At 57.4% G+C, this 283497-nt stretch overlaps 1 protein-coding gene across 1 annotated transcript; it reads left to right on the plus strand.

Moving 5' to 3' along the window:
- Positions 1-21745: 21745 nt before the first annotated feature.
- TAFA5 (TAFA chemokine like family member 5) lies at positions 21746-199822 on the plus strand. The gene is made up of 4 exons (XM_069491195.1): positions 21746-21872; positions 142358-142507; positions 179346-179473; positions 199769-199822. The coding sequence occupies exons 1-4, from the start codon at positions 21761-21763 to the stop codon at positions 199775-199777; spliced, it is 399 nt and encodes a 132-aa protein (XP_069347296.1). The 5' UTR covers positions 21746-21760; the 3' UTR covers positions 199778-199822.
- Positions 199823-283497: the final 83675 nt, after the last annotated feature.

A 283497-nucleotide genomic window follows, 5' to 3' on the forward strand; every position in this document is an offset into this window, starting at 1 on the left:
GCTAGACTACATCTGAAGGGAATAATGACAAGATGTACATGTTCAGTACAGACACAATCAACCCTTTTCTTTCCTGAATATTTTTGACCCATGGTTGGTTGAGTCCTCAGATGTGGATCCCTCCGAGGCAGAGGGCTGACTGTGCGCCCTCTGGAGTTTACAGTGTTATCTGAGAGGGCTGGTACATCTGTGGCACCGTATAGTATTTGGGGGGACAATGAAAATGGAAATTTGTTTCCTGTTGTATTTTCTATTTCTTTTATCATTTGGAATGCTTTTGACATTTTAAAAAATTATATATCCAGAATCTTTCTTCGTAGTTTTGTGTCTTTGATTATTCTTGTATACAATCATATCTTCTGCAAAAAAAATGTGTCTTACTTTTATAATTTCTGAATCCAATTTTTTTCTTGCCTTATTGCATTGGATTGAATCAAGTGAAATTTAAAGAGGAACAGTAGGAGCTGGTGCCTAAGCCTTGTTCCTGACTTCAGTAAGAATGTCTTTGAACTTTGTCTCTAACTCTGGTTCCTGCTTACGTCCTGGTAGAAGCCCTTCCTTGGGCTAAACAACTACTTCCGATCCTCCCTGGCTCGTGCATAGTTTCTGTCCTGAATGGATCTTGACCCTTTTCAGTACCACCTCCTCACTCTGCTGTAATGATCATTTTTTTTTAACATTTAATTTCTTAACAAAGTGCAGTAGTTACAGCGGGAAATTTTAAGACACTCATAGGTCCTTTAAAAATTCTCCTCAAAATTCCTCCTTCAATCTCCACTTCCCTGACCTTATAGACCTCAATATTGGAAATGTTTTTAAGGATTATTCCACCAGTTCTTGACCACCGACTTAAATTTCTACATAATGGTCCCGTGTGGACGTGTAGAGTTTACCATATTTGTATCTGTGCTAAAACTGAAACAGGTTCATTTTGGCATCTGGCTGAAATGATGTTGTATTTTGGACAATTTCCTTTGTACTATCTTCCAGTTCTCTACTTCTCCCTTTGACTGCATTCAGGCAGGCTAGAGTTTCACACACGTACTGATTGTTTAATAAAATTTATTTCAGTGACTCTTTTTAAATTCATCCTTAACATCCTCAATTAGTTCCTTTTCACAAAAGCAAGTTATTGCATTTTGTCCGTTTTTTAATTGTTCATTAAGTTGTAAATATAATTTCACCTTCAATGATTTCTTTGAACACCTTCAACATGCTTATTTTGAAGCCTCTGTCTTCATATAAAGACATGATTGATTTTTGATTTTCACCTAGAGTCAATTTATATTCCAAGAGTTTATTTTGTTGATTATATTTATTATAATCATTATAATATTTGTTTATGCTTTTCTCAGTTTTGGTTTCGAAGCCAAACTGGAGTGGAAGAAGTTTGGGGGTTGTTTCCCCTTTATTTCTGTCTCTCTCTCTTCTTTCTTCCCTCTGCCTCTGACTAAGAACAGCGCCTGCGCCCCACCCTGGGACAGTCCGATCCGAGTCGTATCACAAGATGTGTGACTTCTGGCCGGGACGTTGGAGTCACCTCAGGTCCACCGGAGATGCCAGCAGGGACAGGGCTGGGATCCAGGTCACAGGGTTGTGTCTATTTCCTCCAGCCTCCCCCCGCCCCCCGAAAAGGGCCTCAAACTGTAGCGCCTAGATTTTAGAGCAAGTTGTCTGCATGCCTCTTTCCTGGGGTCCCCTCCCCTCTGGGCCGCAGGCGGTGAGCCCCACTCTCACCCCCAGTCTGAGGCTCCCAGTCACCGTGGCTGGGCAGGAGCAGCGGCCAGCTGGGCCTGACTGTGGACTCACAGGCCACTGGCCCCTGGCACCCACTCTGCCCAGCAGGTGACCTTCCCTCTCCGGGTCCTGGGACAGAGATGTACATGTGTCCTGTTTTCTGAGTCTGATCCGCTGTTCTCCGGGTTTCCTCTGTGCATATGTGAGTCGTCATTTCCACGAGTGTGGAGCAAGGGGGTTTATCACATACAACATGGACTCTCTGTGCTGTCTTTGTAGGAAACCCTTGTAATTGCTTCTAGGTGATAGAATTTTAAATAATAAATATTTTTGTCTTTTATTCAGAAATTTTCAAAGAAGAACAGATCATAAAGATTATATAGCAAAATAAAGAGCACTTATTTTTGTAGAATTAAGCCTGAAAGACTAACACAAAATTAATGTTTAATGTGCAAGAATTGTATGTGTATATGGACAAGGACTAAAATAATTTAAAAAAAAAATGAAGACCTTTAACGCGTGGGTGTTATAGAATTCTGCATAAATTTTTCTTCAGTTCTTATTTTGACTAAAGTTTCAATAATCAAGAGTATATAACAGTTTGGCAGGTTGAAGAGATAGAAGACGAAAGTAACAATTGCATTTAATGATTAGGTGTTTTTTTTTTCCTGCAAGAAATAGGTCAAGTTCAGGTACCAATTTGAAGACTCCTTTGGTTACTATGGGGAAGGGTGAATACAAACATTAACATTGGAAAGAGAATAAAACATCTTTCTGGACAAAATAGCAGGCGAAGCCACAGCGTTTCCCTGAAGGCCTGAAGGGCGTCACACGGAGGCGGCCAGAGGTCACCCTGGAGGAGGTGAGACCAATGCTGAGTCACAGGACAAGCAAAAAGGCAGGGAGGGATCTTCGTCGAGCCAACCAGGGAACAAGGAACTCCACCTTTTACGATAAAAACACTAATAACGAGGGCAGAATCTCAGGACTCCATCCTGTACGTTGGAGATGCCACCGCCAGGAGGCCAGCGTCACACAACACTTAGGCAGAACAGGGTCCTACCGTGGGGCACAGACACAGGGCTCAGGCCCGACACCCCGCTCCCCACGCCCGCCTGCGTGGTTGGCCCGCTCTGCAAATGTCTGTGAGCCTGAGGCCCCAGGGTGCATGTGCGGCAGGGATGGGCTCTCACCTGACCCTCCAGGTGCCGTGAGCATGTCCTCGTGCCCAGCTATTGGATGAGAAAGTTGAGCTGGGGGAACTGAGCTGATTTGCTTGGGACCCCCCGGCTCACAGTAGAAAGGGTTCGGGGTTCGGTCTGACTACAAACCCTGAGTTCCCAGGGAGCCTCGTCATGGGGGAGGGGCACTGCCTGGGAAGGGGACGCAGAGACAGGAGCCTGCACGGCCACAGCCAAGGCCAACCGCCCTTCCAGATGGCACTGCTGGGCATCTGAGGTGGGCAGCGCACCCCCGTCTCTGCCCTGGCCACGGTGCGGAACAGACAGATGGAGAAACCTTTCTCGTCAGAGGAGAGGCACTGTGGAGTGAGTGGAGGCTCCGGAAGACATGACCATGTCCTACCCCAGGACGCAGATGGGACCCTATTTGGAAAAGGGTCTTTGCAGATATAATCAATTAAAGATAGATCATCCTGAGGACAAGGTGGAGGCCGGTGCCCTGCGTCTAAGTCACCTGGAGCTCCGGGGAGCTGGAAGAGGCGAGACAGGACCCTCCCCGGAGCCTCTGGGAGTACGTCCTGCCGACACCTAGATTTCCACCTTCTGGGCTCCAGAACCGTGGGAGGATAAACTTCCGTTGTTTGAAGCTCCCGGTTTGTGGCCACCTGTCATGGGGGCCTCTCCCAGTGGGGTGCAAGGGGCCTCCTCCGCGGGCAGGCTGGCTCAGGGGGCGGCCCCAGTGCAGGCCCCTCCCCGCCGAGCTGGAGAAGGCTTTCCTTGCTCTGCCCCTGGGCCACCCTGGCCGGTGCCCCCCAGCTGGCCTGGGGACGTCACCTGAAGGGCGGAGAGCAAATGGACCTCTCAGGCACCAACCCGGGAGGCCTGTGACCAGAGCCCCGTCGTCACGTGAGATGCTCAGGTCAGATGTCCCAGGTGCTCCCCGGCTTTTCCCACTGTGAACAGTCACGATCATTTTGAAGCCCGGACACCCTGAACCTTGGGCGTCCTGGCGGGGGGGCGTGCAGCACAGAGCCCAAGACCGTGCCGAGGGAAGCTCAGAGGGTCCCCGTGTCTGGCCACCTGGTGGCGGCGTGCGCAGTGCTGCCTTTCCAGGGAGCTGAATGGCCCCATGCCATGACCATGGGGTGGGGGGTGGGGCCACAGCAGCAGCAACATGGGTTTCATCCCGCTCTGCGCACACTTGTCATCAGCTGTGGTTTGTCGCACACAACTGTCCAAAGGCCTTACTGGCGTGTCACGGGCTGCCTGGCCCACAGGGTGGGTTCCGGCCTGGAAGCAGTCAAAGGAAGGGACTTGCAAAGGAGCACGTCTGCTTTGACTGTAACAAAACGTGGCAGCCATTTCAGGCTGCGGCAAAGGAGCGGAGAACGGGACCTGGCTCCCGTCCCAGGCCTGCCAGTGCCTTGCTGGGTCACCTTGGACAGCCTGCTCAGTCTCACTGGCCTCGGCCCCCATCTGGAAAGCGCGCAGGATGGGCTTCCCACGCACAGCCATCAGATCCCTCGGGTCCCGTGGACATGGCCTAGGCCACAGGCCACAGAATGACCTCACTGCGACCCTGGGCAGTGCCCGGAATGCTCTTATGAATGAGGTTTGCAAAGCTGCTTTTTTTTTTTCTTCTGTAAAGACGCTGAGTACGAAGCTGTTCTCTGAGGTCACCCTCCAACGCCCCAGTGAGGAATCAAGGTGTTTATCCTTTTTCACAAAGGAAGTGGGTCGTAAGTAGAAGAATTCCCTACAATTCATTCACACGACAAAAAATTAATGAGCATTAGTAAATTCCTTTTTGGTATAAGGGAAGAAAAGATGCAAACAGTGATTTAATGAAGGGTTTTACTCTCGATGCTATTTTCCACCATAACAAAAGGGACGCTCCTTATTATTCAGAGAGTGGTTGGACGGAGAAGAGAAGCTTCTATAAACAGCCATTAGCATCTTAATTACACGATAATTCAAAAGACAGCTCCCGTGAAAAAAACGTCAGCCCATAAATCTCCCGGCCTCAATGTCCGAGACGTGAAACAGAGTCTCCAGGAACGTGTCCCAGCCCCTGAGCGAGGGGCTGGCGGCGTCTCGCTGGTGCAGGGCCAGGGGTTTGTCTGCCCCGATGGGCGCTGGTCTGCCGGGACACTGCGCAGGTCCGAGGGTCGCTCACCCCCGCGGGAGGCCTCCCGGCTGTGCACGGTTGGGAATGTTGCCACAGGTGGGAATGTCGCCACAGGTGGGAATGTCGCCGTAGCTGGGAATGTCACCGCAGCTGGTCAGCAGCCGGGCAGCACCCTGAGGTCTCTGCACAGCAGCAGGAGGGTCCGCAGGCAAGGGGAGAGGCTGCCATCTCCCCCGTCACAGACGGGCCTCTTGCAGTGTCCTTCAGCAAAGCCCAGGCCAATGACCCTGTCATGGTGGAATGTTTCATTGACATCACTCAAACCCACTTATCCCTAAGGGGAGATGTATATGCACAGTTGCAAAAATGCTAAAAAAAAAAAAAAAGAAAAAAGAAAATAAAACATAAAAGAGGTACATCCTTAAGGGGCAGGTCTGGCCTTAGGGACCCAGGGGTGACTGGTGTCATCTGCGGTCACTCCATTTCCCCCACCTCTGGCTCTGAGGTGGTGCCGCCCTCAGGTGTGGTGCCCTCTGCGCAGGGTGCCCTCTCGGCAGCCCCGGGCTGTGTCCCACACAGTGAGCCAGGGGACACCAGCAACTTCTGCAAATGGCCCAGAACTGGCTCACACTGGGTCTGGTCTCTGGCTGACCTGTGAGTCCCACAAACTCTGGAGTTGGAAGATGGGCTTGCTGCACCCCAAACACTCGGGCAAGGGAAGGGGTGGCAGCTCCCCAGGGGAGGATCCAGTCGGGCCAGAGGTCGGCAGCTGGGCTGGGCAGCAAGATGGCAGACATCCAGGGCAGAGAGCCCCAGGACAGACCCCAGGAGACACCCAGAGAGTCAGCTGTGAACTGTCCTTCAACTGCAACCTCACGGGAGCCAACGCCCAAAGCAGACAGCAGCCCTGGTCGCAGGGAGGGGCCCCGGTTGCCAAGTCACCTCTTCTGCTCTCTAGAGAGGGGGCCGAGGCCCTTCTGCTGACCCCTCAGCGTCCTGCTAAACTGAATGGAAACCTGCAATACCGTCCTCCCCACGAGGGCTCAAGTCCTGGAGACCCTCATCCAAGGACCACACCCAAGAGCAGGGGCGGGGAGAGTGGGCCAGTCCGCGGCCTGACCCAGCCTGCAGGCAGGACCCAGGAGCTGGCGACCAGTTCTGGGGGCTCTTTTCATCGTGTCAAAAAAGAGATCCCAGCGGGAAGTACAATTTCATCTACAGTAGGAGCCCTGACTCTTAGGCACCCAAGGGGCAGTGCTGTCCCCAAGGTTACTGTGACTCAGGCTGTCCTCTGGGTCCTCGCCTGTCACTTCAGCTGCTCTGTTTTGCAGACAGGTGGATGGATGGATAAAAACATAGTTTTAAAACAATAAAACTGAAAAAGGACACCGGGCTGTGACAGGGCCACGTCAAAGGAACAGGGACCCCTGAGAGCACTGCCAAGGGCCAGCCGGGGCCCTTCCAGCCACACAGCACACAGCTCAGTATTAAATTATAACCCTGCGCATATTTCCAGGAATCTATACTAATTTAAATTAATGACTAAATAGGGAGAAGAGACAAATCTCCTAGGCAGAAGAATTCGGAATAATTTGTAGCCACGCTGCCTCCAGAGTTCGGGCTGCCGCTGCCATCCAAAGACTGAGGGCACCTCAGCCGGGGTCGAGGTGGATGCCAGCGGTGACGGGTCATGCTGACCATGCTGCCTCGTTACGCTGTGACAACGGCACTTCCCCGCGGTGGTCTCGCTCCCAAGGACCCGTAAACCCACCAGCCCGTGAGGACAGGAGCAGACGGACCCCGCCCATGGGGTGCCCGCAGACCCCCCACGACGCTGTCCTGAGCGGCTCAGGTGAGCAGGAGCAGGGAAAGTGCGAGAAAGTGTCCCAGCCAGGAGGAGCTGAAGGAGGCAAGATGACTCAACATCAGGTGGTGTCCTGGCCAGGACCCCGGCCAGCGACAGAGACAAGAAAGGAGAGGAAAGAGCATTAGGGCAAAAACTAAGGGAATCTGAAGAAAATCTGGGTTTAGTTTGGAAAACGGTCATATTAATGTAATAGAATAACATAACGACACAACCAATACAACCACAAACGCACCGCACCCACGTAGGACGTTAAGCAGGGACACGATGACGCATCTACCTTCACAATTTCTCTAAAACCGTCCTAAGTAAACGGTGCTTCCAACAAGGACTTCACAAATGCAGCCTGGGCAGAAACCCACAGAGCTGGCTGCCCAGCAGGGGCCCTTCACCTCTGGGCGCCTGGAGGGCCCGTGTCCCGAGGACCCCCAGCGTTCGGAAGGTTCCACATCCCTGGGCGTTGGGGGCATTTCTGGAGGGTGTGAGGGGCCTTGGGGAGAGCCGGACGCAACGGCAGGCAGGAGCCCGGCGCGGAGGGGCCCACTGTGCCGCCGGCTCCTACGTGTGTTCACAATAAGAACCAAAGGAATCCGGAAGGACGGGTGGAAAGCGCTGGGAGGCCTCAGCCCTGGCGCCCCCGGTGCGTCCGGCTGTGCGCGTCACACTCAGGAACCGCGGAGCCGGAGCCAGACCGGGCAGTCGGAGGGTCCAGAGTTGAGTTGGAGAGGTGACACGGCAGGGTGCCAGCCAGAGACGCAGGACTTGGGCACAGCAGGAGGACTCTGGGTGCCCTCACCCCCAGATGTGGGGCTGGACGCAGGACCTCCGAGATGCCAGGGCTGTTGTCTCCGGGCCGAGCCTCGTTGCTCAACCGCCGCAGGGGAACCGCGAGCGCAGCGTCTCGGCTGCGGCGATCGCCGCCCATCCTCGCGGACCTGCAGGTCAGGGGCTCAGCGTGGTGCAGCTGCGCGGCCGTCAGCCTGTCTCCCTCCCTCCCTCCCTCTCTCTCTCTCTCTCTTTCTCTCTTTCTGTCTTCTCTGCCTTCTTTCACTTTTTCTGGACTATTTTATAGTAAACCTCAGACATTCTTGTTAATTTTCCCCTAAGAAATTCAGGAGAGACCTCAGAAATAATGATGTATTTATTATGAAACCAGAATGCCATTATCACACCTAAAAAATTAATTCCTGAAAGTTATCTATTAACCAGTCTAGATTAAGGCTTCCCTAAGTGTCTAAGACCTGCCCGTTGACAGTTATTTTAATGAGTCGGGGTCAAACGAGGTCCACGCGTTGTGGTGGTTCTGTCTCTTAACTCCTTCCCAATCCCTCCAGCGGGCCTCCCCATGCTCAGGGTCTCCGGCCAGGTCGGTTGCTTCCGTGAACGGAGGGAAGCTCTGTTTGTCCTTCACGGCCCCCACCCCCCACCCCACCCCCGCCGCTCCCCTGCAAAGGCGATTCCTCCCTGCTGCAGAGAGAGAGGCAGCTCCGGCATCTCGTCTCTGTGCTGCACCTGCAGACCTCCCCCCTGCGTGCCCCCCGCCGCCCGTCCATGAAAGACCCCTCCTGGAGGTGCCTGCATCTCCTGCACTGGGGGCCCCTTCCCTCCTTCGGGCCCCCACAACCCTTCTCTTTGCAGCATCCTCGCCGCAGTCCCGCCTGGTTCTTCCCGCCAGGCAGGATGCGTCCGCGCCTTCCCATCCTGAACACAGCCCTGCCGTCCTCCACGCGCCAGCAGCGCAGTCTGTACGTGCAACTCGGGTGCAGCCAGGGCTCCCGCGTGGCTCTGGCTACTCCAGTTACTCCGCCACGACCTTCAGTGCACGCCTGTACCGTCCAAGAGACTCTCCGGGCCGTGGCCTGAAAAGCCACCGCCAGGGCCTGCCCCTGGCTTGGAGGAGCTCTGGGCCGTCTCCCCGCAGTCTGGCCTGGCCTTCCCTTGGGACAGCACGGGTTGGCTCCACCTCGTAGCTGTGGGGCAGCGGTAGCCTAGCAAAGGTCACTGGGTCCCGGGGGAACTCCCAGCTCAGGGCAGGACACGTACTTCTCAGTCTCAATCCCTCCGTCCCTTTCCACGCACCAAGCCTGATCTCACCACACCATCTGCCTTTCCCTGGACGCGCCGGCCTCTGTCCCAGGGCCTCTGTGCAGCTGCTTTGCAGCTCGAGGGCCCCACCCAGCACCTCCCCTGCCCAGTGAGCACCTGCCCCTGCGTTCTGCAGCCCACCGGGGTCCCCTGCTCTGGAGCTCCTCCCTGGCTGAGCGGACAATGCCATGTACACTCTGTGTGTTCCCTGTGGGAGCACCTGTCCCACCTATTGTGACTATCCCCAGCACTGTGAAGACCCCCGGGGACAGGGGCTTTGCTGCGTCTTCTCTGATCTGGGCCCAGCACAACAGCGGGCACTTGGTTCTGCCCCATTCCTTGAATTCTGAGTAACTGAAAAGGTGTCACATATTCCACAGGGTAGCATGTTTTTAATTATAAACAAATACAAAAAGGGTGCTTTTGCTTCTACAGACAATGGTACGGCAGTGACTGAATGCGCCCTCCCGCCTGAAACAATCAAAACATGGGCTGAATACATGAAATGATGATTTGCAAGACACTGAGCATCAGGCAGTGCAGGACAGGGGTCCCTGGGGGGTAGAAAACAAGCCCGTGTGCCCCGACTGGCGTGCTAGAAGCTTCCAGGCTGCAGTGCAGGGAGAAGGAAGCCTGGTGGAATCTCTGGGTTGAAGAGACCAAGCTGGACTCCGGGCGGCAAAGGTGGCTGGCGTCCACCGGCAGAGTCCAGAGTGAGGGAGACCTGGCCGGAGGGAGGACTTGGGGACCCGCACGGGCCCCTGCAGCATTGAGCCCAGCGCTAATCAGTGCACGTGAAAAGCTACCCTGGGCCAGAGGAAGAACCACCCAGAAGAACTGGACGTAACAGTCCCGATTGTCCACAGAGGCCCGGGATAGTGTCTGTTCCCAGAACCCGAAGACAAAACTCCAGGCTCAGGCAGCAACGGGCGGAGCCCTCAAAGTCTGGGACTTGCCTCAGGAGTGGGGGCGATTTGCCCTGGATTCATTCTGCTCTGGTTCCACCCAAAACACCTCAACAAGCAAGACTCCAAAGGATCAAACTGCTTCCAAGTAAATGAACTGCAACCTGGAACAAAGCTCAAGAATATTTACAGGAATTCAAGTATATCCAGCATCCAACAAGGAAACGCACCTTGTCAGACGTCCGAGTACAAATCACCAAGGAAGCTGTAAAGCAGGAAACCTCGACACCGGAGGAGATAAATCAATCGACTGAGACCCATCCGGGACTAACACAGATGTTAGAATCAGCAGACAAGACATTTTAAGTTATTAAAACACTAACCTATATGTTCACAAAGCTAAGTAGAGACCTGGAAGATATAAGAAGACCCAAATCGAAATTCTAGAGATAAAAAGTATAATGTGTGAAGTGGAACCTACACTGATGGGATTAATGGCAGAGTGTACACTGCAGAACAGATTAATGAATTCGAAGACAGCAATCTAAACTATTTAAAAGGAAAGAGAGCAGAAAATAATTTTAAAAGTAAACAGCACATCATGACGTTGTGATATAACTGCAAGCCATGCGTAATGGGAGCCCTCAAGGGAGGGACTGAAAAAATATTTGAATAAATAATGGCTGAAATATTTCCACATTTAATGAAAAGTACGAATGCACAGCTCCAAGAAGCTCAAAGAACCCCAAGCACAAAAAAACATGAAGAAAACTACACCAGGACTCATCATAGGCGATGTGCTGAAACCACCAATAAAGTGGACATCTTTCTGTGCCTGATGGACTTCATTTAACATAATGTTCTCCAAGTTCATCCACGTTGTTGCAAATGACAAGAGTTCCCTTTTCTCTATGGCTGAATAGTGTCCCACTGCATATGTATCACGTTTTCTTTGTCCACTCATCCAGCGATGGACACTCAAGTTGAGTCAGTATCTTGACGATCGTGAATGATGCCGCAGCAAGCATGGGCGTGGGCCATCTCTTCATGTGCTGCTTCCATCTGCCTCAGGTATATGCCCAGTAGTGGGATTGCTACGGTCACGACCATGGGGCGGTTCTATTTTTAATTCTTTCAGGAACCTCTAGACTGTCTCCACAATTACCGTACTAATTTACCTTCCCGCCAATAGTGTGTTAAGTGTTCTCTTTTTTCCTACATCTTGGACACTGATTATCTTTCATCTTTTTGATAATAGCCAAAATTTCTAACCAAAATTCTAGGTGCGAAGTGATACCTCATGGTGATTTTAATTTCCATTACCCTGACAATAAGTGATGTTGAACAGTTGTTCATATCTGTGTTGGCCACTGTATATTTTCTTTTGAGGAATATCTATTCAGGTCCTTTGCTCGTTTTTTAATTGTGTTACTTGTTTTCTCATTATTGAGCTGTTTGAATTCCTTCTATATTTTGTATGTTAACCCTTTATCAGATGTATGGTTTGGAAATATTTTCACCTTATTTGTTGATTGTTTTCATATGCTCTCACTCATATGTGGAATCTGAAAAAGTTGAGTGTACAGAAGTAGAGAGTAGAGGGCTGGTTACCAGGGGCTGGGTGGTTGGGGGAGCAGGATACTGGGGAGATATTGGTTAAAGGATATAGAATTTTGGTTAGAAAAAGGAATAAGTTCAAGGTGTCTATTGTATAACATGGTGACTATAGTTAAAAACAACACATTGCATTCTTGAAAAATGCTAAGAGAGTAGATTTTAAGTGTTCTCACCACAAAAATCATAACTATGTGAGGTAAGGTATATGCTGTTAGTTCAACCTATTAGTTCAATTTAGCTATTCCCCAATGTATATATATTTTAAAACATCATGTTGTACAGGATAAATATGCATAATTATATTTGTCAATTAAAAAACAGGAAAAAAGAGAACATCTAAGAAGCAACCACAGAAAAAGGGCATGTTACATACAGAAGAACAAATATAAGAAAGACAGCAGATTTCTTTTTGAAAACCATGCAGGAGAGAAGACAGAGGCACAACGTTTGTAAAGTATGGAAGCAAAACACCTGTCAACCTAGAATTGCACACCTAGCAAAAATATTTTTCAAATATGGAGGTGAAATAAACACTTTTTCATATGTTCCACAGATGAAAGAATTCATTACCAGCTGGCCTACTCTGCAGGAAATGTTAAAGGTAGTACTTCAAGTAAAAGGAAAATATATACCAGACAGAAAAACGGATCTACTCAAAGTAAGAAGGATACAAGGAACAGTAACTATATGGGTTACTGATACTATAAGTAAAGTGATATAATAATGTACTTTCAATATGGTATAATGAAGCTCAATGTGAGAAACAAACATCAATATAATAAAGCAAAGAGTTATAGTTGATAAGCCAAAAAAATCATAAAATTGAATCATAAGAATATTCAATTAATCGGTAGGAAGCCAGAAAAAGTGGAAAAAAGGGAAAAAAGAACAAGTTACACAAATGTAAAACATTTGGCAATGTGGTAGATTTAAATTTAACCAAATAATCACATTAATCGATTGAATACTCTACTAAAATGCAGACATTGTGAGATTGGATAAAAACTCAAGACAACTTGTTACTTCAAAACTCACCTAAAAAATAAGGACACAAATATATTAAAGAAAAAGGATGGAAAAGATATAATATATTAATGGAGTGGATGTATTAATTTCAAACAAAGTAGACTTCATACCAGGCATCAATATAGCCATTTTATAATGATAGAAAGGTCTATTCATCAAGAGGACACAATGTTCCTAAATGGTCATGTACTTAATAACAGAATTTCAAAATATTTGAAGCAAAAATTGATATACTTGCAAGAAGAAATTGACAAATCCATAATTACAATGTTTACAAAGACCTTTTTTCTCAATAATTGACAGACATTGATTGAGGATATAGAAGATTTGAACAACACTATCAACTACCGTGATCTAATAGAAATTTAGGGAACTTCCCATCCACAACAGCCGTGTTCATATTCTTCCCAAGTGCACAAGAAACATTTCCCATACAGACCATATTCTGGTATAAAACAAGTCTCATATTATTTTTAAAGGATTCAAGTCACACAAAGTATGTTCTTTGCCAGCATGGAACTAAATTAGAAATCAGTAACAGGAAATCTCTAGAAAATATTCCAAATGTTTAAAGACTAAACAATATAATTTAAATAACTGTGAGTAAAAAAATGAATCAAAAAGGAAATGATAAACTGAATGGAAATAAAACCACAACTAAAGTAGTAATGGGGAGAAGAGATGATTGTCTCAGTGGACACAAAAAAGACATCTAGAAAATTCAATATCCATTCCTGATAAAAACTCTCCAAAAACTAGGCATGGAAGGGAACTTCCTCAACCCCAAAGGGCAGCTGTGCAAAATCTTCAGCTAAAATCATGCTTAATGGTAAGAGACTGAAAGCTTTCTTTCTAAGATAAAAAGTAAGAAAATGATGTCTGTTCTCACCATTCATATCAACATTAGCTAGCAGTTCTAGCCAATGCAATAAGGCAAGAAAAAGAAATAAAAATCATCCAGATTAGGAAGGAAGAACTGAAACTCTTTATTCACAGATGTCAGGATTGTTTATGTAGAAAATTTGAAGGAATTGACAAAAAATATAATAGATCTAATATGTAAGTTTATCAATGTTGCAGAATACAAGATCAATACAAAAATCAAATGCAGTTCTGTATAGTAAGAATAATAAAAAATTCAAATAATATTATTTAAATAGTACCAAACATTATTTCAAATAATACAGAAAATAATATGATAAATATAAGAAAAGATGAGAAAGACTTATACACTGAATACTATGAAATATTGCTGAGACAAAATAAAGGAGACCTAAGCAAGTGGAGGGAAACAGTGTCCACGGGTCATAAGATTCAATATTGTTGAGATGCCAGTTATCCCCCAAATTTGAGTTTTATATTAAGTGACATCCCAATTAAAATCCCACTAGGCTTATTCATGGAAATCGACAAACGGATTCTAAAATTCATAAGGAGTAAACGCAAATGATCTAGATGAGTCAAGAAAACTTTTTATACATAAAAACAATAAAGGACTAACACTCCCTGATTTTAAGACTTGCTGTAAAGCTCTAGTCATCAAGATAGTGTGTACAAAGTTAGTTAAACAAATCAGTGGTACAGAATAGAGCATCCAGAAAGAGACTCATACAAGTATTGGCAACTAATTTTGACACAGGTGCAGCTGCAATTCAGTGGAGAAAGGATAATCTTTCAAACAAATGGAGCTGGAACAACTGAAAACCCGGATTCCAAAAATTCAGCTTGTATCCATAACTCACAGCATTCGAGAGTTAACTCAGAATAAATCATAGTCTTAATGTAAAACCTAAAAGTATAAAACTTATAAAAGAAAACATACCTTAAGCCTTTATGATCTTGGGCTAAGCACAGATTTCTTAAATATGACACTAAAAGATGTTATCGATAGAAGAAGAAATGATAAACTAGACTTCATTAAAATTAGTAACTTCTATGTTATTAGGAGAATGAAATGACAAGCCACAGACTGGGAGAAAATATTTGTAAATTATATGTCTGATAAAGACTTGTATCTAGAATATATAAAGAATTCTCAAAAATCAAGAAAACTCAATAAAAAAATTGTGGCTACTTCACCATACAAGATGCACATAAACACATGAAACAATTCTTAGTATCACTAGTCACTATGGGAATGCAAGCCGATACATGGGGGATACCACTGCACACCCGCTAGGATGACCATTAACACAATCAGACAGACGGTCCGTGTCAGGCGTGGCAGAGGTGGAGGAGGTAGAACTTTCACACGCTGCTGGCACACACGTAAAATGGAACAGTCATGTTGGAGAAGAGTCTGGCAGTCTCATAAAAAGTTAAATGTATACCTGTCTTATGAACCAGCCATTCCACCCCTTGGTATCACCCACATTTAGTTTACAAAAATGAAAATATGAACTCCTGCAAACCTTGTACATGAATGTTCATAGTGGCTTTCTTTGTAATCATGCAGACTGCAGACAGCCCGGATGTCCATGAACAGGTGGTGCACGCACAAACCAGTATGCCCACACCAAGGGACACTATTGGCAATAAAAAGGAGCTGATACATGCAGTGACATGGCTGACTCTCATAATTACGCTGGGTGAAACAAGCCAGACAAAAGGAATGTGTACTGTATAATCTATTTTTATAAATGTCTAGGAAATTCAACCTAATGTGCAATGATGGAATCTGTAGGTTTCCTGGGATGGGGAGGGAGGGACGGCACAGGGCGAATGGGGACTTTCGGTGGTGGCATGGATATGTCAACTACCTTGACCATGGGGACGTTTCCATGAGTATGCACATATGTCAAAGTCTACCAAATGTCCATTCTAAATACGTGCAGTTTGTTGTGTGCTGTTGACGCCTCCTATGATGGTTAATGTTACGTGCCATTGGGCCAGGCCATGGTACCCAGTTGTCTGGTTAAACATCAGCCTAGATATTGCAGTAAATGTATTTTTTAGATGTGATTAACACTTAAATCAGTAGACTTGGAGTAAAGTAGGTTACTTTCCATAATGTGGGGAGGCCTCATCCAATCAGCTGAAGAGAAAACAGACTGAGGTCCCCGAGGAGGAGGGAGTGCGGCTACTGATGGCCTTCGGCCACGAGCTGCAACACCAGCTCTTTCCTGGGGCTTCTGCTCGTTGGCCTCCCTGCAGATTCCAGACCTGCCAGTCGCCACGATTGTGTGAGCCGGTTCTTTAAAATCCCTCTTTTCCTCTTTGCATGTATAGTCACATGCAGAGTAAAGACATTTTGGTCAACAACAAGCTTCATGCCTGATAGTGGCCCGTGAGACTATAACTGTGCCTTTTCTATGTTTAGATGTTAGACACACAAACACCCTTGTGCTACAGTCGCCCACAGCACTGAGTAGGCCACATGCAGTGCAGGTGTGTAGCCCAGGAGCAATGGGCTCTACCTCATAGCCTTCGTGTGTGGTGGGCTGCAGCATCCGGTCTGTGTCAGTGCACGCTATGAGGTTCATACAACAGTGACATCGCCTAGCGACCCGTGTCTCAGAACATGCCTCGTCAATAAGTGATGCTTGACTGTACACACTTGCACAACACTCTATTGGGCTGTATCTCTGAAGAACCCCTATTAACACACCTCCATAATTCCCCGCCCATATTCCCATCGACAACATATTTAAATCTCCAAGAGGAAAAATTGACACATGATACATTCAACAGAGAGAGTTGAAAAAAAGTATTTGTAACATTTGTGAAAGATTGTATTAACAACCTTTCCTATATTATTATGTTATGATATTGTTTCATGTATGTTTTTCTCTAGCTTTTCAATTCCAAAAAAAAAATTAAAGGAATATATTCCAACAGTTGAAAGGGTTCTTACTAGTCAATGATAAAAAGACAAACCAGGAGAAAACTTGAAAAAAGATATATATAAAGAGTTGATGCACAGAAGATGCTAAAATGACATACATAAAAATTGTTAACCCTTATGAGATCAAATAAATGCAAATGAAAACAACAATAAAATCTGTTCCTGCCCAGGAAACTGTCCCAGATACTCAAGCCAGCGGTACTGGTGGGGATGGGCATAGACTCAAACGGTTACTCTCAAGGAGGGCTGGTCGGAAGGAAAACTAATATTAACAGTTTTGGAAGTTCACGTGGCAACATAGAGCAAGGCCTTAAAGTTGTGTCCTTATTTTGACCTAACAATTCTAGCTCTGTAAATTTTTTCTGTTAGTAACCATAACTATACAGAAAGATTTCAGCACAAACGTGTTCATTGCTAAAGTGTTTAGAAAGTAAAACACTAGAAACCATCTAAATGTCCAAAACTAAAGATTGATTACATAAATGGCAGTATTTATATGTTATAGAATTTCAGACTGCCATAAAACACAATGTTTTGGAAGAACATATAATGCCTTGACATAATTTTCACTATGTACCGAGAAAACCGTTCACAAAATATCTACAGAAAGAATGTTTATATTTTAGAATATGTAGACTATATTAACAAAATGCTAAATGTGGTTAACTCTGAGTGGTAGAATTAAGGGACATTTTACATTCGTTTTGCCTGTCTCCCCATTTTTCAATTTTTTAAGAAAGTGAACGTAGCGCAGTCGTGGAGGCCCCAGAGCGAGTCCCTTCGCGCCCCACCTGGGGCTCCGCACTGCGCGCCTGGTGCCGGCTCCCTGGCGGGGTCGCCACGAAGACCCAGTGAGTGAACGCACGCGCAGCACTTGGAGTGGTGCCTGGCACACGGTACGGAAGATATCAATACTACTCATTGCCATTATCAAAACCGGACCAATGCAATTGATAATCACTGTTTAAACCATGCGTTCATCCCATCCCCTGCCCTCTGCGAGGCACAGCTCTAGGGTCCGGGAACCCAGCAGCGCCGGGGCCTCCGTCCTGGTGCAACGCACGGCCTGCGCCTGCGCAACTCCTCGCTCGCTCCTGCCGCGGGCTGCAGCTCTCCCCCGAGGAAGCGCCTGACCGCCCCCCTGCCGCTGTCTGTCCCCAGCCGCTGGCGAGGGCCTGTCTCAGTAGACATCGCTGCCACTTTCCCGGGTTTCCGGCAAGAAGCCCAGGAGTCACTGTGGGCATCCCTGCTGCGTTCACCGCCCGAGTTCCCGGGACCTGTCAGTTCACTTCCCAAAGAGCTGCTGGGCCCCCAGGTCCCGTCCCCCACCTGCTCCCGAGGAAGCAGCCTCCCCCTCTCCCTGGGCTCCCCCAGCTGCTGCCAACTTCCGCCTGCCTGTCTCCTCCAACCTCAATCCCTCCCGCAGTCGGAGCGATCCTTGGTGAAGTGTACACGGGACAGGAGTGTGGACAGCGCCAGGTCCTCACAGGGGAACCTGCGCTGCTTTCCAGAGGAGGGGCACGCAAGGTCGTCTCCCCGTTAGTGGACGGCCAGTTGGAGACCCACACGTGCCAGTCCATAAAACACACTTCCCTTCCCACTGCGAGCCTGCACGAAGCATCCCAACATCCCTCCTGTTAAAACATCCAGCTCCAAGGTCAGGAAGTCCTTGGTCGGTCGGGCTGAATGGAAACTATAACAGTCAGTGTGGAGGAACGGAGAGTGAGCAGCAAAACCACAGCCCTCGCTGGCGGCAGACGCGCACGTGTACCAAGGATGAGGTGCCCGGACCCGCTGCCCCGCTGGAATGCAGGGCCTTGGGCAGCCACCCTGGTCCACCGGCCCTCCTCTCTGGGAGACCCCCCACGTCAACTGGACGCCGTGGCCACCTTGGGTGACCCGCATGCAGGGTGCCCCTCCTGAGGCACCAGTGACCTAGGGCGTGGTGTGGGGCAAGACCGTTGCCTCAAGGGTTAAACAGGTACCACCTCGTGTTTCCAGGATGGAGTTAGGTGAGGGTGTGAGTCTCTAATAAACTTGTTTAGGTTTCAAAATATGCTGTCCTGTTAATTCTGGCTAGTAATCAAAACCAGCCCATCAACAACAAAAAATCATCAATGGGTGGTACATGCTGGGATCCAGAACCGAGCTTTCTGTTTCCTAGCAACGGAATCCAGCACTCTGCTCATCCCCCATCCTCAATTTCCGCGCCGGCCTCTCTCGCCAGGCTGGGACGGGGCCGCAACAGGCACCGGCCTGTCTCCAGGATGCCTCTGGCCGGCTGCGTCTTTGTAAGTTGACCAAGGTTGCTGTCCTGGTGTCAGGAGGCGCCCGTGGATCTCTGCAACTTTATCTTTGGTCCCACCCTCTGCCCTCTGCTCCCTGTACATGTGCCCTCTGGTACCGAACCGGCCTCTCCCAACCTCAGCAGCTGGAATCTCCACCATGCTGGATTCCAACTCTTCAGCACCCAGAACTCCATTCTCTTTTCTTTCTTGTCAGAATTTTCAGTGCACAACATGAACCAGGCACTAGGTTCCAATATCCTAAAGTTTTCCCGCCATACCGCTAATGTCTCCGCCACAGAAACCTCCGGGTCTCAGCTCTCAGACAGAGCAGACCTCGCAAGGCCCCTGCGCCTTCCCTCTGCTCAGAAGCCTCTCCCTGCCGTCCTACCACCACCACCACGGCCCTCGATCCTTTCCCGGACAGCTCCAGTTCATCCTCCCAAATTCAACATAGACCACACCTCTCCAGGAACAGTGTTTTTCAAACAAAATCACTGTAAACCCAAGTATTGGGTGGGCAACCAGCATTTCAAAAAATGAATTCCCATAGAATAGAAAATATCAGAGTATTGTGAGGGTAACTATTGTTTTGCAAAACTTTCATTTTGCATGTGTGCGTGCGCATGTGTGAGCTTGCCCTAAGGATGACACCGAAACCCACGGTCTCCTGGACGCCTTTCCTGGCACGCTCCTCGCTGCACCCTAGAATGCCATTTGGGTCAGACACACCACCCTGTGCACCCGCAGTGCCCTCCCATCACTGCCCTTGCGACCCGGCCACACTGTATTGCAGTGGTGGCGTCCCAGTCTGCTGCCCAGCCCAGCCCCACTGCAGATTCCTGGGCCGTGGAAAGTGTGTCCTGCCGACATGCCCACCCTCGCTGCCCAGCCCTAGTAGCTCAATAAATAGATGTTGAATGGAGGGGTATCTAGCACAGAATAGTTCAGAATGGACAGGATGAAACAGGACTTGTAACATTTAAAAAAGTGACATCCTTTTTTAACAGGATAAAAGGCTCAAATCAAAGGAGTGCAGTTGTAAAGGTGGAGATTCAGGCTCCAGTGGTCGGCCCCCCAGGATCCCATTGAGGGAGCCCCTCCCCAGGCCGGGACAGGGACCAGCCCCGCACATCCAGAGACAATGGGTGCTGCCTCAGGACCAGCTCAAAGTTGTCAGGACCCCCAGCGTCTGCAGTGTCATCTCCCTGCCAGGAAAGAGCAGGGAGAGGCTACAGTTGAGAAGATCCTAAGTGGGAAAGGCAGAGTGTTTTCATTAAACAGGAATTGAGAATTTATGGGGAAAACGTAGCACGGACACAATCATGTTACAGCAAGGAGACTGCCTGAGTCCATGGCAAAGGCTCTTCACTGCCCACCAACCACTGCAACAGGGGTCAGACGACCTGCAGTGAGAGACTGCCCTTCCTTGCCTCAGTTTCCCTGCAGGGTTCTTTGTGTGTGAGAGAGAGAGAAACAGAAAGAGAGAGAGAGAGATTATGTGCATACGTGTGTGTTTGGCAGTGTGTGCGTGGCATGCATGCTTGCATGCGTGACTGTGTGCATGTGTGTGCAGGGCCTGTGGACAGCTGCCCTCCTCCCCCACCCTTTACCTCCAGCTCCATGGTCCCCTTAAAGGCCTTCCTGGACCAGGGCTCAAGATGAAGGGATGATGCTGGTGACGATCCTGTGTCTCCCTGGCTGCTCAAACCCACTCGCAGGCCCCCTAGTGGCTCCTCAGCTCCAGCAAAACCTCGTGGGTGCTCCAGCTCCCTCTCCCTGTGCAGGGTGGGGAAGATCCTGTGAACCCCAAAGAATGAGTTTCAATCAGCACGTGGACTCACCTGCAGGAGGAAGGGAGCGCTTGGGGTTGGGTGGTGCAGCTGGGTGCCGGCAGGGGCCAGACCCTCCCTGGGCAGCAGGACCACCTGGGTGCACACCTGGAATTCATCTCCTGGGCTGTGGAGGGAGGTGCAGACAGGGAGGGATGGACATGGGGAAAGTGACCTTAAAGGACTCACTTTCTCCATCCTTAGCTTGTTCATAGGAATGAGCATGTTTTGCAAATGATAATTAACTATGCAAATAACATAATCACTGTTATCCTGCTTAGAAAACCCCTTTCAATGGGATCAGCCCCCAAACTGGGAGCCCAGAGACAAGACTGAGACCTTGTCCTCTGGGGACTCCCAGGAGATGAGTGAGGAGATGGCTCTCCAAGGACCAAGGCAGTGGCAGAGGTGGATGTGCCACAGAAGGGATGAGTAGAGCGTTTCTGGGACGGAGAACGGAAGGGACTCGCGTCTCCGTGCCTGGCAGTGCGGGCCTAGGCTAGAGGAACCCCCTGGGCGCCGGGCCTTGGATGACCCCGGGTCCAAAGCTGTGCTCCCCGTGGGCCGAGGAACACCAGCGCACACCCTAGAGCGGGAGTGACAGGGCGTTCCCAGTGCACAGGCCCAAAGCACCCACTGCGTGGAATCAACTCCAGATCCTAGTCCGGAACTCACCCCAGGAGAGGCCTGGGACTCCCAGCCTTACAGGCCATGGCGGCGGCGGATGGGGCCACGGAGGCCTCAAGTCCACAAACTTCACGCGGGCCCAGCACGTCCTCTCCGTGAGGTGCCCAGCCTGCGGGTGCGCTGGGCCGTCTCTGTCGCCATCCAGAGGAGCGGCTCGGGCGCGACGTCCCCCGGCAGCCTCCTCCGCCAGTCCCGGGTCGTCAGGGAGCCCCCGGCGGCATCGGGCGCGCGCGTCGGGCGCGCCTCTCCCTCTGGTGCCGGGGCGCGCTGTGCCGGGGCGCGCAGACGCCCAGAGCGGCGGGGCCGGCGTCCCCGGGCGGGCCGGCGCGGGCTCGTTAGGCGCGGGCGCGGGCGCGAGCGCGGGCGGCGCGGGCGCGGCGCGGGGCGGGCCGGCGCGGGGCGGGCCGGCGCGGGGCGCAGTGGGCCGGGGCCCGGGCGCGGCGGCGGCGGCGGCAGCAGCGGCGGAGGATGGCGCGCGCGGGGCCCGCACGTGGAGGCCGGCGCGGGGGCGCGGGCAGGGCCGGCTGCTGAGACGCGCTGCTGCCCCCCGCGCGGGCGCCGCGGTTTCAATGGCGCCATCGCCCAGGACCGGCATCCGGCAAGATGCGACCACCCTGCCCAGCATGTCCTCAACTTTTTGGGCGTTCATGATCCTGGCCAGCCTGCTCATCGCCTACTGCAGTGAGTACCGCGCGGCCCGGGCCCCCGTACGGCCCTCTCGGCCCGGCCCCCAGTCTCCGGCCCTTGGCGGGCGCCCCGCGGGCCGCCTGGAGTCGGTGCGGAGTTGCAAGCGGGGTCTCACGGTCCTCCAGGTCCCGGTCGGTCCTCCGCTGGGCGAGCAGGACTAGGGTCTGCCCGGGCTCCGGGCGCGCGGCCACTTCGGGATTGGGCGCTTCTGCCCGAGCCTCCTTCCCGACTCCGGGGCAGGGCCCGGGCGCCAGGCCCCGGGTGGCGCGGCCCGTCCCTGCGCGGCGGTGCCCGCGGCTGCCCGGCGTGCTGTAGCTGCTGCCGGCCCAGGCCGACGATCGGAGCCCAGCCAGCAGCTTCCCGGCCGAGCTCTATGCCCGGGAGGCGGCGCGGGTCGGGGCGGCGGGTGCTGCCCGGTGTCCGCGGATCGCCCTGCCCAGCGCTTCCCGCCGGCGCCATCCCGCCCAGGACGAGGGGGGACGCGGCGGCTGAGCCAGGAACGGGGCTCCCGGGCGGGAGCGGGGCTCGGGCTCGGACTCGCGGCTGGAGCTTCTGCCTTCTCGGGAAGCGGGCTCCCCAGGAGCTTTCTTTAAAAAGAGGAGAAGTGAGGGGTGGGAAGCCAGGAGGGGGCCCGCCGCTGCGGGCGTTTCGCGGGTCGTGTCTGGGACGCGAGCTGGTGAACCAGCGGGTCTAGCGTAGGGCTGGGGTAGGGCTGGTTGGTCGGCGCCCCGGGCACAAGCCGGGGCGAGGGTGGATGTGGGGCGGAGGGTGACCTGGTAACAGGCTCCGGTTGCCTGGGTGAGCCGGGGGTGGTCTGTGTCCTGGGCACAGGCTCCGCGCCGGGTGAGTAAGGGCTGGTTGGAGTCGCGGGTACAGACTCAGGACTGGGGTGGGGTGGGTGGCCGGAGTCCCGGGTACATGTTTTCAGCTGATTGGGGTGGTCAGCGTCCGGCAGGGCTCGCCGGGGATGGCGCGGGCTGGCCAGCTCGGTGGTGCCTTTCCATCTCAGCGGGAGGGAAGGACGGCGCTGGGGAACACCTGTCATGGAGAACTGCCATGGGCGAGGGAGGTGATGGAAAAATATGGATTCTTTACAAAAAAAAAAAAAAAAAAAAAAAAAGGCCAGCGCCAAGCCTCCCCCCCAGCCCCCACTTCCAGAGCCAGGGGCCTTGTAGCTCCCAGTCCGATCCTTCCCTTGTCTCCAAAATGAGGTTGCAGCCGGCCAGGGGGACCCAGGCAGCAGCTGGGTCGGTGGCCTGAGTCCTGGGACAGGCGAGCCCACTGAGATCTCGAGGGAAACCTGGTGCCCAGAGCAGGAGCTGCCCTACTTGTTTCAGCCTGGCTGTGCATTTCCCTGTAATTGCTGTGGCACCTCGCAGGGAGGGGTCGCCAAGCTGGAGGCTCCACAGTGAGCAGGGGTTGGAACCTGAGCTGCCAGGCAGGCGGGGCCACCCTGAGTGCACTCTGCACTCGCCCTCAGAACTCGCTTGCTGGCCGGCTGCTGAGCAGCGTCTGGGGGTTTGAGCAACATTTGCACCCTACCCGGAGCAAGCCCCCCGCAGCCATGGCGGGGGCCTGCGGGTGGTATTGGGGCTCTGTAGCACACTCCCAAGCACGCAGCTTCCTTGGCTCTGCAGAAAGGGTCAATGGCAGGTAAGAGGAGCCATTCCAACGTGCTTCCTGGTGGCATCAGGAGAGGGGGCTCATCCAACAGTGTCTGGGGAGACTGTAGTGCCCGGAGCCCTGCTGTGGGCTGCCCATTCTTAGCTGGCTTCTAGAACCCAGGACAACAGGTTGCCTCCACCCATCCAGCAGCTCTGCAGGTGGAGAAAAGAACAACTGCTAATTGTTGTTAAGTACATGACACCCCAGCCCTGTGACTTCAACACTCTGCACACCCCCGTGCCAGTGGGGGAGCGCCCTATACCCACTCTCTCAAAATAGGCACATCTGCCCTCTCCCACCCAGTGCCACATCCTGAATCCCAAGGTGTTATCACTTTGTGCCTCCCGACTGCTCACACCTTCCCGAGACGGTTGCCAGCTCTCCCCAGCCGGGTGTCAGAGTGCAGACATCTGCGGCGGAGCCAGCTGCCCGGGCGCACCAGGGAAGGAGAGGCCGGCTTCGCACACGCACGCATCTCCAGGAGGCCTGCCTAGCGTGCTGCCAACGGCTCTTCCACCACGAAAAGGACATTTGGTGAAAATGTCTCATCCAGAATAGCAGAAATCATTAATAACGGAAGCTTGGCTGAACCACATTTTTATAGTTGTTCCCATCCCCATGTAATGGAATAATTGACAATAAGATAACGTTTCGGGCACACCCCATTACACCAGAAATGCACTTGGAGAAATTAAAACATTTCACTAAAATACGAAATAGACATAATAATAATTTATAGCTTGGAACTGCAGTCCTAGAGAAAAAAATACTTTTTTTTAGAATTGATAAAGCAAATAAAATGCAAATTAAACAGTTCCTAGGATTTCCATTCTAGCTTCCAGTGTATCCAGGATGAAGAAGAATAGTTAGCATCTTCGCCTGTAAATTGTTTTTGTTATCAGTAAGGATTTTTATTACCCAAAATGGTTTTGTGTTATGGAGCAGATATATTTGTCTCCTATTAATTAGGGAATCTGATGAGTATCACACAGGATTCAATTAGCCTCCTGTTAGGTCTGCGTGTTTCTCTGCGACAGGCAAGGTGTTCACTTCCTGGTGCCGCTGCAAGGAGACTGGACTATTCCTGGCCCGGTGTTCTGTTGGGGGTATTCCACGGCTCTCGGCCGGTGACAGTCCTTCCCATGCACCAAGTCCATGTTTAAGGAGCTGGGCTCCACCCTCTGGTTGGAGAAAGACCTGCAGTCCACCAATTAGGCTAGTTGCTATAGTGACACAGCCTTGTCATTTTCTCCTGTTGGGAAAGAATTGCTGGGAAAAGCAGATGGGGAGGGGGCCCGCACGGCTCACTTTGAAGTGCATGCTCCGTCGTCTGTGCCCACGGTGGTGCCCGCAGGCCGGGTTTCTCTGCAGCCGAGCTGCCCAGGAGGGTCGGACGCTTGGCGATGAGTTGACTTGAGTGAGGATGAGTGTTGATGAGAAAGTTGAAACTCTTCCTGGTTCTGGTCTGAGGAAACAGACCTCTGGCTGTGTCTTAAACAGAGCTAATATGGATTGTTTTTCCCCTCGTGTATTTGGAGTAGAGAGGCCTGTCTTGCTTAGACATGGTTCTTGGACAGGGCCTCTCTGCCATGACCAGAGCTGGCTGAGGGAGGGTGTGCAGTGCTCGCTGATGATTGATCTTCCCACCCTGCCCTGCAGCATGCTGGACAGCGTAACAGCCTTGACCTAGTGGGATCCTTCCCACCTGAACCCTGACCTAGCGGGATCCTTGACACCCGAACCCTGACCTAGCGGGATCCTTCCCACCTGAACCCTGACCTAGCGGGATCCTTCCCGCCTGAACCCTGACCTAGCGGGATCCTTCCCGCCTGAACCCTGACCTAGCGGGCTCCTTCCCGCCTGAACCCTGACCTAGCGGGCTCCTTCCCGCCTGAACCCTGACCTAGCGGGCTCCTTCCCGCCTGAACCCTGACCTAGCGGGCTCCTTCCCGCCTGAACCCTGACCTAGCGGGCTCCTTCCCGCCTGAACCCTGACCTAGCGGGCTCCTTCCCGCCTGAACCCTGACCTAGCGGGCTCCTTCCCGCCTGAACCCTGACCTAGTGGGATCCTTCCCACCTGAGCCTGACGTTGTTACTGGCGTGCAGTATGGAGGTCGGAGGTGAGGAATGCTGCGCCTTAGCTCGACTGCATATCTGCTATTCAGAATGGCGTGGTGGACAGACGTCCCAGCAGGTAAACGATGGGGGGACAGTCCTTATTTCCAAGTACCAGGGAGCTGTGAGGAGGAGGGGCAGTTTGACTATGCATTTGACATGGATTTTTTTCCCAAATAAATCCTGTCAAAATTGAATCGTGCCTTTCAGTTAACTCTCATGTCCTCAGCTGCAACTATGAGAAGAAATTACAAACAAGTTTTGAATTGTTTTTAATCCATTAGAATACTAACCGAGCGTAGGCACTGTGATGTTGCATTTCCTTTATAAATGCAATTTATTGCATATTTAGGAGAGATTAGAATATGCTACTTTCCTGCTGTTCAGATTTTATTTCTAGAGTTCTCGAGGAAGTAAAATTGAAAATACTGGAAGCTTAATGAAGTGATACCATTCACAAGTTTTTCATCTTTTCTTTTTAATTTCCTACTGACTCTTTATTTGACGAATTTCTGGCAGGAGAAGACGTGCTGTTTGTTTCTTTCAATTAACATAAAGATAAGTTACCTCTTTTGTGAGATTGTTACGAGCTGACCCTGGTGCCGTAGATCATTGGGAGGTGATTTTGCTCCTCATGGGGCTTTCCCTGCAGAGACCCCGGGAGACGGGACTTCCAGGCAGGTCTCAGAGCAGTGTCCTGGAGGGCAGGACAGCCGACTCCTGGCTGGGAGGTCTGCCCGCCCTGCGGCCCTTCCCCTCGGCCCGCCCCAGCTCTTTCCCTGAGATCCCGCCCGGAGGGTCCACACTGGCGTCTTGTTCCCATCAGCAGCTGTTCGGCCTGGACCTCCCCAAGGCCAGAGTCCACTTGAACCCAAAAAGAGGGCCGGGCGGGACGGGTGTGTTCTGCACCAGGCCTCCCTGCTGAATTCCGCTCCAAAATTCCCCGTTTAGGACCTGCCACTCGACATTCACGGAATAAAATATGTAGATCAACTTTTGTGGCATGAAGTATTTTTCAGGTGACTTTTATGGGCGTAATTATGGGAAAATGTTATGATAATGTGGCACTAGAAAAGGGAAGAAAAGCAAAACATTAAAATCCCCATTTCTTTATATAGCATCGCAGCTGCGCTGATTTAGAAGGGCTCATTTTTGCATTAAAATGTGGTGCTCTGAAGTTAATGACCTCTACAGATTGCCACCTGTCACCCAGAGCACCATCAGTGACGGTTCGGCCCCAGCCATCAGGGGAGGAGGTGGACATGGAGGACCCTGACCGGAATCTGACCCGGTGGCTGGAGTGAGCCCTGGCACAGGGAAAGCCCTGTCCATCTCTTGGCTTTTGTTTGGGGGATGGCGTTGGCGGCTGTCTCGGGGGCCTGTGCTGGCGCAGGTGCCCAGGGCCCGTGCAGTCTGACAGTGTCCCTTTCTAAATGCTGCCTTGCATGCTGTGGTGGAGCTTCCCCATTGGCGAGGACCCCCCGGGCTGCCCCAGTCCCCCCCCCCCCCCGCCAATTTCTTTGAAGGAGCTGCATGAGCAGCGGCTCCAGCCAGGGCTTCTCTTCCCTCCCAGATGTCTCCGCGGTGGAATCCGTGCGGAAACTCTGGGTGGCTGCAGAAGCTGTCCGAGTGCTGGGCTTCCCAGAAACGGGCCCAGCAACTGGCGGCAGATCTGGGAGCCTGTCCTTCACCCCAGCAAACATGGCGGAGGCTCCGGAGGCTTAGTAACTTTTACTTATTCATTACAATGGCTGGCAGGAATCGAGAGTGGAATGACTTTTGTCTCCACCTGGGCGAGCGGGACTCCTGGAATCTCTTGGCCCTCTTGGCTCCGGGGGCCCAGTTCCAACTTTGCCGGCCAGTGGCGTCCTTGAGAAGGGTGGGTCTGGGCCTGTGGGATGGCAGGAGGAGGCCTCCCTGGCTCCCTTGTCCCTGGCACGTCACCTGCCACAGGGTCAGCCTCTCCTCTGCAGGGACTAGGCTCTGGGACGCTCCTTCCATGGCGGCTTGGGTGAGGCGGGAGACCTAGCTCACTTAATTAGTGCCCGGGAGCTCCAGCCACTCGCCAGGCCTTGCGGAGACTTGGGGCTTGCATTCCAGGGGGCAGCCTGGGCCAGGCGCTGTGTTCCGGTGGGTTCGTAGTGCTGTCCTTGTGTGTTGCTGCCCAGCCCCTGCCTCAGCATGCCAGGGACCTGCTAGGGTCTAGCCCTGAATCTGTCCTGGGAGCCGCCTCTTTCCCTGCTCAGCCTCGCAGGGCGGCCCCCAGCACTGACCCTGTGCCCAGCCGGCATGTCCAGTCCTTCTCCAGAACACATCTTGCCTGTCCTCTGTCTGTGCCACCGTCCCCTGAGACCTGAGCGCAGTAGCGTCGTCCTCCGTGGTCACTGCCCTGAGGCCACCCATGGCTTCCTCTAGAATGACCCCTCTGTCTCCGTCCCCTCCTCCCCATCGCTCACCATCTCTGTGGCTCGCGGCACTCAGGGCCTCCCAAAGCCAAGCTCTTTCCTGCCCAGTGGAGTCTCCGTCCCTCTGTCCTAGACTGCTGCTCCCGAGAGTGACGGGCGTGCAGCCTACAGGGCCTTCGGGAAGCCTCCCGGGAACTTGGCGTGTGCTCACTGCTCACTTGCACGCCCCGTGTCTGTCACACTCACTGGTGTGAAGGCCCCGCTCACGGTGACGCTCCATGAGTGCGCTGCAGGCAGAAGGAAGGTGAGCTAGACCGTCTGCGGCCGGCACCCGCAAGCACCGCGTCCCCGCCTTACAGAACCCCCTCCCAGCCCCTCCACTGCTGCCGGTGTTTGTCGTGGTCACTTTCTGCCTTGGTCTTGGGCCCTGAGGCCCGGGACATTTCTCCAGGGGACGCACAGGCTGATTCTCTGGGCAATTTCTGACGGTAGCACCTGCTGGGCCGTGGGCTGTGAAGTGAGACTCTGGGGGCTGAAACTCCAGTGGGTCGCACAGGCATGGAAACGGGTCTCTGCAGACTCCAACCCGGCAGATGGCAAAGGGAGTCAGGGTTGCCTGGCCAGGCTTGGGGGGCAGAGGGGGCTGATGTCCTCTGATGTTGTGGCCCCACCCTGAGCTGAGCTCCGTCCCTGGTCCCTGTTTGGGGATCTGTGTGGTCCTGGCTTGCAGGGTGAGCTGCACGGGGGTTGGGAAGGGCCGGGGAGTGTGATCACCCCTCGGGGCCCCTGGTTTTGTGATCGTAAGGAAAATAGGCCGCCCCAGACAAAGACGCATGTGAGTATCCGTGGGTGTTGGCCTTGCCTGGGCTGCTGCGTCTTAGGGCCTGGTCTGTGTTCTTTGAATGGATAAAGGAAAGCAAATAGAGCCAGCAACCGTGGTCCACCGTAAGGAACTGTTACCTTTGCACTGCACTTTCAGAAAGACGCTGGCCAGCAGCCGGCCTCTCTGCCGCTGGGCCTGGCAGGCACAGCCTGGCCTCGGCCCCCTTTCTTGGGGTGGGGGGTCATTCCCTGGCACAGGCTGGGAGGGGCCTGGGCTCCCTGCGGCCACATCCATACTCTACAGGCCCTGGATCCCCAGCAGGTGGCCCGCCCCAGGTCTCCCACCCCTGGCGCTGTCCTGGACCACTCTGGGAGAGGAGGGCTGGCTGCCCACCACCCACAGGGGCCCTTCTGTCTTGGGGAGGCTGCAGCAGCCTCACTGCTGGTGAACCTTGGGCCAGCCCTTCCCCCGTTTCTGTGCTGATAGAAAACCTCTGGAAAAGGTGGCATTTCTACCACAGCACAGCCAGTAAGGTGGCAAGAAGAAACTGGAGCATCTGATGGTGCAAAGCAGCTAACCTGGCCTGGGGAGGCCTGGCCAGCATTCATCCTTCTGGGGCTGGGACTGGGGGCGTGGCTGGAATACTGGGGGCGGGGCTGGAGGGGCAGGGGAGGGGCTGGAGGACTAGAAAGAGGCGGGGCTGGAGGACTGAAAAGAGGGCGGGGCTGGAGGGCTGGGGGCGGGGCTGGAGGGTAGCGGGCAGGACTGGAGGGCTAGAGTCTAATGAAATCCTCAGGGCTTTTTCTCTGGCTGTGGCACTGTCTGTTCCAGAAGAAAGAACAAAAAGAACACGTGGCATCCCTATGAAAAGCGCAGTATAAGTATTCCTGGGAGGGCTTCTACGTTGCCAGGGCAGAAACCCTTCTGCCCTCCCCGGGCCTGGCCTCCGTGGCTCGGCTCCTGCAGTGAGGGTGCCACGTCCTCGCTCCCCTTAAAGGCCTCTTGTTCCGAGGTCCCCCGAGGGCAGGGCTTCTCGGGGCAGCGCTGTGGTCGTTGGGGCCGGCTCGTTCCCTGCGCCAGGTCTGCTCTGTGCACGGGGCGGGGACGCTGAGCAGCCCCCTCCCACCGTGACTACCAGAGACGTCGCCGCCAGACCTTGCCCCCTCCCTGAGGCAGAATCGCCCCATTGGGACCCTGCTCCAGTCTGCACCTTGCTGTGGGTTCCCGGTAAACACACTTGCGCTGCGGTTTCTTGGTTTGTAGAATCGAGACTCTTTGGTCCTGGAGCTCAGCGCCCGGGCTTTTCTCCCTTCTGTAGCTAAATGGGCCAGCGCAGGGCCTGAGGACGTGCAGCCCTGACCACTGTCCCCTGCAGGCGTCCCTCACCCAGGTATGGCCACTGCTGTGTGCCAAGGCAGCACGTGCAGGTTCTGAGCAGCTGCCTCCCCGGCTGTCGGCAGGGAGGGGAAAACAAACTTGTGTTTTCCAGAGCTTGGAGCGAGCGCAGGGTTCACGAGTCGCTTGCAGTCTCCTCTCCGTGTCTCCATTTCTCAGTGCCCACATGGAGCCGCACTGCTGATGGCGACGAAGCCATTTAGAGGCAATCAAACATTCCCGGACCACCAGCGCGACAGTGGCGCCCATCAGCTCTTCTCTTTATCTGCCCACTTGCCTAATTACACGCGCCTTTCTTGAGTCCCCAAGTGTGATTTCTGAGATTTCTGGGGTGTCTAGAGCTTGTGGGAACACATTTCTTAAGTGCCTTCTTCTCCAGAAAGTTCTGCCGCTGCTGGTGGGACCCTTGCCTGCCTAGAGGCAGCCGATGCCCATCTGTGGGCACTGGGGCTGCTCGGGGACTCCCAGCCCAGCATGGACACACCCTCTCTGTGCCTGCCTGCTCCCCCGGCCCTTGTCGCTGTGCGCCGGCTGCGCTGGGCTCTGGGGCCCTTTCTGGAGAGGTGGCGCCGGGGCCAGGGGCCTGCACGGACAGAGCCCTCAGATCCACCGGGAGCCTGGGTGCCGCCTCCCCGACAGGCTATCTGTCCCTGCCCTGTGGCAGCCTCCTGCTGGGGCCACCTCTGCCCACCCTTGCTGCTGAGTTGGGATTTTGGGTTTCCAGGGCCATCTTACTCCCCTGTTTTGAGGGCACAGACGGAGCTTCCCTCCCTGATCCTTGTGTCCTGCATGGGGCGGGTGCCTGTGTGGGATGTGCTGCTGCTTATATGAGTGCAGCCCCCGGGCCCCAGGAGCCCCGCGAAGGCGCGTGTCCCAGCGTGTCAGGGAGCACCCCCAGCGTGTCAGGGAGCACCCCTAACACACACACATATGCACGTGCACACACACACACACAGCACCCCTAACACACACGCAGCATCCCTAACACACACACATATGCACGTGTACACACACATACACAGCACCCCTAACACACACACTGCACCCCTAACACACAGCCACACACAGCACCCCTAACACACACACATACACACACACGCACACACAGCACTCCTAACACACACACATATGCACGTGCACACACACATACACAGCACCCCTAACACACACACATATGCACGTGCACACACACATACACAGCACCCCTAACACACACACATAGATGCACATGCACACACAGCACTCCTAACACACACACAGCACTCCTGACACACACACACACGCACACACACACAGCACCCCTAATACGCACACATATGCACGTACACATACACAGCACCCCTAACACACACACATATGCACGTGCACACACAGCACTCCTAACACACACACAGCACTCCTGACACACACACACACACACGCACACACACACATAGATGCACATGCACACATAGCACTCCTAACACACACACACAGCACTCCTGACACACACACAGCACCCCTAACACACACACAGCACTCCTGACACACACACACACGCACACACACACATACATGCACATGCACACATAGCACTCCTAACACACACACACAGCACTCCTGACACACACACACATGCACACACGCACAGCACCCCTAACACACACACATATGCACGTACACATACACAGCACCCCTAACACACACACATATGCACGTGCACACACACATACACAGCACCCCTAACACACACACATAGATGCACATGCACACACAGCACTCCTAACACACACACAGCACTCCTGACACACACACACACACGCACACACACATAGATGCACATGCACACATAGCACTCCTAACACACACACAGCACTCCTAACACACACACACAGCACCGCTAACACACACATAGCACTCCTAACACACGCACACACACACACGCACATGCACACACAGCACTCCCAACACACACACACAGCACTCCCGACACACACACACAGCACTCCTGACACACACACAGCACTCCTAACACACAGCCACACACACACACACATGCACACACAGCACTCCTAACACACACACAGCACCCCTAACACACACACAGCACTCCTGACACACACACGCACAGGCACACATAGCACTCCTAACACACACACACACACACACACACGCACATGCACACATAGCACTCCTAACACACACACACACACACGCACATGCACACATAGCACTCCTAACACACACACACACACACGCACATGCGCACATAGCACTCCTAACACACACACACACACACACACACGCACAGGCACACATAGCACTCCTAACACACACACACACGCACACGCACATGCACACATAGCACTCCTAACACACACACACACACACACGCACAGGCACACATAGCACTCCTAACACACACACACACACACACACGTGCAAGTCCACCTGCAGCCCGGGTCTGGTCTGCTGCCGTTGCACCTGGCCTTGCGTTCTCAGACTCAGTGTGTCTCCAACCAAACTACCGTCCCTGCCTGCGCAGCCAGCAATCCCTGAGGACCCGCGGTCTGGCAAGCTGAGGGAGGCTAAGGCCGTGCCTGTCTGGGCCTCTGCCGCTGTTTCCCTGACGGAAGTGGATGGTGCCAGTCACCTTCCAGGCCGAGACTTACGGTGGCGTGGACGGTGGCGGAGAAGGTTCGCACGGTTGCTCACCGGCAATCCCAAGGCAAACTCCGCGGCCGCGCAGCGCGGCCAGCAGGCTCGCTGGGGCCCAGCCCCCCTGCCCGACGCCAGGGTGAAGGAGGGTTGTTTGCTTTTTGCTTCAGCTCATGGGCTAAAGGACCGATGGGGCTTTGCTTGTAGTTCACAGGATGAAGTTGAAACCTCACTCAACAAACACCTCCAGTGTGTTCTCAAACAGGGGCGGGTCAGGGGCCGGCTGTGGTGCAGAGTGAGCTCGTGTGGACTGAGGACCAGCTGTCCCCGAGCGCTGCCCGGGGGTGCGGGAGGCTGCCCACTGTGTGCCCACCTCCCCCCGGCTGGGCTGGGGAGTGGCCCTGTGGCAGCACCGCTCCTGCCCAGCAGGCCACCTCGCCAGAAGTGAGTCATCAGGATCTCGCTCGTCGTAACACCAGGGCACTGGCTGCCATCACAGTGTCCCCAAACCCAGCCTGCCACAGCCACTGGAGGCTCCCTGGGGACAGTTGGGGGGGCCGGTGCCTGGGGTGCTTGCCTTTGCCCTGCAGCGAGCCAGTGGGGAGAGGGCTGGGTGGATGCCTGGGGTCTTGTTGAGGACAGCCCAGAAGGTCACCTCAGGGCCACCTCCCATCGGCTGTGAAGGCCCCTCCCTCAGGTGGCAGTGTCACTCTGTCTGGGTCACCTCCCCTCAGGGAGGCTCCAGCCAGCCAGCCAGGCCATCTCAGGGCGTCTGGCCCTGCCGCCCTCGCGCCCAGCCCCCCAGACACCTGAGCCCTGCTGCTGTGCGGTGGCCTGGGTCTCACTGTCTCCACCCGGTGAGCCCCTCCCTTTCGCCGCCACCACCGCTGCAGGACTCAGTGTTTCAGATCCCCCAGGGGCCGTGGCCTAAAGGCACAGGTTGATTGAAGTGGGGCCTTCTCTGCTGGGCTCCCACTTGCTCTGACACCACCTAGTTGCACTTGCATCTGGACCCACCCCCGTTGGCAGGACATCGGCAACCGGATGGAGCTCAGCGGAGGCTGGTGGCGTGGAGACAGGTCCTGCGCCTGCTTCCCCACTGGAAGCTCTCCTGGTCCAGCCCCATCTCTCCAGGGGAGGGGACACTGGGGGCACTCAGGGTGGGTGGGGGAGAGCTGGGGACACGGGTGGGAATGTCTTAGGGGGTGGAACTCTGCTGGCACCCCAGCATTGCCGCTGGGAGAACCCTCCTGGGGTGCAAGAGGGGTCCAATGGCAGGAGGGTGGTGAGAGGATGGCTGGGCAGCTGCTATCAGGGGCCAGGGCGAGGCTCGGGCGTGGGGCTCTGGCAGGAGGCAGGTAGACACCGTCGGCACTTTGGAGGTGCATGCAAATGTTCAAGGCATGAAGGGGGCCCTCTCTTTCCCCACTGGGAGGGCTCACAGGCCTCCAAAAGTATGCACTTTCTGGTGCTGGGGGCTGAGACAGCCCAAGAACCTACTAGGGCCTCCTTTCTCCATCCCTTTCCTGCCTCAGGTGTGTGACGCAGGGAAGGCTCAGCCAGGCTGGTGGGTGCGGCCATCTTCTCTCACCTCCCTTTTCTGTGCCCCCAGAGGGCGAGTCCATCGTCCCCAACCCAGGCCCCAGCACAGCACCCAGCATCCCCCAGCACAGCACCCAGGCCCCAGCACAGCACCCAGGCCCCAGCACAGCACCCAGGCCCCAGCACAGCATCCAGAACCCAGCAGAGCACCCAGGACCCAGCACAGCACCCAGGACCCAACACAGCACCCAGAACCCAGCACAGCTCCTAGGACCCAGCACAGCATCCAGGCCCCAGCACAGCTCCCAGGACCCAACACAGCACCCAGGACCCAGCACAGCACCCAGGCCCCCAGGGCAGCGCCCAGCAGGCCTACCAAGGCTGCAGTGCTGGTCTGGAAGAATGAGCGGGATGGGGGCTGCAGAGATGGGTGTGCAGTGACTTCTTGGGACACCCGATCCTCCTGCCTTGTCTTCAAGCCTTGAACTTTACCGGGAGGGGCCAGTTAATACCATCTGGGGGCTCCCCCTCCCGCTGTCGCTGCCATCAGCCCCTGACCCCCTGGTTCTCTCTCCCAAGAGAGTTTCCACCTGATGTTTCAGAAAACCCGCACCAGTGTTATGTCAACGGACATATCTGAGTGAACTTACTCATTTTTAAACATCTGTGGGATGACAAGTGTCCTCCTGGCCTGGTCACTCTGGAAACACATCTGCCCGGAGCTGTATTAGGGTCGGTGGTCTGGGATTGAGAATCACCGGAGTCACGCTGGGGAGAAGCTAGTTTGTTGTCTTTCCACTATCTGGTGTGTACTTGATTTTATTAAATCAAACTCCAGCATGCTGTTCTGAAGCATGCCCGTAGCTCGAAGCCTCGGGCTTTCATTTTTGGGGAGGTGTGGGCATTTTCTGGAGTGCTTTCATGCTAGGATTTTTCAGCACTTAGGATGCTAACGACCTCTGAACCTGCCTTAAATGTGCTCGGACTCACCCTAGTGGCCTCTCTTTCAAAAAGTCACTTTTGCTCTCTTTTTAAATTATTTCTATCTTGTAGTATTCCATCACCTGATGGCACTTCCCCGGATATGGTGGATTGTGTGGGAGTCGTGTTAATGGCTGGGTGCTAATTTATGTTCCTCGGTTCCTGCGCCCTGGTGGGCTGGGTGGGCCTGCGCCGTCCGGACGTGTCTCCCGAGAAGGCAGGAGTTCTGGAGAGGAGGCTGTCGCTGCCCTGGGGGCACATCTGGGCCACAGGTGGGATGTGGCTCGCGTGGTCGAACACGTCGGAACTGTGGATACCGTGTGCATACGTGGGGAGGCAGGCGCGGCTGCCCCGCGGCGCTGGCCGGCCCACGCTCCCGCGACTCTGGACGTGAGCTGTCGTCTCTAGGCTGTGGGCTTCGAAACCGCCCCACGTTCATGAACCACGGCTGCTCTGGCCGGGGTCTGCAGAGCACGGACCGTCCAGAGTCGCGGGAGCGAGTAGCACAACGTGTCACCGTAACCTCTGGGACCCCGGCATGGGTAGCCAGAGGCTTCCAAGCCTGTCTTGGCACCTTTTCGTCCTTCGAGACACCGGCCGCCATCCCGTTACAAACCGAAAGCCTCTTTAGAAAGACTGTGCTGTAATTAAAATGAGTGTTTCACTGGCGACAGAAGGTGTGTGCGGAAGGCGGCCGTTCTTGGTCTGCTTTTGCCTCCATCTTCGTTCCAAGGTTCCCAGGTGAATGGGGAGAGGAGCCCTAAAGGCCCCACGTCCTGGGACACTGTCCTCGCAGGGACGGGCTGGCCCTTGGCTCGCACTCCCTGAGCTGCGGGCGGCGAGGCCCCCACCGGCTCAGGGTGGCAGCCGGGCCGGGCAGCTGCTCCACCGGGTGACAGGTGTCTCCTCTGTGCGTCCAGAGCCCCACGTGGCTGGGGCAGCAGGAGGGGCCGCCGAGCGGGCGTGGGGTGGAGAAGGACGGAGGGCGAATGCAGCCAGGGTCGGGGGCTCCCAGCGTCCGTCCGTGCAGCTAGGAGGGCCCGGGAGTGTCCACAGGCCGGGAGCTGCCAAGTGTGCCAAGGTCGTCAGCTTCGCCTTAAACATCCCACCAAGGTGCGTGTTTTCCACAGTGGAGCACGATTCCTTTCTGTGGCGTCCTTACCACTTGGAAGTGGCACCTGTGGCAGTGTCACCCTGTGTTCCCCTGCAGAGCCTGTCCCTGCCTGGCCAAGTATTGGGGACGCAGGTGCTGCGTGCAAGTCCCCTGAGAGACACCCCCATGGAGTTGCTGGGGTGGCTTGAGCCGGGCAGCCAGGATTGGAGGAGCCGGCGGCCGCCAGGGGCTGCGGCCCTGAGCTTGGTGTGGCCAGACCTTCGCAGGGTGGAGATTCCCCCCTGCAGCGGCGCTGGCTCAGTGGGTTCTCTGGTTAGGACCTACCTGCTGGGCCAAGCTTGGGGGTTCCTGGGCAGGCCCGGGGTGGCTCATGCTGGCCGGGGCGGGGGGGCTCTCCCCAGGGACCTCACCAGCCTTGACTCCAGGTCCTTTGGCCCAGCGTTGGGGCAGCAGCCCCGCCTGTCAGGAGGCCCCGCACCTGGGCTCCTCTTGTCCAGCCTCACGAGGAGGGTGTTGCCGTTGTCTGGTCACCAGGAGGGACGGTGAGCTCCTTCAGGAAGCAGGACTGCTGTCCTCCTGTCCCCAGCCGTGGGTGCTGCACCTGCACTCAGCCTTGCCCGTGGCCACAGCCTCTGCATGTGCCAGGTCGGAGGTCTGCGCAGAGTGGACTCAGCGAAGGCGCCAGTCCTTTACACTTGAGTACGAGCGGGGATCTCAGGCTGATTGGCCGACAAGCGGGTGGTGTGAGGAGACCGAGTGTCTTGTCCCGTTCGACCCTGACTTCGAAGACTGGCTATAGGGTTTCCACCCGCATGAGGCTGGGCACGGCAGGCCCTGGGCCTGGCCCAGCTAGCGAGAGGGTGGGGGCCCGGCCGGACCCCAGGGCTGCCTCCCTGAGAGTCTGTGGACCTGGTGTCCAGAGGGTGGGGGGCTCCAGGGACAGACAGCGGTGGGGCGGCGACACTGCTGTCTGAAGAGAGCTTCCGGGTCCTCCTGGGTCCTGGGACTCAGCCCACGGGCTTGCGGGACACCTACCCCTGGCTCTGCCATTGCTTTCCCTTTTGTTTCCCACCGACACACAATAGTTGTATGTATTTATAGGGTGCCATGTGCAGTGCTCAGATCAGAGTAACTAGCGTAACCATCACCTGGAATACGTAACATTTCTTTGTGTTGGGAACATCCAAAATCCTCTCTTCTGGCTTCTTGAACATGTGCAATACATCATTGCTAACCCCGTGCACCCTACAGCGCTGTGGAGCCCCGGTGTGTGCCTCCTGTCCCGCTGTGATTTCCTGTCCCTTAACCACCGTCTCCCTGTCTCCCCTCCCCAGCTCCCCCTCTAGTGGCCACAACCCAGCTCTCTACTGAGGGGCTCCATTATTTTTAGCCCCACATCTGCGTGAGAACACGTGGTGTTTGTCTTTCCGTGCCTGGCTTATTCCACTTAACGCAGCGTCCTGCGGTTCCATCCATGCTGCTGCATGTGGCAGGGTTTCATCCTTTTTCATGGCTGCGTGGTATTCCGCCATGCGCAGGCACTGGGTTTTCTGTGTCTGCTCCCCGACTGACGGACACTGGCTGTTGGGAGCGGTGCTGCCGTGAACACGGAGCCGCAGACGCCCCTTCCACGTGCTGACTTCCCTTCCTTCACATACGTGCCCAGCGTGGGCCTGCTGGTCCATACGGTGCTTCTGCTTCTAGTTTTCTGAGAAACCTCCGTACTGTTCTGCAGCAGCCATCCTGGTTTCCACAGCCACCGACAGCGCACGGGCTCCCTTTTCTCTGACTCCTAACACCGTTTATTTCTTGTCTTTTTGATAATCATCATTCGTCGGAGGTGAGATAATACCTCATTGTGGTTTTGATTTGCATTTCCCTGACGATTGCTGCTGTTGAGCATTTTAAAACCCACCGAGGAAGGACGCCTTCTCCAGTACACGGTGTGGGGAAGACCGGGCCCGTGTGTCCGTGTGCAGAAGAGTGAAACCAGAGCCCTGTCACTCACCGTGCACAGACACCAACTGAGAGTGGACTAAAGACTTAAATGGAAGACCCCACACTATAAACCTGCCAGTGGATAAGGTGGGGAGACACTTCAGGACCCTGGTCTGTGCTGGTATTTTATGGATAACGCTGCAAAACACAGGCAGGAACAACAAAAAGAGGCAAATGGGGCCATATGGGAGTAAAAAGCTGCACAGCGCAGGGAACAGTCCCCACAGAGCAGAGACAACCTGCGGGACAGGAGAAAATACCTGCAAACTCTTCGGCTGACAGGGACCAATATCCGGAGTATACGAGACCCCCAACAGCAGAAAACACACCTGAGCCCACTGAAGCGTGGGCAGGAGTCCGAGCTCACACCTCAAAAGAAGACATACAGGCATCCACCATTGGTATTTTGCTGAAGTTCATGTTCATTGTTTTGGAAAACGAACTTGCCATTATTATAGCTTTAGGCCTCAAACGTGAGAACGAACCTTCATTCTGCAATAATAGATTTCAGATTTGAGAGAAAATGAACAGTGGAGTCTCTAGAGAACTCGTACAGCAGCGCTGTTTTCTGGGGAGGGGACCCAGCTGTGCCTCTGAGTCTTGCCGCAGCCCCTATGAAATCTGGTATGAAGCCTCCTCTTCCAGGAAGCTCCCCGGGGTCCCCTCCCCCATGCTCATGTGTGCTTTGAGCCCCAGGCTGCAGGAGCAACACCGGGGAGAGGTGGATGGTGGTCTGTGTGGACCCCGAGACCCGTGTCCCTGCGCTTTCCTGCCCCTGCCCGAGCAGCAGGCCTGGGCGCTGTGGGCCCTGCTGACTCCCTCCAACGCCCAGGAGCACTTGGGGACTTACAGAAAGGGCTTGGTTGTTCGCAAATGTCACTCCTCTAGGGGTTTCTCACCCCTCCCTGACTGGAGGGAGGGAGGGGCCGTGCACCGGGTGGATCCTGGCCCTCATGGACATTGCTGCCATCTGTTATGGGAACATGCTCGACTGGTGACACCAAGTGATTTTAGGGCTGTCCAGGACAAGGCACCACCCAGAGCTGGTCTCTGCTCCACCGGGAAGTGGAGGTGCAGAGTCTCAAGGGGAGGCGGGGCCGCCCTGGGGAGGCAGCTGGGGGATTCTCAGCCTTCTCCTTCAACCCTGGTCACACGCCCTTGTCACCACCTGCTGGCGGAGAAGCCGACCAGGCCTGGACTGTGCAGTAGTCACCCTGCCGGGCCCTGCTCCCTGGCAGCTGGGGTCAGGTGGCTCACGCCTTGCAGGCGGGTGGGCAGGAGCCTCCCCCATGCTCCCTATCCCCCTCCCCTCTCTCCTGGGCCGCGCCTGCACAGAGAGGTGCCCTGCGGCTCCGCAGGGTGGGAGACGGTTTATAAGGACAGGAGCGAGTTCCTGCTGGAAAACATCCCTCCGTCAGCTCCACAGCCCAGGGCCACAGAAAAGCTACTTCTCAGTGTCCCCTCTACAGACTCCCCTGCCGGGCCCAGTGAAAGCTCCGGGCTCCTTCTAACGGGCAGACCGGCCGCTCCCTGTGCTCTCCTCACGGTCGTCTCTGGGGATCGGAGGTGAGCGTCCTGTGCAGTCCCTGAAGAAGGCTGCTGGTGACAGTTCCTTCCTGCTGGGAGCACTTCGGGGTGACGTGCGGGGGTCAGCCTGTGTCACATGGTGCGTCTCCCTGCTGGAGGCTGATGTCTGGCCCTGAGCACCCGAGTGGCTCCCCCGACTGGGCTGTAGGTGCTGACGGAGCTCAGCGTGGGGGCAGGTGCGCTCACGAGCGTCCCTGCCTGAGGCTGGCGACCAGGACCGAGCCGCAGGGCATAGAGCACCGCAGGCTACATGGAGGTGACCCCAGGGAAGACGGCCATGGTGCAGGCTTGGATTTGGGGAACCTGGCTAGGGGACCCCACAGCCCCAGTTCCCCATGTGCCTGCATCTTGCAGCCCAGAGCAGTCTGGGGAGACAGAGGCAAGGTGACAGGTCCGTGGCAGGGTGCTGTGGGCGGAGGTGGCTGCGAGTGCGGTGCCTGCGTCTGGCCCCCTCTGCTCCGTGTCATTGCCACGGCCACACCACAACAAGGAAACCGTCTCCTGTTCCACTCACGGAGAGGTGGTGATTCTTTAAAAGGATTGTAACAAAAAAACTAAAGGAAAATAACAGTCTGAAATGAGATGGTACCAAAACCTCGATGGCTTGCAGACCAGGGGCCGTGTGCGTGCGCTCGCGTGTGAAAACGTCAGCACAGTGGCTCTCGGTGTGTGCGGCTTCCCGGGTGGAGGGCCGTGCACGCTCGGGGGGCTTCCTGGAGGAGGAAGTGGGTTGAACAATAGGTTCTTGGAACGTCAAATAACGTCATTTCCTTCAATGTTGTTGCCTTGTAACGAAGAGGAAAAGGAAGTTGGTTTGGTGATAGTTCGTCTCACGTGAAGTTGCAGTTGCCGAGCGCCCACCTGTGATGCGGGTGAGGACTTACCGTACGCAGAGTTAGTGCAGGTTCGGGTCACCCTCAGGTAACTCAGCCCACCATGGTGCGTGACTCACCGGAGTGTTTACTGGGTGCCCACCACGTGCCCGCCATGAACCCCAGTTGGCTGGACCCGTTTGGCTCCAGGACACAGAGGCTTCCGGAGCAGGGGTCGGCCGGGGCCCCGAGCAGCGTGCAGACCCGGCCGTGGGGAGTGTGCGGGACCCGGGCTGAGCACTGCTCTCTGGCAGTGGGGCCTGGGGGCAGCTGCCCTGGTCTTGTCGGTGACACGCAGAGAAGGCCACCTCATCTGTCTGCTCCCGTGGACAGCGCCGTTCCCGGGACCCGAGCCGGCAGCCCTGCCAGCCACGCAGGGGACAGTCGAGAGGGGCAGGAGAGAAGGGGAAGGACTGGGCCCTCAGACGGCCTTTCTGCTGAGAGCTCAGCTCCCCGCGAGAAGCCCCCCCCCGCGGCCCCCCCCGCCCCCCGCCTCCGGGGGCTGAGCTCCCCAAGGCACAGAGACAGCAGCCCAGCACCTGGCCAGCGGAGACAGCAGGTGTCGGGGACGGTTTCTGCGCGCCAGGCCCCCAGCCTCGAGTGTGTGCCGGCTCCAGATGAACTGAACACATGCTCGTCTGAAATTCCAAATTGCAAAATTTCATCTCAATTAATGTAGAATAAGTTTTGGGAGCCGGCAGTAGGCTTTGGAAAATTAAATGACACCTTCTTGGCATCTCACATTGGTGAGAAGGCCAACTGATTATTTTTATATTACAATCCTCAGGCGTTGTCAAATTGATTAATAAATTCGCTGAAAACCCGTGACTTCTTAATAAATTTAATTTCAGTAGTTGGGGAATAACTTTGCTATGACCTTTGAGTCTCAGCTCTCTCTGTCTGAGTGTCAACATGGGGTTAACATTCTCCTGGAGGTGGCCACGAGCTCTCATCCCTTTGGAACCTGCTAGGCTTTAGGGAACGTTTCTCTGAGCTACATCTCTGAGGACATGGTCTTAAGTGTCCTGAGGCAATGTGGAGCGGCCCTGTGGGTTCTCCACAAGTGGCTGCTGTGTGGGCAGACTGTAGAGCTTTCAGGGCCAGCCCCCAACCCTGTCAGCCAGGTGATCTGTCCCAGCTGGGAACCGCCAGCCTAGGCTACAGGGAACTACTGAAATTGAGCACAAAACATAGCTCTGAGCTTCCTGGCAGACAAGGCAAAAAGGGAAAATCCACTACTCAGGTGGCTATCTCCGTCCACTCATGACTGGCAGCATCTGAGAATGTTGAAGAAGCACTAACGGTGCTGTCACTCCAGGATGGCACTGGGTGGCACTTTGACAAATCATCTCCAACTTCCAAAACCATGCAGGGTATGCACTATCATTGCCATTTTTTTGGTGAAACCATAGAGAGGTCCAAAACTGGACATGCCACGGGCCTCCCAGCCAGCATGTGGCCGAACCTCAGTTAGGAATCTTTCCACAGTGGGAAACAGAGACCCGGACAAGCCGGAGCGGAGCTGGCTGACACCCGCTGTGCCGCTCAGCAGTGGCAACCTTGATGTCTCCTGCCTGAGCCCTGCGGGGACCTTTCTCCTTGGTCATCCTCCCACTGCTCCTCTCCCTGGGTGCCTTGACCTCAGCCCACGGGAGCCCCACTTCTCCCAGCACCCCAGTCCTCTCCCGCCCTCCCACCTGCTCCTCCACTGTCCCTGGGCCTCCCCTCTCAAGGTGACCCCGGCTGCCATTGCCAGCTCCAGGGTGTCCTGAGGCCTCACTGTGCCTGCGCCCCTCCCGCCCAGCGGCGCCTGCCCCTCTCCTCCCACACTGGTCCTGCTGGGCCCTGACTGGGTCACCCGCTCCCCTCACTGTCCCCAGACGCTGGCTCAGGCAGCTCGATCCCCCCACACGCCTGTTACGTCCACTCTGGCGGACTCAGGGTCTGACGGGCACGGAAGCAGAAGTCCCTGCTCCAGGTGTGGCGGTGTCTCTGCGGGGGATGGGCAGGGCACCCGCAGGGAGGGGTAGTCCAGGGACTTTGGGGTGGGGGGCCGGCTGGAGCCACACCTCGGAGCAGGGGCTGGTGTTTGCAGGGAGGGGTCTCTGCTGGTCCCTCCCGTCAGAGCCTCAGCCGGGGCCACTGGGGGTCCCCGCAGTCTCTGTGGGCAGGTGTCCCTCCTCCAGGCAGGCTGAACACAGAGGCCACCAGCCCGCCCAGCCCCTGTGCCCAGCGAGCGCCCTCAGCCGCCCGCCACCCGCCGCCCTGCGACCTCTGGCCTTGACCTCCCAGTCAGCAGGTAGAGGAGAAACAGATTTGGGCAAATGGGGCCTTGGCTGCCGCTTTCTGATTGGCCCGGTGACGTTCTCGCCATTAACTTTATGGCGCGGTACCCAAGGACTAATTAAAGCAGATGGCGGTGGGACCCGGGTGGGGTGCGGAGACGGTTTTACATTTAAGTTGATCGGAATGAGGTGGAACGGCATATGCTCGTGGAGATTAAGAATTTTTTAACTACATATTAACGGCGTTTCTTAATACCCCTCCCGGTGATCGCAGCGCAATCCGGCCCCCTTGCTCCGTTAATTCTCACTGTTCCCGTTCTCCTGTCACCACATCCTCGGGGCCGCTCGGTTTGGGTGTAATTTAAGCGAGCGTAATATTCATTGCAGACATTGTCACCGTCACCGTGTGACATTAGCAGCCGAACGGAGTGGGGACCGACCCCAGCTCTCATCATGAGCTGGGGGCCTTTTCCCGGCTGGAGCCTGGGACGCCCTGGAAGGCTGTCTCCAGGACCGCACCCTGCGACCTTGTCCCTGGGCGGGGTGAAGACCCTCTGCTCCTGTGGCCTGTAGTGCCCGTGGTCGGGGGACCAGGCTCAGAGGCAGTGGGGACCCTCGTGGGCTCCCCCAGGTTCAGAGGGAGGAGAGGCCACCGCACTGGGGCCGGCGCCTTCCAGGGTTGGCAGCTGCAGCCCCCAGCCAGGGCCACGCCGGCCGACTCCTGGCCGTATCTGAGGCCCCCGAAGCCCTGCCAGGCCCTGCGCTGGGGACGGGGCCTTGGGCCTCCAGGGAAGCACACGCTGCTCTCCGGGCACAAGGGGTCTGGCTGCCCTTACAGCCTGTAAACGTTTAATTTTTTTATTGAGGTGAAATTTGCATAAAATTAACCATTTTAAAGAGCACGCTCCATCCGTACTTAGTACTGTCCCAGTGCGGCTCAACTGCCACCGCTGTGGCATTCGCAGACGTCTTCATTGCCTGCAGGAAAACCTGCACCGCTAAGCAGCCCCCGCCCCCGCCCCTCTCCCGGCCCTGCCTGGGGACGCCTGCTCCTGGCATGTGGACGTCTGCCCGCAGGGAGCAAAGGCTCTGGCCCAGCTGCGGGGCTGCCCACATGGGCAAGACCCCGGACGGATGAGGCCTTTGGCCCCCAGGGCCTCCCGCTCTTCCTCAGAAACGGGCACTGCTGCCTGGTGTCTGCCCAGCGCCAGGAGGCACCCACAGGTCCTGCCCCTGGGCCTGCGTCCCCTGCCCCAGACCCCTCCTGGCTGGGGCTGCCGGGCCAGCCTGGTGTGCCACGTGGCAGACGCTGGAGAGAAGTGGTGCTGAGACCCGCTCCCTGGACGTGTCCCGCCCTGGCTCCGCAGTCCTCCCTGCGGTCCGTGCTGCTGGTGTGACCTGGGCCTGGGGCTGTCCCGGCAGCGCCCTGCAGCCTGGGCCCGGCTGTCTGTGTCCATGCGGTCACACACATCCGGGGCTCTGCCCGCTGGCCTGGCTCGGGGCCACCGAGGGGGGGAGTCGTGTGTGGGTGGAAGTGGCCCCTCGCGTGGGGAGGCAGACCCGCGGGGCCGCCCAGTCCTGCTGCCCCGACACCCCACTCTTAAGTCTGGGGCCACGGTGAGGCCGGCGCGTGACTGTGGGGCCAGGCTGCCGCTCCCTCTCCCCCCTCTCGGTTTGCCCGTCCCTCCCGCCGTCGGCTCCGGGCAGGGGGAGAAGCCCTGGCAAAGCCCACTCTGTTTTCCTGCCCAGTGACGCTCCCACGTGACGGGGCGGGGACAGCCCTCCTGAAAGCCCCTTTGTTTCTTCTCGATAATTAAGAAATAGCAGCAGCCTCCCGGGGCCGGCCCCGCGTCCTCTCTGGATGCCGGACACGGTCATCAGCCTGGACAAGCGGGCCCAGCGGTGGGTTTCCAGGAAGACCCCCGGGCCCACCAGGGTGTCCTGCTGCTTCCCGCTGGGGCTGCCCCCTACAGCCCCCCGTTATCGCACCCCTAGGTCCCGTCCCTCGGGGGAGTAAGTGTGGGACGTGGGCACCCAGGACTCGGGTTCCAGACGAGGCTCTGCCTCCCTGGGGCTCGGTCCTCCAGTCTGTGACATGGGGACAATGACGCCGTCCACCTGCAGAGAGCATGGGCTGCTCCCAGGCGCTGGCCAGGGGAGGCCCGGGGTCCCCAGAGCAGGGCAGGGCGTCGTCTGAGTGGCCCAGGCTCCACGTGTTCATCCGGTGCCCTCTGCTCAGTGGGGTCGAGAGTCTTCCGGAATCTCGGGTTCCCATGGAAGACTCAGAACCGGCAGCTCCACTGCGTCACTGTCACCGCCGGCCCAGCATAAGGACCCCAGGGGGCTCCTGATGAGACACCTGAGCCCTCCAGAGGGAAGCGGGTGCCTGGAGGACACAGGTGCTGAGGGGGGCCCCAGCCCGGGTGGCTCTGGAGCGGGGGGCACGCTCGCCCCTCTCCCTGGAAGCAGGTTTCACCCACGCAGAAGCCGCGTCTCAGCTGGGGGACAGGCAGAGGCGGGAGCAGCCCCTTCCCTGGCCGGCGGGCCGAGGGGCCGGCGTGCCCAGCAGCAGCCCAGCTCTCCCGAGCGCCAGGGGGAGGCCGGGAGGGCGCCGGGGCCTCGCTGGGCCGACCCCCTCGCAATCAACAGCCTGCAGTGCCTGACCCCAAGCAGAGAGCTATGGGCCAGTTTAAATTTGAAAATTAACATGGAATCAAAAGAGACAGAGTAATTTTTCATTCTGCTTGAAAGGTTATTTGCTTTTCCAACTGATGCTTAGTGTACTGATACACGATGTCAAAAGGTAAATGATTTTAAACCAGATTCAATTTAAATTTCATTACATATTTGTAGGAGATGGAGGCTCCAAGAATCCCTCGTCTTCTCTTGGAGGACCTCTCACTTTTAATAACTCTGGAGCCTCACGCCCTAATCTGTTTATTATGCAACCGTGCGGCGGGGGCCGCGCTGCCCGGAGTCAGACCCTGCGTGTGCGTGAAGCTGGGGCACGCCTGGCTCTCGGCCCCAGGTCTGCGTGGCCGTCCCCGGGGGTCATGTGCCGTTTCACGTGGCAGGGGCACCTTCCCCAGGAATGTTGACACGGGTGCAGCGCCCTGTGGCCACCAGACCAGAGGGAGGCTCGGGTGGGTGAGGCAGAGGCAGCCCGGACCCGGGACCGGGAGCATTTGGCCCAGGCCGGTGTGGTGCCGGGCAGGTCCTGTCCACGGGAGTGAAGAGAGAAGAGCCGGGGCCTCCTGCCGTGTTCTGATCATGGCTCGACCACGCAGCGGCTGTGCAACCCTGGACCAGTTACCCACCCTTTCTGTGCCGTGGTTTTCTCATTGGGAAACAAGGGTAATGCCAGCACCACTCTGCTGGGTTGAAAGGTGTAAAATCCACGCCCTCGTGGAGCTCCAGAATGTGACCTTATTTGGAAACTGGGTTGTTGAGGATGTGCTCAGTTAAGGCTGGACACGGTGGCTCAGGCCTGTAATCCTAGCACTTGGGAGGCCGAGGCGGGCGGATCCTTTGAGCTCAGCAGTTCGAGACCAGCCTGAGCAAGAGTGAGACCCCGTCTCTACTAAAAATAGAAAGAAATTAGCTGGACAACTAAAAATATATAGAAAAAATTAGCCGGGCATGGTGGCGCATGCCTGTAGTCCCAGCTACTGGGGAGGCTGAGGCAAAAGGATGGCTTGAGCCCAGGAGTTTGAGGTTGCTGTGAGCGAAGAGGACGCCATGGCACTCTAGCCTGGGCAACAGAGCGAAACTCTGTTTCAAAAAAAAGATGAAGTCCCACGAGAGCAGGGTGGGCCCCAACCCCGTGACTGCTGTCCTTACAAGGCGACATGAGACACAGAGAGACACAGAGGAAAGGCCCCAGGATGATGCAGACAGAGGTGGGAGCGGTGCGTCCCCAAGCCAGGGAGGTCAAGGGGGGCCGGCACAGCAGAGCTGGGGGAGGCAGGACCCTCCCCCGGGGCCCAGGAGGAGCCGGCCCTGCGCACACCTGGCGTTTGGACCGGGCCTCCAGACTGTGCGGAGATCAAGTGCCATCGCGCAAGGGGCCCGGTGTGTGGTGCTGTGTTACAGCAGCCGCAGGACACCCTCGGGGCAGGTGTGGGGGTCTGTGCAGGCCCAAGACCGTGCACAGGTGTGCACAGGTGTGCTGCTTCCCTCCCGGTTCCTGGTGCGCCATCTCGCCCCCCTGCCCCACGTCCACGGGCCACCGAGGCCGGCTGCGGGGAGGGCCGTTTCCTTCTGGCGGGTGAGGTGCAGCTGGGGACAACCTCGGGAGGAGGGACTTAGGAGGTGGCTTCTCACGCCGGCCTTGCTCCGGGGGAGGCAGTAGAGCCGGGTCTACGGCCAGGGGTCGGGAACGACTCCGTGGGGATCCTGAAGCCACTCGAGGGCATTTGGGGGCGAGGCCCCCGTGGGAAGGGTGGGCGGAGGCTTTGGGGCAGAGCTGGGAGCGGCTGGACCGGGCCAGGGGACGACGGGCAGGGTAGGGTGGCGGGAGGGGCCCGGGAGCCCAGGCCGAGCACAGGTGCAGGGGGAGACCTGGGGCCTCAGGTGCTGTGGCGGGAGAAGTGCTAACTCGCCATCTCACCTTGTTCAGGGGTCCTGGTCTGGGGGTCCCCATCAGGGCAAGCCCACGGCCGCTTGCAGACCCCAGGCTTCTGCACAGCCCTCAAGCCTGGGCCTGCGGTGGGGCCCTGGCCCAGGCAGGCGAAGTCCTGGGGGAGGCCGGGCAGGTGGGCTCGGGTGGGCCTGCGCTCAGAAATGTCTGTGTGGGGGGGGGAAGCACGGGGTGGGGGGTGGATGAAATTTTCTTTGGAAATTAATTGCCTGGTGAATTCTGCCCACTGCAGCCGTAACAGGCAGGAGCGGGCGTGCGAGGGGGGCCGTAAATGGGCTTCCCCGGCCCGCGGCACCGATTACCGCCCCGGCATCGTGCCTCTGGCCTTTCTTACCAGCAGGATGTTGCTCTTAAATGCACATCTGGGCACTTTTAAAAAATAACGTCAGTGCATTCGAGGAACGCTTCTCCCGGATTCGGGTTTGTTTTATTTTGCAGCATGGAACAGCAAGGAATGGAAGGGCCCGGATTGCAGCCCGGCTGGGTCTGCAGACTCTCCCGCCAGCCCGCGCCGCGCCCACCTCCGTTCCATTGTCTCCCCTGCAACGCTGATGATATTGTTTGTTCTCGGTGCTACACAAAAAAAGCACAAGATAATCACTCAGGCATTAGTCATCATTAAGCTGGTGATAAAAACAAAAAAACCCTAAAGCGCGGTTTGCAGGATGGGCGTGTGTCTGCGATGAGTGGTGTTTATTACAAATGTGAGGTTTCGGGATCCATCACGGCCGGCGGCGCCGACAGCCCGACCCGTTAGGCGCGAGAGGTAAATACGGCGAAAAGGTTAAATTGCCGCCTGGAATTGCCCATCTTTGTCAGGAAAGCGTCCCATTCATTCCTGGGCGTGTCCGGCGTCTTCAGCGTGGTTCTCCGCCCTCATTTGCATCCATGACTTGGAGTCGGCCTCGGAGGCCCGTGGTCGTGGGACGCTGGGGCGGCTCCGTGGGGCGCAGGGTTCTCTGTCCCCTCCTGGAGCTCGTTTGTTCAGCTCAGCCTGGAGCAGGTCAGGGGAGCAGGGCTGGGCCGCGGGGACCGAGGCCACAGCCAGGATGCCACAGGCGTCTGAGCTGGGAGCTTTGTGGGACAGGGAGCACCAGCCCCAGGCCAGCGCGGACGCCCCAGCTGGGGAGGCTGGGCGTGGAGGGGCCGGCTCCCGTGCTTCTCGATGCCAGGCGGTGGCTGCTGCGTTCACTCTGTGCCTGCAGGGAACAGGACGCCCGGCCAGCATCGGCTCACACGGCAAGGAGGCTCTTCCCAGGAAGAAGCCAGAGGTGGCAGCGCAAGGCTGACTTGGTACCCAAGCCCTGGCCCTTCCACCTCTCCCCATGTCTATCCTGGTGTCAGCGTGTGACATCGTGGCCGCAGGGAGCCTCCGCAGGTCCAGGCACTGTGTCTGCAAGGCAGCCACGGCCACCTCTGTGGCTTTCAGTGGGCTGGCAGAGGGCTTCTGGAACCCCCTCCGTCCCCAGCCCTCTCGCCCTGCCCTCAGGCTGGGAGGCGGCGCAGAGCACCCCTTCCCTGGGTCTGGGGGAGGCCGCGGTGGTCCCCCAGCACCCGCGCCCCGCAGGGCTGGGCTCCATCCTGCACCGTCTCGGAGTCAGCCTCCCTCGGTGGCTGTGCCTGAGGAAGCCCCACACTCCCACCCTCCGTTTCCTGAAACTGAGGCTGCCCAGGGAGCACCGTCAGCGCCCCACCCCGTCGGAGGCTGTCCCCGTGCCTCTGCCCGGGGAGGGAGTGTCATTCCCTCCAAATCCAGGAAAAGGGAGAGGCTCAGAGGAACCTGAGATACCAGCTGGTCTTGCAGTTTTCTTGGGCTTTGTGGCCACAAAGCCAGGAGGCTCACTGGGGCCCATGGGTGGAAGTTCAGGATTAAGGTCAACTGTGAATCAGCCCCGGGACCGAGTGTGGCCTGTGGCAGGAAGTGCCTCTCTGGCCTGTCCCTCTGAGACTCTGGACGGGAAGTCCCTGCAAGGTCCCCAGTGTGGAGGTGCCTGATGTCCACCGTCCACCGTGTCCCAGGCACCGGGGGGGGCGGGGAGACGACGTGGGTGCTGAGCACGGAGGCAAGACGCCTCCTCGGGAAGCGAGGAGCAGCCCAAGGCGCCGCCCGAGCTCCCTAGAGAGGCTGTCCTATGTCGGTTCCTTCCTGGGACAGAGCCGTCCCCCGGCAGGGGATGGTGCCAGGGCTGGATGGGCCACAGCTGGGGAGCCACTGACGCCTGCGCTGAGGGTTCCCGCTCGCTGGTCCCCGTCCCTTCCTCTGAAGCTTGTGCATGGAGCTCCCAGTGCCTGCTGTATCCCAGGCTGAACGCCCTGCCTGACATGGGCCCCGCGGTGTCCTGATGCTCGGAGGCTGCCGGGGAAGTGGGCACGTTGCCACGTGTGGTTTCCACACCTCTGGCTTTGCTGTGTGGAGGCCTCATCCGTGATGGGACAGCCTTGTTCCTGCTCCAGGCCCGACAGCAGGGCTGGGGGTGTGGCAGGGCCTGGTCCACGTGCAGCCCCTCCAGGGGGACCCACGGGGCAGGCTTGGACCAGCCACAGAGCCTGAAGACTCTGTTGGACCCTCCCACGTGGCCAGCTCACGGCACTGGGCTGGGATATGGGGTGACTGAGTTACTTCCTGGCCCTCCCTGCACCCAGAAGCCCCTGGGCTGTCCCCAGTCGAGGATCTGCCCTCACCGAGGTGGGGCCGCATCTCGGTGCTGCTCCTTGGGCCTTGGCGCCGGCGCTCATGTGCCAGCTCAGCCACCTGTGGCTGCCCCCTGCCCCTCCGTGCCCAGCTCGGGCTGGGGGGCCGCAGGCTGCATGGAGGGCTGTGCAGGGGGCCCAGGAAAGAGCCCCCACCAGCTGGCCCTGGCCCTGGGCAGCCCCGATGCTCCGTGGAGCTCTAGTGGGAAGCCTGGCCCTGCAGCTGATAAAGGGCTGGGCTGGGTGTGGACCCCGGGTGGTCCAGGGTGGTCCAGGAAAAGAGTCCTGGGACCCTGGCGGTGGCGCTGGCCTCCAAAGAGGCTGCCCAGATGTGGCACCTGCAGCTCCCGCTGCTCCCAGCCTGTCCCGCGGCCGCCGGAGCCTCTGATGCCAGTCAGAGTGAGCACCAGTAGGAAGATGATGCCACACGGCCTCCACGTTTTGTATTGCCACTGATCTTATTTTAGTCCATTACTGCCGTCTTTCAGAAATTGCTGTGCCCTCATCCAGCCGGCCTTCCTTTCTGCAGCCGACGGTGGGGATCTGAGCTGACCGGGGGGCGTCGGTCCGTGTGTCTCAGGACGTTGTCTCAGAAGCTCATGCGGCTTCAGCCCCGTGGGGGCTGACGGGAGGGTCTGCTGGGCTGCGCCTTTGGCGACGCGAGTGAGGAGAAAGCTCCCCGTCCAGCCCCGTGGGAGCTGGGGTCTGTGCTGACCGCCAGAAGCCACCTGCCCTGCGCTGCCGAGGCCACAGTGGCGAACAGAGCACGTCGGCCTGGAAGCCCAGGCGCGCACGTCTGGACACGGAGTTGAAGCGGGACGTCATCGGCGTCCTCAGAGGTCCCGAGCACTTGCAGCCTGAGACGCCGAAGAGGCGTCGGCTCCCCCAGAACACACCGGGTGGCGGGAAGCTGGCGGCTTTCACCCACACTTCACCCTTCCAGGGCCTTGGTAGTGGTGCTTGGCGAATTCTACATGCAGGATCCGCCCCTGGTGCACAAGCCGCCTTGGCAGGGCTGCCCGGGTGAGTCACTGTCCCTCCCGTGGGTGCCAACCCTGGGACCCAGCTCCCCGGATGCAAGCAAGCGGGCAGCCGGATGCGGTGTTCACGTGCACTGGACTCCCCTCCCTGCCCGCAGGCCTGGGAAAAGCCGCCCTCTCTCTGGAGAGAACCTCTGATCCGAGGGGACTTCTGTGCCCCGGCTCCCTGGGCCCTTCTCAGGCCAGCTCCAGCCCGGCGGGCGCTCCCTGCAGGGGCCGGGCCTGGCCTGTCTGCCGCGGACCTTCCTCCTGCCGTGTCCTGCGCCTTGGCAGCCGGCGGGGAGCCGCCGCGGTCCTCACACCCTCTCCTTCCGACCCTGACCTTCCTGCCTCCCACCTGCAAGGGCCCTCGTGACGACATTTAGGGCCCACCCCGTAACCCAGAGTCGTCTCCGTCTCAAGACTCTCAACTTAGCCACATCTACAGAGTCCCCTTTGCCGGTGCTCCCGGGGGCAGATCTCATTGTTACCTCCTTCCTGGTCCTTACGAGGAGAGACAATGTCCCCTGAATGCATTTGCATGTTGATCACGCTGCCATTATGTGTCGTGGAGTTTTCATCACGAGAAGAATGAGATAATCATGTTGGTATATACTGAATAGACTAAGAGAGATTGCAGGATGGCACTTTCATTGGAAGAGGGGAATTAGTTTAAAAATACGCTGTCAAAATATGTTGTTCTAAATGCTGAGTTGATGGTTCTTTTGTTTTGCTTTGTGTCTTGAATGTGTCATTAGAAAAAATTAACAATGACATCAACTGTGAGATGGGACTGCAGCTCCTCTGAACAGAAGACATCGACTTGTCTTTGTGATTCTTTAAAATGAATTCTTTCCCCTTAAACGTCGTGTCTGTCACTGCGAGGCCCGCCGTCACTTTTCCTTTCCGTTTTGTGGAAGTCAGGTGTGGGCACGTGGAGACGTCAGACGGGAGGTGCTGCAAAGTAGCAGCCCGGCCTCCCTGGGGACCTGGGGACAGACTTGCCGCCACCCTCTGGGGCCGGAGTCCCGGGACGGCAGAGTTAGAGGCCACCCCATGTGGGGTGCGGGGCTGCTCCGCGACCTGCGAGCTCGCTCCCTCTAGCCGGCCGGTGCCTCCTCTGTGAAATGTCGAATCCCACGCGGAGCCCGACCGTGGCCCTGGCCCGGGATGGTTCCCATGGATGCGTCTCTGTCCGATTTCTTCCCGTGCCTCGTGGCACTTCCTGCGTTTTCCGAGTAAATGAGCAGCCAGGGCACGGCCTTTCCCCGCTGGAGCCCCGTCTCCGCCCAGCTCCTGGGAGCAGCTGAGGCCCAGGGGTACCTGTCCACCGGGAGGGGCCGGGCCAGGACGAGACGAAGGGGTGGGGACCCCAGGCAGCGGATGCAGGGGGTGGGTTCCTGAGTGGTCCCAGCTTCCCCTGGCTGCTCACTCTGCGGGAGGCCTCCAGACAGAATGTTCAGGAAAAATGCCTTTGAAAGTCCTTGGGACAGAGAGACAGGGAGGGGATTTACTTTCCAGAGTCCTGCTGTCCCTCCTCTGGCCAGGTCTGCCTGGGAGGGAGGTCGGGCCCCACACCTCACCCCCCCACCTGGCCACGGAGGCCCTCGGGGAGCCGCGTCCCACGCAGGCTGCGATGACAGGAGGCACCTGGGCTGGGCTGGCACTCCCTGGCGCAAACCCCCCGGGGTCAGTCTGACCTGTGGTGGGAGACAGCCCAGACCTGGGGATGGGGCCTGGAGGTCAAAGGGAGGCGCCTGAGACGCTCGGGGTGCTGTGCCCTGTGGGTGGAGACGGGTGAGGCACCATTGCCCGGTGAGTCCTTGGCGGCCACGCTGCTCCTGCCAGCTCTGCGGGGACTCCTGCTGCATGTCTCACCATCTCTGCAATCAGGACTGTCTTATGGCTCAGGTGCCGGCGCCAGGCGGATGCACTCGGTGGGGAGGGGCGGTGGCCAGAGCTGGCACGGTGGCCTGGGCGCCGGGCGCAAGGGGCCCACCTGTGTGCTGTCCTTCTCCTCGCTGTGACCTCGAGATGGGCTCTGATGACGATCGTGACGTCAGTTCTCATACGAGGGCAGAGATGCTCAAAGCCTGTGTGTGGCCAGCCCAATTTCACCCCGGAACCTGACAAGCCACAAGTGGATTTAGATGGGAGCGTGTCTGGGGCTGCAGGGGCTGCTGCAGAGCTCGGTTCTGCTCGGACCAAGGGTAGTCTTCCTCTCTGGGGAGCCCCGGGCTTGCCACCGGGACTCTGGCGTGGGCCTGTGCCCACCTGAGCCACAGCCTGAGGCCAGGCGGCTTATCGGGTAACTGGGCAGTTTGTGTGATGAACTGCTTGGTGCTTTAGGTCGACAGAGATAGCGCGGGGTCTGATGACCGGCCGGCCCGCGGACAGAGCCAGCAGTGCGTCTGAGCAGAGCTGCCCTGGAGTGGGGCCCAGGCCTGGGTGTCCCCCGCTCGGCAGACGGGCCCACGCACGCGGGAAGGGCCGCTCCACACAGGCGCTGGGGCGTCCGGTCCCTGGGACCCCACTCTGGGAGACTCAGTCTCAGGGACATGGGGGGGGGCATTCCAGGAGAAGGCCCAGCCTGGGCAGGGGCTCGGGTGGGCAGGGGCACCGTCCGCAGTGTGGGCTTGCCCTTCGGAGCAGCCGAGTCCCCTGAAGGGTCAGGGCAGCGACTGCCTGAACCATCTTTGTTTCCAAGAGCTCACGCTGGCTCCCGCATGTCTCAGGCCTGAGTGGAGGCAAGGAGAACATGCTGGAGGCTGTTGAGGGTGTGCAGGCAGGAGATGAGGGTGTCTAGGTGGGAGTTGAGGTTGTCCACGCAGGAGGTGAGGATGGCCAGATAGGAACTGAGAGTAAGAGTGTCCATGCAGGAGTTGAGGTTGTCCATGCAGGAGGTGAGGATGGCCAGGCAGGAGTTGAGAGTGTCCATGCAGGAGTTGAGGTTGTCCATGCAGGAGGTGAGGATGGCCAGGCAGGAGTTGAGAGTGTCCATGCAGGAGTTGAGGTTGTCCAGGCAGGAGATGAGATGTCCAGGCAGGAGTTGAGGTTGTCCAGGCAGGAGATGAGATGTCCAGGCAGGAGTTGAGGTTGTCCAGGCAGGAGATGAGATGTCCAGGGAGGAATGGAGGGGTCTTTACCATACTGCGCGTTGGCAGAATCCGGATTTTCCACACAGATGTGGTGGAGGTTGGGTGTGGGCAGGGAAGGCGCGTGGACCCGGCCGTCCTTCTCAGACCTCTGTGCCGGGGACGTGCAAGTGGTGATGGCCTCAGGTCACCCTGAGCCTCACAGCAGCAAGGAAGGCAGAGCTGGCCCATGGGAGCCGGTGCATCCAGGGCCTCCTTCCCCCGAGGGCTGGCGCCTCTCAGACCCAGGCCCCGGAGGACGCTGGCCCCCGCTGTGGCCCAGCCTTTGGCCGCAGGGGCTGTGGGTCCCGGGCTGCCGTCGGTGAGGGAGCCCTGGCTTCTGGAGCCGCACTCCTGCTCTGGTGACCGCACAGCCAGCTCAGTCGCCATGGTGACCCGAGGAGGAGGCAGGGGTTCCGTCTGCATTCTTGCATGCAGGAAGAATTTAGCGCAAGTCCCCCCTGCTCCGCCTGTGGCATCCCAGCACAGCTGTCCCACAAATGTGGCAGCCAGAGTCTTTGTGCCGCCTGTCATTGCCGTGTCTTCCTTAGACAGCCCAGGAGACCGAGGCCCCAGAGTCACCTCGGCCTGGGCATCGGAGCCTGGACCCCAGGGGTCTTGGCTGGCTGGTGGAGACCCAAGCCAGGGGCCTTGGGATGGTCCAGCCCAGCCTGCTGCTGTTTTACAGAGAGAGAAACTGAGGCTCAGAGCTGAAACCAGGGCCAGCAGGGTCCTCCGTCTCCTCCCTGCCCAGGGGTGGGACTGGAAGTCCCGAGGCCCCTGTCTTCCCTGTCAGATGTTCACACACGGGGGGCTGCCCTTGGCCAGCTGCCAGGCCCACCTGTCCAAACCTGCCCCCAGGCCCAATGCTCCAGTGGGGGCCGCGGCAGAGGGAGTTCCTAGGACTCGAGGTTTGGGGCAGGGGAGGTGGGGAGGTGTCCTCAGCACGTGTGGGTACAAGGGCTGACAGACCAGGGCAGAACTGTCCCTTGGGCCCCAAATGAACATGGCTGAGGGGTCATGGTGGCCTGAGTGACTGAGTGCCGTGATAAGGGGACCCTCTCTGCAAGAGGACAGCCCTTCCCTCACTGCCCTCGGCCTTGCTGGGGAACTGGCCACACACAGACTTGGAGTGTGGCCTGGGTAGCCGTGAGCCACCACACAGCACGCCGGCGTGGCCTGGCCCGTGTCCTGCCTGGGAAGGTGGTTCTGCACGGGGCAGCGTCTACCTCGGGGATGTGCTGACCGGCCTCTGGCCGGCCCTGCGGCTTTGTGAGCTCAGATATGTGGCTGCGGGGAGCCAAGAGCAAGCCCAGCTTGTCCTGCTCTGGCCCGGCCTCTGGGGAGCCTGCTCTGGGCTGTGGCCTGGGGTCTGGTGGACGTTGAGGTCCCAGAGGCAACTGTCCTCCTGGCAGGTGCAGGAAGCACGTTGGTTGCCGACCAGTCCGACGCTCATCCGTGGGACATGGTGGCAGCAGGTGTGTGTCCCCGCTGCCCGCAGACCTCAATGGCAGGGGATGCAGGCGGCCCTGACGCTGAGCTGCTGGCTTTGCACTGGAGCCGCATGCACCTGGGGACATTTGGGGATAGAAAGTGATACCCACAGAGGTTGTCTGGGGCAGCCCCAAGGGCTCTGCGCCCCCACCCAGGGAGGCCGGCCTGGGGAGGCTGACCCTGGGGAGGGGGAGACAGCGGTTCCCCTGCCCCGGAAGCGGCTGGCCTGGAGGCAGAGGGTGGACGTCCCGCAGGTGGGAACGACCAGGCACCCGGCCGGACGCCACACCCCAGCACGTGCTGGCAGGGCCGGTGATGCCACCGGGTCTGATGCTGCAGGTCGAGCCCCTGTTTCCTGTCCCCTGAGCTAGTTGCCATTCAGCCCGAGGATAGAGGTGGGTGGCCCTCTCCCAAGCCCCTCCCGGGTCTCCTGGCCCTGGGCCCTGCGGCCCCTTCCGTTCTCTGACGGAGAGCAGGACTCTCCTCCCTCTCCTCCGCCTTTCCCTTCCCGTGGGAGCAGCGCCGAGCTTGGCCTCGGGCATCTCCACGGACACTGTGCAGAGCTCGGGCCTGTGTGCTCACAGCACGCCCTCCTCTCGCCTGCCCCGCACCTCTCAGGCCGAGCCCAGCCTTGCCAAGGGACGGTGCTTGGGAGGGTGTGGTCCGGCTGGCAAAGGCACAGGCCACTTCTGCACCAAGTCCCTTAGCAAGCAGTGAGGCCCGTGGCCCGCTCCCATGGGAAGCTGTGTCCTGTGTCCAGAGCGGCGCGTCTCAGGTGTGCAGAACAGAGACAGACGTCGTCTTGCAACAGGGAGGTGGTATCGTCTCGACTTCCCAGGTGAGGACGCTGAGGCCGAGACACACGGAGACACTGTCCGTGGGGGGCAGAGCTGGAGGTGAGCCCGGGGTGCAGAGTCCCACGGCTGTGCTGAACTCTGCCAGGGAGGATGGTCGCTCACAGGTGGGCACAGACCCAGTCCTGGGCACCTGCTGCCTCGCAGAGGTGCTGGGCATCCTCCGAGGGAGGCCTGCGCCCATGCAACAGTTCCCCGAGTGCCTCCGTCTCCCTGAGGTGTGGGGGGCTGACGTGCGGGGGTCAGACCTCCGGCCTCACCTGGGGCCCAGTCTCCCTCCTCCGTCCCTTCCTCGCTCCACAGGTGTCTGCACCTGTGCCTGGGGAAGGCAGCCTCAGCTCCCTGGCACCCAGGTGGCCGGGCTGGCGGGGCGGAGGCTCCGGGGCAGGCGTGCGTGCGTGAGGCTCCCCTGCTCCATCTGAGGTCCCAGCTGGGGCCTCCACCGAGGCAAGTGCTCACAAGACGTCCTTCAGTCATTTAAACCAAAGCTAGTCCCCCACCCCCACGTGTTCTGAAACGACAGAGAGGGGTCGCGCCCTCAGCACCCTAACTAAGCTGCCAAGTCCGGGTACCCGGCAGTCACTCGGGAGATGCTGACGGAAGGATCTGGAAGGACCTGGGAAAGGACGGACGCCAAGTCCTAGAGGTCCCTTCCCAACACAAGTCTGCCCTCAGGACATCTCGGGCCTGGGCCAGATGGAATTTCATGCTGCACTGTCACCAGGAAGGGGACATTCTCACTTCTCTGTGTTTTATGTTTTCTTTTCCCACCTGTCCTCTGGCGGGGCAGGCAGCCAGCGTCCAGAAATGCGATGAGAAGCTCAGGTCGCAGCCGCCGTGTGGCTGCATCGCAGCTGTCCCTGCGCGTGTGGGGGGAAGAGGGTGGTGCAGGCCGGGGCTGCGCCCTGCTGTGTGGGGACAGGGGCAGCAGTACCCCCAGTTTAGCAAGGATGCCTGAGCAGGCGTGTGTTCTACAGCTGCGCTGATGAGGACACGGGGAAGGCAAAGATGACAGGCCCCGCTGTCTCCCTCCGCTGCCACCCTCACAAGGGCGAGAATGAAATACTGGTGCCAAGTGGCCAGGAGGGTGACATGGAACAGCCAGGGGGCGGGGCCAGGCAGGGGGAGAGGCCAAGCAGGGAGGCGGGGCCAGGTGGGGGAGCCAGGGCCCCCAAGGCAGGCCGGGTGGCTGGGCCAGGGCTGGAGGGCTGGTGACTGGGGCCTGCTGGCCTTGGGGACTGGGGTTGTGGATCTAAGCCGGCCCCTCCCCTCCGCCACCTGCTGGGTGGGGCTGCTCAGCCTGGCCAGGCGGGTGACACTGGGACAGGGGCCAGGCAGGCAGGGCTGGGCTGGAGCTAGGCTGGCGGGCGAGGGGCGAGTGGAGTGACTGCAGGGGTCTGGCCATGCAGGGGAGCGAGGGGACAGGCAGCGTCTGGGGTACCTAAGGCCGAGAAGCAGCCTCAGGGGGCCTCAGCGCCCCTGTGCTCTCGCTTCTTCCCCAGGTCCAGCTGTCACCCCGGCCAGCGAAGTGCCACACAGGCCCTGGGCTCCAGGAGCTCCCTAGGACACCACCCCTGCCGGGGCTGGGAGCCTGGGCCCTCCTGGAATGTTCTGTGTGTGCACATGTGGAACTGGAGAGAAGGCAAAAGTGTTTCATAGGTTTTGGTGAAGGCGATAGTTCCGTTACAGCGTGTTGTGCGTGTGACTCATAAAAGTGGGTCTTGTATACCACACACAGACACAGCACGCGGCCATGCAGTGTGAGCGGTGCCTCTGTGCGTGTGTAAGACACACGTTAGAAATCACACACAATAGTGAGACACAGAGAAACGGGGTGGCCGTTGCTTAGGAGAAAGTCTGATTGCATATTGTGCAGCGTACATATGTCACGGCTGCACCGAACGCACACGCCTGCAAAGCCTGCGTGGATGCGTGCATATGTGTAGGCATGTGCACACCACACACATCATACATGCAGGCATTTATACATGCACACATTACATATGCATGTACATGTGGGCACACATGCGTACACACAGGCATGTACCAAACCACAGGCACACACAGACACGCGTGCACCTGTACGCGTGGTCAAGCCCCGTCACACGGCTGGCCCACTGCTCGCTGCTCTCTGCGCGCTGAGCCGACACGAGCATCGTTCTCCCGCATCCGGTCAGTTTTCTCCTCCTGAGACTGACTTGGCAGAGGCCACCGTGCGTGTGTAGGTGCGGGGCTGTTTCCGCGTGCGTCCCCCGCACCCGCACACACGTACACACGCACCTCAGTCAGCCAGCAGGGACTTGGAAACCTGCAGGCCCTGGCTCGAGGCAGATGCCAGCGCGGCTTTGTGCAGACACAGAGGGAGAATTGTCCGTCCGAGGGCTTTCCCTGCGCCGAGCCAGGAAACAAGTGGATTTCCTTTGTCCGCCAGCAAGTTATACGTCCATGAAAGACGAGCCGGGAGAGGCAGGCCGTCCTTTCAGCTCTGACAGCGTGTCAGCACCGGGGCGCCGGCGCCGGGTAACGAGCGCGCACCGCCCGGCGAGGGACATATGGCTGGGGCGTGTGCCGCCCTTGACGTGTTGTCAGGAATTCGTGGCAGGGCTTGTTTTGCCAAACATTTCACTATGGAAGAACAAGGACTCCAACCTGGTTATCAAAATCTGACATTTCGAAACTGCCTGAGGAATTTTTAACTATTGGGTTTCCATGTCAACAGCGTGCCTGTCTTCCTCTGCGGCCAAGGCTTCCGGCCTCCGTCCCCGGCGCCGCGGGGAGGACAGAGTGCCTTTGTTTGCCCAGCCTGTGGGCACACACACGCACACGGGCCGCGCTTTCCGTCGTCCCGGGCGGCTTCCCCCGTGTGCAGAGAGGCTTCCCCTCCACGCGAGGAGGAATGGCCGAGTCTTCTCCGCAGGCCCGAGGACGCCCCCGACACGACGCCAGGCCTCACGGCTCCGCGGCGGCAGGCCGGCCTGGGCTGGGGGTGGCTGTGCGCCATCGCCCCTGGGCGTCGGACCCGGGGTGGGTGCTCCCCCGGACGTGGCTGGGCTGGCACCTGCTGGAGCGGCTCGGAGGGCGCCGTGGTCCAGGGAAACGCCGCCCGAAAGGGGAAACCCGCGCAGGCTCCGGGTCTGGCGGGAGCGGGAGGCCCTGCTGACTCGAGCCGGTGGCTCGGCTCTGGCGGGGCTGCGATGGCATGGGCTGTCCCACGGCCACCCGTTTCGTCCACCTCTGAGACGCTGGGGGTGCGGAGTGGGGGACACCTGTGCTGCCACCAGAAGGCCCGGCCCCCGGGGACCCGAGGACACCAAGTTCCCGCTCTGCCCTCCCGGCACGTTCCCTTCAGCTGAGCTTGTCTCCAGGCGAGAACGTCCTGGGGAGAGACGGGGTCTGGCTGTGGGGAGCTCAGGAAACGTCCTCCTCGTCAGCCACTCTTCGAGACTTGCCATGGGGACAGCCCGTGCCGGAGCCCAGCGCCGTCCACGTGTGCGAGCCAGGAGGTTCGTGGGACGGAGGAGAGGCCCGGCCTCCCTGAGCCGCAGGCAGCTGGCGGTGCAGGTGCACCTGCTCCCAGGGCTCCCGTGGGGACCTCGGGCTCCCCGCAGGAGCTCCTCACGGGCAGGAAACAAACGGTCACAGCCTCCTTGTCCCAGGAGGAGCACAGCACGAGCTGCCCAGCCACCCTCCCTGCGAGCCGGGGAGCCTCCCTGCCCTCTGTACCTCCCCTGCGGGGGTCCCAGCCTAGAAGGCCCCACCCGCCCAGCTCACCAGGTGTCCCAGGCCCAGCAGGGTGCCTGCCACAGTGAGAGTGTCACGGGGCCTGGAGCAGACTCAGCAGCCCGTCCCCAGCGGCCCCTCAGCCTGAGGGTACTTAGGGGGTTGGGGGAGGGGCACAGAGGCCTGGCGCCTGTCCCTTCCCGGGGCCGTTTAGAGGGTGCCGTGGACATCGCTGTCCCAACACCTGGCCAGCCCCTCGTCCCCCCACTGGAAGCCCTGTGTGGAGGCGCTGTGGGCTGTGGCCTGGGGGCCTGCCTCTGTGTTGCCAGGGAGATGAGCATGATGGATCCCGAGGGGCTGTGGCAGGAAGCGGGTGGGTGACGCAGCAGAGCTGACGTGGGGCCTGTCACACCTGTGATGGCCCCACCTGGCCCTCCCCGGGAAGAGTCAGCGGCGACTGGTTTAAGGGGCCTGGCAGGTCGGCAGGAGTCCCCCGGTCTGCACCCTGCCCTCCCCTCGCGCCGCACCACGCCAGGTTTCAGCTCCGGGTGGCCTGGGGGTTGGACGGTGGCTGGTGCTGCCAGCTGCCCTCCCGAGCCCTTGGGAACCCACGGCGTGGCTGGTGGTGCTGTGCGGGGTGGAGGGGGGACTGGATGTCAGGGCGGCCGTCAGCTCTCGCCGCTCCCCACCTGGACACAGCCCAGCCTTGGTGGCCCAGGCAGCAGCGTCAGCACGCTCGTCCACGGGGCCCCAGGCTGCGGGTGGGTTCACGTCTTCGCCACGTGTCTTCGCGAGTTCTTGCCCAGGGCTGGCTGGCTTGGTCTTGTGGTGGCAAATCCCAGACACACAAGACACCAGACTCCACCATGGGAGCCCGTAAGGGTCCTGCGTGGGCCAGGCCCACGGACATCCCACTGGCCGCATCAGCCACAAGGCCAATCCCCAGGTCAGCGGGCAGGGAAGTCGTGTCCCCCGGGCCCCCACACTAGCGGACACGTGGGGGGCGGTGGCTGTTGACAATCCGGCCACACCCCCTGCACCCTGGGGTGTGGGGCCCGGTCCACAAGGGAGGCGGGGAATCTTGGCGTGATTTTCTCCTCATTCTAGCGTATGTTGTATGACTTGTGCAGTAGGTTTATATTTTCGGGTCGGAATGTGTATCTGGGGGCATGCAGCCGTGTTTGTACGTGCATGGGGGTGGGGGCCGTCACCGCGTCTCCGGCTCCGGTCGGGACGGGCAGGGCTGAATTCACGGAGAGAAGCACCTCGGGGCTTTCTGCTGACCCGCCGAGTAATTGCATTCTCAGCCCTGCTTTCTGGGTAAACAATGACATTTCTGCATCTCTCGGAGGACGCTGCCTGTATGGAAATGAAGACGGGGCCGGCTCAGCCTGGGCCCTGGAGAGGTGACCAGAAAGACCCTGGTGGGCTCCTAAATTGGGTTATTTGCCAGATAATCTGAGACAAAGCAGGCTCCATAATGGGACGTGGCCCCTGCAGACCGCACGTGCCGGGGACATCTCTCTGCGTGGCAGTGTTGTTGGTGCGGTTTCCAGGCAGGAAAAGCGGTTTGATTCCCTCTGGGCACTGGTCTGAGACGGAGAGAATTATCGTGCTGACTTTTCCTAAAGACGAAGTTACATTTAGATGGGTGCAGTTTGTCAACACAACTTTTCTTTGCCCACTTTCTGTATTTGTTTAGAGCAGGCACGGCTGGTGACGGCTGTGAGCCCTGGGTGAAGATTGGGGAGGAGCAGGGAGGAGGGTGCCACCTGGCGGGGCCGGCCCTCGGGCAGCACCTGCTCTGAGGGACGCAGGCCCCAAGCAAATCCACACACGTGCAGCCAGAACCTCCTAGAGCGCCAGGGTCCACCAAAGCGTGACAGTTGAGGGCCTCGTGGTGGCAGGGAGTCCGCAGGGGACCAGCTGGCCGGGAAGGGCCACTCCTAGCAGGAGCAGTCTAGTGAGCGCTGGGTAACAAGGGGCTGGACAGGGAAGCGCCCGCGTCCCAAACTGGCCGCCGGGGTGGCTGCTGGCACAGACGGGTGGGTCCTGGGCAGGGGCGCTGGTTTGATTCTGGGTGTGAGGGAAGCCACTGGAGAGACGAGATGGGGTCCGGCGGCGCTGACTGACCGTAGACTGAGGGGTCGGGCGTGGATCCTGGCCCCACAGGAGGCTGACGGCACAGTCTGGGCAAGGCGGGTGGTGCTGGGCTGTGGCAGGATAGGGGAGCGTGGCACATCCGTGTCCCCCCGTCCCAGCCCTGCCATGTGGGCACTGCGGCCCCCCTTGGAGCTGGACCCGGGAAACTCTAGCATATGGGAGGGGGGTTGCCTGTGGTTGCCTGTGGCAGGGAGCTCAACCCAAACCTGCAAAACAAGGGGCCGTGGGCTGCCGGCAAGGGGAGGGCACCCAGAGCTGGGTGGGCAGCCCCTGGGGTGCTCCTCCCCCAAGCAGCCTCCCTCCGTCCCCCAGGAACCTGCCGCCGCCACCGCGCGAGAGGCTGGGCTTGTCCAGGCCGGAGCAGCGTAGGTCACAGAGGTGTCCTTGCCTAGGAACTGCAGGAGGGAAAGGACGGTGCCCACGGGCTGAAGCCGGGGGGGGGGGGGGGGCGTCCCTGGGCAGGGGCCGCCTGGCGGAGGGGGGTCACCTGGGCACGAACCTGCCAGAGTTCAGGAGGGGCCCGGGGAGTGGATGCTGCCTGGCCCCCAAGACAGTCCCTTTCCGAGGCCGCGTGTCTCGGGGCTGCCTGGAGCCAAGAGCTCACACAGCCCTCGAGAGACAAGCCCGAGCTCCAGCCTCTGCTCCCCAGTTCCCTGCTCCAGTGGGGCGCGTGGGCCTTTGCCTTCCAGGGTCTCCCCAGCTCCTGGCAAAATGGTCCAGTTCCAGCGGGGGTGAGACACCCGGAGTGCAGGCTCGGGCAGGGGTTTGACGTTTGTTTTCTCAAATGCGTCCTTTGTTTTTCATGAATCCAAGCCTCGGTTCCCTTTCTTCTTGCTCTTTCTCAAGTTACTGCGCTAAAATAATCTCATAATTCGCCAATTATTCCTTCTTTACCAAATGCTGCCATTCAGAATTTAGTCACTAATGTACTGTGAAGCATGTGGCCTCGGCCTCAGCTCCGGATGTTTGGAGGAAGATTTGTGGCGCCCGGTGTGATGGGTTTGTTTTTGTGTTTGCATGTTGGGACCGTTTTTCATCCCCAATAAAAAACAAAAAAAACAAAGCCATTTGTGGAAAGCCGGCCAGGTAGCGCCGGGTAGTGCAGTCCCGGCAGGAGCTGTGCGGTGGGTGTGCAGCCCTAGACCTCGGGAGAACCTGCCGAGGGGCCCAGGAGAGGGAACGGGGACCCCAGGCTGAGGGACATGTGGACTGGGAGTCACCCCTGGGCTTCTGGCAGCCACGTGCACCATTCTAGAGGCTCCCTCCTGGGTGTGTGCACGGGGACCCGGCACCGCACAGCCCGGACCCCCTGTGGACTGCGTGCAGGGACCGGCGACCCTTCCCTCTCCCCGCTGCTGCCCGGAGGGAGCGGGAGCCGGGGTCCTGCTTTCTTCAGTCTCCCTGGAGGCTGCGTCTCTCTGGGAAGGCGACTGCAGGTTCAGCCACGACCCCCTCCCGGCCTTCGGTCTCTGGCCCAGGTGTGAGGGCGCAGACACACTCCCAGCGTCACCGGTGTGCCACAGCAGGGCAGGTGATCCCCACCCGTGTTGGTGTTGGAGGATGGAGGAGGGGCAGGGGGAGGGTCCCTGTGGGACCTGTGGTGGGGACTCGGTTTGTCCCCCGCACTGTCACCCCTTCCCCTGGCTCCAGGCTCTGTCCCCCACGGTGGGACAGCAGGGAGGTGTGCTTGGCGGGGCTCCCTGGCGAAGGTCCTGTCTGCGGCCGGTGCTGTCTGCAGCCCCTGAAGAGCCGCACCTGGGCCACCGGGCAGGGCAGGCTCCAGGCCCAGCCGTGTGTGGCTGCGGGTGCCAAGGGCGCTGCTGGGCCCCCAATGGGGAGAGCCGCGGGGGGAGGGGCCGGGCCTGGGTGATCAGGAAGCCTCCCCCAGGGCAGCACCTGTCACTCTGCCCCCTGTCACCAGGGTCCCCATGTGGGAGGGGCAGGGGTCCAGGTGAGTGTATGTGTGTGTGTGTGTGTGTGTGTGTGTGTGTATAGGGCATGTGTCGTGTGTGGTGCGTGTGTATGTTGTGTGCTGTGTGTATGTATGCAGGGGATATGTGGTGTGTGGTGTGTATATGTTGTGTGCTGTGTGTATGTATGCAAGAGATGTGTGGTGTGTGTATGTTGTGTGCTGTGTATATGTATGCAGGGGATGTGTGGTGTGTGTGTTCTGTGTTCTGTGTTATATGTTGTGTGGTGTGTGTATGTTGTGTGGTGTGTGTGTGTGTATGCAGGGGATGTGTGGTGTGTGCGTTCTGTGTTCTGGGTGTATATGTTGTGTGGTGTGTGTATGTTGTGTGGTGGTGTGTATGCAGGAGATGTGTGGTGTGTGGTGTGTGTATGTATGCAGGAGATGTGTGGTGTGTGTGTGTTCTGTGTTCTGTGTGTATATGTTGTGTGGTATGTGTATGTTGTGTGGCATGTGTGTGTATGCAGAGGATGTGTGGTGTGTGGTGTGTGTATGGTGTGTGATGTGTGTACGTATGCAGGAGATGTGTGATGTGTGGTATGTGTATGTTGTATGTTGTGTGTATGCAGGAGATGTGTGGTATGTGTGTGTTGTGTGGTGTGTCCACCCTTTTCCCCACAGCGGGGCTGGGTGGGCAGTGGCTGGCACACTGAGGGGGGGTCCGTGTCCCACGGCCCCTCCCACACTGTCTCCGTGGCCTGTGTCGCCAAAGCGTTTCCTGGAAGCCACGGGGCCACAGCACCGACCTCAGGTCTGTGGACATCGGGGCCGTAGGCGGCGCTGGCTCTTCCTACCAGTCACCCGCCAGCCACGCGGTCCCTTCCCCGGGGCAGAGATTGGGCCCGACTCATTTCTTGCAATAACATTTGTGGAACCTAAAAACAAAAACCTCCATAAAAGGATCATAAACCGTAATCATGGCGATGAAACCGGCCTGAGTGGCGGGGAGGTGACCTTTCCGGCCGCTCTCTGGAGGAAATGTCACCCGGGAGGAGGTTGACCTTCCAGCAGAGCCTCCCTCCCGGTGGGCCCTCACGGGCAGGCCACCCTCCTTCACCGCGGCTGGTGTCACCCAGGGCTGGTGCCCGCTGAGGTCTGAGAGGAGACAGTGGTGTCACTACAGCTGGGAAGGCTGGGGCTGTGCGGGTGTGGCCCCCCGCCTCCCTGCTGCCCACCCAGGCCTGCTGTGCCCTTGCCCTTCTGGGGGGACTGGCCCCTCCTTTGCCGAGCCTGGGCCAGGAAGGGGCTCGGGTGGACCCATGTGGGGGTTGGGCTCCAGGGGGCCGGGCGTCTGGGCCAGGTGGCAGCCCCCCCCCCCCGGAAGTGCGTCCTGGTTTGTAAGATCGCCCCCCAGGAAGCCCCATTGCCCACCTGGAGAGGCTCCAGTGACCCCGGGGGGCTCCAGCAGACCCCAGGGGTTAGGACCGAGCGTCAGGGCTGGAGCTGGTCCCTCATGGGAACGCAAACCCGGGGCTCGGGACGCAGCAGTGGGTGTGTGTCAGTGGCTGTGTGTCTGGCACCGCGGGCACCTGGGCACCCAGTGGGACCAGCACTCCGCGTGCCCTGCGCACCAGGCCTGACAGCTGGCGTGCCATGCGGCGGGTCCCAGGGCTTCGCACACCGTCGGGATGCCCCCTGCTTCCCCGTGGCCACCTCCGTTCACCCGCCGTGATGCTGGCACTTCCTCGTCACGCAGCCGGGCCCGGCTACGAAGCCCCCGGGTGGGCAGAGTGGGGGTCCTGGCCGCTGCACCGCTGTGGCACTTTCCCATTTTACAGGAGGGGGCTGGCACAGGGCAAACTCATGCCACTGGTTCGGGGACAGTTCCAGGCTGGCATCCTCGCTCCAAGGGTGTGCCAGGGGTGCCCTCAAACCGTGCATCGAGGTGGCCTCGGACAGGGCAGCGCCGTATTGAAATGTGCAGGCCTCTGCGCCGAACGCCGCCGTGGGCGCTGTTCGGGGGGGGGGGGGGGCCGGGGAGGGTGGAGACGCAGCGCCAATCCCGTCAGCGCCACGCCAGCTTCCTCCGGGGCTGGGAGAGCAGGCGCCAGCTGTGCCTAGGTGCCTTGCATTTTCACCCACTTTTTAAAGCCCCGATGTGCACTGGGCCCTGACTTTGAGGACGTGCTGCGTCCCTGTGAGCCACCTGCAGATGTGACTGGCCATGGGTCCCGTCACCTGTCTGCGCAAGGGGCGGCCCTCCCTGGGAACTCCCTGCGTTCCGGCTTTCACCGTAACCTGGAACGGCCCTGTGAACCCCAGGCTGGCCGAGGCCGGCAAAGGAGGCAAGGTTTGGGGTGTTCTGCTGCGGTTGAAAGCGACCTGGGGAGGGACCCGGTGGGGGCAGGTCGGGGCTGAGCCTGAATCCACCCCCATCCCTGGCCCTAAAGGGTTTAGATGAAAGGGGGGGCGTGGACCTACTTTCCCATGGGCAGCAGCTGCCCCGCGGTCAGTGTCCCCTCCTGTGGGAGCCGCAGCCTCGCCAGCCCCGGAAGGTGCAGTGGGCAAGAGAAGGAATTCTGGTAGAAATCGCGACCTCGATCCCTGCACGAGGTCCTGAGTCTCAGGTCCTAAGCAGTTGTGCACGTTGTGGAAGGCGCCGTCCCCTCTCTGGCTGTCCCCGCTCCCTGGTCTTTATGGGCTCACGGTCATCAGGACCCCGGCCACGGCCGCCCTGTGGCCTAACACCTGTTGGTCTGGGAAGTCCCTGCATGCTTTTCCGATGACTGCCTCCCTCTCTGCCCACATTTCTGGGTGGCCCTGGGAGACCCTCAGTGACCCATGGGACACTCCCCACCCTCTCAGTGGAGGAGGACGTCCGGTGTGAAGAGTCCAGTGGGGGCCCAGCTTTCCCGGCCCTGTGGCTCCGTGGGAGACAGAGGTGGAGCAGTGGCCAGCAAAGCATGCCGTACCCTGAAAGAAAGGTGGCGGGGGCATGTGAGCCTGGTGGTTCCTCATCCTAACTCTGTGGGTGCAGCTTCCAGGCCCCCCAGCGCCCGGCGTTCGACACCCAGACGTTCTCTGCAGTTCTGCGAAGATCCTGCTGGGTGAGTTCCGAAATCCCTGGCTCCGGTCGCCCTGACGCGGCCCCACCATCTTCCCGCGGCGGCCACGGATGGCAACGGGCCGTTACTACCAACCGCCTTGACTCCGTCCAGCAAGGACTGAACGCAGCCAGTTGGCCAGACTCAATCTCCGTCTTCTTTAAGAGTTTGTTTTTGCAGACTCTGTCCAAGTCCGTTTTAATCTACCAAGCGAGGAGCTGCGTTTGATAAATAAAAGAAGATTAAAAGTGGTAGAGAAAAATGTGTTTCCCCCCCAGCTCCCAAGAGAGGACTGCCAAAATTGAAGCGTAGAAACGAAAATAGAAATGATCAAAATGTCTGATGGTATCTATATTTTCAAATGAAAAGGCAGAGGAAGGCTTCAGCCAAAGCGCTCACGGGAGGCTGGCGGCCCGTGTGCCACCTCGACGCCCACGCCCACCTCCCTCCGCCGGTGCACCGCGTGCCGGGCGGGTCTGAGGCATGCCTGAGTGGTTCACGGGACCATCGGGCCCCTTGGTTGGGAACTGTCTGGAGCTCTTGGGGCCTCAGGGGTGCCCCATAACCCAGCCCTCCCCAGGTATTCCCATGTCTTTGCAGGAGGGAGCCGAGAACCTTTGCCTGTGACGTCCAGCCCTGAACTGGGCCCTGGAGAGAGGCAGGGCGGACACGCTGGGCCTGGCTGCTCGGCCGGGTTGCTGGGCCAGCGCCTGAGTGGTGGGGGCGCCGTTCACCGTGCCGTGACTGCGGTGATCGCGACAGCGGCTCTCACTCCGGCCTCCACCCGCGTGCCGGTGCCTGGTTCCCACCTCACGGACACGTCTGGTTTCACTTCCACAGCAGCCTCTAAGCCAGCGGCTCCCAGAGTGGGGTCCCAGTGACCTGATCAGGCCTGGGGACGTGTTAGAAATGCACATTCTCCAGCCCGCCCAGACCTGCTGAGTCAGAAGCTGTAGGGTGGGCCTCAGTTTCCCCACCGCTCTCCAGGGATCCCGTTTGAAAACTGCTCCTCCAAGGTGCATCCCCCTCGTCTCGTGTTACCAGTGGAGAAGGCTGGAAAATCAGCGTTAACTAGAGAGCCCAGCAGTCCACGGCTAGCGACAGAGCCGGACTCGAACAAGGCAGGCTTCACTAGAGCCTCACGGGAGCCCTGGCCCTGTGCCGCCCTCGCTGCCTGGCCTTCCTGATGTCACAGAAGCAGAGCGGTGACCCTGGAGTCCCCAGCCCTGACAGACATGGCTGCTGCTGCTGCCACAGCTGGGCAGGCCGAGGCCCCGAGAGCCCCTGGTAGGGACGCTGCCCTGGCAGTGGTTGTACAGCCCCTGTGGCCGGCACCGGGCCTGGGGGTCCCCGGTGGAGCTGCTTGTTCTCCCAGGTCAATGCAGTGAGGACGTGGCTGGAAATGCCACGTGTGGCCACGTTTCCAAAAGCTCCCTGACTGTCCTGGCCACCCTCTCCCTGCCCTCCTGCCCTGCGCGCCGTGGGCAGTGGGGATGGCCGCGGCCGCCATGTTCTTCAGCTCGCTGCTTGAATTCCCAACCAGTCTATGCACCTTTGGAATTAAGTGCCTGATTCTATCAGCTATTGCCACAGAATGCCGTCCAACAAACCGAAAACTCAGTGGGTTCACGCCGCCACTGGAAGCTGTCGGGCAGCTGCAGCCGGGCCAGGCACCACTCGGCTCCCGGCCCCAGGGCAGGCGCGGCTTGGCCCCGGCTTTGCTGATCTCGGGCCGGGATCCCGGTTGTGGGTTGGGCTCAGGGTGCCCTCGCGGGGCAGGCCCGACTCAGGTGCTCAAGAGTCTGCACCCACAGGTCATCAAGTCACCCTGGCTGAAGCAGCCGCGGGCAGCCCAGCACCAGCAACGGTAGCAGGGAGTGTTTCCCCAGCAGTCACCCACCCTGGGGATGTGTCCTGCCTGCCTCGGTCCTGCTCCCTCTGGCACCTGGCACACGGCACACGGCAGCGCTGGGTAAATGCTCGGCTCGGTGCTGGCCTGAAATCAGTTGGTTTCACTGAACCCGTTGTCTTCTGGGAGCCATTGCTGCAAAGCACCTTTTGGCCACAGAGAAATTCTTTATAGAAATAAAATTGACCTAAAGAAGAGTTTTCAGACGTAAAATAGAAATTCGTTGGCATAAAATGACACTGTCAGTTTCATTATAAATTTTCTCCTACGTGGAAATATGAAGAGAAACACACATTATCCTTTCTCAGCTGGACGAGTCTCACTCTATGGGCCGAATGCAGGATTCATGGTCCCATTTCTCTGCCGTCCTTCTCCCGAGACAGTCACTGAGGAGCAACTGCCCCGCTGCCTGCAGTTTGCCGACGCCCAGGACTTGCAGGCCAGGCCCTGTATCGATGCCGCACGTCGGCGTGTTTGAGTCACGTGGGCCATCAATGAGTGCTGGGGACAGTGTGCACTTGGGGACGCCGGGTCCCGTCCGGGCACTGGGCAGGTGTGGGCCATGCAGGGCCGGGAGGTGGGTGGCGAGTTCCAGGCCCGTGCTGGTCTGAACCTTGGACAGCACACGATCCCGCGTGCAGTTCAGGAAGTGGCCCTAATTTGAGTTTAAATATCGCTCATCGTTTCCGTGTGGTGGCATTGGGAGAAGGGGACGCAATGGCACTGCCAGGCAAGCCACAGCTCCACAGGGGCAGGCACAGGTGCCTCCCGGGGGTCACTTGCCCTTGTCAGGCCACAGCCGGTCCCATTCATGCTTTTGGAGGTGAGCCCGGTGAGAGTGTGGCCCCTGACAGCGCGGCCACATGGAGGACTGCTCAGCCCGGCCTCCCAGGGGCCTGGGCACCCCCGGCAGGCTGGAGCCGCTGCGCCAGTGGGCCAAGCTCGCCCAGGGCCGTGCATCTCAGCTCTGAGCCCGAGGCCTGGCGTGGCCGTGGCTGGTGCCCGCCCCGTGTCGGCCTCAGCACAGGCCTGTGTCCTCGCCTCACCTCCCGGGGCAGGAGCCAACTGAAGGGCTTGCACGAACGGGGCCAGAGCCCCCGGGCTGTGGACCCCCAACAGCAGGCTCACTAGTTTTCCAAGCACATGCCGAGGGGAGAGCCCAGCCCATCAGGAATTCTGCTCCAGAACTCCTTGATATTTGACTTAAAGTTCAGCTCTAAATATAGACGGGTTGGGCCGTGTCACCGGTGTTTTCTCTGAGGTGTGTGTGTAACTATGCGCGCTTGCCGCAGGGTGGGCGGTGCCCTGGCATCTTTCTCATGGGCCGCGGCATCTCGGAAGGCAGGAGCAGGCAGGGAGACGCCAGCAACATGGGACCCTCGGGCACCCGCTGGCCTCGTCCAGGAGAACCGGCCACCGCGGCCCTGGTGGCCAAGGCCCCACCCGCCATGCCAAGGCCCCCACTGGGAAGCGTGTGAGCGGACACTGTTGGCGGCAGAGCTACGAGATAAACAAGGAGCTTCCCGGGCCGTGGAGGGAGCGGGGTCGCCGTGGAAAACTGATGAAGGACACAAGGCTGGCGTGGGAGGCAGAGCCGGCTCCGTCATCCACAGAGGCTGGAGGTTCTGTCCTGACCGTCTCTCCCTCTGGAAACGCACCCTCCGGTGTCACCCCCCACCCCTGCTGTGTGGCTGGTGCCAGCCCGGTCACCGTGAGCCTCATCTCGTGGTTTCCTGGGACCACCAGGGAGCCCCTCCAGAGGAGGCGCCAGCCAGAGTGCACCTTGCCCGGGTAGGGAGGGGCGTCCCGGACGCAGCGCAGAAGTTCCTCCTTGAGGAGGGAAGGGACGAGTTGGCTTCAAGCCCTCAGGAAACCTGAGTGGCCTCTGGTTCAGGAAACAAACCCTCTGACCACCTGGCTGGGGCTGAACGGGAAGGGCGGGCTGGGCCGCGTGGGCAGCCCCGAGAGCTGGGCCGTTCTTTCTCAGGGTCCCAGCAGGCCCCTGGGGCAGGCGGCTCTCCGCTTTGGTCAGGACCCTGCACCGTCCCAGGCGGGGGCCCCGCAGCCTCGGGCCGGCTCTGCCCGGATCGATCACCGCCGGCCCCGCGGGGCTCCGAGCTGCGGGCAGCATGGGGCATCCCCTCGGAGGCCCCGGCAGATTAACTCGGCTTACTTGATGCATTGATTTTGTCAAGGGTCCGTTTATCACACTGACAATCGGAAAACCTTAAACAAATATTTGTCATCCTCGGAGGGCCCGACCGGGCTCCCAGGGAAGAGGAGCGGCTCAGGTCGTGCCCACTCGGGGCTTCCCGGCTCGCCCAGAGTGGGGACTGAGAGCCAGCCCTGGCCCTGGGCCCTGGGTGGGCATCTCAGGCCGCAGGGCCTGCGGGACGTCCCGAGGCGGAGGCCTGGGGCTGGCCTGGGGGTGCTGAGCCCCGCCCGTCCACCTGCTCACAGCCAGCGCTGGCCTGCCGGGCCCCCATTCATTCAGTCACTCACTCAGTTTTTCACCCTGCAAACCCCCAGTTGATCTCACTAGTCCCTTCCACCCTCCTTGCAGCTCAGGCCCTGCTGCTGCCTTCATCTGGAATGTTCTTTCCTAGATATCTTCATGACTTGTGCAGTCCTGGCTTCCCTCAAATGCCGCCTCCTCCAGGAAGCACCACCCTGGACCACCCTGCCTCGGTAGGCAGCTGCCCCGCACTCTCCTGCTGCTGCATCTCGTGGCGGTTCCCATGCCCTGGTGCTGCATTGCAGACTGAGCAAACTCGGGCCGGCTTAGCCATGTTCCTGGCTACATCCTCATGACCTTGAGCAAGGACAGACCCTCCCGAGGTCCCCAGACACCAGGGAGTAGGATGGAGGGAAGGACGGACGGACGCTCAGGCTTCCCTGGCCCCACACTGGGCACTCAGGAGGAGGTCCGGGTCACAGGCATCCTGAGTCGGCCAGGTGACCAGAGCATCCGGACGCAGCGTGGTAGAAGAGGGCAGGGCAGCCGGGACGAGTCTCGGGGCAGATCACAGGGACCGTGGGCCTGCTCCTCTTCCAGGGAGAGGTGGTGGGAACCACACTCTGGAAGGTTCCTGCCACGTCCCTGACTCACATCCGTGCCCACCAAGGTGCAGGCCGGTCCCCACCCCCAGGGCTCCCATTCTGGCTGGGCGGTGGCCCCTCCCTGGCTGCCGGACTCTGGGTGCAGCCAGGCCCTGCTCTGTGCAGTCTGGGCCGCTCCTCGCTTAGTGGGGCACATCAGGGCCCCGAGTCTGGCTGAGCTTGGCCCCGGAGCACATGTGATGCTCGTAGGTGGACACCCTTGACCTGCCCGGTGTGGACACTTGCGCTTGTCCAGGCCACTGTGCCCCAAGAGTGAGCACCAAAGATGTGGGGATTCCCCCAGAGTGGAAAAGGAGGTGCAGCAGCTTCCTTTCCGTCTGGCTCCCGCTCCCAGGCCCTGTCCTTGGTAGCCGTCAGCAGAGCTCACCTCCCACCGGGGCCTCGCTGTGTCCCTGGAGGGCCGGGCAAAGCGTCTTCAGGGCCGGTGCGAGGGCTCGCGGCCCGGCGGCGTCTCCGGGAAATGCCCGCGGGAGCCCAGGCTGCCCGCTCCGAAGGTGCAGGAGTTTGACGGGCTAGTTCAGCCCGTCATTTTTTCCCATTAATAAAAATTAGGATGGGAAAGAAATTATCATAATCCAACATTGACAATGAAGCTTTCCCATTTACTTCTCTTTCTGTAAGTTTTTTTAATCAAAATGATTTATGATTAATATAGTGCATATTAAAACTTTTAACCTGCTACCTTCATAAAGTAAAAAATGTTCCCAACATATTACATTTTTAATCACATGAGTTAATTACTCTTTAGGGAGGCTTTGGAATTTCTGGAAAGGAGAGTATTACGGATTTCAAAGAATGAGACTGAAACTGTCATTTTAATGAGAATGCAAATGAGAATTGTTAAGGTTCAATGAAGGTCACAGCAGCTTAATCATCAGATTATTATGGCCATTTATTGCCAGTAACAAATGAATATTAAAAGCTATTGTTTTAACAGATTAGACCTCCAAATTATTATTATTTCAAAATTTCCCAGGTGTCTGAAATATAATTTAAAAATTATTAAATGCTGAGATTGTCTTCAAACCTATAATCCTCTCCTGGGAGTGTTAGTTTTACACGGATGTGGGCCTCTCTTTCCCACATGTGGGAGTGTGCGGGTTTGTCCCTGCAGAGACACTGGGACAGACAGTGGGTCCTCCAAGCCCCTCATGGGGTGGCCACTCTGTGTCCTCGGGAGTCCCTGGACAGGCCCCGGGTGGCTGTGTGGCCACTGAGGCCGCCATCCCGAGAGTCCCGGGGCTGTAGGCAGGAGTTGGATACTCCGGTCACTGTCGTCTCAGCAGGAGCAGGAGGACAGCGGACCCTATCTCTGGGTCACAAGCCCCAGGCCCTGACCTGCCTCACCCTCTGCCGTGTCCTCGGCAGGGGACCTGGCACATGGGCCGGGGGGCTGTGAGGGGAAGGTGGGCAGGGGAGCGGATGGACGAAGGGATGGACGCTGGCGGGTGACTCGGGGCTGCTTGTGTGATCTGAGCACCTCCCGGGCAGTGTGGCCGCTTCCAGGCTTCTGGCCCCTTCTCCTCCCTATCCCTTTGACCTCTGAGCGCGCCCCGTCACCCCAGCAGAGCCCGCCGAGCCACCCTGTGCCCCTGGGGCTGGTGGGGCCCAGACCCTCTCCCAAGAGGGACTTGGGGAGAACGTGGTCTCCCAGAGCAACGGGGGTCCTGGGTGCTCCCCTGTGACGTGGGCGTCCTGGAGTCTGAGGCCTCCTGCAGCCAGTGACCCACGTCACCCACAGGGCCCAACGCTGGCCCTGCGCAGGGGCGACCTCGTCCAAGCCCCTCCGGCTGCAGCTGAGGAAGCCGCCGGAAGTCGGCCCCAGGCTGCACGGCCAGCCCTGGGCTCCCCTGGAGCTGCTGCGGGGGTGGGGGGGGGGCTGGCCTGGCCCCTGCTCGGTGCCCTGAGGGGTGAAGGCTCCACCACCTGCACCCACCTCGGCCGCCATTCATCTCCCGGCCTCCCTCCCTCCCTGTGCTGCTTGGGTGGGATCCACAGGTGACCTTGGGAGCCAGGGTCCTGGCTAAGACCCCAGACTCTGACGCCTGCCCCTTGAAGGGACGTTGGATACCGGCGGTTTCCGCGGGCTCCTAGGCTGCCAGTGCTGTCACTGTGGCCTGCAGCTCGGGGCAGGGGGGCTGGGTGTGTCCTGGGAGAAGGGGCGGGTCCCTGGGGACGTGCTCTGGCCCAGCTCCAGCCCCCCTGGGCCCCTGGCCAGCCCCTCCCGCAGAGCAGCCCCCCTGGGCTCGGGGGGCTCCTGGGACCGGTGCGGGTGCTGCTGCGCCTCGATCCTGTGCACCACAGGGAGAGGTAATTAAATGTAATGGATGCTGAGGCTCCGAAATTACATTATTTAGGAGCTGCAGCTTACACACATACACACGCATGCTAAGCTGCGGATAATTAATAGATTTATTTAAATCAGCCTCTGCCATCTGTATTCACCCGGGGAGGGGTGCTTCCCCCGCAGGCCCACGCTGGAACACCTCCGGGCTGGGAACGGAAGCTGGGAACGGCCACCAGGAGCCGGGGCCGCAGGAGCTCGGGGTCCACGGGGTGGGGGTGGGGCTCGGCGCCCAGCAGGTCTGAGCAGGTGTGATGGGGCTGTGGCCACGGACAAGACCAAGCAGTTCCCGCAGACAGACAGACCCCGAGGGGGAGCGAGGCAGGCAGCGACGTTGGTGCCACTGAGGCTGCTCCCAGGGACCCCCCAGGCAGGGAAGCAGGGACCACCAGCCCCCGCCCCTTACCTGGGGTCCTGTGGCCAGACCCCTCCCTGGCCGGCCCTGGCAGCCACGTGCTGCTGAAGGGGACCTCGTTTTAGGGTTTGACCGGGGATACATCACGCTGTGGCTTCAGTCTCTGCCTCCCCCCATCCCACTTCCTCAAAGCCGGAGCCCGGGTTTCCGGCTGTTGGACCCTCCTGAGCCACCAGCGTCCATACCCACAGGGCTGCTGGGCGACATCCGGGAGGCAGGTGGGAGCCCGGCCTCGGCAAGGCCCTTCCCACGCTTCCCCCGACCCTGGCGGCACAGGTCCTGAAGCCAGGGCACCTCCCGCCAGTCCCCCACAGAAGAGTCACCCCCACATTCTCTTAGCGAAGTCCAGTCACCAGGGAGCCCCTTGCCCAACCTGCCCTCAGCAGGGCTCAGGTGCCCTTTGTGGGGAGGGCGGGGGCTGGCCTCCTTCCCTGCCCTGCCGCATTTCCGCTGGATTCCGCACCGGACGAGCCCAGGCTCCTGGGAATGGGGAGGGTGGGGGAACTCCCAGGCGGGTGACAGGCCAGGCCTGCGCCTTTCATCCTGGTTCGTGCCGCCGTGGCGACATCCCAATGTGCTCATTACTGCGCCGTCGCTCCTGCAGCCGCATCGTGATGGGAGCTTATGTGCAATTTGCGGAGCCGGCAAATCACCGTCTGCGCTTCCGGGCACACGCTCGGCGGCCGCTCGCCCTGCGCGTTTCTTAGACGTCTGGCATTTCACTCATGGACACATTAAATCCTGGTTTTGAATGTGTCCCTCCCTGGAAGTGACATGATGTGTTTTCATAGCAGTGGCACATGTTGGGGACTTGAGCCCGCAGTGCCCTGGGCACTTGGAGCAGATCACCCAGGGGCACGTCCTCAGAGCCGGCGAGCAGGTTGCTGAGTGGAGTCGGGTCCCTGCACGCGCTCACCGCTCTCTGCTACTGCGGCCGGCGTGGGGTGGCACTTGGAGTGGGGTGGTCTGGGGCGGAGTCCCCTCTGTTCCTGCCTTTGTGTGTTTGTCAGACAACCGGGAAGCCTGTCCCAGGCGTCTTCCACGTGGGCTGCTGGGAACTTGAACGTGGACATGTTGGAGCTGGCAGCCAGCAAGGTCCCATTGGTGGGGACCCAGGTTGGGGCAGGGACCCAGGTCGGGGGGGGGGAGCGGTGTGACGCAAACACATGCAGGGGGAGGGCTGCGGTGCAGGAGGGTCAGGGAGACACTGCGTGCCGCCCGGCGCCAGGCAAGCAGGGTGTGGGGTGAGCAGGTGCCCAGTTGAAGATTAACTTTGGGTGGGGGCCATGGACTGAACTGTGTCCCCCAAGTTCGAATGGTGAAGCCCTGACCCCCGGTGTGATGGCACCTGGAGGTGAGGCCCTGGGGAGGTGATTTAGGTCGTGCGGCTGAGCCCCGTGATGGAATCAGTGCCCTTCCGGAAGGCACGCGGGCCGCCCGCTTCCTCTCTGGTCCTCGCCCTGGCTCCAGCTCTCCGGCTGCAGGAGGACGCAGCGGGAAGGGGCCGTCCGCACCCGAGGAGAGGGCCTCGGCCAGGAGCGGAATTGCCAGCACCTCGATCTCGCACGTCCGGCCTCCAGGACAGTGAAGAGTAAATGTCGGCCATTTAAGCCGCCCAGGCTGTGGTGTTTTGTCACAGCAGCCGGAGCTGGCAAGACAGTGGACACTCCTGTTGGGCCACCGGGGCTGCCCCTGCAGCAAATCCTCCTGGAGCTGGTGAGGACAGAGAGGCTGCCTAGGCCATGTCCCTGGCAAGAGTGTGGCTCCGGCCCCGGCCCTCAGCGGGCACCGTGGGCACCTGCTCCCGTGTGAAGGTGGCCTTGCTTGGGGTCGGACACCCAGGGTCCCCAGGCAGAGGCCCCTCCCTGAGACGAGCCGGACGACTTGACCAGCCTGCGCCCCGTGACCTGCCAGCAGACCCTCTTGTGGCCATGGCCTTCCTGGAGCTTGGCTTTGAACCACAGCGTGGCTGACGGGAGACGGTGAACCTCGCCTCGGGTCTCCATGTTCTGGGGGTTGCTTCTTGTCCTCACAGGGGAGGGCGTCCTCCTCGCTCCCAGCCAGAGTCCGGTTCTCTGACTGGCCCGTCTGCTCCCTGGGCTGGGGTCTGCAATGGCTCGAGCCTCAGCTCTGGGGACCCTCCCAGGTGGTGCCAGATCGGCCCTGTGCTGTCATTCTTGGCCTCCAGTCACGAGAGGCCCCACGGGGCTGCCCAGGACCCCGGGCTCAGTGGCAGAGCAGCCTAGGCCAGGGCGGCGCCCACAGGTGCCTTGACTCCAGGCCCTTCCACGTTGCCAAAGGCGCATCCTGAGACGCCCACGTCGGCTGTGAAAACCGTGGCTGATTTCAAAGCAGCCTTTGTTTTGCTCCTGGAGTTTGACAGCGAGAGTCCCCAGTGGGTTTCTGGACAGATGCCTGTCGTCCCATGCCATCCTCGGCTCCACATTGTGGGTGACACTGGGGTCTGTGTGCGTGTGGCCACGGCAGGTCCTCCTTCTCACGCTCAGAGCATGGGGGTGAGGGCTGTGGGCGGGACAGCCCGGGGAAGGCAGGCGAGATTATGATGGCGGAAGACACGGGCCAGGCCACCTGGCCCAGGGGCTGCTGGCTGAGGAGGTGACACAGGGCGGATCCACTCTGCTCTGTGGCTCTGGGAAGTTCTCAGTGGCACGTCCACGGTAGACACTCGGGATATCCTTCCTGCTTCTAGGACAGAAACCCAGAGTCTGTGACGGGTGTGACAGGGGCTGGCAGCGTGTCTCATTACCATGCATTTCCTGTGGCCACTTTGCAGGCTCTGAAGTCCTCTGGGCTGCTCCGTGGTGATGGTGCTGCCGGGAATGTGCCAGGGCCACTGGCTTCGGGGAGGACGGGCCAGGCTATCGTCAGCAGGGCTGTGATTCCAGCCACGCTCAGCAGGTGAAAAATAAGCCCAAACTTTGGTGTCTGATCTCTTGGGGCCAGGGCGCATCACAGTGTCTGAAACAAACACCTGCTTTCTTTTCCGCTCCTCGCAGTAGCCCCCAGGTCAGCAGGGCTGAGACCGCTGGCCTTTGCTGTGACTGAGCTGGTGACTGAGCTGGTGACTGCAGCAACGGAAGCCCAGGGCCCTGTGTGGACCGCTGGGCCCAGCAGGTGGTGATGAACTACTCACACCAACAATGCTTCTCCAGGTTTTTAAAAATCGATGAGCCATTTCTGATGCTCTGGACAGAGGTTGAGTGGCTGGCCTGGGCTACAGCGTTATTTAGAAGTGGACACTCTCCATGCCCAGCGTGGCTGCTTGGGCCAGTCCCGTGCCAGGCACGTCGGGAACAGGTGACACACAAAGTCGTGTCTGTCCACATGGCCTCTGACGTCCTGCCCTGCAGCGGGTCCCTGAGTGGTCTGGGCCTTCGTTTCCTCTTCTCAGGGGTCAGTGACAGCTCCTACCTCGTGGCCGGGCTGTGAACTCGCTCCTGGCACAGAGTGAGCCCCAAATTGAGTGGAGGCAGCTCTCAGGCCACCGCCACTGCTACTGTCACCGCTGCTACTGCCATCGTGCTCTCAACAGCTCTATGGCCCAGGCCTTTCTGGATCACATCGCCCGGCACAGGGAGAGGGCAGGGCTGGCTTGGCTCCCACGGGGGCCCCCAGGGCCAAGTGACAGCCCCAGGTTCCCCTGGACCCTGCTGATGCTGCCTTCCAGGATGGCATCCCCCAGCCCTTCGAGGTGTCCTTGACCAACAGACAGGACAGTTGTCCCCCAGGCACTGGTCTCTGGCCAGCAGTGGGGTTAGGGCAGGTCAGGGCCAGGTCCCTGATGCCACTTCTTGTGGACAGTTCTGCCATCCACAGAGAGAAGCCAGCTGCAAGCCTTGGAAACCCCCCCAGACCACACGGGACCTCTGCTCATCTGCTGCCTTCCCCTGGAGGCCCCGGGGGGCCACCTGTGTGGGTGACAGTGCCGGGAGGCCGGGGGGCTGCTGGCCTGCACCCTCAGGCTGCCCCCACACCTAGCGGGGCTGGCTGGAGCCTCCCACGTGCCCCCTGCCGCTGCACAGCCGCCCTTGGCTTCAGCCGTTCCTCTGACATTTAGTGCCCAGCGCCAGCTGCCCCGTCCGCATTCTCAGCCTGGCCTTTGTGTGGCCCCACGAGTCCTGCAGACGAGTAGCCCGTGTCACCCCGGAGGCTCATTACAGCGGTGGGCATTTATGCTAGAAGGAGAAGGGACGGTCCCTGGGCTTTGAATGGGCTGTGTGGCCTCCTGGGCAGCTTGAAGGTTGAGCACTGAATGCCTCGGGGTCAGGACAAGCCAGAGCCAGCACTGGCCGTGCAGGGGGTGCTTGGAGCCAGAGTAGCTGGTGCTCCTGCATGTCCCTGTGGGACGGGGCCCTGGTGCCCAGCGGGAGTCCGCACCCCCTCAGGGGAGGAGCTCTGGATCTGCGCTGCCTCCCCGCCCCCGCCGGGCTTTGCAGGCCATGTGGGCCCAGGTTTGGGACTGGTCCAGGGAACACGGAAAGACCCCACTGTCACGGCCAAGCACCCCATGGGGCTTGGACCCTGAGAAGGCACAGTGGGCGTGGCACTCCCAGTGCTGCTGCAGGGGACAGGAGTGTGGCTCTCCTCGTTGTGGATAGAGGACTAGAAACATAGATGTCCCAGATTCGGTTACTTGGGCTGGACAGAGAGTAAACCCCTTATTACAGCAGCCAGCTGTGGGGTATTGCTCCTGTTCTGGTTTTGGAGGCACATGCTAGTCTATTCCTAGCAACATTTAAAGAAATATTCAACATACATGGGCCACCAACCTGTAACCCTTTCTAGCTCTGCTTAGCTCAGCCTGATTGGCTTATATCTGCTTTGGGAAGGAGCTGGTATTTGGGCCCTCAGCTGGAGGCTTTTAGGCATCCACGCAGAAGCTTTGCTGTTCTCAGATCTCAGCTTCTGACCACCCGTCAGCCATGTTAGAGCTCTGTTTTGCCCTGGTGCCACTGAGAGGATGTCCCGTGCCTTGCCCCCACCCCAACCCTGTGCTTAGCTCTTAGGAGCACACTTGTTGGCCTCAGTCATGGATCTTGCTTTGTGGGGCTGGAATTTCCCTGGAGCAGTGGCTCAGGGTGGCAGGTCTGGGTTTTATTGTCTCCTGGATGTGCCTTACCTGGACCAAAGCCAGAGACAGAGGAATGGCTAGGTGGATGGGTGGATGGATGAATGCACAGAAGGATGGATGGATGGATAGATAGATGGATAGATGGTTGGACAGATTAATGATGGATAGATAAGTAGATGGATATATGGATGGATATATGGATGGGTGTATGGATGGGAGTATTGATGCATGGATAGGTGATGGGTGGGTGGACGGATGGATGGATGGTGGATGGATGGATAATGGATGGATGGTAGATGGATGGATGGTGGATGGTGGGGGATAATGGATGGATGGATGGATGATGAGTGAATGGATGGATGGTGGGTAGATGATGGATCAGTAGTAGATAATGGGTGGATGGATGATGAGTGGATGGATGGATGGTGGGTAGATGATGGATCAGTAGGTAGATAATGGATGGATGGATAACGGATGGATGGATGGATAGGTGGATGGTGGATAGATGGATGGTTCGGTAGGTAGATAATGGATGGATAGATAATGGATGGGTGGATGATGGATGGATTATGGGTGGATGGATAGATGGTGGGTAGATGATTTAGGTAGATAATGGATGGATGGATGATGGATGGGTGGATGGATGGGTGGATGGTGGATAGATGGATGGATGGATGATGGATCAGTAGGTAGATACTGGATGGATGGATGGATGGATGGACGGTAGATGGTAGATGGATGGATAGATGGACGAGTGGGTAAGTGGAGAGGTGAAGGGGGCCTGTGATGATGCTTTGCCTCTCCAGGGAGGTGGCAAGGGTGCCCAGGTGGACCTGGCTCTAGCCCAGCTTCTCCTTGCACTGCTTTAGGCAGTTGCTGAGTTCTCAGAACCTCAGTTTCCACAGCAGTAAATGAGGCATCTGTGCCTCAGAAGGCTATTGTGAGAACTAATGATGAGGCGTGTAAAGCTCGTGGCCCATGACAGGCTTGGCCCTGCTCTTGCCTGCAAAGTCCTTGGTGCCTTTTCTTAATGTCACACATTTCGGCGCTTGCTTCTGTTTTGCTCACCGCTGTGGTTCCAGGATTTGCGCTTGGGGACATCAGGGTCTAGCTCATACTTTCCCTCTGCCACATCCATCCTGTGGATTCGCCACACTGTGTCCCCATTCCCCATCAGAGAGGGTTGGCCTTGTCTCCAGCGTTTGCTGTCACAAAGATGTCTTTGTGGACAGGGCCTTGTCCACCCATTGAGTGCTGCTTCGGGGTATATTCTGAAGAATGTAATGTCCAGATTTAGGGTTGGAATAGCTTCAACTTGATTTCATTTCCTTGGGGATATTTTAACAGGAAATAATTTTTTTAAACAGCAACAAAATTGTTTGTTTCCCTGAGGGGCAGGCTGAGTGCTAACTGGGGGGAGTGTCCCCGGGCCCTGCCTGTGTGGCCCTCTGAGGCCACTGGGAGGCCCTATGTGCGCAGGGCTGTTTCCAGGGACCAGGGGGCACCAGGTGTCCCCCACGGGCCAGGGGGTTCCTCCCAGCTATAGTAGGAAGCGCTTTAAAAAGGCAATCCCCACTTTGAGTGAACGGGATCTATTAAGCCCGGCTAAAGTGTGAGTTAATGTGTGCAGAGAAGAGATAAGAATTTCAAAAAGGAGAGCAAGTAACGGCAGTCGTGGGAGGTAAGAGCCGCTGTCGCTGTGGGGGGTGGCCAGCAGGGCTGGCAGAGCTGGCCGGTGGCCCGAGGGGAGAAGGGGACATGCCTGCTCCGCCCAGACGCCCACTTCCAGCCCCTCCTCCTGTCCCCGTTCATTCAGTTCTCAGCATCGGGTCACACTCGTGCCAGCAGGTGCAGCCAGCACTCACAGTGGCCCTGTTCCTGGGAGCCCAGGCACAGGGGTGACGCTGCAGTGTGGCCCTGGGTGTGGGGTCTCGTGGGATGAGGGTGGAGCAGGGATCCCTGGCCGAGGTTGAGCCCACGCAGGGTGCTGGACGGACGTGGGCACGGCAGAGGTCTGGACGTGAGTGGCTGGTGTGACCCAGAGCAGAGAGACGAGCAGTGGGGGGCCCGGGCTGCCGTGGACAGCCAGGGTGCCAGGCCCAGCTAGTGGAGGATGAGGTCACGACCTCTGTTTTCTGGGGGTGCAGAGGAGGCCACGGAAGAAATGAGAGTGAAACGCCTGAACTCTGAGCCAGCGGGAAGTCCGTGTCCGCCCGTGAGACCGAGGCCAAGGGCCCTGCCCGCACCGCGGCCTGGGCCATCCTGAGGCTGGTTAGCAGTGGGAGCGCCCCCCACCTCCACCCCCGTCTTCCCGCTTCCTCTCCCCGTGGGTGGCTTCCCTCTCCTGTCCCTCCATCTGCCGCCCCTTCTGCCCTACTCCTTCCTCTCCGCTGCTCTAGAGGGTCTGGAACTCGCTCGCCCCGGGGTGTCGAGGGCTGACGACAGCTCAGAGTCAGCCCTGCCAGGGAACTCCCTTGAGCTCAAAGACTCTCCTCTGGGGGTGGCTGGGACAGCTCTTTGGGGTTCCCACAACAATGCGCCCCAGAGATCTTCCTGGGGCAAGATACGGGCTCTTCCGTGCACATGGAAGGGACAGGAGGGAGGGCAGCGTCGGTCGGGGCCCACCGCGTGCGGAGTTCTCGGCCTGTGCGTGCGGCCATCCTTGCAGTGAGTGTGGACGAGGGATCCGGGCCCCGCGAGACTGACCATGGCCCGCGGTCAGGTCACACTGACGGCCGGGGCCCTCCCACCCCGAAGCCCTTGCTCTCGTCTCTGCCCCGGCTCACTGGCTGCCGGCCTCAGCCTCCCGCAGCCCGTCTCCAGAGCCCGAGCGCTCAGCCTCCTCGCGCGGGTCGGGGGCAGATGTGGAGGCACCTGCTGCCCTGAACCCCGAGTCGGCCTAGAGGGAGGGGCAGGGCTGGAGGGGAGCAGACTGGGCGTGGGCCCCGGCCGAGCCCTTATGGACGCGGCACTTGGCAGACGCCTCCACTCTCAGGTGCTCGGTTTTCTGTGTAACGGGGACAGTTGCCGGGGTGTGCCGAGTGCTCGGGTTGTGGCAGTTACTCGAGGAGGGGTCCCAGGGGAACAATGGCACATGGCCACGTGCAGTGGGTGCTCAGACTTCTGCTTCAGGGGGGCGCGGGGAGCGTGCAGTTGTGGCAGTTTCTGGAAGCTGCAAGGCCTGGCCCAGCCCCGACATGAAGTGGCACCTGGGGTGGGGGGAGCAGCTGCCAGCGCCAGGGCGGCCATGGGGAGGGGGCGCTAGGGAGCTCAGTTATCGAGAGGAATAATACCCTAATGCAACCTTTAAAAACTCATTTGGGCAAACTGCAGCCCACAGGCTGTGCCTGTGTGTGTGATACAGTTGGACTGTGGGTCTCGCTGTCGTCTCTCAGTCCAGCTTTTACACTGGGGACCACCAGGGCTTCCCACCGAGGGTAGTGGTGCATCGAAAGTGCTCCCCGGGGCTGGGCGCAGCCACAGTGCCCCTGCCGACGCAGGGCTGGGGGGCTCCCGCTGTCCCTCCTTGGGCAGACACGCAGGTGAGGCAGGGCTGTGCCGGCCGGGCGGGGGTGGGGCACAGGTTCTGATTTGCAGGACTCGGTCTTCTTGGTGGCTGGCCTCACACACCCGTGGGGTGCAGCTAAGGTGGGATTTCCAGCCCTTCCTCCCTGCCATGGTGGCCTTTGGCCTGGAGGGACGGGCACGATGCAGTCCTCGAGGAAGTCCCCACCGAGGACCTGCACTGTGCTGTGTGCTCACGATGATCACTTGCAGGAGAAAGGGAGTCTGTGGGGCCGCGCGTGAGCCCCCCCGTGAGAAGGCCCAGTCTTGCTGGGCACCCCAGGGCAGGCGACCTGTGGGTGAGGCCCGGAGTGCGCCCAGTAAGGCGGGTCCTGTCTTCCTGGGGCTCTCGTCGGACAGGAAGTCTTCTCGTCTGGGTCACGGGTCCTGCTGCCACTGAGGACCTGCCCAGCCTGGAAGCCAACCGACCACAGGAGGCTTCTGGGAAGGAGCGTCTTGAGGGAGCAGCAGGGTGGATGTGACACCCTCCTCCCAGGCCAGGCATCTCCTGACCTGCCTCGGTGGTCCTGGCCCCGGCCCAGCCCTGTCTCTTCCCACCCCACACTGCCCGTCCCCGACAGACACTCCTGTGTTGCCCTCGACCTCCCGACCGTGGCCTTCTGCTCAGACTCACCAGCTGCCCACCCTCGATGCCCCTTAGATTGCAGGAGACGCTGTGTCTCAGCCCCTCTCACACCAGCCCGCCTTCCCGCTGGCCCAACCCCCCCATCCCCCTTGCCTCCCCGTCTCAGGAAGTGGCCCCAACTTTCCAGCCCCCGGCTCTCCTCCTCCCCGGTCCAGGCCCTTCTGCGGATCTCGCTGCAGCTTCAGGTCATGGCGCCGTGGGCCGTCCTCACCAGACAGGCCCGTCCTGACCCAGGTGCACCTCGGAGGCTCCCGTGAAGACTGTTCTGTGTCCCTGTGGGCCAGGCCCTGCCAGGAGGTGACTTAATTAGTTATTCTTGTGGACACGGGACCCAGGTCCCATGACGCTGCCACGGAAGTGCACGTGGCCCATGTGTCTCGTGGGTGTTGCTCCAGCTTAGGTGGTGAGGCTGGGGGATCCGGGGGCCTGGGGCTCTCGCCAGGCCTGTTTCCCAGGACGCTGCTAACCTGCTCTCCTGTTCTCTCCTGGCCCCGGGAGGAGGTGGCTGCTGCGGCCTCCCCTGCAGGTGTCCTCCCCCCCATCTCTGGGCTGGGAGGGGCTAGACTGGCTGAACCCTACTGTCCCCGGCCCAGGCCCCTCCCCACGGAGCTGCCTGTGCCAGAGGCCTGGGGAGGCTGCGTTCTTCCCGCCCGACACCCCCTCTGGGAGTGCGGGCTTCTCTGCTGCCCACGCCGCCCTGGCAGTTCCCCGCCTCACCCCTCCCTCCCAGGACACCGTATCAATGCTCCTTCATGCGGGCTGGACCCCCCCTCCAGGTGAGGTCCACGCCCTGTCACCCCTTCTCCCCTCCTGGCCTTTGCTTCTTAGAGGGGGTGTGTGTGTTCTCACCGATTTGAAACGTGGCTTTGGTGAGGTTTAGTCTTGCCAATACGTGTACCACTTCCTCATCTTCTTCAGAGAGTGCAAAGTACCACACTATGTGAATGTCACACAATTTATCATATTATTTTTAACATACTGGGTCTCCAGTTACAGAACCTCGCATCATGCACACGGTAAACACAGATAACAAAGGAAGGTTCAAAAGGAAAAGCAAATTCTGCCTTCCTCTTCCGGGCCCCCCAGCCTCTCCCCCGGGACAGAACGGTTAATAGCTTCCTTCCTGTCCTGCCTGGCCCGAACCACTGTACTTTTTATTTATTTTTACCGAGCATCGTGACAGCCAGTGCACACTCAAACTTCCCCTTCTTGCTTTGTCACCTCTGGTGAGGACCGTGTCACTTTCCATTCTAGACAGTAAAGAAAGCAGGAGGCCTGACCTCTCCTCGGAAGCTCAACCTTCCTTTTCTCACTCACTCACAGATACATGTAGAAATTAATATTTAGTATTCAGGATCCAAGAATTTATATGTAGCTTTCTACTATTATTAATTTTCTGAGATTTATCAACATGTTGCTTTTAAAACCTGAACAGAAATAAAGGATATTTACGACATGATTCTATGAGCAGAGATTTGTGACGGGGACTGTGGAGAAGGAGATGCAACGTTTTCCTGCAAAGACCTTTTGCCAGTTGAAGCAGATTCTTCCAGGCATCGAGGCCGGACGCACCTGTTTGCCTGCTCTTCACAGCTTATTCCACTTCTAGTGAAACGTGCTGCGTTTTCTTTTATCTCATGTCCCCACATCCAGTCTCTCGAGACCTTTCTCTGCTGGCGTGTCACCCAGGTCAGCGTCCTGCGTAAGGGATGTGACCAGGACACAGGGCTGCTGAGCGCCCGTCAGTGGGACGCACGGCCCCAGTGCGGCTGGTGGGAAACTCGGGGCTGGGTCTGTCCATGTCCCTGTCCCTGTCCCTGTCGAACTCGAAGGTGCCGCTGCACTGTCCTGTGGACGCCAGTGTCGCGAGAGATTTCAGTGACAGGCCGTTTCTGACTCTGTGGAACGTTCTTACCTATTTACTTTTTAATTCTGCAAGGTTTTCCGAGTTTCTTGCATTGCTTGGACCTAGGGGTGGAGCTGCTAGATCTGTTCAGTGTGTGGTAAGTCCCTATGGTCTGAAGATGTGTGCTCATTTATTTGACGATTCCCTCCTTTTTGTTGCCTTTTTTCTCTTTTGGACTGTTTAGCAAATGAAATTTGGACACCAGGATACACCCTGCATGTCTCCCCTTTTCTCTCCTTTCCGTCTCTGGCCCCACGTTCTCTCGCACCCGGCGGAGCTTCTCGACCACGGTCCTGGTCCCGACGCCGGCCCGTGTTAGTCTCCGGCGCTGCCTCTTAGAATTGGTCGATAATGTTAATCTCTGAGAGTTCTTTCTCATACCTGTGTTTCCTTTCTTCACTGGAGCCCGGTTTTCTTTCATTGGGAACTTTTTCTTTCAGAAGATTTTGAGAATGATGCTGTTTAGAGTTACTATGATTATGATTACTTTGTTTTTCCCTGAATTATCTCTGTCCCCTAAAGGTCAAGTGTAGAATAAATACATGTGTAGGAGCCTCCCTCCTCTTTCCTGCTCTTGGCTTTCTGCAAATACGAGTGACCCTGCCCGCCAGCCCCTTTATTTCCAGGCAGGAATGAAGGCTGAGGTGTGTGCAGTAACTGGCCATCGTGGGTCCCCTCTGCCCTGTGCAGCCCAGCCTGTGTCCCACTTGGCCAGGAATGGGCAGGGCGTGTGGCAGACGGGCCTCACTGGCCGTGGGCACAGAGCTAGTGGCCAAGCCAGGGTCCCCACAGTTGCTGGACGCTGGCAGGCCCTACCCTGGCAGGCCCAGCCTGGGGACAGGCTGTCTTTGTGCATTTCGCTCCTGGGGGACTGTGCTGCCTTTGCCTCGCTCGTCCTGTTGGGAGTGGACGGCCAAGCTCCTCGTCCCTGCCCCGCTCACTTCTCTCTTAGGCCCTGACTTTGTCACTGGAGCAGCGGGTTCCTGGCCTTCCGTGGGCCGTGGGCCCCTCTGGGAACCTAGTAAAGCCTATGGAACCCATCTGAGAATAAAACAAAAATATGTGTTTACGAAGAATACCAACTGTGTTAAAATACAGTTACTAAACGTTAAAAAATACTTTGGCAGAGTAATATTTGCTTCTTTATGAAAATATGACACGAAACGTAAGTAGTGGGACGGGGGTGATTCTCAGCAACAGCGTGCATGAGCCGTATAGCGGGGTATCCGCGTGCGCCGTGATGTGATACAAAAATACCTGTGATTTCCTGGCGACAGAGACACAGTTACAGCTGAACTGTTGAGCTTACTGCCCACGTGCCTAACTGAAGGCGGCGTTAGGTTTCTGCTAGAGACTGTTAAGGGAAATGCACGCTCTCCCGTCCAGGGCGGCTGTGCCCGGGCAGAAGGCAGAACCCCCCTCTCTGCTCGGCTTTCTTCCCGTCTGGCCTGGGCCGGACTTGCCTGACAGCGGCAGTTTTGGGGGTTGTGGGGGGTGTGGGAGGTGGGGGGCCAGACCTGCCCGTGCTTCGGGGAGCACAGCCGACCAGCCCAGCGCCCGGACGTGCTTCTTCGTCCATTGGCACCAAGGCGCTGCCTCGGGGGACCTGGGCATCCTTCTGATGGCGTCTCTTTGGTCCAGCACCTGGTTCCCTCACCCTTTGGGCTTTCCTGTCGGTATCCTTGATCCTCAGCACCTCTATGGTTTTATCATATTTTAAGGGTCTTTTATATTGTTTTAATGAGACCCAGGTGTCCTCTCCTGAGGTCTTTGTTGGTTTTCTCCAGCTCCGAGGCTCGTGCTGCCACCTGAACTGGGTTTCCAGTGGCCCTGCGGCCCCTTGGTCTGCACTGGGAACTGACTTTTGGGGGCCAGCATGGATTCTCCCCTTGTCACCTGTGACTTCTGTTCAAGTGCCAGCAAGGCCACGTGCGCTTGGAACACGAGGCCCTGGCGCCTGGGGGCACTGGGCACGAGGTCTTCCTGCCCCACCTGTTAAAAATAAATTAGCGGGCCATGCCTCTCTTTATGAATTATTTTTCTTTTCCTTCCTCCTTTTTAGTACTCTGCACAGAAGGACCCTCCAAATGGTTAGTTCTTAAAAATTTCCCCTGGTGAATTTAGAATACTTTTCTATTTTCAAAATTTCAAATAATACGTACCTGATGGGTGACACAACAAATGTCAGGAGTGGGGTTTCTCTCCCAATTGAGGTCCCTTAGGGGGCAAGGGTGTGCATGTATGGTAAGCACCCCGAAGACCCCTGAGCCCTCTGTCGTGGACAGCCATGTGCCAGGTGGGAAGGGAGGCCGGTGACCTTGGCGGAGGGCAGGCTTTGCGTGTGAGGCAGGCCGGGCTGGTGCGTGTAGAGCCTCACCGGAGAATGTTTAGGGCGTGAAGAGAGGGGGCTGGGTCGGAGCTTGTAGGAAGCGGGGTCTGGAGGGGACTGCATGAAGGGGGAATGCTCAGGCCCTCCCAGGGCAGGTCTGGAGTTGCTTTGTGCTTGGCTGGTGTGAGGCTGGGGCCGCTTATCCAGGTGAGCTGACTTGGGGCCGGCGTTCTTGTCTCTCACAGGTGTTTCCAGGGGTGGGGGCTGAGGTCAGCTGTGGGGAGGATTGCTTGTCTGTTGCCCTGACCAGGTGCTAGGCACAGCGGAGCCGGGTCAGGCTGCCAGCATCCAGCTTGGTGGCTAATCCTGGCTCTTCCCTTGACTTGCTAGTTGATGTGGACCCAGCTTCCATGCCTCTACAGGCCTCAGTTTCCCCAAATGTGCCCTGATGGGCTTGATCCATCTGACCTCTAAGGGCCTTTCAGGGCCTGGCCTCTTCCCCTCCTGGCACATAAATGTCTGTGCAGGGAAGAAACAACCTGTATGTGAACATTGGGCACGGAGGGTGCTGTCTCTGTGCCCCTACCCCACACAGGCCAGGGCAGAGCTTCCGGCAGAAGCATAAGCCCTGAGTCCCGTCCAAAGCTCTTTGCTGGACATTTGCAATGGACTTTGAAATTTAATTCATGCAAAAACGCCTTGAGGCCTACCACACTGGTCCTGGTGCTGGGCTCTAGGGCAACTCCCAGGAAATAGGACACCCGGTGCCCTCCACTCTGGGGTGCAGGGTGGAGAGGAAAATTGGACTGAAAATTGGACATATACCCTCCTTCTGAAAGGCAGGAGGGGGCAGCGGCGGGCAGGTGCCTCCTGCTTGTTCGCTCTGGAGCAGGACGTGGTGTTCACCATGGTCCGCACTTGGGAGTGGGGCAGCCGGCTGGGGGGGGGCACACAGTGGGCTGGGACGAGGTGTGTTCGTGTGTGCTTCCCACAGATGCGTTGTTTTCAGAAGCGACAGGACGGCTCCAAAGCGCAGCTTGTTCTGAGTGCTCCCGGCCGCCGGTCAGCTGCGGGCGCTGGTGGTGCCTGGCCAAGCGCCCCGCCTCTCCGGGCCTGGGGTGCAAGGGACTGGGGGGGGGAGGCCGCAACTCGGCGGCTCTGCAGTGAGGGCCCCGCGCGCCTAGGTGGAGCCCGACCCGCGGTTTTCGGCTGGGCCGGCCCCACCTGACCGCCGGCGCGCCAGGCGGGGGCGCTGCGGGGCGGCGGGGTCCCCGGGGTCCCCTGGGCGGCCCAGTGCGCATCGGCGGCTCGCGGCCGGGCGGAGCGCAGACGGCGGCGGGCGCGGGCCGGACTCCAGGGCGCGCGGGCCTGGCCACCGGGCTGGGCAAGCCGCGCCGCGCTCCCTCCCCCCGCCTCCCGGAGGGGCCGCTGCCGAGCGGGCGGGCGCGCGCAACCAGGCCGGAGCAGCAGCGTCCCGCGGGCGGCCAGGCGCGCAGCGTCGCCGGCCCCACCTGTAGGCGCGGCCGCCCCCGGCAGCAGCACCGGCAGCGCCAGCCCCGCGCGGCCAGCCGCGGGCGCGCCGGGCCCGGACCGCGTTCCGGCCGCAGCGGCGGAGGCGCGGGCTGCAGGGAGCGCGGAGGCCGCCACCGTCCGGGGGGGACCGGCCCGCCAGCCCCGCGCCGCGCAAGTTCGATCGCGGCGGGCTCGGCCGGGCCGCGCGGGCCCCGGCGGCGGCGATGGTGCGGCAGCCCCGCGCCCTGCGCGCAGCCCCGGCCCCGAGCCTGGCCCGGCGCGGCGGCGGTGGCGGCGGCGGCGCGGCGGCCCCCTGAGCCCCGGGCCGGAGCGAGCGCGGGCGGCGGCGGCGGCGGCGGAGGAGGAGGAGGAGGAAGGGGAGAAGGAGGAAGGCGACGCCAAGCAGCGGGCGGGGGGCGACAGGCGGAGGAGGGGCCGCGCCGGACCCCCGGCCGCTGGCCGTTGCGCAATCCGCGGCCCGCCGTCCGGGCCCTGCTGGCGGTGCGGCTCCGGGGGCGGTGGCGGGGCTGATTCATGGGGCCGCGGCGGCCGCCCCCCCGCGCCCGGGCCCCCGGCGCCCCGCAGCCCGCGATGGTGGCCGAGTGGCCGGAGCGGAGGCCGCCGCGGCCCGAGACTTTCTGCTAACCTCCCCGCCCCCGCCCGCCCCCTCCCCGCGCCCCCCCGCGCCCGCTCCCCTCCCCCTGCCCGAAAAGACACAAATCGCCTCCCGGAGTGGCGCCTCCAGTCGCGGCGGAGCGCGGCGTTGGCGGCGGATGGAGGGCGCGAGCGGGCGGCCGCGGCGGCTGCACCCGGTGGGGCGCTGATGCGGCGCCTGGACCTTCGCTGCGCGACTTCGGGGGCGTCGGCCGAGCGGGCACTCCGCGATGCAGCTCCTGAAAGCGCTCTGGGCACTGGCCGGGGCCGCGCTCTGCTGCTTCCTCGTCCTGGTGATCCACGCGCAGTTCCTGAAGGAAGGTAATTGTCCCCGGGCGCCGTCCCCGGCCGTCCCTCGATGCTCCGCCCGGCTCGCGGCGGCCCCTGCGCGCGACCCGCTTCCAGTAGGTTCCGCCGCCACTGCTCCGGGCCGGGATCCTTGGGCGCCGCTGCGGGCTGGAACGGCCACGGCACGACCGTTGCTGACGCCCGACCCCGCGTGCAGCCCGCCCCGCGCCCATCGGGGTCCACAGCGGTCCTCGGGGCGCGGGTGAGGCGCGGGGTCGGGGCGCGCCGCGGCCTCCGTACTCCTCGCTGCCCTGGAGCCCCGGCCCGATCCCCGGCTGCTGTTCCGTCCCTGCCCCACTCGGCTCGGTGGTGGCGGCGCCCGCCCGCACGGCGCGGGCCCTCGGTAGATGGCACCAGCGCTCCACGTTGGCCCGCCTGGCCGGGGCGGGCGTGGGGCTCGGGCAGCGGGTGTCATGCAAGGCCTGGTTGTCTGCACCCCGAGTCCCAGGCCGCCTTCCAGGCTGGGTCAGTGACCCCGCAGGGCCTTAGCCCCAGAGTCGTGCTGTGAGGGCCAGCACCGAGTTCCTCCCCGCCCCCTTGGTCCCTGTTGGAGTGCAGGGTTGTCTGGGACTCTGTCCGTGTGTGCAGGATAATGATTGGGCCCTCCTGGCCTGAGAGGCCCCTCGGACTGAGGATCCTCGCGTGGAGGGGGGCAAAGGCACACCTCCCCCTTTGGTTTGTGGACGCCCTGGCACCCCAGCCACACTCCTGGAAACTTCCTGGTGGGGATTGTGGGGGTGTGGGAGGGAGGGGCAGGTTCCCAGTGCTTGGGGTCTTGGCACACTCTGAGCTCAGCCAGGTGCACCAGCGCCAAGGGGCGGGAACTGCTGCTCTCGCCTCCCCTGGTGGCACCCACTGCCCATGGGTGGCAGCGTCCCTGCACACAGGCCCTGCCCTCGCTGCTGGGGGGCTTCCCTCGCCGCAGGAACACCAACCCCTGGAGGGAGCTGGTGTGGCAGGCAGTGCGCTGCTTCTGCTGCTTCTCGTTAGCTCTGAGCTCTACAAAGGAAGGGTTTGCAACATCCAGCTGCTTCCTGCCTAATTAATGAGCTGTGGGAGCCCTGGGGGAGTCAGGTGGGAGTGGGAGCCTGGCCCCGGGCCCGGGACCTCCCTCGATTTTGGGCCCAGGCAGCCAGACAGCCAGTGCACAGCCGGGGAGGCAGAGGGGCCTGTCCCGGGAGTCAGCTGCAGGCCCGGCCTGCCCAGCCGGGCTCGATGGGACCCTCCTTCCTAACGCCGAGGCCAGTGTTCCCGCTGCCTTACTGCCCTACTTTAAGAGTGGGCAGTCCTCCCCAGGGCAGGGGTCCCTCATGGCTGGGGTGGCCATCCTTCCTGCTGAGGAGTCGTTTCCCCCAGGCAAGTCCCCAGAGGGCTCTGTTCAGCCGGTGTCCTCTGCCAGGTGACTGTGGGACTCACCAAACGGTATGTTCCAGGCACCTGCTGAGGGGCTCCCTGCCCTGCTGGGCCTTGTTTGGGCTGCAAGTTCTCTACTCTTCCTACTGACCTTCCACTCTCTGGGGGATTAATTTTTGGAAAGGGCATGTGTGTTGAACTTCCAGTTCTTCTCTAAGGTGACAGTGCCCAACTGCCCTCATGTGCTGTGACGCAGGGACTTTCCCCTTATTTTTAAGCTATGCTTTAGTGACAGAGTGAGGCCCCTGACCATGGTGACAGCAGTCTGGGAAGGTTCCTTTCTGCCTCACTCAGTGGAGCCTGACCGTCCAGGTGTCTTGCGATGGCGTGTCTGGGCTCTGAGACTTAAGGACTCTGCTGTCCGGCTGAGAGGAGAGAGTTTCTGACTGCGAGGGGGGAGGTGCTGGGCGCCGGGTGGGACGACGTCTCGGTGAATAGCTAGCTGTGTTCCCCGAGTGGAGTGTTTGAGGCTGTGCTATCCGACAGCCCTCACAGAGCCTGCGTGTTTACCTTGAAGCAGACACGTGTGTCAGTGTTGTGGAAGACAGCGCAGTGGCAGGAAGGTAGGATGCGGGGCAGGGGCCAGGTGCACGCTGGGGGGGCACAGGTGTCATTGGAACCAGGGGTGGTGTGTGCCCAAGTGTTAGTGCAGCCCCCCCGGGGAGGTCTCTCCAGCCATCTGAGAAGGTTGCCTGCGCTCCAGTGTGCCCTGGGTCTGAAAGGCTGGGGCTCAGTGGCCTCCCTGTCCTGGCCGAGATGCCCCTTTGGTCCCTGGGGGGAGCGTTGGGGCCCAGTGCTGAGAGGCCTGGGGAGGGTGGCGGCCGACCCCGGCTCCCGGCGGAGGGGCAGGGGCTGCGGGCTCAGGTCCGCTCTCCTCCCCGCGGCGCGCTGTCCAGCAGGAGGGAGGAGCGAGGCAGGCGGTGGACAATTGCGACTTGTTGTCTCGGGACTGGTGGGAAAGAGCTGTTTAAATGGCCATTTCCATGAATCTGTTTTTTTCAGGGGTGAAGAATGGGGGACCCAGGGAGCCGTTTTTCCACACTTCCCCTTTTGTGTGGAGATACAGGCCACCCCGTGGCTAATCCGTCCCCCTCTGGCCGTCTGTCTTCCCGTGTTTGCGAAGATGAATAGCGCTGTGAACCGGGAGGGAGGCGAACTGTGGGCCATAATTGCAGCCTGGCTGTCCGGTCTTTGTGAGAGCAGGTCCTGCCACCGCGCCAGGCCCGACCCGCAGCCGGAGGGCAGGGGAGGGCGCAAGCCCACGGTTCGGGGTCTGCACCCTTGGGACACTGGCCCTCCCCTGGGAGGGGAGAGCCGTCTTTTGCTCCTGAAAGCAGCGTGTACATGCTGTGTGTCTGAGCTCCAGGTAGCGTGGGGATGAGACGGGAGTCTTAGGAACCCGATTTAAGGTCCAGCTGCTTCATGAGGGAGCAGAAGACACATGTCTTGGAGAGGGGAGAGGGGAGGGAGGAGGCCGATCCCTTATCTCCTTCCCTATGTTTGTTCTTGGAACATGGAGTTAAGGAAATAGCTAGAATTATAAAAATTATTTTCCATCTTTCTCTTCTAAAGACTTTAAAATATTTTTCTGAAAGCCTTTGAATCAGCGGACGGCTTTGGTGTGGATGCTAATGTCACAGAAGGTCAGAGCAATACCACAGAGGCCAGGGCTGGAAACCGGGGGAGCCGGGGCAAGATCGGCATCAGAGCGGTTCGGGCTCTGGGACCCACGGGGACTGCGGGGAGGCCAGGAACCATGCGGCCCAGTCCTTTCTGAATTGAGGGAGAACCCAGGGCTTTTCTCCTTTACATGTGGATTTGCCGTTCGACTCTCTGCAAATCCTTTTGGTGGCAGGGGAGTATTCGAAGGGCTGCGCGTGCTGTTTAAAAGCCTCTTTTGCAGGTTAATATTGAGAACTTGTTGGAGGGATTAGCGTCTGCGTCTGGCCGCCCTGGTACAGTGTGCGGGGGCCTCGATTCCCGAGGCACCTCCAGACGCCGCGCTGCCTTCCGCAGCCGCTCCAAGGGCAGGCTGGCGACTGAGCAGGAGGAGTCAGCTCCCGTTCACTCAGTCAGCTAGTCATTCTGCAAACCCACGTGGCCCGTGAGAAGGGCACCCGCCACTCCGTAAAGATGGCTCATGATATTGTATTCATTGTTGTGGCCTTGCACAGTGACCCTTAATTAGTGTAGTCTTCGCAGTACTGGCAGCCCATGCAGAGCTGTGTCTGCTATATCTACCAGTTTAGTTTTTTAAAAATGGACAGAGAACTTATGGTAGATGGCACAGTTCCTGGCCCACAGAAGCCATCAGAAATATGTGTCGAATGCAAAATGAATATTCCGGTTATAAGCACATGCGTGTGTCCCAGAGACGTAAGCATAGGGGCGGCTGTGGGTGCATTATGGGTGCGTAGGCGGCGAGGGCTTGGTAGTCCCTGAGGTTTGCAGAGCAGCCAGGCTGTTCTCGGTGCGGGCCCCAGACAGCACCCGGCTCCCTTCTCAGTCAGTAATGACAGAGCACAGGAGGAGCTAACTGCTCGCGGTGCGTGCGTACCTATAGAGAGGATTTCCGCAGCTCTGGGCTCTCCTAAACTCTCAGGGCAAGTTATGCCTGTGCACCTTCACCCGGGCTTGGCGTGGGGGGCTGTGGGGCTCCGAGCCGGGGGCCTGGCGGCATCTCCGGGCTGCATGGGGGGGGCCAGCTTTGCCCACGGCCCCGGAGCCCTGTGAGGTGTGCCAAGGAAGGACAGGGCTCAGGTGCATCACAGTGCCACATCACCTGGCAGGAGTCTGTGGTCGCCGGCCTCCCCTGCAGACTATTTGCAAGGCCAGGGGAGTGGGGAGGGGTGGAGTCTAGAAGGCCTTAACAATAACCCCTTCTTTGTCGTCCTTACTGTGGTTCCTGTGCGGCGTGGAATCTAAGTAGAGCCCACGTTTTCCCTAGCGGGCTCTCACCCGCCCGGCGCCCCGCACCTGTGACAACTAAAACAGAAAGGGACTGGGATGAGGTGACTTTGCAGATGTGAGGTGGCTCCCTGCAGCCTTGTGGGGGGCAGGAACCCTGCTTCCGGGGCCTCCCAGGAAGGGCCAGGCTGGGGTGTCCACCCACCCCGCACACGTGGCCTGACCTCCCTGCCGGTGTCCCTGATGGCGCTCCCGTCCTGGGCGCCCTGTTGCAGAGCTGGCAGAGCAGAGTGACCCCAGCACCTTGCTGGGGGTCCGGGCGGCGGTGACTTGGGCCGTCCCTGGGCACGCCGCACTGTGCTGGGTGCAGCAGGAGGGGGCTGTCGGGGGCCACGTCCCCTGCCCTGGCAGAGCTGGCTGCAGACTCAGCCCAGTGGCCACGGTCCTAGTGCAGGCAGGGCACAGGGCCTGTCTTCCTGGAAGGGTTCAGTGGTGGCATTTGTCATATGCATGTGCATATTTCTGTGTATCCACATGCGTGACTGTGCGTAATACTGGTAGGTGTTTATGTAGCTGCGAATAACCTACTTTAACATACAAAATCCAGGGACACATATTATGAGCTTGATTTATGATCCAGCCCCTTAGTCAGAGGGAAGAGCCCGCAGGTGACCCTGTGCCGGGAGGGGAGGAGGGGCCGGGCTGACCCCTCGTCTCCTTACTTGCATGGAAACAGCAGGTGCCGAACAAGTGCGGTGAACGCTGGTGAGGACAGGTACAGCCGTGCTCCGCCCGTGACACGGCACAGCCAGCTTGCGGGCAGGAGTGGGCTGGGCTCCCTGGGGTTGCACTGTGGCCAGCCACGGCCCATCCTACCCGGCACGGCGGCCTCGCAAGGGCACCTGTGCCCTCGACCTCTGCCCCAGACTCCACCTGTCAGCCAGCGCCTCTCCCAGGGCCCCGCCACTGCACACGCACACTGCACATCACACACCACTACACACGCACACTGCACACACACCACTACACACACCACACACCACTGCACACACACACCACTATACACCACATACCACTACAGACATCTCACACCACTGTACACACACCACACACCACACACCACTACACACACCGCACACCACACACACCACATACTGCTACACACATACCACTACACACAGATGCACACTGCACACACACCATGTAACCACTACACACCACACACCACTACACACACACACACCACACAGCACTACACACACACCACACACCACTACACACACACTACTACATACCGCTACACACACACCACACACCACTACACACCACTACATACCACTACACACACACACACCACTACACACACACCCCACACCACTACACACCACACACACCACATACCACTGCACACACCCCACACCACTACACACACACTACTACATACCGCTACACACACACCACACACCACTACATACCACTACATACCACTACACACACACGCACCACTACACACACACCCCACACCACTACACACCACACACACCACATACCACTGCACACACCCCACACCACTACACACCACACACACCACATACCACTACACACACACAACACACCAGACACCACTACACACATCCCACACCAATACACACTACACGCACCACTACACACACCACACACCACTACACACACGCACACCACACACACCACTACACACCACTACACACACCCCACACCACTACACACACACATCCAACACATACCACACATACCACACACTCCACTACACCCACACACACTCCACAGTGACATATACACCCCGGATACATACCCACATGCAGAGACACACACATGCACCCCACCACATACCATACACACAAACACACACACAGCACCATGTACTACAGAGACACACAGAGACACACACTACCACATACACACCACTATACACACACACCACCACACACAGAGATACACACACACTCTACACTATGCACACATGGAGACACACACACTACCACACACCAGACGCCCATAAAGACATACACTACCACATACTCACTATACACACATTATATACTATACACACAGAGATACACACACTGCACACCATACATGCACACACCACTGCAGAAACACACACACCAAACACCATACATACATATGTACACCAAGATACACAAACTAAATCCCCCATGCACAGAGACACACACATTACATGCCATATACACACACCATACACACACAAACACAGAGACACACAGAGACACGAGACACACACTATACACCGTACACGCAGAGACACGCAGAGACACACAGAGATACACACACACCACCCCCACACAGAAAGATACACACACACACTATATTCCATATACACACAGATGCACACACACTACACACCATACACTACGTACACCCACACTACACTCACATGCACACAAAACCAGAAAGACACATTATACCACACATATACAACCCCACACACATCCCTACATACCACATACACACATTGCATATCATACACATACATACACTCCCCACACTGTCACACACGTATCCCACACACACCACATACTGCACACATACTCACGTGCAGACACACACGCATCTCACACACACACCACCACACACACACCACACACATCACACAAATACACAAACATCTCACCCACATCACCACACACACACCATACACATCACACAGACACACAAACATCTCACACCCACACCCACATCACCACACATACAAATATTTCACAAACACACCAATACACACAGACGTACACCACACCCCATCCACAGAAGTACACACAGGGACACATAGACCATGCACACCACACAAACACAGACATCACACGGACCGCACACCACACCTAGCACACACAGTGCGCACAGACACCCCACCCCGCATGGGCCGCGGCTGCCCTTCCTGGAGGGGTGGACCCACCCTGCCGGCGCCCGCTGCTGCCGCGGGCCCTGCACAGCTGTGCGACTGCCTCCTGCAAGAGAGGGCAGGTGCCCTCTGGTCACAGGCGGAGCAGGTGTGGCCCAGTGAGGTCAGAGGACGGCCCATGGCCCGAGGACAGCGGGACTCACGCGTACACGCGGGCTCGCTCTGTTTTGTCTGTGTGACCTGAAGCAGGGGCAGCCAGGCGTCACCTGCCCCTCAGGTCACAGGTCACCTACTCCCATCCTGCAGACCTTGTGCCAGGCCCGAGGTCATACCCGCTCTTCGGGGCGCTCTTCGGGGGGCTCCAGCCAGGTCATGTGTTGTCAGCGACGCTCACTAGCTGTTGTCTCCCCTCTGGCCTCGTGGGGTGAAAATCCCTTCCTGTTCCTATATAGGGTGTGAGGGCCTCTTGTCAGGTGAAGCTGCTCCCCGGGTGGGTACCTCTCCCTCCTCCTGAATTCCATGTGACCTTCAGTGTGGACCCAATTGGTGTCAGGGCATCTCAGTGGCGCCTGTTCGGGGGGGTCCAAAGCTGGCTTCATCTCAGAGCCTCTGTGTGGGCAGAGGGTCCCAGACTGGCCAGGTTCTCGTCCCCCCTTGCAGCCCCTGTGCTTTGGTGCCATCCCGTCGGTCACACTGGGGATGCTGTCTCCCATGAAGCAGGGATGGTGGCTTTGTTGGCAGGTTGGTGTGGGCTGCAGGGAGGCGTTTGGGGGAATCATGGTTGCTGTGATGCCAAGGCGGCCGCGGCCCAGGCTGTTCCCTCCCTGAGGTTCTGTGGACTCCTGGTACGTGGAGGGGAGCCTCAGAGGGCCCTCAGGTGGCTGGTGTCACCGGGGGTGGCCCCTGGTCTTCCAGCTTGTGGTGCCTCCATGTGGGTTGGATGGGGCCCAGGTCCCTGGCCTGGGGGTGTTCGGGTACTACAGCGGCCCCAGCCCACCCACCCCCCCAACCCCCTGCCAGGCCCACACTTTCCAGACGGCCTCTGCCCTTCCTTCTCCTTCCTCACTTTTCACAACAAATCTGGGCATTCCGAGGTCTCCAGCTCAGAGGATCCACACGGGCTGCTGTCGAGTCAGGGCCACGTGAGCGTCTCAGAAGGAGCCCCCCCACCCAGGGCCGGCCGTGTCTGGGCCACCGCGGGGGGGACTCGGCACCGCTCCCTGGCAGACTCTACAGCAGCGGACGGGAAGGTCTGGGTGTCCCGTAGGTGCCAGGAGCCTCCTCGGGCCAAGCTCCGTGTGCGCATAACGGGGGCTCCATGGGAATGGGGGTCCCCAGGGGAATGGACGTTCCTGGGGGGGTCAGCTGAGCACAGGGCTCCCGGGTGGAGGCAGGCCTGGCGGGCGACCGCAGTGGCAGCTCTCAGCTGTCACCTGCATTGCTCCTCAGTCCCTCTGCGTGGAGGGTGTGTTGCTTGGTGACCTTACTGTTAAGGAAACTCCAGGACAGAAGGTGCATCGTCCTGGCTGGGGCCCAGGCCCTCCGCTGACCTTGTTGCTGGGAGGGGCTGCAGCTGCACGTCCTGCAGAGCTGCGCCCGGGGTGGGGTGCCCGCAGGAGAGGAGCCTCGGAGAGCTGCAGGAGGGGAACGCCATCCTCAGAACCCTTCACCCTGTCCCCTGCACTGGACCCAAAGTGAGGCCCCATGAACGGAGGCCAGTGACCTCGGGGCGCCAGGGCTGGATTCTGGGCTGGGGTCTCTTGCTCTGACACTGAGGACCTGCAGGGGAGGGTGAGGCTGTGCCCCACCCCCACCTCCTGCCCCTACGGCCTCCCTGGTGGGGCGGGGCATGGCCTGGGGTCCTAGAAGTGCCCTCTGGACACTACCCCAAAGACCTGTCCCCAAGAGCATCCGACTGGCCCGCATGGAGCCCACCCAGGGCCCACGTGATCTTCCCGGGTATATTTAGAAGAGGTCACGCAGCCTCTAAAACACACTCTCTTTTCAAAGCCAGCTTCTGCCTCGGAGAAGGCGGATTTTATTAGCCAATTACCTTTCTTCTCCTCCGATTACAGAGGCAGCCAAGCAGGCCCCACGATTCGCCTCACTGATAGGAGAACCCGGACCTCGCTTATAATTAACTCTGTGCTTTGCAGAACCAGAAAATCCATCTTCAGACCCTCCTGTCTCCAGGGAACACCTGCACGGTGACAGCGCTGGGCTCCTGCCCACTGGTTGCCTTGGGGACAACCTTGACAGACATGTTGGCCTCAGTTTGGAATGCACGCGTTGAGTGCCTGCTGTATGCTGGGCATGGGCTGCACGCTGGGGGCAGGTGGCAAGGGCCGACTGTCTGGGAGCTGGTGGGCTGCTGGGACCACCGCGTGAAGAGGAAGAACAAGAGCTGAGTCTGTGCACCTGTGAGAGATTCTCACCTGTGGGGTCCACCTGACAGCCCAGTGTGTTCCCTCGTTAGGAATGAGGGTCTGGCAGAGGTAATTAAGGTGGAGATTTCAAGATGAGATCATGCTGGATTAGGGTGCACCCTGCATCCCGTGATGAGTCCCTAGGAGAGCAGAGAAGCAGAAACATGGAGACACAGGGTGAGGCCACGTGGAGACGGAGGCAGGGACGGGAGTGACATGGCCCGGCCTGGAGCCTTTGCAGGAGTGTGGCCCTGTCGACACCATGATGTCAGACTCTGCCTTCCAGAGCTGTGAAGGGACACCTCGGCTGCGTTAAGCCTCAGGTTTGTGACCATTTGTCACAGCAGCCTCAGGGACTGAGTGCAGGGTGCACGGACAACAGAGGGAGCTTGCCATGAGGGGTTTCGGCCTGTGCCTGCACATGGGGGTCTCCAGGCGGCGGGGCTGGGCCTGGTGGGTGTCACCATCTCTGGGAGGCCCACCCTGGCAGGTGCTCCGGCAGCAGGAAGTGAAGGTCGCCTTTCCTGGAGGAGAGCCTGGACGCCAGGCAGGGTCAGCCCCTGAGTTGGGGGTTGGGGCAGAAGCTGGTTTTCCCGGGGAGGTCGGGCCGGGGTAGCCTGCCGGAAGTTCTCACGTTCCTCCTCCCGTAAATCAGCGTCTCCCAGAGCGAGGGCACGCATCGCTGTGGGCCTGCAAGATGGTTTTATGTGAGATGCGGATGGGCATTTTTTATCTTAATAGCCGTGTATCTGCTTTTATGGCTACCTTCTATTTATGGCAAAGACACTGGCTTTCCATTTACGGGGTGATGGAAAGTTCCTTTTTAGTAGTAAGGTGGTACGTGGGTATGGTAAAATCCTGGCCGAGTCACAGTTCGGCTGACGCTGTGTCAGTTGAACACAGGTTTCTTGAGCACCTACTAAGCACCTGCAGCCCGGAATAGGTGGAGCCTGGGCCCAGGTGTCCGGCAGGACCATCAGGCCACAGGCCTCGGAGGACGGCACCTCCAGGAGCCCCCTGGCTCATGTACCCTTGAAAGCTGATATTTCGTTTTGTTTTTCCGTTTGCGTTTCCAGGAGGAAATTGTAGGAGTCAGACCACCGTCTGTGCTCAGCCTCCTCTAAGGCATTTCTGATCCCAGTTGGAATAGGCCGTGGCCCACTGAACAGTTTCCTGGCATGGTATTAAAATGTGTTTCGAATATTTATTCTTTTTATTCCTGAGTTACTCCTAGTGCATTAGTTAACCTTAGTTGAAACGCACGTATTTCTCTTTCCTACCAAGTGGGAGGCGTGGCCGGGAGGGCACGGTGCAGGGTTCCGTGTGCTGAGTGATTCTACCCTTGTCTCTGGGACGCTGTGAGCCGGCAGGAGGAGGTGCTCCTGCTTTCCATAATGAATCTTCTAGAATGGAGCCCGGTTCCTCCAAGTGGGACCTGCCCTCAGAGCCAGAGGCCTGGGGAGCAGTCAGGGAGTCCCCACCACGGGGTGCAGGCGGCAGGGTGCCTCTGGAGGGGCCCAGCTGCTCCACTTTGCAGATGGGGAGGTGGAGGCACAGGGCAGGAGAGCGATAGCCAGAGGTCACATGGGTCTCGTGACAGATGCAAAGAGGAGGTGTCTTTCCAGGCATAGACTTTTGTGGGGCCTGCAGCAGGCAGAGGCGTCCCAGCTGGCTGTCTGGGATGGGGGGCCTCGGGGGCCCAGGGCCGTGGACTCATGGGGGTGGCTGGGGCCTGCTAGGGCCGGGGCTGGCCAGGACAGGGTTGCAGGGAAACACCCCATCGGCCCAGTCATTGGGGACCCAAGTGACCATGTTGGTACCAATTGCTCAAAATTGCATCTTCTCTTTCCAGCTAGTATGGGCAGCTTCCCACCGGTCTGTCTCCAGTGTGTTGCTCTGCGAGCTGGGACCGCGCCAGCTCTGGGTGTGGACCAGCTGTGGCCACCCCAGCCCGTCCAGGGCCTGCATGTCCCATCCTGTAAAACAGGGTGAAAGGGACCATGAGATAACGCCCGAGGCGAGTTCCTTTCCTGTCGTGTTGCACTGGCCGAGGCGTCCAGTGTGACAACGAGCAGCCCCTGGGGTCACTGAGAAGGGCCCATGCCCCACGCTGTGGGTGCAGGGCCGCCGTTGGTGGGACTCGGTGCTGGCTGTTACTCTAGTCATTTTGCTTATTTTCTGCATCCGCTCAAGTCCTTTTCTAAATAACTGCGGCTTCCTGGGAGGCTGATTATGATAAGTGGCAGCAAAGAAAAGTCTCTTGCCACGGTGCCAGGGCCTGCAGACCCTCCCAGCCCTCTGAGCTGTGGCTTCTCTGCCCGTGGGGAGAGGCGTGTGGCTGCTCCCTTCCCTGGGGACCGGGATGGCACCACGGAGGCAGGCAGCTGCTCTTGCCGGCAGGGCTGTCCAGGCCGTGCCGGGCACCGAGGCTCGGCCAGGCTCAGGGGCGGCAGAGTGTCCAGCACATCCCGGCAGGGCTCTGCGAGTCTGACCCGCCCAGGGTGGGTGATGAGAGGGACGGACGGTGCCAGCAGGAGGGTCGGGGCACTCACACGCAGGGGAGCCTCTTAGTGTGTTCCCCGCGCTGAGCTCACACGCGTCGGCATGCTCACAGGTGTGCACGCGTGGCCTCTGATGGCCCTCCCACGGGGGTGGCACGGGGCCCTGCCTCTCCGGCAAAAGCTGCGCGCTACGGCTTGGAACTCGGGGCTGAGATCCCAAGGGAGGGGCCCCCCCCCCCCGCTGCAGGGCGGCGTCCATCCGAGAACAAAGTCTGTGCCCCGAACACACGGCTCCCTCCTCAGGGCGGCTCCAGTGTGACTGGTCCCGCTGAGGTGTCTTGTTCCCGTCAGCTCTCTGCACCCTGCCTTTGGGGGGCTGTGCAGCCCCTGTTTGTGGGTGTCTAGAGGGTTCTGCACAGGCCGAGCTGCCACTGGGTGGTCTCCACAGCTCTGGTGTCTACCAGGGACCAGATGCTCCGTCCGAATTTTAGGTGGTGGACAGATGGCAGTGTGCACAGATGGAAGGCCCAGCAGGTGGATGGACAGGTGGACAGAGGGACTGTCAGTGTGTGGCTTCGACCACCGTGTCGGGGTGGTCCGGCGCCTCAGCAAGCCGTGGGGAGAGTTTGCAGGTGCAGCCAAGCCTGCCTCCCGGGCACATCTTGTCTGCTCAGAGGAGCCCTTGCACCCCAGCTGGGTGGCAGTACCTGTGCCCCCGAGGGACTCTGCAGATCAGGGCAGTGTGGGACAGCAGTGTTCCCTGAGCCCGAGACCTGGCGGTGGTGCTGAGCCCTGAGTGTCGGCTGTGGAACCGGGGCCCTGGGCGTCATTGGAGCTGCGCACCCAGCACCGCATCTGCAGCCCTCGGCCCCGATCGGGCCTGCGAGTGGCGGAGCAGTTCCCTTTCCACCTCTCCGGGGACATGCAGCCGTGGGGCCTTGGGAGCAGGTGGCACCACCACCACCAGCCAGCTCCAACTCCTGGGGGGCTGCCCGTCCCCAGAAGCATTGCCCCCTCCATGTTCCTCTCCCGAGGCCCCGGGCTCGGGTCTGATCACACCTGGTGACTCCAGCGGGGGTTCACCAGGAGTGGATGCAGCTGACAACGAAGGGGATGTCCTTGTCCCATGGAAGAGACTGGGGACAGAGCTGCATGCCGTGGCTGGATCAGCACAGGCTGCTGAGAGCTGTGAGATCCTTGCTGCGCAGGGGAGCCTGACTCTGCTCTCTGGACCGAACTGAGCCCAGTGGGTTCTGTGTGGGCCACCGGGAGGCCGTGTGAATGTTCTTGGACAACCCACAATAAGGGAGACGCACACGTCCTCGGATGTGCCCGTGGCACAGCCGTATGGCAGGAGCCTGGCCATCAGACGAGGGTGCCCGGTGCCCATGCTGCAGGGGACAGGGTTCCTCTGGGGACCGGTTCCCACCAGCCTTGCGGGTCCCCGTGAGCGGTTTAATGAGTGTCTGCGCAGGGCCACACTAACGTCACTGTGTGCTCTATAATCCTTTAAGAACCGAGATTGTCTCCAACTACAGCTGAGTTACAAGCTGAATAAATTAAAACTTCTCGTACATGATATCTTGTAGCCTTATTAAGTGGTGAGATTATGCAAAAATCGTTAAGTATGATAATGCAACTTGCGGCGAGGTCGGTAACAGGACGTTCATTATCTCCGATTCTGCTTTATTTAAACTCCATTCCAGGGGAATTAGTGGTATTGCTGTTTAAATCTTAACTTTTGTGTTAAGAAAGCGTGTTCCAAAGCTTTTGAAATATGTCTTGAAAGCAGCGTCTGAATTTAACAGGTTTAACAGGGACCGAACATGAGGAATTTCAAAGCTCAGCTAATCTGTAAAAATTACGGTCACTGTGCGGTCCATTTTCTCCCATCTAATTAAAATGTTGTTTGCTAAAAGTTACCCAGATAAAGTTGTTTCAGAGAAGGGGAGGGAAGTAAAGAGGAGATGCCGCCTTCTGGGGCCCAGGGCGGAGCATTTGGTCGTGGCGATGGCACCGTCCCCGCCCCGCGGGCCACGCGCACCGCCGCGGTCAGACTGGACAGCCCTCCTGGCTCAGCCACCGCCGAGAACACTGAGCAAGGCGCACTCGGCACTGTGGCAGAGGCGAGGGGGGTGCTGCTATACTGTCGTTTCTGAAAATTACCGGCTTTATTTTTTAGGAAAGTTGTAGGGCTGAGGAAGAAGTAGCACCCAGAGGAGTTTCGTTGCCCTAAAACTCGACTGTGCGCGGCATCATTTTCATTTTAGTGACCCTGGCAGGTCCCCGCTAAGGGTCGAAAGCTGCGGTGTCGGTGTGAGCAGGCCCCAGAGTGCCGGCGCGCCGGGGACTCTCCGCGGTGAGCCCCGCCTGCCCGGCCCTGCACGGGGGAGGCGTGCGCCAGCCCGAGCTCTCCAGAGAACAGAACCGACGGGACCTGCAGGGAGGCAGCTTTACTTTTTCAACTATTGGCTCATGCGATTGTGGACGCCGAGTCCGAAGTCTTCGAGGCAGGCGGCAAGCGGAGATGGGGGTGCGGGGGCTGCAGTTGGAGCCCCCGGGCCTTTGCTGGCAGAGTCCGTCTTGCCTGGGGAAGGTCTGTCTGTGTCAGGTGAGGCCGTCAGCGGAGTGGGCACGGCCCACCCACACCCTGGAGGGATTCTGCTCCACTCAGGAACGACCCGTAGAAGGGTTAATCTTATCCAAAAAGCCCCTCAGGAAAATCCAAAATCACATTTTACCAAGTGCGTGGTCACTGGTCCAGCCAGATTGACACATAAATTACCTGTCACAGGGAGGTTATTTGGGGAGCAGCGGGGAGGGGACTGCGGCGTGATGGTACCTGGTGTGGATGGCGTGTGGCTGAGGGACACCAGCAGGTGCTAGCACCCTGGAGACCAGCCGCATCAGGAGCCCGGCGGGGGGCTCGTCCACAGGCAGGGGTGTGGGTGGCCTGGGTGCGGGCCAGCTGGTCCTCGTGGGCCGCCATTGTGTCGTGAGCTGACCTGGCTCCGCGCACACCTCTGACACGGGGTGTGTGGGTTTCCACACCAGCCAGCGCCCCAGCTCTGCAGACACCAGCCGGGGCCTGTGATTTAAGGCGACCCCGGCACTGACTGCCCAGAAGCAGTTCAGACCCCACAAGACTGCCCCGCCTCGCACACCAATCCCGAGTCCCAGGTTGTCACCTGTACTGCTGACCACCTGACCAAATCAGGGGTCCCACCACCCCTCCTGGGGCTCCATCACAGACTGGAACGGCTCACAACACTCAGGAATGCTCTAGACTTACTGTCACAGTTTATTATGAAGGATACAGCTGGGGACCAGCCTAACGGAAAAGATGGCTGGGACAGGTGTGGGGGCGGCGGGTACTGAGCCCCGTCCATTCCTGGGTGAGGTCGCCAGTCCAGAAGCTCTCTGAACCCCACCATTTAGGCGATTTTATGGAGGCGTGATCGATTAACTCATTGGCATTGGTGATCGATCGGTCTCTGGCTCCCTGCCCTTTCTGGGTTCGGGGAGGGGTGAGGCACCAGGCCCAGCTTTCCAGTCCTGCCTTGGTCTTTCTGTAAACCAGCCCCATCCTGAAGCTGCCTGGGCCCTGGCCACCAGCCATGTCCTGGCATACAGAGGACACTGTCACTCCAGAGATCCCAAGGGTTCTAGGAGCTGTGTGCCCGGATAGGGGACAAAGGCCGACTCTATACTAAATACTTTTTGTTGCACCACGAGGGCCCGCAGGTGTCTGTCCTGGGCAGGAAAGCTTGAGGTTCCTGTGAGCCGACCCGACTCCACATGGTGCGCCGAGGGCAGAGCCGAGCCTCCCTCCGAAGCCCAGGCAGTAGGGTCAGCTTGGGGTGAGGTCTCTGACCCCTGCTGCTGGGAGTGTTGTCTTCGCCTGAGGGCCAAGGTCGCTTCCACAGGCCCTGCCTCAGAGAGGCCTCCGGGTCAGGGGTTCCGTGGAGGATTTAGGAGCCCCGGTGGTCTGCCAGCCACAGAGGGACAAGTGCTATTCCTTCCTCCTCTAGAGCAGATTTGCTGAACTTCGACACTGTTGGCACCTGGGGCTGTCCTGTGCTCTGCAGCGGCTGAGCGCCACCCTGGCCCTGCTCACCAGGCGAGATGCCCACAGATGTCTCTAGGTGCTGCCCTGTCCCCCAGGCACTGTCCCCTGGCTGACACCCTCTGCTCGGGAGAGGAGGAGCTGCCACAGCCCAGAACGCAGGCGGGCGCGGCCAGTGCAGCCAGGGCCCTCCTGCCTCGGTTCCCCTCTGTCCTGCAGTGAGGTCCGAGGCCTCCCTCTGCCACCTGGTCTTCCCTGCGCAGGGGGCCCTGTTGTGCCACCTGTTCCTGCAGAACTGGAGCTTCCAGTGAAAACAAAACAGCAGTGGACAGAGGGGCCACGTGTGACACCTCCTGAGGCTCTGGGGCATCGTGCCCAGTGCGCTGCTGCGCCATCACGTTAGGTACATGTGTCATCCCCAAATAACAGTGCAGGGAAGTGAGGGGTGTGGTGAGAGGACGTGGAGGGTGGATGAGGACTGTGCTGCTGCTCTGGAGGTGGGCGTGGGGAGGCCAGGCTGCAGGTGCAGGGCCCACAGGGAGGCCAGGCGGGACCACGGCGGGCAGCGGGGGCTGCGTTCCAGCTCTGGGAGACGAGCGTGTTCAAGGCAGCTACTACGGCCACTTTGTCCGTGGCACGACGAGGCATGTCCACTCTGCTTCCAATCTTTCTAAAGTGCATATATGCATACATATTGTTAGATCCAGAGCCGAGAGAGAGATACGCGGAGACCCGTGTGTAGCAAACTGCTGTTTTGAGCTGGGTGCAGATGGGTGGAGGTGAAAAAGCATCCACACTGAGGGAGGGGAGGCCTTGGTTTTATAGAGGGTTTCTCCAGGGGGAGCGAGCAAGTGGCCAGAACAGCCACTGCAATTAATTCTTTTTCAAACAACCAGCTCCTAGGACCCCTGCCCCAGCCACATCCGTCCCCCAGCCCCGGCATTGTCCTTACAGGAGAGAGGGAGAGGAAGCCTCGTCCGTGCGGGGGTGGAGGGAATGCTGGCTGCAGCTGCCTCTTAGATTTACAACCTCTGAGAACTCTCCAGACTCCCACAGCTATTGGGTTCCCGCCTGGAACAAATCTTACACGTATGTGTATGATTACGTGTGTATGTATGTAAGTCTTTTTACATGTACCTTAGGTATGCATATATCCTTCTTTATATGTGATATACATGTGTGTATCTGTCGTTGTATGTGATGTGTGTGTGCTGTAGTACCCCATATCCAGTTTCATTTTGCCCAGTTTGAGTTAGGTACACCCAACCATGGTCTGAAAATAGCAGATGGAAAATTCTAGAAATAAGCAATTAGTACGTTTTAAGTTATTAAGCTGTTTTGAGGAGTGTGATGAAATCTCACATTGTCCATGTGTCTGGGCCACCTGCTCCTCGGCCGCTTAGTGGCATCTCAGTGGTCAGACTGGTGTCGTGGTGTCCAGGGCTGGTGTCCATGGTCATCAGCGGCCGAGCGCCACCTCCCCGAGGCCGGCCGCTCACTCCCTTTGCTCATCAGGCGGGTGCTGGATCATCTCACATCGCGAGGACAGTGCAGTAAGATACTTCGAGAGAGACACCGCCTTCAATATTTTATTACAGCATATTGTTACAAGTTTTCCATTTTATCATTGTGGTTAATCTCTTACTGTGTCTAAATGACAAGTTAAACTTAATATGAATGTATGTGTATGTAGGAAAAACATCGTATATGTGGGGTTTGATACCACTCAAGGTTTCAGGCATCTTTTGGGGGCCTAGGAATGCACCCCCCAGATGAGGGTGGACTAATATCTTTATACGGGATGCAATATGTGCATATACACGTATGTCTTTAGATGCATACATTTGGCATCAGTGCTGTGTGTGGAACAGGTGACCCCGCACATGGCACACAGTGCAAAAGGTGCAGAGCAGCATGCTGTGACCGCTCCCCGGAACCCAGTTCTCCGTTAGCCACGTTTTACCCGGCACAGGCGCGCACACGCATGCGCACAGGCACACACACGCATGCGCAAAGGCACCCCGCCCCCAACGAGAGCTTGCTGTAACGCCATTCCAAGGTTCCGAGTTTTGCTCTCTTACGTTATTTCCTGACGCTCCCCCAGGACGCAGCGCGGGACTGTCCTCATCCTTCCACACAGCCGTGTGCTGCTCTGCCTCGTGCTCGGCTCGGATTCGTTTAAGGGACTTCGTGTCGCTGGGTGCGCGCACTGCTCTGGGTTGCTGTGAGTTACCATGGAGCGTGCCGGCGTGAGCGGCCTGCACAGCCTGGCGGCCCCGCGAGAGAGCGCACCGTGGGGTGACGTCCTCCGAGAGTCGGTGGCTCCCCCCTGCCTCCACAGAGGGTGACCGGTGCCCTCCAGGGCGCACACGGCTGGCTGCCCAGACCTGGCCCTGAGCACGGGCTGCCTGACGGCGGCGCGGGGGCTTCCGTGCGGCTCTAGGGGAGGCGCGTCTCCACCGGGTGAGCGTCGTTTCTGCCTCCTTTGCGGTTCACCGTCCCCATGTCCAGACCGCAGGGCTCTGTTGTCTTCAGCGTTAGCCGCGTCTCTGTTACAACGCAGATGTCAGGGGTCACTGGTGCAGCGGGCTCAGACACTATCTGCGGGTGTCCAGGTCCCCTGGGCTCTGGTAGTGCTCACGCTGCACACGGGACCCTGGCCCCGAGACGTCCTTGGTGTTACTCAGAGGCCGCTGAGTGTGTGGGGTCAGAGGAGCCTCCCCAAATATGAGGCTGGTGCTCCCGCGGCCCGCGAGGCCCAGGAAGGGAGCCCCCCACATCGACCCGCCGCCTGGGTGTGTTGAGTCCACAGCCCAGCTGAGGTCCTTGGGGACGTCCCAGTGGCCCCATTCTCAGAATGGTTCAGTGACTCCAGAAAAGCCCCACAGCCCTGACCCAGGGACGCTGGAGCCCAGGCCAGGCCCTGCACATCTAGGCCCCTGCGGCCTGGCGTGCTTGGCCAGGCGGGGTCCTGGCAGGTGGTGCCTGCGCCGCTCCTCTCTGGGCCCCTCCCCCTGCCTCTGCCCCCGCATGCCCCGCGGGGCCTGCCTGTCCTCAGTTCCAGGCGGGGAGGACCTGAGAGCTTGGAGGCTGCTCTGCCCATGTGGAGTTGCCCGGGTGTGCCCACTCAGCCGTGAGTCATTGACTCACGTGACGCCCATCTGGTGGAGTGGTCGGAGTGCACCGTGGCACTGGCCTTGCCAGGGGTCAGCAAGGCCAGGGTATCTGTCAGCCTCCCAGGGCACCTGGCCGGAGTCTCTGGCTGCCCACAGAAGGTTGAGGCAGTGCCGCCTCTTCCACTCCTGCCCTGGGAGAAGCCCCTGCAGGGCTTGGGGGGGGGGCGGGGGAGGAAGTGGGGCTGCCAGCTGGGCAGGGCGGCCTCTCAGGGGCTGGCTCAGAGGGGTCCGGGGCACACGTGGACCTGCAGGGTGGGGCTGGCTCGGAGCCAGCAGAAGGGCACACGGGTCTCCCCCAGGCAGCACGCGGAGGCATGGTGCCCTCTGCCTTCTCCTGGAAATTCTGAATTTGGGGGAGGAGGGTTTGTCTCCTTAAAAGGAGCTTTTATGATAACACAGGCATTGCTCTCGCCTGTGGTCCTTGCTCTGGCTGGGTGGCCCCGTCTGAGCAGCAGCAGGCAGAGCCCGGAGGGGACAGGGGCACAGAGGGCCCTGATGCCGGCGTCTCGGGGAAGGGCCCAGGCTGGTGTCCACAGTGCCTCGCTGCTGCGTTCCCCGCACCTGCTGTGATGGGCTGAGCAAGAAGCAGAGATGTCAAAATGCCTCTTTTGGACTTTTTAGGGAACTGCCTTGGGGATGAGCTACGTCTTGAGAAGTTTTGCTCCCTCTGTGGGCGCCCCCCACTATAGGCCGTGCAGGGCCGCAAGAGCCAGGGTTCTCCTGGCCTGAGTGGGGCATGGGGCAGTGGGATCGACTTCCCCCTGGGACATGCCCAGAGGAGCATCGTGTCGGTGGAGCCAGCACCTCCATCTTCTCGCCATTGGTACCCAGGGCTGGCCTAGTGTGACGCTCTGCGCCTGGCCTCACAGATACATCTCCTGGGGACTGTGTCTGTGGAGTGCCCGGCCTGGCCTCAGTCTGCTCCTCCGTGCAGTGGGTACTCCTGGACGGTTGTCATTGAGATGCAGGTGTGGGCGCTCCTGGCCCAGGACAGATGACGTTCAGGACCAAGGTCCCTTCATTTCTGGTCTTATCTGAGTGCTGACCCTGTGCCAGGCATGGCGCTGTGAGCTGGGGACACAGGGAGGAGACACCCACAGCCCAAGGACGGGGAGGCAGAGCGATGGCGCATACAAGCCAGGAAAGGGCACTGTCCATGGGGCTGGAGACCAGCTCTCGTCAGGGCGGGGGCAGGGACATTTCAGGAAGACCCCTGAGAAGGGGCCGGGAGCCGAGCCCTGAGGGAGGAGAGGCCCAGTGGTGCCCCACAGAGCAGGTGCCATGTGGGTGCTGGGGCAGGGTGCTTGGTGTCCTGGAGCACGCACACATGATGGTGTGTCGGGGCCCCACAGCGTGGCTCAGGTGGCAGGTGCTTTTCCCTCGTTAAACAGGGTCTGTCTGGTGGAGGCAAGGGTGGGAGTCTGGTCTGGGGTCAGGCTTCCTTCCTCTTATTAAACTAGAGATTCATCCAATCTCTTGTTTAATAAATAAGAAAATCAAGGCCATTGAAATTGTGAGGTGCTTTATGAAATCAATTTGCTACAAAGATATGGATCTAAGACCACAAACAAGACTTCTTTGCCCAGTGCTCTTTCCACTACACAGTTATGGCACACGGGGGTGCGCCCATGGGTAATCACTGGACTTATGGAACACGGTAAATCATTCAGCAAACATTTGTGTACCTACTGTATCCTGGGCATTAGACTACGAATGGGCAGAAAAAGCTCCACCACCACTTAGTGGCTGTGTGACCTTGGGCAAGACGCTCAACCCCTCTGTGCTGGCATTTACTCTCTGTGAAACAGACTCGCTGTAGCTCCTCCCTCCCAGTGCTATGGGGATTGGGTAGTGGGAAGTGACCAGAGCCCTGCTGCCCACGGAGTATGTTCCCTGTGGTTCACTCTGCTCATTACTCTGGGCATCTCACAGGCTTCTACGACTCCTGTGCCTTTAGTTTTGACAATCTAGGTGCCCGCGTGGATGGGGCTGGACTGTGCAGTTTCATTTGCACCTTGCGACAGGCATGCAAGCTGTCATCTCCCGTGTTATAAATGAAGAAATTGCAGCTCAGAGTGGGGCAGTGACTGGCCAACGCCACACATGCAGGTGTCTGCTCGGCCCCTGTGGGCCATAGAAAGGGTGGCCTTTGAGCAAGTGCTTAAATCTCAGGTACTGCTTTCCTTTATTCTGGGAAATAATGCCCTGACCCTTAATGTGTGTCTGGGGACCTTCTGTGCCTTGAGCCATCTGTGACATGGGCATGCCCCACTCAGATAGTTCCCCTGTATTTTGCTGCGGATCCCATGGTGCTTTCCGTGCTGTTCCGGACTGCTTGTGGCTTTGGAGCTGGGAGGAGATGGCCCCAGCCCCGCAGGGCCCTAGTGGAGGGTCTGGGACTGGCAGCCACTTGATTTCCCAAGGCCACAGTGGGGACACAGGGATGCTTGAGCCTGGAAGTCTACACTCCTGGGTTCCAGTTCTAACTGTCCACTCACTGGGTGACCTTGGGCCAGGTCCTCTGGCTTTGCTGTCTAGATCTCCTTCATGGAAGGAGCACAGCGGGGAGGTGCGACAGCTGCCAGGTGCCTCGTGGTGCCCTTTTGGTGTAGCTGCAGCCCCTAATTATCCCTCCTTCCACTCTTGTCATGTCCTCCAGGGACCTTGGGGAGGACTGAGGGGCCTGGGGAAGGCTCTGAGGGTTTGAGCAGGAAGCAGTTGGAATTGAAGTGGAGGAGCTGTCAGCTTCAGAGCATTTTCAGTTTAGCTCTGGGCATGAGGAGATGGGTGTTACGGTAGCGACGGTGGTGATGGGAGATGATCTTTGTGGTGATTGTGACGAGGGGGATGAGGATGCAGATGGTGATGGAAGTAAGCGGGTGCCAGTGGTGGTGATGGTGGTAATGATGATGGTGATGATGGTAACCATGGTGGTGATGTTGGTGATGGTGGTGATGATGGTGGTGATGGTGGCAGTGGTGGTGGCGATGATGGTGATGATGACAATGATGGCGATGATGATGATGGTAACCATGGTGGTGATGATGGTTATGATGGTGGCAGTGGTGGTGGTGATGGTGGTGATGATGATGATGATGATGGTGATGATGATGATGCTGGTGATAGTGGTGATGATGGTGATGATGGTGGTGGTTGTGATGATGGTAATGATGATGATGGTGACCATGGTGGTGATGATGGTGATGATGATAATGATGATGATGATAGCCATGGTGGTGATGGTGGTGATGGTGGTGATGGTGGTGATGATGGTGGTGGTTGTGATGATGGTGATGATGATGATGATGGTGGTAACCATGGTGGTAATGATGACTGTGGCAGTGGTGGTGGTGATGGTGGTGATTATGGTGGTGGTTGTGATGATGGTGATGATGATAATGATGATGATGATAGCCATGGTGGTGATGATGGTGATGGTGGTGGTGGTTGTGATGATGGTGATGATGATAATGATGATGATGATAGCCATGGTGGTGATGGTGGTGATGGTGGTGGTTGTGATGATGGTGATGATGATGATGATGATGGTAACCATGGTGGTAGTGATGATTGTGGCAGCGGTGGTGGTGATGGTGGTGATTTTGGTGGTGGTTGTGATGATAATGATGATGATGGTAACCATGGTGGTGGTGATGATGGTGGCGGTGGTGAGGGCCTTGCTTTCTATGTCTGAGTACATTACATCCATCATCTTCTTTAATCCTAACAGCCCTGTGAGGACGCCGCAGGCATTGTACACGTGAGATACTTGAGGTGTTGCAAGTAAGATGACTCAGCCCTCTGAGACGACAGCATCAGGCTGGCCTGGGCCACTCAACAAGCACCTGTCCTGCCACGTGCTGGCCGACTTGCCCTCCTGAGGGCCCGTGCGAGAGGCAGGAGCCAGGGCTCTATTCTGCTTCACCTCCTGGAGGGCACTTGAGCCTCTTGTGCCAAACCCTTTGACCCAGAAAGGCCACCTGGAGCAGTTCATCCTGGGCAGTCGGGGGCTGAGATCCCAGGAGAGCTCCCGCGGGCAGTCACGGCAAGAGCTGTTGGGGACAGCACGCTTTCTTCATGGCAGACTGGGGAGATCTCGTGGTTTATCTGGAGAAGAACATTCCCCTCAGCCCGGGGAGCATGCCAGAACCAGGGAAAATTAGTGATATTTTGAGAACTGAAAAAAAGTAGACTTAAGCAGTATGTGGGATGGTCGCAGTGTTACTGTGGGGATTCGTGTTTACGTAAACGTGCGCGTTTATATTTAGACACATAAAGAGATGAAGACTGAGATGAATATTCGCTGAAACATTTGCAGTGGCTACTAGGGTGGTGGGGTTATCAGTGGAATGTTTCCTTTCTTCTCTGATTTTCTTCTTTCTATACAGAAATCGTGGCTACTTTTATATGCAAAAACACCTTCCTGAAAAGCACTCTTGCCGCTGCCCGCTTTGCCGTCAGGTTGGCATCTGCGGTTCAGCCAGGGGGGCAGGGGGCCTGGTTCCCGTGGCCCGTGTTCCTGGGCCCTCCCTGTGGGCCTGAGCACAGGGGACGAGGCAGCTCCCAGAGGGGCAGGACGCGCAGCGCTGTGAGCGGTTAGTGCTCCCGGATAGCGGGGTCGCGCGAAGCCCTTGCCCATGGAGGCCGGTCCTTGGCCTGATGCGCGTGACAGCTCCTGCTGGCAGCGTCCGTCCCGGTGTCACCTCCTGTCCCGGTTCAGGGTGAGCAGTGCCCCAGTCTTCCAACCATCAGAGCCTGTGGTTGTCTGATGCGGTCACTACGCTTCCTCAGGGGTCAGGGGGCAGATCCAGGCCAGGCTCAGGGTGGTGGGGAAGCTGTGACCCTCCGCAGTGGTCCCTGATCTGGGCCTGTGGGTGAGACCCTGTCCCATTCGCCTCAGAGGCAGGCGTGGGCTTGTGCAGGACTCTGATGAGGGCTGGCCCATCCATCCACGCTGTCCTCCAGGCTCTGTCTGGCCCTGACTCTGGGGAGATGCTCAGACCAAGCATGAATGCAGGGGTGAGGGGAGGCCTCCCGGGAGGGGCGTGCAGGAAGGGCCTGCAGGGCCGGCGCTGAACTGGCAAGGCCTCGGAGGAGAACAGTGATTTAGGTAATTAAAAAAAAAAAAAAAATCAAAACCCAAGGCAGCCCCCTGTCTTTGCCTGGTGTGAGTCCTGCCCTTTTTCCCACCACCTTGGCGGCCAGAGGGGCGAGGGAACTGCGACTCGGGGGGAGGGTGGGGTCCTCCCTTTGGAGAAATCCTGCCCCGCCCTGGGCTCTGGGAGCTCCGGGCCCATCGCTGGCTGCGGGCGGGGTTGGCACAGGGGCTCCCACACTGGCCAGCGCAGGCTTGGTGGGAAAGGCAGGGTGACCACGACAGCTGTGCTGCCCACAGGCTGGCAGTGCCCAGGGAGGATGGCTCCTGGGCGGCGGGGCCCCTGCTCCCCGGGGTCTTGCTTCCCTTTGCAAGACCCTCCACCAATGCCAATTTTGTTTTTGCCCACAAGTCAGTAAATCTTTATCACAGTTTCAGAAAACATGAAACACTTCGAGAGACCCTGTCATCCAAGCAGCGTGGTCATCTCGCTGGGCAGGCCCAGCTCCCGTGACTGTCTTCGTGCCGTTTCCTTCCTGTCTTTTTTCCTCTGCACCTGTGTGCAGCTGGAGGCTGCGCCAGACGCGATTCCCGTCCCGCTTCCCCCCTCGTGGCCCTCGAGGCCCTCTCGGAGCTGCGTGTTACACCAGCCCGAGGCAGCAGGGTTGACTCATTCCTCCTCCGCGGGGGCCACTTGGATGGGTTTCAATTTAGGAAGTCTCTTAGCGACAACTAAGTCTGTTTTTTCCCAAACATGCCATGGTTTTCCCAGCCTGGCACACGCCGCTGCCAGCGACGGCAGAGGCATCTTAGAGAATCCTCCTGAGCCTGTCCTGGGGGAGGAAGGGCTTTTCTTCCCGCCTCCGTGTGGGTGTGCATGTGTGGGTGTGCCTGTGTGTGCACGTGTGTGTGTGTGTGTGCGTGTGTGTGCATGTGTGTGTGCATGTTTGTGCGTGCACGTGTGTGCTTGTGCATGCACGTGTGTGTGCACACGTGTGTGCATGTTTGTGCATGCACGTGTGTGCGTGTGTGTGCATGTTTGTGCATGCACGTGTGTGCATGTGTGTGTGTGCATGTTTGTGTGTGCACGTGTGTGCATGCATGTGTGTGTGTGTGCACACACACATGCAAGCGCATGCTGGGTGTTGGTCGGGGCCAGTAGAGCCGTTATCAGTTATCTGAGGAAGAGCGGCCTGGAGTGGATGGTTCGTCCCCAGGAGCCCTCTGGCCTTTGCGTGAAGCCGTGGCCAGGGCCTTCGTGCCAGCAAAGGCAGGCGCCTGTGGCAGGGGGTCTGTGCCACTTCGGGAAGCTTCCCCTGCCTGCCAGTGTCGTGGGCCACACGCTGTGCGTCCAGTGAAGTCGCTGTGTCTGATCATCGCCGTGGGGTGGACGTTCCCTAGGAGTGGCGTTTGGCAGTCACTTACTTTCACCAGTAAAGTGGACGCGGATTCGCTTGAAGACGCTGCGGAGACCTGGGAGTTTCCCGGGCTGCTGTCAGCTGGTGCAGAGCCCTGCGCTTGCCGAGGGGCAGCTCCTTCCCAAGGGAGCCGCTGGGATAGATATGGGGGAAGTGGGTAAACGCCAGTGGGTTACTAGTGATGAACCTGGACTTGGGTGTGAAATATCCACACTTTTTGGGTGAGGACTGCAGAAAGAGATTGTGTTCGGGGAATCTTAAGACCAGTGGAGACCGCATCCAAGTGCCAAGGAAGGAGCCAGGTTTCCAGTTTAAGGGACCTCAGAGGACATGCGCTGGGCAGCTGCTCGGCCCAAGACCCGCTGCATCACTGGGCCCTCGTGGCCTGTGGCGTGGCCGGGGATCAGGGCGGGGGAGGCAGGGACACAGACCGTGCATCTGACCACTGCTGCCCCGAGGTGCCCACGCTGCCTGGCCGTGGTCAGCTCCTGAATCCAGGACACGGCCCGTCACGCTTGCCCTGCACGAGGACCACACAGGACCAGGAGGCTCACAGGGGTGAGGACAGTGTGTGGGTCTCCTGGGCTGTAACCGGATCTCACAGACTGGGCGGCTCACACAGCTGATGTTCAGCCTCTCTCAGCTCAGGACGCCAGAGCGTGAGGTCCCGGCGTGGGCAGGGCTCTTTTGAGGTTGTGGGGAGAACCTGGCTCAGGCCTCTGCCCAGCTTCCGGGGCTCCAGGCATTCTCGGCTTTTGGCAGCATCACTGCGGTCCCTGCCTCCATCTGCACGCAGCTGTGTTCCCTGTGCCCCTCTTCTTATAAGGTCACCAGTCACACTGGATTAAGATCCACTCTGGTGACCTTATCATGACTTGACTGCATAGCAAAACCCTGTTTCCCAATAAGGTCACATTTACAGGTCCTGGGAGTTCAAGTTTAAACATATTTTTGGGGAGACGTAATTCAGTCCATAGCAACGGGCAATGGAGGGGTGTTGGTTGGCTTTGGGTAGAGCCCCAAGGGAGCCCTGAGGTTGGCTCACTGAGGCAGCAAGATCGTCCTGAGATGAGCTGCCCCACGGCCCCCGGGACGGCCTCATAGTGCGGCTTGGGGGAGTGTGCTGCAGGGCAAAGCCCGGGCCTGCGTCTGTCTCAGCTGTTTGCACCTGAACTTGATGAATCGCGGGCTCATCCTTTTCCATTTCTCGTGGTTCCTTGTCCTTCCGGAGCCAGGCTTTTACCCTCCTCACCTTTGCTGAGGTGCGTTGCCAAACAGTCATGAGCTTCTATCCTCACGGCGGGTGCCACTGTGGAAGTTCCCTCACGCACATAGCGAACTTCAGTGCAGTCAGATGAGCTGCCTGCGATGCTCGGGGCGGGCAGAGGCCTGTGCCCAGCGTCTGGCTGCAGGGGGAGCTCAGCACGGGCCCCCTCCCACTGCGGAGCTGCGAGGGTTGGACGCTGTGGTGTCCAGGGCAGGGGCTTTGTCTCAGCCCAGCTGTGCCAGCTCCGCATCTAGCGAAGAACCTTCCTCTAGCAAGTGCTGTGTGAGGACAGAGTGGGGAGGAGGGTGAAGGGACCCCCCCAGCCCCTCTGCCCCTGCCTCGTGGTCAGTGTGCGATTCCTCGGGGGGGACTTGGTCGTGTTCTTCCCGCTCCCCGCACTGCCTGGCTGGATGGATTTTTCTTATCTGTTGTATTCAATAGCTTTGTTTGCCGCAGATGCCTGGAACAATCTCTGTTTTGTTCTTCCTCTCCCCTCTTGTTGACCTGCCATCCTGTGGTGCATTTCTACACCGACGAATTACAGTGCACTTCTACGCCGACGAATTCTACAGTGACGAATTACTATTTATTAGAATTCATTTATTTAGTGGTTATTAGCTGCAGTATTTTGTCTCGGGTTGAGCAGCGCACACCGCAGCTTCTGGAAGTCTCTGTCTTCTTAAGCTCAGAATCTGCTCTTTGGAATTGAGACCAGAAGTGCCTGGCTGACGACTTTCGGGTTTGTGCCATGCTCGGGTTGTGTGGGTTACATGACCAGGGCTCTTGTGAGCCTGTGTTGACTTTGTATCCCTGAGACCTTCTGCGATGCTGTCCCTGTGGCATTCTGATGGTGCCCACATGGGCTGGGCTCTCTTGTGCTCGCTGGAGAAGGTCCTGGAAGCCATTGGCCCCTCCCTCGATCCCCCCATCCTCCTCCTCCTCCTTCCTTATCCCACCTTTCCTGCCTCGCTGCAGTTAAGAGTCTGAGGCATCTCCGTTCCCTGGGCAGACGCTGTTCCCGGCCCTGGGTTCACAGGAACGAGCTGCCAAGGTGGGTCGTGCCTCCGAGTGGGAAACGTCGACCTTGAGCAAGACAGCGTCAGGCAGAGCTGTGACCACGCGCTGGGGCAGGCTGAGGGGCCGGCTGCACCCTGGGGTCACTGGCTCTGGTCCCCTCCTGGAATGCTCAGGTGTCTTTGGGGGACCGTGCGGAGGGGCCCAGCCTTCAGCCTCACCTCACCTGCCGGTGACCATAAGTCAGTCAGGCTGGGGCCACCAGCCCAGTTGAGCCACTCTTGGAGAATTAACCGCATGATCTTACTGCCTGGGCGGAGCAGCGATCGTAGCCTGGGGGAGTGGGAGGGAGGCCGTGGACGGGAGGCAGGCACCTGCGGCCGCGTGCCTGTGCCGTGTGTCCCCAGGCCCTGGTGCAGGAGTTCACCGCGATGTGAGCAGGTGAAACATTGTCTCTTCCGTGTTCCTGCTACTGTAGGGACAGTCGTGATGTGCAGGGGTCAGGGCAGGCGAAGAGGACGGCGGCTGAGTGCCGGTGGCATGTGGCTCTCCCTCCCACCCCGCCTGGCTCCTGTGAGCGCTTCCCACGGGCCTGGTCGGGGAGCCCGAGGGGAGGACGGCCAGGACGTGGCTCTGGGCAGCTCCTGAGCTCATGCAAGGTCCCAAGTCCCTCCGAGTGCAGCGGGGGACCCTGCGCTGCGCCCCCTGACCTCCGTTGTCACTGAAGCGTGAATTACCACCGTGCACAGCGTGACTCACGACGAGCCCGGGATCGTGAAAGGGCTTCTACCTATTAGTGTCTGTGGCTCACAGTCTCTCTAGGACACTGTTCAAAGATCTTTCAAAAACCAACAAAGACATTGTCCGTCTTTGTTTCACGAGCTCCCGCCTGCTCTGGGGGAGGGACAGGCGTAGTTAAAACCCAGCAGGTTGTGTCCGGGAGTCCCATGCGTTGTCCCGAGAGGCAAAGCTCCGGCAGTTCTGCAGGGCTGTGCTGCTTGGGGCCCGCAGGGGAAGGGCCGCAGCAGCTCCAGAGAGTGGAGCGGAGACGCCCGGCTCGGGGGGCAGCCGGCCCGTGGCACTGCTTGAAGCTGTGGCTGAGCGAGGGCTGCCTGTAGGAGGTGGCACCAGTGCCACAGTCACCCCGAGAGACATCAGCTCTGTACAGGCAGGGGCGTGAGCCTCGGCTCCAGGTGGGCGTGAGTCAGGAGCCCATCTCTGCCTGCCAAGCAGTGGGTGAGGCAGACCTGGGCATTGGAAGCTCTGCGGGAACATGGGCCTCTGTTACTGATATGTGCCTCTGTGAGCCTCAGTTTCCCCACTTGTAAGAGAGTAAAAGGATCCCTGTTCCACGAGTGGGTCTCGGATTGGGGCGGAGCAGGCAGCAGCCCAGGGCGCGTGGCGGTGGGCAGGTTCAGGACTCTGGGGCACAGCGGCAGGGGCAGGAGGCGCTGAGCTTCCGAGTGGAGGTGATTCCCTCCGCTGGGGGAGCTGAGCCCGGGGCCAGCTCATCACCAGGCCGCCCGTCCTGCCTCCTGCTTTGTGGTTTGTGTCTTTCTAGCAAGCAGCTCCTCGGGCTGGAGCAGCTGACTTAGAGCACACTTGCGTCTTACTGTGTCAGCAGAAGCAAGTGTGCGGAAGTCACGGCAGGTCCATCACGCCTCACCGTCCACGCAGACCTCGGGAGACTCGAAGGGATCAGATTGCACATTGCACCTCCGCCGGCACTGGAGGCCGTGCGGCCCCGTCCCCTCGATGCCCACCTGCTGCCTTCCTGGGCCATCCTCGGGCCCAGGCAGCGCCGTCTTCCCCCTCCGCAGGGTAGGTGCCCGCATTGAGTGTCAACACCCCCAGCGCCTTTCTCTGGACCCTCCTGTGTGCCGCCGCCCTGAGAAGCTCCCCTGACTCAGCCGCTCCACCCCACGGGGCTCCCTCCCATTCCCAGAGTCTTTAGACGTGTCCTCATGTCCTCTACACACAGCTGCCTCCTCGAGGGAGGTGTCCCCACAGTGGGGGACCCACAGCTGCCCAGTGGTGACAGTGAGGGTATGGGCACAAGGTCCCGGTGAGCTGGGGCCTGACCACCTCCAGGCGGCCTCGGTAGGGGTTTCGGGGTGAGTGAAGCAGCCGTGGGGGCTCCAGGTGGGGCCTGCTCCAGCCTCCCTGGGGGGGCGCCTGCTGCCGTCTCTGGTTTGTTCTCTGTGCTGGCCGCTCCTGGCTCTGTGAGGCTGCCTGTCCCCCGACAGACGGTGCTCAGGAATGCTCCAGCATCAGTGCTGGAATGTTCTCTCACGGCCCGGGCTCAGCTCTAGGGCATGCTTGGCGGCTGTTCCCGTAACTCACGCCCATATTCTTCCTTGCTGTCCTGGAGTTTGGTGGCCCCTTCGTTCCTCATCTGGGGACCTGGATCCAGGCCCCTTAATGTCTCAGCCTGAGCTGTGCCCAGAGCTGGGCCGTCCCTAACAGGGGACCCTGTGGCGCTGTTGTCGCCTCCTTGATGCCGACGCCCTATCTCTGTTAATGTGTCCAGGGACTGCAGAGAGCGTCAGTCAAGCAGCCACTGGTGGTGCCCGAGCCGTCCAGCTCTCAGCCTCTCCAGGGCCCTCTGCCCTTGTCCTGTGCTTGTCCCTCTGACATCATTCCTGTCTCGTAGTTTCATCCTGTGAGCCCTGGTGTGTCTGCAGACTCGACACAGACTCCTGATCCTGTCACCTCGCCGGCCACACGACCCTCCTACATTTGGCCGGAAGGATTTCAGTGCCGACGAGGGCACAGGTCACAGGCCCGGGGCAGCGCCATGTCCGTTCTGCAGCCTGATCCCAGACGCAGTGCTCTGGGGGCCTCTGGTTGTGCCTCGAGGCTGCGTCGCAGCTGACAGCTCCATGACAGTCACTGCCACGGGGCTGGGCTGACGTCCTTCACGCCTGCCCTTCCTGACTCTGGAGTGATAGGATGTGGGCCCCTCCCAGCGCCCAGCAGGTCTTCAAGGATAAGGGGACACGTCACAGAGCCCTTCGGAGTTTGCCCCTCGCAGTTGAGGAGCTCCTGTGCTGAGCCTTGAGAGTTGCCGTGGACGGCGGGTCCGCTTCCCCCCACTCGTGGCTCCCTGGTCCCTTGGGCACCATGTCAGCCCCTGTGGGACGCATCCCAGCTGGAGCCTGTGGTTCCGTGGAAGCGCCAGGCAGCTCACAGGCACTTGTGTGAGCGGGCGCCGTGGTTACTTTTCTCGCTCTGCCTGTGGGAAGTGGCTGTGGCGTGGCGGCTACAGAACGTGGTCTCTGGGCAGCTGGGCCAGGTAGATACAGTTGCCTCCGTGGCCGGGTTGTACCCCTCCCCCAGCACACGGCCCTGGGGGCCTGCGCAGGTCCTTGGGAGTCCGCGCCGTCCCTCGGCCCCAGCTGCTCATTGTGAGGACTTTCCTAGGTGTGGAAACGTCAAGGACGTGGAACACCAGACACCACCTGCCTCACAAGACTGTTTACATGGTGTGCGAATTCCACTGCTATTTAAGAAATTGCTAAATTTGCTTCATTCATAGATACGTTTACACATAGATATATTTATACATGAATGTGTACGTTTATACATTGTTAGGCACATTTATACATTCGTGGATACATTTATACGTGAGTGTATACATTTGTACATTCTTAGATACGTTTATACATGAATGTGTACATTTATACATTGTTAGGTACATTTACACATTCATAGATATGTTTATACATAGATACATTTATACATGAATGTATATATTTATGCACTCTTAGGCACATTCATACACAGATACATTTATGCATGAGTGTATACAGTTGTACATTCATAGATACATTTGTGTATAGATATGTTGATACATGAGTGTATATATTTGTATACTCTTAGGTACATTCATACATTCTTAGGTACATTCATACACAGATACATTTATACTCGAGTATATACATTTGTACATTGTTAGATATGTTTATACATAGATACATTTATACATGAATGTATATATTTATACACTCTTAGGTACATTCATACATTGTTAGATACATGTATACACAGACACATTTATACATGAATGTGTACATTTATACATTCTTAGGTCCATTCATACACAGATAGTTTATGCATGCGTGTATACAGTTGTATGTTCTTAGGAACATTCATACATTCAGATACGTTTATACCAGGGAGACCCACTCCCCCGGGTTTCGCGAGACTTCCTGGTTGCACAGTGGAAAATCCCACTTGCTGCAGCCCCTGCGTCCCCCCGGGCAAGAGAGAAGCCCCCCCATATCCCGCCTGTCTGGTGAAGGGAGGCTGCGGCCCGAGGTCGGAGGCTGGACTCCTGTGCCTTGTGTGTCCACAGAGACCAGCTGGGGGCAGGAAGTATGCTTAGGGTGACCTTTATGAAAATCCCCCCGAGGTCCCACATCACGCATCGAGCTGTGGAAAACCTGGTCTTTGGCCAACGAGCCCTGCTGGGGCACCGTGGCCTGGGGTCACCTGCGAGCTTCCTTTGAACCGTCTGCACCACACACACACAGAGTAGGGCGCAAGGGACCGCTGGGGGCACGGGAGGGCCGTGGGCATCTGGGGGTGGCTCCGGGCTGGATTGATGGGTGCTGGGGCCCTGGGCAGCAGGGCGGGCTTGGCCTTGAGTCCCGGGCGTGAAGGCAGTGGCCACACAGGGTAAGTCGGGCACTACAGAGCCAGCCTCGCCTCAGGAGAACTCGGCATTTTGCTTTTAAATTTCAACGCTTTATTAAAACAACCGCAACTGGATTCTGGAAAGGTTGGGACCAGAGCAGAAACCATACGTATTTTCCCAGGTCTCCCTTCAGGAGCTGCAGTCGAGTCCCTCCCGAGCAGGGCGTGTGGGCTGGGGGTGGACAGGTGTGTGTCTCCCCAGGTGACAGCACTACGGCGGGGAAGATGGGAGCAGCGATTAGAGTTCTCACTTGGCACGAATCTGCAGACCGTGCCTTGGTGCCAGCAGAGCCAGCGGCGATGGCTTCTGCTTGGCTGTGGCAGGCTCAGGCCCGTCTGAAGGACCCGTCTGCAGGTGCGGAGGAAAGATGGCACGAGAATAGAGCCGGTCGCATTTTTAGGTCCTGGGCAGCAGCCGGAGGTGGGAGTGTGGGTAGCAGGCACCGACGGGGTGCGCTGTCTGGTTTTCTGTCGGCCCTTCCCGCACCTCCTGGGCTCCCACCTGGCTTTGAAGGAGTCATTTCCCTTTATGGTCTCCCCCTGCGTGGCCGTAAACAATCCTCTTACATTTACAAGGTGATTTTCCTTCGGTTTACGTGAACATTCCCCACGGCCCCTCCTGGGCCCCTCTCCACATGAAGGGCACCCTCTGAGCTGCTCCTGGCTTCACAGCCCAGCCCCCACCCTGCCTCACCGCCCAGGAGGTGTCCCACGACAAGAAATGCAGATTTGGCGTCCACCTTGCTTGGCGTAAGGCCACGTGATTGTGGGTGGCCGTGGAGGACACGAGCTTCCGTCTGCAGAGGCCCCCCAGCTCCACTCTCTGCACCACACTTCCTGGGGCTGTGCGCAGGCTCGGGGACCCCGCTGCGGGCTGGCCTGAGGGCTTCTGCGCTCCCCCGGCTCTGCCCGCCGGTGCTTCTGTGTGTGCACAAGTGCTCAGGTTGTCTCCACCCCGCGGAGGCTCTGAAAGGTGGTGCTGGGGTATCAAGATGTCACCAGGCATGTCCCCGCTGGTTCCATGGGTGCGGAGGGAGGCCTTCCCTCTGGGAAGCGTTGGCACCGCGTGCTGATTCTCTGGGATTCTAACGGTAGGTCCAGGGCTGTGACGGCACCTGGCCTGGGGTCCCCGTGGACGGAGCCGCCAGCCACAGAGCTGCTCAGGAGGGGCCTGGGCTCTCGGCTGGGAGTGAGTGTCCCGTCGCTGGGAGCAGCCAGGCACAGGTGGGGGAGGAAGCGTCAGGCTTCGAATGGGAAGGGGGATACGTTCACTATAACCTGTGCCAACACTGCCGTCCTGAATTTCTAAAATTCTGTCATTTTCTGGTTGAGTCCTGATTGACCACAAAGTTCAGGTGGTCGATATTGTGGAGAGTGTCCCTGGGTGTTCCGCTGGGCTAAAGCACATCCTGAGGCCCGGGGCCATTTCTAATCCGTGGCTCCCTGGCCTCTGACTCTGGGAATGCACTTACAGCCTGGCCACTAGGGACAGGTCCCCAACGTCCATCTTCCCTACACACACGTCAGAGGACGCGGCAGTGGAGGTGGACGCTGTCTGTGTGTTGAAATCAGGGAAGCAGTGGCCCTGCCGAGGCCCGGTGGGCCGCACCGTGTCCTGCCGGAGTGGCCCCGCTGCAGTCCAGGCCTCCTCCTGCCCGTCCCACCCTGGGTCCGGGGCCTGCAGAAAGCCGGGCGAGGGGTGTGGGCAGCAAGACCTGGGGACAGGGAATCGCCCAGCTGAACAGACGCCCGGCTCCACGTGAGTTGACTGGAGCTCGGGAGGGTCCGGCAGCCCCTGCTGCTGTTTGCGCGGGACCCTCCCTGGGTGCCTGGTCTCTTGTGTGGATGCCTGGATCCTGCCTCCTCCATGGTAAGTTGACTGTTTGATGAAAGACAACAGGAATGTTGTGCTGGGAGCATTGATCACTGTGGCCACTCTGGGTGATGCTTTGTGTGGACCCAGCATGTGGTTGGCTGAATAACGCACCCCCCCAAAAAAAGAGGTGCATCGGTCTTGGTCCCTGGAACCTGGGGACATGTCATCTCACCTGGTGAGAGGGACTTCACGAGTGCGATTGTGCTAGGGATCTTGAGACAGAGCAATGACACTGGATCATGTGGGTCACCACCCCACCCACGCCGGCATTGTCACTGTTCAGGAAGACACCTCAGAGCCCTGGCATGGAGCCCCGGCCCCGCCCCGCCCTGGACGCACACGGCAAGAGTGGGCTGCCACCCGGGACCCTGTTCTGAGCACTTTGTGAGTGGTGACTTTGGTCATTCATTGTGAGCCCTGCCACGTAGGTGCTGTTTTTATGCCAGTTTTTAAGATAGGGAAACTGAGGCAACTGTTAAGTAGCAGAGCCGGGATTCGACCCAGTGATTTTGGTTCCACGGTCCCTGAGTTTAGCCGCCAGGTATGTGGAAACAGCAGCATCGTGGGGAGCACTAGGCTCTCTGGTTACGAGAGGTCGAGTCCCCATCCCTCTCTGCAGCCTCGCGAGGGGACAGGCGGTGGGACGTGGGGCTCTGGGCATCTCTGCGTGGGCCCCCCCCCCAAGCTGCTGGGGCTGTCCCGCCTCCCAGGATGGAAGAGCGCCTGGGCGGGCCGGGCCTCTGGGCGTTGGCACTTGCCGCCTCGGCCTTCCTGTACCTTCGCAGGTAAGACTGGATTAGAAAAGGCCATCCGTGCAGTTTCGAAACAAGAGGCCTCGTAAATACTTTATTGGAACAAGCTCAGGATTTACTGATACCCTGGGCAGCTTTGCCTGGCACTGGGTAATGCATTTGCATGGCCTGGTGCCCATCGTCTGTGATCAGGCAGCCTGACCTCCACCACAGCGCCGCTGGGGAGCCCTCACGGAGCCCGTCCTTGCCGCTCTGCTGGGCAGCCTGGCCTCTCGTGGGTCCTGTGGCCACTGGGCAGCAAGCAGATGGCTTTGTGGCCCATCTCATGTCTTGGGCGGCTGTGGAGGGGGCCTGTGAGCCTCTCTGTGCTTCACAAACTCCTTCACACCTTTCCAGTCTCCCCTGGCCTCCAACCCCCGGGTCCCTCCTGGGCCACCTCCCCTGCACAGACACCCCCCCCCCGGCCCTGTGAGGGTGGCAAGGCCCTGGCTTGCAGGAGACCTCAGCAGACTCAGGCCAGGGTGGACATGGGGGTTGAGTTGTTGGAAGCAAGGACTGCCCAAGCCTGCCGCAGCGTGCAGGGAGATTAGTGGAGCGGATGAACACATCCGCCGCCTGGCTTTCCAAGACCACGATGTTTCCAGCCTCAGCATCCTGAGTTTGAGAATGCAGCAGCCACAATAACTGGCACTAGAGCTTTCTTCCCCTTCTAAGTGTAGCCACGCACGCAGTGTCCCTGCCCACGGACCCTGGCCGGCCGCACATAGCCTGGCCTTCTAGCCTTTGTTGGCGAGGGAGGGTTCTGTGTGTGCAGAGAGGAGCCCGGATCCCACACGCCTGGACCCTGGGAGGGGAGGGCTCGGGTGAGCCCAGCAGACCCGCGCTTTGCAGGGCAGGGACCGGGAATCGCAAGGGAGGGGCCGGCCCCGGCGCCTACCCTGAGTGTCGGGATCAGGAGGGGCCTCAGGCCTCGCTGCACAGTGGGGACCTGGCCGCCTGCTGGCAGAGCCCTTCGCCCGGCCTGCTCTAGGGCGGTCTGTGGTCGCGGCCTTGGGGCTGGAGGACAAAGCAGGAGTGGGAAGTGCCTCCCTGTTGCTCTGACCCACCTGACCAGGCGCCCATTGGGAGTGGTGTCAGGTCCACTGAGCTTGCTGCTGTCCTCGACGTTTGCACATGTCCAAGTCCTGGGGCCTTGGGGCATCCGACCTCATGGCTGCCACGTGTTTCATGTGGGCAGAGTTCTGCACGTGTCTTATTGAAATGGCAGTGGCCAGATCCAGTGGGGAAGGAGAAAAGAAAAGAAAGTGTGAGCTGGGTCCGGGGTGAGAGAGCAGGGTACTGGGGGGGAGGATGGGCTCCCTCTTCCCTGGCCCCGGTTCACGCCTGCCCTCACCCTCACTTGGGCTTTTCTCCTTTCTTGCCCCATTCCTGGACCCAGCATCGGAGACTTCATTTTGTCTTGTAGCAGATAGCCCAGTCTTCCCCAAGAGCCAGCTGTTGGGGCCTGAGGTTCTAGAAGATTCTGACTGAGTAGGTCCAGATCAGGCCCCCAGGACGCACCCCACACACTGCCCTGGTCCACGCCGGACGCTCACCTGCTGCTGCCCAAAGTTCCGCCCTCCTCCGGCCACTGCTGCACAGAGCCCTCGGCCCCACCTCGCCCTGGCAGTGGCCACCCTGGCAGGATGGAGGCTGTCGGTGCCTCTGACGTCCACCCCGGGGACCGAGGGCTCCTCAGGGTCTGGGAAGTGACGGTGCTGGGTAGGAGTCCTAGGAAGGCATCGGGGTCTGGGCCATGGCACATCCCCTCAGTCATCTGCAGATGTCACCTCCTGGGCTTCTCCTCTGTGCCCAGGGCTGGGATGGAAAACGGCTTCTGCTGAGGATGGGCCTTCATGCCTGGATGTTTTCCCCATCCAGCCTCGGTGCCCCCTCGTGGGAAGCTTGCCCCTCTGGGCCAGTGAGCAGTCCAGGGCTGTCAGCAGTGGGCCGGGCAAGACTCGTGCCCGTGCAGGGCTGGTGCCTCCCTGACCAACAGCTGCCGCTGCCCCAGGGGCCCCAGTCGTGAGTCGGCCCCACCCGTCCCCCCATCCATCTACTCATCCAACCATCTCTCCACCCGCCCTGTCCTTGCACTCCCAGGAGGCTCGGGGCCGGGCAACCCTCCTGCCGTGGTGGCCTGCCCCTCCTCCCTCTGTGCCACCCGCAATGTCTCGGGGCCCCTGATCCCCAGGGTGCACCCCCTGCCTCCTCCTTGCGGCTCTGGGAACCTCCTCATTCCGCCAGCAGCCCCCCATCCCTTCCCGGGCGCGTGTAAATGAATTCACACATTTGCCTTCGTCGGTATTTCAAATGGCCCAATTTGGAGTTGGACTTTTCTGACGCTCATAAATCCAGGAGGCAGTTTTTAATCAGTTAGTTCTGCTACGGCTGCCTCCTCAGAGAAGGGAACAGCATCTCTCATTCTTCCATTTTTTTTTTTTTTTTTTTTTTTTTTTTAATTTTTGCTGAGGACAATTTAATTTGGTCTCCACGTACGAGTCACAGAGCCCAGTGCTTTGTGTTCCAGTGGGGCCGCTCGACTCCTGTCTGCGCCCCGGAGCCCACGGCAATGCTGGCTTGAGCCCTCAAGCCCAGGCCTCCACGCCACCGTGGTGTCTCTGTCCTGCAGGGCTTGAGCCCTGGCACTATGTGGTTATTTATCCAGCGTCTATTTCAGGGCCTCCTACACTGTGCCTGCTGCAAGGTTCAGGACACACGGAGATGAACGTGGAGCCCTGCCCTTGAGCACTTGGTGGTCAGCCGTTCCCCTCTCCCATTCATCCATCTATTCATCCGTCTATCTGCCCGTTCATCCAGTATTTCTATCGCTCTACCCTATCCATCCCTCCACTCACCCCCCCATCCATCCATCCTGTCCACCTGTTCACCCATCCACCCATCCAACCATGTTTCCATCCCTCCACCCACTCACCCATGTTTCCATGCCTCCATCCACCCCTCCATCCATCCATCCTGTCCACCTGTTCACCCATCAACCCACCCATCCAAACATGTTTCCATCCCTCCACCCACTCACCCAACCATGTTTCCGTCCCTCCAGCCATGTTTCCATTTACCCATCCAATCGTGTTTCCATCCCTCCATCCACCCATCCGACCGTGTTTCCATCCCTCCATCCACCCATCCAACTGTGTTTCCATCCCTCCATCCACCCATCCAACCGTGTTTCCATCCACCCACCCAACCATGTTTCCATCCCTCCATCCACCCATCCAACCGTGTTTCCATCCACCCACCCAACCGTGTTTCCATCCCTCCACTCACCCATCCAACCGTGTTTCCATCCACCCATCCAACTGTGTTTCCATCCACCCACCCAACCGTGTTTCCATCCCTCCACTCACCCATCCAACCGTGTTTCCATCCACCCATCCAACTGTTTCCATTCCTCCATCCACCCATCCAACCGTGTTTCCATCCCTCCACCCACCCACCCAACCGTGTTTCTATCCCTCCACCCACTTATCCAACCGTGTTTCTATCCCTCCACCCACCCATCCAACCGTGTTTCCATCCACCCACCCAACCGTGTTTCCATCCCTCCACCCACCCACCCACCCAACCGTGTTTCCATCCCTCCACCCACCCACCCACCCAACCGTGTTTCTATCCCTCCACCCACCCACCCACCCAACCGTGTTTCCATCCCTCCACCCACCCACCCACCCAACCGTGTTTCCATCCCTCCACTCACCCATTCAACTGTTTCCATCCCTCCACCCACTCACCCAACCATATTTCCATCCCTCCACCCACTCACCCACCCATCCAGTCCTTCCACTTACCTATCCATCCACCTACCCATCCAATCCTTCCTTCCTCCCACCTGTCCATCCACTTGTTCATTCATCCGTGTTCTGGGAGCCCGTCTGTGCCAGCAGCCATTAGCAGACATACCTGAGGCTGGCACAGGAACCCGGCCCACTGTGCAGGAGCTCATGGTGAACCTGCCACTCTGCCAGCCTGGGGGCCACACCTGGTAAGGGGCTCTGCAGAGGGAGCCAGCGGTGGTATTAGGAGTAGCAGAAGGGGGTGGCATCCCAGGGTGAAAGTTGGGAAGAACAACCTGATAAGACGACTGGTGGGGGACAAGGCAGTGTCACCACAGGGTGGCAGGACAGTGTGTCCTGGGTTGTGGCCAAGGCTGGCCCAGGCCCCGTGACTTCAGTGTCTTGAGTGTTTATGGGAGGCTGGGTGGGAGGTGGCAGTGGTTTTGACTTCAGACCTTGCACACGTGTGTGGACCTGGGCCTGCTGGGCTGCGTGGGTGTGGGGTCACAGCTGAGCACCTGTGGTCCTCGGAGCCCTGCAAGGTCTTGGGCACGTGGCCAGGGTTGACAAGGTGCGTAGAGGAGGGTCCTCGCCCGGAGTGGAGGCGCATCTCTGGGTCTCTAAGGCCAGTTGGGCTCGCGCCTCTGGATGCAGCTGGGTCCCTTCCCTGTTTTCCCTCCTTAGACAGGTGTGGGGCCCTCGCTGGCCGGTGAGGGTGAGCAGGAGCTGCCGTCGGGAGCCGGGCCCAGGCGTTTCCTGAGCCACCCCACCCAGAAAGCCCCCACAGCATCTTTCTTTCACCTCCGTCACGCGTGGGAGAAGCTGACAGATGACTCCCAAAACCACCCAGGCCCGCGGCAGGGGTCGGATCCTGGGTGAATGACACGCTCTGCTGAGCTGGGGGCAGCCTGGAAACCAAGAGATTTCCAAGGCCAGAAACCCCGAAAGTCCCGCTGATTACTGTGTCCCCCAAATACCAATCTGCCATCTTCGTCTTTCAGGGCTCCAGAGGCGAGGGGTCCCTAGGGCAGTGGGCGGCTGCTGTCATCTGCTGACCCTGGGCACCTGCGGGGGCTGGGCTGGGCACCTACACGTGTCACAGGGAAACGTTTGCACCTGACCCTTGTAAAAAACAGCAGGGAAGGAGTTATTAGGGGCTGCTGCAACGGGGGAGAGAGGTTGACCTCAACTCCAACACTGCAGGGTCTTCGGGGGTTGCAGGGTGAGGGAGCGGGTGAAAAATGACTAAGAGGACCCTGGCTTGGGAGCAGGTGCAGGAAGGGAGCTGGACTGGATATGGGGGAGGGGTTCTCAGCAGGCCGAGGATGAGGCCTGGCCAGTTGGAGGCTCAATGGAGCATGACTGAAGTGTGATCGAGGAGATCAGCCTTGAAACCTGCCATGGAATGAGGCTGTGGATGTTTGGAGAATAGTGCAGCCCAGGAGGCTTCCTGGAGGAGGTGGTGTAAATGCAGGACAGGCCTTGCTGCTGGGTCAGCTGTGGGGACAGGCCCCTGCCCTGCTGCGGCCCAGTGGCCATAAGCAGGGTTTGGGGCGACATGTCTTAAGCTGATGGTGGGGAAAGATTCTGAATTGGGGTGTCGGCTGCCTCACCTGAGTCCTGTCCACAGCGGTGAGCAGAGCACCTGTAAGTACTTGGTTATGTGCTCAGGGCCCACCTTCCTGCCCGGGGCTGCCCACAACAGCTGGTCACCCCCAGGCACGTGGACAGGATGCCCACACCCTCCGCGTGGAGACTCACTCTGCTCCTTTCACTGTGTGGCTCTCCCTGGTGGCAGGTCTGAGCTCCAGAATGCGCCCTCCACGCCGCCGTAATTACCCCGCGGAAGGCAGGCCCCGCCCGGTGGAAGCGTGTTGCGTAGGCTGTACAGGTGGCTGAGGTGGGCTCCGACGACAGCTGTTGGCTTTGACCTTGGACGAAGCCCTGACGCTGGTGGAGGTGGGAGGTGAGCACGTTTCCGGCTGCTTCTCCGCAGCCTGTTGCGTGGACCGTGAGCACCGGCAGTTCCCTGTGTGTCAGGATCACCTTTTGAGCAGACGGTGCCGTAGCCAGGTCCCCGCGTGGGCAGGTGAGGGGAAGGAGGCTGTTTATGGCCGAGTGCAGAGCTGGTGTGAAATTCTCGGGGCTCAGCATATTTCCTGGAAAGCCGGCGGACAGGTGTGGGGAGGGGCAGGCGCGGGCCCCGCACACCCCATTTACCCGCATCAGACGCTGGCACGGCCTCCGCAGGGCCCCGCCGGGCGCCTCAGCGTGTGCGGCAGAGTGGTCTGTTGCCCTCCGTGTTTTCTGTAGATGCTTTAATAGACCTTGGCGTTTGCGTTTGGAAAAGTTTTAGATTTATAGGAAAATTGGAGATAGTTCAGAAAGTCCCCATTAGTAATGCCTCGCAACCACTTTCCACTTAATAGTTGATGATAAAACATTGTAACATTAGCGTAGAGCGTGTGTTGCGATGAAAGAACAGTGTTGGTGCCTCGTCGTTAGCTAGAGTTTGTGTGTCACTCAGCATTCTGAGTTCTCATCCAGCGACCTTTCCCTGTTGGGATCCCACTACGACGTCACACGACAGCGAGCTGTCACATCTGCTCGGGCTCCTCTTGGCTGTGACGGTTTCTCAGACTTGCCTTGTTTCTGACCTTGGCGGTACTGGGGAGGACGGGTCGGGGATTTCACTCCACGTCCCCCTACTGAATCGTCCGATGTTCTCCCCATGAGGCTGCGGGGGGAGTGAGGGGGTGACGTGCCCTTGTCGGCACAGCCCCTCGCGGGCACAGACTGTGACCTGCCCCGATGACCTGCCTCAGGTGCGTGTGTCGGGTCCCCTGCGGAGGAGTCGCTCTGTGCTCGCTGGAGTGACGTCACTGCGCACGGGCCACACCTGCGGGGCGGGGAGTCGCGCTGCGCCTTCTTCAGGGTGGAGCATCTGCATACGTGATGTGGAACTCGGGGATTTGTGTGTTCTCCCCGTGTGTTCATTGATCCAACCGTGTATTTACATCAGTGTGGACTTACGGAATCCCGTGTGCCCTGGGCTGTGACCCAACACGGCTATGTCTGTCACTCAGAAGTGTCAGTGCTGGCACGTGGACACTCTTCCGGCGGCTCCCGTGATCCTCCGGCTGCCCGTCCGCAGCCGTGTGTGTTTGCTGAGTGAGCACTTCCCGACTTTCCGGCACAACGGGACACTCTGGCTTGGCTGGTGCCTTTCCCGCCCTGGTCCTGCAAACAGCCCCTGCCCCGGGGCCCCCGGTTCCTTGTGCTGCAGAGTGGCGTTGGGAACCGAGGCGGGAGGGCGTCATGGCCTCTGAGCCCTCTCAACTGGCAGGGCAAGGTACGCACGTGTGTACTGGCCCGGTGTGTGCACAGAGACGTGTACACACCCGAACAGCTGTGTGTAGCCATCTGTGTCCATATTAAGCTACATATTGATGTCTCCACTCTCACCATTGCGGGGTGGATCACTCCGGACCCCTCCCCTTGCTCAGCTGTCACCTCCCGCAGAGACCCTGTGCCAACCGCCTGCCGTCCCCTCGCTTAACTGCTCAGTTCCGGCGTCCGTGGACAGCAGTGTGAGCGTGGTTGGTCTGAGTCCTGTGGGAAGCAGCCATGTCCACCTGAGTGTGGTTCTCGGGGACTTTTCCTTGTGCCTTTAGTCTGCAGACTGCAGCCATTCCCAGAGCCACTCGGGTCACAGCCTGCTCTGCCCAGCCCCCACGGTGAAGCTGCACCGCGTGTTTATGACACGGTCAGATGCTCCTGACACCACCTGGTCCCCTGCCTGGGAGCCCCATAGCTACTGAGTGCCTTTTTAAACCTGTGTGTGTCAAGGCTCATGACTGCTGCTGCACAGTCACCTGGCTCTTGACACACGGGATGCTACGGAGCCACCACGGCAGTGTCACGCAGGGTGGATTCCTGCCCTACAAAGTGCCCTGGGTCCACCGAGCTGTCCCTGCCTCTTTAGCCCTGAATCCTACCAACCGCTGACCCTTCCCTCTCTCTGTAGTTTTGTGTGTTCCCGAAAGCAGCGTGTCACCTTTTCAGACTGGCTTCTGTCACTTAGCAGGGAGCATTTAGGGTTCCTGCAAGTCCCTTTGTGGCTTGTGAGCCCCTCCTCGTCGTGATGGGACAGCGCTGTCCCCCGGTGTGTTTATCCATCAGCTGTTGAAGGACGTTTTGGCTGCGCCCAGGTTTTGGTGATTATGAGTAGAGCAGCTGTGAACATTGACTTGCAGGTCTGTGGGGGGTGTGTGTGTGTGTGTGTGTGTGCATGCGTGTGTGGACAGAAGTTCTCAGATCAGTGGGCTGAACACCCAGGCGTGTGACTTCTGGCTCTTGTGGGAAGACGTGTTCGGCTGTGCAGGAAACCGCCGAGCCGTCCCCAGAGTGGCCGTGGCTTTGCACCCCGCCCGCAGTGAACCAGAGTCCCGTGCTCCACGCTCTTGTCAGCGTTTGGCATGTTTGGGTTTCTGGAATTTCGCTGCCTCGTAGGCGTGTGGAGGTTACCTTGTCACTGTAACTTGGGATTCCCTAATGGCGAGTGGTGCTGGCATTTTCCACGTGCTCCTTTGCCATTTTCTCGGGGAGGTGTCTGTCCAGGTCCCTCGGCCACGTCCTGCGGAGTGGTGCGTCCTCACCATTGGGTTTAGGGTGTTGTGTGTGTGTATCTCAGACGCACATCTCCATCAGATACGCGCTTTGCAAACACCACCTCCCAGTCTGCGTGTTCTTTTCCTTTCTCTTAGCAGTGTCTTCGCACAGCAGATGTTTTTAATGTCAGTAAAATCTCATCCATTTTTTTCTTTCATAGATTATGTGCTTTTGGTGCTTATCTAAAAACTTACACCCTTGGCTGGGCACGGTGGCTCACGCCTGTAATCCTAGCACTCTGGGAGGCCGAAGCGGGAGGATCGCTCGAGGTCAGGAGTTCAAGGCCAGCCTGAGCAAGAGCGAGACCCCATTTCTATTAAAAATAGAAAGAAATTAGCTGAACAACTAAAAATATATACAGAAAAAATTAGCCAGGCATGGTGGCGCATGCCTGTAGTCCCAGCTACTCGGGAGGCTGAGGCAGTAGGATCGCTTGAGCCCAGGAGTGTGAGGTTGCTGTGAGCTAGGCTGACGCCACGGCACTCTAGCCTGGGCAACAGAGCGAGACTCTGTCTCAAAAAAATAAAATAAAATAAAATAAAATAAAAACTTACACCCAATCCAAGGTTACACAGATTTTTCTCCTGTGTTTACTTTTTGAAGTTTTATATTATTATTATTATTTTTGTATTTAGCTCTCTGGTGTGTTTTGAATTAGTGCTTGTGGAAGTGTGAGGCTGGTGCTTAGATTTGTTTTTTCTCTTTTTCCCGTCTGCCCGTGGGGCTCCAGCCATTGCAGCGCCGTGTGGCAGCGTCTGTCCTCCATGGAGTCACCTTTTCTTGCGGCCACTTGGGTCCCACCAATGCTGTAGGGTGGCCGTGGGACGGCTTTGCCGGGCTGGTCCTGCCACCGCAGGATGACACCGTGCTGGGAGGCTCAGCGTCAGCCCCACCCGTGTGTGTGTCTAAACAGCGTTAACCGGAGAGTGTGAAACGGTCGCCTTTTCTGAGCCTCCTACACCTCCCGGGTTTGGGTCCTCCCAGGCCAGGAGTGTTTGCCACGGGACTCCGTCACCAACCCTCTCAGCCGGCACTCGCCGGGCAGCGGCAGGTCCTGCGGGGAGGCAGCTGTGTCTGTGCCAGGATGGAGAAAGGTGTCGGCGCTGTGGGGAAGGGGGCACAGGCCTGGCCCAGGCGCTGAGGCTGCCCGCGGAGCCGGAATTAGCCCGAACGCAGAGCCACATGCCTGGCCCGCCCGGTGCCCAGCAGGGCGGGGAGCTGCCACACCCAACAGGTACTCCCAGGGACCTGGCAGGCAGATGGACGCGCTCACCCTGTCACTCTCACTGTCCGGGCAGGGAAACTGAGGCTCAGAGAGCGTGGCAGAGTGGAGGCCATGGTCCTGGCCAGGCTGGAGCCCGCTGTCCCTGGAGGCCAGGCTAGGATTGGCGCAGGAAGAGGAAGTGGCTCTGTGGCCTCAGCTGGGCCTGGCCTGAAGGCCTTGGTGGGGTCCTCAGGGGTGAGGTCTGTTTGGGGGGGTGACACCCAGTTGGCAGGAGGGTGAAGTGGGGTTTGTCAGCATGTGTCACCACCTTCTTCCTGTGTACCAGCCCAGGGAAGGCTCCTGGGGACATGGGGACACCACCCCATCTGTTGGGGTGTCAGTGGAGCCCCCACCACGGGAGTCCCCACCATGCCGGCCTCAGGACCCCTTTGCCACAGGAGCGTGGCCTCCCCCTCCCCTGCTGGGGGTCCCGTGCCCTGTGGTCAGCCCCGGAGACCACTCCTACTCAGAGCCGCTCCACGACCACGCCTGCCCCGCAGGAGCTTCCGCCACCTGCCCAGGAGAGGGGGCCTGGGACGGTCCCCCAGGTGCACCTGCCAAGCTGGCTCGGAGGAGCAGAGCTGCCGCACCCCGGGTCCTCCCTGGAGCCGAGACGAGGCCGACTGTCCCTGGTGGGCATTTCAGCTGCCTCAGTGGTGTTTCTTTCAAAGACAAATAGCCACTCCCGGAAACAGCTCTGCCACGGCCAGCATTTCTAGGAAACATCAGACACATTTGTGTTCTTGCCAAATGTTACATGTGCTGTGCGTCCCGCAAGGTCGAAAATGCTGAATTAATTAGGAGGCAGAAGCAGACGGCGCTGGGTGCCCGGCAGGGAGGTGGAGGTGCAGGGTGTTGGTGAGCAGCGTCCTCCTGGGACCCAGGCAGAGACAGGGCGCCCCCCAAATCGAGGTGAAGGGAAGAGCGAGACCATCCATGGACGAGGTGTGGGAGCTCCTGCCGGCTCAGCCCACAGGCGGCCCCAGGAGGAGGCACCAGCCAGGCCAGCCCTCGGGCTCCAGGCAGCCCGGCCCCCCTCATGGGCTCAACGCGCGCCGTGCTTGCCAGGGCTGGGCCCACGGCCGTCTTGGGTCAGGCCCTCTAGGGTCCCTTGGGGCCCAGCCCTGGGCAGATCCTGCCCTGCTTGTCCAGCTCAAACCTGGCTCCCAGCCTCCCATCCTGTGGCTCAGGAAGGAGAGACAGAGCCCGGACACCCCAGGGCCTCCTCGCCCGGGTGTTGGCACCCTGGGGCCTCGAGAGGAGCAGCACGTGCAGCACAGTTGGGGTGAGCCTGCCCCACCTGCCCTGGGCCCCTGCCAGGCTCTGCCCCCAGGCAGCACCCCCATCTCCCCTCGGCCCCCAGTCCCCTGGGCCTGGCCCTCGCTGCTGCTAAGCCCACTTGGTTCCTGCATCCCTGGTACCTAGAAATGGTTTGAGAGACAAGCGAGTCCAGCCAAGACTGACACGGCAACCTGTTGTTATAAGCTGGTGGGTCACAGGTTTGGTTACACTGCCTGGGTCTCAACCAGGGCGACCGTGCCCTTGGAGGACATTTGACAACGTGTGCAGACACTGTGGCTGACCAAGCTTAGGGGCTGGGGGCTATGGGCACCTCGTGGGTAGAAGCCTGGGACGCTGCTAACCACCCTACTGTGCGTGGGGCAGCCCCCAACACACAAGGATCAGGCCCCAGACGGCCACGGTGCCACCCGGGCCGCAGCCACCTGCAGGGGAGCGGGCAGGCAGACGCTGGCCACATGGACCTCAGAGCCGGCTGCCATTGTCCGCTCGGGGCACTTTTCAGTGTCAAAGTGGGGTGCAGCCCACAGGGACATTGGGTCTCAGGAGTATGATGGCCTGGACCAGCCCCTGTCACCATGGGGCTCCGCAGAGCAATCTGGCTCCGACACTCGTCCCTGCTTCACCTCCCGCCACCTGCAGCCCCTGGCAGGGCACCGCTCAGCCCGCCTGCTGGTCCCCTGGGGGGTTGTAGAGAGAGCCCCAAGGTCAGCGTGTCAAAGCGTGAGCCCAGGCCCCTGTCTGAGCGCCAGGCGGCTGGAGGCCCTGCCCGCTCCTGAGCCCCTGCCTGGTCTCCGTGAAAAGTGTCCAGCCGTCCGCCTCTCGCGCCACCCCCTGCCCAGTCCGGCCAGCTCTCTCTGAGCCAAGGAGGGGGGGCCGTGTCCCTGGGGAAACCCCACCCTAGAAGTGTACCCCACTTGGCGGCTGGGATAAGCTCACCTTGCTCGCTAAGTGAGCCCGAGCTGTCCGTGCCAAGCATGTAGGCGTGAGGGGCTTCTGCCGGGCCACATGGGAGCGGCAGACCCATCCATGCCCTTCATCGGCATGCGGGGAACGCGGGCGTCCGTGCCTCAGTGCCGCTCAGACACCAGCACGGCGCAGGCCCCGCAGCACGGCCTCCCTTCCGGAAACACAGGGTGGGCGTGTGTCCAGCCGGCCCCTAAGGAGGACACTTGGCTGGATGGGGCTGCCCAGCAGGAACTGCGCACCTGGGCGGGCTCAGCGCCTGGCGGGGCAGAGGGGGCCGGGACCCTGGAGCATCCGCAGGGCTCCCCAGCCTCTCCTGGGGGACACTGGGCCACCCTGACCTGTGGGAGTAGCTGAGACTAAGGGAGCCGCTGACAACCTCCCCCCTGGCCCAGTAGCTCCTCCTGGCGAGGGCAGACCTTCCCCGGAATGTTCCTGAGGGAGGCACCAGACTCCACACTGACAGCGTGGCTTCTGCTGGGGGCTGGTGTCAGAGAGAGGGGTCGGAGGTCAACGCGGGCGGCAACGCCCCAGGAATAGCAGAGCGGCCCGAGCCAACCTGCAGAGCTGGAAATAGCTGGGACGGAGCCCACGAGGCTGCCTGTCCTCAGACCACAGTGGCATGCCCTCCGCTTCAGCCACAGCCTTCACGTGTGCTCGGGGCCTGCACACATGACATGTGTGTCTCACCCACAGCCAGGCCTTTGAAGCATTGGCCACTGTTCTGGGGAGAAGCATCACCTCGTCATCCGGACACTCTTCCCCCCACGGTGTCACGCGTCTGCCTACGGACTTGTTTGTTGAGTCTTGCCTTTTCGTTAGAGCAGCAGACAATATGTAATTTTCATAGCTTGAGTCAGAGTCTGCAGCTGGGGCCTTCAGGGGAGGCAGCCCTGGCTGCGTGTTGGGTGTGGGGGCGGTTCCCAGTCCTGGGAGGCCCTGGCTGTCCCCATGTCCTTCCTATGAACTTGTGAGACCCCCGGGAGAGCCCTGTGCTCTGGCCATGACCGACCCGCTGCTGCAGGCTGGGCTGTGTGCAGCCGGGTCAGCCACCTGGCACGGCCCCTCCCCAGCCCTGCCCTGCCTGCGGGCAGACGGGGCTGGGCTGGACGTGTCCAGGGCCCACTGGCATTGCCCCCTCCCTCCGGGCCACCCAGACACGGGGATCCTCAGGGTCAAGGGTGGCACAGGCAGCATCATGGTGATGGGTGGAGAAGCTGCTCCACCAGCTGCTCCCTGCTGGCCTGTGCGACGCCTGCTTGGCCAGGGCCCCGGGCTGGGCTGGGGGACCTGGGGGTGACAGGTGACAGCAAGTAAGATACAGGCCTGTGTGGTTAGCTGGTTGGTTACCTGGAGGACCCCAGGGCTGCCTGGAGGAGGGGGCGTTGGGGGCGACCTTAGCAGAAGGAGCTGTGTGGACAGGGAAGGATGCCACGGGCTGCAGCAACAGCTGCTGGGGAACCGTGGGTGCACCTGCTGTCTCCTCTGCAGGGTGAGGACGGCCACCCCACACCCCTGTGCCTGCCGCCTCCCTGCGAGCCCCATCTCCCTGCTGGCCCAGGTGGGCTGGGGTCCCCACCCTGGTCCCAGGGCCCTGCACAGAGGGGGGCATGCCATCGGTGCTCACTGTTTGCAGAGTGAAGGAAACCGTGAGGCAGCTGTGAGTGGGACAATGGTCAGGTGGTTCCAGGGAGCGGGTGCCCAGGTGGAGCCGGCCTGGGGGTGCCTTGTGCTCCCCATGCAGGGCACACGCAGGTGGCCTGGCCAGCAGCTGAGGGACGAGTTCCGTCCTCCCCCAGGGTGGCCGGCTCCTCGTCTTTACTGCCTATGACGAGAGCTGGCACCGTCTTTGCTTGTCAGCGTAAACATTTAGGGTGTTTCACAGGCAGGGTGACGTCTTAAGGGGATTTGTGTGCATGTGGAATGTCCTGGCAGTTCCCCTCCCCCTCCCGAGATGCCTGCCCTGCCAGCCCCTCAGAGAGGCGGCCTCTCCCCGGATGTAGGAGACAAGCAGGGGACGAAGGAAGTTGGTCAGACAGTTTGAGTCCGAGTCTTGGGAAGAGACGTGTCCAGACGTGGCCACACGGCCCTCGCCACCTCCTGCCTGCGCCGTGGGGTGTCTGTGGCCCGGGGAGCAGGGGCGGTGTCCACAAGGCAGCTGGGGGATGTGGGACACGTCGTGCACCGGTAGCAGCATGTCATGTGTGCCTGTGTCTGGTGAGTCTGAATGCCTCGTAGCCTTAGCGTGTTCACACGTGTTTGCCACCTGTGTGAACCTGTGTGTGGCTCACCCTGTGTGCACCTGCCAGGTTTGTGGTATGTGCACGTCTGTGCCTCATGTGCAGCTGTGTGTGCATCGCATATACACGTGAGTGCACACGTGTAGGGCGTGCGCCAGGCTGCTGGAGGGCGGAGGAAACCCTGAGCCTCCTGGCACCGACGCGGCCTGGGCCTGCTGTGCTGAGCGGGTGGCGACTCCTCCCTGACAAGGAGGCCCAGGAGGAAACTGAGAGAGGGTCGGACCCGGTCCCCAGCCCCACGCTGCCACGTGGCACCCGGGACGGAGATGGGGGACTCAGCTGGGCGTCAGGGCGCCGGGCTCCGTGCTGTCCTGGTTTCCTTCCATCGAGCGCTGGAGGGTGTGGGGGACCAGCCCCTTCCTCGGTGATTTGACCCTTCCATTTCCAGGCGCGACTCAGACGGGGCCACGTTAATTTCCTGTCTGCCTGGCAGGGCCGCCTGAAACCCAGGCTGCCGTCAGAGCTGAGGTCGCCGGCCGGACCGGCTCTGGCATTGGTGGGGCACGTCTGGACGGCGTCCTTGGAGGGGGCGTCCACGTTCCCCCTGAGCCGAACGGCCTGCGTGTGGCTCCGGGTGGGCTCTGGGTGGGCTCGTGGGGCTGGGCGGCCGCCAGTGTCCAGGACATGGCCACTCAACCTGCATCTGCTCCCCGCAGGTCAGCTGGCCGCCGGCACCTGTGAGATTGTGACCCTGGACCGAGACAGCAGCCAGCCCCGGAGGACGATCGCCCGGCAGACAGCTCGCTGTGCGTGCAGGAAGGGGCAGATCGCCGGCACCACGAGAGCCCGGCCCGCCTGTGTGGACGGTAAGAGCCACAGCCCCTCCCAGAACTTTCCCCGCAGCCTCGGGGCACAGCCTTGGGGTCAGTCCTCTGGGCGGTCCCGTCCTCACCGGCAGGTTGGTGTGACTGCCCCGGGGCAGCGCTGGCTTGTTGCACTTGAGGACTGGCTGCCATGGCTCTGACGGCTCTTTCAGGGGGCAGGGGCCTGAGGCCTCCAGCTGTGCCCAGATGTGGGTTCCCTGCCCCTGGCTCCAGGCCGTGCCCCTGAGAGTTGCTGCAGGGGAGGGGGCCGCAGAGGGGCGTCTCGGCACCCCCGGTGCTCAGTGCCGGCTGCACTCGTCCGTGTGTGGTTTCTGGCCAAGGTGGAGTCAGCAGCCCCGTCCCCCACAGGCTCTGAGTATGGGCAGGAGACCCCCGCCCCCCACCACTGGCTCACGGTGCCCTCTAGACACCCCGGCAGTCAGGCTGCTGAGCAGATGCGCCGTGGTTCGTTCCTTGCTAAACTGACACTCAGAGGGGGCCTTGGGGGGGCACCATAGGGGACCCCCATCACCAGTGTCCTGTTGGGGGGTGCCCCCAGGTGCTATCACGGCATCTGATGAGACTGTGCATCCGTAGGCCGTGCGTGAGTCCCCCTGTGTGGGAGACTCGGCCTCACCCAGGCCACAGGGGACCAGACAGGCCCAGTGGGTCCGAGTGAGACCTGAGCACGCTGTGGCCTGCTGTGTCCAGGCAGGGCAAGGCCAGGGGACAGGCCAGGCGTGGGTGGGAGGGACAGGCCAGGGGACAGGCCAGGCGTGGGTGGGAGGGCAGGCATTAGAGCCGGGCTAGAGCCCTGTTCACGCCCCCCGTGACCAAAGTTGGGGGAGACCCCTCTACGAGGGAGACTAGGAGCCCCTGTGGGCCAGCAGCCGTGGCCTCTGTCAGTCCAGCTGGCCTTGGGGTGGCCGAGTCCACGCAGGGGTGCAGGGGCCTGGGTTCCAGGCACAGAATCCTGACCACAGCCCAGGGGAGGCTGCAGGGGAGGGAGGTGTCCCGGAGCAGGGGGGCCACGAGGCCACCTGTCCAGGTGGAGAGAAGCCAGCAGGCCTGGGAAATGGGCGTGGGACTGGACTGCCGCGCGGCTTCCCTGGAGCCATGGGCTGGGGAGGCGGAGGCCCTGCAGGGCCAGGGTGGGGATGGGGGAAGGGGGTTGCCGGGCAGATGGGGGAGGGGAGGGGCATACCGCTGGCCAGTAGCCTCTCCAGGCCTGGGTGGACTTCAGGGCAGCTGCGTCCTTGGTGTCCTGGGCACAGAGGTGGGCACTGGCGTCTCAGGCCAGCCTACTGCTCACAGGCTGCGTCCACCCTGGGCTCCCTGGCCGGTGGGGCCACGCCAATGGGGTCCTGGGCTCGGCTGGCCCACCCCAGAGAGGGCGAGGGAGTTGCCAGGGTCACTCAGAGCTGGACTTGGAGCCTGGGTGTTCTGGTCCTGGTTCGGGGCCTCTCCTTGACCCCCACGGCCTCTGCACAGGGCTCCGGATGCCCAGATTCAGGTTCTGTGGCCTCTGCCAGGAGCCTGACGTGGGCAGCCTCGCCCGCCTGCCGCGTTCCTGATCGGTGCCGTGGGGATGGCAATAGCGCCTGCCACACGGGCACCGGAAGGTCAGCAGAGAAAGGACAGCACATGCCACATGCGCACAGGGCCCAGGCGTGGTGAGCGCTCGGTGGTCTTGGCCGCACTGGGAGTGAGGATGCGAAAATCGCCGCTGGGAAGGCAGTCTAGTGAGCCGGGCCATGTCCAATGTGGCCATCGGTCCCCTAAAGCAGAAGGGTCCCTGGGGGACCAGCTGAGCCCCTGAGTTGGGGTACGGTTGGGGGATGGTGGCGGACTGCGCCCCTGGGCTCCCCAGCGTGAGCCATGAGCCTGTCCCAGAACCATGTGGGGCACGGCCAGGTGGTGGGTCTGCCCGGGCCCAGCAGGGAGGGGGGGAGGGAGCAGGCCCTGCCCAGCCTCGGCCCTCCCCGCTCCTGGCCCAGCGTGGGGCCCTCAGTGGAGACCCCGGTGCCCAGGAGGACGTGCCCTGAAGGGCCCGGAGGCTCCCAGCAGACCTGCCCTCGCTGCCTTCCCAGACCCGCATGGGGGCCACGGGCCACGCGCAGCCCTGGGGCGCGGTGGGCATGGGCTGCGCTGGAGACTGAAGGGGGGAGGCTGAGCTTGCTGGTTGGCCCCAGGCGAGCGCAGCGGTAGTGAGGTGTCTGGCATGTTTTGGTGACCGGGAGCCGGGCGTCTGTCCTTAGGAAAACATGCATCAGTCCGCACCCCTCAAAGGCCCGGACTGCACAGCCGGGAGCGCAGTCACCGGGCCCGCCCGGCACTGGGCAGCCGGCCGGTGGCCATCTTGCTTCCCAGGAGCCGGATTAATTCCAGCCCCGTCCGCCTCTGGCTCCCGAACTGGAGCGAGCACACACGCGATGCCGTCCCGGTGACGTTGATTGATTCTCCCCAGGATGGGGCAGGAGAGCGGCTCCCTGTGCCCATGCAGCGCTGGCAGCCCCGGCCCCGGCCTCCTTCCCGTCGCCTCCGCGAGCCTGTAGGGAGAGCCGGGTCAGAACTGATCGCTAATTAAATCCGGGTCTGCTCGTCTGAAACCTCATTCACTCCCCGCCACCCAGCAGCCTCCTGGTTTCTCAGGAGCCAGGTCCCAGAGACCCAAATTAAAACCTCGCCGTTTTCAGGGGAGGCCAAACAAATTTGTTAGCTTGCTTTTTTTTGCACAGTGGGCATTTTCCAGGCTGCCATCTAATTTAATTTTTGCTTTTCTATTTTCTTGCTCTGTGTGCATAATAAGTTTCCTTGCATTCGAATTGTGTTTGCTAAAGAGAAAACTTGTGCTGTGTCGGGTTGGGCTGGGATTTAATGTGAATATGTTTAAGTCGGGACAGTTCAGGCTCCCAGGCTCGGTGAAGACAGGGGCTCCAAGTCCTGGAGCAAACCTGCCTGTGTCGGCTTGCTCACTACCTGTCCGTGCAGTTGCTCGCCCTTCCTTCAAGCAGGTCGGACATGTGCCCATAGCTGAGGGGAGGCGTGTGGGGAGATGAACTGTTGAAATGCCCACAGCATGGAGCCACACAGCACGGCAGGCGCTGGGGTGAAGACTGGGGCCCTTCCTCCCGCAAGGACCTGTGCAAGGGTGCATCCACAAGGGAGCATTTGAGCAGGGTGTCGAGGGATGAAGAGGAGCTCACCAGAAAAGCTGCTTTTTGTGACAGGAGGGGGCCGGTGGTGAGAGGGGAGCTTCCCTGGTGTTGTCTCTGAGCCGGCTGAGCCCTCCCCAGACTGTATGTCACAGAGTTGTGAGCCTGGGCACCCACGTGACAGTCAATCTGACTTACAGAGCCACCAGGAAAAGAGATTCAGAAACAAACCACTCGCTGGGGGCTTCCCATCCTGGCGCACCAGTGTCAGCAAGAAGCCTCACCTCGGGGCTGCCCTCGGTCATGGGCACCAGGATTAGCACCTTCCTGGTGGGCGGGGCCTGGCTGTGTCTGGTGCCGGCTGTTTGCATAAATGCTCAGAGTTCGTATTTCCCCATCAGCAGAAACCCGACGTCATCCTGACACTGCCGCAGCCGCCGTGAGGACCCAGACCTCGTCCCCACGTGCAGCCACTGGCCAGCTCTCGCCCTGCACATGCAGGTGACCAGCTGTGGCCAGGTCATGACAGAGGGGCTTCTCCCGTAAGCCGAGTTCTCAGGCAACTCCTTTAGAAGGAAGCAGAGTAAGGACGGCAGCGTGGTGCCCGGGGGCTGGTGCAGGCGGCCGGTCGCAGAGGGGAGGGTTGTTTGTGAGCAGAACGGCCCCTGAGCCGTGGCGAGTGTTGGGATGAAGGGTGGGGGCAGTGAGTCTCAGGCCCGGGCGCCCTGGGGAGGGCCAGGCTGGGGTCAGGGCACTGCACAGACCCACTGTGAGGCCACGGTGGCCATGGGGTGTGGAGGACAGGCCGGGCTGGCAGGCAGAGCCAGGCCTCGCTTCCCGGCATGGCCAGCGGCTTGCGGATCAGGGGCTCTTTCAGGGCCCTGCCAGGCCCCTAATGGCTGCTGTGATGACCAGTGTCACCTGCCTGTGAGCCCACCTGGCTTCCAGGCGAGTGTGCCATGGTGCATGCGTAACACGCCTTCCAGGGAAGACGGAGAGGCACAGCGGCCCCAGGGCAGAGAGTCGGAGCCAGGCTCCAGGTGCTGCCTGTGCACCCAGCAGGTGCCTGTGGGCTGAGCCGGAGTCTTTGCCGAGGGATGGGAGGACGGCTGAGCCATGGGCTCTCCAGAGGGTGAGATGAGATGAGGTGCGCACAGGCCCTTTCTAACCTGACGCCTCTGTCCCCAGCTCAGGGAGCCACCCTCTTTGTCCCATTGACGAAGATCCTAGCAACGCATGAGACACGCGTGTGCCAGGTGTGGCCTTGGGGACTCCGCTGGGGATGTGTGGAGCAGGGGTGCGTGTTTGGGGCTGGTCCGAGTGCAGACTGCTGCAGTTCTCGATGGGCACAGGGACCCTGTTCGGGGGAGTTAAGTTCCAGAAGGGCCCAGGATGGGGCTGTCAGAGTTGAGGAACCGAGAGTCTAGAAACAGACCCTGCGTGCTCAGCCGATGTTCAGCGAGGTGGCCAGGACCATCCGGTGGGAAGAGAACAGCCTTTCGACAGCCGGCAGCCCGGCACCGGGAACCCACACACACGAGAATAGACGGCCCCTACCTCTCACCGTGCTCAAAGGTCAATTCAAAACGGATCAAGGACCTAAATGTTAGAGGTAAAACTATAAAACTCTTAAAAGAAAATAGGTAAATCTTTGGGACCTTGGATTTGGCAAAAGATTCTTAGGTATGGCACCAAAAGTAGCAGCAACAACGGGAAAAATAGATAAACTGGACTTGATCAAAATAAAAAATTTTGTGCTTGAAACGGTACCATCAGGACAGTGAACAGACCTACAGAACGGGGGAAAGTGTTTGCAGATCGTGTGTCTGATAAGGGACCCGTATCCAGAATACACAGCGAAAGAACACTTAGCGCCTCCATCATAGATGACAGATCACCCAGTTAAACATGTGCAAAGGACCTGCAGAGATGTCTCTCTGCAGGGGGTTATAAATAGCCGCTGGGCCAAGGAAAGATGCCAAGAAGTCTCAGTCATCTGTGGAATACACATCAGCCTACACGAGACACCCGCCAAGTCCACACCCGCCAGGAGGACCAGAGCCACATGGGCAGGTGAGAGTCGTCAGCAAGGATGGAGAAACTGGAACCTTCCTGTGCTGCTGGCGGGCGTGTGAAAAGGTGCAGCCACTTTGGAAAACGGTCACACGGTTAACACAGAGCCGTCATACGACCCAGCAGTCCACGCCTAGTGAAACCTCAGGCATGTACCCAAGAGGAGTGAAACACGTCCACACAAAATCGTGCCCCAGGTGTTCATAGCAGCGTGAAATGTAATAGCCCAGTTGTGGACATAATCCGAATTTCCATCGATAGACAAATGAATAGATGAAACGTGGTGTGTCCAGAAGGAACCCTGTTGAGCCGTGAGAAGGCGTGAAGCGCTGACACGCTACAGCACGGGTGGGCCTTGAGCACAGGCTCCGTGAGAGAAGCCGGACACACAAGGCCACGTGTCGTGGCTCCATTCCCGTGCAGGGTTCAGAGTGAGCAAATCCAGACACAGAAGGTGGGTCGGTGGCTGCGGGGCTGGGGAGGAGGCGGCCGTGGTAGCGAGGGGCGTGGGTTTCCTTTGGGCGCTGAGAATGCTCTGCAGCCGGGCGTGGTGACGGCTGCACAACTGCGACTGTGCGATAGGAAACACTGAACAACACGCTGCAGTGGGTGAGTGGGGGGTACGAGTTATGCCTCCGCCAAGCTGGTGCCAAGGAAAGCCACACGCAGTTGGAGGAGCGTGTCCGGGAGGAGCCTGCAGGGACGTGCACCTGCAGAGGGCGGGGGTGGGGCCGGCCGCACCGCCGGGCGTGGCAGGGCGAGGGTCAGGGTGCGGGGTCGGAGCTCTGCGTGCGGACGGGGGGTCAGGTGGGGTGGTGAGTGTAGACCACCGCTCCATGGACTCCTGACGGTGAAGGGCTGGCGTTTTGGTCGTAAGAGACAGAAAGTGAGTAACTGGAAAAGAAATTGCAGGACGTGTTCAGGTCAGAATCCTTTTTATTGGATTCAGCGGCTAGAGGGTTGCCGTGGACGCGCCCTCCCTGCACTGACCTCTTCGCTTGCGGGGGGCCTGTGTGCTCCATGGGCGGCGCTTGCGTAGCTCCCGGCCGTGGTCCCTGGAGGGTCCCTGTGAGGGGCGGAGGCAGGGCTCCGGAGGCAGCGGAGGGTCCCGGAGCAGGAGAGGGTGGGGAGGGGCCTCAGCTGGTGGGAAAGTCCCAGAAGGGGGCAGGGCCCGAGCCTGCTGAGCGGGAGGCCTGACCCTACCGTGGGACGTGGGAGGGGCCCGGCCGTATTTTCTCCACCAAGCTCGAGGCCTTGGAGCCACCATCAAAAGGAGACACAGGGCCCTGGGCAGCGGGACCCCAGGGGTGGCTGCCCGGGGACACCCCATCCCTTGTCCCTCTCGGGGCCCTTCTGGGCGAGGGTTCCCCTGGCGCCATCTTTCCCATCCTGGTGACTCCCAACAGATAAGGGGGTTTAGTATGTTTTAATAATTTTGCCGTTTTGAGCTTTTAGTTTAACACTAATGACAATCTGGTGTGGAAGAAAGGAAGACTGTGGGCGCGGAGGAGAGTCAGTGTGTATTTGACCTTGTCCCAGCACCCGCTCTGCAGCCTATAGCACGCCCCAACGGGAGCTGGAGCAGCTGCGGTCCAGCGGGCAGATGGGGGAAAACAGGGCCAATGGGGGAACACCCTGCTTCACCCACAGGAGTGTGGAGGTCTGGGGGAGCGTAGTGAGGCAGCATGGGCCCCTGGGGGCTGCGGGCCCAGGGCTGAGCCAGACAGAGCTTGGAGGAGCTGGTGGTGGCTGGATGCAGCCGCAGGACAATCCAGGAGGGCTTCCTGGAGGAGATGGGTTTTGTGCCACAGCCACCTGCGGTTGCACAGTGGGCACAGTGCTCACCCTAGGTTCCCAGGGGTCCTTTAGCAGCAGGCATGAGTGAGTGGCCACCCAGGTCCAGCCCTGAGAGCAGGTAGCACTGGCAGGGGCGGGCAGGTGCAGGTTGGACCACAGGCCCCACTTCTGGGGGAAAGGCATTTGTGTGTCTTAGTCAGAAACTGAGTGCGAGATCTGCGCACATTACAGTGTTAGTCCATGTCCTGCTGCTACAAACGAAATACCCAGGGCTGAGTAATTTATAAAGAACAGAAATTTATTTTTTCCCAGTTCTCGGGCTAGGAAGTCCATGATCAGGGCCGCGCCAGGTTTGGTGTCTGGCGACGGGAGGACCACCGCGTCGTCACGTGGCAGGAGGCTGGAGGGAAACGGGGGCCGACGTCCCCCAGTGAAGCCTTTTATCATGGCCTTAGCGTGTTCCCAGGGCGGAGCCCTCGGGTCCCAAACACCCCCAGGAGGCCCCACCTCCCAGCACTGTGGGGATTAAGTGTCCCACACGTGAATCCTGGAGGACACTTTCAGGCCCCAGCGGTTTGGGAACACGGGTGTGTTCTTGGTGCAGCCGCGTGGCCTGGAGCGGGAGCTGTGGGCAGAAACGCAGAGGAGGGCGGTGTGAGCACAGGCTGAGCCCTCCAGCCGTTGCTACAAATTAAATTACACACACTTCCCTGTAAATAAGTTACAGTAACAACAGAGGTGGACCTGCGCACACCAGAAGAAAGGAGCAAACTGAATCCGGATCGGGCCGAGGGAAGGAAACACCCAAGGTCGGGATGGAGACAGCTGAGGTGGGGAACAGGAAAAAGAGGAAAATCGCCCGAACCACAGGTTGTTCCTTGGGAAGAGGAATGAACTTGACAGGCCTGTGGCGGGACTGACGGGAGGTGGGAGGCGCTCAGGCGACTGAGCCGGCGGAGCGGGGGCTGCCTCGCGGGTACCGGGCTAAGAGGAAACCCATGAACCGCGTGCGCCAGCGTGTGGGACCATGTAGACGGAGTGACACCATCCCAGACAGACAGAAACCGCCAGGACCGACTCGTGGAGAAGCAGACAGTCTGGATGGAGCTGGGCCGAGTGAAAACAGTGAATTAATCATCAAAACAAACTTCCCAACAGGAAAAGTCCAGGACTTAACTGGTAAATGATGCCACTCATTTAAAGAAGATTTAAGGCCAGTCCTTCTCAAATTCTTCCCAAAAAAACACGGAATAAATAATTCACTCTGTGAGGCTCGTATTACCCTGATAGCAAAGGTAGCACTCAAAGACTCTAGAATTTACGGATATAGTCAAAAAACTTCCAAGAAACATTAGCAGACTGAACCAGCAGCATGTTGAAAGGTTTGTACACCTTGACCAAGTGCGGTTTTTGTCTAGGATGCCAGGTTGCTTCAAAATCGGAGCATCAGTCGACGTGATAGATCACATGACCATGTCAGGAGATGCCGGAGAGGCATGTCACACGGTGCTTCCCACACCCTTCCGCAGTAAAAGCCCTGAACGCAGCTGGAAAAGAAGAGAACCGCGGTGTGCCAGCGCCTGGGAAACACCTGCCGTGAGCATCGCCCGCAGAGAGGACCGGGCGCTCCCAGGTGAGAAACAGGGAAGGGTGTGCTCCCGCCTGTGCGGCAGGGACATCGTTCGGGCATCCCAGCTGGGACAGTCAGGCAAGAAAAGGACAGATGGACCAGGACTTCTCGGCCGTCTGACTTAATGATTTTTTGACTTTCCGTGAGCTCATCCTAAGTCACAGAACACCTGCAAAAGGCATCTCAGTTGGAAAGGAAGAAGTAAAACCATCTCTGGTCATAGGTGACGTGATCTTTTATTTTAAAAAATCTTAAGGAATGTATGTGCGAACAAACACACACACACACACACACACACACGCCATTAGAACTAAGAAATGAGTTCAGCAAGGTTGCAGGATACAAGATCAACATACAAAACTCAACTGCATTTCCCTACAGTGGTAGTAAACAAGCGGAAAATGATGTTAGGAAAACAACCCCATCTATGATAGCATCAAAAACAGAAGACTCAGGAAAAATTTAACCAAAGAAACGCGGATTTGCACACTGAAGTCCGAAACAGGGGGCTGCGGCTTGGCATGGGTCCCTCCCCCCCACCCCCCCGCCCCGTGCTGTGTGCATTTCCATAGCCTCACAGAGCACTTCATCCCGGGGACCTGTGTCTGCCCCACTATCCCTGGGGTGACAGGGACGACGTCCCCGCAGCCTGTCCAGCCCAGAGCTGCTGCCAGCGTGTGGTAGGTACTCAGTGTGTGCCTGTCGGTGAGGCCTGGTGCCTCCAAAGCACCCGGTTGGAGCTGTGTACTGCAGGTCCTAGCTGGGGACAGCGGGGGGTGGGGGGGCCGCTAATTGAGCCACTTGCCCGTCTCCCACATTCTAATCAGCATTTGAGATTAATCAGCATTTGCAAGAAGCAATATCTTCCCAAAGGCTTTGAGGAAATTTTCTCCAGGAAACCAAGAGCTGCCAGCCCAGCCCGTGCGCCCTCATTGCGGCTAAGAACGGGCACTCGTGGTGCTATTTAGGGGTGCGTGCACCAGGGCCGCAGATGCCCGAGAGCCTCAAGCTGCCTCCACCCTGGTCCCCCTGCACACCTGGCATACAGCAGGCCCCCCCACGGGCCAACGTGCTCCAGTCACCCTCACTGGGGAGTCCCATCCTGAGACTGCAGACCTGCTCTCGCAAGGCTGACGCTTCACGGACACCCGCAGCCCTGTCCCCTCTTGGAAGGAAGCTGCAAGGGCACCCACCCCGCAGCTCACTGCCCTCCGGGTGGAGTTAAGTGCGGGTGAGGTTCAGCCAAGTTGACGTGGGTGACGGGGGCCGTCCTGTCCCAGCTCCCTGAAGGCTCTGAGTGGATCGATCACCTCGTATGTTTCCAGACACCCACGCAGGGAGGTACCTCTGTTGCCACCTGTGAAAAGCAGGGAACGTGAGCCCCAGGAAGGGTGGCACTTGCCCCAGGCACATGGCTGGAAAGCGGGGACACTGGGGTGTCCCCTCCTGGAAATGTCTCTGCAGCTCTGAGCTGGCCCAGGCCTGGGACATCGGGGTGCAGAAAGAGAAAGGACCAGGCCTGTGGCCTCAGGGGTCCTGAGCCTCAGAGTAAAGGTTTGGGCAGAAGGTGCCCTGAGCTGTGGGGTGTGGAGGGATCAATGTGGCAAGAGCCTGGGGTAAACTGTGGACTCAGACTGTGACACCAGGGAGGGCTTCCTGGAGGAAGTGACATCTGCACCCATGATCACCAGGAGCAGGTGGGATTCTCCAGGCGTCACACCCAGGGAACCTGGTGTGGTCAAGGACAGGTCCTTGAACTGTTCTTAGGTCACAACGCTCTCCAGACACTGCCGTTGTGGGTCCGGCATCCTTCCTGGGCATGTTGGCTGCAGAGGAGGGACACAGGCAGTGGTCTGCCTCGAGTCTGGGCCTTCATCTGCCCCAGCATCATGGCCGTGGCCTTGGTCCACCATTGGGCTTAGGTGAGTGGAGAGTTTTGCCCCTGTCACCACAGCCAAGCACACGGAGCTTGGGGGTCTGCAGGGCCCACCTATGGGGGAGACGCTCACAGCCCAGCCCCCGTCTGCAGAACCTCTGCCAGGCCAAGTCCAAGAAAGGATTCCAGGAAGCTGGACTCTGTGGTCATGTCCTCCTCAGCAGACCCAGATTCTGCCTTCCTGGGGAGCCCAGCTGTGGACAGGCAGAGGGACTCAGGCACCTTTCGGTGGGCCGGGATAGGCCGGGGTGTGGGCAGAGGGGGCTTCAAGTCCAGGAGCCCTTCCTGGAGGAGGCAGCAGCCACGCCCGGCATGGGGCATTCTTGCTCATTTTCTGCTTCTCTCCCCGTAATCATTGGCTTGTTCTTGCCCTGTCCTTCTTGCGTGACGGCCCTGGCTGCTGTCCTCCTCGAGCCATGTAGGGAGTGGCCGCAGGGCCTGGCCTCACGGTGGGGGCGTGGCCCAGCCCTCAGACCCTGCAGCAGGCCTCCCTCCTCCGTCCTGAGCTCAGGCCCGTCTTTGATGAGCATAAAACCTTGTGTTCTCTTTGATGTTATTTAATATTTCAAACTAAATTCAATAGCATGATGAAAACAAATCAAAGCCAGGGTGGTTTTGGAAGAAACAGTTATTTTGATATTGGAAGATGCTTTGATCACGTGACAATGTGAGTGAGGGTGTCCCCGTCCTCCCTGCTCTGGGTGTGGGGAGAGACGGCTCGGGGTCACCTCCGGGGCCACCTGTGTGTTACTTTGTCTTTAGGCTCCCGACTCCAGCGCACCTTCTAGGAGGCTGGACGCTCTCTCAACGTCCCCCCAAAATCCAGGCTTCCATCCTGAGTCCTCTGAATCCATTGCTGTGTGATGTGATCTGTCCTCGGACGCCCTGTCCCCTCAGGATCTGTCACTTCGCGAGTGCCCCACAAAGAAGTCACTGTCCTAGTAGCAGTGGTGGAATTTGACTCAAACCCCTTTGAGCTGAGGATGCCCTTGAGCACACATGGGGTGTCTTCATGGTGTGAATGTGTTTCACGTGTGTTATTGTGTGTGATGGGCGGGACGTTGTGATAAGGAGGCCCAGACCCTTCCGGAAATCCTGGACAGGTCATGGTGGATGAACTTGGGGCATCGCTACGTAAAATCTCCCCTGGAGACGATTCCCTCCTGCTGCTGAGGGCTCTCCAGCCGCTTAGCGTCAGAACGCCGTGGACCTGGGGCTGCGTTTTAGCGTCTTGGGAAAATTGGCTGCGTGTCCCAGCTGAGTTCACTTTAGCAACCCCGTGGCGGCAGACGGCGAGGTAGGGAGGAGGCGGCCGTCCCCGAGGCCTCAGTTTTCTCTTCTGTAAGGAGGTCCAGGCGCACCGTGGGGGTCGGGGAGGCGAGGACGCTCTCAGGCCGCGGCGCTGCGCGTTCGGGTCTCTGGCAGACGCAGAGTGGAGACGCCATCTGTCCCAGGGAAATTCGGTGCAGGAGCCGTGGGAAGTATACAGTCGGAGCTCATTAGTTCAGAGCCGGGATGACCGGGGCTCTTTGGGCTCCGCTGACCTTTGTGGGAAGGACGGTTCGCCAGGCAAATCGTGGGAGCAGAGCACCGGGCGGCAAGGGGCCCATGGATGTCCTGGCCGTCCTGTGGCAGCGGCTGCCGTGTCGGCCTCTTCCTGTCCTTGTCCTGTCAGGCTGTGGGTGGCAGGACAGAGGCCTCCCGTGCGGAGCCCAGGAGGTGAATCAAGTTCTCCTTTAATCGTTCGGAACGCCAGGCGGGAGCAAGGCCAGAGTCACGCGGAGCCGCGGGAGGGACCAGTGTGGACCCCGGGGGTCTGGGGTGGCTGGATGAGGAGGGTGCCCGGCCCAGCATGGGCCTCGGTGCTTTGGTGTGGCGGTTACTTCTCGTTATTTTAAATGTCTCGGGCTCACAGCTGGGCGGTTGGTTTAACACAGATTTTGTGTGTCGCTGAGCAGGCTGGGGTACTTCTGCTCTAAGTAAGGGACACGCCAACGGGGACTGCTGCAGGGGCCTGTGGAGCTGGGGCACCACGGGGGCGGGGGCCACACTGGCAGTAAGTGGCCTGTGTCCGTGTGAGTCCTGAATCACCTCCTCACCAGTGCCCTGTCCTCAGGTGCCAGGGGCCTTCTTAGGTTTAGCCTCGGTGACGTGGGGAGATGAATCCTAGATGGGGCAATGCACGGCACCTGGCGGCAGCCACCTGGGCACGTGCAGGTGTTTGCCCAACCGACCCACCCCTACCGCCACCTGGTGGCAGAAGACCGGAATTGCAGGCATAGCCTTCAAGGGACAAACAGTGGTGGTTCCGCGTTCCACAGTTTCAGATTCTTGTGGTCAATCACAGTCCAAAAATACTAAAAAGAAAATTCCGAAGTAAACAATTCGTCCTTTTTGATATCGCACACTGTTCTGAGCAGCTTGGTGGAATCTCATGCCATTGTGGTCCACCCTGCCCAGGACACGTCCCATCCCTGTGCCCGGCGTGTCCACGCCGTGTGAGCACCTGCCTGGCAGTCACCTGGCGCCGTCGCAGTCGTCAGAGCGCCTGTCAGTGCCGTGGCCCCAGAGCTCCAGGCCGGTGATGCTGGTACTCGGATCCGCCGAAGAGGAGCCGCAAATCGCTTCCTTTAAGTGAAAAGATGAAAGTTCCCAACTTAATAGGGAAAAGAAAAAATCATACGCTGAGATTGCCGGGATCCACGGTGAGGACAATGTGCTGCCCATGAAATTGTGCAGAGGAAAAAAGGAAACTGTGCTAGTTTTGCTGTTGCAGCTCAGACTGCGAAAGCGACGGCCAGTGTGTGGTGAGTGTGCAGCTAAGACGGGAGAGGCACTAACTGTGAGGGCGGCAGACGTGAACAGAAACTGCTCCGACGCACGGCCCACTGGGGTATTATCTGCCAGCTCAGGCACCCACTGGCCTCGAGTGACACCTACTGTGTTTCCTTTGAGTGTCGACCCTGGCGCTCGAGTAATGTGAGGACGTGTCCCCAAACCGTGGCTGGGGTAACAGAGTCATGTCTCATGGAATGATCATCCTTCCGGCACCAGGCTGTCTCCGATGACCCTTACAAACTACCTCTGTGCGCTAACAGTTACATATGTTCACAAACACGCCTGTGTGGACGTGTTCGGAAAGGAGCACATGATCTTACGTAGGACCTGGACGTCCAAGTTAAGTGATTATTCTTTCAAAAACCGTAATTGAGACATCGTACAGACACATGCACAAGTTGTGAGCGCAAACCTTGCGGCTTCTGGCCTGGCCCGGCCCCAGCCCCACCCGGGGGTCCACCAGAGCCCGAGTGCTGCCGCCGCAGAGGTGGCTGCTCACAGCCGCCCACACACGGGATCTGGCCACAGGTGTCCCTTCTGTGTCGGACCCTGTCCCCCACGGTGTCTGTGGGAGCCCCCCACGCTGTGTGCGTGTCGCCCTGGTACTGTCACTGCCGTGTGGAGTTTCACGTACGGCTGCGCCGCAGTGGACCGTGGGTTCCACAGGGGACAGGCTGCAGGTTTTTCTGAAACTTCAGTCATGACCCGTGAAGCTGCGTGAACACACTTGTGTGTGTCTTTTGGTCGCTGCGCACACTCACACGCCTGCGTGTGGCAGAGCTGTGGACAGCCGCGGTGGGCACTGCCAAGGCGCTTCTCAAAGCGGTGGTGCCACGTCACACGCCGCCAGCATCTGGCTGTTCCGTTTGCGCTGTGTCCTTGCCGGCGCTTGCTGTGGTCAGTCTGTTTAATTCTAGCCGTTCCCTGGGCCTGCAGGGGATGCCGTGGTCTTTGCTGTTGAGTATCGATGCTGCATGTGGTTTACAGCCCTGCTGGGCAGCGGGTCTCGTCCTCTGTGGAGTGTCTGCTCCTGTCCTCTGCCTGTGTTTATTGGGCCATCGGTCCTTTCGCCAAGTCACTTGCGGGAGCTCTGCCCGCGTCCCGCGCTGGCTCCGTCCTGCTGCGAGTCCGGCCTCCTGCTACGTGGCCTCCTTTTCCTCCGCTTAACGGTGCCTTTTGGTGAGCAGAAATCCTTAGTTTGAACTAAGTCTATTTTTTCAGCCTTTTCCTTTTTGTGTCCTGTGTGAGAAACATGCTCTCATCCCAGCCCCGTGAGGATGTTCTCGTGTGTCCTCCTGCAATCTCAGTCTCAGCGTCACTCAGTGAGGTCCCCGAGCCGTTTCTAACCAATGTTTCACATGCTGTGAGATCGTCTCAAGCTTCATTTTCATCTCTGCACACGGGCATCGGACAGAGCCAGCGTCACTTATTGAGAAGTCCCAGCCCTGCACTCATCACGATTCTATGTAAAGTTCCCAAACACTTCTCAGAGGCGGCGTGGAAGAGCCGGTTCCCAGCCCTGATTATGTTCCGTCCCATTAGCTAATCATCTCTCGCGGTGTAATCAGCTGAGAGCCGGAGCTGGGATCTCACCCCGGATCCTATATATATCCCGCACCCCTCCCCGAAGGTGGACAAACTGGTGGGCTTTGTTTCCCTTTTCTCTTTTCTTCCCTCATGAACGCCCAGGGGCATTTGCGGTGGTGAGCTGACGGCTCCCTGCTCCCCCCACGGCCCCCCGGGTCTCCCGAGCCCTGGCCTCGCGACCCCTCCCGTGAGAACAAGAGGCTGGGATCCACAGCCCCCGGAGGGCTCCCTAGCCTAGTGGTCTTTCTCGTGGCCAGGTGCCAGCAGAGGGTTCCAGCGCGATGCTCAGCCTCACAGAGGCCACGTGGTACCCATGGCCAGGAGCAAACTTGTGCCTACAGATGGCTGCTGGGGACCCGCAAGCCATTGGGAGGTTCTGTCCCTGTGGAACATGCTCAGGGCCCACAGGGAGCCTGGCTGTGCCCACCCTCCCCTCACCCCTCACCTCGCGCTCAGAGGGAGGTGCCGGCTCCGCTCCCAGCTGAGAGACGGCCTGTCTGCCTGCACTGGGATCGTGTGGCATCTCAGGCTTACAGAAAAACAGAGACCAGAGCGCCAAGGGTTTCCCCAGACCCCCCACGACCACACTGCCTCCTCCCCATGGCACCCCTCCTCACAGCTCCCCTCCCCACGGCTCCCCTGCCCACGGCACCCCTCCCCACGGCTCCCCTCCCCACGGCACCCCGGCTATTGGCATCTCACACTGGTGAGGTCCATCGGTTATAATTGGCAAGCAGACATTGATACGTTATTACTCTCTGAAACCCCAGGCCACACTGAGTTCACTCTTGGCGTGGCACAGATCACACTAGGGTACACTCTTGGCGGGGCACAGGCCACACTGGGTACACTCTTGGCGGGGCACGGGCCACACTGGGTGCACTCTTGGCGGGGCACGGGCCACACTGGGTGCACTCTTGGCGGGCCACGGGCCACACTGGGTGCACTCTTGGCGGGGCACGGGCCACACTGGGTGCACTCTTGGCGGGGCACGGGCCACACTGGGTGCACTCCTGGCGGGGCACGGGCCACACTGGGTGCACTCTTGGTTTGGCAGGGCCCATGGGCTGTGCTACATACATAATGCCAGGGATCACACAGAATCACACAGAGTGGCCTCACTGCCCTAAACCCCTGTGAGAGCGGTGTTCACAGGCTCTAGACCCTGGGGGCTGGCAGGGCACCCCCCTGCCCGTGTGGGGCAACTGACATCACCAGGCTGCCACACGGCCCTGTGGCAACAGCTGCATCCAGGCTGCCCTGGAGGACTGAGCCCACCTCTCTGTCCGCACCTCCGTGGGGCTTGGTGGTGGGAATGGGCTTCCCAGAGGATCACGCAAGCTCTCAAGTGACGTAGGCGTGTTCTAGGGAAGCGTCACTCTGTCCTGTCTGGGCAAGCCCAGGTGGTGACAACAGGGGATTGGGGCTGAGGCGGGAATGTCAGGGAAATCCCTACTTCTTGGAAAGTGTTCCCTCCCTGTGCCCTTCCCCGGCACGGAGCAGGCCTGTTTCTGCCTCAGCTTCCCTGACGGGCGCGGGTCTGCCCGAGCGGGTGGCTCGGCGGAGGTGGCGCAGGTCCGCCCGAGCGGGTGGCTCGGCGGAGGGGGCGCAGGTCCGCCCGAGCGGGTGGCTCGGCGGAGGGGGCGCAGGTCCGCCCGAGCGGGTGGCTCGGCGGAGGGGGCGCAGGTCCGCCCGAGCGGGTGGCTCGGCGGAGGGGGCGCAGGTCCGCCCGAGCGGGTGGCTCGGCGGAGGGGGCGCAGGTCCGCCCGAGCGGGTGGCTCGGCGGAGGGGGCGCAGGTCCGCCCCAGCGGGTGGCTCGGCGGAGGGGGCGCAGGTCCGCCCCAGCGGGTGGCTCGGCGGAGGGGGCGCAGGTCCGCCCCAGCGGGTGGCTCGGCGGAGGGGGCGCAGGTCCGCCCCAGCGGGTGGCTCGGCGGAGGGGGCGCAGGTCCGCCCCAGCGGGTGGCTCGGCGGAGGGGGCGCAGGTCCGCCCCAGCGGGTGGCTCGGCGGAGGGGGCGCAGGTCCGCCCGAGCGGGTGGCTCGGCGGAGGGGGCGCAGGTCCGCCCGAGCGGGTGGCTCGGCGGAGGGGGCGCAGGTCCGCCCGAGCGGGTGGCTCGGCGGAGGTGGCGCAGGTCCGCCCGAGCGGGTGGCTCGGCGGAGGGGGCGCAGGTCCGCCCGAGCGGGTGGCTCGGCGGAGGGGGCGCAGGTCCGCCCCAGCGGGTGGCTCGGTGGAGGGGGCGCAGGTCTGCCCGAGCGGGTGGCTCGGCGGAGGGGCACAGAGCCGTGAGCCTGCGTCTCAGGGGCCTTGTGGGGCGAGCGACGCACCTTCCCGGCCCAGGTACTGCCGCCACATGGCGTGATGCTGTCCCTGGCGCGTCCTTTCCCGGGCAAGGAGCGGGCACTGCGGGAAGAGGCACCACCCAGAGCGGGGAGGCAGACCAGGAAGAAGAGAGGAAGGTGGAAAACTTCTGATAGAATTACATTTCCTGAAATAGCCGTGACTGTGATCTTGATGTATGTGCAGCCACATTGGTTCTGACACGGGTGTTGCATGCCAGTGCGAGTCTCCACACCCGCACGCCGCCGCCCTGTGCCCTCGCCCGTGGCTGTTTGTTTGCCCCACGGGCTGCGCTGGGCCTTGGGTGCCCCTCGGGACTGCGTTCCAGCTCCCGCGTTTAATTCAGTTTCCCTCCCGTGCTCTCGCCCCTGACAAAAGCAGGGGGCTTCTGGCCACCAGGGCTGCAGGGCTTGCACCGTGACCTCGGGTCTTTGGGGGACGGTGACCCCCAGCACTCGGACCCCGCCTGCTGCTGGGGCTCAGTCCCCCACCTGGCGGAGGCCGCACAGAGGAGCCCGGTGTCAGCTTTAGCAGATACGTGGAGGTGAAAGAGAAGGACCAGGCTGTCCACGTGGGCATTGCCATGGCCTGAGGTTTGCGTCCTCCCAAAACTCATGTGTCAAAATCCCAACCCTGCAGGGGATGTACTAGGAGGGGGCTTGGGAGTTGATGAGGTCATGAGCCCCGCAGCCGACGGGGCTTGCACGGGAGCCTCGTGGATGGGTCCCTTGTAGATGGGACCCCAGAGAGCTCTCTCATCCCTTCCACCAGGTGAGGGCACAGCGAGAAGGCGCCGTCTGTGACCCAGACACCTTGCGCTCAGATTCCGGCCTCCAGAGCTCTAAATACATTTCCGTTGTTTATTAGCTGCCTCGTCTACGGCGTTTTGTTGCCGTAGCCTGATTGCACCAAGGCGGGCATTGCTTCCTCACCAACCCCGAGACAGGGGAAGGCAGCCGCACATCGAGCACGTGGTGGGCTTCATCTGGAGGGACACCTGGAGACCCCTTCAGGCCAGAGGTGCCCCCGGCCCCGGGCAGCCCCGTGCAAGCCCCGTCGGCTGCGTCTGTCCAGTGAGAACTCACTGCTAGAGGGGCAGGTGTCTCGGTCTCCTCAGTGGGGCTGCGTCCCAGGTGGGGCAGGGTCCCCTCCACTGACAGGACCAGACGGCACCGGCTCCAGCTGTGTGCCTCCGGTCACCACGGTGAGTGGGTCTTGCTGCAGTGGCCCACATGGTCCGGGAGCACCTGGCTCTGAGATGTGCGGTGAGATGGGCTGCGAGATGCGGGTCGAGATGCGCGGCGAGATGGGCGGCGAGATGGGTGGCGAGATGCGCGGTGAGTTGCCCGGTGAGATGCGCGGTGAGATGCGCGGTGAGTTGCCCGGTGAGATGGGCGGTGAGATGGGCGGTGAGATGGGCGGTGAGATGCGCGGTGAGTTGCGCGGTGAGATGCGCGGTGAGATGCGCGGTGAGTTGCGCGGTGAGATGGGCGGTGAGATGGGCGGTGAGATGGGCGGTGAGATGGGCGGTGAGTTGCCCGGTGAGTTGCGTGGTGAGATGGGCGGTGAGATGGGCGGTGAGATGCGCGGTGAGATGCGCGGTGAGTTGCGTGGTGAGATGGGCGGTGAGATGCCCGGTGAGATGCGCGGCGAGATGGGGTAGTTACCCGAGAGGGTCCTTCCTCCGTCCCTCACGGCTGGGAATTGGCACAGTGTCCTTTCCCCCTGAACAGGGGGTCCTTAATGACCCAGAGTCAGGCCCCACAGGGTGGTGCGTGGTGCTGTTGGCAGGTCACCTGTGTCACCTTCTTCCTGGCCGGTGTCCCCCGTATTCACACGGGAGTGAACCGGGCTCCAAGACCTCGAGTGCTCGATAGGGATCACGTAGCTCGGGTTTTGCAAAGTGGAGGTTTTGAACCCAGGTCTCAGGAACCCCGAGGCCAGGCTGCCCGGGATGCTTCTCTGTTAACTTAGTTAGAAAAAGGGGAGAAAAAAAAAAAAACCATGTGACGTCTGGCCCCTGCTGCGTGTCCTCAGACCCGGCCGTCACTGCTGCTCGGCTGCTGAGCAGCTGGCCCTGGCCGGGTGTCCAAGCGTGTGAGAGCCCTCTCAGAGGAAGGTGGAGTCTGGCGTGGCCTGGCGTGGCCTGGCGCGGTGCACGTACCGCCCTCAGAGGGGCGGCGCTCTGGGCCGTGTCCGTGCTCCGGCGTGGCCCACACGGCCCCAATCCTGTAATCGGCGCCGACTGCCCTGCATACCTGCTGGGAGGCCCTTCTTAATTGCAGTTTTTATGGTAAATAAATGCAGTATTGGTTGTAGTCGCCTTATCTAGGGCGTATTTCCTCGGAGGAGGTTGTTATGATGCGGTTTATAGGTTTACGATGTTCCTTTCAATGAAGGTTCTTGCAGGACGACAGCGCTGAGTACAGACCGCTTAGAAGGGAGGTCAGGCCTCATGGGCACCCGATAGACGCACCCACGTCAGCCATTAGTGGCCAAGCCCGTGGTGGCTGTCAGCTCGGACTCAGGAGACCGTGGCTGGGGGCAGCCCGTCTGGCCTGGCCGAGAGTGGAGGGGATCCCCTGGCGGGACACGGCGGGGGCCGAGGCGGCAGCCAGCGTGGCCTGCAGAGTCGCGCCCAAGGTCGAAGCTGCCGGCAGCTCCGACAGGACCTGGGAGCTGCTGGTTAATGGCCCGGCAATTTTGCCATCTCATCAGGATGTGGGAAAGTGCTGGGCTGAGGCATTTTGTCACAGCCGTGGCGGCAAGGAAGCACCTCCTAAGTGATATGGGGGCGATTCTACGTGACGGAGACCGTCGCGAGCCGCGGCTTCTCCGCAGCAGGCTTTGTGGGCCTCCGGTGGCTCCATTCTGTGCAGTAAATAAGGCCGGGAACACCAATGCCAAAGGCCGCGGCAGTTGGCGCTAACTTAGTGTTTGGATGAAAACCTTAAACCTCGTTAAGGGGAACTGTCATTGTTCTTCTCCCATAAATTAGGAGGTGGGGGTGGGGGCATCGCCCGCAGGCGTTACTAGAAGGCGCCGGAGGCTCTCTGTGTTCCAGACACACAGCAAGCCGGGAGGGCACAGCACGTCACCTGGACCCGCTCCTTAAGTCACGCCTGGCACTCACGGGGCACAGATGCTTGGGAGGACCTGCCCCGTGGCCGCAATGCCAGCCACGTTCTCACCCCGCCACGTCCCCCAGGAGTGCAAGCCACGGTGGGGAGCAGGCCCAGAGCCGGGGCCCCTCCTCGCCGTCCACCAGCGCCAGCTTCTCCTACACTGGACGCCGCCGTGCACAACTCAGCCGTGTTTTTGCTCCACTGGGGGCACATCTGCCCTCTGGGTGCTCCACGGAGAAGCACAGAGACCCCCGGCCTGGTGGTCTCGCTTGCTGCGGTGTGTGGCCTAGGCAGCCTCCGCCCTCCCTGGAGAGGTCACAGGGCTCCCTGACGTCCTTCCAGCGCCCAGGCCAGTGGAGCGTCCAGAGCCGCAAGTCTCTCAGATGCTCACACTCTGGAACGTGGCCGTCGGGCAGGAAGTTTCAGGAGAGGACCCTGCCGTGCAGGTCAGCAGGCCTGCAGCCAACCCCGACACCAGCACACGGGTTGTCAGAGACCCCCCCGGCCTCCCGAGCTAGGGAGACCTTCCGGGCACCTCCAGCCCCGGCACCAGCGCGAGACGGGGGCCCCTCCCTGAGAACGGCTCCCTCCTGGCGCTGTCTCCGGTGTGTGTCCCTGGAACGTGCCTCACCTGCCACGCAGGGAGGTCAGGTCCTGCTGCAGGACCAAGGGCCAGGTTTGCAGGAAGAGGAAGAAGCTGCCTGTGTCTGAGACCCTCGCGATGCCGGAGGGGTGGGAGTGAGCCCAGGGTGTGGGGCCGGTCACGTGCAGTTCGGATCTCGAGTCTCGCACTTGCAGCTGTGTGTCCTTGAGGCAGCCCCTTGACCTCTGCAGCCGCAGTGTTCTCCTCTGTGCGCAGGGAGAACACCTGCCTCGTGGGCCAGAGATGGTTTCAGCACGTGGCGGTTTCTGTCACGGTGCGTGTGCCGGGCTCTGCTACTGTGCAGAGACTTCCAGTTTCCTTCTCTGGCCCTGCACGCGGACAAGACAGTCCCCAGTCTTAGCATGTGTCTGGCTCCTGGCTATTAGGCCCTGCCTGGTGGCTGTGAGACAGTTGGTTTGTGGGAAATGTTTCCGCTCCCCCCAGTCCTGCCTATGGTGGCTGCTTTTGTGGTCTTTATACCCAGCGCCCAAAAGCAAATATTTATGGTAGGGAATCCAGACAGTAGAGAAAAGTATAGCATAAGGGAGAAAATGGAACCAATTTATTTGTTACCCAAAGGAAACTGCTATCTGCTTTCTTGAATGTCTTAATTTTCATTAAATTTATCAGGGGAAAAAAAAAAGAAATACATGGGATTTAAGGAATTGTCAGATAAATATTTCCTGAAAGCATGGTTAGCGGTGCATGATAGCTTAGCTGGGTATAGAATTGCAGCTCAAACTGATTTTGTTCCAGAGCTTTGAAGACACCCCCTCACTGCCGTCCCACAGCCTCTGTCGGCTGTTTATCCTGATACCAGCACGATTCCCGCTCCTTTACCAATAAGCTCGCAGCAGCCTACGCACCACCCTTGTGGACTCTGTGTGCAGATGCGTGGTTGGGCCAGGCGTGTTGACACCTCCGTGGGCACTTTGAATGGGAGGGTGGAGTGTAGCTCAGGGAACTTCACCTGTAGCCTCCTGGCCTGTTTCCTTTCCTCCGTTGTCTTTGCTCTCCTTGGAACACCTGTTAGAGCCGCTGTGCTCAACCGGGAATAGAACCTCAACACTCAGGCACATGCGGGGGTTTCAGTCGCTCTAAAGCAGGGTGCTGGGATCAGCGGGTGCCCAGGACCAGGGCGCTGAGTCCCGCCTGTGCTCAGCACAGCCTGCTGCGGGCAGGGGCCCTGCCCCGAGCTCACGGCACCCCGCAGTACCGCACCGTGTGGCGTCCTCGTCTCTGGCCTTTCCTTTCACATTTCTCATCTCCGTTGTCTGGGGCACGGTGCTCTTTCTAGATGATTCTGGTGAGGTCCACTCCGTCATCGTGTCTTCCACTCCTGCGGTCCCACTTTGAGCTTGGGAGCTCTGCCGTTCTCGGCAGTCCGCTCCGGTTTGGTGTCCCAGCTCGTGTCTCTGGGGCCTTCTCCAAGGCAAGTTGGCAGAGTTCCTGTTTCCTGTGTGTCTCTGCTTCGTCCGGGGCCAGTTTTCCACTCGCGTCTCTCCCACCTCTTCTTCCTGCCGTCGGTTCCCCCAGGCGGCCCCCGCCTGCCTCTGCCTCTTCCTGGACAGAGGAGGATCAGGGGATCAGGGTCATACGCCCCGGTGGTGGCTTGGGCCCCTCTGCCTCTGCTGCAGGCTTCTCCCCCACATTGGAGGAGTGACCGTGGGGCTCACTGGCCAAGCGCAGGCTCCTTCCGGGGGCACAGGGTGGTGTCGGGTGGGACAGCCGGTGCCCTGTCACTGCAGGTCTGAGAAGGCCAAGGGTGTGCTGGATGGAGGTGGCTGCCTGGTTGCAGGCAGAGCTCGAGTGTCTGCAGAGAGTGGGGGAGGGAGGGTGGAAGGCCGAGGGGCCCCAGGGCCAGTTATTTTGGGCTCTGGTGGGCACTGTTTGGAGCTGGGGTCCCCTGGACACCCCACCCCCTCCCATCTGGCCAAGCTCCGGGTCATTTAAAGGCACTTCCTCCTGACTCCACCCGGAGACACCAGTTACAGTAGATGCAGGAGGGGCCTTGGGAGGGCAGCCCCGACCCTGGGGACCAGGGGACATGTGGGAATCACCCTCCGCTGCTCGGCAGGCCCCACCCCCCTGGATGTGGGTCCCGGTTTCCTCTACTCTCGCTTCTTGGGACGTTAGTCCCAGCTGCTTGCCACCATTAGGCCTTAATTAAAGCGGTGCCACACTCTGTGCATGTGTCCTCCGTCCCTGTCCTCCTGCCCGAGGCAGAACGTGACCGCAGGGCCAGGGCTTCTGCTCCGCCCCCTGCTCCCTGCACCGCGCTGTCCAGGGGTGTTGACGGCTGGTTTTCTGGGTGTTGTGCTCGTAAATCCTGGGATCTGCTCTCCTTCCTTCAAATGGGCTTTGTCTGAGTGACCTTTCGGGCGCATCTGTCCTCAGGCTGGATTTACGGCTCCGCACAAAGGTGGCCTTGGCCTTGTTGGCTGAATCGCACAGTTTGCAAACTGCGCTGTTGTTTGGGCATGGATACTGGCACAGATCCATATCAATGCAATTAGCCACAGCCTCCGGCTTCAATTGTGTCCACAGGGAATGACACATCACGGCAGCGGTGGGCGGTGGGAGGACCCTGTTGAGAGCAAGGCTGCAGGCAGGAGCCTCCCAGCCTGCCCGCGGCGGCTTGAGTTTGATGGTAGGTTAGCGATGTCAGCAGTGTCTACAAGAACAAGCCCAGCCCCGTATGGAGGGTTTTCTAGGGACACCATCGCAGTGTCCTTTGTCATTTCTGTGGTTGTTTTGGCTGCAGTGGCAGAGCCCAGCAGCTGAGAGAGACTGTTTAGCTACAAAGTGGAAAATATTTGCTCTGTGGCCTTGGAAGAAAAAGTTTGCAAACGACCTTGCGATCGAATCTGATTTGCTCACATACAGATCAGGATGGGTGTTCCTGGTTGGCAGAGACGGAGACCCAGGGCCACTCTGCAGCGGCCCCACCGCAAACTCTGGGCTGCGCAGGTTGCAAGAGACAGAGCAGGCTGTCACTGGATGTGGCCTTTAAGGACCTGGCCTGGAGAAAGCACACATGGGCTTGGGAATCTTCGCCCCAAGCAGAGGACACCCCCAGCCCGGGCATCGCAGCGGGCAGCCCTGGCTGTGGCCTTGTGACTCAGAGTTTGGGGGCCCCAGAGGCTGTGCTGGACTCACTGTGACACTATGGGACAGGAGCCGGGGGCCACTCTGCAGGCCCTGAGCTCCCGCCTGGCCGAGAGGAAGCCGACCACCCCCCCAGGTCCCGCAGCAGCACCCACAGCAGCAAAGCGCCACAGGGACCCCCGGGCTCGGCACCCTCCACTGCGCCTATCAGGCTCTGGCTCCGTGGGAACCATGGACACGGTGCCTGAATCCTGAGCGGTTGTTTGTTCTGTCTGTTCCCTTCCATCGGACGCGGTGGGTTCTCAGCGTGCTGGCAGATCCTCAAGACGCCGTGACACCGTGGACTAGGGTCCCGGGAGGCGGGGCAAGGCCTGTGCCACGGCCGTCCCTGAGCACAGACGCTCAGGACTGTGCTGGGTGCAGCACCGGCCGGTCGCCACTGTCACCAGAGAAACCACATTCAAATGCCTGGAACGAGTTTCCCCCGATTCTGAGAAGCTCAGAAAACGAGGGGCTCAGACCACGAGGAAGTGCACACAGGGGAGAAGCTGCCCCGTCACTGATGTCATTTAAAAACAGAGGAGTGAAGTTTGCGGCAGACACACCTTTCCCTGATTCTAAGATAAAACATGCGTGTGCAACTACTTAACTTAGTTTGCTGGTCTGTCCCCTGGGTGCACAGGGTAGGTCCTGGCCCCATGTCCGCACTCAGCCTCTCCGCTCCCCTTGGACAGAGCCCAGCACCCCTGGCGTCGGACTGGCTGCTGGGGAACGGACCTTGGGTGCACAATGTGGCTGCTGTCCCGTGGGCTGTGAGGCTGGGTGGGGGCTCCCAGCAAGCAGAGGTGGCTCCGGTTCCCGCTTGCCCCACTCCCCAAGGACGGTGGTGTTCCGTGACGGGTCATATCATCTGCACCCTCGTCCACGCACACAGCGGGCCCAGCGCGGCCTCATCCTGGGTTCCCAGCCCCCCGCGTTCCCCGGACCAGCGGCCTGCGGGAGCCCCAGTCCTACCACTACAGCTCAGGGATGACCTGACCTCTGAACCCGGTGGCTTCTGCTCCAGGCGCCTCCCAGAGCCGTGCAGACGAGGGGCTGCAATGATGGGATGGCGCCCGGGTGGGACCCCACGCCCGAGAGGCTGCGGCTGGAGGTCGCGGTCCGCTTGGAGAACCTCTGCCCCCCCAGCCCCGGAGTTGGCAGTCGCGTTGAGGGACGTCCTCTGCCTTCCTCTGTGTGTCTTCTGTCCTCTCACGACCCCATGCCCTGTACAGGACACACCCATGGCTCTAACGGGCCCTCTCGGCACCCTGGACCAGCGCTCGGTCAGTTGACCCACAAGTTGGTGAAAGCAGAAAACCACGGCAGCAGCATTTGCGTGTCACAGCATGTTCACGACATGGGAGCACACGTCCTTGTCAGTTTCTTGGCGTGTTAGGACGAGGCCTCTGCTCGATGTGATCTGGGACTCGGTGGCTCCGTCGGGCTTCTGTCTGTTTGTTTCCCAGGCCTGGCTCTCGGCCCTGAGTGGCGACTCCAAGCTTGTTTCATTAAAGCGGAGCAGGGCAGCCGTGGCAGCGTGTGGCTGTCCCCAACTGCCACCCCTGCGGCTGTCTTGGCCACACGGACACCCACAGCAGACTGTTGCTGCAGAAACCTGGTGCCCTGCATGTTTCTGTAGCGTCCAGCCAGCTTTCACAGAAACAGCACCTCCCTTTCTTCCACACTTGCGTGCCACTGACTTACGTAATTTTGTTACGTTGTACAACAGCAGGGACGACACCAGGTGTGGCCAGCACGGCCAGGTTTGGGGCGGACACGGCTCCGGTAAACACACACACGTGCTCCGGGTGCAGGGGTGACCTCGGACAGGCCTGGACGCAGCTGCCTCGTGTCTGGGCTTTGTCCAGACGCTGTGGGCAGACGGGCGGGAGCGCTGGGTAATCACCCAACTCGATAAGCTGATCAGGCGGGGCCAGCGCTGGCGCGTGCCAGGCCCCAGCACCTGTTGGGCACGGAGCCCTTTGGTCGGCAAGAGGAGCCAGCGCTCAGCGGCTGCCGGGCTCGCCGTGCTTTCGGGTGTGCCGTTCGCGTCCCCTCTGCAGGTGAGGGCGTGAGGCTCCGTGTGCCTGAGTGACTTCTGTGCAAGGGACAGGCTGGGCCTGCAGGGCGGCCGGGCCGCAGACCCCGCACTCGCCAGTTCCTGCGACTCCAGGAGCCAGACCGCCGGGGACAGACGTCTGCCCCTTGGCCCCGCACCCCCGGCCAGGCCGGCACGTGACTGTCACGTCTGTGTCACAGAACCCTTTTGAAATGATCACAAATTCTCTAACGTTTCGTCGCTTCGACCATTTTCCCGATTACCTGGGAGTAGGTCGAGGCACCCGTGTGGAAACTGAGGCGTGTGGGAAGGAGCAGGCTCTGCCCTCCCTCGGCCCCTCCTGTCCCCTGCAGGGAGGGGTTGCTCGTGGGACAGTGACCTTTGGGGGCTTCCGTGGGGGCTGTGTTGAGAGCGACCTGCACTCAGCATCCAGCCCCGTCGCTCCCGCTGGCCTCGGACCACCTGCCCACGTGAAGGGGCCCCCTGGGCGGGGCAGGCGCCACCCCACACTACGAAGACAGACCACGTCCCCGGCTGTCCCCGCGAGGCGCCCTGGTCCTCCTTTCCATACATTAAAACCGAAACCCGCCACCTTTCCCATCTTCCCTTTTAAATAGTTCCTGTCAAGTCCTGCAAATCTGCCCGAGGAAAATGATTAGTGTTTTTCCTTCCACTTCTGTGTCTCAGTCCTAATGAAATAACGAAACAGGTAGCTCATGACAGCCGTGGGTTGTTTTTTATTTTTTCCCCCCTCAGTCTAATTTGATTACCCGAGTCTGGAGTGCTCTGCGCGCGGTGCGCTAATCATGGAGGGAGACTTTCCATTCTTAAGGGCTGGCGGGGCAGCTCGGCCGCTAATGAATCACTCTCATCAGAGAGCTTGAAAATTAATACATTCTGCTGTAACTATTTAAAGAAAAAATAATTATCGAGACTGTTCTCACTAAATTATGCTGTCTAGAAGTTGTAGAAAGAAAATGCTGTCTAATTTTAAGATGTAATCTGAGTTTTGCAGATTTTTCTTTTCTTAAGTGATTAAAAGATCTGGCGTTGAGCAGCAAGGACCGATGACACCGCCCTGTGCTTGTTCCCCCGAGTCCTTGGACTGTGTCAGCCGCACGCACCCCACGGCCCCCCGCGCCAGGTCTCCAAGCTGCTCGGGGACAGCGGCCCCGCCGGCGTGGGTTCGTTCCTTACTTAGGATCTGGGGCTGAAAGGAGAGCCTTGAGTTCCCGATTTCTGGAAAGTGGTGTGTCCTGATTTAATTAAAAAGAAAAACCTTTGCTGATGTGCCACAGCCTCACCCCAAAGGACGACACGCAGTGGCCCGTGTGTGGCTTTGGTGGGGGTCCTTCAGCCTCCTCCCCCCACACGCCCGGAGGACCCGGCACTCGCAGAAGCTCTCAGAGCAGGTTGGGGGCTCAGTCTTCACACACAGACCCTTCCCCCACTCCGTGTGCCTCTCCAGGGCTGGGTGCGGGGCAGGTGGCATTAGCGGACAGGTCACCTGCTGTGACCCCCTCCCTGAGACAGGTGCATCTCACCCCCCAGACCCCCACCCCTGGGCCCCCGTCTGGCGCACCTTCTGCCAGCCCCCACCCGTGCCCGCTCCTCCCCAGGGGCTAGGGACGGGAGGGGTCCCATATTCCCCTGGGTCAGGGCCAGGGATACAGCCGGGTTCCGAGCTCCTGAAGAGCCACAGAGATGTGGGGACACGTTCCCCGGGTGGCGACGGGAACTTCTGCGCAGTGGTTCGGCTGTGTCGGGCGACCTCGTCTCAGTTGATTCCATTCACTTGCTCTCGATTTGGGAGCCTGGGTCACCCCTGCAGCCCCCAGAGCCGAAAGCCTGGCCCCACCCCCACCTCCTCACCCCCTCCCCGGAGCCCCCACCCGCTCACCCTGCTCCGCAGGGCTGCCCCGCTGTGCTCCCCTTGGGCTGAGGATCCTGCTCTGGGGCTCAGGCCGGCACAGGTCAGGGTGGCTCATATCTTATTTCTGGCATTTTCGGTATTGTCCTCATCCCGGTTTTTGTTGGGGGCTGGGGGACAACAAACCCAGCAGGGTGTGTCCTCTGGGGAGGACAGGGAGACGGCCAGGGTGCGGACACTCTGAGTCAGGCTCCGTGGCCACTGGCGTGGTGGGACCGTGGGAGCATCTGTGGGGGCACCTACCCCAGACCAGGAGCAGAGGCAGGGCAGGGGCAGGGAAGATTCCAGAAGGCTCTGTAGGTGGTGGGGCGTGCAGCCTGCCTGCCCATGGAGCAGGGCCGTGCGGCCGTGCAGGTGCAGCCCTGCCACGGGGGCAGTGAGGGGAGGGTGCGGAAGGGCAGCAGGCCTAGGTGCTGAGGGTGCACCAAGCACACGCTTCCTCAGGGCGCAGCACCCAGGGCCGCAGCTGTGACAGCCCGGCAGGCACCCATGTCCTCCCCACCTGGAGCCCTGGGGTTCCCGCGTTGGCCGAGCACAGGCCTGCGCTGATCCTGGAAGTCACTTCTCTGCTCCTGGCTGTCCCGTGGACCCTTTTGGGCCTCTGGGGCCTCGCGGGTCCCCTCGGGGAGTGCCGGTGTCTGGTTCTCTGTGCCAGCCGAGCTAGGGACAGGCTCGCAGGGCGGCGGCTGCAGAGTCACATGGGGGGTGGGGTGTTGCTGTCTCCACCAATGAAATTGCCCCCTAAATGATGATGGAAGTATCAGCATGGTACACCCCGAAAACCCAGAGACGGAAGGCACATCCAGCGCGTTGCAGTGATTGGCGTGGGCTCCGGGCCAGAGAGCGAGGGTCCACCCAGCTGCAAGGCAGCTCGTGGGTAGGAGGAGAGTTGAGGGGCTGCCCACAGGCTCTGTCTGGAGCCTGAACACTCAACCTGTCAAGGGAGGGGCCTGCTGGCCTGGTGGATCCAGGTGGGCTTGGATGAGGAGGAGGCCTGGGCCGGGCACGGTGGACAGGTGTGACCAGGCTCCAGCAGACTGTCTTGGGGACTGGACATAGAGTGGCCAGAATTCTGGCTCCAGGACAGGAGGCCATGGACGCCCAGGCTCTCATGCGTGGACTTCAGGGCCACATAGACAAGTTGGGCTTTGACCTGCTGGCTCTGGGGAGCCACTGGGGGCTCCTGAGCAAGTGACCAACCTGGTCGAAATTGGGTTTTGTGATGATTGGGAACGGGAACTAGTAGCCAGTCGTTTGTGTGTTCAGTAATTTCTCAGTATGTGCCCGGTGCCCTGCAGGTGTTTGCCCAGCCCCCTCCACATACATCTGCCCAGGACCAGGGGCCCACCGTGAGGGGACATGGCTGTTCTCCCCCACGCTTGGGCCCTGGGGTCCCAGCACTCACCGTGCAGCCCCTGCCCTTTGAGATCTTTTTCTTACCATCTCCTATTTCACCTGCTCGCAGACGGCACAACGTTGGCCAGGGGGAGGAGTGTAGCTGGGTGACCCGGGCCGTGGCCATCTCTCCCCACCCTGTTCTAGGGCCAGGCTCTGAGGCTCCTTCCTGTCTGTGCTGCAGGGACCACGAGGCCAGGGCAGGAGCATCGGGATCGGCACATGGCCGGGCACTGAGGAAGTGTAGGGCCAGAGCACCGTCTGAGTGGGCCCATTTGGAGAAACAGGGGCAGCAGGGTGAAGACGGGAGCTGGGTCCCCTGCCTCATGGTCTGATAGTCACAGCTGTGATGGTGATGATAATGATGGTAGTCATGGTGACAGTGATGGTGATGGTGATGATGGTGATGGTGGTGATAGTGATGATGGTGATGGTGGTGGTGATGGTGATGATGATAATGGTGGAGATGGTGATAGTGATGATGGTGATGATGGTGGTGATGGTGATGGTGATGATGATGGTGGTGGTGATGATGATGATGATGGTGGTGGTGATGATGATGATGGTGGTGGTGATGGTGATGATGATAATGGTGGAGATGGTGATAGTGATGATGGTGATGATGGTGGTGATGATGGTGATGATGATGGTGGTGGTGATGATGGTGATGATGGTGGTGATGGTGATGGTGATGGTGGTGGTGATGATGATGATGGTGGTGGTGATGGTGATGATGGTGATGATGGTGGTGATGATGGTGATGATGGTGGTGGTGATGATGATGGTGGTGGTGATGGTGATGATGATGGTGGTGGTGATGGTGATGATGATGGTGGTGGTGATGGTGATGATGGTGGTGATGGTGATGATGATGGTGATGGTGATGATGATGGTGGTGGTGATGATGATGATGGTGGTGGTGATGGTGATGGTGATGATGATAATGGTGGAGATGGTGATAGTGATGATGGTGATGATGGTGGTGATGGTGATGGTGATGATGATGGTGGTGGTGATGATGATGATGGTGGTGGTGATGGTGATGATGATAATGGTGGAGATGGTGATAGTGATGATGGTGATGATGGTGGTGATGGTCCAGCAGGGGAGCTGCTGCTACCACTCACTGAGCTCAAGGGACAGTGGGGAACAGACACATCTTGATTCTACCACACACTGTGTGCTGTCCCAGATGCCTGTGTCTAGATGCCTGTGTCTCAGGGCTGTGCCCCCAGCGGTGGGACCTCAGCAGTGGGAGCTACCCCAGGAAACCCACACGTCCCATGGCTGTGGACAGGGATATGGGGCCTCCCTGAGATCTTTCCTGGCCCCAGAGCAGGTCCCTCCGGGGCTCCCTTCTGCAGCCACAGCTCCGCAGGCCCCGTGCACGGCCAGGCTTTTCCCATCGTGGGAGGCCCCTCTGGCCCGGCCCTGCAACCAGCCAGACACCAGCTGTGCCTCCTGCTCCACTGACCAGCTCGATGCCGCCTGGTGACAGGCAAGCCCCAGGGCACCGTTCCTGAGACTTAAATAATGTGAAAACTCCTTTTAAGGGAAATCTTCCCTGCACTCTGTTACTGACCTACATTGTTTTATTGCAATGTTGCAGGAATATGAACAAACACGACGCCGGGAGCCCCCACCAGACGATAAACCAAAACCCATTTACAAATTAAACACAAACAAAACTGTAAAACCAATAAAATTTAAATTTGCAGCATTAATTTTACAGGGCAGATGTTTCCCAGCGACACGGCACTGGCGTGGGCTCCGGGGTAGGAAGACCCCCCCCCGCCCCCCGCGGCTTTGCGCGACGTTAAGTTTTTTCTGCCTTCGATACAGTGAGGCCTGCTCACACGCACTTAAGGATGTGTTGCGTGAAATCGTGCTGATAATTGTGTGGCTTTGTTTGTTGTAGTCACACCTTATATTTAACCCAGAGCCATTCCAGAAGGCACTTTTAATAGCAGGTTCCCGAGAGCTCGCCTAAGCTGTCTCGTTCGGGTGAAGACAGGCCTCGCCATGCGGCGTGATTAAGCGCTTCTTAAACAGGAATAATCCAATTATTGCCGGGACTGGGAACGGAACATTTTCTTTGCGTATTTGCTGCTGCTCTCACTGCTAATGAGCTGCTCCGCGTCGGCATCGGGAAGGCAGAGGGTGGGCAGGGTATGGCCCCGCGTGCAGGACCCGTGGTCCTGGCGGCCAGGCTGCGTGTCGGCGTGACCTGCCCAGGCCGCCCGTCTTCCTGCTGTTGAAACTCACGTGGGGTCCTGGGGCACCTGGGTCTTTGCCTGATACGGGCACACGCGTGAACACGCACACACGTCCCAGCCTCACACGCAGGGGCCGGTTGGGCAGCACTGGGAGGGGAATCCAGGTCACACCTGCATGTACCCTGCCTTTCGGTTACCCATGAAAACGTGGTCACTCTGACGCAAAGCTGGGCCAGGAGAATTCTTAGGCATGGGGCACTGGCCGTGGGAGGCAGCGGCCACTGTCACAGCCCTAGTGCTGGAAGAGACCTGGAGGGAACGACATGTGTCACCGTGACCTCATGGTCCAGGTGTGATGAGGGATGGCCAGGGTGAAGGTTAAATGTTCTCCAAGCTTCCACGAGTGTCTAAGTCTGAGAAAAGATGGGCACAGGGTCCCTGGACGCTAGACTGAGGCTCCTCCACGGCGGAGGTGCTGGGGGGCCCGTGGGGGAGCCAGAGAGCAGGCGTCACTTCCCTTCACCCCTCCCGCGCAGGGGTGGCTGGCCTGAGTCCGAGGCTGTGAGGCCCCATCAGAGGCTCAGGATTGGCCGATGCCCTAGTCCAGTCTGGACAACCAGCGCCCGGACACCCTCCTCGGATGTGTCTCACCAGGGCCTTCTGCAGCCACATCCTGAACACCTGCTCCCACCAGGCCTGGGGACAGGCACTGGGGACACAGGGATGCATGAGACCCCATCCCCTGACCTGCTGCATGCCCTGGAGACCCCGGATCATCCCATGTGGACAGTCTGTGACAACTGTCCACCAGAGTCCGGGCTTCAGCCGCAGCTGCTCACCCCCAGGAAGCTTCGTCAGCCCCTGCGGAGGCTCCTCCCAGGTCCCGAGAGCTGCTGCGGCACCAGGGCCAGAGGAGGGGCTTTCTCGCCCGTGCCCGGGTGAAACTGGGTGTGAGGTGTGGGCTTGAAAGGCCCCTTTGTCCCCAAGACACGGTGGCCCGGTGCTGTGCCTCTGCCCGCCTCCAGCAGGAAGTGGACGGGGCCTGGCGCGTGGGCTCCCGGGGGGGGACAAAAGCCTGTGTGTGCAGCACTGGCCGCCAGTGCCCCCCGCAGGCCTGGCACCCAGACACACCCAGGCCCAGGGCCCCGGGCAGGGCCAGCGACTGCCTGTCCTCTCGTTCTACAGATGCTGCATGCCAGGCAAGCCCACCAAGTGTGTGCATGTGTGTACACGTGTGTGCATAGGAAATGTGCACATGTGTGCATGTGTGAGTGTGCTGCACCTGCATGTGTGCACGTTTGTGAGCGTGCATTTTATATGTATGCATGTGTGTGCCTGCATCTGCATGCCTCTGTGGGGGGGTGTGGCCAGGCATCGTGGCTGTAACGTGGGCAGGACTGGTGCCTCCTCCCCCAAGCTAAAGCCATCAGGACCCCGGCCCTCATGCGTTCCTCTCTCTCTCTGACCCTGAGCAATGCCACACATGTGGTCACCTGAGTTTGTCACAGGGCCTGAAGGGTCCTGCCCAGGGAGCACGTGCCCGCCTTGGGACAAGCAGGTCTGTGCCCAGGGCTTTGGGATCTGGAGGCTGCTGGGTCTCCCCAGTGTCCGGCAAGTCCTGACCCTACATTCCACGTGGCCTCCCTGGCCTGACTGAAGGCTGGAGGAACCCATGTTTGTGGGCGCTGGTGGCCCAGCCCTATGCTTGTGCTTCCGCCTGTACTGTGTCCTCTGCCCCCAGCATCCTCGCTTACCAGGACGTCCCAGCCCAGAGGGTGAGTGTCCGTCTCCCCTCCTCCCTCTCACAGCTGCCCTGCAGCCCGGCCCCCCGCCCTGGGCGGCCCCACAGACCCCCCTGTGCTGCGTCACAGGGAGCCCCAGGGACCGATCCGTGTCACAGAGAGCTGCTCCTCGGCCCTGCTGCCTCTGAACTTCATGTCCTGTTTGCAGTTAAAGGACAAGCCTCACCTGAGGCGGCCAAGTCCTTGCTTTGGGCTCTTAGGCAGGAGGGGGCTGGTGTTGGGGACCCAGGAGGTTTCTGAGGCCCCATGAGGCTTGGGATGGGAGCCAGGGGCACACGGTGCTGGGACCTTCCCCGGGAGGCTCAGCGGGGACGGATGGGATTTCTGTCAAAGCACGTGGGTGCCTCTCCTGTCCTGAGCCTGAGTGCTGCCGCCAGGGACGCTCCAACACACACGCACACGCAAACATGCAAGCACACATGCACACAGGTGTACACACACACACATGCACACACACAGCTCTTTCTGTAATTCGTGCAGTTCTTTTCTCAGGCGTTGCAAGTAGGATTTCTGGGACTGGCTTGAGTATGTCCAATCCTGCAGCTCCTTTGTGGGTCGAAGGTTTGTACTTGGAGTCCAAGGTTTTCCTGCTGTATTTACTGTCACGCAAAATCACGTGTCAGGGACGGGGAGTACAGCTGCTGGGACTTGAGACGGGCGGGGAGATGGGCGGGAAGACGCATGCCGAACACCAGCCCGAGCTGGCAGTGCCGCCCGTGGGGTCGGCGGGAGGGCGGCTCTGGCCCTCGGCTGGGCTCGGGAGCCGGGGAGGCCAGTTCACTGGGAGACGCCCCAGGAGCCGGGAGGTCCCCTGTCCCTGGCTGTGCCGTGAGCAGCAGCGAGCCAGCTGCACCTTGCGGGGGACGCCGCTCACTCACAGGCGGGAGTTTCCACACCTGACTTTGCAGCTGCCGGGTGTTCCCAGCCTCGCGCTCTCCCCGGCTGTGTGAGGCAGCGCCGGCTGCCGTGGCAAAATACCGCCGGCTGAACGGCTCACACGGCAGACGGATGTTTCCCGCACAGTTCTGGGGCTGGAAGTGCAAGGTCAAGGCGCTGGCAGGTTCGGTGCCTGGCGAGGGTCGCGTCCCGGAGTCGACAGCAGCCTCCTTGCTGTGTCCGCTTGTGGCCTCTCCTCTGTGCGCAGAGAGTGCCAGACACTGATCCTGTCGGACCACGGCGCCTCCCTCCCGGCCTCGGTTAACCTTATTTCTTCCTACAGGCCCATCTCTGGACACGGGGGGTTCAGACTTCACCGTGTGTTCGTGAGGGGCCAGTTCGGTCCGTGTCCTGGGAGGGAGCCGGTCTCGGGAGCACCGGCTGTTAGGCAGCCCCGTGCTGGGCTGTGGTGGGGCCGGGTGGGAGGGTCCTGTCCGGGGCACAGCGGGCAGGACACACGGGTCCCAGGGCCGTGTACACCCTGCTCTGTGTGGGGCTAAGGCGGCCACTGTGGCTGGTCTGCACTGGCGGGGAGAGGCTGGTCCTCGGCCAGGACACTTTCCTTGGCTCTTTTGGAGACTGCACCTGCCTCCAGGTCCCCAGATCCGCCCCCTGGAGGATTCCAGGGCCCACGGCTTCGGTAGGGGGTGTGCCCCTCCAGCGCTCCATCCTCTGTGCCCACTGTCCCCATAGGGACAGTCCCTGCCTGCAGGCCAGGGGACACACAGAGTGTTACCCAAGCAGTGGCCCTTCTGCACGGGACCCACGTGCCACTGCCCAGGTGCAGGAGGGTGCTGTGTGGGACATGTGTGCACTCGCAGACACTTGCATGACTCTATTTAGCAGGTATTTCTCCCGACGCGGCGGGGCTGGGGAATTTTAGTAAACAAGCACCCTGGGAAGTACAATTCCAGCTTACGCAAATTGGGAGTCCTGTGATTTATCTTTTAAAGAAAAAAGACCTAGCACTCTGGGAGGCCGAGGCGGGTGGATCGCTCGAGGTCAGGAGTTCGAGACCAGCCTGAGCAAGAGCGAGACCCCGTCTCTACTAAAAATAGAAAAATTAGCCGGGCATCTTGGCTCAACCCTGTAGTCCCAGCTACTTGGGAGGCTGAGGCAGGAGGATCGCTTGAGCCCAGGAGTTTGAGGTTGCTGTGAGCTAGGCTGACGCCACGGCACTCTAGCCCGGGCAACAGAGCGAGACTGTGTCTCAAAAAAGACAAAACAAAGAAAAAGAGGTGAAAAGGCTGGATATGGTGGGTCACGCCTGGAATCCCGGCGTTCGTGCCCAGCTCTGCAGCGGTTCCACCACCTTGTCCGTGGGTGCCGTTTCTATGGCAGGGTAACTATGTATGCATTAAGAAGGACGTGATATTTTCTCCTGATTTGGGAAATGACTGGCAGGCGTTCTAGGCCCCCGTAATGCAGGCTGTGTTAACCGTCGACGGTCGCTCCTCGGCCGAGTCTCGTCTCCTGCACGTCCTGCTGGGCGCAGCCTCCAGTGTGCTGAGCCCCGAGAGCCACCGAACGGTGGGCTCCCAGGGACGAGGGGAAGTGTGGTTCCCTTCTGCGCGGAAGACGTTGGTTTGGGCTCCAGAGTCCTTGTGCTGACAGGGGAGGCCACTGCCACCCACCTGGCCTCACGGGTGTCCCCTGCCCTCTGCCCTGTCCAGCAGTCGCAAGGACACAGGTCCTTCGGTCCCAAAGCCGCGACCTGGCAGCTCTGGAGCAGCTCAGGGGTCCTGCAGAGGGAATGCAGGGTGGGCGCTGCGGTGACGTCCGCCAGGCAGCCGCCTGCTGGGGCCTCACTGCCAGCACTGACCCTGGGCTCCCTCAGTGCCCATGCTGGGGACGGGCCACTCTCAGTGCAGCCGGGGTGTCCTGACCAGGCACGTCCTCCTCCTGCCCCTGCCCGGCTCTCAGCGGGCTCCGGACAAAGGCGAGAGCCAGGCTGGCACCCCTCTGGGAAGGGCTGCGGCTCTGCTCTGTGGACACGTCCCCAGCACCCCCGGTCACTGCACACTGGCCCGTGACTGACCGACGGCAGACTGAGCACCAGGACAGGAGACCCGGGAGGAGGTGCCGCCGCCCGGCCAGCCCTCTCTGCACGGCGAGGTCAGGCTGGCGCTGCCTCCGGGGCCTTCCCACCCCGCGCAGGGTCTCAGGCCCCGTGGGTGACGTCCCCCAGGTCCCGGTGAGCAGCGCACTGACCAGCCCTCTCTCTCCCCCACAGCGAGAATCATCCGGACGAAGCAGTGGTGTGACATGCTTCCCTGTCTGGAGGGGGAAGGCTGTGACTTGTTGATCAACCGGTCAGGCTGGACGTGCACGCAGCCCGGCGGGAGGATAAAGACGACCACGGTACGTGCCCGTTGCCTTCCTGTGGGTGTGGGGGACCCCACAGACACGGGGGCGTGGGGGGCCCCACAGACAGGAGGCTGGTGGACACCCCCTGGCCAGGAGGGGTGGGCAGTGCTGGTCGCTCCATCCCCCTGCAGTGAGCCCCCAGCCCAGCCCTTCCCCGACTCCCGACAGCCAGTCCCTGGTTAGGGGTCAGAGCCTGCACACGGGGCAGGAGCTGGCATGGAGCCTCCGCGGGGCCGGCAGCCGGGGGTCGGGCCAGCACTCGGGGCTGCAGGAAACGCCAGGCTGCGGGAAACCTGCCGTGTCCTGGAGATGAGCTTCAGCTAACTCGCCCAGGGAAGGGGACTTCCACGGTGTTGTCCAGGTGTCCCCTCCTGCCCCCAGACCGGGCACAGTGGCTACTCACACCAGAGACCCGAGAGCCCCCACAGACGTCCAGCCCCTGCCCGTCCCTCGAGCAGGGCTCGCGTGTGCGCAGTGAACTCCTCCCTGCCCCCGCAGCCTGGGAGAGGTCCCCGACGTTTGTGGCAGCTGCTCCATAGAGAACCACGGATCTCTGGGTCTGCCTGGCACGTGGGGTTTGGGCTCAGTTCAGGACCCAGCGGGCCGCAGGGTCCCCGCTGCAGCTAGAAGACCCCCGTGGCGGGGCGGGTGGCGCAGTGCTCCAGGCCCTACGTGGAGTCTGGGAGGCCTCGTGTGTGTGTGGGAACGCGGGCAGCTTCGGCCTGGGACTCAGCCTGAGACCACCTGTCCCGCGGCAGCCATGCAGGAGAGCGGGAGGCCGGGCTTGGCCGTGAGTTGTCTGGAGAGCTGCCGGGCTCGGCTGCACACGGCCGTGTTTGTGTGTCGTGTTCACACTCCTGGAAGTGCGCAGGGGCCTCCTCCCCCCACCCCCGGCTCCGAGGTCTCCGAGGTGCCCAACACGTCCCCCAGTAGAAACCCACACGAACGGCGCGGTGGGTTTCCCTGGCCCGTGGACGCTGGCCGGGGCAGCCTTTGCCATTTCCTCACGGACGCCAGTGTCTGAGCGGGCAGCCACCAGCCCTGTGCTTGCAGGAGAGGGTGTCCCAGTGCCGTCAGCGACCTGCTACTTCTCAGCTGACACCTGGCAAATCCCTCCTGTCCTGGGTCAGCTCTGACAGGGGCCCAACGTCTCGTCCATCAGGAACTGACTTATAAGCCTCCCCAAGTTCGCTGCCAAACCCTCTGGGTGGGAAGTCACCCTGGGGACCCTGAAGACGCCACAAGAGACAGCACAGTGGATAGGAAGTGTTGCCACTGCTGAGCGGGGCCGAGGCCACCGCTTGGTGCAGGTGGGACTCGGCCCGTCCTTGGAGGCTGCCAGCATCACCAAACTGTGTTAATAATTTGCTGGGGTGAAAGTCACGTAACACAGAATTCTCCGTTTCAAGTGGACAGTTCAGTGGCATCTGGTACATTCACGGTACCGTGTCCAGTCTCACAATGCTCCGTCCCAGTGGTGAGATCGCCAGGGGTGTCCCCGCCGGCAGGTCTGAGGGACGCTTGTCGCTGCGTGTCCCCACCCGTCCCCACACGGGCCCCTCTGGAACGCCAGGTGCGTCATCACAAAGCCACCAGCGTTGAGGACCCAGGTTGGTGAGGAAGGGCCTGTCCCAGCTCATCAGGCCTCCTGGGCGGGGCTTCGCAGCGTTTTCATTTCTCTACTGGGGCCCAAACTCTGGAGTCGGGACCCCTGCCCCGTCCCTGCGTGACCCGGAATGACCCAGAACTCTGTCTCCTCCTCTCTCACTCACGTGGAATCCCCAGAACTGACTCGACCGCTGTCTGGTCAGGGCCCGTTCACCTGCCCCAGGACCAGACGGGGCCACCCGACCGGCCTCCCTGCCCCCGGGTCTGCCTGGCCCTCACGGCTTCCCCGTGCGGCAGAGACGGGGCCAGAGACAGAGGACACGTGTGGTCTCCGTGTCAGTCCGGTCCAAGCCCAGAGGGCCTGCCGTGCAGGGGGTGAGCGCCGGGCTCTGCGGTGTCCAAGGCGGGGCTGAGCTCGCACCGGGGAAGGGGAGGGTGGGAGCCTTCTCAGCGTGGCAGTAACAGCCGCTCTCGTCCCATGCATGATACATTCCACACATTGCCAGGCTGTTCAAGACTCTCACCCCCGTTGGCCCCCCAGGCCTGGGAGCTCCACACGATCTCAGTTTTGCAAAAATCCCTGAAAACTGTGGCTGGGAGAGCTGGGGTGACCACTGACGGCTGGCGGACAGAGGCCCAGGAGGCTGGCCTGGGCCTGTTCTGCGCAGCTCTCGACGCCGGCCTGGCCCTGTGTGTGGCCCCAGGTGGCCTTCAGCTCAGAAGACGGAGACTCTCTGATCTGCCGTCTCTAGGACGCTTTTCAGGGACCGCCAGGCCTCAGCCCACCTGTGGCAGGAACCAGGGACACGGGCAGGTGCCAGTCCGGGCAGAGGAGGGGTGGTCGCCCCACGGCCCCCCCCGAGAGAGGCGCCTGTCACCCTCAGAGTGGCGCGGCCTTCCTTTACTGGGCCTGGCCTGCGTGTCACGTGACCGCGGCCAGGTGCTGTGCTCGTGGGGCCCAGGCTGCGTGGGCTGGCAGACCCCTCCAGCGACTGTGTGTGCTCCGGGGGCCGGGCCGGCTCTGTGACCTTCCCAGTGTCTCGAGAGGAGTCTCTGGGAACCGCAGAGACGGCTGCTAATAGAATCCCTGGCCCGCGGTGACCTGTTTTCAAAGCTTTCTTAAAAGGTTAGTTGAGATCCTGAACCAAACACCGTAGATTGGAACTTACACTCCCAGTTGCCCGATCACATCTCGGTCCCCTTATGGCTGGTAAATTAGCACTCGATGGCGTCCCGCGTTTCACCAGAAATTGGTTTTCCCAGAGATGGTGGTTTTCTCATCGTCTGGCTTTGAAAGTCCTGCAGCCACAGGGTTGCAGCCGATTCCATCCCACCTGCCACCTTCTCAGACGGGTCCCTCGGCCCCACCACACCCCAGCCACCCCCTCGCCATGAGGGCTGCGGCCATCCACGTCTGTGTCCCCACCACAGTGGGCCCTGCGCAAATGCGTGTGATAACCTGGTTAATTGATTAAGTGAACGTAGACCCCGGCACATGCTGATGTCTGTGTTTCCAAGATCACCAAGATCACCGCTTCTCACAGTGCAGGTCGTCACCCCGTTAGCGGGTGGTGAAATTAACTCGGTAGGTCATGACCAGCATGTACAGGAAGGAGGGAGAAAGGGGTTAGAAGTGTTAGGGCGCATCCGTGTCCTGGGCGTGGCTGCCACTTAATGGAACACACAGGTTCACACACAGGACACACAGGGCGTGTGACACACAGGCATGCACACGTGCACATGCACACACGGGGACACACATGCAGGCACACACATGTGGTCACGTGTGAGAGTATCTATCACTGTGTGTCGCTATGAAAAGTCAGACGGCCACTGTCCTGGGGGACTCAGGAGAGAACCTGGGTGGGATCCGGGCGTGGCTTCCCAGCCTGCACTGGGCGGACAGGGCAGGTTCTCCCTTCTCGCTCCCGACCACGGCTCCTGTGCCCTCCCTGGGGACAGGCCTTGAGCGGACACCCACCCTCCTTCCCTCCCCCTGCTCGGCTCCGGCTGCCTCTTCCCTGGAGCTGGGCTCGCAGGGCTGCTGAGGGAGGGGTGGGGAGACTGGGGGGGCCCAGGTGGGGCCCCCACGAGCCGCCGTCTCTCTGCTGGCTGGGGCTGCGCACCACACGTGTTCCCGGCGTTGAAATACCCTAATCAGTGTTTGCTCCGCCACACTGTAGGAATGTTTATGATTGCAAGACGCTCATCGGTGAGCTAGACCATCTCCTAAATCAGAGTAAACCAGCTAGATTGAAATCCACTTTTCAAATTCACTATTGAGCACCACATTTTAATTCTGCGCTGCATGAACTCACAGTTGTGGGGGAGGAGTGTTCAGCTGGTTCTGCAGAGTTCTGTCCGGGAACTTGTGTCTCACGGAAGCTCGTTACCCTGGGAGCGCGTTTCCCCAAGAGCGGAGACTGCAAGACGTGCACACGGCTGCCCTGATCACGTGTGTGCGTGGATGTCTATGATCCGCCCTGGCCAGGCGTCTAGCAGTGTGCCGTGTGCCGTGTAGACAGGCCCAGGCCATCTGGGACCTCGCTGCACCCCAGGGTGAGACGCTCTGGCCTGCTCGGGGCCTGGCAGCCCGGCAACTCGCTCGCTTCTCTCGTCCGGCCCTAAACCGCTGCTGACTTAGCTGGACAGCAGGTGGGGTCAGCCCGCCGTGAGTCCTGGAAGTCGGACTCGCGGTGGATCAGCTCCTGTAACATGAAGCGCATCTGGAAAAGGGTTTTGTTGTCATGCATCCGTCGCTAGGCTCTCCTGGTGGCATCTGTTGCAACCCGAGCATCTGTCATGGCAGCCCTTGCCCGGCGTTTCGACGCCTGATGTGGGGAGGCGCCTGCCCTTGTGGGTGTGTGTCTCCCTGTCCCGCAGACGGGTCGCCTTGTCCAGGCTGCTGTGCCGCCAGCGCCCGCTTGCCCTGCCCAGGTGCTTTGTGGCTGGAGCTCGTGCGAGGCCAGAGCTTGGGGCCAGGGAGACAGTCCCAGCAACGGCTCCTCCACAGAGAGCAAGTTGAACCCCAGGGCCGCTTCACTCTTGGATTCTGAGGGCCCACTGTGTGTCCGAGATGCCCTGCTAACAGGAGGGCTCCCTGGAGCACGGCTCTCAGAGCCCCGGGCCCCGCGGAGGTCCAGGTGCCCCACGGCCGCCATGCTGGACAGAGCGGGGGAGTCGGGAGCTGTGAGGAGAGGGTACAGCCCACCCAGCCACCCTGCTCCTGCTGCCACTTTGTCCCAGCCGGGCCTGGCAGCCCAGGACACCAAGGTGAGCAGCCCCAGCAAGCCCTCGCCAGCCACGTGCTCCCTGCTGGGTAAACCGCGGGGTTTGGACACAGGGCAGCGGGTGAGTAGCGTGGACGGCTGTTCACAGGAGCATGAGGAAGACAGAAAAGCACTTTGGGAACTGACACACACATGTGTATGTAATACCTGTAGGTGTTACGCACCGTACGGGTGTGTGTGTGAAACAGCAGAATTTGTTAAAAAGCCAGTAGACGGTTTGGACTGTAAAATTGAGGAGATCGCTCAGAAAGCAGATAGCGGAATTTTGTAAAAGAAAGTGGGAAATAGGAAAGAAAAAATAGATAATTAGAAGATCAATTCAGGAAGTCTGAAGAATACAAGATCCCAAAAGAGAGATAAATGCAGAAGGAGAAATTATCAAAGAAATATTTTCTGGAAACATCCCCAGACTCGCAGACGCAGACTCCCCGTGAGCCAGCGCAGGCCCAGAGCAGGAATGCGCAAGGCCCCGTCCTGCAGCAGTTCCGCATGATGGCTCAGGCCGCGGAGGTGAAACAGGACCCTGAGAACGCGGAGGGACAACAGGTCACGTGCAGACGTCGGGTGTGACCGGCTGTTGGGGACAGCCGAGGCTGGAGACCAGCAGCACCTGCCTCCCGGAGTCCAGCTGTGACTCCTGCCTGGAATCCCTGGAACGACCCACCCGGGGTGAAGGGAGGGGGCTCCGGGCCTGAGACTCCAGGATTGCTCTGTGCGGCCTGTGCTGGGGAAAACGGGGGCACCTGGAAGAGGGTGACGGGCCCCGGGACCGCAGGGCGTCTCCACGGGAGGGAAGGCTCCGATGGGGACGGAAGCTTCTAGCAGGAACTTGGTGAATCCAGATGCACAGAGAGCACCTGGGGCCTTTCCAGGAAACAAGGACCAACAACCTGCGGGTGCCGCTGGGCTGCTGGGAGCTTGGGCCTGACCCAGCGCAGCCGGGGTCCCTCCGCACGCACCCGCCACGCCCCACCTGGCTCTGTAGTTGCCATTAGGAATGGTCACGGGACCACAGAGTGGACACAGCCCCTGCCCTGTGGGAGCCTCACATGGGCCACTGGGCACAGCTTCTGAGGGAGGTGACAGGTGAGCTGACTTGGCCAGGGGACAGTCAGGAAAGAGTGTCCACCAGGACCTGTCCTGCAGCCTGGTGCTCCGGAGAGCCTGGCTTCTCAGGAATTCAGAGCGAGAGTGAGCTAGGTCCCAGGCCAGGCAGGGTCAGCAGGGCCCCGGTGCCGTCCATCCCGGTGCCGTGGGGGGTGACGCGGAGCCACTTCATCCGAGGCCGAGGGCCTGCTCTGCCCGGCTGTCTCGCTCCCTCCCACCAGCGACGAGTCCCGAGGGCTCCTCTCTGCCTGGCCAGGGCAGCCGCCCCGAGGACTGGGGAGCACAGCTCTGTGCCCAGGGAGGACAGCAGAAACGCAGTTTTAGTCCATTCGTGACCTGGGGGGACTTTCAGCTGGACACTTTGTTTGGAAACTCACGTGGAGATGCGTGCAGTTGAGCCCCCACCATGGCCCTGCCCCGAACGCTCCCGTGGGGCCCACATGGCTTGATGTCGGCATGGCTCTCCTCGACCTCCTGGACCCCGGGCCAAGTGGACCCTGAGGCAGGGCAGCTATGAAAACTCCTTAGGATGAGGCTGATGCTTCCTGTCCCCTCGGAGCCCCCGGAGCAGGGGAGCGGGTGGGCAACTCAGCCTCCAGCCGCCTGGGCCAGAGCTGGGGGGCTGCACCCCTGGCTGGGGTTCGACTAGATGGTGCTTACTTGGGTCCCCAGGGGGCCCAGACAGTGGACAGAGCGTGGCCCGCGTGGACCATGTGGAGGGGAGGGGTGGCCGGGCGGGAGGAGGACTGCCACAGGGAGCACTGGGGAACGGGGCAGAGGGAACCTCCTGCTCCCCCAGCTGCCCGAGAGCAAAGACGGCCGTGGGCCGGGATAGCCCAGGGCCTCGCCATCCATCTGGGCTCTCCGAGTGTGACGTCCTCACAAGGACAAAGAAGGCTCTGGATTGAACGGCTGCCCTGGGAGGCGGAGCAGGGGAGGGGAGCCCAGCACCAGCACCTGGCTGATCTTTGTTCTGCACAACAATGAAACCCTGAGCCGTGACTCTGACCCCTGTCGGCAATCCGTCCTGCGCCTGTGAGTCACCGCTATCCATCATCGCAGTCGTGGCCAGACGCTTTAATAGATTCCGTGCGTAAACAAAAACGCATATGGCCGGGCCGCATCCACTCCTATTGTGAGTGGTGACATTCTTCATTTCCTCCGCAGAAATGAGCCCAGAAACAAAAAAAAGTGGTTCGGCCAAGCCCACGTTATTTCCGTCGGCGCTTATGGCCAGTTTTGTCATCGGAGACGTTACACACTGGTAGCTGTTTATGGTAATCGTGTTGCGTTTGCCTCAGTTCTCCTTAAAGCAGTTGTTCTTTGAATTGTTTTAAATACGTGAGTGGCCAGTGGCTGCGGCGTGAGGAAGCTCGCCCAGGGGAGAGCGTGGACAGGGCCGGCCACAGACCCCGGTGTGGGGGGGTCGGGGGCTTCCTGGTGCCACAGAGATGCCCGCGGCCTGCTGGGAGGACGGGACACGCAGCTGGAGGTTACGGCAGGTTGGTCAGGATGAGGCCAGCGTGGGGTCCGGGGCCAGGACTGGGGTTAGAGTTAGCCTAAGTCACATGATCAGTGTCGCAGCCGTTCCTCCGACCCTTCCTGGGGACTTGTGGGACTTGTGGGCCGCAGGTCCCAGGGGGCCGGTGGGCCTCCCTCACAGTTCCTGGGGGTCACTTTCTGGTGCCAAACGGGCCTGCTTGGGTGGGCGCTGCTGCAGTGCACGGCTTGGAACCGAGATCGAGGCGTTTGCTGGGTGAGCGGCCGTGACACGCTGTCGGCAGGTGCTCCTGACCCCCGGCGTGTGGCCGGGAGAGGGGGTCCTTCCGGCTGGAGACCGTCCTCCCTCTCTGCGGGCTGCCTGCTCTCCGAGCCTTAGGGGGACAGTGTCCCGTCTGTGCGAGGCACCTGCCCGCAGTCCCTGTCCTCCCGAGGCTCTGAGGACCTGTCACTCACGTTGGTGCTGGAAATGGGACACCTCACCCCTCCTCGCCACGTTGGTGCTTGGGGACAGAACCGCCACAGGTCTCCGTGCGCTCTGAGCATGTTTCGGAGCAACCCTCTCCTCAGCCTAGACATGGGCTAGAGAAATGCTGCTCACAGGCCACAGAATGATCTGGAAAACTGTTCAGAGTCCTGTCCCAGGCCCCTGGATCCCAACACGCGTGGCGTCTAAGTGACCCTAACGGAAGGCTGTGGCCCTGCCTCAGACAATGAGGTGTCCCCCACAGAGGAACCTTCCATGAGCCGCCTCCCTGAGCCACAGAACGTTCCGGAGGTGCCTGGGCTGCTGCCGCCATTTCAGCCCCTCGCTGCGCGAGACCCCCGGTCCCCCGAGGGCTGAATTGGTGCGATTTTCTGAGTCCGAGTTCCGTGACCTCATGAGGCCGAAGATGACAGCCAAGTGCTGGGAACACGTTTCCTTCTGTTGGTCCAGGACGTCCTTTACTCTCACAGAGGAAACTGCTAAGGGATTTGTTTGTTCCTACAGGACACGGATCAACCTGTTTCTTCTTGACTCTAACCTGGAAACTACGACCGAGCGGCGCGTAACTGGGACACGGGTGCCGTGGGGGGGGCTGTGACGGCCGCACCGGGCGGAGAGGCCCTGCTGGCCAGCCCCTCCCTTGCGTGGCTGCTGCGCGCCGCCGCGGCAACGAAACACGCCGTGGCACAGACGTTTGTTAAATATCAGTCTCTAAAAAGGAGAGAGAGAGAAGGATGTGTGTCTCCATCCAGATCACTTTAAATGTCAACTCGGCATTAAACCCAAGACACAGCAGGTGACGCAGGTCCTGGGACGCGCTCTCTGCCCCGTCAGGACTGTCAACACCGGAGTCGCCATCGCTGCGGATCTGCCACCGGGTCCCCGGTGCGTCTCCTCCCCCGACCCGGAGCACGAATCTCGGCCTCGGCAGGCGTCGCGCATGACCAGACTGCGCCGCTCCTCCCAGAGTGACGACCTTGCTCTGGGGCCCAGCCGTTGTCCAGTAGAACTTTCCGGATCAGCCCCGATCGTCCTCCCCCTGCTGGAGCAGTGACGGCTCCTCTGTGAGCCAGGCAGCAGCCGCGCGGAAGTCAGCTGACCTGTAGAGCCTCAGTGTCCTCGTCTGTGGACATGGTGAGGATGATGGGAAGGGAACACGATGGCTGAGAAAGGTTTCTAACCCAGCAGCGAGGCCTCTGTGTGGGGAAAGGATTGTCATTTACCTCATGTGGCACCTTCTAGAATATTCTGGAGGCTCACATCCCCAGTGGCGGAATCGGAATGAAGTCAGACCGTCAGCCTCTCCTGGGAAGCCTCCTGCCCACCTGCTCATGGGCCGGGTTGTGTTTGGTTGGCCCCAGCCCTGTGCCTTCCGGGTCACGTGGCTCCAGGTTCTCGCAGGACACACGCGTGTGGCAGACAAGGTTTCGAGAGATGAGGACAGAAGAGTGGGGTCCGCGTCCCTCCTCCTCCGCCACGCCCGCCACGCCGGAAACCAGCTTCGGCAGCACTTGAGGAAGCAGCAGGAGATCGGCTCCTCCGCCAGGCCGTGGACAAGCGGCCGTGGCTCTCGACGTGAATAGAACGTGGCTGCAGACGGCTGCAGAATAGACGTGCCTCTGCCCGGCTTCCCGACCCAGTGTGCTTGGGAAATAGGAACAACCACTACTGCTGTCACGACTTACAAAGCAGTTATGTGCCGAGGTCTGGGTAAGAGTCCCTGTGGTGTGAGCCCCGACCGTGGTGACGATGTCCCGTAATGCAGGGGACCCTGGGCTTCCCCCTCACGCCTGCGCCTCACGTGAGCACCCGGAGACGCAGCAGTCAGAGGGTCACGGCGGGCAGAGGGGCATCCCGCCCCGCCAGCAGGGATCCCGCCACGGTCGCAGGGACACTCAGCCCCAGCCTGCAGTGGGCGGGGAGCAGAGCGGTGGCCGGGCGAGCTTCACTGGAAGGGGTGTGGTTCTGGCAGAAGAGCCTTGTGGGCAGGGCCGGAGGAGGAGTGCCCAGGCCTGCCTTCCTGCGTTCAGCTCTCGTTCTCAAACGAGCGTGGGACGCCCCAGCTCAGATGGGAACATGACCTCCCAGCGGGGCAAAGAGCTCAGCCCGAGGGCCACCTCCCACCCTTGGAAGTCTGCCTGGGCATCCCATGAAGATCCGGGCCCTCCGCACCTCCCCCGGACCTCTCAGACCATCCTGGAGAGGACAGGGCTCCCCGGCCCACGGGAACTGAGGGGAGGCTGAAGACGTCTCCCCACCACGCCGTTGGCTAATTCTAGACCAGGATTGACCTCTGCCTGTTCAAAAGAGAATTTTTAAAAAGCATCAAAGCAAAGACTCAAGCACAAGCTGTAATAAATAAGCCCTATCTTTGGAAAGGAATACTGTTCTAAAGATGCAGGGGCAGAGTCAGCTCTGGAAATAGTCCTGACGGTAAGCGGAGGAGACTTTTAGAGAGCATCTGCTTGTTGGTATCAAAGAGACAGACGGTGATGGCTGTGACCCAGGAGCCAGGAACCAGAAGGAAAGAAAAGCCTGCAATGAATGCAGACGTCCAAAGGTTCACCGAGGGAAACGCAAGATGAATACAAAGATGCCAGAAATATAAGAGTGGAATTTAGATACGTACTGGAAGCTGCAAATAACAAGTGTGACTGCAGAAAGTCACAACAGCGGCGTGGAGACCAGTCTTGGAACCAAGAGATGATGCCCAGGGACATAGGACCAAAGGGGGGAGAAGGTGGTGGGTGTGGAGACAGAGGGCGGATGTGTGACCCGAGAAGGTGAGTGCTCCTGGAGGGAGCACAGCAGTGGCAGGAACAGAAGGAAAGATCAGAGTGGGGTTAACATGTGGTGTGGGAAAGAAACTTATCTGAGCTGCAGGAAACCTCCAATTAAAAACAAACAAAAACAGTCTGGATCTAGCCATTTTATGGCAATATCTTTGAATTTAAAGAATAAAGAGGCTGGGCATGGTGGCTCACACCTGTAATCCCAGCACTTCTGCTGAAGTGGGAGGATCACTTGAGGCCAGAAGTTTGAGACCAGCCTGGGCAACATAGTGAGACCCCAAGTCTACAAAAAAGTTTTAAAAATTAGCCGGATGTGGTGGTGCATGACTGTAGTCTCAGCTACTTGGGAGACTGAGGCAGGAGGATTGCTTGAGCCCAGGAGTTTGAGGCTGCTGTGATCATACCACTGCACTCCAGCCTAGGGGACAGAGCGAGACCCTGTCTCTAAAAAAGAAGAATGAAGGAAATCAGGGAATCTGTAATAATAATTCCAGTGATTATTACTGAAGGAAAAATAAAAAAAGACAAGAGAACAAGAAGCCACAGAACCAACAGACACAAGCAAGCTGTGCTGTGAGCTCAGCGAGACTTAGAACCAGGAGACAAAATGAGGATCTTCTAAAGGGATTGGACTGAAAAATAGTTTTACTTGTGAATCCAGTCCTATTCTTAGTGTTGTTTTGGACAAAAGGAGCAAATGAGACAGTTTTAGATTAGCTAGAATTTAGAAAGTATGGCACCCACATAGCTTTCCTGAAAAGGCAAATGAAAACTGCACTCAGGCCCATCAAGAAAGAAATCAAAACCAGGAGGTAAAAATTGAAAAGTCACCTGTGAAAAGATTGATGGTGACCGTTGATAGCAGCTGAGTACACGGAGCCAGATGTGAGAAATTCCTGTAACTGCGGTTTCAAAGCTGAATCTAAAGTCCAGCACTGCTGTTTAATGTACTCTGTACATCGTGAAAACAATTGTCGTGTGATAGTTTGTAACCTTTGATTAAATTAGCACATGCTGGGGGCAGCGGGCGGCAGCAGGAGACACTTAGTGTCTCTTCACGGGATAGAGGGAACCGTGTATTTCAGTTATTAGAGAAATAGCTTAATCATTAAAAGTGTATTTAATAGCATAAAGGCCACCACGAACAGAAGCAAAAACAGGATTCCTACTAATCTACAAACAAGGAAATTTGTGTGTGCATGTTAAGATGAGATAATCCATGAAAGGAAGATAACCAGAAATCATCATGGAACAGAAATCTGTTGTGTGTAATTTTTTTTTAAGTCAGAAAGTAAATCTGAAAGGATTTTCAGAAGGGAAAATTATAGCACATAAGGGGTCTGAAATTATTCAAGGGTGTTTGCACAGTTAGTGTGTTGATCAGTAAATATGGAAATTTTGATTAAGTGTCTGATTTTTCTAGGGGGAAAAGTTTGTGTTCAAGACAATTTCAGTATCAGTAATGACAATAAAAGTGAATGGGTTAATCTCCTCTACTAAGAGACAAAGACTGTCAAATCAGATGTTCAAAATAGCCAAATAGGTATTACCTTCCAAGGGCACTACTGCAAAGGCAATAAGGTCAAAAGTAAAAGAAAATAATAATAATAAATTTGTAAAGATATACCAGGCAAATGCAATTGAAAGGCAATCCAGAGATAAAACCTCAGATTGCAACATACGATGTCATATACTGATATGTTTACTTATTGATACATTTTTATATATTATAGTTCAGATGGTAATGAAAGTGTCACATTCAGAAACCTTTATGCACTGATTAGCATAGCATAAGAATAGATTATGCAAACACAATTACAAATAAATGAAATAATCAGAAACACAATTTTCAGTTTGAAATTTAAACATCTCTCCAATCCATGTAGAGATCAAGTAAACACCACTGCCAACAATGAAAAGAAGCAGAGCATGGATCTTATGAAAGATGAAATTACCAAAATTGAATCTGCAGCTACATATTAAAATGATAGCATGCAAACAAGGCTGCTTCCAATTTTCAATCATTTTTGAAATGTCTATAGAAATATTCACAAACCAACACATAAATTGAACCTCACTAAGAGGAGAATGAAAATAAAGAGCCTAAGCCAGGAAAAAGCACACCTCCCACAAGAGGACCAAGTAGTAGAGATAAAATAAACGTGAATGAGTCTGAGAAAGAAAGGCATGGAATCGATCATTGCCTCTTTAACAAGCCTATAAAAATGTGAATTTTTAAGCCTGTGTTGTATGTAATTTTTTTAAAGTCATAAAATAAATCCGAAAGGAGGAAGGGAAAATTATAGCACATATAGGGTCTGAAATTATTCAAGGGCATTTGCGTAGCTAGTGTATTGATCAATCGGTCTGGAAATTTTGATTAAATATATGACTTTTCTAGGGGGAAAAAATTATAAAAAAAATAACTGAAGGAGGAGGAAAATGCTAGTAAATTTTCCCAGTAAAATTTGCACGCAGAGATGGTTTAATAGGCACATTCTTTAAAATATTTAGTATGCTGATATCTTTTTCTCAAATACTCGAAAATATGGAAAATTGCCCAATTCATTTTAGGAACTAGTGAAATTGCTTAATCATTAAGAGTGCATTTAATAACATAAAGGGGACACTTCTGATGCCAGAGAGTCCCAAAGGTAGGGAAGCACCATCAAAGTCATTTCTGAGCACCACAGAGATTCCTGAGCCTGTGATGTGGGCCAGGCACTGGATCATTCAGCCAGGCGCCCTTGAGGTCCCTGGTGCCCCTGTTACAGGGGTGACAGGCATGTCTGGGGGTCCCTGCACCCCCAGAGTGGGCATTCTGTGGTGTCAGTGGTGAATGGGACCCACATCGCCTGTACTTACATAAAACAACAGCACCCTGAATTCTAAGGCCTTTAAAAGAAAAACAGAAGAGCTCACCACCCACATGGTAGAATCTGTGTAAGAAATGAGAATGTGTTTAATACAGGCCTCGTGTTACTGCACGCTGCTTTTTTGTGCTTTGCAGATGTTGCATTTGTACAAATTGAAGGTTGGTGGCAACCCCGTGTCAAGCAGGCCTCTCAGCACAGTTTTTCCAACAGAATGTGCTCACTTTTGTGTCTCTGTGTCACATTTTGGTAATGCTCACAGTATTTCAAACTTTGTCATCATTGTTATACCTTTTATTGTGATCTGTGATCAGTGAGCTTTGAAGTTACTACTGTAATTGATTTGGGGCACTGCGAACCACCCTCTGCAAGAACTTAACCGACCAATGTCGTGTGTTGTGGCTGCTCCACTGACCAGCCATTCCCCATTCTGCGCCCACCCACCCCCACCTACCTCCCACCCCAGCCCCCGCTCAGGCCTCCCGGTTCCCTGAGACACAACAGTATTCAAATTAGGCCAAGGAACAACCTACAGTAGTCTCTAGGATTCAAGGGAAGAGTCAAATGTTTCTCACTTTAAATCAAAAGCTAGAAATCAGTGGGCTTGGTGAGGAAGGCGTGCCAGAAGCCCAGATAGGCTGAAAGCCAGGCCTCTTGCACCAGACAGCCAAGCTGTGAATGAGAAGGAAAAGCTCTTGAAGGAAATAAAAAGTGCTAGGCCCGTGAACGCACGAATGGCAAGAAAGCAAAACTGCCTTATTGCTGATGGGGAAGGAGTTTTATGGTCTGGATAGAAGATCAAACCAGACACAACCTGCCCTACGCCAAGGCCTAACCCAGAGCAAGGCCCTGGCTCTTCAGTTCTGTGAAGGCTGAGCGAGGTGAGGAAGCTGCAGAAGAGAAGTTTGAAGCCAGCAGAGGCTGGTCCAGGAGGTTCGAGGGAAGAAGCCGTCTCCGTAACACAGAAGTGCCAGGTGCAGCAGCAAGTGCTGATGGAGAAGAGCAGCAAGTTACGCAGAAGGTCCCTGGTGAAGGCAGCTGCACCAAACATCAGGTTTTCAATGTAGACAGAACGGCCTTATGTTGGAAGAAGGTGCCATCTAGGACTTCCATAGCCAGAGAAACGGCAGTGCCTGGCTTCAGAGCTTCACAGGACCGGCTGACCTTCTCGTTAGGGGCTAACATAGCTGGCGCCTTTGAGTGAAAGCCATTGCTCATTTGCCGTTCTGAAAATCCTTGGACCCTTAAGAATTAGGCTAAGTCTCCTCTGCCTGTGCTCCATGAATGGAACAACAAGCCTGGGAGACAACACATCTGTTTATAGCATGGTGTGCTGAGTAGTTTAAGCCCACTGTTGAGACCTGCTGCTCAGATTGAAAAAAAAGATTAATTTCACGATATTACTGCTCATTGACAATGCGTCTGCTCACCCAAGAGCCCTGAAGGTGCTGCACAAACACATGCTGCTCTCATGCCTGCTAGCAGAACTCGGATTCTGTGGCCCCCGGATCAAGGAGTCATGCTGACATTAAAGTCTCGTTATAGCTGTATTAAGGCAATGGCTGCCACAGGTCCTGATTCCGCTACTGGATCTGCGTAAGTCGAGCCTGGTGGAGAGCACTCACCATTCGAGACGCCAGCGAGAACATCTGTGATCACAAGGGGAGGTCAAAATATCAACATGAGCAGGAGTTTGGGAGAAGTTGATTCCAGCCCTCATGGGTGACTTTGAGGGTTCAAGACCCCAGTGGAGGAAGTATCTGCAGATGTGGAGGAAACAGCAAGAGAACAGTCACAGAAGTGGTAGTGGAGCCTGCAGGTGGGACTGGACTGCCACAGTCTCACGTCCAAATGTCACTGGATGAGCAGTTGCCTCTTCAGGATGAGCAAAGAGCGTGTTTTCCTGAGATGGAATCTACTCCTGGTGAGGACACGGTGCAACGTTGTTGAAATGACAACAAAAAGTGTAGAATATTCCATGAATGTGGTCGATAGAGCAGTGGGTTGAGAGGCGTGACTCCGATTTGGTGGATAAAACGGTGTCGGTGGCCTCGCACGCTCCAGAGAGCTCCTTCGTGAAAGGAGGAGTCAGTTGAGGCAGGGAGTTAGTTGCTGTCTTGTTTTAATACCTGCAGCCCGCCCACCTTCAGCAACTGCCCGGATCAGCGCCGAGGCAGGACCCTCCCGCCAACAAAGAGGGTGACTCGCCGCGGGCTCAGATAATTGTGAGCCTTTTTCAGCAATAAAATAATTAAGGTACGTACATTGTTTTTTAGACATAATACTATTACACCCTTAACGAGCACTGTATGGCGTAAACATAACTTTTGTCTGCGCTGGAAACCCTAGAAATCCTCGTGACTTTCTTCGCTGTGATACCTGCTCCGTCGTGGGGGTTGGGGACCGGCAGTGCCTCCTCGTGGGGCCTGCGGCTCTCATCAGGTGGAGGGACGCGCCGTTATCGGAAGACCGGATTTCTAAAAGGGCTTCTAATTCAATGGATGCTGAAAAAAGGCAGTAAGCAGACACAACTTCACTGTTTAAAAACTAAAAACCAAATGAGCAAAAGCACCGTTGGCCACCGAGGCCGGGGTCACGTGCAGGGGTCACATGCAAGGTGGGGCAGGCCCGGCCCAGGCTGGGGGTCATCGGGATCCAAAGCCGGCTCTGTGCCTCGGGGGCCCAGCCCTGCCCACGGGCCACGTCAGGGAGGCCTGTGGTCATGGCCGCCACTGGCGACTGGTCGGAAGTCCCGGCAAATGCAGCCCCATCAGTGTTGGATGTGAGCACGGCCATTACTGCAGGTGGGGTAGACAGGTGCGTCAGAAACTCTGGAGAATCACTGAAATGACTGAAAACTAATAAGAGTTATTAAATTGAGCCAATTACACACATAGACGCTTCTTTATTTGTCTTCAACTTTAAAGTTTTCATAGATGCGAACACTGTGGGGTGTGGATCAGAGTTTTGGAAGCTGCGGCCGCAGGCCAAGTCCGGCCCCCCTGCTTTGGTAGAGAGGCCGCATGGACCCGGCCCTGGGCATCCGTGCACGTCCTGGCCCCTGACGCCTGGGTGCCACGGTGGCGCAGTCGGGCAGTTGCTGGAGAGAACTTGTGGCCCAAAAGCTGGAAATCCGCGCTGCCTGGCTCCCGCAGCGCAAGCATTTGCCGGGGCCCCTTAGGGAGACACTCGCCCACGTACGCACAGAGGAACGACTAGACAGCAGATACGTTTGCAAACTGTCGTGGTTTAGTTAAAATATCACACGAAATAACTTGAAATAACCTGAGTAAGAAATCGTTGGCACCCTCATAAAGCACAAAGCTTTTACCATGAGAAACTTTATTTAGAAGACTTGGACAAATACAAAGATGCCACGGAATGTGGAAAAGGTGAGTGAAGAGATAGTGTCGTGAGATTATTCTTCCACAAATTAATTTTTAGATTGAATAAAATTTCAATTCAATTTCCAGTGAATCTGTGGAACTCTCCAAAATGAGCTTGCATTTTATCAGAGCTAGTTCGGTTTCGGGCGTCTGAGAGGACTCTGTAGCCGACGCGGGCGCCCTGCCCGGCAGGTGCGGCAGGTGTGTGAGCAGCAGTGGCGGAGCCGGCAGGGGGCCGGCGGGTGGGGCGGCTGCACCCCGGTGTGGGGCGACCCGCCTGTCCCCAGCCTTGGTGCTGCCACGTCCCCATCTCATGAGTTAGCAGAGGACGGCGTTTGACAAAGTCCAGGCATGTAATTAGAAGCTGGAAAAGTGTTAGCTCTTATTCTCTGACCTCTGGAAAACACCGCGTGGTCCTGAGATGGACCAGGGTTCATGAGACCTGAATGCGAGACACAGTGACATTTCAAACCCGGGGGGGAGGGCCGGGTCCCCGCAGCTGGGGCTGGGAACGTTGGCTTCACATTTGGGGAAAAATTCAAGTTGGCTCCTTACCGCGCACCACGTTCCAAATTAAATTCCCTGAGATTGGAGTGAACCACAGGCAACGCAGCGCGGAGACGACAGAGAGCGGGCAGGTGCGTGACTGCGCTGGGCGAGAGGGACGCTGCTTGGGTGGCACACGCGGCCTGAGAGGTCAGTACGAGCGGCAAACGTTCACCTGACACCACGTGCCTGGCACTTAAGCGATTGTTCATTCTGACGACCACCCCACGGGCTGAGGGCTGCTATTATCCCCATTTTACAGATGAGGAAACTGAGGCAGAGAGGTGCCAAGTACCGTGCTTCAGAGCATTTGAAGAGAACCCCCGGGCAGGACAGGGCGGAGGCCTCATGGAGAGGGAAGCCAGGCCAGGGAGGGGAAGCACGTGGTGCGTGGCGGCAGGACATCAGCTGCCGGCCAGTGGTCACCTGCAGCCCAGGGCCCCGACCTGGATCCCAGCTGCACCAGTGGGAAGGGGGGATCCCCGGAGGTGCAGGCCCAGGTCAGGCAGCCCCGCACAGTAGGATCTTAGTGGGGCACACTCAGGTCAGCCTGAGCTTCAGGCCAGGTGGCTGACGAGGTCCCACCAGCCCCGGAGGTCCTGGGACTCTCAGCCGGCTGTCGTGAGGTGGGAGCAGGGTCTGACCACGTCGCACTTGCCACGCTCGAGCTCAGCCTCCCTGTCCCCAGGTGCAGGGAGCAGCCCGCCGGGGGAGCCAGCAAGGGTGCCCAGGTGTCTCCCGGGCCTGGAGCTGTCCTTAGGTCACTGTACTCTGACAGCAGCCAGGGGAGCCGCGTCCCGGCGGACACCCTGCCCCGGCTTGGATTTGAGGGACGCCCACCTCTGACCCTGCGGGGCGAGGACCTCCATCCAGCAAGGGCCGTGCTGGGAACAGCAGGGCTGCGTGTTCCCCGCTGTCCTGTGCCTCAGTCTCGAGATTCCTGGACTGAAGCGACTTCTCTGGGGCCCCCACTGGTCTCCAGGCCCCGAGACTGGGGAGGCCGAGGTGTGTGCTGGGGGCAGGCCCAGAGTGGCCGGTGGTGGCAGGGCCTGGGATTGTCACGCCGGGCGGGCAGAGGCAGGGCTGCCCCCCTGCTCTGGCGAAGTGTGGTCTCAGTGCAGATGTCCTGGACTCTTGGATTATTCGAAGCCTGGCTGTGATGAAAACACCTGTGCAGCCTGGCAGCGCCGGCGGCCGTGGCAGCGCTCCCTGAACTCCGTCTTTAACAAGCTGGGGAGCTTTCTCAGGGCCCCCACCCAATGCCAGCCAAGCGCAGGACAGCTGGGTGCATCCTTGGGGGTATGGGGGGCTGGCAGAGGATGGGGTCCACCTGCAGCTATGCTCGTCCTGCTGCTGGCCCCCTCAGCTGCCCGGCCTGGTGACAGGCACTCGGTCCAGAGCCAGGTCCCAGGGCCTGCTGTGAGCACCTGCTGCCCTCTGAGCCCTGACCGCAGAGGCCCAAACAAGTGCATGAAGCCATGAAGTGCTGGCCACTGTCACTGACCGCCTGCCGGCCCCTTACACAGAACCTGGGTGTCCCTACAGCCAGGGTGCACTGTCATCGTCACACGTCACAGTGGCCCTGTGCAGCAGGGAGACTGAGGCTCAGGTCCCGTCCTTACCGTGCTGGGCTGGATGTGGGACCGAGGCTGTCCTGCTCGAGACCCGAGTGCTGCGCTGTGTCCGGGGCAGGACTGCTGGGGGGGCGGTTCCTGAGCACCCAGCCCGGCACCCCCAGAGCCATCCCTTGGCAGGGGCACTTCCTTCTGGAGCCGCCCAGACGCACACAGCAGGCTCCAGCCCTGCCAGGCGCTGGGGTGCACGTGACCACCCTGTGGGCGGAGGTGGCAGACCCCAGCACCCGTCCCAGCTCTCCTGTGGCCCCCGGAGCAAAGAGTGGCCACGGAGGCCCCCAATTCCCCAGGGCGCAGACGGACCCAAGGGTCGGCGAGGTGGCCGGAGCCACACCAGGGGAAGGGCGGGGAGCACATGCCAGGGCCCTTGCCGTGACCACGGCCCCCAGGCCATCCCTCTGGCCCACCCGCGTGTGCACACGGTGCACGGCCCTGAGGCTCACACCACTTCCAGGGTAGCTCTGCTCGTGGGGGTGGAGGGGCCGTTCCGTGGAACCCTGGAAATGGTCAACCTGCTGGTGTGTCCCGGCCGGCACAGGAGGCGGCGGCAGCGCCGTGGGGTCTGGCCCAGCAGCGAGGGGAGCACTGAGGGGGGCCAGGCCGCACAGGCTCCTGAAAGCACATGGGTCCTCGCGCCCCGCGCAGCAGAGGCCACACTGCTGTCCCTGATCTGCTGTGAAGAGTCGGGGTCCTCTGAGCATCTGCAGTGGGGCCCTGGGGCTGGCCGAGCCCCTCGTCACGTGGCCCTGGGGTGCAGAAGGTGAAACTGATAGTCCCTGATCCGGTCTCAAGACATTCCAGATGAATCTGGAGCTGTTGAAAAACTATGACTGTAGGAAACTACCAGAACGTGTATAATGAATATCGTTTTTAGCAGAATCCACTTGAAAAACCAGTGGTGCTCACCGTGTCTAACACGGCGTAACAGCAGAAGCTAGGCCGAGCGGGACGGTAGGCCACGGCACAGAGCCGGGCGACTCGTACACAAACACGGGTGGCCTCGTGGCCCTCGGTGGCCCTGGTGGTGTCTGTAAGAGGCTGACTCTCTCTTCTCCTTGCTCCTCAGGTCTCCTGACAAACACAGCCCCCGAGGGGCCCTGGGAGTGGCCTTGGCTCTCTGGAGAGTCCACACTCGGCCTCAGCCCTCCATCCGCCGCGGACTCCAGCCGTTCTCTGCCATCGCCCACCCTGCTCCCCGCGCCCCGGCACGGATAGCCTCGTCCTCGGCGTTCTGCGGCCCGGCCCGCCCGGCTGAAGAGAGGAGGCCGGGACTCGGACAGGCGGTGGGCGGCGCCAGGCATCAGCAATACCCGTCTGCGGGAGCCCGGCCGTGCCCACCCCCGCCGGCCCTGGCGTCAGCCCTGCTCTCGGAGGACGAGGACGAGGACCAGGAGGCACCGGTGCCCGGAGGAGGCTGCAGCCCGGCCAGCCTTAGACACGACCTGGGTCCAGGGGACTGTCGGGTGCGGAAGCCGCCTCTCCTTGTGCCCAGACTGTCCGAATTGCTTTTATTTTCTTATACTTTCAGTATACTCGATAGACCAAAGAGCAAAATCTATTTTAACGTGGCCGCGCCCTGACTGTCAGAGGCCCCGGGTTCCGTTGGGGGCGGGTGCACGTGGCAGAGACATGCTGGTGGCCCCGGCGGAGCGGAGAGGGCGGCCGCGGCAGAGGCCTCCGCCCCGGGGAGGCCCCGGCACCGCCTGGAAGGACGGGCTCCGGCCGGAAGGAGGCCGCGGCGCACGTGCGGGAGTCGGCCGGGGCGCGGCGGGCGATGGGCCCCACGCAGACACCCCGAGCCCCCCGGGAGCACAGACCACGGTATTCCTCTGTACCTAGACCGACTCTGTCGTACTAAAATCACTTTCTGTTTAACCAGTAAACATGCCTCTTCTGCAGCTCCATTTTTGATAGTTGGATAACCCCGTCTTTGCCACGAGCATGTTGGGTCTCCCGTGACGGCCGTCGCATCCGATACACCATTTAGCTCCAGAAAGCGAATTAAAGAAAACTAAAGTAACACTTGTTTGAAAGAGATCATTAAATGTATTTTGCAAAGCCTAAAGTTATATATTTAACAGTTTTTATATGTTGTATATTTGTAGAAAATCCTATTTAACAATCAGTGTGGCAGCCCCGGCCATGCCAAGCGCCGGGCCGAGCCCCGTGTGTTCCTGAAGATTCCGTGGGGTGGGGTGGGGCGCGGAGGGAGGGGCCCCGGCTGGGGGCGCCGGGCGGAGAGGCAGGACTCTGGGGGACGCGCGGAGGACCACGGCACCGTGTCTCGCCGGCGCCCGGGGAAGCCGGTTCCTTTTCCCTCCAGGTCGGGGCGGCGGCTCCGCCCGCTGGTCCCCGCGTGGTGGGCGTTGAGTGTACAGTGTGTGGCCGCGCCTCTTCCAGTGGGTTCCCCGTTTATGACCCCTTTGCCACTTGTGGATCTCGAGGCCAGTGCAGCCCCCTCCCCAGGTCCGCGTCCCCTCGTTCTCGGACGTCCTCTGTCTTCATGTCGGAGGTCGGGGAGCGGGCGGCAGGGGCCAGGAGAAGGGCGGACGCCCCGTCTTCCCGTGTCCCCTCGAGGCCGGGGCAGGGCCCGTGGGTGCCGGTGATCTGGGTCTGGCCCGGCAGCCCCACGCCGGGCTCCATCGCCCCGAGTTCCCGCTGCAGTATACTACCTAAGAGTCCAATTAACATGAGTATTATGCTAGTTCTATGCTACTAAAAAACAAAAAAGGTTAAAAAAAATAACTATATAGAAGCTGTTCCGGCTACCATAGCTACAGATAGGAAGGAACTCCATTTATTTAAGACCTACTCCAGCATCCGCGAGGACGTCACTTCCCTCTCGTCACAACCCAGAGGTGTTTGTGTCTGGACTGAGAGCGGCTGAGACCCGGCCTGTCGCGGGGGCGGCGGCCCCGGGAAGGCAGCCGCGGCTCTGGTGGTGGGGCCTGCGCCCGGAGCAGCGCGGGGTCCCGGGGCTGCGGCCCGCCCGCCTCCGCCCAGCCAGCGTCCCCACCCGCTCCCGTCGTCGCCTGTTTCTTTTGAACGTGCGTGTAGACACCTTCGAGGGCAGAGCCCGGGAGATTTAAGATGTTACAGCATATTTTTTTTTCTTGTTTTACAGTATTCAATTTTGTGTTTATTCAGCTAAATTATGAAAATAAAGAAAAAAATCCTTTGATAAGCATGGCTTTGGTTCCCTGGCCGTGGCGTCCTGGGAGAGGGGCTGCAGCCGGCGTGGCTGGTGGGGCCAGCAGGCGGGGGCTGGCACGGGGGCCTGGGTGGGAGCAGACGTGGGCGTGTATGCACATATGTGTGAATGTGAGTGTGCATGGTGTGTTTGGGGTATGTGAGTATGCACATATGTGTGAGTGTATGTGCATGCTGTGTTTGGGGTGTGTATGGTGTGTGTGAGTTTGAGCGTGTGTGCACGTGTGTATTGTTAGTGTGCACATGTGTGTGCACCTGTGCCCGTTTTCACCATGGCGCTCATGTGCTGAGCAGGCTCTGGGTCGGGGTCCGAGGAGGAACCCTGCAGGACTCCTGACCTCCAGGACCCCCCGAGGTCACGCCCAGACCCTGGGAGGGCGGCTGGGCAGGGCCGACCCCCGGCAGCTCCCACCGCACAGCCTGGAGCTCTCCCAGACCTTTGAGCGCTCCGGCACCTCGCCTGCCCCGCCTGTCTGCTCCCTGCCCAGTGTGGACGCCACAGTGACCCATCGCCCTGGCATGCAGGAGGGGACCACTTCGCCATCCTTGTCCTGAGCTGACATCAGCTTGAGAAGCTGGTGGCTTCACAGAACGCCAGGACCTGGGGTCCCAGAGAGTCCCGGGTGCCCACTCAGGGGCTCTGCATGACGCTCCCGGGTAGACCTTGGGTCATCCTGTCCTGCAGTCTGAGTTGAGGGTGGCACCACAGCCTGGCAGGGCTGGTGACAGGACCTACTATGGGCCCAGACAGGCCACTGCCTAAGCTCCCCCAGAGGGCCTGGTACGGGAGGGGGAGGCCCGGGGGAGGGGCACAGGAGGGAGTGACTGGTGGGTGTTCAGGAGAGGGGAGGGTGTGGGCCCAGAGCAGAGGGGCAGTGCCGGCCTGGGACAAAGGCCTGGGGCTGGGCAGGCACCCAGGCTGCCTGGGGCTCAGGACAGCCCCCAGCACCCCATGCACAGGTCCCAGAGTCCCCATCTGGTGTCTGTCCTGGCCACTGTGCCCACCGGCCCACAGAGCACGGCTCCCCTTCACCCCGACCTGAAGGCTGCCTCCCCGCTGGGGCAAGCCCACAGGGTGCAGAAGCTTTTGCTGTTGCCCACAGCCCTCTCCAGCTCTTGGGATGGTGCCTGTCCCCTGCAAACAGGGACATGGTGCAGGGTGTGTCCAGGCCCTTTGCCCGGGCCACCCTCGCTCTGGCCAGCGGGGAGCTAGGTGAGTACTCAGAGCCCCCGGGTTGGGCTCTGGAGGTCCGGGTGTCCTTCAGGGTCTCGGCCACCCCCAAGTCTCAGGGGCAGGGTCTGACCACGCAGCACAGGCCCCGCCACTTATCAGTGCTCCAGCTGTGGTCCCCAGCCCGAGCGGTACACCCCTCTGAGCACTGCTCAGCCGGGACATCAGGTGGTTCCTCCAACTCCGGGCGGACTGTCGTGGTTTTGTCACCTCCGTGTGCGTGTGTGTTTCTTCCATGTGCGTGTGCACGTTCCTTCCATGTGCGTGTTCCTTCCATGTGCGTGTGCATGTTCCTCCCACGCGCTGGGTTGTCCTGTTCTGTGGGTGGCCCCTGACGCCCCCTCCGCTCAGCCGCAGCTTCTCAGAGGGTGCACCGCGGCTCAAACACCTTCCAGTCCTTCCTTCCACGCCAGGGTCAAGGAATCGCTCTGAAACAATGACCACATTTATCTTCCCCTTCCTCGAGTGCCAACTCACTTATTCTTTCCGCCCACGCGGCAGGGAGGGAATTAGTCTCCTTCACCGGTGGGTGGGCGGGCTGCGGGTGGCCGGGCAGCACCTCATGGACCTCCTGGTGACTCTGCATTCGCTCGGAGGGGCTTCCTTCCGGGCGGGAGTGGGCAGACGGCTCCCCGAGGCCGGCAGCACCAGCCGCCGCGGCAGAAGGGAAGGTGGAGCCTGAGGAAGGTGGTGGCCCCACCCCGGGGGCCTTAGAGAAAGCCCGGCTGCCCCGGCCAGAATGGGGAGGAGTTGGCTGCGCCGGCTGCTGTCCCGGGATCGGGATCATCAGACAGCGGCGAGGTGGGCTCCACCCGGCACTGCCAGGCCCCGGGGAGCCCACCGCAGTGGGACAGACCAGAGGACTCACCAGGCCGGGCGTCTGGCCCAGCTGACCTGGCAGGACCTTGCTGAGGCAGGTAGAGGTGAGGAACGTGGTCGCATGTGGGGCCAGGAACTCTCTAAACCCCTTCAGCAGGATTCTTGCGACAGCCAGTCTCGGCCAGGGCAGACGGGCCCCGGGCCGAGGCCTTGTGGGGACCAAGAGCAGAGCCCTTGCCAGGAGCCTTCCACGTGGTGCCTTCCGACCTAATCCACAGCCGTCTGCTCGCGGCACCCTCGCGGGTGAGGGCTGCCTCATTTCCACCACGGGATTGGGGCTCCACGGATAGAAAGGGAGACAGGACTCCCGGGGAGGACATGCTCAGGCTTTGTGAACATCTGGAAGACACACGTAGAGGCCTCCCTGGATGGGGGTCACTGCGGGGGCTCAGGGGCTCCTTTGGAGAGCAAGGAGCAGGAGGGGTCGCCTCAGAAGCCACTTTCAGCGTAACTCTGCTCCTGACACCAGCCCCGACCTTGGCCACGTCCGCGCTCAGCCAGAGGTTGCCCACAAGGTCCAGTGCCGGCTGCAAAGCCCGTTCCCTCTCTTGCGGGCAGGAGAGCAGCCAGCAGTGAGGGACGAGACTGTGCCCAGCAGTCACGCCCAGCTCCGGGAGCTTTGATTCCAAGAAAGGGCCCAGACGCCCACGTCAGCTTGGGGGGACCACATGGCCAAGGGGTTCCTGGGACCCATCCCAAGGGCTGACGCCACGACGAGCGGGCCAGGCGAGAGGCCTGGGTTCCCTTCTGGGAGGTTTGGACGCCCCCCAGGATCGGAGCCAAGCTCAGGCCCCATGTCGTGCATGGTGTGCGGCTGACTCGCTTCCCCTGGGCTGAGAGAGGGAGGGTGGAGCCACGCCCGACGCCCTGCAGCTCCTGCTGGGGACGACAGCGGGCAGAAGCCTCGGGCTGCACCTCTGCCCACGCTGGCTGGAGCAAGGGCTGGGGCGGGCGCTGTCCTGTGCATTTGCGAACATTAGTGGGGCCGCGGCCGCGCGTGGGGAGGACACGCTGGACCACGAGCCTCCTCTTCCAGCCCAGGAATGGGTGACAGCAGAAGGATCGTGGGTGACGGGGTACAGAGAGCCGTGCGACTGTGGCACAGAAGCAGGTCCCCTCGGCCTGCCGGACATGCCCGGCCCGGCCGGGTGCCGTCGCCATTGGGCCATATTCTTCAGGGGCTGCTGCCAGCGCCCGCGCCGGCGCCCGCCATCATTAACAGCGCATATGACAGATTCGCTAATGAAATCGATTTGCTCAGTTATCAATTTAATTCCTAAAATGTAACCAATTTTCCCCACATGTAGGCTACACGGGCTCAGAGGCTAAATGTCATAAGTCACCGTGAGGGAATGAGCTTCTGACTTTCCCATAATTAAACTGACTCTTCTGCTTTGGGTTCATAAACTTCGCCTTAATTACGGCCGCGGGAGCCCCGCGGTCCTGGGGGCTGGGCAGAGGCCCGGGGCAGCGCCCCTGGCTTCGGGGCGTGTTTGGTGCGGCCAAGGGAGGGACGGGGTCTCGCCAGGGGCTGTCGGCGGGCTCAGACGCCCCCAGGCAGCGGGCAGAGGTGGTGGAGGCGCAACAGTGTGGGAAACTCACCTACCCCTACCCAGGACCGTGGGTGGGTGCAGCTCACTCTTTTCAAATGCAGACTCCCCTCTCGTGGAGAGGGAGAGAAACGCCAGCAAGTAAAGAGAAACATCTCTACTATTGATGCCAGCCCTCGAGGATCACCAAGGCTACTTGGGCGGGTCCTTCTAGACTTTTCCATCCTCTTTTAGCCAGAAGCCCAGGAAGTTCTAAGCCAGCTGCTCCTACCCAGAAAGACAGTCCCGCTGTTAATCCTTTTGCTCACAGGTGCTTTGGCTTCAATGCCGGGACACACGCAGGGTCAAAGGCTCTGGGCCGAGTCCTGAGGGGCGCGGGTGAGCTCTGCCATCCTCTGCAGCCCTCCAGGGTCCCGCCATCACCCCGGAGGCCCCGCCCCACAGGGACCCAGGCCCGTTAGGGAGACGCCAGCTGCCCGGAGGGCCGGGTGTGTGGATTAGGTGAGGTCATCCCGCCAAGGTTTCTGGTCAGTTGGGGGCAGGGGTGTGGTCGGGCTGTGTCCCCCTCTGCTCCAGGGAAACCTCCGCTCCAGGAAGCAAGTCACAGGCAAATCTTCCAGAAGGTGTGGCCAGGCGTTCTGCTTGGGGACTGATCTTGCTCCACTGGTTATGTGGGAGAAACGTGTGTTTTCCAGATCATCCCTAAAGTGGCTGCTGACTCCCAGGGTCCTGTGTGTGTGTGAGCAGTGCCCAGCCTGAACCTGAGCACCGGGCCCGTGTCTCGGACAAGGCCAGCCCTGCACCCACACTCCCCGGGCTCCCCCGGCCTGTCTTTGGGGAGCAGTGGGGCCCAGGGGCCCAGAATGCCCCACTGGAAGGTGCTCGAGGGGGGAGCGGCAGGTCTGCCTTGGGACAGGCTGGGGGACGGGCACCCACTGCAGCGCAGAGGTGGGTCTGGGGGGCAGGGTGGACATGGGGGCTTACGTTGGAGTCGCCCGACAAGTCTCACTTTTCCTCCGCTGTCCCTGGGGACCCAGGAAGGGACAGGGATGACAGCTGCAGACAGGAGGACCCGCGCCGTTCTGTGACATGCAGAGGAGACGGCTGAGGGGAGGCGAGGTTGGGTCACCTGAAGCCCCTCCCACAGACCCCGAGCACTCCCCTGTGGTGGCGTAGGACACACTCAGCCGAGGACAGGAGGTTGGCTCTCGGGACCCACAGGCCTCCTGGGAGCAGGGACGGGGTGTGTGGACAGCCGGGCGTGCAGGAGGGCAGCGGCTGGAGCAGGAAGGGGCTGCCACTGGGCGCGGGGAAAAGAAGCAGCCCCCAGCCCTGCACACCGGGGGGCCGGGGGAGGCCTGGGTGCTTTGTAAGGGTGGGATCCCCCCCGCCCCCGGGCAGCACCTTCTGCACAAGAGCCGAATATCCACCCGCCAGCAAGGGAGACAGCAGGAAGCCACCTCTGCCCAGGTCGGAGCGCTGGGTTAAAACCGTCCCCCAAAGGGCTGTTTTCTCCCGGGACTGGGGTCCGTGCTCCCAGCCCGGTGCAGTCCTGGGGGCAGAGATGAACCCCAGTGTCACTCTCCAGGGACACACTCAGGCACACGGGTGCTCCCCTGCAGGGTCCCCAAACAGGGGTCCACAGAAACCAGACATGCAGGAGGAGGACGCCTGCAACAGCACAAAGACCAGCAGCAGAATCAGAAGCCCAGCAAGCTCGATGGCGGAGTTGTCAGACACGGACTGCACAGAAATGGTGTAAAATGAAAGAAGAAATAGAACATATGAAAAAGGGAAAAGTTCCTCTAAGGACCAGTACACTTGGGAAAGAACCAAACACAATGTCCCCTGAGCTCCCATGGAGGGGGTGTCCCTGCTCCTGGTCTGTGTGGCTCAGCTGCTGATCACCTGGGCTCACCTCTGACAGGTGGGGCTCACCTTACCGGCAGCTGCTGCCCATCTAGATGAGTCACTGTTTTCAAAGTGCTGACAGCTCCCTGATAATGGGAACATTGTTCCTCCTTTCCTCCATTCATTCACTCACTGGCGTTTGGAGCACCTGGGCGGTGGTGGCGCAGGTGCAGGGGACGCAGCCCTGAGCAAGCGGGGCGGCGGCACGGGCCCAGCTCATGCTCCGGGAAGGGCGGAGCAGGGCGAAAGAGAGAGCCCCGTGAGAGGAGGCCGAGGCCAAAGTCCCCCCAGGCAGAAGTGCAGGTGGGCAGGGAGGGGTGGGGAGGGCGAGGGGAGGGCGAGGGGAGACCTGGGCCTTCCCGGAGGAAGGAGAGTGAGTGCAAAGGCCCTGGGCAGCGCAGGGCGGGCCGCAGAGAGCCGGCTGGGGCCTGACGGGCCCGTCCAGGCGGGTGGTGTCATCAGGGGCCCTGCTGTGATCCAGGTCCCCTGGGCGAGGGGTCAGGGCCCCCCATTTGCCCGCAGCCGCAGGGTGAGGAAGAAAGTTCCCGTAAACCGGCAAAGGCTGCAGACAGAGGAGACAAGGCTGGTGAGCGCTTTCCGACGTAATAATCCTGTTTCATTTGCTCATAAATGCCCTGGGCCATCTTCTCTGAGGGACGGGAAGTGCCACCCTTGGCGTCTGCCAGGAGCAGACCTCAGGCTGGCGCGGCCGTCACTGGAGCCTGTTCAGGGCACAGGAACCCCGGCTCCGGGCTCAGGCAGCCCCGCTCCCCACGCGCTGCGTCCCAGGCCTGGGCTGCGGGGCGGAGGGCGGTCTGTGCGTCTGCCTTGTGGCTGTGGGCGCCGGCCGGGGCTGCGGTTGTGGGCGCCACAGGGCGAGTGGGTGCCCAGGACTGTGGCTCCGGCGTGCACGGTGCACACGGTGGCGGTGGAAGGGACTCTGGCTGCGTCAGGGGACCCGGCCCCAGCCCAGCTCTGCCCTCCTGTCCTCCTGGGAAAGGCTGGTGTGTGGGTCACATTTGTCCTCACGCCACCGACCACACTGTCCCCCTCACTGGCCGTAAATTGTCACACAAGAGCAGCAGCAACTCGCCCTGCACACGGCGGTCCCAGGGGCTGCGCCCGAACCGTCTCCTCTCGCTGGCGGCTCAGACAGCTGCTGCCTGTGGTTCCTGTCAGTATTTTCCCCTTAATTTTTATTTGTTGTTGGAACAAAATTATGCCAACACCGCGTAACAGAAGGACACACGCAGCTGCCACACCCCTGCATCACAGAATTAAATCAGAAATGAGTAAGAGAGTGCTATCTGGAAAATCCTCAAATTTAGAAATATCTTCTAAACAAACCATGGGTTAAGGGACAAAAAGGAAATTTCAATTTTATGTATTTAATTGAATACATTTAAACATTTTGATTTGAATAACAAAAGGACAACATATTAAAATCTGGGCCATGTTGCTAATGCAGTGTTTGCAGAAAATATATAGTTTCATAAACTTATATTAAAGAAAGAAAAAAGTCTGGAATGATGTAAGCTTGCACCTTAAGAAGCTAGAAAGTGAAGAGCATAGTGAACCCAAATAATAAAATAAATAAAATTTATGTGTTCTATAAATGTTGGTGTAGTATTTTATAAATATCAAGCAGGGCAAGTTGGTTGATAATGCTGTTCAAATACTCTGTCTTTATTGAATTTCTGTCAAGATTTTCTAAGACTTGCTAAAAGATGTTAAAATCTGAGTGTGGAATTGCCCATTTCCCTTTAATTTTGACAACTTTTTCTTAATGCTTGTGAGCATCAACTGAATGAAAATGTTTGATATACTTGTTAGAATCTTGCATGTCTGCCCCGGGCATTTTTAGTTTCTTTATGGGTTGCTGAGCAATGGAGGTTAAAGCCTCCTGCTTTGGTTGTGGAAGTGTATATTCATTCCTCTAATTTTATTAATGTTTGCTTCCTGTATTTAAAGTCTATGTTATTATTAGCATACAGATTTGTCATTATTATCTCTTCCTGAAAAATTGGCCCTTTTATCATCATGAAATGTCCCCCTTTAACTGGGGTAAATTACGAAGTCTATTTGATCTGACATTGATGCAGCCACCCCAGTTTTCTCATCCATTTACTTTCCAGCTGTCTGAGGCTTTAGATTTAAAGCATATCTCTTTTAGGCAAATATAGTTGTATCTTGCTTTCTAAAAATCAACTCTGATAATCTCTGTTTTTTAATTGCAGTTTTGACCATTAACATAGAATGTAATGGTCGATATGCCTATATTTAGGTCTACCATCTGGTTGTGTCTGGTTTGTTTTTTGGACCCTCTGTTTTTTGTTCTTCTGCTCCTGCATTCTTTTATATTTAAAAAAATTCTTTTTGGAATTTCGTTTTAATCATCCTTTGGCTTCCAACTATTTATCTTGTATTTTTTCAGAGCTGGCTCTATGGATTAGAGTATGCATGTGTAATACCTCACGATCTACTTCAGGTCGGCGTTGGTCGGCTTCATGTAAAACTGGAATCCCGGCAGCCGTGTGAATTCCCTTTTCCTCCCCTCTCCTCACAGTCGTTTATCTTACAGCCGACGTACGTGCTACATCTGCAAACGTTACAGACCCCTTCAGACAACATAATAATTTTGGCTTTCCATAGTTATACGTAACTTTACATGGCTTTGTATAGTTATACATAACCATTTAAAAGAAAATTAGCCCTTCTTATATTTACTGAGATATTTATTATTTTAAATGATCTTCATTTGTTCCTGGAAAATCTAAGTTTCCCTCTGACATCATTTCACCTTATCCCAAAGGACTCCCTTCAGCATTTCTTACAGTGAAGTTCCACTGGCAACAAATTCTTAGTTTTTCTTTATCTGGAAATGGTGCTACTTTGCCTTCATCCCCAAAGGACATTTTTGAAGGCCATAGGCTGGCAATTTTTTTCTCCCACTCTCAGCACTTGGACCTTGCTGATCCGTGGTTTTCCGGCCTCCACTGCTTCTGATGAGAAAAGTGTAATCACTTGAGTTGTTTTCTCTTATGTTTGATGAGTCATTTTTCTCTAAGCCACTTTTAAGTTTTTCTCTTAATCTTTGGTTTTTAGCAATTACATTTACTGTGTCTAAACATAATTTTCTTTGAATTTATTCTATTTGGAGCTTACTGAGATTCTTGAGTCAGTCAATTTATGTCTTTCACCAAATCTGGGAAGTTTTTAGCCGCTGAATGTTAAAATACTATTTTCTGCCCCATTTATCTTTAATTGCTTTCTAGAACTGCAAGTATATATATATATATATATATATATATTAGACATTTTGATATCATTTTCAAGTTTCTGAGGCTCTGTTAATTTTTTAAAATATTTTATGTCTCTTTTTAATTTCTGTTCTTTTACCTTGACTATTTCCTCTCATCTTCTTTCTACTATTGAGCCTATCCAGTGAATGCTTTATTTCATATATTGTACTTTTATGTCCTAGATTTTACACTTGTTTCTTTTTTATATTTTTCTATTTCTTTGCTAAGATTTTCTGTCTTTTGATTTATTTCAAATATATTTTCCTTACCTTTAAGTGTGGGCATAATAGTAGATCGTAAGTTATTTTCTGATAATTCAGACACCCTGTTTATCCCAGGGTATTAAACTGTTGATTTTATTTTCCCTTGACAATTTGTCACAGTTTTCTATTTTGTTGTTCTGCATGTTAATTAGATTTTGAATTCCATTCTGTACACTGAGAGTGTAACATTATGTTCACTCTGGGTTCTGATATATTCCTCTAAAGAATGTTGATTTATTTTAAAGCTGGCAATCAGTCTAGTGAGAGTCAGTCTCTGCACTCCGAATCACATTTTGAGGATGGAGGTTCAAATCGTGGTTGAGTTTTCTAAAGTTCTGGTGGGTGCTTTGATTCTGTGTTCTGCCTGCCGATCTAAGGGTCTGAGACATGTGTGGGGCTCATAGTTGGAAACATGCTCTCCCTCTCTCCTCTCTTTCCTCCAGTTTTACCTCCTCACTCTTCACCAGGGGCAATTTCCCAGAATTTTCTCCCTACATCTCAGGCCAGAACGAGTTTCAGCTGTTTACTCAGCATCTTTCATGGCTGTGGTTCACACTCAGGGCAAAGTCACAAAAAAACAAGAAACTCACTCCCTGTCAACTGCCTCTCCCTGTTTTGATGCCACTCCACAATGTTTCTGCTTTGGGTTTGTTCTTTAGTATGCTTAGGTAGTCGTTTTTTGCATTTTGTCTATAGTTTATAGTCACTTTTAGCAATAGGAGGGTGCTGTGGAGGCTCACGCTGCCACCCCAGAGGCAGAAGCCCACAGGGTTTTGCTGTGTAGTGTTTGTACTACAGATCTGCTCTGGATTCTTTTACCTCCTCCTCCTCCTCCTCCTCATTATTATTATTATTTTAATCCAGGAGTTATTTAGTGGATTACTTTCCATTTCTAAATATCTGGGTTATTTTTAATTTACCTTTTTGTTTTTAAGTTTTGATTGTAAGGTGGTCAGATGTCTTGTTCTGTGTAATGTGCATATACAGATGCTCCTCGACTTATGATCAATTGAGTCTCCATAAGCCCATGACGAAATGAAAATACACTAAGTCAAAAATTCATTTAATGCTGTATACATCAAATTTACCAAACATCATAGCTTAGCCTAGCCCACCTTAAACACGGTCAGGATGCTTAAATTAGCCTACAGTTGGGCAAACTCATTGAACACAAACCTGTTTTGTAATAGAGTATTGAATAACTCATGCAATTTATTGAACACTGTACTGACAGTGAAAAACAGAGTGGTTTTTCACCCTTGTAAAGTCAAAAAATAGTAAGTCAAACCATCATGAGTCAGGGACAGTCTGTGTTTAGATACACTCTGAGGACTCTCTATGGCCTAGTGCGTGATTGATTTTTGTATTTTTTATGCATGCTGGGAAAAACATTTTTCATTTGTTGGTTGGCTAATCCTACTTATGTCCATGCCAGTCGTCCTTGCTGGCTGTCCCTCTGCTTGGCCCCCACACACAATGTGTAGAAATACCCACTAGAATATCATTATTTACACCTAGTACATGGATTAGAGTGCAGGTGTTGTATTACTGTTTTTCCCTGTAGCTCTATTACCTTCTTTCTTTATATATTTGGAGGGTATTTCATTCAGAGTGTGCATGGTAAATATAGCTATATAGTATTATTAACATAAAAGATCTATCTCTTTGCCTTCACCCCTCCATTAAAAATAATTTTGCCTTAAAGTTTATTTTATGTTATTAGTGTGATGATACCAAGTTTCCTTTGGTAGCATTTTCTGCAAGGTCCTTTCTCCATCCCTCGCTTTCCACCTTTTGCAGGTCTGTAAGTTCGAGGCGTGATGCTTACAATTAGCACATGCTGAACACACTCATCTTCATTTCAGTTTGTCTAGTTCCATAAAAAATCTTAAAATAATTTTGATGAGAATTGCATTCAATTTCTGAATGAAATGGGACAACGGACCTTTCAAAGACACTGAGACTTCGCATAAATGAATGTGGTAAATCTCTCCCTGTGTTTAGGTCTTGTCCTTCAGTAACGTTTTTTCTTTCCTCCTTAACAGACTTTTGTCCCTTAAACCTTTGTTCCTCTTGTTTTGACACATAGAAACTTCGGGAAACTTCTATTAATTTGAATGCTGTGTCTGTTGCTGCAATAAAATTGTCTGGCAATTTTTTGCTTGTAAGTCCTGTATCTTTTATTTATTTTTCTTGTCCTACTCCACTGGACTGGAGTGTCCTGCACTTGTTCCAGATTTTAAGCAGAAAATGTCTAGAGGTTGTATACTGAAGTACCATGTTTGTTGTGAATTTTTATAGATGACCTAAACCAAGTTAGAAATTCTTTCCCATTTGTACTTTTCTCAGAGCTTTTATTCAGAATGGGGCGAACTTTCTTAAATGCACTTTCCTGCATCTATTTCAATAATCGTATGGTTTTTATGTGGTGAATTATAGCATGTGCTGTTAATGCATTCTTCTACTTCTAAGAAAACCCAATTTGGTCATGAGTCATTTTTTTAGGGGGTTACTGCATTTGAATTGTTAATATTTTGAATGATTTTTAAAAATCTGTGCTCATAAATTACATTGACCTACAATTTTCCTTTTTTATACTGTCCTTGCCTGGCTTGGGATCAAAATTATACTCACCTCATAAAATGAGTTCTTTCATTTTTTATAGTCTGGAAAATTCTTTATGAAGTTGGAATGATCTGTTCATTGACTGTTTGGTAGAAGTCGTCCATAAAACCACCCATGCCTCTTGTTAAAACTGAAAATACAGTGTGAGTGCACTTCAGAAGACTGGCCCAGTTTCTGTAATGGCTGTAGGTCTGTTTAGGCTCGCTAATTCTTTGGGGGTCATTTTTTTGAAGTTATATTTTTTTCCAGAAATATTTCCAGTTTAACTAAGTCTCCACATTTATCAGTACGGATTTTTTTTTGTGGAGTTCTCTTGTCTTTGATGCCTTTTCTATGAAATCTATCACGCAATCAGGATATATGCCAGTGGTGTGGAGAACAGTAATAAGTGAAACGCTCACTCCTCCAACACCCGTGTTAGGAATCACGTCGGACCAGTACTTTCGAGGGCCACACCCCAATCTTCTCTCCCAGTTCCTCTCCCCACAGTTATCACTGTCCTGAATTTGTGCAAATCAAAACTAGGCTCCCAAGGAAGGAGCGATACTGCTGCTGAGTGAGGAAGCCCCGGGAGCTCGTGCTAAGAGAGTTGGTGGGTCAGGTCCGCTCTCAGCTTCTTAGAGAGGTCAGCGGAGCCCCCAGGGGCAGCTTTTCTGCATAAGACTGAGCCTAAGGACCCCGCTGAGTCTGGGCGCCTGGCAGGGCTGCAGCGACCAGGTGCCACGTGTCCAGGGGGGACACGGGCGGGGAACCGGCTTCTCTGGCTCACCATGTCCTCCTCCAGCTCAGGCCTCAGTCAAAGCAGAACGAGACCGTGGGGTGGAATTCGGCTCACGGGCAGGGGCGTGGGGACTCGGCAGGGCACGGCCGGTCAGACACAGGCACCCGGTGCGTGAGTTGGCGGTAACAGGCTGTCAGTTATACTTAAAGCACCTGCTCCGGGATCGCTCCCGTCTGGGCGGGCTGATTCCTGCTGGTGAAGAGCTGCCCACGCGGGGGTTCCGTCCCCACCCGCGGGAAGGCTGCAGCCACCGTTCCCCAGCCTCGGACGGGCATCCTGCGTCCGCGTCATTGTCCCCGTGGTTCTGGCTCTGTCTGGTGGGCGCGTCCTCGGCAGCTTCTCTAGAAAGAGCTCACAACAGGCAGTTTTCCGAGACCCTGCCCACCCAGCGTAGTTTTTACTTTATTCTGATAGGCATGCAGAGGTTTGGCTGGGAAAAGACTTTTTGCTTGAAAGCCATTTTCCTTCCGTGTGTGAAGGCAGCGCTGCCCTGAGTTCTGGACTCCGATGTCACAGCTTCGGCCTTTGTGATTCTCAGCACCTGCCTGGGACCTTTCGCGATATGCAAGGCTGCGGAACGGTCTCTGTGCTCTGGAATGTCCCCATGAGCCTTGGCGGGGTGTGTTTTCACCCGTGTGCCGGGTTTGTACTGAGCCTTCTCAATCCCCCAGCTCGCGCCCATTCCCCGGGATCTCTCCACCAGGCCTCCTGCCTCAGCCTTGGCGCTGCCGCCCAGTCCCCTTGGTTCCCCCCTTCCTCCCTCCCTCTCTCAGTATTCCTGTCCTTCCTTCCTTCCTTCCTTCCACCTTCCTTCCTTTCAAATTCTATGGGACAAGTCCATTTGGTTCTCAACATTCCTGGTTGCAGCTTTGAGATCCAGACCTTTCAGACTCACCCAATTCGTTATCTGTCTGTTTCTCAGCTTCAACAATTGTGTTTCTTCTCTTGCCATCTTTTCAGATTTTTTGAAATAATTTTCAGATTTTAAGAAGTCCTGTATTACTTTAGTGGCGTTTTGGGGAGTTTGCAAGGGCAGATGTCAGCCAGCATCTTCACGTGGAAAGTGTCTTCTCTTTACAGCGATTACATGACCGTTCCAGGTCTGTCTTTACATGTCCCTTTTACATTCCTAGAATTGTTGTTTGTCCTGGTTATTCAATAAACTTTTAGTGTTCTGAAATTCTAAAAAATAAATTTCTTGGAGGTTGTCAATTTCAATAATTATTTTTTTCCTTTTCTCAAAAGGTCAACATTTAGCTTTCAGAATCCTCACTTTAAAAAAATTGATTTTTACTTCATTAATTCATATTCTTTTCTTCTTATTGCCTTTATTCTAATATTTTTAATTTATACTATTGTATTTTATTTTTGTTTTTTCCCAAATGTCTTAAATTAGCTGCCCAGGTCTTGATTTTCAGCCTTTCTTCTTCCAGATGTAAGCATCTGAGGACAGACGTTAACACTCTCCTCTGGTTTTGCAGCAGCTACACCCAACGTGTTTTGCTACCATTTTGACACCTCGCATTTTCTTATTATTTAGATATGAGTATGGCATGGTTTCCACTACTTGTTATTCTTCAAGCTACAAGTCATTTTAAAGTGTTTTAAATGTTTTAAGGTAGAGGATTTTGGAATTTGTATTGAGATGATTGAAGACGCACACACGGTGTAAGAAATGACGCCCACACGTGCCTCACCCTCCTCCCCACTGCAGGCATGACGCAAGAACACGCCCCGGTGACATAACCCACAACCTGATTCAGGTTCCCAGCTTCCCTTGTCCTCAGCTGTGTGTGTGTGTGTGTGTGTGTGTGTGTGTCTGTGTGTCTGTGTGTGTGTCTGTGTGTGTGTCTGTGTGTGCGTGTGTGTGTCTGTGTGTGTGTGCGTGTGTGTGTGTGTGTGTGTGGGTGCATGTGTGTGTGTCTCTGTGTGTGTCTGTGTGTCTGTGTGTGTGTCTGTGTGTGTGTCTGTGTGTGTGCACATTCAGTTCTGTACAATTGTATCCCCCTTGCAGCTTCACATACACAACGTGGTCAAGGCACCAAACAGTCCAGCCCCACAAAGGTCCCGGCCCTCTTTGGTCTCAGCGCTTCCCTCCACCCTGTTCCCCGGAGCCCCCGGCCACCACAGACCCGAGCTCCACTTTGGGGACTGTCATTTGAACCATGTGATATGAAAATCACCCAGCGTGAAGCCTCTGATGCTGGCTTTTTATGCTCCACACAACTCCCCTGAGATTCATCATGTATGAATCTGTATCCCATGTGTGGTCTGTGTCGAACGTGTGTTGCTGCCATAATATTCCACGGTGTGGGCGAATCACAGCTTGTGTAATCATTTTAAATGTGTGGGCTTTTAAGTTATCTGTTTGTCTTTCATTTGCAAGGTAGTTAAGTGGACACGATATATTCTGTTTCCTGGCAATCTTTGCTTTGTTTTGAAATGTGTTGAGATTTGACTTACGGTTGAATATAGGGCAATTTTCTTGAGTGTTCTACATGTACTTAGAAAGTTTATCCTGCAGTCTTGAAGTACAGAGTTCTACAGTCTATATTTTCATTTGATCTATTTGTTAATTATGTCGTTTCAGTCTTTTATATGCTTATAAACATTTTTGCCGTCTTGATTTACTGAGAATGCCATATGAAAATCCTCTAGTAGGGGGTGGACTTGTCTGTCTCTCCTTGAGGTTCTATTAACGTTGGCATTATACAATTCGAAGCTGTGTTATGTGCATACAGATTGTTCCCCTGGATGAATTAAATTTTTCACTGTAGAGTGGGCCTCCTCACATCTAGAACTTTCTTTCTGTTTTTAATATAGCGACACCCTGGTAGCGTTGCTTTCCATCTGTCATCTCTTACTCACAAAGTTTGGTTTCTTATGGTGTAGGTATGACCCATTTTTGGTATATGATTGTATTTAAAAAGATCCTTACATTTGCCATAATTAGTTATATTTGCATATTTTCTGTGTAGACACAACTTTATGCTGTGTTATTTTCTGTTTTATCTGAAGTTTCTTTGCTTCTCTCCCTGCTTGCTGGCTTTCTCTTAAAAGCAGTTTCTCTCTCTCTCCTTCTGTGTGTGAATTTCACCCATGTAGGAAGAGCCAGCAGCAGGCAGCCAAAAGGAGCCCTCGTGGGAGGGGTCGCTGGAACTGGGAAGGTGAAATCAACCAGCGGCCTTGACGGGAGAGTGACCGTCTGTCAGGGGACACAGCAGCTCAAGGAGACCTCGAGGGGCGGGGCCTGGGATGAACCCCCTCCCCCTACCTCACTCTCTTTCACCTCTTTGATCTCTTCTTGGGTCTGCGTACTGACTGAATCTGGCTGCGAACCAGTGGTCTGCAGAGCGAGGGGGACAGGCATAAGATGTGCAGCTTTGTTGGCTACATAATTACTCTTGTATATTTACTGGGCACCTCTATATACTTGAAGAATATAGTCACACCGCTATTATTTGGTTTACAAGCTTTAAAACATATATATTCATCTCCTGTGCTACGAATGACGATGAGATCAGGTTTATTTGACCTCCAGCATGCCTTTCTCACCCACCTACTGCTTAGTTAGTTATGTGGTGATGTCTGCATTGTCATGGCTTAGGATATTCGTTGTCAACTCCATGACCACCGTTTCTGCAGTTTTTGTCTTAGTATTAATTCATAAGTCCTCAAAAAAAAACCCGCTCATTTGCCACGGCTTCTTTATTAAGTTACTAGCTGGCTGACTTTTGTCCTTTAGTATTGTCCTCAAGAAAGTTTATGAAAGTTCTTGAATATGAAAAAAGATCTATCTCTTTACTTTATAATCTAATAACAGGTTAGCTGGGTATAAAATTATCATGTGATCTTTTTTTTCATTGAAATCTTTTTGGGTGTTGCTCCACACTCTTCTGAAAGTGAAGCCTTTTATGGAAAAGTCCTAAGACAGCTCAATATTGTCCCTTAATATTTGATGGAATTATTTTTTTGAGGAGGGAAGGGGTTTGAATTCCAATAGTATTATTTTTTGTCTTTCAAATCTAGTCATTTCACTTCCTTTTCTCCAGGGCTAACAATTCTATGCATGTTGGAAATCTTCTTTGTTTTTTATAGTTATCATATTATTTCTTATAGTTTGAAAAACTTAAATTATTTCATTTTGTTCAAGCTTTTTATGCCTATTTTTCCCTGGCTATGGCTGTTCATCCTTATGATGCTTCAGATGTGGTCTTTTTCTAGGATGGCTTTATTGCCTTTTGCCATTCCTTTCCAAGGTCTAGCAACTTATTTTTCTCTTTTTCTTCTGCTTTGTTTTTGCTTCCATGGCCCTTGTGTCTTGGCTTTTAAAGCCCTGATTTCCTGATTCATTGTGACTTTTCTTAAACTATGATCTTTAAATCCATGTGATATTAATACTATTTTTTTCTTCATAATATTTTTCAGTCTGCTTATAGGCTAAATTTTCTGTGGTATATTTTTAGTTCTCTCCTCTACATTCATTATTCTTATTTTTTTCCTGTTATTTTTGTTTTCGTTTGAATGAAGAGAGCTATTTTCAGGCCAGGGATTTGTGCAGAGACAGTGTGGAGAGGGGCCCGGGCTCTTTGGCTAATAGCTTGTCTTCCCTCTCTGGCTCCCAATTAAGCCCTGCGTGATACAGGGTCTGTGTGAGTGTGAGTGAGTGTGTGTGAGTGTGTGTGTGTCTGTGCAGGCGTGTGACATTTTATATGAGGCTGGTCTATATTGAGCTTCTACTCATAATATCAGTAGTTTTGAAGCTGCCTCTCCCCTGCAGTATTTCTTTCTTCCTCGCATGTGAGACTGATTGTCTCCTGCAAAGGCGGCAGGTTATGCTTTCCTTTATTCACCCCCAATTTTGTAACATCGCCATGGCCGTAGTTTTAGGGCATCTGTGTCACCAGCCCAGGGACCTCACAGGAGCAGGTGTGGGTATCGGCCTCAGAGGTGCCGACTGCTTTGGGAAACATGTGAGTTCTGCCGACTCTCCCGGGTCTGCAGGAGTGGGCTTGACATTGCATGACCCTGTCTAATCACAGCCCCTCTTCGTGTTATGATTTTATAAATATATGAAAGTCCAAAGTAATTAGTAATAACACCCTCATTGCAGGAGGCTACTGTTTCCACTTCTTTTCCCTCCTCCTTGTGTCTGCTTGGATCAGGAGAGGAGGGAAAGAGCGTCGCCATGGTGACTCGCAGCTCAGCACGTCTGTGGCAAGTCCTGTGTCCCAGGGAGGAGAAGGGCCCGAGCAGGTTCCCACAGAGCTCAGGGTTGGGGGGCTGAGGACCCAGGGCTGCCCTTTCCAGGACTGTTCTGGCTAACAGATCCAAACCCAATTCTGAAGTTTACCCTGTTAAGTATATTGGATGGCAAAAGGCGCCGTGGGGAAGGTACAGGCAAGGGGTGGGGTGCAGTGGTGGGAGGTGCCGGGTGAAGAGTGGGGAAGGGCATCGGGGCAGGCCTGCTGGGGTGGGAGGTGCTGGGTGGAGAGTGGGGAAGGGCATCGGGGCAGGACTGCTGGGGTGGGAGGTGCTGGGGGGAGAGTACAGAGGGGTGCTGGGGTGGGGGGTGCTGGGTGGAGAGTGGGGAAGGGCATCGGGGCAGGATTGCTGGGGTGGGAGGTGCTGGGGGGAGAGTACAGAGGACTGCTGGGGTGGGAGGTGCTGGGGGAGAGTACAGAGGGGTGCTGGGGTGGGAGGTGCTGGGGGGAGAGTATAGAGGGGTGCTGGGGTGGGAGGTGCTGGGTGGAGAGTGGGGAAGGGCAAGGGGCAGGAGTGCAGGGGTGGGGGTGCTGGGGGGAGAGTGCAGAGGGGTGCTGGGGTGGGAGGTGCTGGGTGGAGAGTGCAGAGGGGTGCAGGGGCAGGACTGCTGGGGTGGGAGGTTCTGGGTGGAGAGTGCTGGGTGGGGTACCAGGGTGGGGGCTCTGGGTCTGGGGGTGCAGGGTGGGGCCCTATGTCCAGTAGGAGGCTAAGGAAGGCCACACAGATAACGTTGCTTAAGCAAAGGCCAGAAGGAGGTGGGCATGAGCCCTGAGGGTAGCTGAGAAGGAGGCAACAGGAGCTGCAGAGGCCTCCGGAGGGGTCACCCTGCTCTAGGTGCAGCAGGAGAGAGGAGGGGACAGTGGCAGGGCCCCGGGGACGAGCAGCAGGAGGGGAGGTCAGAGAGTGGGGAGCGGGACCTGCAGGGCAGCCCTGTGGCTCTGGCTGTTCCTCCGAGGGGGAGAAGCGCTGCAAGGCTGGAGCAGAGGGGGACGAGCTCCCAGGGCGGCGGCGCTGCCCCCTCTGGCTGCCGTGGGGTCACCGAGCCCTGGGGAGACAAAGGCAGAGGCTGGGAGCTGGCGGAGCTGGCCTTCGGGGACCAGGACAGTGTGTGTGTATCAGGGGTGGGGGGCGGGGGGTGGCACGCACACTTGGCCAGTGCGGGAAGCTGCTCCCTGCGGCGGGACCTTGCCTGCTGATGAGAGCCAGGGACATCGCCCCCACCCCGGGGTACAAAGCCCAGGAAAGGCAGAGACGGGGGGTGCTCCCTGAGCTGGGAAGGATGTGAACACACAGCAGGAGATTAACGCACCCCCTGTGTGGTGAGGTGCCCGTTTGCCCAGCCGTGGTGGCTGAGGTACAATCATGAAATGGGCCATTTGCCTTTATTTTCCTGTAACCTTGGACTCTGCGAGACTCTGAGCAACGTACTAGAAATTCGCCTGAGCATCAGCAGAGTCCAGGCCTCGGCGCCGTCTGCCCGTCTGGCCGCTGTGCTGGGGCAGCAGGGCGGCTGCACTCGGTGCTCGCTGTGCTGAGACCACGTCACACCCTGCAAGCAGGCGCGCGCAGGTCCCTGTTTTACAGAGGAGAAGACGGGTCTAGGGAGACGCCCTGACCCGGCGCGGCCACGCGGGACCCGCAGCCAGCCCGAGGCAGGGACACGCCTCTGCCTGCTGCGGTTCGCGTGGCAGGTGCAGCCCGTGCCGGCGCCCACGGGGCAGAGGCTCCAAAGCTCCACGTGCTCTCAGGGACCGAGGGCTGTGGGGACCCGCTGGGATTTGAGGAGAGAAAGAAAGAACAGAAGAAAACGTGTGTTTGTGAGTTTGTTTGTTTGTTTGTTCTTGAGACAGTCTTGCTCTGTCGCCCTGGCTGGAATGCAGTGGTGTCATCACAGCTCACTGCAGCCTCCAACTCCTGGGCTCAAGTGACCCTCCCGCCTGGGCCTCCCAGAGTGCTGGGATTACAGGCGTGCGCGACCACAGCTGGCCGAAATCAGCAATTTTTAGCGCCCAGGCAGAAGCACCCTACGAGGAGCCCGGCTGGGCGTGGGGAAGACGCTCTGCAGGTGCCCTGGCTCGGCCGGGCTGGCGCCACGGAGAGCCCACGAGTGGCGGCTTAAACAACAGGCATTTATTTTCTCACAGTTCTGGGGGCCAGAGGTCCAAGATCAGCTCCTCCGGAAGCGTCCCCTGGGCATGTGGGAGCCGTCTTCTCCCCCTGTCCCCTCACGGTCATCCCTCTGTGTGTGTCTGTGCCCAGTCCCCTCTTCTTACAAGGCCCAAGCACGTGATTTCCTTTCAACTTCATCACCTCTTTAGAAACCCTGTATCCACATACTGTCTCTTCTGAGGTATTGGGGGGTCAGGGCTTCGGCATACGAATTTGGGGGCACAGTTCAGTCTCCAACAGCAGGTGGGCGGGAAGGAGAGCCGCGTTGGCCAGCATCGCCGCCTCGGCCGGGTGTGGGGACCCTGGAGCATGATCTCCACGGTGATTCCCAAGCTGGGATCGGGGCCCAGGTCTTCAGCGGTTGCTCTCACGTGGCCCTGGCCCTGGGCACGTGTCTTCAGCATCCGTGGCAGCCCGTGTGCCTGGGGCCACTGAGGTGAGAGGTCATGGCTCCTTCTTGCACAGGACAGAGTCCCTGCGCTGGGCTGGGACAGGGCAGGTCTCGCGTCCCGGGGCCGGGGCCGGGGGCGGAAAAGGGCTCCCAGGCTGGGCCCCACGGGGGACACGGAGCCTGTGCACACGGCCACCTGCCCATCCGCGCTTGGTTGTGGCTTCATTATTCTCCCCAAACGAGAGTGGTTTTGTTTTTATGACAATAGCGTCACTGGAAACAGGTGCTCACCCCGAGCTCACACCAGGCCCTGCTCTGGCTCCCGCAGGGCCCGGCCGGCAGCGAGCAGAGTCCGGGCTCAGCGAGCCGACCTCGCCCGCCTCAGTCACACGGGGACGGCGCTGTCCTTCTGGCCGCCGCGTCCGGGCTTTCCAACGTGAGGCCACACCACTGCCTCTCCCGCTGTCCTAACATCATTCCAAAATAATGTATTTATTGAAACAGTGTCAGGTATGTAAGTGTTCCATAAAATATTGAGGAGAAGATGAAAATAAACCTAAGGCAGCCCCCCTGGGAACCAGTCTGGCCTCTCCTAGGGAGGAGGGGGCTGTGCCCAGCGTGTGGCTGGATTCCTGGCCAAGGCTGCACCCGGCACCCCCCACCCCCGCGTGTGCCCCGAGGGACGCCCAGCGGAGCCTCCCCACGGGGGACAGGCTACTCCTGTCACAGCAGATGAATCAATAAACTGGTATATTCGGTGGTAGAAGTGAATTAACCACAGACCTAGGAAAAGCAGGGATTGATCCTATAGAACCCACAATGCTGAGTGGAAGAAGCCGGTGCTGGAAGGAAGCAGAGAATATGCTTTTGTTTGCAGGAAGTTCACTAAGGGGCGAAACTGGGCTTTCCTTTTCAGGGATGGAGGAATGGGCGGTGGAACTAAAGAGGAAAACAAGAAAATTACGGCCAGAAAACTAGGGAGCCTGGTCATCTCCCGGAGTGAGCCGTGAGCGTGCTGGGGAGGGGCAGAGAGCTGTGACGGGGCGTCCCCACCCCTGAGACACCTCCCCAGGCCCTGTACAGCAGCCGGGGGCTTCGCGCTTGCTCAGAGCTCTGCTCCAGGGCCCATAGGGGTCGGGCCAGAACCCAACCCACCCCCCTCTGTGGCCTCTGCAGCGCTGGGCAACTCAGTGAACCGCCTGCCTCAGTTTCCCCATCTGCAAAGTGGGCTGTGGATGTTGCTTTGCTCACAGCAGCGCTGTGAGGCCAGGGAGTCATTCCACACGCAGTGCGGGGTGCCCGGTAGGAGACTGTCGGCGGGAGCGTCAGCTCGTGTCCCCCAAAGATACGGGGTCCTTGGAGACGTGAGCAGGTTGAGAGGAGGTCGTACTAGATTAGGGTGGGTCCCCATCCAGTGGCTGGGGTCCGTATAAGGAGAGGGAAATTTGGGGAAACAGCGCAGGGAAGGAGGCGACGGCGGAAGCAGAGGTGGGTGTGACGCCGCCAGAGCCGGGACGCACCTGGAGGCCCCGGAGGCTGCCGGTTGGAAGGAGCCGCCGGAGCCCGCGAGAAGGCGAGGCCGGCCGGCAGCCGCCTGTGGACCTCTGGACTCTAGGACCATCAACAGGTAAATTTCCGCTGTCATAAGTCACCCAGTTTGCGTGGATTGCTCCAGCAACAGAAGCAGGAAGTTAGTAATTGTCCCCCTGCGCTGGCCTCCCTGGGGAGACCTCATTTGCCCGTTTCCTGCTGTGACCTCAGCCTGGGGTTTCCTGGGCGCAGAGCAGGCGCCGAGTCAGTGTCTGTTGCGTGGATGGTGCCGTCTTCGGGGCGCGAACCAGCCCCCTGCGTGTAAGCCACAGCCACAGCCATGAGCCCTGTTATCTGAACGGCGGGCGGACCCCCTGGTTTCCGCTCTGGGGTTTGCTCTGAGGAACATGCCGGCACTTCCCCTGAGATCTCAGAGATGCCTGTGGGGCGAGGCCGTGGCAGAGCCGTGCTTAGATGGAAAGACGGAAAAGGCCTTTGCGTTCTGTCATTTGCCGCACGGTGCTGGAGCTCCCTCGGGAACACGAACCTTTGACAAGCCCACCTGCCACGGCGGGGGACCGCTTTCCACGCTGGCGCCCAGACCGGAGATCATCCTTCCTTTCCGTCTTTGCCAACCTGCTAACAGAAAAAGGTATCACTCTCTTTGTTGCTGCAATTTGCATATCTTTGATGACTATTGAGTTTGAACATCTTTTCATATGTTTATTGGCCATGTATGTAAATAAGTCCTCCACATTTACGAAGCCTTTTAAAATGCCAGGCGGTCCCGAAGAACAGGGCCTGGCGGGAGGATGAGGAGCTCCGGCCCGGCAGGGCTCAGGTCCCCGGCAGCCCCTCTGTGATGTGGTGCCTGTCACCGCCTGTGCCCTCTGAACTCCCCGCAGGCCTCCCTGGGTGTCCATCTGCAGCAGAGCCTGGCCCGGCCTCCTTCCAGGAAATTTGCATTTTAAAGGGAACTGTACTCCGGACTACAGAACTACAGCCTGCAGCCTGCGCAGCCAGGAGCAAAGCTCTGGAGCCTTTAGAAGCTAAGTGAACAATCAACAAACACGGAGCAACAGCTTGGCGGGTACCTCCAACACGCCTCAACTTGATCTCGTCCACTGGCGGCCCCTCGGCCCCCGCCCATCCCTGGTGTTCCGTGCAGGGCCGGCAAGACAGGCACGTCTGGGAGGTGGATGGGACAGCAAGTGGACAACTCTTGGGCGTCCTGTCCCCGGTGCCCCAGGCCAGCCCCAACCAGCAGGACCGGCCATCTGGGCGTCCACAGCCGGGCATGTCGGGCCAGGGCAGCCGCTCCAGAGCTTCCCTCACATCACCCTCCACCCTGAACCCTCTCCAAGGTCAGGGCCACCAAAATCCGGCCCATCCGAGTTTTTGCCAGTCTCCTCCCTCATTTCTCATTCCACAAGCTAAATCATTCCACTTTACAAGTTTTACTTTCTGATTAGTCACATAGAGCTCATTAAATGGAAGATAGAGCTTTTCATGAAAGATGTAAAGGAAGCTTGGATTATTAATTTCAAAATTAACAATATAATAATCCCAGCAATGAAAGGCACTGTCTGTTCATAAAAATCCTCAAGCGTCCAAGGGTGGAGGGTTTGCAGAGGCAGGGCCTGGAGTGCAGGGCCGACCTCAGCTGGCCAGCCCCGCTCTCGGCCCTCCCAGCCTTCGGCCCCCCCAGCCCTGTTCCCCCCACCCCGCCCCCTGTAGCTGTGCCCGTCTCCCCCTCCCATCCGAAGCTCCCGGAGGGGGGCCTGCACCTGTGTCCCCTCAGCCCCTCCCCACTGCTGGCACGGTGCTCTGCGTGTGCTGAAATGCACAAGGGCCTCAGCGCCCAGGTCTTTGGGGAGCTGAGTCCTGCAAAGCTGCTTGTCGGGGCTCTGGGTGGGTTTGCAGACGGGCTGCCTGGGCAGACCACGCCAGGGCACTGGAGCCCGAGCGCCGACCCCTCCCCAGGAAAACGAGCTGCGTCTTCACTGACCACCCTGTGGGCCAGCAGGGGAGCCCCGTTCCCAGCGATGCCACCACTCCTTAGTGCTGTGACCCTGGGCACGTCTCCTAACTCTAGGAACTTCTGTTTCTCCTCTGGGAAGTGGGGATTACAACCCGCATCACAGCGGGGCTGAGAGAGCCAAGGTCCGCTGAGGGCGTGGCCTGGCACACACCAGAGCAAGGACAGTCTCCGCCTGGTGCCCCAGCCCCGGAATGACCATCCGTGCATGTCTGCAAGTCAGGCCACGCAGGGGGCTGGCACGCGTGGGCAGAGGTGGAACGGATTAGGGCACACCTGTGGCACTTGCCCCTCCCCGCCGAGCTGTTGATTGGGAAGCTGGGCAGAGACTGGAGCCGGAGCCAGCAGGGCTGGGGCATGGTGGGGCCACGGCCACCTGTGCCGGGACGTGGAGGAGTCTGTGGATTGCCGTGGCTGCGTGCGGCCTTGCTGTGATGTCTACAGATGGACCTTATTCTTCAGGTCAGTTGTGGATTTACGGAAAAACCGTAAAGACTGTACAGAGCGTTCCCTGAAACCCCACACCCGGTTCCCCCCCAACATATTAGGACGGTGTCGCTGTTGTGATTAACGGAGCCAGCGCTGACACATTACTATTGACTAAAATCCATACTTTGTTCAGGTTTCTTTAGTTTTTATCGGATGCACTTTCTCTTTCCCAGGTCCCCATCCAGGATCCCAGGTGACGTTCAGTCGCCGCCTCTCCTTAGGCTGCTCTTGGCTGTGACAGCTCCTCACACCTTCCTTGTCTGTGACGAGCTGGACCGCGTGGGCCATCTGTCCCCTGTTGGACTCTGTCTGCTGTTTTTCTCATCGGCGTTGTTGGTACCTGGAGGGAGGCCGTTCCCGTCACTTGGTACCCAGGGGACACACTGTCAGCGTGATGGATCACTGATGGCGTTGACCTTGGTCACCTGGCCTGGTGTCCCCACTGCGGCGATGATTCTCTTCCCCCCACTGCACGCTGCCGCCTCGGGAAGGAGCTGCCGGGCAGCCCGCAGGGAAGGGATGCGGAGTCAGACTCTACCTTGAGGGCGGAGTAGCTACGAAATTTAAGTGCAGTTGTTCTGCACAGATTGTCTCTTCTCCCTGATTGATTGATTTACTTACATCTGATTAACTCATGGGTGTGTATCTTACAGTTCAGGTTGGAATCCTGCACCACTTCCTTTTGCAGCTCCAATTGTTCTAGCTTTGGCGGTTGGGAGCTTTGCCATATCAGTGTGTGCGTGAGTGTGTACACGTGTGTGCACTTCCTTACTTTCTGCACTGAAAGGCGCTCCAGGCTGTGTATTCCATGCTCCAGTCCTGGATCAGCCATTTCTCCAAGGCACCCTGGCTCCTTTAACTGGAGAACAGGATCAGAAACCAAGATCCGGGTGCCGGGTGTGCTCCCTGCTACTGGGGTCTCCCTGCTATCAGGACCCCTCAGCTAGCAGAGCAAGGACATATATGTGCATGTGTGTGTGTGTGCATGTGTGCACGTGCACCCCCCCCCCCGGTGGACATGCGTGTCTCATGTAACTCTCCGGATCTGAGTTAGGATGAACGTGAGTTCCTGCCGAGGTCTCCGGCTCTAATCCATCACCACGTGAGTCATCAGCCTCCTTCCCTGCTTGTCCCTAACCCCCCACGCCAACAGGGAGGACTGGGGCTCCCACCTCTGCTGTCCACGTGTGTGACTGGTCAATTGCAATCCGTATCTAGCAGCACGAGGACTGTTAAGCGATGCCCTCACGGGAAACCACGCGTCAGCTAGCGTGCAGTTCTTACGGGCAGTTCCTTCTGCCTCTGGTCGTGCAGCCTCCGCTTCTGTTCAGAATCGCTCAGGCTGGGAACTCTCGCCCCCCACAGTAATGCTGCCTGCACATGTGTAGCACAGATAGTTTCTCTTCTCACAGATGAATTTCATCCTGGGATCCCTCGGTCCCTTTAATGACTTTTTAAGAAACTTGCCGAGTATTTCTTGGACATACTGATTTGGATATATACTTTGGATATATACTCAGAAGTGGGAATACTGAATCATACTGCAGTTCTATTTTTAGGCTTTTGAGAAACTTCCATAGAGTTTTCCATAGTGGCTGTGCTAATTTACATTCCCACAGACAGGGCACAATGTCTCCCTCTTCTGCACATCTTTGCCAAGACAACCTTGCCAACTCATCTTTTTGTTAATGGCCACTCTGACAGGGGTGAGGGGATAGCTCATTGTGGTTTTAATTTGCATTTCCCGGATGATTAATGATGTTGAGCATTTTTTCATATCTATTGGCCATTTGCATGTCTTCTTTTAAGAAATGTCTATCAGGTCCTGTGACCATTTTTGATTGGGTTATTTGTTTTCTTGCTGTTGTGTTGTTTGTGTTTCTTATATATTTTGCATATTAACCCCTTATCTATAACAAATTTTAAAAAGTAATGCTGACAATTTTAAATGGTGACAAAAAACAAAAATAAAAGAAAAAAACAAAAAACACAGATGAAAAGGAACATTTAAGGTGTGAAAAAGTGTGTATTGCGGGGGTAGATCACAGGCAGCTGCGGGGAGGTGGTCCGCCGGTACGAGCCGGTACGAGCCGGTACGAGCCGGCTGCCTGGCACAGTCATTGGATTTTGAAGACTTGCGTTGCAATGAGTAGCTGTAGGTGGTTTTTTTTACTTTTTTGTCTTTTTCTTTTTTTCTTTTAGGGCCTGGCTCTTCTCAGAGTACATGTCACCCTCGTTTTCTATATGGTACTGCTCTTTTTGAAATTATTCTGCAATTCAATATACGCAGACATGAGCATTCCATGTTAAATTTTCCCATCCTCTGTTTAGGAATTTTGATCTTCTGGGTTTCAACAGTCACGATTATGGAATTTGGGATTGTGTGTGTTTCAGGATCAAGATCCAGACCTATTTTAACAAACATGCCGTGTCCTGTGCGCCCCTCAGAGTGTCACACAGAACAGCCACGCTGCCCTGAAACCCCGTGTCATCTGCCCCACCCTCCGCCCTTCCCTTTAAGTCCCTGGTGACCACTGGTGTGTTTACTGTCTCTACAGTTCTGCCTTTTCTGGAATGTCTACAATTGGATTCACAGAGTGAATATGCAGGAGCGTGACTGGTGGGCCATAAGGTAGGACTACATTTCGCTCTGTAAGAAACGGCCAAACCGTCTTCCCGAGCGGCTGCTCCACTTTGCATTTGCCTCGGCCACGGAAGCGCGTTCCGTGGCTCTGCGTGGACAGCAGCATTTGACATCATCAGATTTTTGGATTTTAGCTGTTCTCCTAGGTGTGCTGTGGTAGCCCACTTTCTGTTTTAACTTACAGTTCCTTAAAGACAAGTGACATTGAGCACCTTTTCATATACTTATTTGCCGTCCATTTATCACCTCCATACTGTTGCCTACTTTTTAGTTGGGTTGTTTTCTCATTGTTGAGTTTCAAAATTTGTCTGTGCTAGTTTGCAGTCCCACACATGCGCTCACCATCAAACTGGTTTCAACCGATCAACACCTAAGTGCACATACAGGAATAACGTTCATCAGGCGTCGGGCAGATGCGGGGGAGGGGATGGGTGTATACACACATATTGGGTGTGGTGCGCACAGTCTGGGGGATGGACACGCTTGAAGCTCTGACTCAGATGGAGCAAAGGCAATATACGTAACCTAAATATTTGCACCCCCATATTATGCTGAAACAAAAAAAATTGTGTATTTTGATACAGCTCTTTATCATAACAAGCACCACGATGGTGAAACAACAAGACACGATTCCTGAAAACAAGTCACCTGCTGTCCTGCACGGGCTTGAGGCAGCCACACACCAAGGCTCAGCGTCTGCGGTGCCTCATCATCTATTCGACCGTCCCCTGCTGCTGGATGCTCAGGCCTCCCCCACTGGGTTTTCTCTTAAAAGTAATGCCAGGATAAACAGGTGAGGGTCTATAACTGTATTTATTGGCAAGCATATCTATACAATAGAGCCTTAAGAGTAGGCATGACAACTCGTGCTACTTTTCTATATTCTATTATTTTTTGTAGGGATTTCCACTTATTCTCTTGTATTTTCTAAACATGCAATCACAGCATCTACAAACTGGGATAGCCTTCTCTCTTCCTTTCCAGTTATTAACACCCTGACTGAGCTCTCCCGTCTCATCACTCCGGTGCCTGGCTCCACTGCAACGTCAAAGCGCAGCGGAGAGAGTGGCCGTTCTTGTCGTGTTTGCTCACCGAGTGGAAATGCTCGTGGTGTGGCAACGTTAAGTAAAATGTGGCTTTTGCATTGAAGTGTATAACTGTTATCAGGTTAAAAAAATCCCTTGACTCTTATTTTAATAAGCATTATTTTAGGTAAGGAATAAGTGTTGAATTTTATTAAATGGTCTTTTAGCTTTTATGTAGATGACCACAGGATTTTTTCCCCATAGATCAATTAATGTGATGGAGAATTATAGGAACGTTTTTCTTAATATTGAATCAGCCTTGCATTCCTGGAATAAACCCAATTACCACATTGCATTTAATTTTTGATGTGATTTGGATTTTGCTTGCAAATTGTCTGTCCTGTTATCTGCAAATTTATCAATATTGTATTTGACATTTTGCATTAATATTCATAAGTGATATTAATCTTTTTATTGTGAGTCTTTTTCTTGTTGAAAAAGATTCGGATGAATGCATCTCTGCTTCACAAATAGGATTTGGAACTTGTCCTTCTTTCTCTATGCTCCTAAATATTCCAAGTAACAATGAGACTTTTGTATTAAAAGATTGGGTAAGATTCCCTTGTGAAATCATCTGGGCTTCTTGGTTTATTTCATGGAAAAGAAATTTATAGCTTTACTTCTTGTAGAAAATTGGTCTTTTTAGATTTTCTACCTTGACATGAGCCATTTTTTGGTGTGTTTTTATTTTTTCCTTAAAAATTCTCTATTTCAATTACGTCTTCTGATTTATTTGCATAAAAATATGCCTAATTATTTAGTTAAATTTTTTCCATTTTGATAGCTATTTCCTCCTGTCATTTCCTTCTTTGTGTAGTTGTGTTTTTCCTTTCAAAAAATTAAGTTGGCTTCTGGGGTCCTGTTGCCAATTCCTAGAACAGGCAAAGACAGTTTGAACTGCACAGCCAAGTCTGACTGATGAACTGTAAGGAAAAGAAAGAGGTGGAGGGAAATCCAAAGTAACAGAAACTTAAAAGACGTATCGTATTTAATGTGAGCAAAAACAAGTTGCTAAGGGATTTGTCCAAAGATACCTGCTTGAATAATGTAGTCATTGTATAATTTTTCTGCATTATGTCAGTATTTTCTCTTTGTATCTTTATTAAATATTTCTTCTTATTTCTTTCTAGGCACTGTATGGATATTTTTCCTACTTTTTATATTGAATATTTATTTTGTTCATTTTTGCACAAATATTTATTGTTATGAATTTTCCTCAGAGCACAGCTTTAGCTGTGTCCCATAGGTCTGAAATTCATATTTTTATTACCATTATTGACCAGATACAGGCATACCTCATTTTATATCACTTCGCTTTATTGAGCTTTGCAGATGATACATTTTTCCTACAAATTGAAGGTTTGTGACAACCCTACATCAAGCAAGGCTATTGGCACCGTTTTTCTAACAGCGCATGCTCACTTCCTGTCTCTGTGTCACATTTTGGTAATTCTTGCAATATTTCAAACTTATTATTATTACATCTGTTATGGTGATCTGTGATCAGTGATCTTTGAAGTTACTGTTGTAACTGTTCTGGGACACCATGGATTGTGCTCACATAAGACAGCTCATGCAATTGGTAAATGTGCATTCTGACTGCTCCACCAACCAGCTGCTTCTGCATCTGTCTCCCTTTCCTCCCGCTTCCTTATCCCCAGAGACACGACGCTATCAAGTTCAGCCAATCCATAACCCTGCAACGGTCTCTAAGTGTTCAAGTGAAGAGGAGAGTCAAACATCTCTCACTTTACGTTAAAAGCTGGAAATGACTGAGCTTAGTGAGGAAGGCATGTCCAAAGCCAAGACAGGCTAAAAGCTAGGCCTGCACCAAGTTAGCCAAGTTGTGTGTGCAAAGGAAAAGTTCTTGAAGGAAATTAAAAGTACACACAGATGATAAGAAAGCAAAACAGCTTTTTTACAGACATGCAGAAAATTTTAGTGGTCTGGATAGACAATCAAACCATCTTAACATTCCCTTAAGCAAAAGCCTAATCCAAAGCAATGCCCTAACTCTTCAGTTCTACAGAGGCTAAGAGAGGTGAGGAAGCTACAGAAGACAAGTTTGAAGCTAGCAGAGGTTGGCTCATGAGATTTAAAGAAAGAAGCCATCTCCATAACATAAAAGTTCATGGTGAAGCAATGAGTGCTGGTGTAGTAATTGAAGCTGCAGCAAGTTACCCAGAAGGTCACCAATGAAGGCGGCCACACCGAACAACAGGTTCTCAGTGTACATGGAACAGCCTTCTATTGGAAGAAGATGCCATCTAGGACTTCCCTAGCCAGACAGAAGTCAGAGCCTGGCTTCAAAGCTTCAAAGGACAGGCTGGCTCCCTCGTTAGGGGCTAATGCAGCTGGTGACTTTCAGCTGAAGTCAGTGTTCATTTATAATTCTAAAAATGCTAAAACTCTTAAAAATTATGCTACATCTACTCTGCTGTGCTCTATAAACGGAACAACAAAGCCTGGTTAACAGCACATCTGTTTATAGCATAGTTTATCAAATATTTTAAGCCCTCTATTGAGACCTACTTCTCAGAAAATAATTTTTTTTTCAAAATATCACTGCCCATTGACAATGCACCTGGTAAGCTAAGAGCTCCAGTGGAAATGTGAAGGGAGATAAATGCTGTTTTCATGCCGCTTAACACGACATCCATTCTGCAGCCCATGGATCAAGGAATAATTTCTAATTTCAAGTCCTATTACTTAATACATTTTGTACGGCTATATTTGCCATAGATACTGATTCCTCTAATGGATGTGAGCAAAGGAAATTGAGAACCTTGTGGAAAGGAGTCACCATTCTAGATGCCATTAAGAACGTCTTTGATTCATGCAAGGAGATCCAAATGTCAATATTAAGAGGAGCTTGGAAAAAGTTAATTCCAGCCGTTGTGGATGACTTTGAGGGGTTCAAGGATTCAGTGCTGGAAGTCACGCAGATGTGGTGGAAATGCCAAGAGAACTAGAATTAGAAGTGGAGCCTGAAGATGGGACTGAATTGCTGCGATCTCACCATCAAACTTGAACGGATGAGGACTTGCTTCTTACGGATGAGCAAAGAGAGTGGTTTGTTGAGATGGAATCTACTTTTGGTGAAGACGCTGTGAACACTGTTGAAATGACAACAAAGGATTTAGAACATTCCATAAACTCAGTTGACAAAGATGACGCAGTGTTTGCAAGGATGGCTTCCATTTTGAGAGGAGTTCTCCTGTGGGTGAAATGCTGCCAAACAGCATCTCGTGCTGCACAGGAGTCTTCTGTGAAGGGGAGAAGTGATTGACGTGGCAAACTCCACTGTTGTCTTATTTTAAGAACTTTCCACAGCCACCCCCGCCTTCCTCAACCAGCACCCTGATCAGCCCGCAGTCGTCAAAGTGAGACAAGACCCTCCACCCGCAAAAAGATCACGATTTGATGAAGGCTCAGATGATTATTGGCCTTTTTTTTTGCAATAAAGTATTTTTAATAGGGTATGTACTTTGTTTTTTTAGACATCATACTACTGCACACTTAACAGACTACAGTACAGTGCTGACATAACACACATGCACTGGGAAACCAAAGACATCGTGTGACTCACTTTATTGCCAGTATTAGCTCTATCGTGGTGGTCTGGAACTGAACGCGCGGTATCTCTGGGGTATGCTTATATTACATAATTTTAATTTCCCTCTTTGATTTATAGAATACCATAGTCAGGGCATGAATTGTTTTATTTTAGCCTCATAACGTGGTCAGTGTTTACGAATCCATCATGTGCACTTAACAATTAGTTCCCACCGTAAAACTTCATACGTGTGCACCCAGCGTCCACATGCTATGCAGGCCTCCTGTCTGCAAACTGAGGTTTTGTCCGTTTGATCTGGTTTTCTGCTGTTGGGTGGATTTTACTAGTTTTAGCCGTGTCTCTTTATGAAAGATTTTGTATTTTGTACTTATCAAATTTATTATGGTTTGTAGTTTATTGATATTTTGATGTGTTATTGAGTGCACCACTGTTTCTTAAAAACGTTATACAGCTGACCCTTGAACCACACGGTTTGAGCGGTGCAGGATTTTCAGCTCTGTGGGAGGCCGGGGCTCTGGCCGCCGGGGTGGTCAAGGGTCAGCTCTGCCTTGTTTCACGCTGTAGTTCTGAATTCCCTCTTGTCCGAGATCAAGCGCGTGACCCCGGCTTTCTTTCCGGTCGTACTTTCTCAATGTGTCTTTGCTCACGTGTTTGTTTCTGCCTTTGTGTTCTGTGTCTCAGGCACACCTCGAGTGCGTGTCGTAGAGGTAGTTTCTGTGTTAGCCTGTGTAGGCACATTGGAAGCGGCTTGAGACTGCGGCCGAGCGCCTGGGCCCAGTTACTCCGCCTGACTCTGTCGCGGTGCTGCCGTTTATTCGCCGTGTGTCGCTGGGCAGCGCAAGGAAACTCCCGTGACTCCGCTTCCCCGTCTGGACACGCGTGCAGTCACAGTGCATTTCCCTTGCAGGGATGGCAAGGACTAAATAGCTCCCCAGTAGTGGGCAGTGCCAGGCACACAGGACGTGCTCCGTGAACATTAACTCATCGTGGAGTCCCAGTTTCTAGGATTTAACTCTCACGCCCTGTGCATCCTCTTTGAGCCTCTGTGATTTCTTCACTTTCCTTAGAGCCCAGGAGTTTGTCACTAGGCCCACGGTGATAATGGTCTGCACATTTTCAAGTGGGGGACACCTGTCTAGTGTCACCTGCACACGTGTCTTGGTGCGGGTAGAGCCACAGTCAGCTTGCAGCGAGGGCGGGCTCTGAGGGAGGGTGGGGTGGAGAGGCCACAGGGTCACCACCGGGGTGGCTGTGCTGTGGGTGACAGCCCGTGTGGGGTGTGGGACCTCAGCCCCGCTCAGCCCAGGCCCTCAACCTGGCTCTGTGACATCAGCTTCCCCAGCTGGGCGCCCAGGGTGGGGCCGGGGTCTCTAGGCTGAGGGGGAGGCTCGCAGGGTCCGCAGCGTGGGTGGCAGACGCCCCCTCCCACACCAGCCCTGCCCTTCCACACCACGGGGCTCGCCCCCCGGCCGGGCTCTGCCCACTCGGACCTGCGGGTCTGCCTGGGCCCCGCTCGGTCTGCCAGCCCCTGTGGCTCTCCCAACTCCCCTCCTGGGGGCTCCGCAGCCTTGGCCGCCGGCGCTGCAGCTCAGAGGGCTGTGGACGATGGACGTGGACTTAAGGCCTCGCAGGTCTGGGCCCCAATCCCGGCCCCATCGCAGGCTGGCCGCGGGCCTTGGACGGCCACGTCTTTCCTCCTCTATAAATGGCGTTCATGCCCCCTTCGGAGGGTTTGTGAAGATCCAGTGAAGTGACGGAAATGATGCTCTGTGAGAAGCTGGCAAGGGGGGCCTGCGGGTCCCGAACTGCCCCTCCTCTGGTCCCGGGCACCTGAACAGGGCGTGCGACTCCCAGGGGGCACTGCCTGTGCCACTAGGTGCCAGCTGCCCTTCAGCCTTGCTCTGACGGTTCTCGGCCTGTGGCGGGTACCGAGCCGTAAAGCTCATTGCAGAAACGCAAGATTGACGTCTCTTCTCTCCTCCGTAGAGTCCAGCTGGTAGCCAGGACCCGGAGCTCCAGCACTCAGCAGGTTCGGGCTGGCGTCTCCAGGGCCACAGGGTCCCCGGGCTCCTCCCTGCTGCAGGGGTGGGGGCCGCACTCAGGGCTGTGTCTTGGCCTCCCTCTGAGGACACCCCCCAAACTTACTCCAACCCATAATCTCATGTTGATGGATGAAATTAGCCTCCGAATTCTAATGAGACTGCACTCAGGAGACAGACAGCTCATCTGAACATTAAATGAGAAAAATTGCCACTTTTGCTGGTTCCTTTAGAAACTCATTTGCATTCTGTCAGCTCTCATTATGAAGGGAACCGCAGATACGGGTGGGAACGTGGGCGGGGGGGGGGCTGGCCCACCAGGGCAGGGTGGCGTGTGGCAGGGGTCTCCCTCGGGGCACGACACCTCCTCTGCTCATCCCGCCCCAGCCCACCCCGGGGCTCTGCTGCGGGACAGCCCAGCAGCCCCGAGGCCCCCGCTGTGGGGGCTCCCTGTGCCCCTGCAGGGCTGTGAGCAGAGGGAGCAAGGCCCAGGCCTGCCGTCCTGCTCAAGCTCTTTGGCTGGGTGACAGATCACCCCAGACTTTGTGGCCTAAAGCAACAGTGATTGGGCATTTCTCACAGCCTGTGCCTTGGCTGTGCTGTCCTTCTGGTCCGGCCTCATTGTGGGGCTGTGTTCCACCTGCAATGGAGCCCACCTGGGCAGCCCAAGACGCTCCCAGGTGTGGGCACCAGGACGGGGTCCTCTGAGTGCGGGGCTGGCTTCCCAGACGACCCAGGGCCGCACTTGCTTCTTGCAATCGGGTTCCAGAACTGACCCAGCCTCACTCCTGCGACAGCTCGACGGGCAGGCCCAGCCCCAGCCCGTCCAGATTCCGGAGGAGGAGGAGGAGGGACTGCTTCTTAACAAGAGGGACACGCACAGGGAGGGGAGTCCAAGCGGCTGGAGAGAATCTCACCTCACCTGAGACCCCAAAGAGCCACTCGGTTATGGATCAGCCTCAAGGCTCCTCTTGATCTGGGCACGGAACACGGAACACACAGTTCCAAGGAGGACGAGACACCTCCGTGGGCATTGCGGCCACCAGAGCAGGACCCAGGGGTGTGGTCAGAGCATCCTGCCGTCTGGCGGGCACACGTCCCACCACCAGACTCCACGGGCAAGAAAGTCCTTGGCGCGGGCCCAGCTCTTTCCTCCTGGACTGCGCAGGAGCTGCCAGCTTCGTGTGAGGACGAATGAGGATTTCCTGGAACCCGGCAAGGCCGCTCCTCCACTCACCTGCTGTCTGCGGATGCGTGTGTGCCCTGGGCGGCGATAACAGCCGCAGGGAGGACCAGGGCGAAGCACGCACCGTTGGGGTGGTCACAGGGAAAGCGGCCCGGCCCCCCGCCCCCGCCAGGCCGCAGCCCCCCGCCCCGGCTCCGCTTGCAGAGACCCCTCCGCAGCGCTCAGCCCCCGACCGCGGTGCTGGGTGGCGGGAAGTGCCTTTGCCGCGGGGATCTCCGGAGGAAAGCGTCCACACCGGGCCGAGCTGCACCGCGCGTGAGTCTAAAGTCATTTCCCTGAATCCTCCAAGTCGCTATTTGCCCCCAGCGACCTCTCCTCAGAGGCTCGCACCGGAGGTGTGACTCAGGCAGATCATTAAGTCGGTCACCAGAGCTAACAGCTGACACTGGCACTAATTGTAATTAAAAATTAGCATAGATATGTGCTTTTAGGAGATTAAAATTATTGGTGGGTCCCGACCCGCACGCATCAGCCTAAGTGATGGACGACAAAGGAGCGTCGCATTAGATAAAGTACATCTAATGGGCTTCCGAGAGAGCAAAGATGCAAATTCATTGATTTTCCTCTCCCCGTGATTTACAAACACGCCTTCCGCATAGACAAACAGCGCCCGCCGGGACGGGGGCTCGTCAGACCCCTCCGCGGGCCCGGGCCGGCGTCTCCATCAATTTCCACTCGGTTCGCGACCTCTCATCGCAGCTTTGTACCGTAAGCACTTTCTGTGCTCTGGAAATTGCATTACATATTAGGAGCATTATCTCCACGCAGCAAAGTATCAGTTAATGATTAGCTGAGTGGTAAGACGCGTGTCAGGGAGAGGAAACGGATTCCGCGGGACAATTGCGGCCGGGCGTGGAGGGCGCTGGCGGCGGCCGTGGGAGACACGGGCGGAGACGGAGGTGCGGGAGGGTCCCTGGGCGGCCTCTGATTGCGCGTTTCCGCGTTTCCCCCCTCGTCCTCCCGGGGTTCCGCGGTGGGCCGGGTGGGTGTCGGGGCACAGCCTCCGGACCCTGCAGCACCCGAGGGCTCCCTGGGGAAGTGGAAGCAGGACTCAGCGCAGGGAGGGCTCTGGGGCCGGGCTGTTGGGCTCCCCCTCTGCGAGTCCCGAGCCGGAAGGGTTCGGTCGGCCCCAGGGTCCCTCCTGGTGTCTGTGCAGAGAATCCGCGGGGACCACGGCAGAGATCCGGCGGGAGGTGGCAGTGCCCAGGGAAGAGGAGCTTCGGAAGGTTGATTCTGGTCACACCCTGAGTCCTGAACGTCCGTGCAAGGCAGGAAGTTGGCAGGCTGGTGACAGGCTGTAGGAAAGAAAAGGGACTCAAGGCTGAGGCTGCACTTCGGTCCAGCCCCTGGGAGTGTGGCGGTGCCTGACGCAGGAGGGCAGAGCTGGCGGGAGCCGCCGGCCGGCGGAGGGTGAGAGTGGGGCTGGGACATGCTTAGCGCCGATGCCCTCGATCTCCAAGTGACAATCTCGGGCCATGGAGACCCTCAGCCCTCCCACCTTTCCCGCCCACGCACTCCTGGGGGCCTTGGGTTCAGCTTCACATCCCAGGGTCTCCCCATCGTTCACCAGAAGTTTCCACCTGTGTGGGCCACGTGATGTCAGGTCTGAAGATTTCACCACCTGCCAGATTGAGGCCAGGGCAGTGACGAGTGGCCTGCTCCCCACTGGCTCCCACACTGTCCCTCCCAGGGTTCCTGTGGTGCCCTTGTCCCTCTGCTCCACCTCCATCTCCTCTGCAGTCCCCTGCTCCCCGGGGGGACGTCGGCTTGGTCTCAGGGCTCTTCCCCCTAAGCTCCCGTGCCAAGGACTCCCGCCCTGCCTCACAGCTGACCTTCGCGGAAACTCCGGGACTCCGTCCAACTGCTCTGTCCCCCCCCCCCCACACACAAGCCTCCGTCCCTCTGGGGTCCCAACCTCACTGTCCTCGGTTCCCCTTGTCTCCCCTGCCTCTGCAGACGCTGTTCCCTTCCTCTTGTCCTACCGAACACGCTCGCTCGGGAGAGAGGCAAGGGCTCCTCCCAGGGGTCCTCCTGGCTCCTCAGTGCCCCCCAGGGCCTGGGTCTGGCCGCAGGGCTGTTGCCCACCGTCTGTCCCCGCAGGCAGCAGCCCACCAGTCTCCCAGCACCTGGCACTGCCCGAGTTCAGGGGGCTTTTGTTGAGCAAAGGAAGGCGTCTGGGACATGGAATGGCAGGACGCTAGTCGGCTGGCCAGGTGCGGAGATGGGCCCGGGGGCTGGGCCCTGGCTGGCCGGGTGCCTCGCTCCTCACCCACAAAAGAGGCGGCGCAGCTCTAGGACCCCCGGAACTGTTCGGCCTCAGAATTCTGTGGGTTTGGGGCCAGTGAGCCCATCGTGGAGCATCTCAGGGTTATTTGTTGAAGCTGACTGCCAGCCTGGGCCGGGCGCCGGGCCCCCAGCTCATCACTCTGTGTCGTCGGCACCTGCGGCTTCTACCCGGCCAGTGCCTGGCTGGCTCGGAGCCTAAACTCCCGGAGATTAATGGATAAAGCAATCATATTCCCTAGAATTGGGTCCAGGAGTCAAAGAAAGCAACGGGGAAGGGGTCACCAGAGAACGGTTTGCACAGGCAGTTTTATTAACCCCTCTGTGACCTCAGAAATCTCTTCCCCAGAACGGCTCCCCCACCACGGCGGGCCGCGGGCCGCGGGCGCTGGCAGGTGTTTGCGGGAGGCTGGCGGCAGGGCCTGGGGGAGAACCATGTCTCGCCCCACTCGCCTTCACCCCAGCAATTTCCCACGTCCGTTCTCGGCCGTTTGAAGAACACTGTTGTTTTCTGGAGTCTGAGTGAATTATTTACTGGGGAATGGAAACCTGCTCTCTGCGTGCCTCTCCCAACACGGAGGAATTAGAGGGTAGATTAGTTTTCCTTAATGTCTGTCTTTGTTTTTCCTGGAGGTGTCCTGGGAGAGCCGATCCTAGCTCCACGCAGCGTAGGCAGAGGCGGGCGGGGGGTTCTCTCCTCTCTCACCTGCTCGGTGCTCCAGCCGGGTGGCACTCGGGGGCCATTTAGCCCGCACAGCCCTCCCTGTCCTCCGACCCACACCCGCCCTCAGGCCTCCCGTCCCGGGACCTCACCGCACCCTTCGGCCACGCGTCCTCAGCTGCCAGCAGTGCTCTCCCTCCGGACCACGGACCTCCCTGCCCCCGAGCTGGCCGGGGTGGGACACTCAGCCCCTCCAGGTGGGGGCACCGCCCTAGCGGGAGAACCAGGCGGGCCCTGTAACTTCTCTCACCTGCGTGTTCCGCCGAGACACCTCGGGAGGGTGCAGCTGAGCAGCCGGGCCTGGAGCCCGCCCGGTGAGGACAATAACAGGGTCCCAGGATCCCCAGGGCACAGGTGACCTGCATGAGGCCCCTGGCACACGGCCGGGCACGCGGTGGGGAAGCAGGGCCACCTGAGCGGCAGACCCCGGGTCAGGTGGCAGGGCCAGGGATGATGCTGTCAATTCAGATGAACAGTGTTATGGGAACGTGGCCCCGTGGAACCCACCTACAAACCTACTGAGCTTGTTTGCTCCTTTGTGTGTGGTCTTGGCCCAAAGGGTCCCCACCCTACCCCCGCCAGGGCTTGCTTCCAGGACGGAGAGGGAGGGCTGGGCGTGACCCGTGCCAGGCCCCAGGTGGCAGCCCTGAGCACCAGGACTCCCGGGAGTAAGCAGAGGGGCAGGTCCAGGGCCGGGGGTGCCGCGGGAGGAGGGCTGGGGCCCACCCTGGGTTCTCTCGTTGCGTGGTGGGGCCTGTGCCGGTGATAGGCTCTATGCCACGTTGTGTTGGGACTGAAGCTGGAGCACCAGGGGGCGCTGTTGGCACGATGGGGGGGTGTCACCTGGTCAGGACACCCCGGCTCTAGAACCCACGTCCTGACTTGCCAAACTCGGCTACTCGCTCACCAAATCATGGCACCTGGCTTTGTGCCTGACCGAGTCGGGCGCTGCAGACACAGGCAGCAGCGGCATGTAGTCTGGACACCTTGAGGGCGCAGGTGTCTGGCACAGCAGAGGGACCCACAGGCAGCTGGAGACCACGTGCCGGATGTTGTCACTGGGAGGACGGTGGCCTGCAGAGCACTCGCTGCCGTGAGCACAGACCGGGTTTAGTGACTGGCGCTATTTACACACAGTAGGTGCTTCTCTTTCTCTTTGTTGCATCCGCAGCATCCAGAAGGTGCTCAGTAACCACGTATGCGACAGGCACAGGTGTGTGGTCCACGCCCCACCACACGCCTCCCCTCCCGGGCCTGCCTGGTCACCGGGCCTCGGTGAGGAGGAGCCACGGCCAGGGATGGGCCTTCCAGGGCCCACGTGGCGCTTCCACTCACAGCCACGGAAGGATCTAGATGTCCTGTCCTTCAAAAAACTTAGAGAAGGTGAATATAATACATTAAGTAGCCTTTAAAATCGGTGGCTAAGCTCTAAATAAAGTGAAATAAACCTCCAGGTACCAAAATGAGGCGGGACCTGGAGTAGAAGTGCTGAGCCTCTGAGGAAGCCACAGCGATTTCAGGAACCCGGAGGCTGGGACGGCAAAGACTCCAGGGAACCGGGAGAAGAGGGTTTCCGCCGGCAGGTGGGGCAGGTGGCCCTGCGCACAGACGGTGCCGAGGAGTGAGGACGGATCCTCAAAGGAGCGTCAGCTCTGTGAGAGGGACAAGCGGAGAAAGCACAGCCTCAGGGCCGAGGGAAATGACAGCCACGAGTTTTCCCGTCAGCGCCCAGGTCCACAGGTGCCCTGCCCGAGGGCCCCGTGAGGCCAGTGAGACTAGAAATCAGGTGACAGTGCCTCTAGCTCCCCATTGCTCTGGGTCGCCTGCAGGAGCAAACATAAGTGGAGGGCACGCCTCGCCAGACCCTGCAGGATTCTCGAGGACAAGCCCTGCGGGACAGGCGCTCACTGTCCCAGGCTACAAAGACACCAGGCGCCTGCGCAGTGGAGGAACAGCGGACAGCCGGGCAGACCCCCGAACGCTGCACAAGCGAAGCCTGAGATGCTGAATTTAAGATGTTCTGAATTTTTAATACAACAGAAGGATTCAGAAACATAAGCCCAGATCCAGAAAAATACTTCAAAAAAACTGAATGCCTGAAAAATTAAAAAATGGAATTTTAAGAAGTCAAAACATTATTATTAATTTTTTTTTTTGGTATTAAAAAGAGAGAATCGGCAAACATGGAACCTAGGGCTGAGTGAGTCTCCCCAGAGAGGCAGGAAAAGCCATGAAGGACAAATACCGGAGATGTGTCGTGTTCTCGTCCTTCCAAAAAAGGGCTGAGAGAGATTTGGGGACAGGCGCTAGCCAAGAGGTAGGAGCTGAAAATGTTCTAAAATCGGTGAAAGACATAAATCCTCATGTTGGAGAAGTATTGTGAATGCCAGAGTATAAAGAGTCCCACACTGAATACGTCATAGAAAATCAACCCAAAGGACACCAAAGTCAAAGAAAAGCACTTTAAACGTAGCCAGAGAGAAGGCGTATGGCGTCCAGGGGAACAAGTTATACCCACAGCAGAATTCTCTCCAGAACAACAGGAGGAAGAAGGAACAACAGAACAGTAACTCCAAAGGACTGAAGAAATATGTCAACTGATATTTTGTAGCTAGTATCCAAGACAAAAGGAAGAATAAAAATATTTTCATACAAAAGCAGAGAATTTTTCATTAAAAATTCCTGGCAAAGAATCATCGAAAGGAGAGAGCAGGTGGTGAACAACATCGTAGCCTTTGCAGTCCACACAGCCTCCCCCATCTGTGTTTTGTTGTTGTTGATACATCCCTTGAAAAATGTAAAATCCAGAAACAAAAATATAAAATCCATTTTGAGCCAATGGACCATAAAAACCAGGCAGGAGGTCAGGTTGGGCCCATGGGCGGCAGTTTTCTGACCCCTGCCCTAAAACAGCGGTCTTCAAAGAAAAACACAATGCAGAATTTTGGGAGGAAAAAAGAGAATTTCTGATGACTGAGTAACAAATAGTTTCGTGAATTCAGGTGAGCTTCACATTTTTTCCTTTCAACAAAATTCAGAGTGTCACATAAATTATTAAAATTTAAAATCTTTTCAGTGACAATTTATATTTGTTGCATCTATGTTTTAGCTGTTGTGAATAATGCCACTCTGAACGTGGGTGTACAAATACCTCTTCAAGACCCTGCTTTCAGTTCTTTGGGACACACACCCGGATGTGGAGTCCGTGCATCATGCGGCAATGCCGTTTTAAATTTTTGGAGTAACCACAGTTTTCCACAACAGCTGCACCGTCTGACCTTCCCACCATCCGTGCACAAGAGCTTCAGTCTCTCCGCATCCGCACCAATCCTTGTTTTTTCCTGTTTTTTTTTTTCGTATGAGCCATAATAATGGTTGTGAGGTGAAATCTCACATGCATCACCTTTTGTGTCCTGGCCTCAGAAATTGCACATTGTCCCTTCTGCGGCGGTCACAGCCCACACAGAGACCCCGGTGGAGCGAGCACAGCCCCCGGCAAGGGGGGGCCGACGTCACATGTAGTGTGTGAAGCACACGCGTGATGTGGTCCCCGGCGAACGAACTGATGTGCATCTGATTCAAAAGTTCCCTTCATTCTCGTCTTATTTACATGAACATTTTCTCAATTCTTTAGATTAAAACATAAAAACTAAAATTAAGAATAAAATTGACGCTGAAAGCTACCTCATTCTAGCAATTACTCATGTGCATCTGAGAGTAACTGATTTAAATGTGCAGGGAAGGCCCGTTCACCATATTATGAGATGCATTTAAAAAACAACCTCTTATGTTTACAAATTATTTGTCAAAGAGTATAATACATTCATGTGGTTTTAATGTAGCGTTGCTAATAATAATTATAATAATCACTCAACCTAACAGAATTTTCTTTTAGCACTTACTGCCCAATGGTACTTGGAAATTAAAAAATATATCAATTTATATAAATATATTTCTGCGTATTATGATAGGGAATTATGATAGGGCAATCAGTAAAAACTTTGAAACATAAAATATATTATCTGAGGTTATAATTTTGTGGAAATACGAGTGCAAGTTAATAAACAAGTGTTTTAGTTTCAATTTTGACTATAAAACAGAAACTTCTTTAAAAAATAGATGCTACCTGGTGTTGACAGCTATATATTTAGTTCCATTGCAAACATTTTAGATAGTGATGTAGCAGTTTTGTTTTAATATTTACAATACAATGAAAATCACTTTTTTTGCAGCTATGATGATAAAGTTTAGATGTCACCATTTTAAATATCGAATTGTGAAGAACGGTACAAAAGTGCATCTAATACACAAGACATAATGTGCCTCTTAATTACACATCTCCAAGTGAGCAGTAGCCACAGGGCATGGAGCCACGTGCTCCTGCTCCGAAACGCTCCGAGTGCACGGCCGATCCCGCCTCCTGCTCTTGCCCTAACCCCCAGGTGCATTTTAAATCTGTAAACAGTCACCACCTGAACCTCAGCCCACTTCCCTCCGGCCCTGCACCCTTCTTAACCTCAGAACCAGGAACCTGTTCTCCACTTCTGCAATTTCTGCATCTCAAATGGTATGTAAATGGAGTCCCACAGTATGTGATCTTTGGGGTTGGTGTTTTTACTCGGCATAATTCCCTAGAGACTCTTGCAAGTCGTGGTTTGTACCTATAGAATGTGCCTTGTCCTTGCGGAGCTGTTCTCCATGGTGTGGCTGCACCAGAGGTTGCTTAACCTTTCACCTGCTGCAGGGCGTCCCAGGTATGTGCAGTTAGTTGTTGGCTACCACAAATGAAGCTGCTATGAACACTCATGCACAGGTTTCCACGTGAACCTAAGTTTTCATTTCTCGAGGATAAACGACTGAGTGTGCGAGTTCTGATCTAGTTTCCTACGAAACTGTCAAAGTATTTTGCAGAGTGGCTGAACTATTTCTCGTCCCCCCAGCTGTGTAGGAACGTCCTGGTTGCTCTGCCTCCTTGTCAGGGTTTGACGTTGTCGGTTTTGGTATTCCAGCCTCTCTGGTGGGTGTTTGGTGAGATCTCACGTGGGTTTAATTGGCGTTCGCCTAGTGGCTGATGAAGCTGGACAAACGTTCGTGGCTAGTTTTCCATCAGAGTAACATCCTTGCTGGAGTGTCTGTGTCTTTGCCGACTTCTAGTTGCACAGTTGCTTCATTTTTTATTGTTGAGTTTTGAGAGTTCTTTATATGTTCTGGATGCTAATCCGAGGTCAGATATGTGGCTTGAAAATACTTTCCCCGAGTCTTTAGCTCGATTTTTATCCCCTGAGTGATTCGCACAGAGCAAAAGCTTCTAATTTCGGTCAGGCCCGATTATCAATGTTTCACTTCACAGATCTGGCCCATCCCTAGATCCCAGAGATTGGCTGCTTTGCTTCTAGTATATTTTTAAACAATGAAGCAGGGAGAAATCAGTTACAAATGAATTATTGCTCATGCTAAATATGATTTTAATACCAAGAATATTCTCCAAACTTGAAACAGTCCTATGTTACTCTCGGTTGGTGAGCACGGGCTGTAAGGAGACACGGGGTGAGGACGTGTCGGCCGCCCCCCCGCCTCCCCCCACCAGCCTGCCTGTGCTGGGGGTCTGTGCACAGACCGCAGACGTCTGGGTCAGAACGGCCTTTGCAACACGCGGCTGGCTGGGAGCCAGGGGGCCCCTCAGACTCTGACGAGCCGCAGGACCCTGGGCAAGCTCCCCCTCAACAGGCTGTGTGTGTGATGCCAGGTGAAGCCAAGCGTTGACGGGGAGGCTGCAGCCCCAGCCCATGTGTCTCCACCCCCCTCTGTACCCGGACCCCCCTCTGTGCCCGGACCGGCCCCCCCCCCCCCCCCCCCCCGGTCACAGCACTGCCTCGTTGGATCCTAACATCCCGTAGAGGTGGGGACCTGGTACCAGAGACTGGAGACTGGAGCACAACTCCTCGCAAGTCGGAGAGGGAGGGACAGAAGCAAGGTCCAAAGCCATCTCCAACGGGCCAGGGCGGAGGTGGGCGTGTGCAGAAGAGAATTGACCAACCAGCCCAGAACCCAGAACACGGCGCAGTCGCCCGAGAGACAGACGTGCAGGGTGCCTGGCTGGGCTGTGCAGCAGCAGCTGAGAGGAGACCGTGTCCATAGCCACATGGTCCACCTGGTGGTGAAGGTTGGGCTCAGAGTGAAGTTTGGGGTGCACAGGTTGGGGGGGCCGTGCGTGTCTGTCCCCGGGGCAGCAGGTGCCCTGCATCGCAGAGAGCCCAGGACGGCTCAGAGCCTGACCCAGCAGTACGTGTCCCACGGTGTGGGGAGCCAGGCTTGTCCCTGGCTGCTCTCCCAGGGTCCCCCACGCTCCTTGCCCCCCAGTCTGGCACTGGAGACTCTGCCGCCACCCCAGCCTCCGTGCAGGGGCATCCCGTCTGCCCAGGCGAGGTCCTGACGTCCGCTCAAAATCGCCGCGCCCGCGAGCAGCACTGCTGCTAATTCCCTAATAAAGGAGTGTGTTGATGAGACCTGACAACTCGGGGAGGTTCCTACACGCCACGAGTTGGGCCTTTCTCGGGAGCAGCTAACGACAGGCTCAGCCAAGCAGAGATTTCATCTAACATCAGCTTCGGGAAAGTCAATTGCAGGATCATTTCTGCAGATTAAATTAACTCTGTTTGGAGGTCACCTCCTGTGGCTAGATTGGGAGCGACAGATACACAATAGTCAATGCGATCAATGAGGTATTGATTCCACTCCACAAACACATTATCCCCCCCGGGACACTTTAAAAGCCAAGTGTTCCTTTATCCCACCCCCTTCCCCAATCGGCACGCAGGTGTCAGGGACAAACGTACCGACCAGGTGTCAGGAATGGGCACGTCCCTTGAAAGGACTCTCGCTGGGGTCTTGGAAATGCGGAGAGCATCGAATTTCTTTGCCATAGCCGCGTGTCCGGGCTGGGTCTCAGGCCGTGACTGCAAGGAGGCTGGGACGGGGGTCTTGGAGGGGGGCCAGGAGCCCCTGCCATGGTCTGGTGGCCAGGGGAGCTGCAGTCCTCTTGGCCTGGGCCACTGGCTGTGCATCAGAATAGCTGGAGAAACTTAGAGTGGGTCCGACATGAGCTTCTAGAAAACCAGGCGTGGCCTGCTCCTCTCACCAGCTCTTGGGCCGCCAGGTTTTATTCATTGTTGTGACTGGAACTTGGTTGGTTTGGGGAGTAAGGGGGGAAGGGTTAGGGCTGGGCCAGGCTCCTGTGACCAGGAGCCCCTGGGGCCCTCAAGGGAAACCCCAACCTAGAGCTGGCAGAGCCCCGGCCCCACAGCCCCTCACGCACGAGATCCTGAGTCACCTGGTGCCAGGGAAGGGGACAGGCAGGTGGAGTCAGGGCCCTGACACCCCCCCCCAGGCAGCGTGGCTGACCCGGCGCCAGGCCCTTCCCTGTCTCCCTGGGAATCTCGGCAGGCGTGTGCGCCCTGGGTGACAGAGATGGGGAATGTCACGCCAGGCCAGCTCCAGAGGGCCTGGCAACCAGGGGACTCGCAGGGACAGAAGGGCCACCTGCCCTGCTGACCACCGTGGGGCAGGGCTGGCCAAGGCTGTCAGAGCTCTGCCCACAGGACTGGTCAAGGGAGTGCAAAGATCCAGTCCGTGGGCACCTAGAATGTCATCAGATTGGACACCACAGCCCAGGAAGGGGAAAGACTAAGTGTGCAAATCTCGCATGGGAACCTGGTAGGACCTCAGGTGTGCAGTTAAGTGCAGAGAAAGGTGAGGGGTCAAGACAGCAAATGGACACAGTCTCTCCCTCCCTCCCTCACTCCGTGTGTGTGTGTGTGTGTGTGTGTGTGTGTCTCTCTCTCTCTCTCTCTCTCTCTGTTTCCCTCTCTGGCTTGTGCCTGCCCAGAGCTCTAGGGCTCCTCCCCAAAGACCTCGTCAACATAGTCACGTGACTTTGAAAACAGCCCACATGGGAGACTGAGTCAATCCCCGCTCCAGGGAGGTGTAGCTGGGTTCCGCCATCTTTAAAGAAGGCAGTTTCGCAAGTTCTATAAAAAGCCTTTAAATGGGCATAATGTGACCTAGAAATTTCATTTCTAGGATTTTGTCCTAAAAATATATAAAGATATATGCAAAGAATTAGCTATAAATAAACCCATCTCTGCCTTGTTTGAATGGTAGAAACTCACAAGCAAACAGCACACCCAGCGTTTGGCCACCACTCGGGTAGATCAAGGGACTGTCTGTGAACCAGAGTCCCCTGCAGCCACCGAGGGCCTTCCTCTCTATAACTGACACAAGGACGTCAACAAGGAACGGACAATGTCCCCAGTGTGGTGATGGTGACAGAGCAGTGCCATTTGGAATGTGGAGAAGGATGGCGGGTCCCTGTTATGCCCGTACAGGGGACACTATTCAGCCATAAAAAGGCACCTGGTATTGAGGCCAGTTGTGGACGAACCTCCAAAACGTGAGGCTGAGTGAGGGGAGCCCGGCACCAAAGGTGTGTCGTCCGTTCGTGTGAAATGCCCAGAACAGATAAACCCACGGACAGAGGCAGACGCGGATGGGGGCTGCGGGTGGAGAGGAGTTGCCGATGGGAACAGGTTTCCTCGGGGAGACAGTCAGCCTCTTGCCCGGCAGGGCACGTCCCCGAGCTCAGAGCAGGTGCTGCGGAGGTGTCTCCCGGGATCCCTGGGCGCTCTAGCCTGCAGGCGTCCCCACGCCCCCTGCCGTAGGTCAGGGGCTGCCGCACGCCAGGCACAAGGCTGAGTGTGGGCAAGACGGGGCCTCCCTGCTCACCAAGCCCCGCCCCATTCATCACCACCTGCCACACGTGATGTCTCTGGAGGTCTGTGGCCGTGGACAGGAGAGCCAGCGAGGCAGGGGCGTGGCCTTTCCCTGACGCTCCCTGTCTTGGAGCACAAGGCAGTGTTTGTGGCCATCGCCACAGCCTCCCACGGGCGCTCTCGGGGACTAGGCTCTAAGCCTGGGTGGGAGGCCGAGGCGGGAATTGCAAGGAGACCGGGGCCTGGGGGGCGGGGCAGCTGGCAGAGTGGGGGAGGGCATGGAGCATCCTGGGGGGCTTGGAGGGCTGGGCAGGGGGCACTGGGAGAGGGGCTGGGGGCTCAGGGTGCAGAGCAGGGTCTCCTGTAGGTCGTGGCCTCGGGCCCGGAAAAGAAGTGTGGCCACACGGGGCCGCCCTGCCCTGCCCCTGCATCCAGGGCCTTGGCCTGCACCTGGGCAGCAGCGCCCGGCTCCCGGCACCCGGGCCACACGTCCTCAGGGCACACATCCCCAGGCCACAAGCCCAGCCGCCTCCCGGCTCCGTGGTCTCGATGCGCCACGCCTCCAGCAAGCTGTGTGTCAGAGAGAGGGCACACTTGTCAGCAGGTTTGAGCAACGATGACATTCCTGAGGAGAGTATTTTAACAGATTATTCATTTGCTGAAAACCAGCAGTAGATAAATATTGAATTGCACTTCTTCACAAATACACCAATTATCTCCCCAAAAGCAGGAATTAGTGCCGCGTAACTGTGCATTACTAAATGTCATTCAGCTAATTGAATTTCTTGATTGACTAAAATATTCCCAGTTCTGAAATTTAGTCAGACAACGGGAAGGTTTCCATGGCTACAGCGCTTCCCTGCGGCTGGGGTGGGAGCAGCAGCCTCCCCTCGGGTGTCGGGGCCTGGAGCCCCCCGGGCTCACGGTTCCCTTCCAGTGAGCAGGGAGGTGGGTGGCCCTGCTGGACGGTGCCTCACGGGGTGGGCGTTGATTCTGGGTGCCCAGACCCCGTGGACACCTGGCCAGGGTGGCTTGGTCCACCCCTCCCAGCCTGTCCCCCTTACGGCCAGGTAGTGGCTTTCCCCAGCCTGTCTCCCCATCTCTTGCCCAGTTTGGAGAAGCCATGGTTCCCAGGTGCCAGGAGGAGGGGTCCCACCAGCTGCAGAGTCCAGCCCCCAGCCCCGCCTACCCCAGGCACCTGCGTTTCCCAGAACATGCTGGACGCTTCAGTGACTCCCAGCCCTTGGGCCAGCAGTCCTGCATCCCGGGTTCCCTGACCCGTCTTTGTCATTAGAAAGTCCCACCTTCTCTCCGTGCACGGGGCCTCTGACTCTCCAAAGCACATGAGCCAGTTGCTCAGCCAGGAGTGGTCACTTCCCGCCCTCCGCCAGAGCGTCCGCACAGCTCCAGTTACCGAGGGTCTCCCCTCCCCTCCTCCCTCTCCCTCCCTCCCTTTCCTTCTTCCGTCCTTCCTCCCCACTGTCCCTAAGTCCTTGGGGACCCCACTGTGTCCCTGGACCTTCCTCTCACACATGGTCTGGTCACCTGCCCAGACGTGGCTGGGGTCACGTGCTCTCCTGGCATCTAACGTTGCCCTTTATGAAACGGGGATCAGAGTGTGTCTTGGGAAGGGGGGACCTAGGGGCTCCCCGTGGGGGCCAAGGGTGGTCCCACAGTCCCCTCTGGGGTCTTGGCTTCTGTCGTGCTCTTCATCCTCTGGTAGAGGGGACAGGCAGAGGACAAGGAGTTTCTGAGTTCCCACTGTGGCCAGGGCCTGTGTCACCTGCTTCCTGTCTGTTTTCCCTCAAATCTTCCCAGGAGGTAACAGCCCGGGATCGCCAGCTGCAGGCCCAGGGCGGGGGCTCCCTGAGCTTGGGTGACTTGCAGGCCCCCTGCTCGCCTGGGACCCGCATCTCAGAGTCAGGAAGACAAACACGGCTGAGGCTGCCAGCACCTGCCAGGGCCCCACAGCCTGGCTAAGGGAGCCTTGCCCAGCGCTGCCCGGGCCTGCCGGGGGGGCAACGTGCTCCCACAGACGCTCTGCCCCGTTCTGGTCTCCCAAGGACTCACAGCGGGCCAGCCAGGCCATGGCACCAGGATCCGGCAGAGACGGCGCCAGGCTGAACCACAGAGAAGGGTCAGGAGGACCCAGCTGGTGCACTGAGGGAGGCCGAGTGGCTGTCCCCATGCTGGCCACCTGGAGGGGTTGGACCAGGCCAGGTGACCAGGAATTCACAGGACTGTGTCATTCTAACCTCACCCAGGCATTTGCGGACACCACGCCCCATTTCAGTGACGGGAAGTCGATTCTGCAGCCCAGACGGACACGATGCTCCCGTCCACACCTCGGTTCCCAGTGTCCCCCCCTCCCCCCCGCCACTTCCATCTCTCAGCACCCTGCTTCTCACCAGCCACCAGGAGCCAGAAGGGCCCAGACGGTGTCACCATGAGGCCCTCCCGGCGACCCCAGCTCTGCACAAGCTTGCAGGGGAGCACGCGGCTTCAGGAAGACCCGGACTGTCCCTCCAGAGTCCGCTGCTGTGAACAGCCCCTCCGTGCTCCGTTGGGAGCAGCCCAGGGAGACACCATCAGGACCCATCTCACAGGCCAGGAAGGGGGTCCCCAGGCAAGAGCTGCCCACCCGCCCATGGCGAGCAGCTGCTGGTCCCAGCCCCCAGCCCAGCAGGTCCCACTGCATAGCTGGTGCTCCACGGAGCCTCTGTGTCACCAGATACCTGCGGTCTCCCAGCGGGACCCGTGTAGATGCTCACCCTCCAGCTAGACGACCACAGGGAATTTCCACAGAGCTGCCGCCGTGGCCAGGGTACAGCAAAGGTGGACAGAGATGGCCCGGCCGCAAGCTCACTGCGATGGAGCTGAACCAGCTGGGAGGCAGCACACACAGCTGCGAGCGCCTGCTCAGTAGGGCCAGGCCTGTGGGGCCGCCGTGGCCACGGGAAGCGTCACTGCGGGGCAGGGTCCTCCACCCAGGGCTCCACCCTCGGTTCATGCCCGTCTGCAGCGCTCCAGGGCTGTGAGCGTAGACACCGGTGTCACAGGTTAAAGCACAAAGCTTCTGAGTCCTATCTAGGGACAGCTGCCCTGGGACATCACCCAGCTGGCTCTAACGTCGGTGGTCCACAGACCCTCAGGTGGCCTCTGTGTGTGGCCCTGGCCTCGAGCTGGGTGGGCCGGTGCCTGGCTGCTAACAGCGGGGTGTGGTCCTGTGTTGCAGAGTGAAGAATGTGACAGGGCTTCGTCCCTGCTTCCTGGAAGGGAACTTCTAAATCCGTGGAATTTTCTGAACAACGGGAGTGTCTCTGTTACCCACTGGCAGGATGGCTATTCAGCGAAAAAGTCATTCTAAAGTGTGCGTGGAAGAACAGAGATCTAAAATAGCTGAGACAATTTTGAACAAGAAGAGGACAGAGGAGTGGAGAGAGATTGTCCCACTAGACGGCACAGCACAAGGCTGAGACGATGGCCGTGAAGAGCTGGGCCAGGCGCGTACATGGCGTGGGACAGGCTCAGTGAACCGTTAGCACCCACGGTGCCGCTGAGCACGGCCGATGGACCGTCCTTGGTGGAACTGGCACGGGGAGGTGACACCCAGAGCTGGGAGCCACGTGAAGTCCAAGTGGGTCCTTGGCTTTGCCCTAGAGAGTTCAGGATCGAGCCACTGCACACTGAGGGGCCAGCATCCCACCTCGGCCCCTACCCCAGCCCTGCCTCAGTTTCCCTTGTAGCCGCCACGTCACCTGTTTCCTTGTCTGCATCTCTGCACCCACCGTGGGAGCCGGCTCCTTCGGGGCAGCGCCTGCAGGCCTGTCCACTGCCTGGCGCCGGGTAGGGTCCCTTGACCCTCACCGCCCTGCTCCCTGCGCCCCCCTCTGCAGGGCTCTCGCTCTTCCTTCACGGCTCGGCCAAGGCCGCTCTTCAGGGAGGTCGTGCGTGGCCACCGAGGCCTTCTGCCACCTTGCCTGTGGCGGCCAGCTCGCCTGGGCCCTCCTCGCAGGGCAAGGACTCTGGGGACTGTGGAGATTCCGCTCTCCCAGCCGCAGGGAATGTTTGGTGACAGTGGATCAATAAACACAGTTAAATGCCATCTTATACCGGAAGAATCAAAATAGCTCATGCCAACAGTTGGACGTGGCTGAAGAACATGCCTGTCCCCTGCCCAGGTGCCGTCTCAGGCAGCCACAGGTGGCCCCAAGCCGGGCAGGTCCCAGACCAGGGACAGAGAGCTGCCCGGGGGCCGGCCCCAGCTGATCCGGGCTTTGGTGCTGAGCTAAGTCACCAACTGTCCTCCCAGAAAGACCAGCAAGGAAGAAGCCACCACCCTGGAGGGGAAGAGGAGCCACCAGGCAGCGGCCCGGGAAAGGTGGGTGGATTCGCTGAAAACCTTTGGACCAATTCAAGTCAACCTTCAGGTGAGTGTTACTCCACCGACATCAGAGCCTCGTCTTCCCTGGATGTGGGGAGGATTAAATATTTAGAGACATTAATTATTAATTCAACCAGCACCGCACTGTGCCACGGCCTGGAGACATACACTCAATTAAACAGGTCCCTGCCGCCTCCCTGCCGCCGGGGAGGTCGAGCTGGAGGAGGGGACGGCTGTGTACGGAGCTGCGTCTGCAGAGGAGGGCGGGGCTGCCGAGCCCTGAATAAGTGAAGGTCACCGAGTGGTCCTGAGGCGCAAGCAGGAGTTTAGGAAGCAGATTTGGGGGACGAGACGTTCCAGGACTCAGGGCCGACGTGTGCGACATCAGGGCGCTGAGAGCACAGAGTGTGCGGGAGGAGGGGTGAGTTCTGTGTCACCCGGGGAGACAGCGATGGCCCCGCCCCGTCAGGCGCAGCGGAGCAGGGGGTAGGGACGGCAGGGCCTCGGGTGCCGGCCCCCCACCGCGTGGCCGGGGACGGCGGCAAGCCGATGTCCAGGCCTCCCCAGGTCCTCCTCGCTGAGCTCCACGGAAGTCAGACGGAGACACCTGTGAGCGTTAAATGTTACCAGCATGGAGACCAGAGGAAACGGCCCCTCTGCGGTGACCAGATCCATCACAGTGTAGATGTCCCCGTGACTTCCTTGTCACTTTGAAGCACCAACCACCTTGTATTTAAAAAACCCTCAGCGTTCTGCTCCCCACAGGCGGGTGGCCAGGATTTTTGCTATTTCTTCTTTACAAGCAGGCCAGGGAATTAACATCCCGGCCACAGTTTCCAAGCACATTAAATTACGGTCACCCCTGCGGAACTCCTGATGTTCTTGTTTAATGTGTCAAAAAGCAAATGGGGTTTAATTCTGCGTTGGAGCCAGTGGAGGAGGAGTGAGCGGGCCTCGGTGGGAGGTTGTGAAAGCCTGGGTCCCTCCACAAGTCCTGGAGATGGAGCCAGGGCGGCTCCGCCCTGGCTGGAATGTCCTCGGAACCCTCTGGAACCCTCTGCTGCTCCTGGCCTGAGGCCTGGTGTTAATTAGCTCAGAGCTGGAGCGAGAGGCCCAGGGGAATGTTTCAGGCCAGCGGCTTGCGGGGAATGGAGGGCCAGATGCCATCTCGCAAGTGCTTTCTGGGAGATTTCAGAGAGATCTGCCTTGAAGCAGGACAGGGGCCTGGTGGCTCCCGGATCCGTGGGGGTGGCCGGCGGGTTCCTGGGCACATGGCGGTGGGCAGGGTCAGATGGGGGGAAGGTCACCAGTGGGTTCTCCCTGGAAGTTGGACCTTGCCTCTTTATTCCGAACCAAATATGGCCACAGAGAGCAAAATATAGTTTTAGGAAATACCCTCCAAATTCAGTTTGCTGAATTTAGCAAATAAAAATACAGGAGGCAGAGCCAAATTTGAATTTAGATAAATAATTTTTTTTAGCGTATGTCCCATACAATATTTGGGACATATTCATACTAAAATCTGTCATATCTTTTACTATTTCTTGCCTGCTACACCCTGAAAGGTCCCGCACGGGCTCCCTTGGTCCTTCCAGGGCCCCCACCCCACCTCACCCCACCCCACCAGGAAACCTCTTCTCTTTCTCCATCTCTCAGGGCTCTGCTCGCCCCCCTGCCCCCACCCCCCCAGTAATTCCCCAGGTGGAACCAACAGCGCATCCATCCTGCTCCCCGCAGGCCCCTTGTGGGCCTGTGCGCCCCTCGGGGTGGGGCCTGCCCTCTTCCACCCCCCCAAGCGCACCAGGAACATGGGCTGCATCACTGCTCCATTTCTCCCTGCCCTCCCCACCCGACACACAGTGTTTCCTGGACTTTTGTCATCGGTGCGCATTGTTTTACGTCCCGCTGGTCTCACGGGCTGGCAGCTCCGTGGAGAGACAGTCGGTTGAGTCACTGAGATGAGCCTGAGGCGCGGGGTCGTACCCTGGGAGGAGGGGTGACTCCAGGTCTGACCGCTGAGGGTGCAAAAGAGACTCAAACTCCCCCTGGGCCTGGTGAGGACTGTCACTAATATCTGAGAGGAGTCACCTGTCACCACCTGACCCCCCCATCTCAGACGAAATTTCATCACACCGTGGCCCCTGATGATGGGGCCGAGGCTCATTTATGCTCTGTGTAACAAAGTGATGCTTCCCATGTCTTTCTGAAGAGCTTTACAGAATGGTCATTATTTTTTTCTTTCACTGTTTGGTAGAATTTGCCGATAAAACTATCCTTGGAGATTTCTTTTCCAGAAGGTTTTTAACAAACAATTTTTCTTTAACAGATAAAAGTCAATATTTAACAGAATATCATAGACTGGGTAGTTACAACAACAATCTATGTGTCACAGTTCTCAAGACTGAAGTCAAAGATCAGTTAAAGATGTATAGATCTCTCTGTATATATTTGTTTATTTCTCCTATTTTCAATTCTTTGGTATTTTAGTTCATTTATTTGGGAGATTTTCATGGATAGATTTTCTAATCTTAAAATATGCTTGCATTCAAGGAAAAATCATAATAAATCACACTGACTAGTTCTCCAACGGGCACTTGAGCTTGATTAACACTCTATTTAGAACTTGTGCATCTATAGTAAAAAATGAAACAGACCAAAAATTGTATGATGTTGCCAGGCAACTGTCCGGTTTTGGAAACAAGGGTGCAGTGAGCAGGTGAGTTACTCCCCAGGTTCATCCCATTTTGCTGCGGAGGATAAACATGAGCTCACCGTCAACACCAACTCGTGCCCGTGGGAGCCCGGCTTCTCCCCGGGCGCCTTGACAGCCGCAGGCTTACTCAGGTCTTCTCTTTCTCCTAGTTGCAGGTTTGGTATTTTTAGTTTCCTAGAAAATATATTTTACATAGCTTTTCCATTCATTTATGCTGAGCTGTTTGGAGCAATATCATTTTATCTCATTTGTATCAGCTTTCCTCACTTTCCCTCTCATTATGACTTCAATTGCCATTTTCTCTCTTTTTCTTTCTTAATCTTGACCAAAGTTTACCATCTTACAAGCATTTTCAGACATTCAGCTTTTTTTCCACTAATTACCCTCAATTTTACTGCTTTCCTAATTCACCTTTATTAATTTTTTCCTTCTTTGCAGGATGATGAGTAAGGGGATGTTTGCTTGGTTGGTTTTGTTCTAACTTCCCAACTTGAAGACTTAGAAGACCTTGTGTTTTCTTGATAAATGTATTTTGAACTCATGAATTCCCCACAGTGCCTTATCTGTGCTCTGTAAATGAATGTAGTGTTTTCATTTTCATTCGATTCTAATTTATTCATAATTTGTATGATTTTATTGTTATCCCAGAGTATATTGAGTTGCATGTTATTTAGGTTCCTTTGAGATTTTTAATAATGCTTTTAAATTAATGCTTCTAATTTTATTATACTTTGGACAGAAAGATGATCTGTCTGATATTAATTCTTTGGAATTTGGGGAATTCTTCTGTAATCTTGTTCATGGTTAATCTCCGAGCACGTGCTGTTACCAACATGTTCAGAGGGAATCTGTGCTTTGTGATTGTTGGTGCAAGGCAGCCTGCGTGTCTTCTGCGTGTCTTCAACTGGGGCATCTAAATTTAAGTATTTGCTCATTTCTTCCTACCTGTTCTATCAATTCCTTGTAGAGATTAATTAAAATCTATGGTTTTGTTGACTTATCTTTCCACCCTGGAGGTCAATGACTTGCTGTTTCTGTATTCTGAGGCTGTGTTATTCTGCCCCTGTGTGTTCAGTGTCATTAAGCTGCCTTGACCACCCGTTCACTTGAAAGATTTGTAACTGGCTTCTGTGTCCTTCCAGTTTTGCCCTTGAACTGTTGTTTTTCTGACATAAAAGAGCATCTCAGCTTTCATATAATTTTTTCTGGTATATCATTTTCATCATTTTATTTTTTTTAATATTGAAAACATTTCAAACTCAGTGAAAAGTCACAGCAATAGTACAAGGAATATCGTCCGCCTGGACTCATCACTTGTTACTATGTTGCTACTTCTGCTTTATTTCATCTGCTACAGTTGCTGCCATTCCTGTCGCCCATGTGCTCTCTAAAGGCACATTTCAGAACTGAGATTTTGCCCTTCGAAGCTTCTTCGTCTATGCCATCTAGGAGCCTTGTCTTGTGCAGTTGGAGCCTCAGCCACACTCAGAGACTTTCCCGTTGGGACAACCTGCCGTCCTCGTGAGTTTCACCAGCGGCTCCCGTACGCCCTTCCTGGCAGTGGTAGTGTTATTGTTTAGAGATTCAGGATTCAGCCCAGGACGGTGCATGGCATTCCATGGCCATTTTTCAGTCTCCTTTCATCTGGGGTAACTCTTCAACCTTCGTTTTCCTTTCATGACATGGGCATTTGAAGGTCACAGGTCACCTATTTTGTAGAACGCCCCTTAATCTGGATTTCTGTGATTTTCCTCACGGGCCGATTCCAGGGCGTGTTTTGGCAGGAAAACCACGTAAGTGCCGCCGTGTCTGTCCCAGCATGTCATGCCGGGAGGCACGTGGTCTCAGGGTGTCCTGTTTTTGGTGGCATTGACCTTGATTGCTTGGTGATCCCACTGACCATCAGGATTTCCTCCTGTGGATTTACCATTTCCCGCTTGGGGATTTAAGAAGTCCCCTTTGGGGCAACACTTTGGGGCTGTAAATATCCTCTTTCCATCAAAGCGTCAGCCACGATGATTCTGCCTGGACCAGCCGTTGCCGTGGCTTGTGAAATGGCGATTTTTTCTGTGATGAATTCTGGATTTATTAGTTAGGAAACACGCTGGAGCTTTGCTTTCCTGTGTTTGTTTGTGCATCTGCGTCCACTCTTCCTTTCGTTCGGTGCGAGTGGACTCACAGGGTCCTAGCTGGTGTGATAAGCCTGGGTCCCTGAGCCTGGGGGACCCCAGATACGGGCCAGGATCCCCTGGGGCCTCTGTGTGACCCCCAGACTGAGTGAGCCGAGGCCCCGCGCTGTGGAGCAGCCCGAGAGCTGGTCCCTGAGAGGCAGAGCTGGGGTGGGGTCACTGCTCCAGGGAGAGCGTGTTTTATGCTTCGAGGAAACTGCTGTCTAACGGCCCTTCCAATTTTCATACCCACGCAGAGTATTATAGAATCCCTGTGTCACCATACATGTGCTGGCGTCCACCCTGTGTTTTTGCCCAGCGCACTTCCTGGTTCCCAGGTTCCCAGGCGCCCCCACCCCACCCTGCCGTCCCGGCGCGCATTTCCCCGCGGGGCTGGGCGTGCTGGAGCACCCACGCCTGCGCCCTCAGCTCCGCCGCCCACGCGCCCTGCTATGCCCCCGATCCACCCAGCTCTTCCCCAGCCCTCCCTCCTGAGCCGGCCCAGGCTCTGGGGACACGCCGGTGCCACAGCCACCCGAGAGGAAGGTCAGGTGGGAGGAGGTGTCGCCCGGACCCCAGCCCCGGTCAGCCCTGGGACACTTATGCTGCTTCTCTGGGTTCAAGCATTTCGTTTGGAAACAACTCGGCCCTTAATTATGTCTAATGAAAGGTACGTGCTTTGGAGGTTCACGGAGCCATCAGGGTGCTACAGAAGCCAGGCTCAGAGTGGAGCTGCGCTGGCATCCTCTTCGCGGAGGTTTGTGCACCAGTGGCCACGGGGTCACTTGACCAGCTCATCCTGCAGGTGTAACCGGTGGTCTTCCGCGCCACGGGTGGGCTCTCTGCTGGGGTGGCGCCGGCCATGGGAGGAAAGCAGAACCCAGGCCCCACTGCAGATTCTCGTTTGAGGGTCTCGGGTGTGGTCTGGATGGGAGGGTGTCTGTACACTCCACAGGGGGTTCCACCAGGCAGTCAGGCTGAGGCCGCGGGATCAGGGAGGGCGCGCTGAGTCCCAGCTCCAGGGACGAAGGGCAGTGAGATCTGGGTCCTGCCGTGGGTCCCAGAGTCCACGGGGACACTCGCAGCCCAGCAGCGCAGCGCCCAGAAGTCTGACTGCTGGTCCCAGCCCGCCTGCACCTGAGGTCTGTTTGCTTTGCGGGAGGCGAGTCCACACTCGCGGGACCTCGACGGGCGCCCGTCCTCCCTCCAGCCACCCCACTGGCTCCCAGGGGTGTGTTGTCAATGACACAATCAATGGTGTCGTCAATGCCCCGTAAATGATCCGGGTGTCGGCCTGGATGGGAGCCCGAAAGTCCATCCTGCCACTCGCCCTGGCCTGGGCTGCGGCCCGGGAAGGTGACCGGAGCCACTGCCAAGTCACCAGCTGGAGGCCTCATTTCCGGGCCGTAATCCCAGAAGCAAATAGCCTGGTCGCGTTAGCGAGGATAATTCTTCACACTTCACAGTAGCTGCTCAGTTTGCCTCCAGATTCTGCTGACTCTACCAGGAATTTGCACAATAAAATAATGGAAAAACTACAATAACCAGCGAAGCCAGACCAGAAATCTCATTCAATCAAACCCCCCCGAGCAGAGAGGACTAATGGGCCTCGGCCAGTGCGCTCCTGCCTCTCCCGGCCTCGCGGGGCCGCATCCCGACCTGCGTTCTCGACGTCGCACGCACCGGGTCTGGCTGTCCTTACGTCCCTGCCGCTTTGCTGGGTTTAGCTGGGTGTTTGTGCCACATGCATTTCGTCCTCGGGGTGGAAAGGCTCCCCTGGGGCATGGCCACAGGGTTCTGAGGCTGGAGGGACAGCCCAGGTGGTCCGTGCAGGTCTCTGGGAGAGGGGCAGCTGGAGCTGGCGAGAGAGAAGGGCGAGTCCCCCCGCTGCACAGCCACCGCGGGGGACACTCTGCCTGTGGGTGCTGGCATTAGCTAACTGCAGTGCACTGGCTGTGGCCCCAAAGACCCGTCCACGTCCTGACCCCTGAGCCTGTGAACGTGGCCCCCTGTGGAAAAAGGGCCCATGCGGACGAGAGTGAGTGAGGGGTCTCAAGTGGAGATCATCCTGGAATATCTGGTGGCCCAAATCCGATGACAGGTGTCCTCGTCAGAGACAGGAGAGGGAGCTCAGGCACACAGAGGGGAGGAGGCCGGGAGGACGGAGGCAGAGGCTGGAGTGACGTGGCCACAGGAGCGCCGGGAGCTGCCAGGGGCTGGAGGAGGCAGGAAGGGGCCCCCAGAGCCTCTGGAGGGAGCGTGGCCGTGCCGGCCCTTGCAGGCTGGACTGCTGGCCCCAGACTGCAGGAGAATGAATGTCACTGCCTTGCGGAGGTTTGTCACGGCAGCCCTGGGGGCTTGCACAGTGTGGGGGAAGCGCCCAGCCCTGTGGGGACGTGCCTGCCCCGCAGGGCCCTGTTTCTCTGAGGCTGTGTGCCCCGGACAGGCGCCCTTTGGGGGCCAGACAGCAGCCACAGCCCCCCTGCTCCCTGCAGCAGCCCAGAACAAAGGAAGCTCTGGGCTTTTCTTCCTCATTCTAAACACCATTTAATCCACAATCTTCAAGTATAATAGCAGCTTGTTAACTCATCCCGTCTGCATGGCATTAGCTGACAAAGGGACTCCCCTGGGACTACAGCAGCAGGGACAGCATTTCCTGGTGACATAAATCGATGCCACAGATCCAGGAGGTACGAGCCGCACTTCTTCCTCACCGGAGGAGGCTCCCGAGGGACGGCCGTCCCACCCGGACATGCCACGCTGTGCAGCAGGGGCCCAGGCCTTGGAGGTGGCCAGGAAGGAGACCCAGCTGGGACGTGGGGCGGCTGAGCGTGGGGACCAGGGCAAACTGCGCCTGCGCCTCCTCCTAGACCTCCCAGGGCACCTGCAGCCCCCAGGCCCACACGGGACGCAGCCTCTTTCTCCCAAAACCCTCTGCACCTCCGTCCACAGAAGTCTGGGCCACAGATCGGGGCTCCCGCCCCTTCAGGGCACCCCCAGTTCTGACGCTGAGCTTCGGTCAGGCCTCACACCCTGCCTGGTGCACCTGTGCCCACGTGCATGACTGGCACCATGGTTACAGCCTCTCTTCCGTGGACGAGCAGCTCCCAGGCCCTCCCTGCCCCCGTCCTCCCCACTGAGGCCACAGGGCTCTGTGTAAAGCCCACGTCCAACGTGGTCCCCCGCGGGCTGCTGGGACTCGCTCACCACTGCCGTCTGGGCACTGCCATCCGCTCCTGCAGGGTGTCCTTCACGGCAGAATCCTGGTTAGGGCCTCACGCAAAGACATGAAACTCTAGCGAGGTATCAGTGATGCCGTCAAGGGACAACGAGGCTACCAAGGGGCCGTATTTCCGGCCGGGGCCTTCTGGGGTCCGCGCACCACAGCCCCAGGGTGCTGTGGCCACGAGACAATTGCTCCAGAAGGGTGATCCCAGAAGACAGAAACCGTGGCAGGGCCTGGGGCTCTGGGTGGTCCCGGTGAGTTGCCTACGCCCGTCCTCTCTCCAAGAAAGGCAGCGACAGCCCGAGCCTCACCTCACCGCCAGGCGGCCACGTGTCCCCAGCCAGGGTCCCGTAGGCCGCTTTGGTTGCAGGAGACAGAAACCCAGTTCACACTCGCTTACACTGAACATTGCTGGGAGCTCCGGCAGCTGCTGTGACCGTTGCCACAAACTGGTGACCTCAAACAACAGACTCTGTTTCCCCACAGCTCTAGAGGCTGGAACTCAAGAGCCACAGTGCTGGCAGGGCCGTGTCCCTCTTGCAGGCTCCTGATGGCTCCAGGCATCGTGGGCGTGAGGTTGCGTCACTCCAGTCCCTGCCTCTGTCTTCACGTGGCCCCTCCTCAGCATCCGTCAAATCTCCTTTCTCCTCTGAGGACCCCTGGCACTGGCGTACAGGCTTCCTGGATAACCCAGGGCGAGACCCTCGTCTGCAGACCCTTGACTTAGTCACCTCTGCACGGCTCCTTTTTGCAAATAGGGCACATTCGCAGGTCAGCACATGGACAGATTTTCTGTGGACCCACCACGAAAGCCACTGACAGTGGGTGTCCCAGGCGGAGAAAGCAGATGTGGTTGGCTGCCCCGGAGCCTCATGGGATTCAGCGGGCTGAGGCTCCCTTGGCCCCCTGCCCAGTGACCAGCAAACACCGCAGACACCACCGGTCACAAGGCTGCGTAGGTGGGTGACGGGATGAGGAGGCAGCCAGGCTATGCGTGGGTTTGCCATCGACTCAGCACCGGTGGAGGGTGGTGTCCCCAGGCAGCGGCATGGACCTGGGAGAGAAATCTGGTCACTCATGGTGGACTGTGTCCCGAGTCAGGGGAGCTCCAGACAGGTGCACAGCAGGGGCTGGGTGGCCTCAGGGGGAGTGGGGGGGGCGGAGGGGGCCTGCACCCAGGGCCGGCCAAAGTAGAAGGGACCCGGAGGCTCCTCACACCCTGAGCGGGGCAGCGGCTCCCCTGACGGTCCCTGTTAGAAAGAGCTCGGTCCTCGCTCCAGGTGGCCCCGTCCTGGATGTGCCAGCGTGGACACAGCTGGTCCCCTCTGGGGGTGCACGATGGTGGCCCTGAGAGCCAGATTCCTGCCGGCAGGGGAGCCCCCTCCCCCCTCCGCCCACCCACCGGAGCCCTCAGACGTGAACGGGGAGCCCAGCCCGAGCCCTGCGAGAGGTTAATGATTTGTATTTCTTATTATAGTGTTTTTCAGAACAGGAAGGATTAAAATTCTAATACTGCCTGGGAAAAAACACGCCTTCCATGAGAAAATAACATCTCACCATTTCACTCTCGGGACAAGGACTGTGACATTAATAGGAGGTGACACAGAGTGAATTCATTTCCATTCCCATTACGAGGCTGGGGTCACGGCTGCTGTTCTGGAGGCAGGGTCCCCGGGAAGAGAGACAGCCGGACCCTCTGTCTTCTCTAGGGAGTCTGGCGTCACTCACTGCAGTTGCAGGAGGCCTGGGGTGTCCCTCGAGGGGGGACAGAGCTGGCAGCAGGGGTGGAGCCCAGGGAGGCTCACAGGGGTGCCGGCCAGACCCGAGGTCACTGCATCTGCGTGTGCCGCGCTGGAAGGCGGGTGAGGACGGACACGCGCGGCAAATCTGTTATTCTTCTCCACCGACCCAAACAGAAGACCACACAACAGCCCCGCCCAGCCATTGCCAAAGGTCCCACAAGAACTCAAAGGTGCAGGCTGGGGGCCTCCAGGGCTTGGGCATTCCAGAACATCACTTCTGCCACAAGTCCCAGGCCGGCCGAGACTCAGCAGCCAGAGAGAGGAAAGCTGTGCAGTGGAGGTGCAGCCACGGAGAATCACGGAGCCCCACGGAGAATCACGGAGCCCCACGGAGAATCATGGAGCCCCACGGAGCCCCACGGAGAATCACGGAGCCCCACGGAGAATCATGGAGCCCCACGGAGCCCCACGGAGAATCACGGAGCCCCACGGAGAATCATGGAGCCCCACGGAGCCCCACGGAGAATCACGGAGCCCCACAGAGCTCACTGCTGGCCCCCAGCAGGCTTCTCCGAGTGTTTCAGCGGAGAAGCCGGCCAGGACTGATGTCACCTCCAGGTTAACCCCAGACCTGACTGTGGCCAGTGCTGTGCTCCCTACGAGGGAGGGGACGTCCCTTGCAGGGCCCAGCCTGTATCCACAGTCCACTCCCGGCACTGCCAGGACTGGTGAGCCCGGGACTGGGGACGGCCGACCCTCCGGAGCCCTCTGAGAACCTAGAGAGCCACATGCACGCCGTGACTTTCACAAAAGATATTTTCCTGTTAACAGTAATCTTGCATCACAACGTGCTCATTGCTGCTCTGCTCCCTGTCATGTTCCTGCTCTGCGTCCGTGTCTGTTTGGACGGCGTTCTCCTGCCAGCTCCAGAGGAAATGAATTCCCCGAAATCTCTGCGATCTGCCATCTCTCTACAAGGGCGTTTACACCACACTGCAGGGACATCCTGCCGCGTCAGCGTGAGCGAGCCCGGCGGGGCGCGGAGACGGGCGCCAAGCCAGGCAGCAGGCTTCTCTCAGACGGCGCCGTGTGCGCTGACAGACCCGAATAGCCAGGGAGGAAACCAACACACGTGTGCACACACTCGCACACGTACCCATGCATACGTACGCACACATGAGCATGAGCGGTCAGTGAATGCACACATAGGCACATACATGAACACCCAAGAGCACGTGCATATCCATGAGCAAAAACATGCACATGTGCATGGGCACAGTGACCATAGGGACACACACTTGCACACACACATACGCACACATGCATGGGCACACACATGCCAGCACGTGCTTGCACACACAGGTACATGTGAGCTCCCCTTGCACACATGCTCAGGCTTACACTCGTGTGCACACACTCACAAACACACCAAAACCACGCCCACACGGGGGGCACGAGTCCCAGGGTCCCTACACGGCCCGATGTCACCTCTGTCATCTCTGTCTCTTGAGTCTCCGCTCCAGTCTCTGCTGAAGGGGCCTCCGTGTTTCCCGCGAGCCCATGGTTCACGGTCCGTGTGAACCGCGTCCTGCTCCTTCGTAGACGTATCACTTTTAATCTAAGCCTTTGTCCAACAAATCAGGTCCCTGCCGGCACCGGCTTCTTACTGCCCGTCACCTCTTTCCTCAGTCAAGGTCTCTGAGCAGAAGGGATTCGAATGTCACGGGTTCTGACTCTCTGGTTTCCTGCCTAGAATGTCACAAACGCACCAGGGCCCTTCTGAGTGGGGGACACGAGCGTCAGCAGGTGTCCGGTCCTTTGTCCGCCGACACGCGCTGGCTGGGTGCCTGCTGGATGTGGGACACGCAGGACACGGCACCAGTGGACGACGCTGCAGGGAGGAAGCGTGGCCAGGCGTGGCCTCTGCCACGGGAGTCCCCACGGCGGCGAGGGACCCACGGCCACAGCAGATGGGGACGGATGATGAGGAAGGGGCTATGTGGGCTCTGGCGATGCCCCGAGCAGGAACATCCGGCAGGAGTCCTGCGAGAAGAGCAGCAAGCGGTTTGTCCGCAGCGAGTCCTGGTGCTAAGCCGGAGACGCCTGAGGGAGGGGCGTGGGGGGCGCGTGGCCCCTGCGGCAGGGTGGCCGCTGAGTCAGGGCGGGGAGAGGAGGCACAGACGGCGCAGGCAGGTGCGGCGGGAGTGTGGGGGTGAGGGAGCCTCGGGAGGCCTGGGGGCGGGCGGGGAAGGCCTGGGGGGCAGGAGCCCCCTGCACGCCCGGGGAAGGCAGGGATGGACCCACACTTGCTCCTGGCGGACGGCAGAGCCGAGCCGGGATCAGCGCGAGAGCAGGGACGGGAGGTAGGAGACGAGACAACGGCGGTGCCAGCAAAGACGACCTGATCCACTGGACGACGGCTTCGACTAAGAGTCACAGCGATGGTCCCTGCACAGGGGCGTCCTGTCGCTCACGAAGACCACGGAGAAGGGCTTGCAGGCCGTGCGCAGACGCCCAGCGGAGATGCAATCACAGTCCCACAGACGGAAGTCGTGGAGATGAAGCTGGACCCTTCAGAGAGGAGGAGAAAAACAGAAGGGAAGATAAACACGCCCAGCACCTGCCGGCAACCGTTGTGGAGCTGGTATTGTCTCCGTCTTGGATACCAAACAAAGTATTAAAATTATAAAGCAAACAATTAAATTACAATGAAATATAATTATAAATTATAATTAAGATTATAATTTATAATTAAAAATATAATTAATATTATAATTTATAATTAAAAATTATAAAGCAGAACAAAGACAAATCCCAATCCTTTTGTTTTGCTGACACCCGGGGAGCCGCCGTGCAGAGGGGCAGGGCCCTGCGTGCTCAACAGGACGCGCGGGGGACACGGGTGCATGTGTGGCGGGAGGTGGCCGTGGTGGTCCCGCGGAAACGCTGAGACCAGCCTGGGACCAGGCGGGGGGCGGGGCCTGGAGGCTCACGCCAGGGCAGGTGCGGGCCCCTGAGCGGGGAGGGAGGAGGGGCTGGGGCGGCCCGTGTGTTGGACACGGGGAGCCTGTCCCCCGGATCTGCAAGGATCCCCCCAGCTCGGCTGGAAACTCACTGGGAGGACGCAGGAAGTTGAAGGATTAACGGCACCCACAGGCCCCACAGGTCCCAGCGAGATCTTGGTGGTGAGTGTCGGCCCTCGAACCGCCGCCCCTGCTGAAAGGCTGAGAAGGTGGATGGGCTCGTCCTCCCCAGGGCTGTCTCCGACCTTCCCCTGGGCTGTGCAGACGCTTCCTCCACACCCTGGGCACCTGGTGCTGCGCCCACCGCTGGGCCCGAGTGGTCGTGTCCTCACGGCTCCAATCTGCATTCCTCCGAAATCCGGCAAGGCTGGGCTCTGCTCACACGCTCAGTAACCACACGCTCATCTTCCTCGTTTACCATCTGTTCAATTTTTTGTCCATTTCTTAAATGTTTTCTTTGTTGTTATTACTCAGTGTGAGAGTTCTGTAAATGTTCTGTAGCAAGTCTTTTATATCCGTTTTTCAGCTGTTTTCTCCCCATCTGTGGGCTGCCTTTTCATTTTCTTATGTGGATTGCAGAGCAAATGGTTTAATTTTGATTGCATCATTTATCAATTTTTTAAAAATTCTGTGGTTCCAGTTTTTAATCTTATTAAAGGGTACTTGCTTAACTCAAGGTCGCTAAGCGTTTCTATTATTTTTTTTCAAAAGGTTGGTGGTTTTAACATTTATTTCTATTATCTCTTTCAAGTTAATTTTTGGGCACTGTATGAAGGAAGGTTGGTAGTTCATTGTTTTACACACGGATATACATTTTTTTGGCAGCACGATTTGTTGAAAATATTATCTTTTCCTATTGAATTATCTCGCACCTTTGTCAAAAATCAATTGGCCACGTTTCTCTGGGTCCATCTCTGGACTTTCCGTGCAGTTCCGCTGGTCCACACGCCCGTGCTCACACCGCACTTCCCTGTGGCTGTGCAGTAAGTCGTGGGAGCCACGGCCTTGCTCCTGTCTCAGAATCGGCCTGGCTCACGTACGCCCTCGTGTTTCACTGAACTTTAGAATCAGCTGGTTAATTTCTGCAGAAAGAAGCACTGTGATGTTGGTTGGGATTAGGTTAAATCTATAATTGAACTCGTTGAGAACTGATAATTCAATTACATTCATTCGTCCACTGCATGGCTATGGTTTCTCTCTCCATTCAGTTATCTGCTGTAGGCAGAATGACGCCCCCACCACCTCCGAAGTCTGGGCCTTAATCCCAGGAACATGTCACCTTGCACGGCAAAAGGGACTTTGCAAATGTGATTGCTCTAAGGACCTTGAGATGGAGAGAGCCTCATACGATCCAGGTGGGCACCATCTCTCCTCATATGATCCAGGTGGGCACCATCTACTCCTCATACGATCCAGGTGGGCACCATCTACTCATATGATCCAGGTGGGCACCATCTACTCCTCATATGATCCAGGTGGGCACCATCTACTCCTCATACGATCCAGGTGGGCACCATCTACTCCTCATATGATCCAGGTGGGCACCATCTACTCCTCATATGATCCAGGTGGGCACCATCTACTCCTCATACGATCCAGGTGGGCACCATCTCTCCTCATATGATCCAGGTGGGCACCATCTACTCCTCATACGATCCAGGTGGGCACCATCTCTCCTCATATGATCCAGGTGGGCACCATCTACTCCTCATACGATCCAGGTGGGCACCATCTACTCATATGATCCAGGTGGGCACCATCTACTCCTCATACGATCCAGGTGGGCACCATCTACTCCTCATACGATCCAGGTGGGCACCATCTACTCCTCATACGATCCAGGTGGGCACCATCTACTCCTCATACGATCCAGGTGGGCACCATCTACTCCTCATACGATCCAGGTGGGCACCATCTACTCCTCATACGATCCAGGTGGGCACCATCTACTCCTCATACGATCCAGGTGGGCACCATCTACTCCTCATACGATCCAGGTGGGCACCATCTACTCCTCATACGATCCAGGTGGGCACCATCTACTCCTCATATGATCCAGGTGGGCACCATCTACTCCAGTAACTCTTTAAATTCACAGAACCTGGCCCAGCTTGGTCAGAGGCAGGTGTGGCCAATGGAAGAACAGGGAGAGGGCAGTGACTTCTGGCTTTGAAGATGCAGGAAGGGCCGTGAGCCCAGCAGTGCGGGCGGCCTCTGGGCGCTGGACAGGGCGTGAACGCGGATTCTGCCCGTCGTCTCCAGAAGGGAGCACGGCCCTGCCGACACCTTGGCTTCAGCTCAGCGGGACCCAGGTCGGGTCAGGTCTCTAATTACAGAACGGTAAGAGAGTAAGTGTGTGCTGTTTTAAGCTGGTGACTGTATGGTAATTTATTATGACAGCGACAGAAAACTTATATGTGGAATCTTAAAAATGTCAAACACACAGAAACAGCGGAATGGTGGTTATCGGGGTTGGGGAGCAGGAATAATGGTAACATGCAGGTCAAAGTTTATAAAGCTGCGGTTACCTAAGGCGAATAAGTCCAGAGACTTATAGCATAAAAATTACAATTAGTGATATGATATTGTGTGCTGGAAACTTACTAAGAGTGTAAACTGGTAGGTGCTCCAACCACACACGCACACACACACACACACACACAGACTCACACGTGTGTGAGGTGAGGAACATGCTACTTTCCCAGGCTGTGGTAATCATTTCACTATGCATATAAAAACATTATGTTGTGCATCTTAAACATATACGATAAAAATGAAAGCATTTAATACTGTTTGCTTTGGGAAGAACACACCTCAAACCGTGTTTTTCTCTAAACTTTGCAACAAGCCACACGGAAGAGGACTGAGTGTACTTCCCTTGTTTCCCCACACAGCGAGCAGCAGGCCCCAGCCGGGCTCCTCTGACTCAGTCCTGACACCATCTACCCCGGGGACAGGGTCAGATCCCCCAGGGTGACGGCTCCGTCCCCCGTGTGCCCCCCACCCAGACACCAGTCACAAGTCCAGGCCTCCGGAGTCTGACCGGGCGGCTTCCAGTCGGGGTTCCCACGACGCCCTCCCTCTTGGGGTCGGACTGACTTGCTGTGGTGGCTCCCAGACCCCGGGAAACACTGACTGGCCTTTCCTGGTTTCTATACTGGACATTGCAAAGGATGCAGATGAAGAGACGCACAGAGCGAGGCGTGGGGAAGGGGCGTGGTGCTTCCGAGCCCTCCCAGGGCCGCCACCCCCACCCCCCCACCTCCTTGTGCTTGGCTGTCCGGAAGCTCTGAACCCCGTCCTCTTGGGTTTGATGGAGGCTCCATGACACAGGCCAGACTGACAACCGTGTAGAAATTCGATTGCACAAAAGCGCGTGATCTAAACCCAGCTGGGCCCGTCTGCTCAGATGCTTCCTGGCCTCTCTGCACAGCGTCCTCCCTCCAGGGCGTGGGGCGGGACCCTCTGGAATGAGGGTGTTTGACTCGCAATCAGATTGGAGTCCCGCCTTGGGCAGGGGACAGGAGGGCAGGAGAAGGTCTGAGACATTCTGTCTCCTGAGGCTGGAAGCTCCCAACATTGCAAGGACTGTGGGAGTTGTGAAACTCCACAGCGACCGTGGATGGAAACCTATATATATCATAACACCACTATTGTAAAGAGAGTTTTTGAAATTTCAGTTTCTAACTGCTTGCTACTAGCATTTATAATTACAATAATTTTGGTATATCGACTTTAGATCTAGTAACCTCACTAAATTCACTTATTAGTTAGAATAACCTTTTTGTAGATTCTTAAAATTTTCTACAGAGTTAATTTATCAACTGCAAATAAAAACAGTTCTCCTTATTTTCTCCAATCTGAAAGCCTTTTGTTTATTTTGCCTGCCTTATTGTATTAGCTAGAACCTGAAGAGAGGACAGTGAGAATGAATGTCCTTCCTTTATTCCAACTCTTAGGAAGATTTGATTATTCTTATAATAAATATAATGTTAGCTGTAGAATTTTTGTATATGTATTTTATCAGGTTGAGGAAGTTCCTTACTATTCTTTGGTTGCTGTTTTGTTTGTTTGTTTGTTTTATGAATGTACATTGAATTTTGGCAAATGTCTCTTTTTATCACATTTAAATGATCACAATTTTTACTTCATTAATATAGTAAGTTACATTAATTGAGTTTCTAATATTAAATCAACCTTGCATTCCTGGGATTAACCTCACTTGGTAATTTTATATATATATATATAATATATATGGATTGATTTTGCTAAATATTTTTAAACATTTTGGCATCTATATAATGGTCATTGGTCACTAATTTTCTTTTCTTTTAATGCTTTTGACTGTTTTGATATCCGAGTAATCTGCCTTTAGGTACTTTCCTTTGGATTTAGGTTTGTTGATCTTCTTGGATTTCTGGGTTTATAGTTTTCATCAATTTGGAATATTTTTGAGCATAATTACGAAGTGTTTTCCGTCCTTCCTTCCACCCCCACTTCTAAGACTCCAATTACATGTATATTAGGGTCCCAGATATTATTCCAGCAGTGACTGATTGATTGATTGTTTGTTTCTTATTCAGTCTTTTTTTTCCTTTGTGCTTTGTTTTGGATAGTTTCAATTAGCTCACTAATACTATTTTTTTACAGTGTCTAATCTGCTGTTAATCATATACAGCAAATTTTTCTTTTGAGCCATTGTGTTTTTCATCTCTAGAAGTTTTATTATGTCATTTTATATCTTCCCTTTCTCTCCTAATGGTGCTCGTGGTTTTGTTCTTTATCTTCTTAAACATGTGGAGTACGCTCATAGTATCTGTTTCAATATCCCTGCCTGCTAATCTAGTATTCGTCTTATTTCTGTAGCTATCTTTATGTTTAAAACTTGTTTAAAAATACAGGATATGCAAAGTCGCAAGAAAAATGTTAAATGTACGTTGTGGATTTGATTTTCTTTTTGCTGTATTTTGTTGTCTATTTCTTAAATATTGTTGGAATATGTTCTGAGATGCAGTTAAATTACTTGAAATAAGTTGTGTATTTTCCAGACTGGCTTTTAACTTTTGTCGAGGCACGATTGGAGCAATCCCTAGGCTGGGGCCGGCTCGGCCTCGCTACCGAGCAATGTGCCCTCTGGGGGACTCCGCCCGTGCTCTGCGTGCCGCGGGGCCACTCTACACTGCTGGGAGCACAGACGATGCCCAGCCCCGTGCGAGCTCCAGGGATTGTTTTGCTTTTCCCTCTCCAGTGGTTCTTTTCCGAGCCTTGCTTGGTTTCCTCCTACTGGCACGCGGATCACTACTTAGCCAAAGACTGGAGAGCATCTGTCTGTAGACTGTTCACATTCTGTCCCCTAAACTGAGCAGGACCATCTGCGTCCACCTGGCACCTCTCTCCAGGTGGCAAGTGGGGCAGTCGTAGGACCCGGCTTACTTTGCTTTTCTCCTCTTGGGAATCCCCGTCACACACAGCCACTGTCCAATGTCTAAATTGAACATTTCACATACCGTCTGTTTACCGGTTGTTTCAGACAGGACGGTAAAATCAGCCCGTTACCGCATCACGGCAGAGAGAAAAAATAAACCTCTTGATGTTTTATTTTTACCTTTTGTTCTCATTTTTAAATACTTGCTCTTGGGATTACATTCTTCATTTGGGATAATTTATGTTGATTATTATGGTACCGCTTCATGTGGAGCATAAGAGCCTTACAGAATATTCTTTGTGTACTTCTTTGAATATTTTGTGCCGCTGTTATCATATATTTTAGTTCTACACCTGTTATAAATCTGATACATTTTCATAAAATTTCACAGTCGACTGTTATTCACGTAATTTTTAAAAACATTAAAACTATTCTTTCAGGTTGACCATGATGTTTTATCTTTTCTCTTATGCTCTTCCTTTCTTCCCATAGACCTGAATTCTCATCGTGAGATATTTTTCGACATGAAGAATTTCTTTGCACTGTAATTCTTCCAGAAAAAAAAAAAACCACACACGCACAACTCTCTCCCCCTTGTTTTCCTGAAAATGCTTTTATTTAAACCTCATTTTGTGAAGGATATTTTCACTAAATAGAGAATTCTAGGTTGACAGGTTTGGTTTTTTGTTGTTGTTCACTTTAAATACATCATTCCATTACTTCTGATGAGAGATCAGCCGTTAATCTTATCATTGTTCCTGCATACGCTATCCTTATTCTCTGGATGTTTTTAAATCATCTTTTAATTTTTGCTTTTCAACACTTTTTGTTCCATGTGCTTATGAGTAATTTTTATGTAGATTAATCCTGCTTGGACTTCTTTGAGCTTTTGTATCTATGTATAGGTTGATTTCTTGTGTGAAATTTGGAATATTTGTCCCATATTTCAACGCCCTTTCGTCCTCCAAACTCTCTCCACTCCTTCCGACAGCACAAGTCACAGAAGTGAGACCACCTGATACCATCTCACATTTTTTTTTAGTCTCTCCTGTTTGGAAATTTCTATTGATATCATCGATGACGGTCTCATTTGTGGAAATAATAAATGAACTGTGATTTCAGAATTGTTTTTACAACTGTGTGATTTCAATTTGTTTATTCTAGTTTCCATCTTTTTTCTTTAAGTATTTCATTCTAACACTCAATATATTAATTTTTCTTATAAATTCCTTAACATTTTTAGCAATTTAAAAAGGTCTGTTGGGCTAATTTCAATACCTTTGCAATCTCTGAATCTGCTTTCATTACCTGCTTGTTTATTAATGACCATATATTCAGCCTTTTTCATTTCTGTATTTTTTATTATATTACAGATAGTTTGTATAAAAGAACAATGGAGATCAAGTATTTTTTGGATTGTTGTTATTTTATGTATTTTCTAGAGAATACAAGACTTTTCCTCTTCCTGCTGGCGAGGCAGGTTACAGACAGCATTAGGCTCCTATTGCTGCTGGGGGGACTCTCGGCCACCGTCAGGAGGCTGGAGGAGAAGGTGTCGGGTGAGGCCGGGCATACGAGGAACCAGCCCCTCTAAGTCAGGCCCAGCTCCCGCTTTCTACCACGGGGATCAGAATCCCCCCGGGGGTGCTCAGCAGCCTGCTTGGTCGGAGCCTCGTCTCAGAAGAGGCTGTTGGCAAAAGCCACACAGAAGGGTCTTTCCAGGTAGGGTCTGCTCCTCTGTGAACCTGGAGGTTCGTTTGAACTGTCTTTCCAGTCCCCCTTGTGTCAGTAGTTTGTGATAGAGACATGTGCTTTACCTGATGGAACTTAGGCAAGCGAGACCTGTGCAAGCCTGACATGGTCTCAGGACAGTCCTGTGTCCCGGAGCCGAATCCTGGTCCCTGGGCCATCTCGTTAAAGTCCTGACAGGCTCTGGCGTGGGGCGCCCTGGCCCACAGATGCAGAGGCCACACCCAAGGCAGGGACAGGACTCACACTCCAGGTCTGAATCCGCTGTGCACAGTCAGTGGGGTAAGAAATGCCCGGGCTACTGTGAAGACGCCCATTTGGACACAGTGCTGGCTGGACCCCGAGGCCCCACGAGCTCCGGCACCTTCCTCCTCTCTGTCATCTCTGGCCACTGGCCACTCAGGCCGGATGGACTGACCCTCTGTGCCCTGATGGGCCCACGCTCCCCTCTGGACTGGGCTGCCCCTGGCAGGAACGTCTCCTGGTCTCGTCACACTCCCAGTACTGCTCCGTCCCCCGAGGGGCTGGGACCAGGGTCTTGTGTGTCCTGGCGTAGTGGCACAGCAGGTGCTCACGCTGACTGCACCAACGGCCGGGGGCACATGGACACGTCCAGGGCGGCAGGGTCTGTGCTGTGCTCCAGGCTCCTTGACTGGGGACGTAGGACAGGGCCAGGTGCCTGGGGAGAAAGACCCAGCCCAGGGATACTCGTCCTCCTCGGTGAAGAGGATGGAGGACGGGAGTTTTGTAAGACTGAATCGGGCTGCATCTGCGTGTGTGTCTGACAGACAGAGAGACGGGGGTCCCGCTAAGTCTCCTCTCTGGGGGGGCTGCCGTGGGAGACACGCAGCGGGAGGGGAGTTAGGAGACGAGCTTGGGAGGGGGCTTTCCGGGGCAGATGTCCTGGGAAAGAACGGATTGCTCTCAGCTCTGCCTGCAAACACAGCGGCTCTCCTGGAACCGTGGTGTGGCCAGGGCCTCACTGTGGGTCAGGGACGCAGCAGAGCAGAGGCCTGTGCCCAGGGGAGGCCCAAGACCGGCATCTGAGTCCTGGTGGCGTCTGGGGCCGTGGGGTTCACGCAGCTGGCACCACAGGGCTGAAAGGACAAGTTCACGGATCCACCTGCTGCTTCACCGGACAGCGAACACTGGCTGGAACGTGTCTCACCACACGCTGGCTGGCTTTGTGGCCATTTTCACACTGAGCAGACGGAGGCTGGGACACAGGCCTGCCCCGTCCTGGAGGGTCTTCTGCCCCAATCTCTTGCCAACCACCCACCCTGGGGCAGCAAAGGGGGCTCCGGCCGTGACAGGTGGGCACTCCTGCGGGACAGCCAGCCCTGCTCCGACAGGCACCAGGAAGGAGTTGGGGACGGAGCCCGCGTCTCCGCAGCACAGCGTGGATGCCCTCTCGGGAACTCTGGAGTGACTCGGGTTTCATTTTGCAACAAATTCCCCATCACTTTGCTCTCCCAAGGTTCTGGTTCACACAGAAACACCAGGCCAAAAGCCCATTCAGCATTGTTCATGGCAGCCCTTGTGATTCAGAGAATGACGCACATACATTGCGCCCAACCGCTGTTCCCAGGTCAGGTTTGCAAAGGCGTGTGGTGAGCTCCGTGAATGGGGCCGGTGCCGGCTCTGCTTCCACGCAGTAAATATTCACGTGGGGCAGAGACAACGCGGGCGAGGCTCAGACACAGGGCGCGCTTGCACACAGCCCCCGACACCCGGAACCTGCGGAAACGGCTGGTGGTGAGCCCTGCCCGGGTCGTCCAGTGAGGGTGTGCGCCACCCGGCAGGGGACTCGGTCCCAGGCTTCCCTGGGAGGGCCGGGGCTGAGCCGGGGTACGTTGGGAGAAGGGAGGGTCTCTGGCTGATGCGCTTCCGTCACCCGGGTGCTGAGAAGGGTCACAATGACGTCCACGGATGGCTGTGCTCACGGGAGGAGCTGTGCGTGTGACGTGCCACAGATGGACCAAGAAGAGCCATCACGGTCCCTGTCCTCGTGGGAGCCCCAGAGCTAAAACAGTGACGCCGCAGCAGGGCAGGACTCCCAGGTCAGCTTTACCAGGTACGCAGCCCAAAGTCATCACTCCCGTCCTCACAACAAGAGAAAAGCTGAACAGACCGAGAGTCAGCGGTTTTCTTGCTCCTCTCTTGGCCTGACTGCGGGACTGTGACTCGGTTGTCATGATCAGGCCGGACTCTGCTCCCAGGACCTAGAACCTTCCTGCTTACGCAGCGCAGGTAAGGACACAGGGGGCCTCTGACCCATTTCGCTGCGGGGAACGCCGTGGTGCACGCTGATGTCGCAGGTCTGCCCGGGTCAAACCGCTCTGACCGCTGCTCCCTAACATGCACGTGTTTTATTTCAATCTTTACAAGAAAGGTACCCTGTTATATTATGATTTTGAAATTTGATTTTTCACTCAAAATTCCATTGTGAGGTCTATTCTTGCTAGGGCAAGAATACTCGTGGTTCAATCACTTAAACAGCTGAGAACTTTTCCATTGTGTTATTTATTGCTTCTCCGTCAGTGGGAACTTTGGTGGCTTCCGTACCTCTGCCATGACTAGTAACGTGTGACTATCCCTGTGCGCATCCGTGAGCACCTGGTGACAGCTGCCCCCGCCCGGCACCTGGGGGACACGAGGCCAGGACACAGCTCATAGACGACTTCAACTCACCAATTGTCGTCCGCCAGCCAAGGGGAGAACCCGGCTGTACCGCGTAACACGCCCCAATCCCAGCGGTTTCCCACATCCTCACGCATGATTGGTATTTTTTTTAATTTTTATAAATCTGATTGATACGTGTTAGGTTATCTCATTATTTTTAGTATGAATGAGATTAAATTCTTCTTCTATGTTTTTGGGCCTTTAAGTTTCCTGCTTTCAGAATTGTATGTTGATAGTTTTTGCCCATTTTTTATTTTCCTATTGATTTGCAGGAATTATTTGTATTTCTAGATTAAAAATCGTTGCTGGCTGTATAGGATAAAATATCCTCCATTTTATTATTTATGGTGGTTTTGCTGCATAGAGTTTTAAATTTTGATGTGATGAGATACATCGTTCAATTCCCATAGGTTTTGCGCTTGTGTGTTTTATTTAAGAAATAAGAACACAAATAAGAATAAGAATAAAAAGAGACATTTTCCTCTAGGATTTTAAAGTTTTGTCTTAAAGACCATTTAGATCTTTATGCCATCTGGAATTCAGTTTTGAGTTTGGTTTGAGAAAAAGATAAAATTTTACCCCCCATCTGGCCAGCCAGTTGTCCCCACGTCACGAATTGAACAGCGCACGACTCTTCCCCGCGTGAGACGTGTGTGAGCCCAGCGCGCACTTGCAGTACCTGCGGACCCCTCATGACATACCAGCCCCTCCCGCGCCGATGCTGCAGAAGCTGTTCAAGACTTTATGCCACGTCTTTGACGTGGGCAGGTATAATCTGACCACAAGCACGTCTTTGTTTTGTTTGGTTGTTCGTTTTATTTCTTCTTCCCTTTCTCTCCTTCTACAAGCAGAAGACTTTCCTAGCTCCTCGGGCTGGGGCACGCGCCCCCAGGCATCCTGGCAGTTCTGCCACCAAAGCACCTTCGCAGACGCCGTCGTGCGCGTCCAGGTTAACATTCTGACGGGCGGGCCCGGGACAGTCTTGTTCCTCCTGTGTTGCCAGGGCACCGCGGTGGTGGCCCGTCAGGGACGAGCAGCGAGTACTTACTACGTGGACGCTGGCATGCAGTGGTGATGACGCAGTTGCCGTGTCCCCGTGTCACACAGGAAGCTCTGCGGTGGAGCTGAAAGCGAGGGGCGGCTCCTCGCAGAACGTCCTCTCTGGCTGGAGACTGGAACCTGGCAGTTACCGATAACAATAACAAAAATAACACTAGAGCAGCTGCCCTGGACCATCACCAGGGCCAGACAGTGCCCTGAGCACTTGGAACGTGTCAGCTTCATCCTCACAGCCACCACGTGGGGCACGTGTGTTTTTACTTTCTCATCTTTGAGCGCAGAGGCAGGAAGCAGCTCAGGTCAGGTGGCGTAGCTGGACCCGCAGCCTGGGCTGGGGCCGGTGTGCCTCACCACTGAGCCACACTTCCCAGACACACTCGCATACATACGGTATGTACCTGTGTGTGCCTGTGTTGCACACATGCATATATACTGTGTGCATATATGTGTATTTATATTCTTATTTGAAAAAGTAATGCTTTAGCATGGTTAATATTTATATATCAAACAATTCAAAAGGTTATTCAAATAAAAGCCACCCGAGATGCCCTCTCCTTCCTGGAGGCATGTCTATGAACAACTTTATGTGAATCCTTCTAGAAATCTTGCCTGCACTGGGCTGGGTGAATACTTCTGTATTTCTCTGTGTGTGTACATGTATACATAAATTGCCCTTTTAAAAAACACTAATAGTAGCCTATTTTTGCAAAGCCTTGTTTTGCATTTTGCAAAAATAGTGGCCTATTTTTTGTAAAACCCTCTTTTGCATTTTTCTTTTCTCATTTAGCAATATATTTTTGAGGTATAATTCTAATCCATTCTTTTTTTTTTAATAGCTCAATGGTGTTCCGTAAATTATTTACTCATTCCCATAAAGAGAGATAAGATACTTAGACTGGTTCTAGGCACTTGCAATTATAAGAGAATGGAAATCTTAACAATGTATCTTTGCTCGTAGGTGCACGTACTGTGCAGGGCAGGATCTTGAGTGTCGAGTGCCAGGACAAACAGCAAAGACACTTTAACGTTGAAAGGTGCTCTCAAATCGCACTCCAGGGAGATTGCAGGACGTCCACGGCCACTAAAGGAGCACGATGGCGCCTTCCTGCAATTCCTCCCTGATTCAGTGCACTCTGCGGCCTCGTAAGAACGAGCGTTATTGCTGGAAATGTGCTTTTCTCTAACTGCATGTGGTTTGAACACTTTGTGTTATAGTTATTGGTACTTGCGTGCCTTTTGCCGTGAACTACCTTCTCATGTTCTTCAGTTATTTATTTTTTTTAGAGGGGGAACTTGTTGGTCTTTTCAATATTTTTCAAGAAGAAGTTTTTTCAAGAATATATTTTGAATCTGTAAAAATTGCTGTTTTAGCATTTATGGATATAATCTGCTAATTAGATTCCAAATATTGAATCATTCCTGGTTCCTAGAAAGAATCACACTTAGTCATAATGTATTTTTCCTTTTTATGAAATGTTTCATTGTATTTGTTAATACATGGTGTAGAACTTTCACATCTGTGTTCACAAACAAGATCCGTTTCTAGCTTTGAGTGCATGTGTGATGTGTTGGTCATGCTTGGGTAAAACTTGAAAGACAAACTTCCACGTGGAACTTTAAATAACTTCCACGTCGTTTATTCTTTAAAGTTTTGATAAAATTCAATAAAGAATTTTCATGGCAATAGTGAGTTATGAATAAGTATCTGCTGGGCAACTTTATTGATTTTGTGTGTGGCAATTGGTCTGTTTGTATTTCCAATCTCATCTAAAGTAAAACGTTGCTCTCCCTCTCTCTCCATACATGTGTGTGTACACGTGTGTGTGTGTATATTTAAGTGTCAGTATCTACATATATACAGATGGCTGTATACATATTTTTATAATCACCTATTTCTTGTTGCTTTGCACAGTATTTATACAGTGCTGAGAAATGATACATTTAATCTGTCTCTACTTTATTTACTGCTCTAATTTTGTGTTTTTCTCCCATTTGTCTTGCTTGTGTAATTAATTAAGTTTGAGATTGTATATTTTATAAGATTTTTTGTAAAGAAACTTCTCTGGAATTTATTTACTAAGTCTACTTTTTTTTTCTTTAAAACATCATTAATTTCTGTTTTACTTTGATAAAATTCCTCCACCTGCTTTCCATACATTTATTTTGCTTGTGTTTTTCTGTCTTCGTAGTTGAGTGATTAATTCCCTCGGTAATCATGTGTACTCAGAGTTGATAACATTAGTGAGGATAATTCCACTCCGAGCACCGGGCTGGCAGCATCACGTGGTGGAAACTGAGTCACGCTCTGGTTCAAGTTTTGCTCCGGGTGCTCTGCACGGTAGGTGGCTTCCTGGGGACGCCTGGGGATGTGCTGGGTGTCCAGGCCCCTGGTGGTCTTCCGTGAGTAACTCGAGGTGGGACGGGAGGCTGCGTCCCCTGCTTTGTGAGCACACGCCCCGCTCTCCCCTCCCGGGCTCCTTTATATTCTGTCTGCGCCACCTCACAGGTGAGCAGAGGCAGGTAAGCTCCTCTTTGGGGCAGGTGTCTCGGGTGCCCCAGGCCACACCCCCTCCGCAGTCGCTGGCCCCCTGGGGGGGCAGGGGGGGTGCTGCTGCCCTGCCTCAGGCCGTCCCCAAAGCGCGGCAAGTCGGGGTGGGCGCAGCCCCCAGCCAGGGGGAGGGGATTGGAGGCCATTGCTCAGCCCCCCCACCTGGGAGGGACGACTGGGTGCGTGGCCGTGGCCCCCAGGGAGGTGCTGGAGGGATCGAGCAGCGACGCCCACTCAGGTGACCCCCTCAGAGGCCCCCTGCAGTCATCCTCCCGCCTCCACGTCCTTGTGGACACCTGTTTCTGGCCCTGCAACCCCGGGCCCAGATGGAGACGGGTGTGCAGCAAGTTACACCCTCAGGTCTGGCCGTGTGCGTGGCGAGACTGCGCCGTGGCTGCGCCAGCGACAGTCCCACTGGGGATCGCATCTCTCGTCAGCACACGTGGCCTCCTCGTGTCTTCAGGGTCCCCTTGTGTTGACCACACTGGCGACTGCAGCTCCCTCCCTGCTGAGGTTCCGTGTCTTTGCCACGTGTCCCTGGTCACTGCAGTCTGGACGTGTCCTGTAAACGGAGCATACACGGGGGCTTTAGGTTTTTTACTTATCCCAAGGAACTTCCCTCCCTGGTGGACTTTGCTCGCCGTGTGTCACGCGCTGCCGCGACACAGGCTGGACTGCGGTCCCCGGGCTCCCCTCGTGTTCCGTCACCACGTCCGCGCCCTCGCCCTGCGCCCTGGGTCTGCGTCTGCTTTGCCGACGCGTTTCCTTCTGCAGCTCGGGACGTTAATTCACCTGCTTCATGTTTTTGGTTGTCACCTTTATAGCTTTTAATGACATTTTAAAGCATCCATTTCTACATTTATCAACTTTTAATAGTTTGTTAACCCTCACTGTGTGAAAGGAGAAAATTAATTCCCTTCGATATTTCCCAGGCGGTGCCACCATTTGCTGATATTTCCAGCCGTTATTTGAGTAGAACTTCTAATGGTTACCGCTATACCTGTAAAAGTCTAAAATGTGGGTTTTTATCTGTAAGTACTACTAAAGTCTTCTGTTATGAGTTAAATAAGTCAGGGCGTTTACATTTCTTCCCACTCACTTGCCCTCTGTGATGTGCATGTGTAACTTTGTCAAAGCTTCTCTCTGTATAAACCAAATACGTAGTTTATGCTGTATCCATTTATAGACATACAAATACAACACGTACGCTCTGCTCCGGGCGGTCGGCCTCACTTTCCCTCTCGCGGTCCCTGCCCCCGCAGGCCTGCCCTCCTCCCTGGGCTCCCTGCGTCCTTGAGCCCTCTCTGCCACGCCCGCCTCAAGGTCACCCCTGTAATCACAGGTGTCAGTCGTCCTGCCAGGACCCAGGACCCAGGACCCCACCCTCCTTCCAAACAGTCGCTCGATTTTTAAAAAATAACTTTATTGAGATGTAATTCACTTACTATAAATATCACCATTTTAATGTGTACAGTTCAGTGGTTTTTAGTATATTCACGGAATTTTGCAATGATCACCACTGTCTAATTTGAGAACATTTTCATTACCCCGGAAAGAAATCCTACATCCATCCGCAGTCACGCTCCATTCTCCCTTCCCCTGGCAACCAGCGATCTGCTTTTGTCCCTATACATTTTTCTATTCTGGACATTTCATAGAAATGGAATCACACGTATGTGCCCCTTTGTGACAGGTTCCTTTCACTTAGCATGATGTTTCCAAGGTTCATTCATGTTGTGGCGTGTGTCAGCACGTGTGTTAGGTTCTCCAGAGAAACAGAACCAAGAGGATATATGCACATATATACCTACGTGTGTACACACACACGTGTGCGCACACACACGTGTGCATACGCATGTGTGTGATTATTATAAGGCAGCAGTAGCTCATGCAGTTACAGAAGCTGAGCTGTTCCACGGTCTGCTGTGTCCAAGCACTGGGTGCAGGGAAGCAGGGTGGGTGCTGTGGTTTAGAGCCTGGGTGGGAGCTGACGGCACCGATTCCACTCGGAGTCCGAAGGTCAAAGTGCAGCCGTGCCAAGGGTGGGAGGAGATCAGCGCCCTGGCAGGAGTCAGGCGGAGCTGACTCAGTCGTTCCCCACGTCGTCGTTCTACGCGGCCCTCAACAGATCAGGTGAGGCCACCACACGGGGCCCTCTCCTTACTGACTCCACCAACTCACAAGCTGACCTCATGACACGCCCACAAGTGACGTTTGTCCAGATATTCGCGCATCCTGTAGCCCAGGCAAGTTGACACGTAAAATTAACCATCACAGTAGCTCATTACTTCAATTGTCAAATAATATTCCATTACATAGACAAGCACATTATTTCTCCATTCATTAGTCGATGAGCATCTGAGTTGTCTCTGTTTTTGGCTACTATAAATACTGTTGCCATGAACATTCTCGATTAAGTTTCTGCATGGACGTAGTTGCATCTCTCTTGAGCATCTACCGAGGGGTGGAATTGCTGGGCTAGTGGCAGCTCTGTTTTACGAAGCTGCCAAACTATTTGCAAAGTGGCTGCACCGTTTCATATCCTGCCACCAGTAACAGATTAAGGTTCCAATTTCTCCGTATTTTTATCAGTATTCATTGTTTCCTTTTTATTGTAACCATTCTACTGGGTCTGAAGTGGCATCTTCTGTTTTTGATTCGCACTTCTCTAGTGATTAAGATTTTGAGCATCTTTTCATGTGCTTATTAGTCATTTGTGTATCTTCTTTGGCAAATTTATATTCAAATCCATGTTTATTTCGGATATTTGTCCTACTATTGTTATGAGTTCTTTATATATTCTAAGTCCCTTACCACATATGAATTTCAAATATTTTCTCCCATTCTGTGGGTTTTCTTCTCACCTTTTTGAAATTGTTCTTTGAAACATAATAGTTGTTCATTTTAATGAAGTCCAACTTATCTAGGTATTTTTTTCTGTCTTTTGTGCCTTTGGTAAAGTTTCCGTGACACAATTATGTAACTAAAGTCACAAATATTTACTTCCATATTTTCTTCTCAGAGTTTTTTAATATAAGTTTTAGCACATACATTTAGGCCTAGAATCCATCATGAGTTAACTTTTATATATGGTTTGAGGTAGGGATTCAACCTCATTCTTTGCATGTGGATGTCCAATCGGCTCAGCTCAGTTTGTTAAAAAGGCTACCATTTCCCATTGAATGTTATTGGCAACTTCGTTGAAAATCAACTGACCAAAAATGTAAGAATTTATTTTATTACTTTCAATTTTATTTAATTGGTCTGTATGTGTTCCTACACCGGCACCTCATTGTCTTGACTGCTGTAGCTTTGTCAAAAGTTTTAAAACTGGAGGCCATGAGTCCTTTACTCTCAGAAATGTTTTGGCTACCCTGGGGCACACGCATGTCAATATAAAATTTAGAATCAGCTTCTCATACACAGTTTCCTTCAATAATTCCTTTCAATAATGTTTTCTGGTTTTCACCGTTTAAGTCTTACATTCTTTAAAAAATTTTCTTCCTTTTTGACGTTATTGTAAATATAATTGTTTTCTTCATTTTTGGATTGCTCATTGCTGCTATTTAGACATATAATTCCATTTTTATCTGGATCTTGTATCCTGCAGCCTTGCTGAGCTCCCTCATAAGTTGTAATAGCTTGTCAGCACATTCATTATGATTTTTTAATTAAAAATCATGTCTTCTGCAAATAGAGATATTTTTCCTCCTCCTTTCAAATTCAGGTATCATCTATTTCTTGTTTTTGCCTAATTTCTCTGGCTAGATCCTTCAGTACAGCCCTGGGTACGCGGGATGCGGGTGGACACCCCTGTCTTGCTCTCTGTTGCATAAGAAACGCTCCATCTCTGGCCATTGGGTGGGCTGTCAGCACTAGGGTTTGACAGAGGCTTTTATCTGAGGTTGACGAAGTCCCTCCCTGTTCCCTGCTTCTTGGTCCTTCACTTCTCCATTCCAGAAGGATCATTGTGCTCAATGTGGAATGCTGGTTGACAGTCTTTTTCTCTGGGTCCTCTGACTACGTCCCCTCCGTGACTTCCGGCCTCACGGCTCCTGGTGAGAAGGCAGCAGTTGATC

Source organism: Eulemur rufifrons, chromosome 16, assembly GCF_041146395.1.
Source record: "Eulemur rufifrons isolate Redbay chromosome 16, OSU_ERuf_1, whole genome shotgun sequence".
Lineage (NCBI taxonomy): Eukaryota > Metazoa > Chordata > Mammalia > Primates > Lemuridae > Eulemur > Eulemur rufifrons.

Coding starts and splice junctions, on each gene's coding strand:
- TAFA5 (XM_069491195.1), top strand. CDS start 21,761: ATGGCGCCATCGCCCAGGACCGGCATCCGGCAAGATGCGACCACCCTG. Junction 21,873..142,357: donor CCTGCTCATCGCCTACTGCA/GTGAGTACCGCG, acceptor TGCTCCCCGCAG/GTCAGCTGGCCGCCGGCACC. Junction 142,508..179,345: donor CCGGCCCGCCTGTGTGGACG/GTAAGAGCCACA, acceptor TCTCCCCCACAG/CGAGAATCATCCGGACGAAG.